General features: G+C 50.3%; 6 protein-coding genes, 1 long non-coding RNA gene and 2 other non-coding genes across 22 annotated transcripts; 5 read left to right on the forward strand and 4 right to left on the reverse strand.

Annotated features, from left to right (window-relative positions):
• The first annotated feature begins 8,433 nt into the window (after positions 1-8,433).
• On the forward strand, positions 8,434-99,425 carry NLRC5 (NLR family CARD domain containing 5). 3 transcript variants are annotated; one of them, XM_066242566.1, is made up of 49 exons: positions 8,434-8,476; positions 39,200-39,298; positions 41,426-41,735; positions 42,494-42,553; positions 46,055-46,123; positions 47,302-48,979; positions 50,035-50,118; positions 50,267-50,350; positions 51,592-51,675; positions 51,793-51,882; positions 52,505-52,564; positions 54,019-54,084; positions 54,724-54,807; positions 56,585-56,668; positions 57,738-57,827; positions 58,815-58,883; positions 59,684-59,752; positions 60,550-60,633; positions 61,013-61,096; positions 62,484-62,573; positions 63,671-63,715; positions 64,621-64,710; positions 65,542-65,625; positions 68,810-68,893; positions 70,462-70,551; positions 70,738-70,800; positions 73,272-73,358; positions 75,955-76,038; positions 76,944-77,033; positions 77,408-77,473; positions 78,947-79,030; positions 79,116-79,199; positions 82,661-82,747; positions 83,255-83,332; positions 84,731-84,814; positions 85,373-85,456; positions 88,122-88,205; positions 88,833-88,916; positions 91,479-91,562; positions 92,811-92,894; positions 93,907-93,990; positions 94,296-94,379; positions 94,517-94,594; positions 95,296-95,379; positions 95,473-95,544; positions 95,800-95,883; positions 97,054-97,137; positions 97,464-97,547; positions 98,322-99,425. In XM_066242566.1, the coding sequence occupies exons 3-49, from the start codon at positions 41,438-41,440 to the stop codon at positions 98,431-98,433; spliced, it is 5,613 nt and encodes a 1,870-aa protein (XP_066098663.1). In that variant the 5' UTR covers positions 8,434-8,476; positions 39,200-39,298; positions 41,426-41,437; the 3' UTR covers positions 98,434-99,425. The 3 variants fall into 3 exon arrangements, 2 of the variants coding, with proteins under 2 accessions (XP_066098663.1, XP_066098664.1); XM_066242567.1 differs by lacking the exons at positions 78,947-79,030; positions 79,116-79,199; positions 82,661-82,747; ... (14 more) ...; positions 97,464-97,547; positions 98,322-99,425 and adding an exon at positions 77,686-77,732; XR_010727042.1 differs by lacking the exons at positions 70,738-70,800; positions 73,272-73,358; positions 75,955-76,038; ... (19 more) ...; positions 97,464-97,547; positions 98,322-99,425 and adding an exon at positions 69,134-69,261 and having other exon boundaries at positions 70,462-70,499.
• A 2,580-nt stretch (positions 99,426-102,005) lies between these two features.
• LOC136313341 (uncharacterized) lies at positions 102,006-104,928 on the reverse strand. Its single transcript, XR_010727130.1, has 2 exons — positions 104,553-104,928; positions 102,006-102,502 (listed from the first exon to the last, which is right to left on the reverse strand). It is a non-coding gene; the product is annotated as an uncharacterized lncRNA (long non-coding RNA).
• Positions 104,929-106,287: 1,359 nt separating this feature from the next.
• On the forward strand, positions 106,288-148,116 carry CPNE2 (copine 2). Its single transcript, XM_066243620.1, has 16 exons — positions 106,288-106,527; positions 119,281-119,498; positions 121,624-121,803; positions 123,132-123,206; positions 125,611-125,682; positions 126,790-126,873; positions 127,160-127,249; positions 127,803-127,901; positions 128,456-128,542; positions 130,221-130,280; positions 132,023-132,156; positions 132,999-133,053; positions 137,448-137,499; positions 138,872-139,005; positions 146,232-146,468; positions 147,694-148,116. The coding sequence occupies exons 2-16, from the start codon at positions 119,319-119,321 to the stop codon at positions 147,799-147,801; spliced, it is 1,647 nt and encodes a 548-aa protein (XP_066099717.1). The 5' UTR covers positions 106,288-106,527; positions 119,281-119,318; the 3' UTR covers positions 147,802-148,116.
• Positions 148,117-152,024: 3,908 nt separating this feature from the next.
• On the reverse strand, positions 152,025-177,710 carry PSME3IP1 (proteasome activator subunit 3 interacting protein 1). 5 transcript variants are annotated; one of them, XR_010727132.1, is made up of 9 exons: positions 177,500-177,710; positions 176,752-176,868; positions 166,872-167,013; positions 166,064-166,162; positions 165,535-165,657; positions 160,812-160,944; positions 156,856-156,920; positions 155,825-156,014; positions 152,645-152,783 (listed from the first exon to the last, which is right to left on the reverse strand). XR_010727132.1 is itself a non-coding variant. In XM_066243622.1 (8 exons), the coding sequence occupies exons 2-8, from the start codon at positions 176,767-176,769 to the stop codon at positions 152,566-152,568; spliced, it is 798 nt and encodes a 265-aa protein (XP_066099719.1). In that variant the 5' UTR covers positions 176,770-176,868; positions 177,504-177,707; the 3' UTR covers positions 152,025-152,565. The 5 variants fall into 5 exon arrangements, 4 of the variants coding, with proteins under 4 accessions (XP_066099719.1, XP_066099718.1, XP_066099721.1 ...); XM_066243622.1 differs by lacking the exon at positions 155,825-156,014 and having other exon boundaries at positions 152,025-152,783; positions 177,504-177,707; XM_066243621.1 differs by lacking the exon at positions 155,825-156,014 and having other exon boundaries at positions 152,025-152,783; positions 177,500-177,707.
• Positions 177,711-177,949: 239 nt separating this feature from the next.
• RSPRY1 (ring finger and SPRY domain containing 1) lies at positions 177,950-218,041 on the forward strand. 8 transcript variants are annotated; one of them, XM_066243003.1, is made up of 17 exons: positions 177,950-178,430; positions 179,824-179,892; positions 187,041-187,170; positions 189,816-190,320; positions 195,279-195,331; positions 195,995-196,107; positions 197,138-197,264; positions 198,406-198,464; positions 200,845-200,911; positions 201,317-201,448; positions 204,518-204,633; positions 205,553-205,696; positions 209,080-209,191; positions 211,181-211,283; positions 211,614-211,766; positions 214,563-214,667; positions 216,588-218,041. In XM_066243003.1, exons 4-17 carry the CDS (start codon positions 189,971-189,973, stop codon positions 216,682-216,684), a joined length of 1,731 nt encoding a protein of 576 aa, XP_066099100.1. In that variant the 5' UTR covers positions 177,950-178,430; positions 179,824-179,892; positions 187,041-187,170; positions 189,816-189,970; the 3' UTR covers positions 216,685-218,041. The 8 variants fall into 8 exon arrangements, with proteins under 8 accessions (XP_066099100.1, XP_066099101.1, XP_066099102.1 ...); XM_066243004.1 differs by having other exon boundaries at positions 177,950-178,094; XM_066243005.1 differs by lacking the exon at positions 187,041-187,170.
• Positions 218,042-221,442: 3,401 nt separating this feature from the next.
• Positions 221,443-228,034, forward strand: ARL2BP (ADP ribosylation factor like GTPase 2 binding protein). The gene is made up of 6 exons (XM_066243271.1): positions 221,443-221,735; positions 222,495-222,556; positions 224,366-224,472; positions 225,359-225,444; positions 225,661-225,757; positions 226,687-228,034. Exons 1-6 carry the CDS (start codon positions 221,698-221,700, stop codon positions 226,786-226,788), a joined length of 492 nt encoding a protein of 163 aa, XP_066099368.1. The 5' UTR covers positions 221,443-221,697; the 3' UTR covers positions 226,789-228,034.
• Positions 228,035-229,859: 1,825 nt separating this feature from the next.
• Positions 229,860-255,501, reverse strand: PLLP (plasmolipin). Its single transcript, XM_066243616.1, has 4 exons — positions 255,220-255,501; positions 234,288-234,461; positions 231,931-232,053; positions 229,860-230,695 (listed from the first exon to the last, which is right to left on the reverse strand). Exons 1-4 carry the CDS (start codon positions 255,352-255,354, stop codon positions 230,579-230,581), a joined length of 549 nt encoding a protein of 182 aa, XP_066099713.1. The 5' UTR covers positions 255,355-255,501; the 3' UTR covers positions 229,860-230,578.
• Positions 255,502-263,076: 7,575 nt separating this feature from the next.
• Positions 263,077-263,159, forward strand: TRNAL-CAG (transfer RNA leucine (anticodon CAG)). Its single transcript has one exon. It is a non-coding gene; the product is annotated as a tRNA-Leu (tRNA).
• Positions 263,160-263,366: 207 nt separating this feature from the next.
• On the reverse strand, positions 263,367-263,449 carry TRNAL-CAG (transfer RNA leucine (anticodon CAG)). Its single transcript has one exon. It is a non-coding gene; the product is annotated as a tRNA-Leu (tRNA).
• Positions 263,450-282,338: the final 18,889 nt, after the last annotated feature.

The raw sequence follows: 282,338 nt of genomic DNA on the forward strand, positions 1-282,338 counted from the left end.
AAAAATATAAAACATTCTCGTGTATTACAATCCATTCATTTCCTACCGCTCATGTTCATGGTTGCAGGTGGCTGGAGCCAATCACAGCTGTCCTCTGGGACAACACCAAATTTTTATTGGATAATGCTTAACATACACGGGTCATTGTATGGCTCTCATGGAATTACATTTTAAAATATGTGGCGTTCATGGCTCTCTCACCCAAAAACGTTTCCCGACCCCTGTTCTAGGTTGTTCTATCATGTCGGATCCTTGGGGTACTGGTCCTCTTATGGGTTGTGTTTGCCAGACCTCGCACACGGCAGACGGCTTCCTTGTGTGGTTTGTGATCTGTGGTTACTCGGAAGCTCAGTGTTAGTGGAATTTTGGTTTTTCTGTGGATAGACTCTGCTTTCTGAATTCCCTCCACTTCCTTAAAGAATGGTGTCTGCACCTATGCTGGGACCCCAGTGGTGACAGCGTGCACTAGTCTGAGCACGCTTTGGGGTGGCTTTCTCAGTCAGGAAGCCCTGCACCACACTGACAGTGTGAGCGCCTACGTCACAGCTGCCTGTGCACAGGCTCGGGTTTTCGACTTCTACCGTCCCAGCCCCTACACAAGTCCCTGTGGCTTCCTTTGGTGGGTAGAGTTTAGCCTCCTTTGAACTGAGGGGAGATATTTTCATCCCGACTCCTCCTCCCACTTCTTTCCCTCTGAGAGGGTTGTAACCCCAGGCTGGTGTGGTTTGCAGCCACATCCTGCTCCCCTTCTCTCTGGACCACTGTTCTGATAGTTTGGGCTCTCAGTTCCCTCGTCGTTTCCATATGTGGGATTGTCCCTTTCTTTTGTTTGAGCTCAGCTGTGTATGAAATAAAGCCTCGTGTTGCAAAGCCGTTGGTTCAATTGTTTGATGGGGAGAGGTCTCCCGAGCCCATCCCAGTGGTCTACAAATGAGAGGTTCTGCTGTCCAGCCTGGGCCACCTCAGATCACACTCCCCACCCCTGGCTGCCTGTCCATTTCCTGTATTGGCCATGCTCTCTGCACAGGGCCTTTGCACATGCCCAGAATGCTTTCCCACTCCCTCCCCCTGTCTGATTCCTCCTCATCCTCAGGGCAGATCTCCCTCCTCCTCCCCCAACCACGTCAGATCTCCTCTGGAGGGCTCTCAAACCTCAGTCTGGTGCGTCTCTCCTTTAAAGTACTGTTCAGGGGCCATTCACATCTATCTCATCCTGGGATTATCTGAAACATTGAGCTTCCTAAAAATAGAGGCCGTGTCTGCTTGGCTCTCTGTGCACCCGAGCTGCTCACCCGGGGCTGAAGCTGGGTGGTGTCTGATGAATATCGGAACAGAAAGCCACAGCGGCAGCTTTCCGAGGTGTGCGTGCGGCGGGCCCTGACCCGAGCTCTTTGTCTTGTTTAATCTTCACAGCAACTACGAGATAGGGACCCCTCACCCGCCTTGGGCAGATGGTGAAGGTGAGCAGAGAAGGGCGTCCTGATCATACCCCGAGCCTGGGCAGGGCAGGGATTGCTTCACTGTCGCACAGCTGAGGAAACCAGGGGCCAGGGAGTCATGCCCAGGTCGCTGGCACGTGAGCGGTGGGGTGAGCCTAGGGCTCAAGCCTGCGCCCCAGACCTCCCGGGCTGCTTCCTCTTCCCCCAGCCCTGGGAACCCTGAGTCAGCCACGTCCCTCCAATCTCCAGGGGCAGTGGCCACAGCTGTCCCGGCCGTGGGAAGCCCCCTGTATGTCTCCCTCAGTTTTCCCGTGGCTTCCCCACCAACCAGGTCCACGCACCTGTCCACTGCTTCACGGTGCCTGGGCTCTGCTGTTGGAACAAGACGGTCATGGGCCGTGCTCCGTGACGATGTCATGTTTCTCCTGGTGCCCAGGCGGGTAACTTTATGTGGCTGACACTTTTGAAGAGGGGAGGTGGGTGCCGAGGAAGGCAGGGCGTCGGGGTCCTGCCCGAGGACGGGCCTCTGAAACCTCAAGTTCTCCCCGTCTCTGCTGTCACGGTTTCTAAAACAGGACTGCCTTCCTGACTGGCCAGATCATGTGACACAAGTCACCGCACGGTGGTGGGGTACCTGTGGGGGTGTCGACAGTTTCAGGACTACTTTTTTAAGCTGGGTGGTGGGACATGGGTGTTGGCTACACTGATTCTACAAACCCCCATCCCTATCTGTTAGGGCCACGTGACTTTCCAAACCCAGAGCCTCGTGGGTCGTAGACAAGGAGGGCTATGTGTGTGTGTGTGTGTGTGTGTGTGTACACTGGCATACCACGGGACACTCCATGGGTCTGGGTGGCACCCCACAACCAAGCACACGGATATTTCTCCACATACAAATATTCACATGAAGTGAGAGAACGCTACCCGCCGCCGACCGCCTGAACAGCCTGGGTGGCTGACATGCTTTGACAGTCTCTCGAGTTTTTCCGATTTGGCCAACATGGACATGGAATTAAGGGTCAGTATGATGCCTAATGTCCCTTTGCATGTCTTCAGTATTTGTCACAGTGAAAGCTAAAGACAGAAGTAACAGGTGCTTCGGGGAAAATAGGGAAAAGTATAAAGGAAAACCCCCCATTGTTCAGAACCACGGTTCATTTGTCATAACTGAGAGATTAACGCTGCTGTACCCTTAACCGAACTCCAAAGTTTATTTGAATTTCACCAGTTCATATATATATATATATATATATTTTTTTTTTTTTTTTTTTTTTTTTTTTTTTTTTCCTTTTTGTCCCAGGATCCAGGATAGCACATTGCATTTAGCCTTTTAAATTCTTCTTAAAGTTCTGGCCTCTTTCATTGGCTTCCTTTCTGTTATTTGGGAACCCACGAAGTTCAGAGGACTCGAACAAACGCCTGTAATCCCGCTTCCCAGACCGCGTCCCCTGCTTTGTCAGGAGCCCGCCCCCTTGTTTGTGTCTCTGGACGGATGACGTCCTCTCTGGCTTTGACTGTGGACATAAACATTTTTGGGTGTCTGTTGACCAAGACTTCCGTGTGTGGGAGTGCTTCTAGAAGGCAGTTTTAACTGGATGTCCGGGGCAGGGAGAGGCCTGCACGGTGTCCTGGGCCAGGGAAGAACAGCGTTGGGGAGTGAGCAGAGGAATCCCGGGCTGGTTGAGCAGAGGGCTGGTTTAGGGGTGAGGTCGTTGCCGACCAGGCCAGGAGGTAGGTAGAGAGGGGTCATAGAGCCTCACACAGGAGGCAGTGGCAGCTGCAGAAGGCTTTGTGGTGGCAGGGGGTGAGAGGAAATGATCTAGTCGGCGCTGGTGTGGGACCCCTGGATTGGGGGGGCATTAATGGAGCCCATACTGAACTGTCAGAGAGTGGGAGTGGCCCTCAGGGGTCAGCTGGGCCCACACCTTCACTGTACAGAGCGGGCTCCTGAGCCTGAGAACCAGAGGATACTTGTTCAAGGTCATATGTCCCATTCAAACCAGAGTCAATCCTTTCTACGCCTTCAGCACTCGTGTGTGTGTGTGTGTGTGTGTGTGTGTGTGTGTGTGTGTATTTTTTCAATAATTTCTATTGAGTTCTTACTCTGGGCCAGGCCTCTATGGTTCCTGACTTCATACAGCTTATAATCTAATAGACAAAGGTAGATAATAACTAGCCAAACAAAAGATTACATAACCATTAATTGTGCCTGTCGCTAAGAAAAAAAAGAAATGGGTGGTCAGGGAAGGTGCATGTACAACTCTTTTTTTTAAATTTAATTTATTTTTTTACAGGGACAGAGAGAGAGGGATAGACAGGGACAGATAGACAGGAACGGAGAGAGATGAGAAGCATCAATAATCAGTTTTTCTTGTTGCGAGACCTTAGTTGTTCATTGATTGCTTTTTCATATGTGCCTTGACCGCGGGTCTTCAGCAGACCGAGTAACCCCTTGCTCGAGCCAGCAACCTTGCGTCCAAGCTGGTGAGCTTTGCTCAAACCAGATGAGCCTGCACTCAAGCTGGCGACCTTGGAGTCTCGAACCTGGGTCCTCTGCATCCCAGTCTGATGCTCTATCCACTGCACCACCTCCTGGTCAGGCACATGTACAACTCTTAACTCAAAATCAAGAAGCCTAGTGCAAGTTACCTAGGGCTAGGGGCCTCAAACGTGGCACGTGTCAGTGTCCCAGGTAGGGATTGTTCTAACAGAATCCTCCAGGTAGGGATTGTTCTAACAGAATCCTCCAGGTAGGGATTGTTCTAACAGAATCCTCCAGGTAGGGATTGTTCTAACAGAATCCTCCAGGTAGGGATTGTTCTAACAGAATCCTCCAGGTAGGGGTTGTTCTAACAGAATCCTCCAGGTAGGGATTGTTCTAACAGAATCCTGGGCCCGCCCCAGACTTCCTAATTTGGGAGGCCCCATAAGTTGCTTCCCTGGTGGGGTCGCCACTGCTGGTCAAGGGCCCACAGTCCAGGTCGCGCCCATCTAGTGTATTTGGTCTCTTGGATGTAAAAGTGCAGACAAATCCACCTGCCCGATGACGTCCCGTCTTGCTTTGACGACGCTGCTTTCTCTGTGGAGGGGAGGAAGTGAGCTGTGGGGCAGTGCTGCTGCACACTACTTTCTGACCAACCAGGAAGAAGAAGCTGTTGGGAATGTGGGTAAATGGAATCCAGAAGTGGCCCCGTGATCCCAGAGCCGCAGGTGCTGGGGAACTTCCCTGGTTTTCAGAGGATCAAGTCTAGGCCTGACCCCAGGACTCCCCGAGGCCCACAGCTCCCCACGCTGCTCTGATCGCTCAGCATGAGAGGAGGGTCAAGGGTCGCCCTCTGCTTCAAGGAGGACCCCGGCTCATGGTGACTCTGATTTCCCTCCCCAGAATGGCATCATCCCTCCCCCCCCCAGCCCTCCTACTCCGAGGAGAGCCTCCTCCTAAGGCTCCCGGACTCCCAGCGTGTGCTGCAGAGAAAGGAGCAGGTGGTTGACTCAGCAAATCTCTCCCTGGTCTCTTTGTCAGATTGGTGAGGAGATCTGGTCCTTCCCTTCAGGACTTAGACCCGACTTTGGGGGACAGGGTTGTATTTTATTTATTTATTTATTATTTTGAGAGAGAGAGAGAGGGAACAAGATCGTAGTTGCTTCTCTTTAGCTGTTCATTGATTGCTTCTCATTATGTGCCCTGACTGGGCACACCCAGGGCTCCGAACCAGTGACCTCAGTGTTCCCAGGCCGATGATCTATCCACTGCGCCCCCACTGGCCAGGCCCTACCCAGTGTCTCAGTCAGGAGGAACACACGCCGTGAAGAATGGAGGGAGGGCCCAGCAGGAGGAAGAACTGCCTGAGCAAGGACCTGGCAGCTGGAATGGCTGACCACCAGAGAGGGCTCAAAGGGGCTCTCTGCCAGAGGGCCTTAAACATCACAGAGAGGCACTTAGAATCGGCCCTGGAATTCTTTTTCCTTGGGGATGAGGCAACAATAGCAGGCCAAGGTCTTATCTCTTTCTCTTTAAAAATTTTTCAACCACCATTGACATTCAGTATTATGTCATGTTAGTTTTAGGTAGACAGCACAGTGGCACACACTGGAGCCTCTGCACGGGGTGGCAGAGCATCTCAGCCAGGTCCACCTGGGAGGGTGCCTGTACAGCACTCAGCAGAGGGCGCGATGTAGGCCTGGAGCTCTCCAGAACAGGCCCAATCTCCTAGAGCCCTCTCCTACCTCCTAGCCCCTATGTCCAAGCCCAGAAGCTCTGACCTGGGCCGTCCTCAAAAGATGAAGAAATCTTCCCAGCCTGGGTGGGGTCCAGGCCCCACAATCCAGACCCTGGGAAAATCTGTTCCCAGGAGGAAAGCTGGATTGGCCGCTTCGGAGTAAATAAGGGGCTGCCCAAGGCCAAGCCCCTGTGGAAGTACATCCAGCCACATGCGCTGCTGACCTAGGAGAGAATAGGAACCAGTGTTAGACAGATGGGAAATGTAAGCCCCAAATCCCAGTACCACCCTCCCCCCAATTACTAGTTCTGCTATCCTGGGTCCCTCTGTGCCTCAGTTTCCTCAGCTATTAAGTGGGATGATAACACCTTCCACGTAGAGTTCTGGTAAGGACTGGGTTAGCCTAGAGGGGGTATGACATGGTGGCTCTGGAGCAGGGGCTCTGGAGTCGGCTGGCATGGGTCCCAACCTTGGCTCCTGCACTGCCAACTGTGTAACCTTGGGCATGTCGCTTACTCTCTGTGCCTGTTTCCTCACCTGGAAAAACAGAGATAATAGAGCTGCCATGGAGATTAGAGGATGAAACATACACCTAGAACGGTGTCTGCTATCTCAAGCGCTCCATAAATGCCAGCTCTTGGTTATACTTCATGGAGATGAGGTCCTTGGCACACAGAGGTGCCCAACAAATGTGGGCTTTATCATCTGGTTTCCCCTGACTCTCAAATCTCACATTTCCTACCCCAAAGTCCAAACACTCAAGATTCTCTCTGATCTCCAACCCAAAAAGCTTATTAGCTTGTTCATACTCAAGTGTAAATGACTGACAAAGGAGCTTGCACACCTTCAGCAAAAGGAAAGTGTGCTAATGTTGGACTCTTAGACTACAAGCCAGGCTGAGGACAGGGAGAGTTTGGGAATGTAGCTCTCCCAGAGCCCTTCAGGGATAATGTCTCAGCAGGCCTGTACCTCTAGGGTAGATAGGGAACTAGGTTCAAACCCAGCTCTGCTCCTGATTGCTGTGTGACTTTTGGCAACTCACTTGACCTATCTGGATCTCAGCTGCCTCATCTGCCCAATAGAACAATAACTTTTCTTCTGTCCTCCTCCAGAGGCTGTTCAAAATCCAAGGCCTCTGAAAATGGTATTTTCTCCCTGGATTGTGGTCCATCTGCTCTCCCAGCCTGAACAGGGAGCAGGCCAGGCTCTCCTGGGACCTGGTGGAGGGCCAATCACATAGTAGGTGTTTAGTGAACTTGAGCTGAACTGAAGTGCACATCTTGACCTTGGGGCATCATCACTCCCATGCACAGGGACAGCCCACATTCACATTCTCATCCGCTGCCCGCCATGTCCTGCAGGGGCCTGGGGAAACTGGGGACACCCCACTTAGCACCCCCGGGGAGGGGCAGTCAGGGCGTTGGTCTGAGGTCACGCAGCTAGCAATGGTGGTGGAGCTGGGAATGACGCACGGACAGTCAGCTGCAAAATCCACGCCCTTCCCGGTCCTTTCTGTCACCCATTTCTGGGTATCCACATTGGTTCTAGGAAGGGGGCAGTTCACACCCCATGAGGGGGTCCTCCAGACTGGGACCAAAATATAAGGTCAGCTCAGGGGCTTCAGGTACAGGCTGCCTCAGCCCCCAGCTTAGGTCTTCAGATTCTCACCGCCTCTCTGCAGGGAGGGTTTGTTTTCCTACAACAGCAAACCGGAGGCTCGGAGAATTGCGGACATTTGTCCAGGATGTTGGAGAGCAGTGCTTGAGGCCAGAGTGTCTGACGCTGAGGGCTGTGCTCATGGACACTACCTGGTACTCACACCCACACACCCCTGGCCTGGGAGGCAGGGGGACGGCAGTGATCTGGGTGTGGAAGCCGCTCCACTTCTGGGGTGTCACAGGGAGGTGCACGGAAGGCCTCCCTGACAGGCAGGCTTGTCCCCGGGATGCACATGTCCTCTGCAGGAGGAGGGGAGCCCCCTGTCCCAATACAGACGCAAACAGCCGGGGAGGTTGTTGTAAAGCTTTGAAAGGGTATTTGGACTAGTGGCCGCTCAGGATTTACTGACCTCCTCCTGGGGGGTGGCCTCACACCTACTTTCTTTCCCTTCCAGTCCCCTAGGTCCCAGCTCTTCCTCATCTCTGCCTGTGTCCCTTGTGTGACTTGGTCAAGTTCCTTCACCTTTCTCCTCCTCAGGGAGCCTGTTTGCTCATCTGCAAAATGGGGTAATACTTGTACCTGCATGTTTAGGGTTATTTTGAGGATGAGATGAGACCAATTGGTAGATACTATTTAGTCCCTGTCAGAGGGCAAGGGCTCAGTTAATGAGACCCATGATTGTCCCCTCCAGAGAGCACCTCAGGACAGGACACAGGACCCCTGGGTCTCCTCCTCCTGCACAGCCAGAATTTCCTCTTTCCCATCCTGTCCCATCGCTCTTAGTCTCCAAGGAGGCAGGGAGAGTTAACTCAGACCGGGGTCCTCCCTCGGCGCGCTGAGCCCTCCCTGGCGCGCCCGGGTGAGCCGACCCTTACCCCACTGCCTCAGTTTCGCATCCATGCAAGGGGCCTGCACACCGCCACCGCGTCCTTTCGGTCTGTGTCTGGGTCCTGCAAAAGTTGCCAGACACCAGGAGGCTACGAGGCTCTGGCACCGGCCCAGCCCGCGCCTGCCCGCGCCCGAGCTGGCACCTAGAATCCACGTGATTTCCCAGCAACGGCAGACAGCGCCCGGCGCTGAGCGCTGAGCACCGGCTGGGCAGTAGGGGCGCCTACTTTCAGTTTCGTGCAGAGCGCGGCGGTGTGAAGAGCGCAGTGGGTAAGTGCCCAGCGCGCCGGGGACTGCGGGGCTGCGGGGACCAGCGGCTCGGGAAGAGGCAGGGTGCGAATGCCCAAAACCAGACAGAGAGGGGAGAAGACCAGGGGGAGGAGGGGATGCCCGGGGTCTCCTCTCCAGGGGGAGGAGGGGATGCCCGGGGTCTCTGGAGCGGGAGGTCCCGGGGCCATCGGGTGGATGGCTGGTGGATGACCAGGGGGGATGACCGGTGGATGGCGGGGTGGACGGGACTAATGACCGGGTGGGCAGATGGGGCACCTGTGGCCGGGCAGTGCGCAGCCTGCTACCCTGCGGTGTTTGGGGGATGAGTTGCCGGCCGCAGAGGACAGCGGTTGAGGGCACCTGGGTTGAGGGACGGCAAGCCCCGGCTGCACTCCCCTCCCCACTCCCCTCCCTTCCATGCCGCCCTAGCCTCCAAAGCTCCTGTCACCTCCTGGAGCTTCAACTTTTAATTGCTTTTTAAAGAATTGCAGAAGTCTCACACTGCTCATTATGCACAATGCAGACTTTTTTTTTTTTTTTTTAACCCAAAAAGGCTTTTATTTATTATGGATAATTCCAAACATATGTAAAAGTGGAAGGAAACCACATGCCCGTTTTGATATAAGGAAACCCCACATAATCACCAGGACTCTTCAACAGTCACCAAACCGGAACCACCGTGTTTCCCTTCTAAACAGATGGCAGACAGACATCACAGCCTCTCAACCAAAATATTTCAGAAGGTGCTGAAGGATAAGGAGTCTTTTTAGAAACAAAACTACAACGCCATCAGCATAATTTAAAACATTTTAACAATAATTCCTTAAAGTCCAACCCTCCAGGCTATTTCTAAACACCCGAACCTCATAAGTTGTAGGTGAATGTGTGGGCATCATTTTGTAACTCGCTTTTTGCATTTTTGTGTCGCGTTTAGCCAGTTTTCTCTTTGAGGAAGGCAGGTCCTGGAATTTGCTGGGGTGGCCATTTAGGGAGGTGCGAGAGAGGTCCCCCACCTTGAGCAGCATCTGCACCCATTTTGTAAGTTGGGATTCTTGCCCTGGCCGGTTAGCTCAGTCGGTTGAGAGCATCGTCCCAAACAACAAGGTTTCAGGTTCGATCCATGGTCAGGGCACACATGAGAAGTCACCAATGAATGCAGAACTGAGTGGAACAACAAAGGAATGCTTCCCTTCCCCCTCCCCTCTCTTTCCCTTCCTCTCTCTGTCTAAAAATCATTCAATCAATTAAGCCCTGGCAGATAGCTCAGCCAGTTGCGGTATCGTTCCGGAACGCGGAGGCTGCCTGTTTGATTCCTGGGTCAGGGCACGAACAGGAGCAGCTCAGTGTTCCTGTCTCTCTCTCTCTCTTCTTGCCCCAAAAGAAATAAATAAAAAGTTGGGGTTCTTATGTTTCCCTTTGAATGGTTGGGGGCTCTATAGTCTTAAAAAGCTGTTCGAAAACCAGTAGTTTTCAGGCTCAAAAACCTGGGTATAGCAAGAGATGGTGTATACCCCACACCAGTACCTAGAACCTCATCCCTTCTCTCTGAGAAGCAGTCAGCCAGAAAAGCACTGGGCTTGGTCTCCCGCTGGGGAACAGAAGGCAGGTAAAGCTGATGACAGCAAGGTCCACCCAGGTTCCCCATCCAACCTGCCTTCCCCAAGCCTTCCTGGACTACAGTGCCCCTGGTCAGTGATTATGCCCACCTGCCCCATCACCAAACATGGCACAAGCTTGATTTGCACCTGGCATGGTAGGCAGATAAACCGGGGCTCTCGTCCCTTTGTATTTGCTAGGTGACCACGGACTAATCCCAGGCATGCCTCAGAGATATTGTGGTCTGGTTCCAGACCACGGCAATAAAGTAAACGTCTCAGTAAAGCAAGTCATGTGCATTTTTTTTTTTTTTTTTGGTTTCCCAGTGCATATAAAAGTTATATTTACTCTACCATAGTCTATTAAATGTGCAATACTATTGTCTTTTTAAAAAAGATTTTATTTATTGATTTTTAGAGAGGGGGGAGGGGGGAGAGAAGTATCAACTCAAAGTTGCTTCCCTTTAGTTGTTCATTGATTGTTTCTCGTAGATGCCTTGACCAGGCAAGCCCATGGTTTTGAATTGGAAACCTCCCTGTTCCAGGTTAGCGCTTTATCCTCTGCACCACTGTAGGTCAGGCGCAGTAGTATTATGTCTTAAGAAACAGTGTACATACCTTAATTAAAAAAATAGTTGATTGCTAAAATTGCTAACCATCATGTGAGCCCTCAGGAAGTCGTAATCTTTTTGCTGGTGGAGGGTGTCAATGTTGATGACAACGCGATAAAAAAAAAATGAAGCACATTAAGACAGGGTATGCCTGTAGTTCATCTCTCAGAGCCTCACTCTCTCATCTGTGAAATGGGGATGATAATATGTCCTTCAAAGCATGTTTCATGGGTTGGATGAGATCAGGATGAGGTACACCCAGTGCTTGGTCAACCTTAAGTAGCAGGAGAGCACAGTGGCTCTTTGTTGAAGGCAGGCAAGCAAAAGGGAAAGTTCTTCGTAAGTTTCACAATCTGCTGAGCCTGTTCTACCGCCAGGTGCAGAGATAGCTGGCTGTGTGCAGGACCAAATCAGTCTCCTCACACCCCGACACACATCCCCCCTCTCCCTCTGAGGAGAATTCAGCAAAACTTCTTAGTATGTTTTCCCCTTCTGTTGTGGATTAAAATTGTGTCCCCGAGAAGGTGTGTCGAAGCCCTAACGCCCTGGAACCTCAGACTGTGACTTTATTTGGAAATAGGGTTGGAGCCGATGTACTGAATTAAGACGAGATCATGGCTGGCGTAGATAGACGGGCCCTTAATTCAGTCTGGCCGGAGTCCTTAAAAGAGAAGAGATGACTATAAAGATAGAGACACACAGGGAGTATGTCATGTGACAGTAGGGGCAGGGATTGGAAAAAATGTGTCTGTAAACCAAGGAACTCCAAGCATTGCTGGCACCCCCAGAAGCCGGAGGACGCAAGGGAGGGTTCTCTGCTGGTCGTCAGAGGGAACAGGGACCCCGATTTCAGGTTTCTGGCCGCCAAGACCTGAGCGAAGAAATTTCTGTCATTTTCATCCACCCAGGTTCTGGTCCTTTGTTCCGGCTATCACAAAGCTAGGACACCCTCCCAGAATCTCTCCCCTGCCTTCTGCACAGGGTTGTCCTACTGACCAAACAAATTCACACAAGAGCAGACACCTTGTAAAACCTTCTTGTAGGTGTCCTGAGGATGGCCTTTACCTGATTTCTATTTGAGTGTTGGCTAGAAGTCCAAAGTTGATCTTGGCTGAAATCAGCGTGCAAGGTGTTGATGTAAGAAACGTCCAGACCTGTATGAATTTTTATGAGTTTATTTGAGCCAGACTGACAACAGTTGCCAGGAGCAAAAAATCTCAACAAACTGAGGAAATGCTCCGGAGAGTGGCGGTTTTGCAGCTTATTTTATATGCCGGAACCGGAGGAGGGGACGTCAGGAGGATTACGGGAAATCCATTGGTGGTGGAGGAAGGAGCCGGGAGAGAGAAGAGGGGGAGATCTCTGGGACTGGATAAAGAGTAAAACAGACACATAACTTCTTTCACAGAGTTAACAGTTGACAAGTACAGCACTTACGGAAGGTATTCCGGGGAGCAGGGTAACAGTAAGGGCTTCTGGGGTCCCCTGCTCCGGTCCATGTGCCCTGAGGCATCTGGAGAAGGCGTGACTCTGACATTTCAAAGGTATGTTGTCTTAGATGCAGAAGGACGATGGAAAAAAGGACAATAGACTTAAGGTAACAATTGAACTTTGTCAAGGAAGCAGACAGGCCTAGGATGTGACAACTGACTTTCAGTTTGGAATTTTTTTATTTTATTTATTCATTTTTTTAGAGAGGAGAGGGAGAGACAGAGACAGAGACAGAGAGAGAGGAGAGGAGAGACAGAGAGAGAGAAGAGGGGGAGGAGCTGGAAGCATAAACTCCCATATGTGCCTTGACCAGGCAAGCCCAGGGTTTTGAACCAGCGACCTCAGCATTTCCAGGTCGATGCTTTATCCACTGTGCCACCACTGGTCAGGCTCAGTTTGGAATTTTTATGTTCAGACCATTCTATGCGGTTACTTCTGGCCTTTGAGTTTGTAAAGCCCACCATGTGGGCCTCCCCTAAGCATGTCAGATTTAGTATGTGGGCCTTTTTTTTCTACAAAGGAAAACACCCACCCAGACACTTTGAGAAGAAAAAACAGCTGAAGAATGGGTCAGTTGGGCTGTGAGTGCCTCCCGGGTCCCTCAGACCACCCTGGAGAACGTGTCTCTGCCATCCACTGCTCTCAGAGGCAGGTGGGAGTGGTGAGGCAGGTGGGAGTGGTGAGGCAGGCCAGCACTGGGTTATGTGTGGGATTCGTTACCCAGAAAATAAGCGCAAGTGTGTAAGCCACATGGTCTCCTGGGTCCTGGAAAGCTAAGTAAAGTTGGCACAATCCCCTGTTCTCACAAACGGTAATAGACTGTAAACCAGGGGTCCTTGGGTTACGACACAGCTCTGTTCCTATGACAGTGATATAACCTGAAATTTGGTGTAAGTCGAAACATATCCTAGCCTAAGTCACTTACTTACTGGTCCTAACAGTTGTAAAATCATACTCTAACTAAGCCACAGAAAAAAGAAAAGGAAGGACCCGGGTTCGATTCCCGGCCAGGGCACACAGGAAAAGCGCCCATTTGCTTCTCCACCCCTCCGCCGTGCTTTCCTCTCTGTCTCTCTCTTCCCCTCCCGCAGCCAAGGCTCCATTGGAGCAAAGATGGCCCCGGCGCTGGGGTTGGCTCCTTGGCCTCGGCCCCAGGCGCTAGAGTGGCTCTGGTCGCAACATGGCGACGCCCAGGATGGGCAGAGCATCGCCCCCTGGTGGGCAGAGCGTCGCCCCATGGTGGGCGTGCCGGGTGGATCCCGGTCGGGCGCATGCGGGAGTCTGTCTGACTGTCTCTCCTTGTTTCCAGCTTCAGAAAAAAAAAAGAAAAAAGAAAAGGATATAAGTATATTGTACTGTACACTGTACTGTAGTAACAGAAAAAATGACAAAAGTGAGCGTAAAATAAGTATGATGCTAAAAATAAAAGTATGATGCTAACAGCGTAAGCTGAAACACTCACGTCTCAGTAAGTTTTCATGGGCGTGAGCACTGTAAACTTGAAATGTCCTATGTCAAGACTATTCTAACCCAAGCACCCCCTGTATACTGTTTTTTATCCTTTTTTAAAATTTGATGTAATTTGGAACTCTCTCCACATCAAAACAAAATAAAATCAGCCTTTTTTCTCTTTTAAAAATTTTTTTTAAAATTTTGAAATTAAATTTAATGGGATGACATTGATCAACCAGAGTACATAGGGTTTGGTGAACATTTCTATAGCCTTTAAGTATATCAAGCTGTAATTGAAAAATACTTCTCAATTACTATTGATATACACTAGTAGTTTCATGTGCACAACATAGTGATTAGAAAAATATTTTAAAGATCTTATTTATTGACTTTAGAGAGGAGAGAGAGAGAGCGAAGGAGGGGAGAAGCAGAAGGCCTCCACTTAAAGTAGTTACTTCTCTTTTATATGTGCCGTGACTGGGCAAGCCTGGGGATTCGAACTGGCAACCTCAGTATTCTAGGTCGACGCTTTATGAATTGTGCCACCACAGGTCAGCCTCTTTTTCTTTTTAATAGTAACATAGTATTTCACTGTATGATTGGTCCTTAATTTACTTATTGTTGTATATTTAGATTGTTTCCTGCCTCTCTCTATTCTAAACAGTGCTGTAAAGAATACCCTTGTCCAAGGATTATTTTTTTACATATGTGAGAATAAGTCTTTAAGGAAAATATAAAGGAGTAGATTTACAAGATCAAGGGGAATATGTACTTTGAACTTTGATAAATATAGCAAATGGGTTTCCTTACGCGTCGTAGTAATTTTTACTCCCGCACCCTTCTCAACAAACCTTTTGTGTTATCAAACTCTTCCATATTTTCAGACTGGGCGATGAATAATGATACCCTTTCTTCCCCCGTTTCTCTTATCATAAATGATGTTGGAGCACCTTTTAAAATACGAAAGGGTTATTTGTAGTTCCTTTTCCATAAACTGTTCATATCCTTTGCGCACTTTTCCATTGGGTTGTTGGTCTTTTTCCAATTGAGTTGTGAAAACACCGTACTATTAAGGAACTTAGCTCTTTGTGTTATAAGTATATTGCCATTGGAAGTGTTTGCGTTGTTGTCTGTAGAATTGGCTGAACCACCTCCATCTTTGCTAAATATTTAGATAGGGTCTTGTTTTTCCCTACTATACCTGCATGGACTATTTGCTATTTTATATAAAAAATAAGATATGACATTTTACTTCCCTGCCACGGAAATTCCTCTCAGGGAAGGAAGTATTTTTTGGAAAATACCTTGATAGGATCGGGGTGGGTGTGGCCTGGGTGCAAAGTGGTCAGCGGGGTCCAGGACGTGAGGGGAGGAAAGGGCAGACTCTGCACTGAGTGTGTGCCCCCCGGGGTGGCGGTGCCATATTTGCTCCTAAAAGGAAGGGAGGCGAAAGAGAAGTGGAGAAAGAGGCCACAGAAAGAGAAGACCCCCAGAAACTTCTTGGGGGGAGGATGGCCAAGGGGCATTTTTGGTCTGGTGATGCCCCCTTCTCTGTGTGAAGTGGGTACTGAGGACACAGACTCTAGCTCGGGCTCTGCCTGGCCACCATTATCCTGCTCGGCACAGGTCTGCTCAGTTTCTACAAAATGTCAGGCCCTGTGACAGGCACTGGCTGTAGCTGGGCACCCAGCAAAGTCCCCGCCCTGAGGAGCTGATAGGCTCATAGGCACAGCTGATTAACAAGTACAGAAGGCGGTGGTGCCTGTAGTGAGGAAAGGAGAGGTCAGGCGTGGTCTTCTCTGAAAGGGGCATTCGGGACAATGGAGGGGTGTGGGGCAGGGCAGCCCTGAACCGTGATGGTGTCTGGAGGAGAAGGAACCGGACAGAGGCAATGGAGGGAAAAAAGAGGAGAGGGGGGAAGAGTGGAAGGAAGGGAGGAGGAGAGGAGTGGGAGAGGGAGGGAGGCCGGAGGGGAGGAAGGTGAGGACCAGTTGCTTAGGGTCAGCTGTGCTCACAGCGCTTCCTGTGAGTGAGTCTTTTCCGTGCACTGAGAAGGGCTGGACCTGTCAGAGGAGAAGGCACCATTGCCACCTCCCACCCCCTGTCCTGAGGGGAGGGCTGTCCCCAGACCAATGTGGTGACCAACCTAGTAGCTAGCACTTTGCTTGCTTGCATTCTGGATTCTTCCCTTCGGCTAGTTTCTCCAAGTGGATTTCTAGAGGGATAGATGGATGATGGATGTTATTTTTATTCTTTTATTGTAAAATACACATATCATAAAGTGTACATCCTGACCATTTTTAAGTGTATAAATCAGTGGTATTAAGTATGTCCACATGCTGTGAAGCCATCACCACCACCCAGCCCCATAACTCTTTTCATCTTGTAAAACTGAAACTCTATGCCCATTAATTAATCATTCCCCATTTCCCGCTCTCTCAGACCCTGGTAACCACCACTCTACTTCCTGTTTCTATGAATTTGACTATGCTAATAAGTTCCTCATATAAGCACAACCATACATTATTTGTCTTCTTGTGACTGGCTTATTTTATTTAGCATAATGTCTTCAAGGTTCATCCATGTTGTAGCATATGTAGAATTTTCTTTTTTTTTTTTCATTTTTGAGAGAGAGAGAGAGGAAGGGAGAGAGAGATGAGAAGCATCAACTTGTACTTGCAGTACTTTAGTTGTTCATCGATTGCTTTTCATATGTGCCTTGGCCCGGGGGCTCCAGCTGAACCAGTGACCTCTTGCTCAAGCCAGCGACTTTGGGCTTCAAGTCAGTGACCTTTGGGCTCAAGCCAGTGACCATGGGGTCACATCTGTGATCTCATTCTCAAGCTGGCGACCCTGCACTCAAGCCAAATGAGCCCACGCTATAGCCAACAACCTCAGTGTTTCAAACCGGGGCCTCAGCATCCCAGCTCAATGCTCTATTCACAGTGCCACCGCTGATCATGTGGACTTTTCTTCTCTTTAAAGGCTGAGTAACAGTCCCTGGTATGTAATATCATACTTTGCTTTGTCCATTGTTATTGATGCACTCTGGCCTGGCTTCCATGCTTTACCTGTTGTGAACAATGCTGCTGTAAGCATGCATGATCTCTTCAAGACCCTGCTTTCAGTTCTTTTTTTTTTGTATTTTTCTGAAGCTGGAAACGGGGAGAGACAGTCAGACAGACTCCCACATGCGCCCGACCGGGATCCACTTGGCACGCCCACCAGGGGGCCATGCTCTGCCCACCAGGGGGCGATGCTCTGCCCCTCCGGGGCATCGCTCTGTCGCGACCAGAGCCACTCTAGTGCCTGGGGCAGAGGCCAAGGAGCCATCCCCAGCGCCCGGGCCATCTTTGCTCCAATGGAGCCTCGCTATGGGAGGGGAAGAGAGAGACAGAGAGGAAGGAGAGAGGGAGGGGTGGAGAAACAGATGGGTGCTTCTCCTGTGTGCCCTGGCCGGGAATCAAACCCGGGACCTCTGCACGCCAGGCTGACGCTCTACCACTGAGCCAACCGGCCAGGGCCTGCTTTCAGTTCTTTGGGGGCATTTGCCCAGCAGCAGAATTGCTGGGTCATATCATAATTCTATTTTTAATTATCTGAAGAAACTCCATACTGTTTTTCATAGCAGCTGTAGCATTTTACATTCCCATCAGCAGTGCACAAGGATTTCAATTTCTCTACACCCTCACCAATTGTTTTCTGGGATTAATAGAAGCCATGCTAATGCGTATAAGGTGAAACCTCATTGTAGTTTTTGATTCATATTTTTCTAATGATTAGTGATGTTGAGCATCTTTCTTTGTATTTATTGACCATTCATATACCTTCTTTGGAGAAATGTCTGTTGAGGTCCTTTGCCCATTTTTGAATTGGACTGATTGTATCTTTCTTGTTGACTATTAGGAGTTCTCTATATATTCTGCATGCTAATCCCTTCTCAGTTATGAAATATTTCCTCCCATTCTGTGGGTTGCCTTTTTCCTCTGTAAATAATGTCTTTGGATGTACAAATTTTTAAGCTTTTGTGAAGTCTGATTAGTCTATTTTTGTTGTTGTCTGTGCCTTTGGTATCATCTCTAAGAAATCATTGCCAGATCCAGTGTTATGAGCTTTCCTTCTATGTTTGCATCTAAGAGTTTTATTGTTTTGTGTATTACAGTTAGGTTCTTGATCCATTTTGAGCTATTTTTTGTGTATGGTACTAGGGTCCAACTCTATTCTTTTGCACATGGACATCCAGTTGTCCCAACACCATTTGTTAAAAAGACTGTCCTTTTCCCATGGAATGGTCTTGACACCCTTCCAAAAATCATTTGACTATATATGTGAGGGTTTTTGGGGGCTCTCTGTTCTATTCCATTGATCTATATATCTGTTTTTATGCTTTTATGCCAATGCCACACTCTTTTGAATGAGTATCCTGTTACTTTGGTGAATTCATTTATCAGTTCAGTTCACAATTTTTGTGTGTGTCATTTTTAGGGTTTCATATAATCTGCAAATAGATAATTTGACTTCTCTCTTTCCAATTTGGATGTCTCTTATTTCTTTTTCTTGCCTAAGGATTCTGGCTAGAACTTCCAGTCCTGTGTTGAGTAGCAGTGGTGAAAGTGGGCATCCCTGCCTGTGACCAATCTTTGGGGGAAACTTTCAGTCTTTCCCCACTGAGTTTGTTTGCTGTGGGTTTTCCATATAAGGCTTTTCTTATGTGGAAGTAGTTCACTTCTATTTCTAGTTTGTTGAATGTTTTTTATAACCAAAGTATTTAGATTATATGTTGACTTGTCAGATCTAGCAATTGTTTCTGCATCCGTTGAGATGATCATGTAGTATTTTCCCTTCGCTTTATTGATGTGATATATATTACATTGACCAGCTTTCATGTTGAACCATCTTTGCATTCCAGGAACAAATCCCACTTGGTGATGGTATATAATTTTTGTAATAGGCTGCTGATTTCATTTTACTACTATTTTGTTGAGGATTTTCTTCATCAACGATCATAAAGGATATTGGTCTGTAGTTTTCTTTTCTTGTAGTGTCTTTGGCTTTGGGATAGGGTAATGCTGGCGTCCTAGAGTGAGTTAAGAAGTGTTCCTCCTCTTCCATTTTGGAAAAAAATTTAGAGGGATTGGTATTAGTTCTGCGTTAAGTGCTTGGTAGAATTTACCAGTGAATCCATCAGGTGCTGGGCTTTTCTTTGTTGGGAGTTTTTTACATTGCTGATTCATCTCCTTACTAGTTAAGGGTCTGTTGAGATTTGCTTCTTCTTTGTGATCTACTGTTGGTAGGTTTTGTGTTGCTAGGGTTTGGTCCATTTCATCTCTAGGTTATTCGAGTTCTTGGCTTAACAGTTGTTCATTGTACTCTTGTAATCCTTTTTATTTCTGTTGAGTCAATAGTAATGTCCCCACTTTCTTTCTTTTTTTTTTTTATTTTTATTTTTTTAAAAATAAGTATTTTTCTGAAGCTGGAAACAGGGAGAGACAGTCAGACAGACTCCCGCATGCGCCTGACCAGGATCCAACCGGCACGCCCACCACGGGCGACGCTCTGCCCACCACGGGGCGACGCTCCACCCTCCGGGGCCTCGCTCTGCCGCGACCAGAGCCACTCCAGCGCCCGGGGCAGAGGCCAAGGAGCCATCCCCAGCGCCCGGGCCATCCCCGCTCCAATGGAGCCTCGGCTGCGGGAGGGGAAGAGAGAGACAGAGAGGAAGGAGGGGGGAGTGGAGAAGCGAATGGGCGCCTCTCCCACGCGCCCTGGCCGGGAATCAAACCCGGGACCCCCGCATGCCAGGCCGACGCTCTACCGCTGAGCCAACCAGCCAGGGCCCCCACTTTCATTTTTGATTTTAGTAATTTAAGTTTTCTCTCTTTTCTCTTAGTTCATCTAGCTAAAGATTTGTCGGTTTTGTTGATGTTTTGAAGAACCAACTTCTGGGTTCATTGATTTTTCTCTATTTTTTATATTCTCCATTTCATTTATCTCCAATCTTTATTTCCTTCCTTCTGTTAGCTTTGGGTTTAGTTTGTTCTTCTTTTCTAGTTCCTTAAGTTTTAATGTTAGAGTGTTATTTGTTTATTTTAATGTAAGCATTTATAGATATGGTATATATCTTTCCTTCAGCATTGCTTTCATTGTGTGCTGTAAGTTTGGGTACAATTTTTTTTTCTGTTTTCATTCATTTCGAAGTATTTTCTAACTTTCCTTGTGATTTTCTCTTTGATCTATTGGTTGTTTAAAAGTGTGTTCTTTAATTTCTACAATCCTGTGAATTTTCCAGTTTTCTTTATGACACTGATTTCTAACTTTATCCCATTGTGGCCAGAGAAGATACTCTGTATGATATCAGTCTTTTAAAAATCTACTGAGACTTAATTTGTGGCCTAACATTTGGTCTGTCTTAGAAAATGTCCCAGATGCACTTGAGAAGAATGTGTATGCTGCTGTTGTTGGGAGACACACTCTGAACATGTCTGTCTGAGCTCACGTAAATTTAATGACTTCTTATGTCTTTTCCGAGCCTTTCCCTGGGTACGTGCAGTCACGTACTAATTTTCCCCGTATGTGTAGTTGGTTTTGAGTGTCATAATCTTTCATATCTGGCTCCTGAAAGGGAAAAAGTAAAAAATGAAGAAGAGGGCAGGCCCTTTAAATTTTCTGAAAATTACCTTAGCTGGAGGGGGCGGGGCTTACCACAACACAGGGAGGAGCAAAAACAATGACATCCTGAGTCTTTGTCTTCACCTCCAAGATCAGAAGCAGCAAGCAGCAATCAGAGCACAAGTCTCCAACACTCAGAGGCCAGGATCCTTTGTGCAAGCCGCTCTGAGGACACTTGCACAGCTGCCTGCCACGTGGCTCAGGGGTGGGGGATGGGTAACTGCCTCTGTACTAAGAATTGAAATGGCTGAAATTAATCACTGTTTACAGTCCAAGCCTTCCCCTGGACGTTGCAAGCCTTCAGCAGACTGGAGTTTTAAAACAAGTTATGCCAGAGAGAGTCTGCCAATGACATTATTGTCTAAGGCGGGGAGGTAGACTGCTGGTACTTTCTACTCCTCCGTCTTCCCAGAATCCTCTCCTGGACATTTATTTTTAAACAGTTTGAGACTGTGTTGTTAAATAAACCTCTTAGAAGAGACTGTCCAGGTGGAGAGGCTGTGGGCAACTGGGAAGCACCCCGATTCCCCATCATCCGTCTCCTGGGGGAAGAGATGGAGCCTGTACCAGCACCACACCCCAAATCCCCATCAGCCCCTCGCCCTGGCCATTCCTTCTGCCCCTCATGGGGAAATGGAGGGAACATTCAAACCCTGGGGAACTGGCACTCTGAGGCATTGGGGTTCCATCACGGCATCTTGTTAGACGAGAGAAACAGCTTGCTGTTTCATGTGTTTCTCGGGAGTCTTGTGGACAGAACGCTCACTGAAATTGAACCATGGAGTCTGTGCACTGTCCCCTTTTCCGTTCTGTTTAATCGTTCCTGGTTAGTCAAGGAGAAACTGTTAACGTCTATAATGCCTCCCACACTCTTGGTCTCTGGCCAGGCCTCTGGTGGGAGTCCTGCACAGGCAACAATGCCCAGTTCCCGCTCAGCTTTTGTTTCCCTTGGGTTTCTCTTTGGAGTTACCCGCCTGTCATGGTGAGTGATTGGGTTTCTCTTTGGAGTTACCCGCCTGTCATGGTGAGTGATACCTTGGAAGATAACAATTAAAAGTGAAATGGCTTCTAGAAAATGATATTCTGATTCTCAGAGAAGGCAAAAATATGCTCAGATATGGGTATGAAATCTTGGAAATTATACACCTCTCTCTAAAGGGTGAGAGATTGTGGGAAAACTTCATGTCATGCATTTCTGCAATGTTCAGAACTTTCCAGGTGAGCCAAGGGGATATTTTATAAGCAGAAACATGATAAGGCAGGTCTATGGAGACCATCATTTACTTTGGAAGGAAGACCATTTGTTGACAGTCGTGTGGAGCTTCGATTAGAATAGAGCCTCTGGATTCAGCCTAGGTTGTAAATCTATGCTTTACTTCTTGACTTCTCAGAGTTCATTGATTCTTCTGTAAAATGGGGGAAGCATCTGCCTTGAAAGGTCATTGGGGGCCCTGGCGGGTTGGCTCAGTGGTAGAGCATCAGCCTGGCATGAGGATGTCCCGGTTTTGATTCCCAGTCGCTTCTCTCTCTCTCTCCCTCCCCCTCCCTCTCCTGCAACCATGTCTCCATTGGAGAGAGTTGGCCCCAGGTGCTGAGAATGGCTCCATTACCTCTGCCTCAGGCACTAAGAGTTCTGTTGCTGAGCAACGAAGCAACAACCCAGATGGGCAGAGCATCGCCCCCTAATGGGCTTGCTCGGTGGATCACTGTCGAGGAGCATGCGGGAATCTGTCTCTGCCTCCCCTCTTCTCACGAAAGAAAGAAAGAAAGGCAGGCAGTCAGGAAGGAAGGAAGGAAGGTTATTGGGGCTCCACCGAGGAAATGCAGGTGGAATGCTGCCGCGTGACGCCTGGCCCATGCTAATAATGCGACATGTGAGGGCTCACCAGCACCCACTGCAAGCCAGCCACGTCCCTGCATGGTGCTGTGCACTCTGAATGTATTAACGTCTCCAATTCCCACAGGGACCCTGTGAAATGGATGCAAAACCACCACTGCCATTTGCAAATGAGGAGACTGTGGTAAAGAGAAGTTAAGAAACTTACTCTAGGTTGCACAGCATTGAATGTTGAACCAGGATTTGTACCCAAGCCTCCTGACCCCCAGGGCTCATTTATCAGCTCCTCAGACCCCTGTGAGATAGGCTTGCTTGACATACAAGTGAACCATGACTCAGAGAGGCCAGGGACTTGCCTGGTGTCACCCAGCAAGTCAGTTTGGGGCAGTGGGGCTCAGAGCCGAGGCTCCGACCTACCAGACCCCTGGCCCCTCCTCCCTAAGCCTTTCTTCTGTCCGCATTTCATGTGTCTGGGCACTGCGGCTGGCATGGGAGGAGAGGTTCAGGTGACCCCCTCCAGAAACAAAATCAAAATCCCTCGTCTAAGCTTCAGAGGGCCCAGCCTTCTGGCCACTGATCTTCTGTCTTCTTTCACTTAAAAAAATATTCCTTTTGGCCCTGGCTGGTTGGCTCAGTGGTAGAGCGTTGGCCTGGTGTGCAAGAGTCCCAGGTTCGATTCCCAGCCAGGGCACATAGGAGAAGCACCCATCTGCTTCTCCACCCCTCCCCCTCTCCTTCCTCTCTGTCTCTCTCTTCCCCTCCCGCAGCCAAGGCTCCATTGGAGCAAAGTTGGCCCGGGAGCTGAAGATGGCTCTATGGCCTCTGCCCCAGGTGCTAGAGTGGCTCTGGTTACAACACAGCAACGGCCCAGATGGGTGGAGCATCGCCCCCTGGTGGGCATGCTGGGTGGATCCCGGTCAGGCGCATGCGGGAGTCTGTCTGACTGTCTCCCCGTTTCCAACTTCAGAAAAAAAAAATATATATATATATATTCCTTTTAAACCACAGAAGAAATCCATGACTAAATCCTCCTTGCAAAAAGCTAAGCACCTTATACATCAGGTCAAAATCCCCATCACTCATGGCTCCCTGCCCTGGGCCTGTCCTTCCCAGCCTGTGGCAACCAGTTCGGTGTGTCACCTTCCAGAACTTTAAGCCTTCACGTAATGAACATAATACTTATATTGGGCTTACTAACCGCTGGGCCCTATTTTGAGCATGTTACATGTAGTAAGTCACAGAAACCCCATGACAACCTTGTGAGGTCAGTGCTGTTACTATCCTCATTTTACATATGAGAATATTGAGGCCCAGAGAGGCTGTGTGACTCACCTGATGCCACACAGCCTGCCATCGGTGGAAAAGTTAGTCCCAAACCTAGACAGCCTCGCTCCAAAATTCACGCTCTTCACCTCTAAGCTATATGTTAGTACGGGCCTGTGAGAAGAAACATGGTGTTGGGTTTTTGCGTGCATGTATTTCTAAGACAAATGATATCATCTGGTGCATATCACTAGACAGCGTGTTTGCCTTTTCAATAACAACATCTTGAGGAGCCAGCCGTACCAACACAGTCAGTGACCTCGTGCCCATCGCCCAGTGGTGTAGTTACGCCAGACTTTATTGGCATATGGGTTGTTCAAACGCTGCGACAGGATCTCCTGATCCCGAGCCCCGTGTGGCTCTCCCTATGGCTTTCTATCTAGCGGTGTGTGGAGTCAACGAGTGGGTGTACTTGAAGTTTTAAAGATCACTGCCAAGCCCTATTCTGATCACTGTTTGTCCCTTCAGAGTGGGCAATCCAATCTCCAGGCTGTGAATCTGAACTTCAGGACCCAACTTCTCTCCTTTACATCTCGAGCCTTCTTCCCCTACCTGCCCCCTGAACTTCAAAACCGGCAGGAGAAGCCTCCGGGATCCCCGTCAGCTGCGTGGGAGACAGAGAAGGGATTTCCCACCTTTAGCTTCATTGTCTGTTGGCTGTGGGTGTGCTGGGCCTGGACCTTTGTTCGAGGAGTTGGCAGAGCCACAGAGATGGGGCTAGGGTGCCAAGGAACAGGCCAGAGGCGGAGGTGGACTTCAAACTCAGCGAGAGGGAAAGGATGAGTGTTAGTCCTCGGGAGACACCATCATGGTCTCATCTAAATACAGCCACGATGGGGACCTTCCTGTCCCCTCCTCAGCCTCTCTCTCCGAGAGCAGGAATCACTTGGCTCTGGTTTGCCTGAGAGGCAGGATACCAGGTGCGAGGGAGCAGAGAGCCAGCCTCTCCCTGCAGGGAGTGGACGGGTGGGTGTCATGGCCTTGCAAGATTGTCGTTGCCTCAGAGCCACCTGGGAAGCTCCCACAAGTACTGACGCGTGTGTTCCACGCTCAGAGGGTGTGCTGTAATGGGTCCGAGGCGTGGCCCACTGGAAGTTTTTGAAGACCGCCCTCCTCCCAAGAAGATTCTAATGTGCAGACGAGTTTGGGGACCACTGTCCAGGCAGTTTCCAGGGAGAGGCCTCCGGAGGCCCAGGACTGCGCTGGGCTGGGTGGGAGCCTTATCATGTCGCCCCACCAGTCACTTCCTGTGGGTGCCAGGCCCAACCGCCAGTGCTGAGTGGCAGAGGCAAGGCCACTACCTGGCTACCTGCCTTGTTGGCTCTGGAACAAGGACCCCCCAGACACAGGCCTGAGGGCCGGCGGGCTCTCTCCAGAGTGCCTTCCACCCTGGGACAGGGTCGAGGTGAGGAGACGTCTGTTCAGCCCCTGGCTCTGCGACCGACGCTAGCTGGTGACTTGGGCGGGTCCCCTGGCTGCGGGAGCCTCGGTTTCCGCATCAACCGTGCATTCAAGTCCTGCAGGACGCTGTCATCCTGAGGGACAATAAAGATGATGGTGTTCAAAGGAACCGTCCCCCTTACGCCATCACCCACCTTGGAAATGTGCGGTGGCCCCTCGCGCCTGCTCCGTCAGCTTCTGCGGGCGAGGGAGGCCGTGGCTGCTGCCGTCGCCCTGAAGGTGCGCCCCACGGGGCGCCGTGAAGGGAGGGTGATTTCTGGGGTGGGTGGGTCTGTATCGGCTGGGTCAGTCTGGCTCTGCCCTTTCCTCTTATTTGCTGAGAAGGCCAGCAAGGCCTTCCGCTCTCAGGGCCTCAGTGTCCCCATCTATAAAATGGGCCTGGCATGGACCCCACAGTCAGGATTCGTCCAGCTCTGTTCCCATTTGCATCTAGACTGAGGCGCCCCACAAAGCCTGACGCTGTAATTGGTGACCCCCGGGGAAAGCGGAGGCCCTGGCGTCTCTGTCGTCGGCACGGCGCTCGGTGCCGAGGCTTCCGGGAGGACCTGAGGGCCTCTGTGAGCGCAGGGCCACCCCAGGTCCCCACTCGGTCCTGAGAAACCAACCTAGCTAACACTTTTTCCTTTTTGGAACTATTTCTGTCCAAATGTCTGTTGTGGCTGTGATGACCTGGGGTGACTCTCTTATCATCCCCACCAACCAACCACATCCGTCCCGACCCTGAGGTTAGCGCGCACTGCCTCCTCACTGCTGTCCCTCTCTCTCCGGGCCCGTCCTCCGCCCCGACCCTGAGGTTAGCGCACTGCCTCCTCACTGCTGCCCCTCTCTCTCCGGGCCCGTCCTCCGCCCCGACCCTGAGGTTAGCGCACTGCCTCCTCACTGCTGTCCCTCTCTCTCTGGGCCCGTCCTCCGCCCCGACCCTGAGGTTAGCGCACTGCCTCCTCACTGCTGTCCCTCTCTCTCCGGGCCCGTCCTCCGCCCCGACCCTGAGGTTAGCGCACTGCCTCCTCACTGCTGTCCCTCTCTCTCCGGGCCCGTCCTCCGCCCCGACCCTGAGGTTAGCGCTCACTGCCTCCTCACTGCTGTCCCTCTCTCTCCAGGGCCCGTCCTCCGCCCCGACCCTGAGGTTAGCGCACTGCCTCCTCACTGCTGTCCCTCTCTCTCCGGGCCCGTCCTCCGCCCCGACCCTGAGGTTAGCGCTCACTGCCTCCTCACTGCTGTCCCTCTCTCTCCAGGGCCCGTCCTCCGCCCCGACCCTGAGGTTAGCGCACTGCCTCCTCACTGCTGCCCCTCTCTCTCCAGGGCCCGTCCTCCGCCCCGACCCTGAGGTTAGCGCACTGCCTCCTCACTGCTGTCCCTCTCTCTCCAGGGCCCGTCCGCCGTCACCCTCTTCTGTCCTCGCTTCTGTCACGCTCGCCTAGGAGCCAGGGGCAGGATTTGGGTTCTGCCTTGGGAACAGGGCTCCCGGCCTCCCACAGGCCCTCCTGCTCAGCCTGACCCTCCTAGACCCTTACTCAGGACGGGCAGGGCAGCGGGTGGGTCCCAGGTAGACATGAGGAGGCAGGTCCCAACAAACCCGGGGGTCGTTAGCACCCATCTCTCCTTACCGCACAGCCTCACGGGGCTCCCCTTCTCCCAACGTGGACAGTCAGGAAGAGGAAAGAGCCAAAGGAACAGTGGCCAGAAGCCTGTGACTCAGTCATATCCTCCCTTCCTCCCTCCCTCCCTTCCTTCCTTCCTTCCTTCCCTGTACCCCGTGCTAGGGGCTGGGGCTACTTTGGAAACAGTAATGCCCCTGGTTATAGTAGCTAACAGGTTCTGGGCTTTTCTCAAGTGCCCGTGCCATTGGGGATGTTTGCCTCCCAACAACCCCGCCAGCTGGAGATTATTATTACCTGCCCAGCAGACACTGGGAGCTCACGCCCTCTCTCCTCTGCCGCACCCCTCCTCCACCCCCATCTGCTGTGGGTGTGGGTGATGAGGGCTGTATTTCCCCCCCAAAGGACTGCCCTTGCCTGACAGTAACTGCCTCTGGCCTGGGCTGTACCACCTCCCTCCCCGCCCCACTGGGCAACACTCAAAGCCAGTGACTGGCAGATATGGGGTGTAACCGCTCAGTTCCCTTGCTGCTTGGCAGGACAAACTATTGAGAGAGAGAGAGAGAATTGTCACTACCAGGCACCTGCTGTCCTAGCCAGGCCAGGACTGGCTTTAGGGAACCGGGACCCTGAGGAGGGGGCATCTGGAAACCCTTTGGTGGAAAGTTCTTCGGTTCACACTCCAGAGTTGGCCAGGGACCGGGTCAGGCTGGAGCTAGAGCAGGGGTCTCAAACTCAACTCAGCATGTGGGCCGCAGAGCAAGATCACAGCCGTTCGGCGGCTGCACTAGGTCTACAAAAGGCAACTGTTATGCAACACTTTTCTCACTGCAGTTGAAAACAAAAAAAAAATCAGTACAACAAGCACAATCGTACATGCAGTTTACTCAGTGTCACAAAACGACCAGAAACTGTAGTTCGCATCACAACTGCTGTTAACTAAGCTAATATCTAGCTAGGATGCTAGAGAAATGAAAAATACAAGTAGACCCCTAGGCTTACTTAATTTTATCCAAAATATTTTGAACTTCGTGGATTAGTCTGCGGGCCGCACAAAATTGTTCGGCGGGCCGCATGCAGGCCGTGAGTTTGAGACCCCTGAGCTCGACTGATCCTGAAACCTCATCCTTGCTTGGCTTCTCCTTCCTCCCCGCCCTGCCCCCCTTATCCCTCAGTAAGTAACTTTATAGGCACACCTGCCCTGGGCTCTGCCTCTAGAAGCCTGACCTAGAGCATCCCCATTCTACACATGAGGACACTGGGGTTCCGAGAGATGAAGTGACGTGATCAAAGTGCCACTGCAGGTAACCGGAAGAGATTCCAACCCAGGGCCCTGGCGCAGGGTGTTTGTTCTTATCCAGAATCAGACAGGCACCGCCTGCCCTCGCGGTGTGCCCAGCCCGCCCCCACCCCGGTGGGGGGCTCCCTGCAGAGAGGAAATGTCCATGCAGCCATGGTGAGCCCCGCAGTGGAAGGGAAAAGAGCGACCCCTGAGGCGTGCAGCCAGGGGCGCCCAGACCTGGTTGGGAAGGCAGCGGGAAGACTTCCCTGAGAAGGGCCGTGGAGCTGGCTGTGGAAGGAGACGGAGGAGTTTGCAAGGGGGGGGGGGGAAGGGAAGGGCGTTTGAGGCAGAGGAAGACGAATGTGCAAGGTGGTCCGTGTTGAAAGAGGACCAGAGGGAGGGCCGTGAGTGTTGTCACGGGTGTATGAGGCCTGAGGGGGGCCAGGGGTCAGTGGTAAGGACCATTTGTTTATGCCTCTTTTGAGTCTTTCTGGGACACCTGCTTTGTGGAAGTCACATGACCGTGTGGGACCTGGCCTTGGAGGTGGTGGGAAGAAGCTAAGAGGAGGTTTAGAGAGCAATGAGGCGAGACCAGAGGCCAGATGAGTGTGTGCACATGCACATGTGTGCGCTCGAATACGTGCATGTATGTGTGCATGCCTGTGCGTGGGCTGCATATGTGCAGGTGTGCACGGTTACACATGTGCAAGTGTGTGGACTGGAGGTGCGGGCCCACCAGACGAAGGGAACAGCTAGGGCAAAGGCGTTGGGGCTGCATGGAGGGAACTGGCCTGAGTTCTCGGCTCCTTCCTCTAACCTTGATGCCAGCCAGTACTTCTAGGGTGGCAGGAAGGGGTCCCCCAGAGCACAGTGATGAGGGCGATGGAAGGGGTCATCTGCTGTCAGATTGAGGCCAGGGGGGAGTGAAGCCCCCATGCGGAGCCCCTGGTAAGACCAGCACCCCAGCGAGGCCTCTGGTCCCGCCCCCGGCCCTCTTCCCCCTAGCAGTCTGGACTTGGAGTGGCTGGACCACCGGACTGCCAATCTGCACTCCTGGGTTCCCTCGGGGCGTTGGCTGTGTGGCTGTGTGGCCCAGGGCATGTCCCTGCCTCCCTCAGAGCCCGTTTTTCATCACCCAGGGGTGCACCAGTGATTCCTGTAGGTCACAACAGCACTTTGGACTGAAGGCCAGGAGACCCTGTGCTGAAATGCAAATATGATGGCTTGAGAGTGTATTAGGTTTTATTTTCTTCGTTCGGCTAGCAGCAGCTCTGCACTCTTGTTTTCTCTAAAAATGTATACATTTGAGTCCCAGGAACCTCCAAATTCATATGCAAATAAAAAAACCACTAGCCAAGGGTAGAGAAGGGGTAGAAGCCCCTAACAAGATGCCTCTCTCATTCCTTGATGGGTACCCCAAGCCACATAAACATGAACGCAGGAGACTTGAGTGACAGCCAGTCAAGTCAAGATCATAGATCTATGCAATTTTTACAAATTACTTTTGATCAGGTAATACATGCAGACAATAAGAAATTCTAAAGCTTCGCCTCCCTGGGGGCAATTACTTTAATGTGTTTTACTCAGAAATAGTCATGTATTGAGAAACGTACACATTTATTTTTGTCTTACACAAATGTAGCTTGCTCTATACCAGCGGTTCTCAACCTGTGGGTCGGGTCACCTAAAGCCATCGGAAAATACATAATGCATATCAGGTGTTTACATTCGGAATCATAACTGTAGCAAAATTACAGTTATGAAGTAGCCACCAAAATTATTTTTTGGTTTGGGGTCACCGCAACATGAGGAACTGTATTGCGGGGTCACGGCATTAGAAAGGTTGAGAACCACTGCTCTATACCCTGTTCTGCCCTTGCTCTTTAAAAAAACAAACAAATTAAAAAACGATAATGTATCCCGGACACTGTTCCGATGTCCTTCCGCTCCGTTCTGCCTCTTGCTTTTCAGCGGCTCCGCAGCAGTTCATTGTACAAACGTGCCATGATTGAAGCGGCTCCTCTTGGACAGCCTGTTAGGTTTTTCCCAGTCTTTGTCTTGGTTAACCGAGGCCATGTTGAATACAGGGGTGGGCAAAAGTACGTTGACCGTTGTTGGTATGGAAAAGGACAGGCAGGTCACGGTTATTGCAATAGCTTTGCTAACTCAGAAGAATGTCACTCCCAACTGTCAACCTGCTTTTGCCCATTACCGGACGCCTGTGCCTGAGTGCACGTGATTTTGCACATTATGAATAGACCTGTAGGCTAAACACCTGGGTATGGAATTGCTAGGTGTGGTTATGTGGCATCTGGAATGTTGGTAGGCAGAGGTTGTACCTGTTTATACTTCCACAGAATGCCTCAAGGAGTCTGTTAATTCACAGCCTTGCCAACACTGGGATATCCTAGCCAATCTAGAAAAAGGAAAGTGGTATAACATTTATTTATTTATTTTACAGAGACAGAGAGAGAGTCAGAGACAGGGACGGAGAGATGAGAAGCATCAATCATTAGTTTTTCGTTGCACGTTGCAACACCTTACTTGTTCATTGATTGCTTTCTCATATGTGCCATGACCACAGGCCTTCAGCAGACTGAGTAACCCCTTGTTCGAGCCAGCGACCTTGGGCTCAAGCTGGTGAGCTTTTTGCTCAAACCAGATGAGCCCTCGCTCAAGCTGGCGACCTCGGGGTCTCGAACCTGGATCTTTCCGCATCCCAGTCTGACGCTCTATCCACTGCGCCACCGCCCGGTCAGGCAAGTGGTATACCTTTTTGAGTTTTACCATATATTTCCTCTCGTGGGAGGTTGAACACTTTTCCCATACAGTATTTAAAAGTCCCTGTATTTCCTGTTTGGTGAACTGTCTGTGTTCTCTGCCCACTTCCCTGTCAGGTTGTTGTGATGTGTTTTTTTTTTCTTTATTGATTTGGAGTAAGTCCTCATATGTTAAAACCTTATGTCTTTGTGACATGACTAGCAGATTTTTTTTTCCAGTTTGTCATGGGTCTTTTCACTGTATTTGTGGTGGTCTTTGGCAGTACAAAAATTCTAATTTATATATGGGCGGTTTCCTACAATTTTTCTTTTATGATTTCTGAGTTTTTTTGTCATGCTTGGGTAAGCCCTCTCTACTCTGAAATTAGTTTTTAAACTTTTTCACATGTTTTATTCCAGCATGTAAAAAAAATTTTTTTAAAGATTTTTATTTATTGATTTTATAAGAGGAGGTTGTAGAAACAAGAAGCATCAACTCATAGTTGCTTCACTTGAGTTGTTCATTGCTTGCTTGTCCTAGGTGCCTTGCCCGGACAAACACAGGGTTTCAAACGGGTGACCTCGGCATTCCAGGTAAAATGCTCTATCTACTGTGCCACCACAGGTCAAGAAGCACTTAAAAATTTTTAACTTTTCAGTTGTGAAGCATAACACAGAAACAATGCAAACAATTAAACATACGGCTTTATGAATCATTGTAAAGTGACGATCTATACTATGATAGTACTTGCAAGGTTTCACTTGTCTAGACTTTTAAATTTGGCCCTGTCTAGACTTTATTGTAGTATAATTTGTGAGACAGAAATCCATCTGTATTGAAAAAGAATATGTTTTTAAATGTTCCATGGAATATTTTAAAACTTATTACTGTATATACCAAGCAAAAAAAGAAAAAGAAAAAGAAAAATCTTATCATATTCCAAAGCAGAAATTGTGTAGAATTTATTCTTTGTATAGCACAACAAAACAAAAAAATGACAAAGGTTTAAAAATCCACTTACCCCCTTTTAAATGACTCAGTTCAACTATAACTATCATCTACTGATAAGTTCTGGTCTACTGGAAAGTTCTGTCCGTTTCTATCACAACAAGTTTCGACATGTAAGCACATGTTTATTTGGCGCATGTGTGCCTATTTTTATCACTTAATGTACACATACTGACGTAGCAAATTAACTAAAACAGAGTTGATTTACATTAGTCTTATGTGTGAAGCCATAGTGTACCCATAGCTACTGATAAAGTTCATTTACGCCACTGTATTTGATACGAATTTCAACAAGGAAGAAATGCTACAGAAGCATGTAGAAATTTATTGAAAGTGTTTGGTGAAGGTACAGTTTCTGATAGGACATGCAGAAGATGGTTCAAAAAATTCGAAACAGGTGATTGCAACCTTTCTGATAAGCCACGTTCTGGGCGACCATCTTTGATGGATGACGATGTTGTTAAGACCATGTTGGAGCAAGATCCTTTTCTGACAACATTGGAGATGGCAGAAAGGCTTAATTCAGCTCAGCAAACCATTTCAGACCATATTTGGAAGATAGGATTGGTGTGGAAATATTCAAGATGGGTGCCACATGAATTAAGTCAGAAGAATTTGGATGATTGAGTCGTCATATGCACATCTCTGCTTGCTCGGAACAAAATCAAGCCCTTCTTGAACCAGATGATAACTGGGATGAAAAGTGGATTACCTACGAAAACATCGTAAGGAAAAGGGCATATTGTGAACCCGGAAAACCTAGCCCTTCCACCTCTAAACCAAATTTGACTCTGAATAAGAGAATGTTGTGAATATGGTGGGATATTCGAGGACTAATACATTATGAGCTTTTAAAACCGAACAAAAAGCTCAATTCGGAGAAGTATTGTCAGCAACTGGATAATTTAAAGACAGCAGTCCAAGAAAAGAGGTCGGCGATGTTCAATAGGAAGAACATCATACTGCATCATGATAATGCCAGGCCACATGCTGCTTTGGGGACTCGTCAAAAAATTGAAGAATTAGGCGGGGAAATTCTGTCGCATCCACCATATTCCCCGGACTTAGCACCCTCCAACTATCACTTGTTTTGGTCCTTACAAAATTTTTTGAAGGGCAAAAAATTCAAAAATGAAGAAGATATCAAACAAGCACTGGTTCAATTTTTCGCATCAAAAGATAAAACAGCCTGACCAGGCGGTGGCGCAGTGGATAGAGCGTTGGACTGGGATGCGGAAGGACCCAGGTTCGAGACCCCGAGGTCGCCAGCTTGAGCGCGGGCTCATCTGGTGTGAGCAAAAAGCTCACCAGCTTGGATCCAAGGTCGCTGACTCCAGCAAGGGGTTACTCAGTCTGCTGAAGGCCCGTGGTCATGGCACATATGAGAAAGCAATTAATGAACAACTAAGGTGTCGCAATGAAAAACTGATGATTGATGCTTCTTATCTCTCTTCGTTCCTGTCTGTCTGTCTGTCCCTATCTATTCCTCTCTCTGATTCTCCCGCTTTCTCTGAAATAAATAAATAAATAAATATTAAAAAAAAAAAAAAAAAGATAAAACATTTTTCAAAAATGGGATATACAAATTGCCCTCACGCTGGCAGGAAATCATTAATAATAATGGCAATTATATTATTATTTTTGTGTGTGTGTATATTTTTCTGAAGTTGGAAACGGGGAGGCAGTCAGACATACTCCCACGTGTGCCTGACCGGGATCCACCCACCACGCCCACCAGGGGGCGATGCTCTGCCCACCAAGGGGCGATGCTCTGCCCACCAAGGGGTGATGCTCTGCCCTTCTGGGGCGTTGCTCTGTTGCAACCAGAGCCATTCCAGCACTTGAGGCAGAGGCCACAGAGCCATCCTTAGCTCCCGGGCCAACTTTGCTCCAATGGAGCCCTGGCTGTGGGAGGAGAAGAGAGAGACAGAGAGGAAAGAGAGGGGGAGGGGTGGAGAAGCAGATGGGTGCTTCTCCTGTGTGCCCTGGCAGGGAATCGAACCCGGGACTCCCGCACACCAGGCCGACGCTCTACCACTGAGCCAACCGGCCAGGGCCTCAATTATATTATTTAATAAAGTTTATTGACGGTAAGAAAAATTTGTATTTTGTTTTATTCCAAAAATGGACAGAACTTTCCGGTAGACCGTATATAATATAAAATTGATATAAACCTGATATACATTTATGGAAAAATGACCAATAGTTTTTATCTTATCAAGTTTTAAAAGGAAAAGACTAGGGAGGACCTAAACAATAAAGGGCATAAGTTTAAAGAAGAACAGTCTCAGTAAATTGGGGGAAAGAAATAAGAGAAAAACCAAAATGATTAAACTAGGAAAAGGAGAAGTCTACAGAATGGGTCAGTAAAAACAGAAGTTTGTTTCTAAACATGAGATACCAACCGCTGGCAAGTCTGATAAGGAGAAAAAGATGAAGTAAAATAAACTACGTTAAGTGTGAAGACATGAGGCGACTTGGAAGTACAAGACGATCTTATATACAACTGTGTTCTATAAAATTTAGAATATTCTTGAGAAATGAGCAACTTTCTCAGTAACTCGTCCATCAATTGTCAAAAGTTAACTAAAATATTGGTGGAAAAGAACTATCACAATAGGAGAAATCTGTCAGTAAGTCTCATTTGATTAAAAAAACAAACACTGTTCAAAGGACTTGCTAGAGTGGAGAAAATCTTGGGCTCTCATGCAAGGTGAGAAGAGAAGTTTCCGAGCGGCAAAGGCATGGGACATGGGCCACGTTTTAACTTGATGATCTGAGCCTCCGCAGAGGGTGCCGGGCGTGGGCAGAAGAAGGGACTCTCCTGGTGCAAGAATCCAGGTGAGACATGATGGCGTCAAGTCTAGGCAGTAGCCGTAAAGGAAGTGAGATTCTGTGATACGCTTGGACAGAGGCAGCCATCTTTGGTCTACACTCAAGGAGCCACGAGGCCGCCCTTCACGGAAATGGGAAGGGTGGTGGCAGCAGCTCCCCTAGTTTGGGAGGGGACACCAGGTGCTCAGGGTAGGGCTTAGAAATCTTCACCTCCACATGAGGCATCCGGGAGGAGTCATTCTGATAACTCAAGTAGATAAGATCTGCAGGGACATGCCTGGTATTTAGCAAATATTCATTACGTTATCGGTTTGACTTGTTAAACCTCAGTTCCAGGGAAAATGTAGTTTTGTCCCTGTGGCCCACATAAAAGCATTAAAAAGTAGAATACATTGTGTCCTTCCAGATGGATGAGTTACTTTTTAATCGGGACTTTCAGCCTCTGTCAGTCATACTTACCCACATCTGTTCCCTTCCTCAGGCCGTTTGGTTCATTGTTCATGTGATGCGGGGAACTTCCACTTCTGTGAGCAGCTCCGGTAGTTTCTTGTCCTTACTCATCACCTGTGTTTCTCTTCCTTACACATTGGGGAAATGTCTATTCTAGTTTTTTTTTTTTTTTTTTTTTTTTTTCTGAAGCTGGAAACAGGAAGAGACAGTCAGACAGACTCCCGCATGCGCCCGACCGGGATTCACCCGGCACGCCCACCAGGGGCGATGCTCTGCCCACCAGGGGGCGATGCTCTGCCCATCCTGGGCGTCGCCATGTTGCGACCAGAGCCACTCCAGCGCCTGGGGCAGAGGCCACAGAGCCATCCCCAGCGCCCGGGCCATCTTTGCTCCAATGGAGCCTTGGCTGCGGGAGGGGAAGAGAGAGACAGAGAGGAAGGCGCGGCGGAGGGGTGGAGAAGCAAATGTGCGCTTCTCCTGTGTGCCTTGGCCGGGAATCGAACCCGGGTCCTCCGCACGCTAGGCCGACGCTCAACCGCTGAGCCAACCGGCCAGGGCCTATTCTAGTTTTTAGTGTAAATGTTCTTATGGGTTTTTTTATTTTTAATTAAAACATGCCTGCTAAAAAGTTCAAATGCTACAAAATGGTCCAAGAGTGCGGTGTAAAGGGCTTTCCTTTGCCTGTGTTCCCCAGGCCCCCTCCCCAGACAATTCTGTCACCATTTTCTCGTGTAGCCCCATGGTTAGTCTCTATGTAAAGGGCGGACACACATGCACACACACACACACACACACATGCACACACGTTTCAAACAAATACGTGCCACAGCTTTTAAATTTGAGTTTACTTACTAGAATACATTGGAGCCTTTTTTTTTTCCCACTGAGCATAAGGTTTTTGTGATTCACCTCTCTTGCTGAGAAATATCCCGTTGTGTAGATCTACTGAAACTGAGGGTCCTCATGATTTTGATTAGAGTTAGTTTTAAATTCTAGCTGTAAAAACAACTCGCTCTCTCTCTCTCCCTCAAAGACCTAGCCTTTCCCTCCCCCCACCTCGGACAATCAGCAACCCCGAGACAGCAGATGAGTAATGGTCAGGCTAAAGATTACATCTTGACCTAAGTTGTGATTCAGCTTCTACACCCTGAGGTGGAATGGCCCCCTAAGGGACACTGGAGAAGTCCTCAGGTGTGGACCACGCAGAGCGGAATTCGCCTCAGCAGGGTCTGGCAGCTGCTGAGATCTTCCCTGGCTGTGCTGCTTGTCAGGATAACTGGACCCTTCTCTGATGTTGTCTGCAGCTGGCCAATGGGTGTGTCGGTTCTGGGCCTCTTGGAGAGGGCTCGGGTTCAAGCCGATGTCTGACGCCGCCGGTGATTGGCCCTGGGCAGCCTGTTTGGAGCTACAAAGCGCTCCACATTTTGTGTCTGTGTCTGCCCCTGCCGGGCCTTGGTGTGTGGGGGAAGGACCAAGCCGTGCACCAAGACTGGCATTTACCAGCACCGGATCGAGGGTAGGTCAGCAAAAGTCCGAGGTGCCCAGAGACCCGCCTCCACCTGTGTCCGCCTGCCAGCTGCCTGTGGGCTCAGTCACTGAATGAGGCGCTCACGTTGCAGGAGATAAGTTCTCAGTGAGTCACCAGGTAGGGAGGGGTGGTGGTCACCAGATTGATACAGGTTCAAACTCGGTGCCAGTGCTGGGGCTCAGACCACTCAGCAAATAACCCAGAGTACACCACGTCTAGCTGCCACCTGCTGGGGGCTCGCCCACCTTTGAGATGGAGTGGGGTCTCAGGGAGTCGTTAGAATGAGACCAGCAGAGTTCATCAGGCTAAATTAGATTAAGATTTGGAACCTGTATATATTTTTTTAAAGCAAGAGAAATAGAGGGATGGACAGACAGGAAGGGCAAGAGAAGAGAAGCATCAATTCTTTGTTGTGGCATCTTAGTAGTTCATTGATTGCTTTGTCATATGTGCCTTGACCAGAGGTGGGGCCTCTAGCAGCTCAAGTGACCTGTTGCTCAAGCCAGTGATCTTTGTGCTCAAGTTGGTGAGCCTTTGCTCAAGCAAGTGACCTCAGGGTTTCGAAGCTGGGTCCTCAGCATCCTAGGCTGATGCTCTATCCACTGCGCCACTGCCTGGTCGGGCTAGAACCTGTATAATTATGTTAACTAGTGTCACCCCAATAATTCTATTAAATAAATAAATAAAATAGATTGCCTGACCTGTGGTGGCGCAGTGGATAAAACGTTGACCTGGAAATGCTGAGATCGCTGGTTCGAAACCCTGTGCTTGCCTGGTCAAGGCACATATGGGAGTTGAAACTTCCTGCTCCTCCCCTCTTCGCTCTCCTCTCTCTCTCTCTCTCCCCCCCCCTTTTTAAAATGAATAAATTAAAAACAAAATTAAAAATAAATAAATAAATAAATAAAACAGATTAAGGTTTGGCCATATGGAGGGATGGCTCTGCACTGGTCTTCTCCCATGCTAGAGCCACACTACTCAGTCTGTCCCAGAGTCTGCCGGGAACCTGACCTCGGCAGGGCAGGGCCACTGGGAATTGGGAGAAGTGGGGATACTGGTCAGGTTAGGGTAAGGTGGGGGGGGCCCTCCTCCAGAGCCACACAACTCAGTCTGTCCCAGATTCTACCCAGACCTCGGAAGGGCAGACCCACCAGGAGCGGAGAGCGTAGGGTCCCCGGAGGCTGGGTGGAGGGTTGGGTCTCTGGGGTGGGCCTTGTGGATCTCCTGTGCTGGAGAGGCGAGCAAGGCTGTATCTCAGTTTGCTCATGCCTCTCTTCATTTCTTCTGTTAGAATCTGACAATTTTGTTTAAAGAAATGTCATTAGTACCCCTAGTAGCTCTTTAATAGTGCCATTGTTTTTTTCTCATTTCTAACTGCCGTGTTGATCTCTGTTATAGTAGAATGTGTCCTATTTATGTGGATTTATCTAAAGTTCTGAAACTTTGTAGTGACCTCCCTCATACTTCACAGATACACAATCAGTGCACATCCTGGTCTTCGGTCTTTCTTTTCCTTCCATGTACATTTTAGTCATCTTTCTTTCTTGTCCATCCCGAGTGGTTGGGCAACATCCGGAAGTGGAGTCCAGATGCAGTTGCGCCAGATCGTTGATTTACTTACTGTACTCCGGGTGAGGCGCTGGTCCGTGCCTCTGGGTTTTACTACTCAGCCATAAGAAATGATGACATCGGATCATTTACAGCAAAATGGTGTAATCTTGATAACATTATACAAAGTGAAATAAGTAAATCAGAAAAAACCAGGAAATGCATTATTCCATATGTAGTTGGGACATAAAAGTGAAGCTAAGAGACATTGATAAGAGTGTGGTGGTTACGGGGGGAGGGGGGAGAGGGAGAGGGAAAGGGGGAGGGGGAGGGGCACAAAGAAAACTAGATAGAAGGTGACAGAGGACAATCTGACTTTGGGTGATGGGTATGCAACATAATTGAACGATAAAATAACCTGGACTTGTTATCTTTGAATATATGTATCCTGATTTATTGATGTCACCCTATTAAAAAAATAAAATTATTAAAAAAAAAAAAGAAAAAGAGTATTGACTCTCAATTGTTTAAAAGCTACTTCCTAATGTAATAAAAAAGAGCTTGCAGATCCTCATCCTTCTGGAGTTTTATTAGGAACTGCCGGAAGGGTTGTTCCATTTTCCTCCCGATAAATGCGCTGTAATAAATCAGCCATATTTGAAGGGCATATTGTGATGGCCCAAGTCACTGAGCTGGTTAAGGTAGAGGGACCTCCTCTGGGCCAGGTGTGGCAGGATGTGACCCCAGGGAGGGTGAGCAGTGCCCAGTGCAGGGACAAGAAGAGCTGGGGTAGGGAAGAACAGGATTGGTGCATAAAGGAGAGGGGACTGCCTCTGGGTCCAACGTCCTCAGAGGTGTCTCTGGAGGCGGGGGGAGGGCTGGTGCCTCTACAGCAGGGGTCGGGAACCTATGGCTCACGAGCCAGATGTGGCTCTTTTGATGGCTGCATCTGGCTCCCAGACAAATCTTTAATAAAAAATAATAATAATGTTAAAAATATAAAACATTCTCGTGTATTACAATCCATTCATTTCCTATCGCTCATGTTCATGGTTGCAGGTGGCTGGAGCCAATCACAGCTGTCCTCCGGGACAATACCGAATTTTTATTGGATAATGAGTGAAGTACATGGGTCGTTGTATGGCTTTCGTGGAATTACATTTTAAAATATGTGGCGTTCATGGCTTTCTCAGCCAAAAAGGTTCCCAACCCCTGCTCTACAGCATTCCTCGTGGATTGGGGAATACTGAGGAGAGTACCCTGTCTCTCTCCTAGGGGCCTGCCCTATGGAACCAACCAGCAAGTCCAGCTCAGGCACCCCTGAGACCCTCTCTGCAGATACCTTAGGACATCTATGATGAGCCAGGAAGCCAAGTAGGTGATCTTCTCCCTCTGTCTCCTCTCTGTTCCTGCCGTTCATTCCTTCACTCCCCTGCCCACTACCAAGACTGCTCCCTTCTCAGACTGACCCCACTGGGCTGTCCCCAACACAACAAACCTTAGCCACCATTCAGCATGAGGGTGAAAATCAGACACAGAAAATCCAGCAAGGGCCTGAGATAGCACCTACTCTACCCATTTCAGAGATGCTATAACTGAGACCCAGATAGGGAAGAGACTTGCTGATGGTCATATTGTGAGTGTATCACAATAGGCTTGTTTGTGCTGAGTAACAAAGAGCCTCAAAGTCCCAGTGTCTTAAGGAGAACAAAAGTTTATTTTCTGCTTCTCCTTCTTGTCTACTGTTAACCTACTGGGACCTCTTCCATACTGCCCTCTTACCTGGACCTCACCTAAGGCAACAGCCCAGACCTGGATTACTGCTGGTCCCTGCAGCAGAGGGAGAGAGAGCGTGAGTCACACATTGGCTCTTAAAACTTCTGCACAGACGTGACTCAGGTCCTTCTTCAGCATATTTCATTAGCTGAAGCTAGTTTCGTGGCCATTTCTGACTTACTGGGAGCAAGGAAATGCAATCCTACGAAGGGCCTAGAAAGAGGAGAACGAGATTATTTGAGGATTAATTATAGTGCTAGGGCAAGAAGGCTAGTCTCCCAACTCTGGGGCCAAAGATCTTTCTACTATAATCCCACCTCCAAGGCGATTTCCCACAGAAGTCTCAATGACCAATCAGGAGGCAACGAGCTTTTTCTCCCTGGATGGTTCTCTTTAAAGAGCTTGATGTCTTACCCCAAGGAAATAGAGCACCAATGGTGAAAGCAAAGGCATTGTGTTAGACTGGCTGGAGGGGAAATTTGAGGAGAAAGAGCCCCCCAAATTATAGCATCTAAGGTACTCCTCTTGCCTCCTGGCCTCCTGCTGCCCTGGATGGCTTCTTTCTTTCTGGGCAGCATTGGACTTTGGACACACCACAGCCTTAGGCCATGATCATGTCCTGTTACCAACATCACACAAAGTTCAGGGACGTGGCTCTTGTCTGGTGCCGTCTAGGGCTCCAAGGCCTTGGCGACTGACTGGCTGTGATGGAGAAATCTCGGTTCCAAGCCTGGCTTTGCCATGGATTTGTAGCATGACCTTGGGCACATCCATTACCTTTCATTTGCCTTTGTGTACTGCTCACAAAAGTTAGGGGATATTTCAAAATGACTAGTAAGCGATAAAATATCCCCTAATTTTTGTGAGAAGTCTATTTCTATCGGTTCTGTAGGGATGATGATTGTCTGCCTACCCACCACCCCCATGGATGTGAGCAGGTTTCATGAATTCTAAAGTCCTGTGGCTGCGTGAGGGGTTATTGTTATTAGTCTGGGTGGGGATGGATGACTGGCGGGTGGTGGGGTGGGGGTCAGTGCAAATGTGCCCAGTAGGATTCTGCTGGAGTCCAGGCACATTGCCCTCGCCCCAGCCTCTGGGAGTCGATCAGGTTGGCTCCTGGTGGGCCTCTCAACCTTTTCAGAGTTAGAAGTGTGGGTCTTTGGAGTTCTGAGGATCAGATGAAACCCGTAAAGTACTGACCGTGCCTAACACATAGGAAGTGCTTTCTGAATGTTTGCCACTGTTATTAAGGAAATAGTACCAAAAAGTACATTTGGAAATATTGTAGCATATTCCACTGTATGACAAACAGCCAATGAGTTACCTAATCCCCGCTTGTTGGGCATTGAGGTTGCTTCCAATTTTTAACTATTGCAAGTATTCCTGAGTGCACAGCTTTGTAATGAAAGTTTTTGTGTACGTCCATGATTGTTTCCTCAGGCTAGAGTGCAGGAAATGGAGGTGTTGAGTCAAAGGGGCTGCAAACCTTTTAGGCTTCTGCCACGTCAGTGCCCTCGCCTTATATTGGCACTCCTGCCAGCAGGGTGCTGGAGAGCTCCCGTTTAGAAGGGGAGCATTTGCTTAGAGAGGAGAGCTTGCATTATCTGGGATTACATTCCACCTCTCCCCCAGCTCGCCTGTCCCTCCCAGCCCACTTGCCCCTCAGCTTATCTGTCCCCCCAGCTCATCTGTCCCCCAGCTTACCTGCCTACCCTGTCCCCGCAGGGCCAGCTCCTCATGGACTCCATTAGCGTCCAGCTGGGCACCAGGAACCAGTGGGTTTGGCTTGTGAGGCAGCTCAGCAATGACCCAGAATGGCTGAGTGCCAAGGTGAAGTTCTTCCTCCCCAACGCGGACCTGGGCTCCGGGAACGAGGCCGCAGACCCCACACAGAGGGTCCTCCTACAGCTCCGGAAGCTGCACACCCAAGGGCCGGCCACCTGGCGGGCATTCATCCACTGTGTGTGCATGGAGCTGGAGGTGCCCCTGGAGCTGGAGGTGCTGCTGCTGAGCACGTGGGGCCAGCATGGCGACGGTGAGCGCGTGCGCACGGGGTGCGGGCGGCTGGGTGCACCCAGGCCGCTCAGAGACGGCGTGGCCCAGCCAAAAAGTCCATGTGTCTAGACATGTCCCAGAGCACGTTTCCTAATGCTACCACGTCAGCTGGGGACCTGGAAGACTCCTTCTACCTTGTACCACCCCCGTTGCCCCAGGAGGCAGGATACAAGGAAAGGGTGGGGTGACTCCTTCCAGCCAGGAAATTCCAAGTAGCCCATAGTCCCCAAGTGGCTCCTTCTTGCCACGTGGCCAGAAGCAGTCACAGGGAGAGCCCTCTGACCTCTACTGATGGGAGGGAGATTGAGTCTGTTCGGGTCAGTGGGCATTCCTGGGCACCTTCTGTTTACATAGCACCATGGAGAAACAGTGAGAACTCATTCCACAACTCTACCACAGGCAGCGTGCAGGAAATGCAGAGGGTTCACCATGGGCACACATGTGTGTATATGCATGGGCACACATGTACAAACACATGCACATGTGTGCATGCCTGTATAAACACGTGCATGCACACACATAGTCCATGCACACACCTACATATACACACACATTTCTGCCCCCCACTGCCTCATGGCTGACCATCGGTTGTGCCCTCCACAGATCACTGAGTGTAACCTGCTTCTCCCTTGCCGGGGACCCACCCTTCAGATGAGCCCTCAGCCAGAGGGCAGGGACCAGGCTGGCCCCAGGGCACCCGCCACATCCCCATGGTGTATTCTGTTCTCTCTTCCTCAGGGTTTCCCAGCCCTTTGGACATTGGTGAGGAAAGCCCACTCGAACCTCAGCTCCAACACGGTGAGGCCTGGGGACTGGGAGCAGGAGGGGTGGGAGCATGCTCAGTCCCCACATCAAACCTAGGGGAGGCTGACCCCCTCCCCCCATCCATTTGCGCATGTTCCTTGCCCCTCACCTGGCTCTCAGCCCCACCTTCTCTCCTCTGTGCCCCTCCAGGCTTTGGCCTGTTGCAGGGGTCTAACCTGGAGCCTCCTGGGAGAGATCTTTGGTTTCACTGGGGGAAGCCTGTTCTCACTTCTCTGTCCCCAAGCCGCAGGTCCTGACGCTACAACGTGCTGGCTCAGGCCCCTCACCATTCAGGCGCCTTGGGCCTGACAGAACCGTGTCCTGTTGTCTACACACGGGAGCCTCTGACTGATTCTCTGCTCGGAACACAGAGGAGTCAACGATTAGTGGTGACTCCCTCAGTGATCCATGGGCCACACCCCATTCTCAGAATTCTTCTTTTTATGCATTCTTCATTCTTCTTTTTATTCATTCTTCATTCTTCTTTTTATTCATTCTTCATTCTTCTTTCTATTGTGGTCATAAAATTTACCATCTTAACCATTGTTCCGTGCACAGCTCAGTTGTATTAAATACACTCATTATTGTGCAACCCTCACCACCACCCATCTCCATAACTCTCTTCATCCAGTCAAACTGAAACTCTACCCGTCAAACCGTAACTCCCAGTCCATCCCTCCCCGGCCCCTGGGAATCACGACTTACTTTCTGTCTTTATGATTTTGACTACTCTAAGGACCTCGTAGAGGTGGAATCATTTTGTGACTGGCTTATTTCACTCAGCATGATGTACTCAAGATTCTAGAATGTGTCGGAGTTTTCTTCCTTCTTAAAGCTAATATCCCATTGTGTGGATATACCACATTTCACTTACTCATTTATCCACCGATGGACACAGTCTGCGTCCATGTTTTAACTATTGCGAATAGTGCTGCTATAAACATGGGTGAACAAATACTTCTTCAAGACCTTGCTTTCAGTGATGTTGTGTATATATCTAGAATTCAGGGTCTTATGCTAGTTCCATTTTTAATTTTTTTTTAATTTTTTTGTTTATTTATTTATTTTTTACAGAGACAGAGGGTGAGTCAGAGAGAGGAATAGACAGGGACAGACAGACAGGAACGGAGAGATATGAGAAGCATCAATCATTAGTTTTTCATTGCGCATTGCAACACCTTAGTTGTTCATTGACTGCTTTCTCATATGTGCCTTGACCGTGGGCCTTCAGCAGACCGAGTAACCCCTTGCTGGAGCCAGCGACCTTGGGTTCAAGCTGGTGGGCTTTTCCTCAAACCAGATGAGCCCGCACTCAAGCTGGCGACCTCGGGGTCTCGAACCCGGGTCTTCTGCATCCCAGCCCAATGCTCTATCCACTGCGCCACTGCCTGGTCAGACCATTTTTAATTTTTAGAGACAACTCCACACCGCTTTCCATAGTGGCTGCACATTTTATTTTACATTTCTATAGCAGTGCACAAAGTCTCCAATTTCTCCACATTTTTGTCAATATTTATTATTTTCCGGTTTTTATTTTTTATAGTAACCATCCTAATGGGTGTGAGGTGGCATCTCATTATAGTTTTGATTTGCATCTCCCTACTGATTGGTTATGATGAACCTCTTTTCATGTGCTTATTGGCCATTTGTGTACCTTCTTTGGGGAAGTGTCTGTTCACATCCTTGGCCCATTTTTTTAGTCAGCTTGTTTCGGTTGTTTGTTGTTGTTGAGTTTTAGGAGTTCTCTATATATTCTACATATCAACCCCTTATCAGACATATATGTTTATCAAATACTTTCTCCCATTCTGCGGGTTGCCTTTTTACTCTAATAGTGTCTTTGATGCACAAAATTTAAAAATTTTTATAAAATCCCATTTGTCTATATTTTCATTAGTTTTCTGTGCCTTTAGAGTCTTACATAAGAAATTGTTGCCAAATCCAATGTAGTGAAGTTTTTGTCCTGTTTTTGTCTAAGAGTTTTAGGTATTACATTTAGGTCTTTGGTTCATTTTGAGTTACTTTTAATGTGCGGTATTACGTAAAGATTCAAATTTATTCTTTTGTAAGTGGATATCCAGTTATCCCAGCACCATTTATTGAAAAGACTGTCCTTTTCCCATGGAATGGTCTTGGCACCTTGTCAAAAGACATTTACATGCAGGCCTGACCTGTGGTGGCACAGTGGATAAAGCGTCGACCTGGAAATGCTGAGGTCGCCGGTTCAAAACCCTGGGCTTGCCTGGTCAAGGCACATATGGGAGTTGATGCTTCCAGCTCCTCCCCCCTGTCTCTCTCTCTCTCTCTCTGTCTCTCTCTCCTCTCTAAAATGAATAAATAAAATAAAAATTAAAAAAAAAATTAAAAAAAAAAAAAAAGACATTTACATGCAAAAGTTTCTTCCTGGGCTCTCTATTCCATTGGTCTATAACTGCCTTTTTTATGCTAATACATATTGTTTTGATTACTGTAGCTTTGTAGTAAGTTTTTAGATCAGGAAGTGTGAATCCTCCAGCTTTGTTCTTTTTTCAAGAGTGTTTTGGCTCTCTGGGTCCCTTGGGATTTTATATGAATTTTAGGATGACTTTTTCTATTTTTGCAAAAAATAAAGAAGTCATTGGGATTGTGATAAGGATTGTATCTGCAGGGAATCTGTGGATCACATTGGGTGGCATTGACATTTTAACAATATTGAGTCTTCCAATCCATGAACATGGGATGTGTTTCCATTTATTTGTGTCTTTTTAAATTTCTTTAAGTAATGTTTTGCCGTTTCTATTTTACAAATCTTTCACCTCCTTGTTAATTACTAAGTATTTTATTCTTTTCAGTGCTATTATTGTAAATGTAATTGTTTTTATCATTTCCTTTTCAGATTGTTTATTGTTTGTGTATAGAAATGCAACTGTTTTTTTGCATGTTGTCTTCTGCCACTTTGCTGAATTCATTTATTAGTTCTAAAAACTTTCCTTGTGAGGAGTCTTTAGGGTTTTCTACATGTAAGATCCTTTCATCTGCTAACAGGCAGTTTTATTTCCATTCCAATGTGGATGCCTTTTATTTCTTTCTCTTGCCTAATTGCTCTGGCTAGTATTTCCAGTATTGTATTGAGTAGAAGTGGCGTAAGTGGATAGCCTTGTCTTGTTTCTGATCTTAGAGGAAAAGCTTTCGATCTTTCCCCATTGAGTATGATGTTCACAGTGGGTTTAGAACCTTTATTTCTATAGATGTATGGACTTTTTAATTGCAGGTGTGCATGGCAGTAACATCAGGCTTTGACAGAAAGCATCTGCCCCATCATTCCAACCCTCCAACACATCAAAACTGTCCTGGTCCCAGGTCCCTTCTGGCCCTTATCCCTGAACTGCCTTCACTCAGTCCCTGGGCATGGATACGCTTGCCTGCCTGCTGCCTGTTTGTGAAATGGAGCTCCCCAAAGGTACTGGGTACCTCCTCAGTCCCCAAACCTCACTCCTTACTCTTTCTTTTTTCCAGGCCTCAAGCGGCCTCTTCCAAGCTGTGGGTCCTCACCCCGCCCAAAGCAGTCCAGGAAGCAGCAGCTAGGTGGGTGCCAACATGGGGAAGGACCTGAACATGGGGACTGGATTGCCTTGGGGTCCGGGCACAGATCTGGACTCTGTCCCCTGCCGACAAGTCTCCAGGGGCCTAGTGACTTTTATATTTCAAGCTTCCATGAAAGGATTGAAGGTCTTGGGTGGGCAGAAGAGAGAGCTGAGTCTGGCAAGGAGTGGTCTCCCCCACAGACCACAAGGGTGCTTCTCCAGAGATGGCTAAGCTGCAGGAGCTGGAAGTACGCCAACAGGCCACAGCTTTATCATTTAGTCTCTTCCAGGGACACCCCATGTCCTCAGGGTTGAGAGGGCCCCAGGGAAGTGACCTTCATAACTGTAGGCCTGAGCCCTCTGGCCACTTTCGGGGTAAACAGGATAGCAGGGAGAAGCCCCACCCAAAGCAGAAGCCCTCAGGGGCCCGTGGGGAGACTTCTGAGGACTGGCCAGGCCACAGAAAACAGAAGAGACATCATTTCTCTCACTTTGCACTGGTTGTCCAAAGGAGTCCTGGTTCACGACTAGTTGCCCCACCAGCTGGGAAACCCAACCGCCACAGGAATAGCTGGACGATTCACGTCCATACAAAATAGTCTGCTACCACATGTCCCTCAGGGGGGCTCCCAGTGTCCCCCAACAGTGTCCCCAAACATTTCCCTGGGCCACTACCCAAGATTTCCCAGCATCTCAGCAATTCAAACTTCAGTTCGTGGCACAGTAGGGGCCCAGTTCCTGCAGTTCTGATTGGTCAGGACCTACAGGTCATTAGCGCTCACCCCCAGCCATTGCAGAACTGAAATATTGTGGAGGGGCACGGATCACTCAGATGTCACCGGAAGAGGTTGTTCCGATTAGAGTCCCTTTGCCCTTCCCCCATCTTATTGAAAACTTTACACCACCTGTGCTGTTGCAAAACAGAGCCATGATTCACACTTCCCCATTAGATGTCCCTGTTTAAACCACTGCCAGTCTCTGCTTCTGTAGAACCAATTCCTTCGAGGGATTTGGGTGGCACAGAAGCCCCGGTATGCTATTGCCGCTCCCCACTACCCCATATCTATATATATACACATACAGCTGAGGCTACAGGCCCCCAACAGCCAATGCTGGGTTGAGGAGGTTGGGGGCTGGGAGGAGGCTCCTGCCCTCATGCCATCTCCCTGCCCCCAGCAGAGTTGGCCAAGCGGTACCTGCAGCTGCTGAGGACTTATGCCCAGCAGCGCTACAATGGCAAGTTCCCCGGGCCGGGACAGCCCCGCACCTTCCAGGAGGCTTACATCCCCACGATCCTGCAGTGGAGCCGGGCCACGGCAGCCTTCGACACCGCGGGGGGCGCCGTCCCAGGGAGCCCCCGGGCAGAAGATGGCGCTGACGTGAGCATCCAGGACCTCTTCAGTTCCAAGACCAACAAGGGCCCGAGGGTGATGGTGCTCCTGGGGAAAGCCGGCATGGGCAAGACCACGCTGACCCACTGGCTCTGCCGGAAGTGGGCCGAGGGCCAGATGGACCGTTTCCAGGCCCTGTTCCTTTTCGAATTCCGCCAGCTCAACCTGATGACAAGCGTGCTGACCCTGCCCCAGCTCCTCTTTGATCTGTACCTGAGCCCCGAGGCAGGGAATGACGCTGTCCTCCAGTACCTGGAGGAGAACGCCAATGGAGTCCTGCTCATCTTTGATGGGCTGGAGGAAGCTCTCCACCCCAGCTCCAGCAAGGAGACTCTAGGTCCTGAGGCCCTGGGTCCAGCCCTCGCCCTCTTCTCTGGCCTGTGCCGTGGGACCCTCCTGCCTGGCTGCAGGGTCATGGCCACCTCCCGTCCAGGGAAGCTGCCAGACTGCCTGCCCACAGAGGCAGCCACCATCCACATGTGGGGCTTCGATGGGCCGCGGGTGCAGGAGTTCGTGTGCCGCTTCTTCAGCAACCAGCCGTCGCAGGAGGCGGCCCTCGCAGAGCTGCGGGCAAACGGCCATCTCCGAAGCCTGTGTGCGGTGCCTGCCCTGTGCCAAGTGGCCTGCCTCTGCCTCCACCATCTGCTCCCAGGCATCACTCCAGGCCAGTCTGCAGCCCTCCTGCCCACGGTGACTCAGAACTACGTGCAGATGGTGCTGGCCCTCAGCCCCCGCGGGCACCACCGGGCTGCCGAGTCCCTGCTGGACCTCGGTGAGGTGGCCCTGAGGGGCCTGGAGACTGGGAAGGTTATCTTCTCTGCAGGAGACATTCCTCCATCCACAATGGCCTTCGGGGCTGCCCTCGGCCTGCTGACCTCCTTCTGCGTCCGCACAGGCCCCGGGCAGCAGGAGACGGGCTATGCCTTCACCCACCTGAGCCTGCAGGAGTTTTTCGCTGCCCTGCATCTGATGACTAGCCCCAAGGTGGACAAAGGCACGCTCGCCAGCCATGTCACCCTCCATTCTCGCTGGGTGCTGCGGACCAAAGCCAGACCGGGTCTGTTAGACCACCTCCCCACCTTCCTGGCAGGACTGGCCTCCCGCGCCTGCCGACCCCTCCTCAGCCGCCTGGCACAGCACTGTGAGGCGGGGCTGGGCGCCAAGCAGGCCGCCGTCATACAGGCATTGAAGAAGTTGGCCACCCGCAGACTCACGGGACCAAAGGTTATAGAGCTGTGTCACTGTGTGGCGGAGACCCAGGCGTCTGAGCTGGCCAGCCTCATGGCCCAAAGTCTCCCCTATCAACTGCCCTTCCATAATTTCCCACTGACCTACGCCGACCTGGCTGCCCTGACCAACGTCCTGGGGCACAGGGATGTTCCCATCCACCTGGATTTTGATGGCTGCCCCCTGGAGCCCCACTGCCCTGAGGCCCTGGCAGGCTGTGGGCAGGTGGAGAACCTCAGGTGAGAGGAAGGGCGGGGCAGGAGCAGGGAGGGAACTGAACTTCAGGGTGAGTGGAGGCCATCCAGTCTGGCAGACCCCTGCTGATGGAGACAGGGTCAGAGTCCTGAGTATCAGAATAGGTAGGCCCTTCCTGTCCCTGAGCCTGTGACACAGAGAGGAGGCATTGTGCCTCACGAGGACCTCTGGAGTCCAGTGGGATCTCCTCTGGTCGTGGTTTCTGGACAGTCCATCTCCCTCTCTCAGCCGCGAGCCAGAACCTGTGCTCCAGGCTGTGCGACGTCGGGCAGGTTCTTCAACCTCGCAGCCTGAGTTTCTTCATCCCTCAAATGAATCCATAATAATACCTACTTCATAGGGTTGTTGCGAGAATGAGCTGAGATACTGCTTGAAAAACTCTTCTTAGCACAGCTCCTGACACACAGTGAAGGCTCAGTATGTGTAGCAGCTAGAGAAAGCTAAGCTGCAGGAATGAAGAACCCCCACCCCACCCCCTCCCAAAATACAGTGGGTTAAATAATGTAGCGTTTACTTTCACTCCCATGCAAGACTCAGAGTGCAAGTCAGGGGGGCTAGCTCAGCTCTAAGGGGTCACGCAAGGACTGGTTCCTTCCACTGTTGCTCCATCATCTCGGACACATTGAGCTACAAGGTCAAAGCTGAGTCACGGGCATATCTGTGCTCTGGCTTGGGGGAAGGAAAAGAGAGTGTGGCTTATATACTTCCAATGAGTTAAGGTCAGCCCTAGAAATAAGATACATCCCCCACTCACATTCCAGTGATGAGAGCCTGGCCACGCTGAGCTGCAAGGGAGGCTAGGAAATACCATCTCTGGCGGGGAAACCATGTTCTCAGTTATAGCTTCCTATGCGGAGAAGGGACTATGGTGGACAATTAGCAGTCTCCGCCGTAATAGGTGTTTGTTACGACAACCACTGCAACCACGATTGCTACTGTCAGCATGACTGTATTCACGCCCATCTGTTGGAGAGGGGTGGGGCATGCCCTCTAAGCCCCGCCCAGCACTGATCACCCGCCTTGCCTCCTCCTGCGGCAGCTTCAGGAGCAGGAGGTGTGGGGACTCCTTTGCCGAATCCCTCTCCAAGAGCTTGCCGACCATGGGGAGCCTGAAAAAGCTGAGGTGAGCCAGGACTTGGGACCAAGAGGGAGCCTCATCCGGAGGTTGATTCTGGAGCCCTCCTTCCTTTCCTCAACCCCCCACAGGGCAGATTCCGGGCCTACCCCCTTGCCATCCCCATTTCTCCCCTCCGTCTTTGCTTACCATGCAGGTTAGCAGGAAGTAGGATCACAGCCCGAGGCATCCGCCACCTGGTGCAGGCTTTGCCCCTCTGTCCACAGCTGGAGGAGGCCAGGTGAGTGGGCTCCAGGGGGACCCACTGGCTGAGGGAAGAGGTTGCTGCCCAGGCCTTGCACATTCCGTGGGGTCTGGCCAGTAGTTTTTCAGTGCAGCTCATAGAGGGGAGGCACCAGTCCAAGAACTTGGAGGGGCTGGATCCAAGTTCAAGGCTCCCAAAGACCCCATAGAAGTACTTCTCTCATCCGACATTTTGGGCTATTTTGAAGGAGCTTGAGTTTTGAGCCCCCTTGCCTCTTTCCGTGACCCTGAGAGGAGGAGTGACAGTGTGTAGGCAGGTGTCGGGCACTGTGGGTAGACAGAAATGCACGAAACAGACACATAGCTTCACATTCATGCACATGAGTACACACTTGCACTTGTCTGCTCACCTAAGCGTATGCCCTGCAGACATGCACATTCATGGGTGTGTACATGTGTAGCATACATGTGCATGCACACGTAGATCCACCTGTACATCTGAGTGCACATGCGCGCAGGTATACTCCTGCCCTCTTTCTGTGATGACTGGCCCAAGAAGGGTGGGGCCAGGGCACCTCCTCAGAGACTCCCTGGCAGAGCCACTGCTGGCTGGCACCTTTGTGAGACCTCAGCTCTGCTCTGGCCCCTCTCTTGGGTGTCTTTGTGAATGCTTACTCCATACGATGGAAGGAAAGATTAAGGTTATGCCCAAACATGGTCTTTTCCTGACCAGAGTGGTTCCACACGAAGGCACCCCTAAAGTCTTCAGTTCTTCTGTCCCTCCAGCTAGGAACACGGGCAGGCTGGACTGTGGACCCATTTGGTAGGTGAGGAATGTGAGGCTGGAAAGGAATGTGCTTGGCCTAGGGCTCTGAGTGAGTCTGGGCCAGAGCTGAGGCTTGAAGAGGCAGCTCCTGCCTCCCAGTCCAGGTGGGGGCCAAGAGGCCCTGATGACCTTGGGCCTCAGGCATATCCCAGGCATTTCCCTGAGAGCAGAGTGCTGGGTCTCATCCCACCTCATGAGGCCTTCATTGTCCACCATCTGGGTCGTTTAGACCACCAGGCAGGAACTCCCCATAGGGACTGAATAAGGACAGAAGCGAGGCTGGCAGAGGGCCTTTCCTCCTAGCTAGACCTGTTAGCTACCATGGAACAGGTCACCAACACATTCTGCGCCCCTGTTTAGTGTCTCCCCCATGAGGTGATCATGTCTGTCACCACCAACTGGAGATTCCAAGTGCCCCCACCCCAGGGTTGAGGGACTCGGTCTTCCTACAGCTTTCAGGATAACCAGCTCAAGGACCAGGAGGTGCTGAGCATCGTGGAGGTCCTCCCTCGCCTGCGGTGGCTCCGGAAGCTTGAGTAAGCTGTCTTTCCACATGAGCCCCCGCCTGAGTCCCCCTCCCACTTTGGAGAGCAAAAGTCTGGAGCCCGTGGGATACGGGATTCCCTCCTGACACCTTTGTCACAATCGTGCAGCCTGAGCCACAACAGTGTCTCCCTGTCAACCTTACTCCACTTGACAAAGGTGGCAGTCACGTGCCCGACCATCAGGATGCTGCAAGTCAGGTGAGCAGGAGTGGGAATCAGCCTTCAGGGTCTTGAGAGAAAGAGGAAGGGACAGAAGAAAGAGGAAGCCCCCTAGTCTGTGAGATGTCCATGCCCGAGTCTGTTTTCTCACCAGTGTGTCCAGAGTCAAGCTCAGGCCTGGCACCTGGTACTCAATAAGTAGTGAATAAATGCAAAGACGGATGGACGGGCCGACAGACTGATGGATGAAGGAAGGAATCTGCAAATCTAGCAAGTATACACAGAGCTCAAGGAATCATTAGCCACGTGTCGCTCTCCGTGGTGCTGAACCAGGGTTGACTGGGTCACGGGGTAGGCTGAGGGCTATGCCTCTTAATCCTAAAACACAGTAACGCCAATAAAATCTTCCAGCATTCCTAATTATTATTATCTTTCTTGTAAAAGTTGTTTTCCTGGATTTTGGAAAGACTCGGGATTCGTCGTGCAATGACAGAGTCACAATTTTACGTGTCTGATTTGGAGCCTTTCCCCTGTTCTGTTGTCCCTCTGTTAATCGCAAACAGCTCCCTCTGGCTGTTTGGGGCAGCAGAGGGGGTGCGGGGAGGGGGTGAATGCTGGTTTCCAGTCCACGGGTCTCATGGCTTGGTGTCTGACCCCGCAGGAAGGCAGACCTCGTCATCCTTCTCTTCCCACCCACAGAGACAGCTGCAGAGCTACATGGGTAAGCAGTTAGGGAGGGGACGGGTCTGGGCTCATCCTGAGATGCGATCTGGGCTCAGGCAGTTGTGGGAAAAGGTAGCCAAGGGAACTTAGGAAGAGCTGGAATGCCTGGATTCTTCTTGCTGCTGCTGCTGCTGCTGCCCTAAGAAACGACTGGCTTGTCAGAGTTAGCAAAGGACTCGAGCTCCCTCAAGCATCTCTGGACCACATCTGGCCCCTGTGGTGAGGGTACGTCCCCAGAAGTCTCAGAGTGAGCCAGATCTTTGGGGTGGGGGTGGGTGGATGGAGGCCTGAAGATACTGTTAGATTGGCATTACTAGGTGGGGGAAAGTCTTCCAAGTGAAAAAGAAAAAAGGAAGGCAAATACGATGCCTACATCTTAGAGTTGTTCTGAGAATTAAATGAATGAATACATTTCAAGTGCTCAGAACACCAATGGCATCCAGTTGGCACCCAAATGCTGCCTATTCCAGCTGTTCATGGGATTCCAACTTGGCCAGTCCTGATGGACAAAGAGAGGGAAGCTGCTTTTCCAGAAAAGAACATTCCAACTGTGCTTCCGTACACCATTCCCTTCCCCAGCCAAGACTCAGAGACAGATGAAGCTGTAAGTCCTCGAGCAAGTCTTCCCCTGCCCTGAGCCTCAAGGTTCTCACTCATACAATGATGCAGCAGGCCTCTCTCTTTCCCACTCCGACTGTCTCCAGAGATGGGATAGCCAATACAGTAGCCACTAGCCACTGTGGCTGTTTACATTTATATTAATTACAATCAAATAAGATGAGAATTTCAGTTCGTCACATTAGCCATATTTCAGGTGCTCAAAGGCCACAAGAGGCTAGTGGCTCCCATCACGGATGGCACAAGTACAGAACATTTCCATCCCTGCAGTAAGTTCTGTGGGATGGCACTAATCTCAAAGTCTGTGAAAACCTGGCTCACAATGTCCCAGCTCCTCCATAGTCCCCAACCCTCCCCTGGGCCAGTGGGAGAGTAGTGCCTGACCCACACACAGCCCATGCTGTCAGCCTTCTGAACCACAGGTGGTACATCACAAAGGAGGACCGTCACATCTTAAACAATAGCACCTGCTTTTTCACCAAGCCTCAGTTCTGTACCTGTGGTGGCCACTTGATCATACATCACCTCGTTCAATCCCTCAGTCATTCTTTGTGGTAGATATTGTCACTTCATTTCAGAAAAGAGGAAATGGAAGCTCAGAGGTGTGAAGGGACTTGCCTGTGACCACACAGCTATGTATGGCAGAGTCAGAATTTGAATGAAGGTTCCCTTTGGCCTCAAGCCTGTCGCTGCTGCTGCTTTGCTGCGCCTTCAAGCAACCGTCTCTGTTACCCATTCACTGGGGGATCATGCTAAAGAGTCTTCGGCCCCTAGAAGCCGAGAGCAGAGCCTGGACTCCTGAGCCCAGGCCAATGTTGGCTTTGTTCTTGCCAGAGCCCGAGACCTGCAGGGAAACACCAGCCCCAGGAAAGAGGCTCAGAGCAGAAGCCTGACGCTCAGGTACCTCGGTGGGACCCATTGCCTGAAGGGGTGGAGTATGATATGGCTGGAGGGTTCCTACCCAGGGCAGCTCTAGCAGGGGCAGGGAGGACAGAGGGACAAGCGGACGTGGAGCAGAAAAAGGACATGAATAACCCATCTGGCCCGAACAAGGAGCTTCTGGAAAAACAGCAATAATAGTTGTACCTTAATGGGTCCTTGCTATGTGCTGGGCTCTGCGATATTTATATCCCTTACCTCAGTGCTCTTCTTTTGAAAATTCTACAGGTACATATCTTTTCCTTTTTAAAAAATGCTATTTATTGATTTTAGAAGAGAGAGAGAGAGAGACAAGAACATCTATCTGTTTCCTTATGTGCCCGAACCAGGGATCAAACCAGCAATCGTTGTGTTTCGGGACGATGCTCCAACCAACCAAGCTATCCAGCCAGGGCCACAGAGCACACATTATTATTCCCACTTAACAAAGGAGGAAATTGAGTCTCGGATAGGTTACCCAGTCACTGAGAAGCAGGACCAGGACTAGACCAGGCCCCTGAGCCTCCTGGCTCCCCGAGCACTCACACCTGGCAACGGGCTGGGAGCTAGAGGAGGCATTGTGAAGCTTCTTGCTCTGATCCCTTCTGCCCCCCACCCCAGGCTGCAGAAGTGTCAGCTCTCTGTCTATGTTGTGGAGGCGCTCATAGCCCAGCTCCGGGAAGGCCCCAACCTGGACGAACTGGAGTGAGTACCATGGGACGCTCTGAGGCAGGAGGCAGGAGGGGAGGGCAGGACAGTGTCAGAAAGGCATTGGCTTTGGGGGGGGGGTGGTATGGGGAAGGTGCCTCATTAAGGATCTGGGGGAATCAGATGGTCATAACAGCTGCCGCGATTTAGCACTTGCCCTGTGCCGGGTGCATTTATTAATACATACATCCTCTCATTGAATCCTCACGTCTCTGTGACGTAAGCACTGTTACTGCACACGTTTTAGGAAGGAGGAAATGAAGTCACAGGAAAGTAACTCTGCTCAGGGTCACACAGCTAGGAAGAATCCAGGCCAGGGCTCAAGTTCAGATGGTCTTACTACAGCCTCATCCTTAGACCACTGTCACTGAGACCCACAACGCAGAAACCTTACTGCACCTGGGTCTGTCTTCCCAACCATAGCCCTCAGGGTCCCCTCACCCTGTCTTCCTCCCAGACTAGAGCAAGGTGGCCTCTCTTCTGGCTGGAAAGAGTCTTGGGATGTCCAGCTCCTGGGTGGAGCCTTTGAGAGTAGAGCTTAGGGATTGGTGGAGTCCTGTCCTGTCCCCAGGAGGGAGCCCTGCCAGGACCGCCCCAGGGAACCCCACGGGTGTGAACGTGGAGTGAGGGCATGCCAGAATGTGTTCTCGGATGAGTGGCCCCACCCCAGGTGAGCCGGACGGGGTGAGGGCTGCTTCGGTGACAAAAGCTTAGCTAAGCCTTGGCCTGCCCCCATTGGGAGAACCAAGACAAGATTAGAAAAAGTGGTTCTTACCAAGCTCACGTACTTTCACCCACCTTGCCACCAGTGGCCTGCCCCCCCCCATGTTCTCACCCATAGTAAGGGCCCGTCGCCCACCTGGTTACAGAGACCAGACCCTCTCTGCCCCCCTTCCCCCCGCACCGCATAGCCAGTCCCTCCTGAGTCGCCTGTGCCCTACAGAGACCTCCAACCACCCTCTTGTCATCTACCTCCTAGCCCAGCCCTCATCCATCACCTGGGTGACCCCATCAGCCTCCTCACTGGGTCCCCTGCTCCTACCCCGGCCACCTCCGCCCAGCACAGAGGGCATCACATTTCCCTCCTGCCTGTCCCCTCCTCAACTCCCCACTGCTCAGGACAAAGCCCAAACACTAAAACCCTGTGTGACCCAGAACCCTGCTCCCAACCCCCAACCCTGTCGGACCCCGCCCTCCCACTCGGTCTTCGATAGGGGCTCCCTCTCGGGTCCTCACATGTGCCTTTGAATGCGCTGCTCCTGTGACCCCACCCCTCTGCCACCCCTTCCCTGTCCAAGTCCTCTAATTTTTTCTAGCAAGCAGCTCAAACATTGAGGAAGCCTTCCCTGGTCCCAGGCTAGATCACACGCCCCTGTCACCACGGAGGTTCTCACAAGAAGCAATTAAAAGGTTGCAGCCTAACTAAACGGTTGAGGGTGAGGCCTTGAAGCCAGGCTGCCTGGGTTCCAATCCCAGGCCCACCACTGAGCAAGCGCCCTCACCAGTCTGCGCCTCAGTGCACGCATCAGTCAGACGAGGGTTCTAGTCGGGCCTGCTTCATAGGGTTCGTTGTCAGAGGATGAAAAACGCAGGAATTGTAAAGGCGCCTAGCCCAGCGGCCGGCAGGCAGTACGCAGTTTTTCACCGTTCGTTATTAGTAAGGTTCACTTGTTGGGCTGACGCTTTGACAAAGTCAGTGAGGCCCCGTGTGCATGTTGGGGGTGGAGAGGGACCCGGCCCCAGCAACCCAGGGCATCGGGCCCCTCTGTCTCAGCCTCTCAGGGAACCAACTGGAGAACGAGGGCTGTCGCCGGATGGCCGAGGCTGCCTCCAGGCTGCACCTCGCCAGGAAGCTGGAGTGAGTGGCCCGTCCCACTGCTGGGGAACAGGGAGTGCCCCGGGGGAGTCCCAGCTGATCCCTGCCCACCCCCCCATCCCCACGCCCCATCGTCACTGAGGGAAGCTGGAGTGAGTGGCCCGTTCCACTGCTGGGGAACAGGGAGTGCCCGGGGGAGTCCCAGCTGGTCCCTGCCCTCCCCCGCCCATCCCCACGCCCGTAGTCACTGAGGGAGCTGCCCCCCACTGTCCCACCCATTCCCCGATTCCAGCCATGCCGGAGGGGCTCGGCCCTGCCTGGCTTTTGCCTCTGACAGGAGCCACTTAGGTCCAGTTCTTAAAGCCCCTGGCAAGTGTAGAATGTGTCCCTAGTACATCAGTGGCTAGTGTTCTCTAGTTTGTCCTTACAACAGCCCTGGGGTGGAGTGAGATGGGGGGGGGTGGCGTGTGGCATTGGGGTGTTGTTGGATGGGCAGTGCTGGGGTGTTGGATTGGGATGTTGGGGTGCGAAGCGGTGTGTTAGGGTGGGGGTACAGTGTTGGGGTGGTGGGATGGAAAGAAAGGGTGTTCAGCTGTTGGGTGTGCTACCATGTTGCACAGTGTGGAGTAGGGGGTGGTGTTGGGTCAATGTGTTGGGGTCTTAACGGCAAGTGTGGGTTGGGGTGGGGAGTGTTGAGGGTGGGTAACTGGTTTGGAGACTTAGCTTTGTGTTGAAATCCTGGTTCTGTCATTTAGTAGCTTTGTGACAATGGGAAAGTAATTTAACGTCACCGAGCCTCAGTTTCCCCACTTGTTAAATGCACTTAGAATGATGGCTACTTTTCCTACCAGGAAACTAAGGCTCAAAGAGACAAAAACAGTAAGCTGGTTCTTGTCAGCTTACCTGTCTTGAACAGTAAACTTTGTTCTCTGAGTGGAGCAAGGGGGTCTTGCATTTCTTGGCTCAGCTACATGGGCCAAAATCCTTTGAGACCCCCTGGCTAAGGACCCAGGACATGCCAAGAGTGGCAGCCAGCCAGCTGCTGAGCCCAGAGGAGCAGGCTGGAGCTGCCTGGGGCTGGGGACTTCCGCATCCCTTCTCCTCTCCACAGCCTCAGTGACAACGGGCTCTCGTTGGCCGGGGTGCCCTGCATTCTGAGGGCAGTGAGCACGTGTCGGACCCTGGCAGACCTGCACATCAGGTGAGCTCACCAGGACACCTGTCCCCTACTCCTTCCTCCAGCCCAGGGCTCCTGGGTCTGTGCATCATTCAAAGTCCTGGTTGCCTCCCGGGAAAAGAACTCAATAACACTGTGAGGTGATCTAGTTTTAGTACGGAGTGGATAGGAAGTAACCGCAACATTTTAAACTCATCATTTGTATAATAAAACTTTTAAAACATACTCAAAGGTGGGGAGAATGGTATAATAAACACCCAGTTCCCCACCTATACTTATCAACATTTTATTGCTCTTACTATATTTGTCCCTTGAAAACCTAACTTTTAGAAGAGAATTTGTCATTTTCATCCCATTTTTAAGGGGAGGCGGAGAACATTCATTGCATTAAAAAAAACAAAGGACTTAAAGGACCCACTCCAAAATGTCATCAGTGGTCATTGATTTGTGGAAGGGATCGTGGGTGACTTTTCTTCATTTTCTTTTTACTTTACTATATTTTCTAAGCTCTGCACAGGGGTGAAGTATGACTTTTGCAATGGGAAAAAGACACACATAACATGCAGTTTGCAAGGCGAGGTTAGGGACGCTAGGCTGTAAGTTACAGCCTCATGTGGGTTCTCAGTGTCTGCCCTGACCTGGCAGTGACCTCACGCTGCTGAGTGAGGTGCCCAGCTCTCACCAGCGGGCAGAGGGAGAGTTTCAGCCCGAGGCCCAAACCAGAGAGACCACAGACCTGAAGTTTTCTTCCAAGGACTTGCCAGGAAACGAGGGCTGATCAGTCTGTAGAATCTCTGTGGAAGAAAGACTTCAGATGGGGAAACTAAGGCCCATAAAGTTCCCTCTGTGACGAATCAGAGGTAGTTGGGGGAGGCTCAGAGAAAGTGGTTTCAGGTAGAGGCTGGGGGTCCCTCCTCTTAGAAGTCCCTCCAGGTCGGGCTAAAGAACGATACGGAGCAACAGGGAGGGACCCCATAAACCTCTTGCCCCCTCCCTCTCTTCTCTCTGCAGCCTCATGCACAAAACTGTGGTCCTCACGTTTGCCCCTGAGCTGGAGGAGCAGGAAGAGAACCAGGAGAGGTGGGGCCCCACCCTCACCCCGGGCCAGGGCCACCCCCTCCCTGACCCCTGACTCCTGTAGCTGGACAGTGCCACTCAACTGTTAGGGGACCTTGACAAATTCACGAAGGCTCAGCAAGCCAGCGGGCGTAGAGGGGAATGCAGCTCGAAAGGGGAGGGTCAAAGGCCAGACTGCGGTCCCATTTCCCTAGTGGTGTCTGCAGAGAGCCCTGTGATTCAGGCATGCTGGGGCAGGCGTGGGGTAGCCAGAGAGACCAGAGCCCTTCGGCCTAAACCCAGAGGATCACCTGGCTATAGCTCTGAATTCGGTCAGAACTTCTGGCTCCCTTTGGCGTGAGAACCCTGAGAGTGTTTGCCTCCTCCAAGGTGCCTTCCTGGATTACCCCAGCCCAGCAAATATGCAGAGACTCAGCTCTTTGCTCCTTAGTGTCCACCTACAATGTCTTCTATAGGGTCTGAGCTTTTGAAAGCTTGCTTGAAGCTGAGGCTGACATCTCTGAAGGCACTGATAATGATGACGATGATGATGATTAATGATAGTAACAGCCAAGGTTAATTGAGCACTTACCAGTTGAGCGCAAGCGCCAAACTAAAGCAATTCATATACATTCCCTCCATACGAGACTAAGTGATTTGTCCCGGGTTACACAGCAGGGAGGCAGGGAAGCCCAGTGGGGAGCAAGGTCTGACTGTCTCCAGGCTCAGAGAGAGACTGGATGGTGGGAAGTGAGGCTGAGCAGGTGCCTTGGAGGCAGCGGATGAGGCGTTTGCTCAGCCTGGCCGTGCTGTGTGCCTCCCAGGGCTGCGTTTCTTGACAGCCTGATGCTCCAGACGCCCTCGGAGCTGCCCCGGTGCCCCCCACAGATCAGGTACAGTGACGGCCTGCAGGTCCTGGGTGTGGTGCCAACCTCCTCCCTCCAGCCGCACAAAGCCTGTCCCCAGCCCCCACCCCCCGGTGTTCTCTAGATGACACGACCTGCCATCTGGGAGCTGAGGCCTGGCTTCCCTGCCTCCCCTGCCCAGCCCAGAGCAGGTGGGGCTCACGAGGCAGCCCCGCAGTCACCCAGCCCTCTCGGGTCCCCCTCCCCTAGTGCTCCCAGCATCCAGCTGCTGGGAGGCTGTGGAAACTCTGGGCAGGGAGGATGAGAAGCTTGCAGCCCCTTCTTTTTGGATCCTGGGCCCTGGGCCTGGGGGGCTCAGCTCTCCCACCCCCCCAGGAGTCTATCAATACCCTTCTGGCCCTCTCTCTTACTCTCTGTCCATCTGAACCTCTCTCCCTCTCTGTCTCTCTCAATTCTTGTCTGTCTCATTTTCTGTGGCCCTTTTCTGTCTGTCTGCCTCTAGCACTGTGTGTGCACGTGCACGTGCATCTGTCCTCTCTCTCTCTCTCTCTCTCTCTCTCTCTCTCTCTCATCTATCTGTTCACCTTGGTCTCCCTCTCTCTGTGTGTCTCTGACTTTGGTTGTTCTTGCCTGTGTGTGACCATCTGTGTGTGGTGTTTTGGTCCGTCTTTGTCTGTGTGAGTGCCAGATGCGTCCCTGTCCCTCTCCCTCTCCTGCAAGCCTCGTTCTCTGCCTGTGTGCCTGGGAGGGGGCTCCTGCCTCCGCTGGGCTGGGCAGAGCGGGGCTGCAGGGATGTGGCTCTTCCCCCACCCTCCCACCTGCAGGCTGACACACTGTGGTCTGCAAGCTGAGCACCTAGAGCAGCTCTGCACAGCGTGGGGAGGAAGCCGCCGCCTCAGCCACCTCGAGTGAGTGGCTGCTGCTGGGAGAGGGCGGGGTGGGGCTCAGCAGCCCTGGATGTCGGGTTTGTTTTGCTTTTAAAGATAGAGATCAGCAGTTCTTTTCCCGGAACCTCTCAGAGGATCTGGTGAAAGTTGTGCCTCTTCCCCCTAGAATACAGATCCCCCACATCTGACTCCCTCTGCAGCCCATCCCCGACCACCTCGGGGTCACAGACCTCTCAGGATAAGAACCCTGGGGGAGACCCCAGCTGACCCAGTGTGACCTGCTAAGCTCTGGCCTGGCAGCCTGGGCTGGGTCCCAGTTTCAGGAGAAAAGTGATGGAGAGACCGAGTCCCCGCCCATCCCCGCCCCTCCTTCCACTAACCTGTGCTCCCCCCACCCCAGCTTATCAGGCAATGCTCTGGGGGATGACGGTGTGGCCCAGCTGGCTCGGTGGCTCCCAAGGCTGGGCGCTCTACTGTCCTTGAAGTGAGTAGCTGCCTGGGCAAAGCCTCTGAGGCTGGTCCTCAGCGGAAGGAGGGAATCTGGGAGGTGTGGGGGTGGGGTTCTTCCTCTGTCTCATCCCACTCCCTCCTGGGGTTATCAGAAAGAGTAAATGAGCAAATGCATGTCAGCTGCCTGGCCCAGTGACATGGTAAGTGCTCAGAAAATGGTATGATTCTCATTAAAATAGAGACTGGCCTCTGTGACTCAGCGATCCAGCTTCTGGTTTAAGGTTTCGCTTCCCCAGTCCGTTTCTGGGAGGCCCAGGTTACCTGAGGAATGGGAAGCATGGTGGGAGGTATTACCTGGTTAGCAAAATGGCTGGCAGCCATTCTGGCCCTGGGGTGCAGGGAGGGGCTGTTTGATGGGGTGTAGGCTGGTAGGCAGGGAGGGTTTATACCCCACAGGACACCCAAGCAGGGTGCCCCGGGGCATCTGGAGGTCTCTGAGCGCCTGGCAGAGACGGGAGATTTTCAGTGTGGGAGGAGGCTCTGGTAGGAGGCCAGGACCCCCCAGACTGTGCCTGCAGCAGGCCCCAGTTCCTGGGCCCTGCAAGGCTCCTGTGTTCTTAGCTTCCACATCCTATCCTCCCCCAAGCTCTTCTGGGACAAAGTGAGGCGATCCCTGGCGAGAGGGACCCTAGGTGCCCGGTGTGACCTTGGGCAGGTTACATCACCTCTCTGAGCACCTGGTTCCCAGTCAGTTAACACATACACTACAGAGAGGGTGTTATGTCTACAACCTTAGAATGAGTGCTGTGACCTGAGGGCCCTTCCTGCCCGACAGTCACTCTGGGATCCTGGGAAGGAGGAGAGGTCACCTCAGCAGCTGTGCAGGGCCCGCCCCTGGGTGGGGAGGAAGGCCTCACTACTGCAGGCAAATGATATGCTGATTGGAGCTCTGGGGGCAAATCCCCATGTGACCTTCTCGATACTGTGAACACCTGGTGTGACCCAGGGCCTGTACCAGTCTGCAGTCACCTACCAGGATCCCCTTCCCAAGAAGTGTGTCATTAAGTGGCAAATAAGACCCACTGTGACCAGTTGACAGACTGTGAAGCAGAGTAAAATCTCTGTGTCGCTTTCTGAGCAGAAGGCTCCTTCCATTTCTATTTGTCACCGGGTGCCACCCCTCCCTTATCAGGTGCCCAAAGCACTCCACACATTCATCACAGACAGGGGGAACTTTATGGGCCTCAGTTTCCCCATCTGCAAAGTGGGGAGTTGGATGAGGTGCTCTGACCATCCAGGGGTCAGTGAGTGTCATCGTCCGGACTCAGGGACAGCCCTCCCCTGCCCCGGTGCTCTGACCACAAAGAGGGTGTGTCAAGTCCTGGGTGACCCCTGTCAACACCACTCCTGTGATTCTCCAGCCTCAGTGAGAACAGTGTGTCCCTGGACGCTGTGTTCAGTTTGGCCCGGTGCTTCTCTACGGTGCCGTGGGTTCTCCACCTGGATGTCAGGTAAGTGAGCCTCTGGGTCCCCGCGGCCCCACCGTCTGCCGCATCCATGATGTAGCATCCTCAGGGCCTGGTCTGTGTGCACGTGAATGGGTGTCTGCTGAATGAATGAATGAATGAATGAATGAATGAATGAATGAATGAATATAGCCCCAGGGACACTAGATTTCTTTTCTTTTTTAATACAGGAACAGAGAGAGAGTCAGAGAGAGGGATAGAGACAGACAGACAGGAACGGAGAGAGATGAGAAGCATCAATCATTAGTTTTTCGTTGTGACACTTTAGTTATTCATTGACATTCATATGTGCCTTGACCACGGGCCTTCAGCAGACCGAGTAACCCCTTGCTTGAGCCAGCGACCTTGGGTCCAAGCTGGTGAGCTTTTGCTCAAACCAGATGAGCCCGCACTCAAGCTGGCGACCTCGGGGTCTCGAACCTGGGTCCTCGGCATCCCAGTTTGATGCTCTATCCACTGCGCCACCGCCTGGTCAGGCAACACTAGATTTCTTTATGGGACACAATCCTTCCCTTACTCACTCTCTGGATTGTCCTGGGAAACTTTTAAGAAAACTGGGAACTTTCTTGTGATTGTTGAAGACTCAGGGACCCATTTTTATTGTGGGTCTCTGGAGCTGATGTGACCATAGAAGGGAAACATCCCCCGGCCATGCAGCTCAGTCATGCAGTGCAGATCATACTTTTGTGGGGGGCCTGCCCACTCCTCCCCTCCTCCCTAGAGCGGGCAGCGTGCTAGCGGACAGGCCAGGTTCAAACCCAGACTCAGCACTTCCCTGCTCTGCAGCACTGAGCAGGCCGCTGGGCCTCCCCACACCTCAGTGTCCTCACCCGTATAGTGGGGGTAAGAATACCTCCTTACCCCCAGTCTCAGTGTGAGAATCAGAGGCAGCCATGTTGCTGTTTTGCTTTGTACGTGCCTTAATCAATGTAGCGCTGGTCAGTCTAGTTCCTGGAGTGTTTGCTGAGAACACGGGCCGCCCTCCAGGCCTTGCCTGGACCCGGTCAGGCTGCTCTCTTGGCCCTGCCTGGGAAGTGGGCCCTTCGCCTGTTCTCTGATTGCTCCCTCCTCTCTGCCTGCAGCTTCGAGGGCCAACGTGTCATCCTGAGAGGTGACAGGAGAGCCAGGTGAGGACAGGGAGCTCTGAGGGTGAGGCCCCCATGTCCTGCAGGAGCTCCCCTCCCCCCCAGACCCATGCTGACCACAGTCAGCTCTAGAGTAGTCCCCCCTGCATATAAATTTGCAGTAATCAGCTGCCTTAAATCCCTCTCGGAAGAAGCCCGTGCAGATGCAGGGAGGGGCCGGCCACACCGCAGCAGAGCGGGTGCGAGCCAGCTGCGCGCTGCTTGTGGGCAAGCAGGGGAGGGAGGGACTTTTGCAGACCTCTGCAGACTCAGCTCCTTATGAGTCATTGCCCTTTTACACCCTGAGGGTCACATTTGAGAAGCCGAGAACCGTTGGTGCTCTGAAAAAGTTTCCACATCTTTGCCGTAAACAAGGAGCGACAGTTAGTTCTCCGCAGATGTTCCCTGCTGCCCCCTGGTGGGGCGCCCCCATCTCGCTTGGGAGGTTGGCAAGCACTAGAGCCACCTCATGGCGGGCGGGCGGGCTGGGCCCACAGGGCAGGAAAAGCATTGCCATACCAGGTGGCCGTCTGAAACCAGGGGAGGCCCCAGGCAGGGAGTGATCTTGCTTCCTGGGCTAGGGTCTCTATTTCTGGGGACCCTCTGGGTTCTTGAGGCCGAAAAAGCAGAGGCACAGGGAGACAGAGTCATGTGAGGACCACCTTGGTGATCAGAGCGAGGGGGGCTCTGTCCTGGCTCCCCCTAACCTGGTGTGGTGCACCCCCCACCAAACAGGTGTGAGCTGCTGTCTCTCTCACTGTGGCTTCCCTTCCCAGAGCCTCAGTCTCCCCATCTTACAGTGAGGGTTTCGATTGTCACAAGGGTCCCTTCCAACCCTGACTGCTGAGTCTCGTCTTCCAATGTGGATGATTTAAACTTTTCACTCAAAATGCTTCCCCCCGCCCCAGGAATCTGTCGGCCGGTGGCTCTTTGCCAGAGTTGCCCGCCGGAGCCCGGTTCTTGGGGTTTGGTCAGCGCCGCATCCCCAGGAGCCTCTGGTACGCCTTACCCACTTGTTTGGGGGTAACCACAATGGGGGGGAGGGCCCGGGGAGTGGGGGGAGCCTAGGAGTTTAGGGCTGGAGATTGGGAGAGAAGGAAAGAGAATTGGGGAGAAGGGAAAAGAAAGAAGATGAGTCTGAGGACTGGTGACGGGGCCCAGCATTCCAACTCTATAGTCCCACAGGGGGCTGCGGGACACTAGCCGGGCCCCTTCCTTCTCCTGTCCTCAATTTCCTCACCTGCACAGAGACACCCACGCTGGGGCTGAGCAGGGTTATCCCCAGGAGGAGGGAGAGGTGTCCAGGAGGTCGGCCAGCTTGTGCAAAGGCCCTGGGGCATGAAAGCATGGCTGTGAGAAGGCTCTCAGTGGGGCTGGAGCATACACAGGGAGCCTGGAGGCAAGCAAGGCCCTGGGGAAGGTGTTTCACTTTTAGCCGAAGGGTAATGGGAGCCACAGAGGGCTTTCAGCACAGGAGGGGCCTGGTCGGGTTTGCACTGTTCGAAGATAAGATGCTGGCAGAAGGATGGAAGGGGAGAAAGAGGGGAGGGCCGGAGGGTGTTAAAGTGGTCCAGGTGGGTGGTGTTGGTGGCCTGGACTCAGCAGGACTCAGTGGGGAGCACTTCAGGGCTGAAGGAGGGCAGCTGAGCACTCGCGGGGTCAGAGTGGGGGTAACAGTGGCTCCGGGAGACTTGGGTGGGGGGGAGTGTGCCCAGTGGGGGAGGAGCCTGCAGTCTGCGGCCTGGGGAGGAGGGTTCCCAGGAGAAACAGAGAGCCCCAGGGCCCTGAGCCCTCTCTGACCCCCTGCCCTGCCCACTGCCCCTTTTCAGCCTCAGGGAGTGTCGGCTGGAGCCCCCAAGCCTCACCCACCTCTGCGAGACTCTGGAGAAGTGCCCAGGGCCCCTGGAGGTCAAGTACGTAAGGAGCACACAGCCCCACAGGCCACAATGTGGGCATCGACCCAATGACCTGGGGTGGAGGGGTGCTTTTGTTAGAGCCCAGTGAGTCCTGTCTGGTTCCTTCCCGCCAGACGCTGTAGCCTGACCCCACGGAAGTTCCCAGGCCCATTGATAGAGGCCTTGTTGCCCCCCAAGCCCAGCCCCACCCTCTCCCCCTCCCACAGAGAGGGGCTGTGCTGGACCTGGGGCTCCACCTTTCCCATTTGCTAGACTCGGGCACCCGAGAGCTGCAGCCAGCCCCGCCCACCACCGGAGCCCCCCTGACTGGCACCCGCCTGGGCCTGTCACTTCTGAAGGCTTCTCTTCTGGGCATCCCCCCCTTTGGGTGACCAGTGGCCCTATCCAGAACACCTGAGGCTGTGACCAGAGCCTGGGCTTGGGATTAGGAGTCCTGACTGAGTCACCCACAAGCAGGGTGACTCTGGGCTTTAACTCACTGGGTCTCAGCTTTGTCCTCTGCAAAGTGGACGGTCAGCCTCTCCTTTTGTTGTCATTTTATTATAGTTACCTTGAAATAAAGCAAGCCAGGACACCCGCCTCCCCTACACAACCCCTTCCGCTCATCAAATCAATGTTGTCATTGTCCTTGTGGCCTCCTACGCCCTGTCCTTCTGCATGCTCAGCGTTTACCTGGTTGCCGTCTTGGGCTAGCTGAATGCTACAGTTTTACTTTACATCACACCAAATGCATTTTTCCATTTTGTTCCTTTTTTGTCTTTGTTTTCTTCCCGGCTCCCATCTCAAACGCCCTCTGGCCCTTGTAACAAGCTTATCCATGTTGATCACCAGATATGTGTCCTTCCATGCCTCCCTACAAGTTCCAGCACATGGCACCCAGAGGGAGGGGCTTTCGATGTTACTGAGAGACGCAGGGTCTTATGGTATCCAATCCCTGCACCGAGCTTTTGTGTCTGGGCCATACATCGTGGCTTTCCTGGAAGATCCAGACATGACTGCACCCTTCATGTTAGAATAACGTGAGGCTTGATTCCCTCACCCCGTAGCCCCTGGTTGTTAATATCACTCATTAGCTGGGTGCATTCATCACACGCAGATACCAGCCTTGGTACAGAGCTTTTTTTTTTCTTTTTGTTTTTACAGAGACAGAGAGTGAATCAGAGAGAGGGATAGACAGGGGCAGACAGACAGGAACGGAGAGAGATGAGAAGCATAAATCATTAGTTTTTCATTGCACGTTGCAACACCTTAGTTGTTCATTGATTGCTTTCTCATATGTGCCTTGACCATGGGCCTTCAGCAGACCGAGTAACCCCTTGCTGGAGCCAGTGACCTTGGGTTCAAGCTGGTGGGCTTTTGCTCAAACCAGATGAGCCCGCGCTCAAGCTGGCGACCTCGGGGTCTCAAACCTGGGTCCTCTGCATCCCAGCCTGATGCTCTATCCACTGCGCCACCGCCTGGTCAGGCGGTACAGAGCTATTAACTGCACTCCAGACTTCATTCCCATTTCATCAGTGTCACCACAAAAGCCCTGTCTCTGATCCAGAATCCCACGTGCACTCAGTCACCGAGTTCCTTTGCCTCCTCTGGCCGGTGACAGTTTTTCAGTTCTGCTTTGTCCTTCGTGACCTTGACAGTTTTAAGGAGTACTTGTCAGATGTTTTCCATGCCCCTTAATTTGGGTTCATCTAGTGATTTTTCTCATGGGGTGTGTGCCATGGACTTGACTTACCACCATTGATGTTGACCTTGATGATCAGATTTTATTGCTATAAAGTAACTTTTTAATTAAAAAATACTTTTATTATAGACACTATCAAGCATATAGAAAACCAGAGAGAATGGTGTCATGGAGTCTCAGTTTCCCACTCCCTACCTCTGTACTTTGTCACGCCATGGCCCCAACACACACACGCATGCGCACACGTACACACACATGCACACACACACACGTGCCCACACACGTCATTTCAAAGCACCTTATAATTTCACCTGTAGATATTTTAGTATACATAGCTAAAAGATAAGTACTCTGTTTTTTAATATAACCACAGAACCAATATTGTCCCAGAACAGAAATAGTGGGTCCATCTGGCAGAGCTGAACACTAGACACCAGGGACTGAGGGGAGAAGGATTGGCTGTTTTATTATGAATGGCTCCATCCAGGAGAACCGGAAGCTAACACTCAAAAGTGGAAATCGCAGATGGCCTGTAGGTCACAGACTCTATAGGACAGAAATCACGAGACACGGAGGGTTAGGGGCTTGGGGACGCGCTGGGAGCTGATAGGTCGGCGGAGGTGAGGTAAAGGTCATGAATCATTTCTTTGGGACTTGAGGACAGACAGCTCTGAGGTCTTTTCCAGTGTCCCTTTGTCCAATGTCATAAAAAGTAGCCAGGGGGTCAACTCCACCTTCGGGCTCAGGCGCTGAGACATAACTTCGATCAGGATGTTCTCTTGAGCCTGCCCATGACTCAAGTCCAGCTGCTGCCTTCTGCTGCCTCCGGGGTTGCTGATCTTCCAAGGAAAGGTTAGGCTTCTTAGAGGGAGAGGGAAGAGAGCAAGAGAGAGGGAGAGAGAGAGGGAGGATTTCTAGAACTAGGATTTAAAACTCAATCAAAATCATTAAGACTCCAAAATAGTAACATTGTTTTGTAACATACTAAAATCATCAAATACCCATCAATGTTTCCTTGTCCCTTACCGTCTGTGGGTGTCTGTCTCTCACAATGTTTGTACATATATGATATAGTCGTGCCTTCTAACCCTCACCCTCCACCGTTGGCAGGTGCCGCGAGGTACGCAGCCTCCCTAGACCTCCAGGCTGCTTCCAGTATTTTCTTTTTGTTTTTGTGTCTGGTTTGGTTCTGGTTTAGATTTTGGTGGTGGTGGGGGGGGGGTTCTTTTGAGCACTGCTGCCAACGCTTCCAAAAGCACTTTTCTGTGAAGTCAAAGATCACCCATTTGGCATCACCCAGCACTTCCCGAACACGCGTGACCTTCCTTCCCGAACACGCGCGGCCTTCCTTTTCCTCCCGCCCCCATGATAAGTCGAGTACCTGGCGTTCAGAGGGAAGTGCGGGGCACAGCCCTGCCTTTGGAGCCACCCCCAGAAGCCTCCGGCTGTGTGGCCGTGCTGTCCCCAAGACCTTCCTCATTCAGATGCCCTGTTTCACAGATTGTCGCAGGTGGAGCTGAGTGACCGGAGCCTGGACGCCCTGCTGGAGCACTTTCCCAGGCTCCCCCAGCTGAGCCTCTTGCAGTAAGACCCGTCTCCCCATTTCTGGGTCCAACCTGAGTCTCTTGCGTGGTGAAGCCATCCTCGCCCTCCTTCTCCTGGGCTGTGACATTGTTGTATCTGTCACAACTGGGGGCTCAAGTTTGCTTCCAGCTCTTTCCTCATACTTGATCAGCCTTCAGGGGAGGGGGGCTATTTGACTCCTCTGGGCCTCAGTTTTCTCGTCTGATAAATGGGATTAATATTCCCCAACCCTTCCCCCAGGGATGGGACTCAAACAAGACAGTTGCTTTAAAAGCACCTTGACCTCTGAAAGGCCTGTGACAGGTGGGCTACCGGACTCCTCCCCGCCCACGGGAGAGTCACCTGCTCCTGGAAAGGGACTTTTCAGGGTAGGTTGTGTGTGTGCCGCACGCCATTTTCTAAAGGTCACCCTCCAGCTTCGTAAAAGGGGAACTTAACAGCATCCCCTAAAGTATTTAAAATTCTGTTTTCTAATTCCAGCTCAGACTGGTTAGAATTTAAAAAGGGTTTACTTTAAGTCTTCTAGCGGGAGGTAGGGGGACTAGCTGCAGCCGAGATGGAAAAATACAGCAGGAAATTAAATCATATCATTCATATGATAACAGCAACATAAATTCCAATGCTAGGGGTCTCTGGGACACCTGAGATGGCTCACATCACATCCAGTGGCCCTGAGTTCTGGGGAGAGGGTGGCAGTGACATTCCAGAGATGGGCAAGTGTGGCAGAGCTCACGCCAACCCCCCAACGGCAGCCAATGTGGTCCTATCCTGCCAGGAGGGAATGGGTCTGGAAGGGCTTCTTTGGACACAGAGGTGACAGGTTAAAATAAACAGGTATGAAATCTCAGACCAGAGAGGGACTTCTCTTTGCCCAAGTCACACAGCATCCACCCACAACGCCTCATCTGTCTTTGGGACGAGGTGGCCAGCCTGACCGTGGCTGGGACGTACACTTTGTGTCACTCAGTCCACCGTAGTTGTGCCACTTCTGTGGATACAGTGGGGGGTGCAGCTGGGGGGTGGGCTACTCCTGGCTTCTAGTGAGGAGAGGTCTGGGATGCTGCTGAATGTCCTACAGGACAGCCCCCAGCAACGCTGAATTATCCAGCCCCAAATCTCTGTAGTGCTGAGGATGAGAAACTGAGGGCAGGAGCATCCTACTCCCTGCCAGCAAGACTCGCCCAGGTCTGTGTTCGGGAGAAACAATGCAGTAAGAGCAAGCGTGGGTAGTGGCCGGGCAATGTGCACAGCTGATGTCATCAAATCTCACGACACCTGCAAAGAGGGTATATCGTGAGTAGAGTCCTGTTGTCCAGGCAGGGAAACTGAGGCACGGAGGGCTTGAATGACTCGTGCCAAGATACGCAGCCAGTAAGCAGAACCAGGGTTCACCTAAGTCTGCTTGGCTCCGAGCCCCTGCTTGTCGCTCTGGAGTCCCTGCCTCCCTCCTCACTGTGTGCTGACCGGCCAGCGCTCCCCGCCCCTCCAGCCTGTCCCGGTTCCTGGCCCACTGATCTCGCCTGGCTCCCATCTTCTGACTTGGGGCCCTGCCCCTCTCTCCTTCTCAGGCTGAGCCAGACGCCACTGTACCCAAGGAGCCCCTTCCTGCTGGCTCACCTCTTCAGCCTGTGCCCACGGGTTCAGAAGGTGGACCTCAGGTGGGCAGCACCCCAGGACAGCGGGGGCTCGTCTGGGAGGGTTGTGCCAGGAGTCTGCCGGCTGTGAGGGGCAGGATGGGGAAGCAGGGCCCAAGTCAGAGGCTCGGCTTCTGGAGGAGAGGGGCCTGCTGGGGGCCTCCTGAGGCTGCGGCCAAGGGTGGCTGACCCAGGTACTGTGTGCTCCAGGTCCCTGCATGATGTCACCCTGCACTTCAGGCCCAGCGATGAGCAGAAAGGCGGGTGCTGTGGGTAAGTCGCCCGGGGCCATGCCCTGGTGGCCAGCGGGTATTGGGGAGCAGTAGACATGCCGAGCATTCCCCCAGAAGGATCTACCAGGGGACTTGTTTCTTCCAACACGAAGAAGCAGGGGTCCAGAGAGAGCCGGGTTTTGTCAAGGGCAAAGGGATGTGCAACAGACTGGACCAGAACTGAGAACTCAAGAAAAGGGACTCCACAACCTGCCCACCGGGCTTTAACCCAGGTCCACAAGGGGCTGGCACTTCTGGCATATTCCTTAACCTCCCCAATCCTCAGCGTCTGCAGCTGGAGAAGGGAGGCCCCTAGGCTGCCGGGCGTTTGCAGGGATTAAATGAGACATCCTGTAGGGCACGGGTGTCCCAGGTGCAAGCGCCCTGCCCTGCTGACTCCTGGACCAGTGCTCTGGTTGCCCAGGGGACAAGGGCTCAGCGATTGTACTGGAAGCAGGATAATGGGACTGGAGGGTGACCTTGGAATGCAGATATAACATTTGTGATAACAAGGTGATGGCACTGGCGCCCCGAGAGGCCTCGGACCCTCTGGCTACACCTCAGCATCCTCAGCCCTGAAGTAATAAACAGAAGAGCTGATATTTGTTGAGCATCTTCAAGGCACCACTCTGAGAGCCTTAGGCATATCCCCTCCTGTAAACCACAGCTGCAGTCGCTGCATGTCACAGGTGGTAAGGGGTGCAGCTGGGGACTTGAACCCAGGCCGTCCTACAGCACTCCTAGTCCGGGGGCAGACAAGCTTTTTTTCTGTAAGGGGTTAGATGACAAAAATTTGGGGGTTTGCAGGCCATATGGTCTCTGTTGCAGCTACGTGACTGTTGCAGCTTAAAAGCACAGACAATTCATAAGCAATGGGGGTGGCTACGTACCAATCAAACTGATATATGAACACTGGAACTTGAGTATCATATAATGTTCATGTCATGAACTATATACTATTCTTACCATTTGAAAATGGAAACATTGTTCTTAACTTGCAAGCCATACACAAACAGGGAGCCTTGGCCATATTTTTTTAACTCCTGTCCAAACCCAACATGACCCTGACCTCTAGAACGCCTTGATATTTCTAACTCAGAGGTTTCTAAAATGTAGGACAGAGCATCGGCCCAGAGTGTGGAAGTCCCAGGTTTGATTCCTGGTCAGGGCACACAGGAGAAGCAACCATCTGCTTCTCCACCCCTCCCCCTCATTTTCTCTCTCTCTCTCTCTCTCTCTCTCTCTCTCTCTCTCTGTCTCCCTCTCCCTCAACCATGGCTCGGTTGGAGCAAGTTGGCCATGGTCACTGAGGATGGCTCCATAGCCTTGCCTCAGGTGCTAAAATAGCTTGATTGCTGAGCAACAGAGCAGCAGCTTCAGATGGGCAGAGCATCACCCAGTATGGGGCTTGCCAGGTGGATCTGGGTCAGGGCACACACGATGTCCTGTACCCATTCTATCCCTCCCACCCCCACCCCCCACACTCCCTCCATCTGTCTCTGCCTCCCTACTTCTCATTTAATTAAAAATAAATGTAGGACAGAGACCAGGGTGGGATGATTTTTAGGAGGTTGGGCAGAGTAGTTCAACTCCCTTGAGTCTGTAGTAAGGTCATTATTCCCTCTGTTTATGACCGCAAGAAGGTCTCAGTCGCATGTGAGCATGGCTCTAACACCCCTCCAACACGAAGCTCCCTTTTTTAAGAAGGAGAGAAGCAGGTGGCAGTGTCTGGCTGGGGTTTCCTGATGGTGTTCTGCTCCCATGTGTTCATATGCTTATGGTCTGTTGGTGCTGTGCAAGGGGAAAGTCCCTTTGAGGGAGCAACACAGTTTCCTTTTACAATAAGTGACTTAAAAAGAATGAGCTGATTTAAAAATAGGAATTAAAAAGGGGACCTTGGGAAAAACCATGAAGGAAAGTGACAGTGATAAAATTTTGAAATATTGATTTTAGGAACTTTCTGATTTTAAGATTCATTTCTTTGTTTCAGTTGAGGGCTGGTCACAAACTCTTCCTTTCCCTATTTGTATAGTTTGACCGTAGGCCTTTCAAAGGCAGATCTACTATTACTTTTCATTCTAGCGTCAGTACCCCCCCGCGAAAGCAGACCTCACCCCACCTCCCTGCCCCCAGCCCGCCCACCTCTGTTTATTCCGATGACACCAAGAGCTGTCGCTCTCTCACCAGAGCTTGAATCAGGGTCACCTGGAGAGCTTTGCCCCTGGTGTTTCTGACTCAGTGGGTCTGGGCCGAGTTCCCAGACTCGGCCTCTCAGCAAGCTCCCTCTTTGAGAACCACCTCCCTGGAGGGGACATGGGGTGCCAGATGGGATCAGCTGTGGGGGGAGTGGGAGGGGTGGGTGCTGGAAAGTCCCAGAGAGTCTAAGCTTGGGGGAGGCCACAGCCGGGGTGAACGGGGCGGAGCGGGTCTAAGTGGCTCAGCGCCCCAACCCCGCTCGCTCCCCTCCTCCAGCAGGTTCACGGGCTGCGGCCTCGGCCAGAAGCACGTGGAGCCGCTGTGCCAGTTGCTGAGGATGTGTGAGGACCTCAGCCAGCTGGAGTAAGTAGGGACAAGAGGAGCAGGAAGAGAAGTCTGGGAGGGCGCCCTTGGGTGGCATTGGCAGGGGGTGGTGTGGTGTGTGTGTGTGTGTGTGTGTGTGCGCGCGCGCGCGCACTCAACTCTCAGGACCAGCGTGTGCACGCGTGCGCACTCAACAACTCTCAGGACCAGCTATCGGGATGCCCCAGACTCTGGGTCACATCGTAAGGTGTCCTGTACCCATTCTATCCCTCCCACCCCCACCCCCCACACTCCCTCCATGGTGGAGCTAGTTCAGAGTGTGCCCCTGATCTGATTTGGGAAGTCCTTCAAAAAAGGGCCACAGGAACCCTTTGGCCTGATGTCGCTCAAGGCATCGGAGCTGTGCTGGCTGATGGGCGCTACCCTGAAGGATCCGTGGGTTTGCCTGGCGAGGGTGGAAAGTACCACATGCTTCAGCCTGAGGACAGTCTGGAGCTGGCTGGGTGGGGACCCAGGAGCCTTCCTGCTGTTGAGAAATGGGATCTGTGTGGCCTGTCTCAGGTGTCCAAATAGTGCAGTCCCCGCACAGGTAGAAAAATAATAAATAATAATAGCTAATAGCTGCTGAGCACTTTCTCCGTGGTTCTAAGGTCTTTAGCTTGAGATACTCTCTTTACCCTTCCAATGAACCTCAATACTATTATCCCCACTTTATACACGGGAGAGCTGAGGGTCAGAAAGCTTAGGACTTGTCCAAGGTCACACAGATAGTTCAATGCAGGTCTTTTCACAGCTGTCCGGAGTTCCGCTTAGGACCTGTAGGCGCTAAAGCGAGCTGTGTACACAAAACTTAAATTCCTGTTGTGATGTAGCCAAGAAGAGAAATGTGGCTGATGAAAATCAAGTATTTTAAAGAAAGAGGAATAAGCAATATGCCATTGAGCTCTTCTGTTGTTGTTTTTTCTTTGTAGAAGGCTTTTTATTTTATTTTAAAGATTGTTAAGGGGCTTCAGGAGACAAACTAATTTTTACAGCTTCTCAGGAAAAGACGAACTAAACAAGCCTCAAAAGGGTCATAATCAGGGACAAAATGAGTTCAAAGATGCAGGACAGACATTGTTTCTAGTTATATTGTTTCTAAACTGTAGCTAACACCACAGAGGGCTGCAACTCAGGAAAGTAAGAAAGTATCCGAGTGCAATTTCCGATATTGCATTGTCAAATTAAAAGAGGAACTCGGTTGGGTAGATGCATCCTCCAAACCATCCTTTTCCTGAATTTACACTTGTTCCAAAATGGTGCTCCCAACTGATGGTGGAAGCTAATTGGTTTTCCTCTAAATCCTGAAAGCCTGCTGGCGCCCTGGGAGTGGTCAGCTGACGTCGAAGAGGACGATGGGGACTGGTTAATTAATTGTGGTGCTGGAGAGGGAGGTGGTGATGGGGACCCGGGAGCTGCTGTGCGACAGTGATGATGATGGTGGGGGGGGGGTGGTGATTCTAACAGTAATGGAGATAGTAGTGGTGGTGGGGGGGGTGATTCTAGCGGTGATGGAGATAGTGGTGGTGGGGGGGGGTGATTCTAGCGGTGATGGAGATAGTGGTGGGGGTGGTGATTCTAGCGGTGATGGAGATAGTGGTGGTGGTGGGGGGTGATTCTAGCGGTGATGGAGATAGCAGTGGTGGTGGGGGTGGTGATTCTAGTGGTGATGGAGATAGCAGTGGTGGTGGGGGTGGTGATTCTAGCGGTGATGGAGATAGTGGTGGGGGGGTGGGGGGGTGATTCTAGCGGTGATGGAGATAGTAGTGGGGGTGGGGGTGGTGATTCTAGCGGTGATGGAGATAGTGGTGGGGGGGTGGGGGGGTGATTCTAGCGGTGATGGAGATAGTGGTGGGGGGGTGGGGGGGTGATTCTAGCGGTGATGGAGATAGTGGTGGGGGTGGGGGTGGTGATTCTAGCGGTGATGGAGATAGTGGTGGGGGTGGTGATTCTAGCGGTGATGGAGATAGTGGTGGTGGTGGGGGGTGATTCTAGCGGTGATGGAGATAGTGGTGGTGGGGTGGGGGGTGATTCTAGCGGTGATGGAGATAGTGGTGGGGGTGGGGGTGGTGATTCTAGCGGTGATGGAGATAGTGGGGGTGGGGGTGGTGATTCTAGCGGTGATGGAGATAGTGGTGGTGGTGGGGGTGATTCTAGCGGTGATGGAGATAGTGGTGGTGGTGAGGGTGGTGATTCTAGCGGTGATGGAGATAGTGGTGGTGGTGAGGGTGGTGATTCTAGCGGTGATGGATATAGTGGTGGTGGTGGGGGTGGTGATTCTAGCGGTGATGGGGATAGTGGTGGTGGTGGGGGTGGTGATTCTAGCGGTGATGGAGATAGTGGTGGGGGTGGGGGTGGTGATTCTAGTAGTGATGGAGATAGTGGTGGTGCTGAGGGCCATGGTGACTCAAGTTGTGATGACGGGAGGCAGGTGGGGGTGAGGATGGTGATGTTGGGACCGAGGCAGCGCTGACGAGTGGAGGTGACGTGGAGGTGAGGAGGAGAGTGCCATGGCGGTAGCATGACGTAGATGGAGAGAAGGCACCCGTGGAGGACGCACATCTGACCCTCAACCACTTCCTCTTCCCTCGTCCAGCCTCTCCGCCAACCAGCTGGGCGATGCCGGGCTCAGGTGCCTCCTGGAGCGTCTGCCCGTCCTGCCCATCTCTGGTTCGCTTCAGTAAGTGACAGGCAGTCTCAAGGACAGCAGAGACGAAGACTCCCCTGGGCCAAGAGCGTGGAGCTTGAGGGCTCTTTCGAGAGATCCCTAGAGAACTCCAGAGAACAAGGCCTTGGGAGGGAGGGGGTGATTCTTACCCTGACTTCCTTCCTCCTTGGGTCCTTTCCTCCCTCTCTCCTCACCCACTATGGGAAGAGCCCCCATGAGACACCCAGGAGAGGCTGTCACAGCTGATGCCTGGCAGGGAGTGACAGTTCACCCCGGAACAGCTGGTGGGGGATCTTAACTGTCCCAGCTTCCCGACCACACCATCTCTGAAGCTCCTCTGACCAAATTCATGGGACACACCTTCGGAGACGTCCCCACAACAGGGAAAGTCCCCAGGCAGTCCTCCTTACTCTCGCCTGATCTCCCCGGTGACCTGGGGACAGGCAGCCCAGGCAGTCCTCCTTACTCTCGCCTAATCTCCCCAGTGACCTGGGACAGGCAGCCCAGGCAGTCCTCCTTACTCTCGCCTGATCTCCCCCGTGACCTGGGGACAAGCAGCCCAGGCAGTCCTCCTTACTCTCGCCTGATCTCCCCGATGACCTGGGGACAGGCAGCCGGTATACAAGCCACCACTAGGTGGCTGAGCTCCGTGCACCTCAAGGCCCTGTCCCAGGCCAAGAGGACAGCCGGCACGGAGGGTACAGGTCTCGAGGACTCGGGGTTTGCTGTCCGGTGTGCCCATACAGAGATGGGGTCCCTCCGGCCCCTCTCTAGACCTCAGTGTCTCCACCTGGAGAATGGACACGTGGACGTGGCGGACTGTCCTGGCGATGGCAGCTGGTGGGGAGACCAGGGGCTGGGAAGGGCTTCGCTGGGGCGCTGCCCCCTCCCCCTCCTGAGCCTCGTGTCTCTTTCAGTCTGAGTGACAGCAGCGTCTCTCAGGAAAGTGCCCTGTGCCTGCTGGAGTCTCTCTCTTCCTGCCCACGTGCCCGGGAGGCCTGCATGAGGTTAGGAGATGCTGGTGCCACTTGCTGATGGTGGGGGAAGCAAGACGCCCACATCTAGTGGCCTTCGTCTGGGTGACTTGGGCCAACCTCTCAGTTTCACAGTTCACTGAACGTGGGGTCACAGGTTCCAAACTCTTCCGTACTCTGAAACCTGCACGCTGTGGGGGCTGGGGAGGCCGTGGTGGAAAAGGCCCGGTTTTAGGGTGCTCACGGGGCATTGGGGGGCTGCTCCGGTCGGCAAGGGCCTCTCCGTCTGTGGCTCTCCCCTCCCCTGCCCTGCCCTGTACCCCGGCCCCTTTCTCCCTGGGGCCCCTGGTCCTGGGTCCTGAGGGTACTGGCCAGCCTCAGGCTTGCTCACACGCCTCTCCCTGCAGCCTGGGCTCTGAGCGGGGCCTCTGGATCCACTTCTCCCGGCAGGAGCAGACTGGGAAGACACTGAGGTAACAGCTGGTCTGAGGCGACGGGGAAGGGGAGGAAGTGGGGGACAGGAGGCTGACCCTGTGGGGGCTCCAGGCCCCCTCTGCTGGGGCCTCCCCACACCCTGCTTTATGCTCACTGCCCCTCATCTACCCTGTCCCCTACCCCACACTCCCACCCCTGGAACTGAGCCTTCCCATTGTATTCGTGCCTCTTGCCATGTCCTGACTGTAAGCTGCTGAGCATCCTGTTCAGGAGCTGGGACTCTGGAGCCACCTGGGGGTAAATCTCAGCTCTACCACTTACCAGCTGTGTGACTTTGGACAAGTGACTTAACCTCTCTGTTTCAGTTCCTCATCTATAAAATGGGGAGAATAATAGGACCACCACCACCCTTAAAGTTCCCGTGAGGATTAAATGTGTTAATATGTATAAAGTTCTTGGAAAGGGCCTAGTTCATTTGGTTGCTAAATCCACGATTGCTATTACTGTTGTAATTCTTACTCCTCCATAGCCTTGAGCTCTGTCTCTCTCCACCACTGCCTTGGGTCAGTTCCTCTACATGTCTTACTTTAGCTGTGATCACGGCCTCCAAACTGGTCCCCTGCCCCTGGCCAGGCCTCCCCCAATCCATTCACCCTGAGGGCTCTTCCCAGCACCTGTGTCTGACTGCCAGTCCACTGCTCTGAGCCCTTCTGTGGCTCCCCTTCCTCCTTTCCACCGAACGCGCCACCTGCTGGAGCTTCCCGTCCTGGGGCTCAGCCTGGCATCCTCTTCCTTGCCTCCTCTGAGGTGAAATGCTCCCGGTCCTTTAAGACCTAGTTCAAACGTCAGCCCTCCTGGAGAACTGCAGTGGCTCCCGTCTGTCTGAATGAATGAACTGACCCAGGGTTGGGCTGGGCCCCCTGCTCAGTCCTTCCGTGAGGCAGTGGTCTTGGCCCGTCTGCTGACCAGCCAGGACCGGGCCCCTGGAGGGCAAGACCAGGCCCCTCGAGGGCAGGGCCACGGAGAATCCCAGGCCCTCTTCCCTCCGAGGGAGCCTGGAGTAACGTGAGCGTGGGGAGTGGTTATGGACTTGGGATCTGGAGTCAGGCTGAGCTGGCCTGAAACTGAATTCTGCCCTCACTTCCGACCAGCTCTGCGTCCCCAGCTCGGTCAGTTTCTCCGCTGGTAAATGACGCTGTCGGAATTCAGTGAGACACCACAGGGAAGGCCGGGTGCCTGCCCCGGCCCCCACCCCCCGCCCCTGGAGGCTGGCACAGGGCCTGGCCCGTAGTCGGGGCCCAACGAGTGACTTGCTTCTAGCACTTTCTTGGGGAGGGGGTGTCTCTCCTGAGAGACAGGAGCTCCTAGGGCATGAGCTGCCCCTTTGGCCTTTTCTCCGGCCCTTGTCCAGGCCCTTGCACCTAGTGGGGCCCCCACAGGTCCTGGGGGGACTGGGAAGAAGAGGACAGCAGCCTCACAGACCTCACGCAGGCTCTGCCCTCTGCCCTCAGGCTGAGAGAGTGCAGCTTTGGACAAGAGCACGTGACCAGGCTGGCCACGGGCCTGAGCCAGGCCTGTCAACTGACGGAGCTCATGTGCGTTAAGGGGGCCGCCCGTGGGGGCAGCTGAGGGGTGGGGGCTCCCTACAGAGCCGCGGTGGTGACCCACCTCTGTCTCCAGGCTGAGCGGCTGCTGCCTGGGCCTGGAAGACCTGATCGTTCTCCTGAGCCTGGTGAGACGGCCGGTGGGACTGTTCAGTCTCAGGTACCGTGTCCTCCGTGCCCCTGGGCGGGGCTGCGGCGTGAGTGAGGGCGGTGGGACTGTTCAGTCTCAGGTACCGTGTCCTCCGTGCCCCTGGGCGGGGCTGCGGCGTGAGTGACGGCCGGTGGGACTGTTCAGTCTCAGGTACCGTGTCCTCCGTGCCCCTGGGCGGGGCTGCGGCGTGAGTGAGGGGCGGTGGGATAGCGTGTCCTCCGTGCCCCTGGGCCGGGGCTGCGGCGTGAGTGAGGGGCAGGGGCGGGCACTGGAGCACGGGTCCCTCCACCATCGTGGCTGCGGCCATTTCCTGCACCCAGAACCCTGCCCATTTGTCCCAGAGACCTCTTTCAGGCTTACAGAAGCTGCCCTCTCCAGGGTGGGGCCTGTCCTTGGCGACTTTAAAAAAAACTCCAAAGTACACCCCGCTGAGGTGAAAAATAACATACAACAAATACCATGTTCTTATGTTCACTATGGTCATTTTAAAACTTCCAGATAAAGAGAGAAGCCCTGGCTGGGTAGCTCAGTGTTTAGAGCATCGTCCCAATAAGCCAAGGTTGCAGGTTCAATGTCCAATCAGAGCACATACAAGAATCATCAATAAATGCATAAATAAGTGGAACAACAAATCAGTGCCCCTTTCTCTCTAAAAATTAATTAATTCATTAAAAAAATTTAAAAACAGAGAAAAAGAGAGAAGATACCAAAAAGTAGAATCATTTTGAAAACTCATAGTCCTATCACCTAGATTTGATGATGGTTCATATTTTTCCAAATTTGCCTAATTTTTTTTTTTTTTTTTTGCCAAAGTGTTTTAAAGTAAGGTATAGATCTCATAAAATGTCACTCAGATAGTTCACCATAAACCATTTAAAAATAAGGATATTTTCTATGTAATCACAGTGGAACTAGGACACTTAACAAAAATCAGTAACAATTCCTCAGAGTCTTGTATCTCCAAGTCCAATCTAAAATGTCCCATTGTTCCATTTGGGACAGGATCCAGTCAAGGACCACATTTGCATAAGAGGCGATGGCTCTTAGGACTCTTAATTCATGCTCCCCCACCGCCACTTCCCTCTTCCCCGTCAGGGGCCTGTTGACAGAGCCATCCTGCTGTGCTGCAGACTGACTCATTTTCTGGCTTGGTCTGGTTGCTTCCTTGTGATGCCACCGAGTTTGTTCCTCTAACCCCTGACTTTCCTGGAGCTGGAAGTTAGATCAAAGGCCTGGCTATGGGGCAGTTCCATATTTGTGTCAAAACACAAGCTCCGTGTCCAGGGCTGGTCACTTCTCTCTCTCTTTCTCTCTTTTTTTTTTTGTATTTTTCTGAAGTTGGAAACGGGGAGGCAGTCAGACAGACTCCCACATGCGCCCGACTGGGATCCACCTGGCATGCCCACCAGAGGGCAATGCTCTGCCCATCTGGGGCATTGCTCTGCTGCAACCAGAGCCATTCTAGCGCCTGAGGCAGAGGCCACAGAGCCATCCTCAGCACCCAGGCCAATTTCGCTCCAATGGAGCCTTGGCTGTGGGAGGGGAAGAGAGAGACGGAGAGGAAGGAGAGGGGGAGGGGTGGAGAAGCAGATGGGCGCCTCTCCTGTGTGCCCTGGCCGGGAATTGAACCTGGGACTCCTGCATGCCAGGCCAACGCTCTACTACTGAGCCAACCGGCCAGGACTTTTTTTTTTTTAAGTGAGAGGTGGGGTTGGCAGGGAGGCAGAGAGACAGACTCCCACATGCCACTTGACAGGGATCCACCTGGCAAGCCCTCTACTGGAGTGATGCTCTGCCCATCTGGGGCTGCTACTCTGTTGCTCAGCAACCAAGCAATTTCAGTGCCTGAGACGAGGCTGTGGAGCCATCCTCAGTGCCCAGGGCCAACTTGCTCAAACCATTTGAACCATTCGAGCCATGACTGCGGAAGGGGAAGAGAAAGAGAGAGAGAGAGAGAGAAAAAAGGGGAAGGGGAGGGGTGAAGAAGCAGATGGTCACTTCTCCTGTGTACCTTGATCAGGAATCGAACCCAGGACTTCCACAAGTCGAGCCAATGCTCTACCACCAAGCCAACCAGCCAGGGCCGCTGGTCGCTTCTCATCGCAGCCTGTAATGAGGCTCATAAAGTCTGAGTATTCCCCAAGTAACATTTTTTTTAACTGTGGTATAATACACATAAGATAAAATTGACCACCTTAACCATTTCTAAATGTACAGTTCAGTGGTGTGAAGTACACTCACATTGTTGTGCAACCAATCTCCAGAATTTTTCTTCTTGCAAAACTGAAACCCTGTCCCCATCCTTTATTTTTAAAGATTTTATTTATTGATTTTACAGGAGGATGGGGGGAGAAGTATTGACTCATAGCTGCTTCACTTTAGCTGTTCGCTGCTTGCTTGCCGTATGTGCCTTGGCTGAACGAGACCAGGGTTTCAAACTAGCGGCCTCAGCATCCCAGGTCAAACTCTGTCCCCACTAAACAATTTCCCATGTCCCTCCCCTGGCCCCTGGCAACCACACTTCTATTTTCTGTTGCTAGGGATTTGATGATCTATGGAATCGTGTATTATTTGTCTTGTCTCTTTGTGACTGGCTTTTATCCATCGTGTAGCCTGTGTCAGAATTTTCTTCCTGTTTAAGGCTGAAAGAGAGTCCACTGTATGTATAGAGCACATTTTGTTTACCCATTTATCATTGATGGACACTGGAGTTGCTTCCACATTTTGGCAATTGTGAATAGCACTGCTATGGACATGGATGTACAAATATCTCTTCGTATCTCTGCGATTAATTCTTTTGGGTATATAGCCAGAATGGCCGGATCACCCAAAATCACATTTTAAAATAAAACTTTTCTTACTCTAAAAATAATATATATTAATTGTAGAAATTTGTAGAAAAGTCCATAAAACCATAAGAAGAAAACAATACTTAAAAAAAAATACAATATAACTTTAAAAGCAGGAATATTTTAAACGACTCTCTTGTTCCTGTGGCTGAGTTGAGGCACACGCACTTAGAAAGTCCAGAAAATATTGAAAACTAAAGAAGAAATAAAATAAAAACCATCCTGAGAATCCCACCATCTAAACAACTACCATGAATATTTAATCTTTTTTTCCTCATCTCTCTCTCTCTCTCTTTCCATGTATATTTTTCCTTTTTTTCAAATAGGAAATTGGAATCATGTTTTATACACAGTTTTGTTTCCTTCTTTTTGTAATGTAGCATTATGTGGTCCTTTTGTTTAAGCTAAATATATTATTTAAAAAGTAACATTTTCTGTTTGGATTGTTGCAGTAACGGTTGGAATGAGAATGTTAATTTCCTGTGTTATGCTAATGCCTAGTTATATAATTTTATGGTTTTAAAATAAGCAAAAACCCCAACAAGCCTCTAGGACTCCCTTGGCACTCTCTCCCTCCCCTGCTGACCCAGGGGGACTTTATCTCTGCCCGCTCTGTGGCAGGGTGGAGGAGCCGTGGATCAGCGGAGCTGGCTTGCTCAGCCTGCTGCAAGTCTGCACCCACACTGCAGGCAACGTCACCGGAATTAGGTGAGTCCAGGAAGGCGACCCCCTCTGAATTCTTCATCATTGTGACCCTCCTCAGCTAGACATCAGTCTCTTGTCCTGTGGGGGAATAGCCATGTCACTAGTGAGTTCTCTGGGTCCCCAAGGTGGAAGGAGTTCCTGGGGCATATGTGAGGGGCTACACATGCTTGTTGGGACCTGTGCAGTAGTCAAGCCGCAGGGCCAGAAAGAGGAAGGCAGCCCCAGATCAAGACAAAGGGCTGTTGGATCTGAAGTGGACATGGCTGGGAGTCCACACTGGTTGCCTAGGAGTGGCCTCTAGGTTATAGTAATGTACATTATGGCTCTGTGGCCAGAGGTGACAGAATGATGTGGATACCTAAAAGCAGGGCTTTGGTGTCCCTTGGACCCATGTCCAGGTCTGCACTGGGTCTGGGAGCTCAGTGCTAGGAGGCCAGGCAGCCTGACCCCAGCTCAGCAGTGTGAATGTAAGCGACCATGGCCTCACGCTGGCTCCCCTTCCCTCCTCAGCATCTCTGAGACCCAGCAGCAGCTCTGCATCCAGCTGAAATTTCCCCGCCAAGAGAACCCAGAGGCCATGGCCCTCAGGTGGGACCCAGGGAGTGACCGGTAACGGGGTTGGGGACTGTTGCCTCTGACCAAGATTTCTCGTGTCCCTGCTCAGAGCCTTTGATATCCAGAGTCTCTATGTGGCCCATGAAGTCTGGTTTAATCAGCCTCCCTAAACATCCCTCCCTACCCCAAAATCCAGACTCAGCTCCAGTCTACCCTACCAGCTTTCAGTTCCATGAGATCACCTTGTTCCCTTTGACCTCAGGGCCTTTGCACAGGCTATTCCCTGCCTAGAATTCTTCTCTCCTCTCTTCCCCTCTTCCTCCTTCTTCACTTGGCTAACTCCTCCTCATTCTTCAGGTCTCAGGTTAAATGGCATCATCTCAGGAAGGTCCCTCTGAACCCCCAGACTTAGTCAAAACCTCCCATTATCCACTCTTATTGATGCCTGGACTCACAGTACCTTTAAGCTGTACAACATATCTCTGGAAAGTGATTGTCTGTATGCCCAGTCATCGCGGCCACCATTGCTGCCAGGCACTGCAGGTTCCCATTAGATTCCGGCAGACAGTAAAGAAACAGCGGAGTAGAAAACCGATGGGCCATTTCTTTATTCTAGCCTCGCAACTGGCCGTTGAGTGAAAACACACAGAACACCAAAACCCACTCACATGTTCTCTGGTTCCACAACCAGGAGAATCTTTTCCGGTTTTTCCTAGAATCAAAGGCCCCCCACCAGTCTTATTCACCTCTGGTTCCCCATCTGCTCACCTTCTCCCTCCTCATCTCTGCACAAACTGTCTTCTCCCCTAGCAACCTGCCATCTTGGCTACTTCTTCTCCTCAGCACACTTCCTCCCTGCTCTCACTCTGCAAAATCATGGCCTCTCCTTCAGCACCCTGCCTTCTTGGCTGCCTTCCCCGCAAAAATATAGCTTCCTTCTTTTTCTCCTTGCTTCTTAAAACTTTTTAACACCAAACCCCTCCTCCAGCAACATTAGCATAACAATGCCCCTTCCCAAGCAGGAAGGTAATTAGCAGTTTCACAGATCACATATCTGGGCAGCGGCCATTTTTTAACAATTAAAGCGAGCAACTCAGAAAATAAAATTTTACAAACTCATTTGCCCAATGCTGTCACCCCTTTTGGATGAATGCAGACCTACAGTATACAATACATCCTAGGGAACAGACCGTAGCTGGGTCTCAGCTCCCACTGGCCTCCTTGGCTAGGTCCCCGTGTACAGTAAACAAGCCGCACAGCCATCCCAGCTGCCCCAGCTGGACCTCTCCTTCGTAACTGAATAGTACATTATGAAACTGTATCTGATTAGCATTTATGTACCCCCTCAAGGCAAGGTCTCCTCAGGCAGGGACTCAGTTCCTTATACTGATCCAGGTGTCTGGAAACTGCGGCCTCCCTGTCTACCTCCAGGTTGGCTCACTGTGACCTTGGGACCCACCACAGCCTTCTTGTCAGGCAGCTGATGGAGACATGCGCCTTGCTGCAGCAGCTCAGGTCAGCACCCAAAACCACCTGGGGTCCTGATTCTCTGGTGCCCCCCCCCGCCCAGTGTCCATTCCTGGCCACCTGGGAGGAGCTGGCCAGACCAGGATGCCGATGAGCAGAGCCTGGGGCAGTGCCAGACCCTGGCATTCTTGCCTCCCAGTGCAGGAGAGAATCACTCTCAGCCAGTGGGGGACAGCCCTAGGGGGCATAGGGGTGCCCAGCCTCCCTGCGAGCTCGTGGGCGGTGCCAGACCCTGGCATTCTTGCCTCCCAGCGCAGGAGAGAATCACTCTCAGCCAGTGGGGGACAGCCCTAGGGGGTATAGGGGTGCCCAGCCTCCCTGGGAGCTCGTGGGCGGTGCCAGACCCTGGCATTCTTGCCTCCCAGTGCAGGAGAGAATCACTCTCAGCCAGTGGGGGACAGCCCTAGGGGGTATAGGGGTGCCCAGCCTCCCTGAGAGCTCGTGGGCGGTCCTTTCTCCTTCCTTGGCCTCTCCACCTCCATGTGGCTGATGATCCCTGAGGTTGTCCAGCCTGAAATTCTCTAGAATGTGCTTGGCCCCTTTCAGCTTGTCCCAGGTGAACCTGTGCAACGCCAGCTCCCTGCTGCTACGAGACTTCCTGCTGTCCCTCTCCACGCTGAAGACATTCCGGTATGCAAACCGGTCGCTCCGGAACCCCTGCAGCCCTGCCCTGCCCTGCCCCCACACTTCCTGGGTTTTCCCGGCCTGAACTCAGAGGAACTCTGGGTCCCTACCCTGTGGGCTGGGACCGCAACCCAGCGGGGATGTCAGGGTGTGTGGTCATAGACATGGCCACAAGGCAAGAAAGTAACTCCCTTTCCTATACTCTTTTTTTTCTTTATTATTTGGAAATAATTGCAACATAATAGAAAGAAAAGCTGCAAGAAGACTGAGAATTTTCATACACCATTTCCCCAGGTCTACCCTTGGTCAATATTTTTTTCACATTTGCCCTTTTCTTTCCTCCCTCCCTCCTTCCTCACCCCTCCCCTCATTTCTTCCCCCCTCCCCCTTTCTCTCTTCTTTTCCACCATTTGAAAGCCAGTTGCATAATCATAGCCCTCTGTCCCTTACCATTTCAGTGAATTTCCAAAGAACAAGGACATGCTCTCCTGTAACCCAGTAAAAACATAGCGTTTGGATTTAACACTGCAGCCCTTTCGTTACCTCAACCATAGCTAACGTTCCAGCTTTGCCAATTGTCTCTATAACATTGTTTATCTCTCTCTCTCTCTCTCTCTCACACACACACACACACCCAGTCCTGGAATCCACCCAGGATCACACACTGCATTTGCGTTTGGTCATCATCTCTCTTTAGTCTCCTTCCATCTCGAACAGCCTCAGCCCTCTGTGTCCTTCCTGATACTGTCATGACATTGACGTGTCAGTTGTTATGGATCTAGATGGTCCTTAAGCTTGGGTTTGCCTGACGTTTCCTCACGCTTAGATTTAGGTTCTGCGTTGTGGGCAGGAACGTCACAGAGGTGCTGTCGTGTTCAGCTCGGTGTCACGTCTGGAGGTGCAGAATGTCTGTTTGTCTCACACACACACACACACTCACATCTGGAGGTGCAGCATGTCTGTTTGTGTCACACACACACACACACACACACACACCCCGGTGCTGTTAACGCTTAGATTTAGGTTCTGCGTTGTGGGCAGGAACGTCGCAGAGGTGCTGTTGTGTTCAGCTCAGGGTGTCACGTCTGGAGGTGCAGAATGTCTGTTTGACACACACACACTCACACACACACACTGGAGGTGCAGAATGTCTGTTTGTCACACACACACACACACACACACACTGGAGGTGCAGCATGTCTGTTTGACACACACACACTCACACACACACACCCTCTGGAGGTGCAGAATGTCTGTTTGTCACACACACACTCACACACACACACCCTCTGGAGGTGCAGAATGTCTGTTTGACACACACACACTCACACACACACACCCTCTGGAGGTGCAGAATGTCTGTTTGTCACACACACACACACACACACTGGAGGTGCAGAATGTCTGTTTGTCACACACACACACACACCCTCTGGAGGTGCAGCATGTCTGTTTGACACACACACACTCACACACACACACCCTCTGGAGGTGCAGCATGTCTGTTTGTCACACACACACACACACCCTCTGGAGGTGCAGCATGTCTGTTTGTGTCACACACACACACACACACTCACATCTGGAGGTGCAGCATGTCTGTTTGTCACACACACACACACACACACTGGAGGTGCAGAATGTCTGTTTGTCACACACACACACACACACACTGGAGGTGCAGCATGTCTGTTTGTCACACACACACACACACACTGGAGGTGCAGCATGTCTGTTTGTCACACACACACACACCCTCTGGAGGTGCAGCATGTCTGTTTGACACACACACACACACACACACCCTCTGGAGGTGCAGAATGTCTGTTTGTCACACACACACACACACACACACTGGAGGTGCAGCATGTCTGTTTGTCACATACACACACACACACACTGAAGGTGCAGAATGTCTGTTTGTCACACACACACACACACACACACACCACACACACACACACCTGGGTGCTGTTAACTGTGATCACCTAATGAAGGCTGCATCTGCCAGCTTTGTGCACTTGCAAAGCTACTATGTTTTTCCCCTTTCTAATCGACAAGTATCTTTTACTGAGACATTCTAAGACTATGTAAAACATTCCGTCCTTCCTCAGACTTTTACCCCCGAAATTTTGGCATTCGTTGGCAATTCTCCCCTAGATCAAATCCCAGTACGATGGTTGCAAAAGGGAGCTTTCCTAACTTCTGGTTCTGTGCTAATCTGACGGATTGCATCAAGGTGAAGTTCTCCTTTTACCCAGCATGTCTTCAACACCTCTCCAATATGTGCTACTTGTGTGTGTGTGTGTGTGTGTGTGTGTGTGTGTGTGTGTGTGTGTTGTTGCTTAAATAAAGGTGCAGAGCTTATGGAAAGTGACAGTGACTAGCTAGACTTCACAGTGACACCCGATTATGGCATACAGTGCGATGTTGCCATCTGAATGATCACGGTCTAGGAAAAGACACAACTAGTCCATGCTGCTGTCTCCAAGCTGTACCTTGACTTAATGATCCCATGATGGGAGAGACTTACAAAGGAAAAGACGGCCCCTTCCCGCTGCCCCCCCCCACAGGACCCACTCCCCACCTACATCTTGCCCTCTGCCACCAGCATTCAGAGCTCCTAAGACCAGAGCTCCTGCCTGACCTGCTGCCCTTTGACCCCCACCAGGCTGGCCTCCAGCTGTGTGAGTTCCGAGGGCCTGGGCCACCTGGCATCTGGTCTGAGCCACTGTCACCACCTGGAAGAGCTGGAGTGAGTTGCAGGGCGGAGGGGTCTGGGAAGGGCTGGCCCAACTGAAGGCTAGGGCTGCACTGGACCGGAGGCGGGGAGGGGGGCCCTTTGGGAAGGGGTGGTAGACTTCAGCGGATCACTTTTCTACCTGATGAAGCCCAGCAGTTCTGGGCGTGGCCTGAGGAAGGCTGGGCACTGTGTCCTTGGTCCCAGCTTGAACAATCACTCAGAGTTACCCTGGACGCAGAACTGTGGCTCTTTAGGCGCAGACTGCCTCGTCTGTAAAATGAATCACAATCCTCTCTGCCCAGGGTGGCTGTGGGTGTTGGGGTGCAGAGAGAGCTAAGGAACAGGAAAAATCACTGTGAGTGCGCGCACGCGCCCCTGTCCCTGGCTTCCTCACTTGCAGCCCTCATCCAGAGCATTATTCTTAGCTGGGTCAGTTGTGACTGCCATGCCCCTCCTCAAGGACCCCGGAGCCCGACTGTTGGAGCCAGGAATGGCCCCATGGAGCACGGACAGGAGGGGCGGTCTAGGATCAGTTCCTGGGTGGGGACCGAGGGGGTAGGAGGAGCTGATGAGACAGCTCAGCGCTCCAGGGACCCGGCAGGCTTGTCTAACCCTCACCGCATGCTTGGTCCCCAACAGGCTGTCAAACAATCAACTTGGCGAGGAGGGCTCCAAGGTGCTGTTGGGGGCCCTGGAAGGGAAGTGCTGGTTGAAGAGGCTTGAGTAAGTGGTGTGGTTAACGGGAAGGGGGCGGGCTGCTGGGAGCGTGCTTAGGAACCTTTGCATCCTTTGTGAACACAAACTGCCCTGTCCCGGAATGCGCCCTGGTGAGCAGAATGCCCCCTGGTGAGCAGAATGCCCCCTTTTCACTTCCTTACCTGGCTCGGAGTGCTATCAAAATGCCTGAGCACAGGAAACAGATACTCGCTCCAACCCACCCAAGCCAGAAACGTATTGGCTCGTGTCACAGAAAATGACAAGGCAACTGACTTGAGGTTTGGCTGGACCCAGGTTCTACATCTGTCGTCCCCCCATCCCCACCCCTGTCTCTCTGTCTCTCCCACTCCAGCTTGACTTTATTTGCAGTCAGGCTGTCCCTGCAGCCATGGGCTGACTTTGCCCCAGCTTCGTGGAGAGGGGAGCACCTTTCTCCTAGTACCTACAGCAAAGGCCCTAGGTTGAATCTCACTGGACTAGCTTGGGTCACACGTCCATTCCTACACCCATCACTGTGGCTCTGAGCACACAGTCTTCTGATTGGCCAGATCTGGGGCACATGCCCATGCAATTATCTGGACTTAGTGGGGAGAGTGGTATTTCAGGGTGCCAATCAACAGAACAAAGGGAAACAAAATCTGAGCCAAAAAAAAAAAAAAGCCACAGATGTCCACTGTCATTTACCTACCCTCTTTTTTTAGGTAGTGACAATTTTTCCTCTTCCCTGTTATTTGAAGCCACCAAAAGCTCAGAAACAGCCTGAGTCAGGACAGATCTCTATCTTGAATGGATTTAGCATCTACGGAACATTTAACAGGGCATCTTCTGCTTTTAATCTCTAAGTTTTTCTGATAACCAACAGTACACCCGAGTTATAAAAAGTTCCAGCATGATAGAAATATGTAACAACAGACATGAACGCCCCTCACAGTGACACCCCAGGGAAAACTGTGAGAGAGCAGTTGGTGAACTCTTCTCCAGACATTTTTTCGACATGTGTTTTTGAAAACAGTTGAAAAAGTAGCCTTCTGACTTTTTGCCCCTTAACACCGAAATTCTCCCCGTTGGGCCCCCTTTGCCCTAGGGGCGGGGAGAGGGAATGGCAGTAGGGAGACCTCTGACTGGAAAGCTCGCCTGTCTTCCTGCTCTGTGCCCGCCCCTCTGCCTAGCCTCCCTGCCTTCTAGAAGCTTTTATTTGGAGGCCCAGTGAGGTCATTTCTTGGCTCGCTCATACGTTCGGCTGCGGACACCTGGGCCAGGTCCCAGAACTAGAAGGACTGTGGAGAACAGGACAGACCTGTTGCCCTTTGTGGTGACTCCCAGGCACCCAGGGCTGCTCCTCACCTCTCACGCTCTGAGTCACCCTCCCTGTGACATGGGCATTATGATGGCATCTCTGCTGAAGGAAGGGGCGAATCCTCCCTGCTCACGGGCCTCTTCCTGTTTCAGATCTGTCACTTTGGAGTGTCTCGTCCCCAACGAGTGGCTCCTCTCCTACCCAGCCAGCGTCTTCCGCCTGCCCCTCTGTAGCAGAATGATTAGGGGCGTGGACCCTGGTTTGGGGCCACACCCCCTGGGGTCAGTGCTTGGTAGGCTGACCAATTGTCCCAGGCTGCCCAGCGCTGAAAGCCCCACGTTCTAGAAGACGCTTCCGTTCTAGGCAGACCAGGACGGTTCCACCTCTTCATGGGGGAGCTTAGGCAAGTCGCTTAACCTCTCTGTGCTTTTCCCCTTATGTGAACTCCGGGTAATACAGCTGTCCCTGCCTCCCAGGGGGGTCGTGAATACTCATGAGAGAAACACGTGGCCTGGCCTGGGGTGGCGCAGTGGATAAAGTGTCGACCGGAAACGCTGAGGTCGCCGGGTTGAAACCCTGGGCTTGCCCGGTCAAGGCCCATATCTGCTCCTTCCCACCACCTTTCTCTCTGTCTTTCTCTTTTCTCTCTAAAATCAATAAATAAAATCTTTTTTTTTTAAATGAGATAAATACATGCAAGTCCTTAAAACAGTTCACACTTGACAAGTATTGACCATTGCTGTGACTCCCTCTCCCACCCCGGCTGGGGGCCAGAAGCAGAAGGATCCCACGAGTAACATGTGGTTGGGGCCCAGGAATGGGAGGCCGACAGCCCTGGTCCTGTTCCTGATGCTGCCACTTTTTGTGTGTGACTTTGAACACATTCTGTAACACTCTGAGCCTCGGTGTTCTTTACCTGTACAATGGGGATGATAACAGACCCAGCTCTCAACATGGCCCTGAGCCCAAGTCTTGTCAGACATGCGGTCGCTCTGATTAGGGATCAGTTGTCTGGGTCCAGTGTGACTCAGGAATAGAACTGCTGCTTGGACGGCCTTAATAATTCATGCGGAGAGACAGCATTTGGATTGCCCAGGGCAGTTCTGTTGTGTACAAGATTCGTACACTGTGTGGATGTAAGTGGCGGTCTCGGCAGTCCCTGGGCATAGCTAAGCGCCAAGGCCTCAAGCAGCTGGGCTGGATGGGGCTCCGTCCGCACCTGGGACCCAGCCCCAGCAAAGCCAAGTCCTCCTCCGGCCTCTCTCCTCCAGCCTCAGCCACTTCCCGCTGGGCGACTCCACTCTGGCTGCGCTCACTCAAGGACTGCAGCACATGACGGTCCTGCGGAGCCTCTGGTGAGTGACCCGCCGAGCCCATGGGGATGAGTGGGAGGACTCGAGCCCGGGCTCCATGGGGACCACCCACCCGGGCAGGCGCCGGGGCACCTTCCTGAGGACCCTCCGTGCTCCTGTTCGCGGGACATTCCTGTACCCTGCCAGGTGGCTGCCACAGCTCTTGTCTTTCAATGCCACCAGCTTTCTCCTGGGGTACACAGTGACAGGAGGGGGTGGGGCCAAATCCTAGAACAGCCCTTCGTGTGCACAAATCCATCCCGAGTTCCGGTTCACATTTCTGATTCCACGGGTCTGCGTTGCCTAGACTCCGCGTGTCTAACAAGCTCCCACCGGCTACCTGTTCTGGGACCACAGACCACGCCTTGCGTAGTGAAGGTCTAAACTCAGACCTAGTGACCGTGAGCGTCTCCCCTGGGCCCCTGGCTACTTTTCATGTGCTGATTTCTCAAAATATAACATATGGTAACTGAAACAAGCCCAAGCTGGACACAAAGCATGGCTTTGTTTGTAGCTGCATCCCACTGCCCCCCCCACCCCCCTGCCCCGCAGCGGGGTAACGAGCGAGCGCAGGAAATGAGGTCAGAGAGTTCGGAGGAGGATGTCATGTGGGACCAGGTCATTTCACCCATAATTTAATTTTCCCGAAGGCTTAGCTGAAATTTAATTTGCCCAACAAAAGAAAACAACCCTGGGACAACTATTCAGTGTGGGGCTCACTGCGCATCAGCGGTTTTGGTTTGATTTCCCCCACGCCCAGGGCCAGGGCTCAGGCAGGGCTCAGCAAAGACAACAGACCGGACTTCAGGAAGAGCCCTCCGTTTGCACAGAGGGGGGAAAGAAGATGCTTGGGCAAACGATTGGCCTGAACTTCGGAACCCACGTGGAACTGGCCCTCAGCCGGGTGGGCCTGGAGACCCCCGAGGCAGGGGCGGAGGCAAAGCCAGGCCAAACCAAACCATGTGGCCTCCGGTCCCAGGCCAGCAGCCCTGGGCATGCGTTTCCAGCTTGCCTGGGAGCCCCCGGGTGTCTTTAAACCTGTCACGGCTCCGCCCCGGGCCTCTGTTTTCTCACCTAGACATTGGGCACAGCCATGCCCACTTGGCCATCCTCCTTCTCCCTGAAGTTTTATGACTGGTGTACAAGTTCCTAGACGTGTAAAGGCTTTGCACACTGTAGAATGCCTGGCACGCAACTGCAAAGTTCTTGACTTCTGACTCAGGCCTCTGGGCCTGTTCCCTGCTTCCCCAGCCTGAGCAGGAACAACATTGGTGACAACGGCTGCTGCCACTTTTCCAAGGCTCTCGGAGCTGCCACCAGTTTGGAGGAGTTGGGGTGAGTTGCCTGTCTCTCCCCCACACTCAAGACAGCTTCGGCAGGAGAAGATGACAAAAGCAAGGGGCTCCTGATTACTGACGCTCACTGCCTCCACCCACTCCTACACAGCGTAACCCCAGACATAGAACCTTGGGAGACCCAAAGATAGGATGTGACAGTGTTGATGGCAGCAAGAGGGACTTAGGGCAGATATCAGGCAGAATATCTTTCACACAATATAAGAGTTTGGAGTCCTTGCCCAGCACAGCATGAGGGGACTTGATCAGGGTGAGCTGAGGCCTTCCGCTAGACTCATTCAGTCTCTTCCTGGTCCGGGAGGGGATGTGGACCACCTGAATGGGTGGCAGGCTGATGGTTCCAGCCAGAGGCAAATTAAGGTCAGTTAAGGCCCTGGGCTCAGAAGAAAATATTGGCCCCTTAAAAAAAAAAGAGAGAGAGAGACAGGGAAAATAAGAATTCATGTTAACAATTCATGATTCCTGGTCAGGGTACACAGCAGAAATGCCCATCTGCTTCTCCACTCTTCCCCCTCTCCTTTCTCTCTATCTCTCTCTTCCTCTCCTGCAGCCAAGGCTCCATTGGAGCAAAGCTGGCCCAAGCACTGAGGATGGCTCCATGGCCTCGGCCTCAGGTGCTAGAATGGCTCCAGTTGCAATGGAGCAACATCCCAGATGGGCAGAGCATCACCCCCTAGTGGGCATGCTGGGTAGATACCAGTTGGACGCATGTGGGAGTTTGTCTGACTGCCTCCCTGCTTCTCACTTCAGAAAAATACAAAAACCAAGACAAAACAAAACAAAACACGTTAACCATATTTTTAAATAAATAAAAAGTATTACGTACTATTCATGTTAAAATTGCACATATGAAACCAAACTTGGTGTTATTAGAAAAAAGTGTAAAGTTGGGGTTTTGCAGGGCCCTTCAGAAGTCGGGGCCCAGGGCGCACACCCAGTGCACCTGCCGTTAAATCCGCCTCTGGTTCCAGCTCTGCTGTTCTCTCTCCAAGCTTGAGCTACAACCAGATCGGAGACACAGGCGCCCAGCATCTAGCAGCCATCCTGCCCAGGCTGCCTGAGCTCCGGAAGATCGAGTGAGTGGCTGACAGCAACCCTCAGTGGTCACTTCATGGTCTGGAGGGACACTGGCTTCTGCCTCGGGCAAACAGTCTGCCCTCAGCTTCAGTGCCCAGGCAGTGGGGCTAAGTGTCCTCCTGGCCTTGCTCACTTTGGGACCTAGAGCCAGCCATGCCATGCCAAGCCATGCCCCTCTCTGGGCCTCTCTGCCCCATTAGGCTGGGAGGGTGTGTGACAGGGGTGCTGTCACTTAGGGCCCCAGCAGATGGGAGGGGGAAGGGAAGGCAGTGGTCCGAGGGTCTGATGTTTGTCCTTCCCTCAGCCTCTCGGCGAATGGCATCGGCCCGGCTGGGGGAGTGCGGCTGGCCGAGTCTTTTGCCCTTTGCGAGCACCTGGAGGAGCTGATGTGAGTGGTGCCCAGGTGGACTGCCCTCTGCTGTTTGTGTCCCCACAGCCCCCTGGCCCTCATCTCCCGCAGTGGGTACAGGACCGGGGTCCGGAGTGGGCCTGCCGGTGCTCATCCTCGCCCCTGTCTTCCTCCAGGCTTGGCTGCAATGCCCTGGACGACCCCACCGCCCTGGGGCTGGCCCGGAAGCTGCCCCAGCACCTGAGAGTCCTGCAGTGAGTGTCCCCTGCCGGGGGTGTGTGGGGGGCTAGATGGCCGGAAGTGCTTGGGGGTCAAAGTCCCCATCGGTTGAGCCGCCTGCCTTAGGGCAAACTGGTATGCCCTGGGGCCGGCTTCCCCTCTCCTGCTTGCCCCTCCCCCACCTCTGGAGCCTGGTCCTGGCTCTGCCACCAGCCCCTGTGTGCCCAGGGCGGAGGCCCTGCCCCTCTGAGTCTCGGTTTCCTTACCTGCAAAAGAATGACAACGATCCCTGTTCGGTGTGCCCGAGCCCGTCTCTGAGGGGGCCGAGGAGAAAGGGCTACTATCCCGGAGAAGAACGCCAAGCGGCATGGCCCCGGCACTTTACAGTTCATGGCCATGGTCCCGTGCGAGCCTCACAGCAGCCCTGAGGGGCCGGGGTTTCTATTTGCTACATTAGAAATGTAGCAACTAGAGGCAGGAGAGATGTGGCGAGCTTACCTTACTAATACACGAAGGAGCCAAGCCTTGAGCCTGGGATCGCAGACTCCAAAGCCAGGGCCCTTGAGAGCCACCCGGATCCCGTGTGGGTGGGGGCAGGCTTGGGATGGCCGTTACCCGGAGACCATCTCATGTCTGGCGGTATAGCCTGAGACACGGCTATAAGTGGGGGGATCCAGCCCCCCAATCCCCACATCTGGTTTCCCAAGACTCCCCTCACCCCTTCCCCTTTCCACAGCCTGCGGTCCAGCAGTCTGGGCCCAGAGGGGGCGCTGTCCCTGGGCCAGGCCCTGGATGGATGCCCACACTTGGAAGAGATCAGGTGAGTAGGAGCCGTGGAGCCCGGGCAGGGGGACAGGCCGGGTGGCATCTGCATCTGGGGGTTCCTCTCATGGCTGTCTCCCTGCCCCCCCAGCTTGGCAGAGAACAACCTGGCCAGACAGTTCCCCCATTTCTGCCAGGGGCTCCCACTACTTAGGCAGATAGAGTAAGTAGCCTCCCCTAACTATGGGGGGGCGGGAGGGCAGCCCTCTCTGACACCTGGGAAGGCCTCGGAAGTGGCAGAGGCCTCCGGTCCAGGGGGGTATGGGGCCGAAAGAAGCACTTTTCTAAGACCCCCACATGCCCCAAACCCTGGTCCCTCTGCTTCCTCCTGCTCCGATCACAGCGTGGGAAGAGGGGCCTGGGGAGGTGGCCCTGGCTCAGACCCCTCATCCGATCCCTCCCCCTTCCCGTTCCCCAGCCTGGTTTCCTGCGGCATTGACAACCATGCTGCCAAGGCCCTCGCTGCCAGCTTTGCGCTCTGTCCGGCCCTGGAGGAAATCCTGTGAGTGCGGGCAAGCCGGCACCCGGGGCTGGGCCCTCGCCTGCCGGTGGTCTGGGACTGGTCCCTTCCTCCCAGAGACCCCTGTTTGCTTAGATCTGCCCTCACCCTTGAGCAGAGAGCGATGCAGGGTGGGGCCAGGCCACCCAGCCCCTCCCACCTGTGTCCCCACCTGCAGCAAGGCGGGAGGGGAAGTGGACCAGACCGTCTCTAGAGGCCCTTTGCCCCTGACCTTCCCTTTGGGAGGTGGCTAGCTAGACCACCTCGCCTGGTTTATGGACCCTTGGTTTGTGAGCCAGCTGTTGGTAGTGAAGAGTGGCTGAAACCAGCAGGCCCCTGACCTGCCCACTGGCCTTGCCCACCCACCCCTTGGCAATCAGAGGCGTTCAAACCTTGGGGACTTGTCGCAGAGCCTCCAGGGTAAACCAGACTGCCAGGACTAGCCTTCCACCCTGACCACGAATGGGAAAAAGGCTATTTCCTCAAGTAGCCACTTCACACCAAAGAGAAAGTCTCAGAGCAGTGCTAACTCACCTTCCACACCTAACATTCGTGACTCTCCCTTTCTAGCCAGCAGGGGGCAGGCCCCCGGCTCAGCACCTCAGGAAGGACAGCAGCTTAGGTTCCCTCCTAAGCTAGAAGTCGATACTGCAGTTTGCTGTGTTTATCCTTGTAACTAACTGCTTTCTGTTTAAGGTCCTCAACATAGGCTTTTCACTGACGGCAGTGATAAATGTTTCCTCAGATTAATTTCTAAAAGTTCAAAAAAAAAAAGGGGGGGGAGGAGGAACCTATTTAAGGAAAAACATGAAACAAATCCTAGAAGAGGTGCGTGGCTGTGATAAAGGTCGTGATGGAGGCACGCGCGTGGTGGGAGTTTGGGTCATGACTTTGTTTGCACAAGCCAAGACCTCTGAACTCCCGGGACAGCCGGCCTAAGCCGTCTGGGTGCTGGAGGGACGACCAGCTTGGGAATGAATGCTCCGGGGGTGGGGGGGAGAAGGAGCCACCTGTGCCTTGAAGAGTCTTCAGGAGAGGGCACACTGACACCCGCAGGTGCCTGTCTTGTACCTGCACGGCAGCACCAGCGCCCGTCGGCCCCAGCCCTCCCCACCTGGTCTCCCCCTCCACCCCCTGCCCTCCTGCTGCTGACCTGGGGCCCCTGTCCTGCAGGCTGTCCTGGAATCAGCTCGGGGACGAGGCGGCTGTAGAACTGGCCCGGGTCCTGCCACGGATGGACCAGCTGAAGAGACTGGAGTAGGAGGGGCACATCCTGGGACACCAGAAGAGGGCGGGGAAGGCCAAAGGGGAGACCCATGTCCCGGGAAACCCCCGAGGCCACAGGACAGGTCCCTGCCTCCTTGACTTGCACCCTGCTGTCCTCGCCCAGCCGCTGCCAAGCTGAGCTCCCCCTGGGTGCCAGCCTCCAGTCTTCCTGTTGCTCTGCGTCTGCCGGGTTCTCTGAGCAGATGTGTCGGGAGCCCGTGTCCTCCCCCATCTTGGCCCAGGGACGGGACATAGGGAAGCGGTCCCTGGCTCACACCAGTCTTGTCTTTCCCCTTCCTCTGCTGTGCACTGGGAAGCCTGGAGAAGAACCGCATCACAGCCTACGGCGCCTGGCTCCTGGCTGAGGGGCTGGCACAGGGGTCTGGCATCCAAGTCATCCGGTAACAGGGGCTGTGGGGGCAGGGATGGTGGGTGGGAGACCTCACCAAGCCCAACAATGTGAGGGGCTACCCTGTAGAAGGAGGCAGGAGCTGGGTTGGGGATTATCAGGGAGACACGGACCACTCCACCAAGGATGTGGCAGCCAGCAGACCTGGGTCAGCTTCCATCTCTGCCATCTGCCAATTGTGTAATTTTGCATGAGTAACTCGCCTCCTTGAACCTCAACTTCCTCATCTGTAAAATGGAGATAGTGATAGTATTGACCTCCGAGAGTTGCTGTGAGGACCAGATGGTTGTATAAAGCAGGGAGCACAGTTCCTGGCACATAGTGAGCTCTAATCAGAAGCCCCGGCCAGTTGTATGGGTTGTGCATTGCACACGGGGATTGCATCGAAGGGGCGCCATCCACATAGTAGGCATGTTAGAGTTCTAGTAGATAATAGTGAAGTGTTTCGTTCTATAAAAATCTGTGTTATGACAGTTTCAGATAATGGAAGTAATGTGTCTTCAAGAAAGGGAGCTCCTCATAGGGCAGTGTGTCATGTGAGGGGGGACCCAGCTGGGCTCCCAGCTCTCAGGGAGGAAGACTGAGTAGAGGAAGCCAGGGGTAGGGGTGGGGGTGGGGAGCCAGCTCCATGCTGGTCTGATACCTGCCTCGGCCAGGTAACTGTGGGCACAGCCCCTCCGCCTGGGTCCTCGGTCTCCCCGCCTGTAGAGGTCTGAGGGCAGAGACAGGAGGGTGGGTGTTGAGTGTCTGTCTCTGTGTCCCGCAGCCTCTGGAATAACCACATCCCCCCCGACATGGCCCAGCGTCTACAGAGCCAGGAGCCCAGGCTGGACTTTGCTTTCTTCCCCAATGAACCACGGAGCCCTCGGGATACCTGATGGTCGCCTCAAGGCCCTGTGAATCCAGCCAAGTGATCCAGCTTCCGCCTGCCAGGATAGAGGGCGCAGGAAGAGCCTCGGCGGGTGCCCTTGCATGTGCCCAGGAGGGAGGGCACGCTTGTCCTGCTACAGTCTTCAGGGAGGACTTTTTTGAGAACCAGGAGCCTGGTATGACCAATAGACTACCCTGCATCACATGTTAAATGCATGACCAGTAGGGACATGTGGCACAATGAAGGTGTCATGTGTGATCCAATGCATGACACAGGTCACATGTGGCAGAGTTCCACGTGACGTTACATGAACTTGCAGTGTGGCCTGTGGGCCAGTGTCATGGGTTCTAGTACCACACATGGCAGGACATACAATTGGTGGTTCATATAATACCCATGACAAATGTCTATGTCATGTGGCATGTGGCTGGCCAGATGCCCTCAAGCTGGTCTGAGATCTAATTTATTACTTTTTAAAAACCAAGTATGTATTTATAGATTGCATTTCCACAGTGACCAAGCCAGAGCATGTCTTCCACCCAGAACGGGGATGGGAAGAGTGTCTATACACTGACCGGCCCGGTGGCTGAAGGGCCAGGCCTCTGGGCCAAGCTGGGGACAACAGCCATGAGGCTTCTGGATGAATCTCCGCCTGCCTCAGCTTGCCATCTGTAAACTGGTGATCCCAACCCATTAATGCTGGCCTACAAGGACTATGGGCCCCAGCCCAGGGAGAGCCAGCTTGACCTGGAAAATGGATAGGGCCAGTCCATCCGTGTCAGGGAGAAAGCCAGGCCTTAGGGTGCAAGGGGTAGGCACTGCCCGGGTGATCAGGCAAGGCTCCGGGGTCCAGCCACTACCTCAGCGGGGTCCAGGGGAGCTCCCAGGGGATGCATATGTTATACAGTGTTCTTGTTACTCGCAAGGGGTCTCGAAGATGGCCCTGCCACACTCTAAGCCAAGTGTGATCAATAAATATGGATGGTTTCCTAGCCTCTAGTCTGAGCCTGATGGTCCTACCACCTCACCAAAGTCAGCAATGGTTCTGCGCCTGCCCTGGGGCCCGGAGAGCAGAGCAGACCACAGAGCGGTGTGACGAGAGGAGCACTAGTCTGGGAGGCAGGAGACATGGGGTCAAGTCCAGCTCTGTCTCTGTATGGTCATATGAGCATGGGTAATTCACCTTCTCTGTCTAGACCTCACTGCCCCGTGAGGGTGTTAGAGAAGCTCGACATGTTAGAAACCTTCTTTGTTTGACTTGCATTATATTTAAACTCTTTTCCGACTTGTCAATATTTAAAATTGGGAACTTTTACATAAAAATCCAGATTTTCAACTCCCTTAGGGGCTAGTCCAGCACTCCCACTCAAGAGTAACCTGCTGGAGCCGTCTGACTGTGCCGTTTAGATATGACACACATCCCTCAGTTTTCCGCAGTCCCCACCACTCCCCATTGCCCCCCTCCCATTTGCTGCTTGCCTGGTTCTTGCAAGAGCCTGAAAACTTCTGGCTTAGAGGGTTTCCACAAGCAGGTGGTAGATTAGAAACATAGCTTTGAAAGTCAGAAGAGCATAGAATGAACTAGGATGTAACTCCTTGATGCCTATTTTTGAAGCCAGGGGCTATTTATGTACCTGAGTTAATAATAGCCCCCAGCCCCCAGCACTTTTGAAGGGGTCAGAGAAACAAGGTATGCAAAGTCCCTAGTATGAAGAGGTAGCTAACATGCTAGTTTCCTCCCCCCTTTAGGGTTCAAAATCATACGAGATAGAGAGATGCTTAAAGTGACAGGAGAATAGCAACCCTTCCTGGTCACCTGCCTGTGGATCTGTAGGGGGCGGGCGAGGGGGGTGTTAGACACCCTTCTTCCAAAGTTGCAACCACTGATAAAAGTGGGTTGGGAAGGTGCAGTTACTCCCGAGTACCACTGGAGGGCAGGCTGGCCCACTGGCAATTCCTGAGATAACTTTTTGGATCCAGAAGGAAGTTGGGAGGTGATGCTCAGGACTTTTCCCACCTGGCCTAGGAGCCTGGGGTGTCCCCGCCTGCCAGTGGCTCACGTGGAGGGCTCAGCCCTGACCTTTTTCAACCTCATATTGTCCCCGATCCCCTGCCAAGAGTAAGGACAAAGTTCTCTGGCCAAGTGCCAAGCACACAAAGGCCCACGCAGGGACGCCCTTACAGAGTCAGGGTCAGGGCACACCTGGCACCCAGTCAGGCCGTCAGTCTAGTCATAGGACAGGGGATGGGCGGGTAGAAGGCCCAGGAAACCTGCCTGGAAAACTTGAGCCCAAAATTCTGTCTCCCCTTTCCCGGAAATGATGCCAAGGTGACACTGAGGCCTCAGCATGCACTCCCACGCCAAGAGGGTTGTGCTGCCTCCTGTCCTTGCCCGAGCCTGGAGTGTGAGTCCCTCAGAGCCTGACAATGTCTGGACCGGGACGGTCCAGCTGAGAAGGGGCAGAGCACTCACCAGAAGCTCCAGGCCAGGTGAAATGCACTACGGGCAGCGACCCGAGCTCAGGGACATTCTTTGAATTTACTTATTCATTTTACTTCTCCCATCTCCTTTCCCCTTCATCTCTGCCCAGGTGCTAAACTCCCAGAAAGGGGGAGGGTACAGAGGGGGAGAGAGAGAGAAACATGGATTTGTTGTCCCACTTATTTATACATTATGTGGTTGATTCTTGGATGTGCCCTGACTGGGGATCGAACAGCAACCTTGACGTATTGGGAAGACGCTCTAACCAACTGAGCTGCCCGGCCAGGGCCATCTGGGGACCTTGTTAACATGCAGATTCTGGCTCAGCAGGTCTGCATTTCTAAGAAGCCCCCGAGTGATGTCTATGCCACTGGACCACACTTAACTTAGAGAAACTGGAGACTGGTGAGTGGGTCTCACCCTGACTGCACAGCACATTAGAATCACCCGAGGAGCCTTTTTTTTTTTTTTTTACAAAGACAGTCTGAGATAGGGACAGACAGACAGGAACGGAGAGAGATGAAAAGCACCAATCATCAGTTTTTCTTGTTGCGACACCTTAGTTGTTCATTGATTGCTTTCTCATATGTGCCTTGACCACTGGCCTTCAGCAGACCGAGTAACCCCTTGCTCAAGCTAGCGACCTTGGGTCCAAGCTGGTGAGCTTTGCTCAAACCAGATGAGCCCGCGCTCAAGCTGGTGACCTCGGGGTCTCGAACCTTGGTCCTCTGCATCCCAGTTTGACACTCTATCCACTGTGCCACCGCCTGGTCAGGCCTGGGGAACCTTTTAAACTACCTTTTCCAAAACAATGTTTAGAAGCCCACCTGGGCAATGCTAAGGTGAGGCCACAGATGGAGCCCCACGGCCTCCTCGAGGAGGGGAGCAAGCCTCTGAGCCCACACTCCTTACTCTGTCCTGTGGCTCCTGGTGACCCTCCCTTCCCAGATCAGGATACTGACCCAGACACTGCTCCTGACTTGCCCGAAGGGACACAGCTACTAAGTGGTAGCACCAGGTATCAACCTGGGTCTTTGTGATGCCCCCCCAACCCCAAGTTTTACTGAGATATAATTGACATACAGCACTGTCTAAGGTTAAGGGTACAACATGATTTTACTTAGATATATTGTGAAATGATTATCACAATAAGATTAGTTAACACCCATCATCTCAGACTCACAAAAAAAGGAAAAAATGTTTTTTTCCTTGAGATGAGAAGTCTTGAGATCTCCTATCTTAACCTTCAGGTCTCGAGACTCTTGATCCCAGCAGTGGAGTCCCAGTTTCCTCGTCCGTGCAGTGAGGGGATGAGTAAAACGAGCCAAGGCATGAGGACCTACTTTCTCAGGCTCGGAGATGACCTTCCAGTTCATCTCTGTGTTCCCTTGGGGAGGCTTCTGAATCCTCTGTCGCCTGCCTTGTCTGCTTGTAGTTCTGTAGGGCTTCACCATCTGTGACTTCCTCCGGACCCATAGCCACAACTTCAGCAGCAATCTCTCCTGTTTCACAAATGAGTCAATAAAAGGCCCAGAGACAAGCAAGATTTGCCCAAGGCCACACAGCCGGTATTTATGGAGCTCAGATTCCAACCCTGGAGTAAGAAGGAAAGGAGGAGGCTGGGGTGGTCCGGGCCGGGCATTCAGCTGGTCTGTGGGTCTGTGTGTTCCTCAGAGGCAGGCCGCTGGGGAAGGTATGCACCCCTCCTGGCCCTGCTTCCGCCCCCAGCCCCACCCCTGAAGGACCAAGGCCAGGCACACCCTTGGGACACATCCTGAGCTTCCTGGAAAAGACTTGCAGTGGCTGATTAGGGAAGGACCGCCCAGGGCTGGGCGAGGAAGTTCCTGGGACAGCTGGTCTTCTCTGCATTCTACCCAGACCTATGGGTCTCCCAGCCCTCAGTGCTGGAGCCTGTCCTCATCCTCGACCCCTGGAAGCCATACCTTGTTGCTTGTCCCGCACAAGCCCCAGCCACACCTGGCTGCCCAGAAATCCACCTCTGTCCCGAGGAGAAGGCCACAGAAGAGGAGCCTTTACGAGAGAACAAAGGCCAAGTGGGATCCCCAGGTTGAGTTGCTGGGCCAGGAGCATCAGTCTCCGGGGCTGGGCCCACGGTCCCCACCCCGACTCATAAATCTCCAGTGCAAGGTTGGGTTGACTGCAGGGGCCGGGGAGGCCTGGCACCCTGGGCTGACAGTGCATCCTTCATTAGAGCAACGGCAACCCTGGAACCCAAAAATAACACACTAGCCCTGGTGTCCAGCCGTGCTGGCCACGGTAGGGTCTCGTTGAGTCCCCACAATCATCTGGGAAGCAGGTACTAAATCTTTTTATCTTACAGAGGAGGAAACTGAGGCCCAGTCGACTGAGCAATCTCACCCAGGCAGTGATGGTAGCGGCTGGGATTCAAACCCTAAGCCATAGCTCTGTCTGAGGTTATGTGACACTGAAGTCAGCCCCGCCTGGCTCTAACAGTGAGGTCCTAGAGGGGATGTTTCCATCACTGATGTGTCTCCACATCAACCCCTGCGGCTGATGGCATTTTCCAAAATGGCTACTGCATTAGCTCCCATCCCACAGGCTCTTCCTGCAGTGTGACAGTGCCAGGCCTCTCACCAAGAGGCGGTGGCGACAGCAGATGTGACTTTATGTGACTTGCAAGGCTGGGTTCTATAAAAGATATAATAAGGCTTCCACGTGGGTCTCTTGCATTACTGACTCTGCCATGCCGCGAGGAAGCCCAGGCCACATGGACCGGTCACGGGTAGGTGTTCTGGCGCGCTGTCCCAGCTGAGGTTCCAGCTGATGGCTGAACCAATCATCAGACATGTGTGAGAGAACCTTCTAGACAACTCCAGCCCCTGGCATCGCTGGTCGCAACTGTTTGAGAAAACCTGAGCAAGAACTGCCCTCGCACAGCCCAGCTGGTCCCCCACGCCCGGGGACCGGTACACAGGTGGCGCTCCTTCGGGTGTCATTAATTCACAAGCACACTGAAGGGTATAGGCAGCCCTGGTTATTCTGGTGTCTGTGCAGACAGCCTGCACTATGGAAATAAATACTCAAGTGTCAGGTGCTTCACACACACACACACACACACACACAGACACACACACACACACACACACACACACACACACACGGATACAGGCCTATTTAGGGAAATGTAGGCCTCCCGCCTGTGCACCTCTACCAGGGTGAGGACCGACTTCCTTCAACATTTTGCAGTAGCAGCCTTGTGTCATGTGTGAATGAGGACAGAGTGTAGAATCAACTCACGATGGGCACTTGGACGTAAGCAACTGACCTCTGGGTTCTCCTGACCCCTGACTTATTTTTGGTTTTTTTAGACAGCTTTATTGAGATGTCATTCACCTGTTTTAGCATTTGCCCCTTTAAAGTATACAAGTCTGTGGTTTTGAGAACACTCTACAGTTTTGTGCAACCATCAGTATAATTTTAGAACATTTTTAAATCATCCCCAAAGAAACGCCGTACCAACAGTGATCACTCCCCCCTCGCCCCTCCAGCCCCAGGCAACCACTAATCTGCTTTCCGTCTCTATGGATTTGTCCAGAGTGGACATTTCACAGAAATGGAATCATACAATATAGGGTCTTTCGTTACTGGCTTCCTTCACTTACCATGACGTCTTCAAAGTTCATCCATATTGCATGTACATCAGACCTTTCCATGGCTGAATAATATTCCATTGTATGGATAGACCACAGCTTTGTTATCCATTCGCCAGCTGATGGACGTTTGAGCTGTTTCCACTTTTTGGCTATTGAGAATCATGCTGCAGTGAATATTCCTGTACAAGTGTTTGTGTGGACATATGTTTTCATTTCCCTTGGGTAGCTACCTAGGAGGGGAACTGCTGTAACCCCCGGCCTCGTTCCTCTGTCCCCTTGACCAGGCATCTACTTGCCCCGGGGAAGGCCCAACTACCCCATTCCCAGGTCATCTAGACCGTCTAGATTCTAGAGGAAGCCTCCCTGACCCCATGGCTGAACTGGGTTTTCCGTGCCCCCATCTCCAACCTTTGCACTCTTCATCCAGTGATATGATTGCCTGGGTAATGGTTTTGCCAGGGGGTTGGGGGTGGGGGGTGGGGAGGAGGTGAGCAACTTGAGGGGAAGGACTCTGCTTGGGTTCACCATTGTCTATCTCAGTGCCTGGCCCTCCTGCTTTGGAGCAAGGAGAGGAGAGGGGTTCTGGAGGCTAGGCCAATCAGGAAGGCTTCCTGGAGGAAGTGGAGCTGGATCTAAGAACACCTATAGATTGGTTTGCCGCATCACTGAGCTGAGGGCTTTGAAGACTTTGGGTGGAAGAGAGATGAGGAGAGCTTGGAAAAAGGTAAGGATAGATGGGGGACAGGCAGGCAGAGAACAAAGCTCAGAGCCCTGGGGCTTTTTAGGAGCCACCCCTCTAAGGCAGCAGAGTGCCTGTGACTCAGAGGTGAAGGGAGGCTGCAGGCTGCAGCCCACTCTCCAGGTTAACCCTCACCTGCCTGAAATGCAAAACCCACTACCCAAGCGCTGTGAGTTAACTCTCAGAGCCCCACGGCCTCGAGGACTCAGGACAGCCTCTTCGCCCACAATCTAGTTAATGAGGCTCGGCTGCTTGAGACACTGAATGGGAGGGGGCAGAGCAGGGCACACAAATACCGCGGATGGCCTGCATCTTGACCACCTGACTACAGTCGCAATCTTAAATTGATGCCCCTGTTAGGGAGCCAGGGCCTCAAGAACCAGCCTAATTGCCCTCTCGCTGACCAGCTCCAGGCACCGTTCAAACTGTCTTTATCTGATCTTCTTTGTCAGAGAAATATGTCATCTTCCCAGTCTCTGGTGGCAACAAAACGCCGAGCTCTTTTTTCGAAAAAAAAAAAAGGAAAGAAAAAGAGAGCACTGCGGTGCTAGTGCCGCCCAGTACCGCCCAGAGCCAAGCCCTGTGGTGTAACCCCGAGGGCGCGGCGCTGAGCCCATCAGCCTTTGGGGTCGAAGCCGCAGGAGACGCGCCTTGGGGACCCCGCAGGCTCGGCCGAGCCCACCTCGGTTCCCGCGTCCGCGGACCTGAGCGCTCGGTGCTCGGAACGCGGCGGTGCCCGCGGCCCAGGCGAGGCCGGCCTGGGGAGGGTGCGAACCAGCGGCGTTCCGATCGCGGGGTCCCAGCCTGGCACTATCGGACTCTCAGATTCCGGCCTCGACCATTCCGGTCCCCGCGGCGCCGAGAGCCTGGAGGGGCAGGGCGCGCCCGCCGCGGACACGGAACCGCGGGCAGCGGGCGGGACAGCGCCCCCGCCACGCCCGTTGGGAGCGCTCGCCCCTCCAGGAAGCGCCCGCCGCGCCTCCCCTCTTCCTTCCCACACCCGCCCCTCCTCGGCCGGGGGGAGGAGCCCGAGCCGCCGCCGTCGCCCGCCCGGCACGGGAGGAGGACCGGACCGCGAGCGGCTGGAGCGCACAGGAGCTGGCAGCGGCCGCGCGGGCAGCGCCCTGAGCCCGTCCCGCGCCCGCGGGCCCGGCCGAGCAGGGGGGCGCCCGGGGATGCCCCAGCGGCCCGGAGCGCGGGCGGCGGCAGCCGAGCGCTGAGGGCGGCGGCGCCCCCGGCCCCGCGGTGAGTGGGGCCCCGGAGGGCCATGGGCGGAGGGCGGGCGGGCGCCCTGGGCGAGTGCTCAAGTTCTGCCTTGGAGCTCGGCTTCTGGGGAGTTGGAAGGAAGCCGGGTTCCGCCCCGAGGAGCTGCGGCGCCCCAAGCCGCGGCCACCCGCGCTCCCCCGGACTCCGACGCTTGGGTGACTCAGCTCCGACCCGGCCACTCGGGGGCGCTCCGGCTTCGCCCGGACCGTCGAGGTGGGGGAGGAGTGGGCAGGGGGCGGGAGGTGGGTTGCGCCTTCTCGCGAACTGAGTCCAGGTGTTTTAGGGACTCCTCTAATGTCCCCGAGGAGCCCGGGACAGTCCGGGAGGTGGAGTGCCAGCCTCCATCGCAGCTGCTGAAGACGTGAGGTCGGGCTGGCTCCTGACAGGCGCGGGCGGCAGCCAGGTCCCCATTCCCCGCCCTCGCACCCCCACCCACCCCTCACCCCAGGAACTGCCCGAGGGCCAGCTCCCAGCTCCGAAGGGGGAGCCAAGAGAGGGAGGGAAGCTGGCAGCTTCCCAGAAGTCGAAGTGTGTTTGCAAACTAGTTTTTTCGCCAAAGCCGCCTGGCACCTGTGTGTTTGAGGGGTGGGGGAGGCATGGAGAGAGAGCAACGCTCTTTCTTCCTTCCTGGTGCCCCCTTCCTTCGCAGCGCTGCTTCTCGGAAAATAGAGCGTCTTACCTCTTCCCTCTCTTCCCATCGCATGTTCCAGCCTCGCCCTTCCCACCCATTCCACAGCCCTCACTGGGGGAGGGTCTCCTTCAAGCGTGGTTATGATTTTCCCGGGCAGGGTCGCTGGTAGCGCCGGAATCCAGGGCTCTGGGAGCCTGCTGGGGTTCCTCCTGCTGCCTGAGACTCCCAGCCCTGTTATGTATTGGGGTAGTGACAAGGGCCAGGGTTCTGGTTGAATCATCCGAGTTGCCCTTTGTTTTGTCCGCACTTAGGTTAGTTCTTGCTTGCCTTGAGGAGTGGGGGGCTTTTTTCCTGTTTCTTGGGGCACCCACAGCTTCAGTAATTGGAGGGAGGAGCGTGTTGTAACCTTCTAGGCTGCAGCCTGGCTGTGGCCAGCCCTGATGAGGGATTTGGGAGGCCTCGGTGGGAGCATCCACCTAGCAGTGCTTGCCCCCCGCCCAGACCCTCCTCTGCTCTGACCTCCGGGTCCTCTTCTCTAAAACGGACTCACGGTCCAGGGTCTGTGCCGGGAGGCAGGGAGCAAACAGAAAGGAGAGGCTTTATTGCAATCCCTCTGGCTCAGGGCCCAGTGACCCACTGAGCGTTGGCACTGCCCCAGGTAGGCAGGCGACATAGCTGGCAGGAGTGGGAGGGGTCACCCAGGCAGGGTTCTTCATGGAAAGAGCCTGGGGCTAAGAACGTGGACATGTGGGTCCTTCTCACCTTCTGCCACTTCCTGCCTTTGTGACCGTCACCCCTTGGACTCGGGGGTTTTTCCACTTGTAAAATGAAGCAAAGTATGACACAGTTCAGTGTACAGGGCTGCTGGGAGGAGGCTGGAACCAGGGACACGGGGGAGCAGTGCTCTGCAAAGTGGGTGCGCTTCATGAACGGCAAGTATGGTGAGTCTGGGGAGGTTTCAAGGCCATGAGAATGACAAATTCGGACCTAAGAAGAGGGAGAGGGAGAGCCTCAGCTTCTGTTTCCCTGAAGTAGTGAGAACAATCTACTTCTGCTGTGTATTTCTTTGAAGGTGGTTGTTGGGTTAAAATTGATGATATAGGATAGGGCTCATGTGCCAGCACTGTGACTGGTCCATGACTGGTCCTTAACCGCCAGTGTCATTATTCAGAGGGTTGTTAGTATGCCTGATGTGGGTAACTGCCTTTAGGATCGCTCTGGGGTTTTCTCGGGCCAGCCTGCTCCTTCCTCTCCCTGCTCCTGCCTGGAGGGGAACCTCAGGACCCAAAGGTTCGAATCGGGGCTGTTGCAGGGGAAGGGTCCGGAGTGGAAGGTGCTACCAAACCAGCCCGGGAGATCACCACGGGGCTGGCCGTTCCAGGGGGTGTTCCCCTTCCCCCATCCGTGGGCTGGCCTCACAGGGCCTGCAGGCATGACAGAAAACGGAAAAGCGTTCTCTGAGAATTCCCTCACTCCTGTCGGAGCAGGGAGAGTTGTCACCGGGTGAGGTCCCTGACTGAGGAGCCCCCAGATGCCATCTGCCCAAAAGAGGTCCCCTCCTCTCACCCTTAGAGGGCCGCTGAATCGGGGCGGTCATTTGAGGAGTCCAACCCCTGCCTCTTTGGAGAATGTGGCCTCAGAAAAAGGATGGGATTCCTGCCCCTTCTGCCCGGGCCTCTGCAGCACACAGTGGGCTCCTTGGATCTGGGAAGCTCGGCCACTCTGGGATCTTGGCAGGAGGCAGCGGGAGGAGGCACCAATCTCATCCCACCCTCACTGTCCAGAACGAGCATACAAGGGTCCCGAGGGGGGTCGTGGCTCCCGCCTGGGGCTCCACTGCCTGAGGACTGAGTTGGGGTCCGAGGTGCCTCCTGTGTCTCACCCCAGTGTCCTGTCCCCTCATTGGGCCACCCGGCCTCCACTCCGTGGTGGGGTCAAGTGTGCTGTTTTGTATCCTGGGACCGTTTTCCCACTGGCCCGGGCCACGCCTTCTTCCAGGGTCTGAGATGAGACTAGCCACCTGTCCCTCACTCTCGGTCACATCAACTGGCTTAATTTTTCTCGGCACATTAGCCACACACTGGGTCATCTTCTTTGTTTGTTTGGGTATCAGCTTATTTTCTGCCCTCCTTCCTTTGGAGTGTCAGCTCCGTGAGCGGGCGAGGAGGGTGTCCGCCCAGAGGCAGGTGCCCAGTACCCGTGTGCCGAGTGGCTGGCTCTGCCCCTCACCGTAGCCTCCGCTCTAGTGGGCTTGTGCGATTGGTGCTAGAGTGTGGCAGAATCGTGAACTTGCCCTCTCGCATCTCTAGAAGGATCCCCGTCTCCCCATGCTGAGTGCCAGGGGACTGGCAGAGGGCAGTGGACCCGCCCATGGGGAAGGGACAGCGCTGGCCTGGGGGACAGGGAGAGGAGTGTGTCTGGCACTGAGCGAGTGGGGGCTGGGGAAGGCAGAGGTGATGGCTGCTGCCCCCCTGGGTGGAGTGTCACCTGTTGTCATTGCCTGTCTACCCAGGGGACAGAGGTATCCTGGGGAGAACCACCCATTCCCAGTGTGGCCAAGACTCTTAATTCCTCGGACCTCAGTTTCTTCAACAAGAAATGAGGCTGTGTGGACCGGGAGCCGTCCCTGCCAAGCTTTCTTCCCGGGGTTCTGAAGGCAGCTATGAAAGGGCTTGTAGTCTACGGCCATACCACCCTGAGCGCGCCCGATCTCGTCTGATCTCGGAAGCTAAGCAGGGTCGGGCCTGGTTAGTACTTGGATGAGAAAGGGCTTGTAAACTGAAGAGGGCTGTGCGCAGATGTGCGGATTCTCCTTTCACCTGTGGCTTCAGGCCCCCGCCTTCCAGGAAGGCTTCTGTCATCGTGCAGTCATTGGTTGTCATTCACCGAAGAACTGAGCAACTCCTCTGGGCCAGGGACTGTGCCGAGGGTACAACTGCGGAGCTTTGAGTGGAGTAGGGGGACAGGGACAGACAAGCAAATGATAAAGAGGCAGGAAAACTTCAGACAGGGTGTCAGGGAGCCTCTTGAGGAAGAGAGTGACATTCAAGCTAAGATGTTCATCTATGGCATTGGTCTCTCCTTTATGATTGTGTCCACCTTAGTCCACCTGGTACCCAGCAGCGGATATGAATGAATGAATGAATGAATGAATGAGGGAAGGAGGATTGCCTCAGGCAGAGGAAACAGCACATGCAAAGGCCCTGAGGTGGAAACATGCTCAGTGTATTCCAGGACCCCATTCTTCCCACAACCCAGCTCTGTCTCCTTTGAGAGCCCTTATGTCTTGTCAGGAACTGGGGGCATGTGGCCTGCCCTCTGTGTTCGGGCTCTCCAGATCCCCTGACTCAGGAAAAAGTGTCTTCAGTTCCCAGCAGATGATGCTGTTCCACCGCTCCCTCCTGCTGGGCCCCAGAATCTTCCTGAGTCACATTGCTGTGGTCCCGTGGGAGGCAGCAGGGTGCCGAGTGAGAGCACTGTGGCTTGGGGACTCCGAGCTGCCTGGTGACAAACTGCTTTGCCAGGGGCTGGTTGAGTGACGCTGGGTGGCGTATCAGCTTCCCAGGGCTGCTGCAACCCAGGACTGCCGACTGGATGGTTTAACGTGACAGAAACGTGTTCTCTCACACTTCTGGGGGCCAGCGGTTCGAAGTCAAAGGTGTTGGCTGGGCCATGCTCCCCCTGAAGGCTGCAGGGGTCCCCAAACTTTTTACACAGAGGGCCAGTTCACTGTCCCTCAGACCGTTGGAGGGCCGCCACATACAGTGCTCCTCTCACTGACCACCAATGAAAGAGGTGGCCCTTCGGGAAGTGCGGTGGGGGGCCAGATAAATGGCCTCAGGGGGCTGCATGCGGCCTGCGGGCAGTAGTTTGGGGACGCCTGCTAGGGAAAGGCATTTCCTTGCCTCTCTGGTAGCTGCAGGCGTCCGCACCTGGCCTGGCGGCAGCGTGGCCCCACCCTGCCTCCTCCTCCCGGCTGTCTGCCCTGTCTTCACCCTGTCCTTTCATAGGGTACCAGTTATGTTGGCTGCAGGGGCCACCCTGCTCTGGAATGACCTCATCTTCACCGATTACGTCATCTACAACTCCCTTGTTTCACATTCTGAGGTACTGGGGGTTAGGGTTTCAACATATCTTTTTTGGGGGACATAATTTGACCCTTAACAGGCAGGCGACATAACCCTCTGTGCCTCAGTAATCTGATCTGTAAAACAGGGCGATACTAATAGGGCCCTTCTGCTGCACGGAGCCCTAACTGGAATGATGTCAACCTCAGGACAGGGCCGGGCACACAAGAAGCACTCCTGGGAGTTGGCACCAGGAACGGAAAAGCAGATGGCAACATCCTTGGTCAGAAGGACTTGCCAAGGAGGGGCTGAATTCCTGGGTGTGGGCCTTGCCCGGGGTGCCGAGGCTCAGAGAGACCCCATCCCGGGGGGCGAGTGGGTGCCTCTGCGGTGCAGCAGGGTGGGGGGTGGGCACGCTGGGGCCATCAGCAAGAGGCGGGAGGTGCTCATCTGCAGGGCGATGTGAGCGGGGGCTGCTGCCGGGCAGGAACCCCGCAGGGATCCGGGCACTGGGCGAGTCTAGGGCACTTCCAGGCCTACAAGTCCAGAGATACTGGGCAGGAGCTTGGGACTGGGAGCCAGAGCAGCCAAGGAAAGACTGGGGGGCATTTGTAGAGTCCCAAAAGGCTGGAAGGAGCCCAAGCCCTTGACAGTGAAGATAATGGGCATAAAAAAGGCAAGGGACTTATGGGAGTCCACATACAGTCCTCCCCATGAGAGTCCCTGGGTGGGTGTGGGTCACAGAGCTGTGCCCCTGGCAGCCCCCTTTGAATGAAGCCCCTTTGAAAGGAACAACTTTGGCCCGTGGTCACTGTCACCAGGCCCCCTATCCTCCATTAGCATGGCCCACCCTCTGAGCCTGGTCAGCCCCACCCCACGGTCCCTGAAGTACTCTTGAAATCCCAGAGCACACCCCCCCCACCCCCACCCCCCTGTGCTTCCTGGGAAGCAGAAGGGCAGGGCACTGCCAGTCCCGCTTTCCTGGGCAGAAGCAGGACAGGGCCCAGCGCCCCACAGAGCCCCCTCCCCCAGAAGCAGTGCTTAGTGATTAGAGGGGCACCAGAGAGGAGCCTCCCTGTGGGCGTGGTCCGCTGGAAGCTGGGGGCCTCGGGGCTGTCCCCTGCTGTAGCCTCCTCCTAGTGCTGTCTGTGTCTATATTTATCCCCGTAATGGCCTGGCTGCCAGTCCGGAGAGCAGTGTCTTCTGAACGCAGCAGTGGTGTCTTCACTAAGGTGGAGAAGTGACTGGTATTGAGATATCACCCCCCCCCCCCCCGCCTTGATGAGAGCCCCAGCCCGTCTCTGGGGGCTGGGCACCGCCTGGCAGGAGCCTCCCGCTGTAGATGTGCAGGGAGGGCCTGGCAGTGTGAGCAGCTTGGGACTCACCCGCCCTCCCCAGAGAGCCAGGGCTGTGGGCTGTTGGGGTGACGGGGCTGCGGCTAGAAGGGGGGGCCAGATAAACGTTACAACCTCTCGGCTCAAGAGATTCCAAGAACCCATGATCCCCAAATCCCCAATTCTGGCCTTCTGTGCACCTGAACTCCCAGGCTTCTAAAATTCCAAGAAGCCTTGGATCCTTTCCCCTTCTCTGCTTTCCAACTGTGTTATTTTCTAAATTGCGTTTATTGGGGTGACCCTGGTGAACATAATCATACAGGTTTCAGGTGCCCAGTTCTACAACACATCTCTGGACTCTGGACTGTGTGCTCCCCCCCCCCCCCCCCGAGTCAAGTTCCCTTCACTCACTCTTCCTCACTTTCTTTTTTTTTTTTTTTAAGGGAGATTTTAAGACTACTTTTTTATTTAATTTTTTAAATTATTTTATTTATTCATTTTTAGAGAGGAGAGGGAGAGGGAGAGAGAGAGACAGAGAGGGAGAGAGAGGAGAGAGAGATAGAGAGAGAGAAGGGGGGAGGAGCTGGAAGCATCAACTCCCATATGTGCCTTGACCAGGCAAGCCCAGGGTTTTGAACCGGCGACCTCAGCAATTCCAGGTCGACGCTTTATCCACCGCACCACCACAGGTCAGGCTACTCTTCCTCACTTTCAACAAACGTTTGTCGAGCTCCCGTTCTCTGCCGCTCTGTGCTGGGAGCAGAGAGAGAAAAATGAGACTCAGTCCTATCTTTAAGCTCAAGTGAGGGTGACTTTTCCTAAGCCAGTGGTTGCAATATGGTGACAATGGAAATGATTGGGGCTGAGGAAGGGGCTTTGTAGAGGAGTCCCTGAGGTTTTTTTTTTTTTTTTTTTTAACATTTTATCAAAGTATAACATAGAAAGTTGAGCAGAGTTCCCACGTGTACAACTCCGTGACTGTTCACAAACCCAAAACGTCTGCGTTAGCAGCACCCAGACTGGGAAACAGAGCACACCTTCTGGCAGGTCTTCTAGGAGCTGAAGGTTGCTGTGATGGTTAATTTTGTGTGTCATCCTCGCTAGGTGATGGTGACCAGTTGTTTGGTGAATGCCAGCCTGATGTTGCTGTGCAGGTATTCCTTTTTTTTTTTTTTTCTTTTAGATAAGATTAGCATTTAAATCAGTTGAATTTTATGAAAGCAGATTACCCTTCGTTATGTGGGTGGGCCTCATCCAATCAGTTGAAGGCATTAAAAGCAAAGACTAAGGTTTTTTCCAAGAAAGAGCAAGTCAGTATCAAGACCACAACACAGAGACTTTGCCTGGTTTCCAGGCTGCCCAGCCTGCCCTGCCAATTTCAGAGTCAGCTGTAATATCCACTGTCGCCTGTATTTCCAGCCTTCCTTCTTGCCCTAAGATTTCCAACTTACCAGACCCCGCAGTCACGTGAGCCAATTCCTTAAAAAAGTCTGTGTGTGTTTATGTGGATCTTCTATTGGTTCTGTTTCTTCTGGAAAACCCTGACTCGTATAGTCCATTTGTTTTCCTGCATCTTCTCATCTGGAAGATGGGGCGAAGGAGGTAACTTAGCTCTCGCCTCACTCAGGATATGTTCCAACCCTGCAGGTGCCATAAGCACAGCCACCAGGGCCCGTGGGACCAGTGTCTGGCGAGCCAGGGGGTCTGGTTCACAGAGGGTTACCATTGAGGCCAGAGGTCTGCGGACTCACAGGGGGGCTTGCTCAAACACAGGTTGATCAGTGCCAGCCTAGGGGCTCTGACTGAGCAGGCCTGGTCACGGGCCCAGGATGCTGCATTTCTAACCAGCTCCCAGGAGGGGCTGACACCACCCCAGAGAGGACCCAGAGGCCCCGAGGGTCCTGGAGCCACGGCCCAGGAGTGTAGCACCTTGGACGGTTTGTGGACGTGGCTCTGAGCCTGTTAGTCCCTGCCTGGTCCCCCGTCCACCACCTGGGTCTCCCTGGGCACCCCTGTGCCGGGTCTGCCAGCCGAGAGGAGAAACCTAGAGTTCCGTTTCTGAACCAGTCTAAACTCCTTGCCCTCTTTACAGAAACCATAAGCCTCACACACCTCCCGAGGTATTGACACCCCCCCCCCCATGGCTCCCATACCTCAAGAACCACCAATAATAACACCAGCTCCATAGTGTGGTTCTGGGTCCTGTACCTCACTTAATCCTCACAGCGCCCCCAGAAAGAACTCACTGTTCCCATTTTATGGAGGGTGGATGGGTAGACGTGCATAAGGTCACATAGCGAGTAAGCAGAGCCCGGGATTCAAACCTGGGAGTCCAGAGTCTGCGTTCTTAACCTCTGCGCCGTCCTGATTGGCGTGTTTGCAGAGCGGAAGGAGGCCGGTGTCTCTGCAGCAGAGGGAGCGAGGGGCGCGGTGCTGTGAGGTGGGGTCAGGTCAGGCAGGGCCCGGTCGGCCTGGGGGTGGTTATGGGTTATATGTGACCTGGAAGGGGAAGCCCCTGGACGACTTTCAGGCACAGCTATAGCATCTGATGCGCGTATTTATAAAGACTCCCTCTGGCTCTGGTGTGGAGAGGATAGCCCGGGATGGGGTTGCATCAGTGAGGCGTGTCATGGGCCAGTGCACGGCTGGGCATGAGGTGATAGGGCCGGGCCGGGCCGGGCCAAGGAGATGAGGACCATGCTAGGTGCCGCGTGGAGTGCAGCGGGCAGCAGCGGTGAGATATAGGAGGTGAAGGAAAGAGAAAGGTCAAGGGTGATGGGCTCTTAGGTTTCTGGCTAAAACCAGAATATGCTAGACCTGCAGTTCAGGACCACAGTCTTCAAATCCTCTTTCTGCCTAAATGACAAGATGTCTTATGAGCTGGGGCCAGCAGAGCCTGTGGGGGCTGCAGCCGCGGTGTCTTGCTTAGTGCTGCCCGTTGCAGGGCACTCGGGAACGTTTGTTGAATGAATGAATGGGAATCCCCAGGTCCTGCGTTCTCTTTGCCTCGGTTAACCCATCTATAAAAGAGACTACTAATTTTGTTTCCCTGCCTTCCAGCTCCTCCCTGGGGGGTCTGGTCAGGTCACCACAGGAGGCCTGTGCCCATCTGGGCCAGGAGTCAGCACCGTCCATAGCAGGCCCTGGCTCCCTGCGCCCCGTCTCCAGCCTGAAACCTCAAATTACCTGTGGGGCGGGTGCCGGACCCAGAGCATTTTCATCTTGCCCAGATGCGCATGGCAGGCCCAGCCCCCCCTTAATGACACCTTGCCCGCCTGCCCTCTTTGCTGGAGTAGGAGGGGAGGGGGCCCAGCCCAGCCAGGGCTGTGGTTTCTTTTTCCATTGCGTCAGGCCTCGGGGTCCGGCCCGCCTGCCTGCCCGCTGCTGGGTTGGCACAGAGGGGCCCGCTCTGACCAGGCCTGCCCCAACTCTGGACATCATGTGCTCCCCGTTTCGGGGAGCTAGAGGCTTCCAGCCAGAGGGTGAGTTGGGGGTGGGGGACCAGCCCCAGGCTGGGGGAAGTGTGCCCCTGCTCTGCCCACCCATTGCTCACTCTAGCTGGGGCCTGTGAGCTGGTCCAGGTGGGAGCCAGCCCCGTCCGGCCCTGCCCTGGGACCAGGTCCTCCTGCCCACGCCCTCAGCCAGGCCTGGGACCGTGCAGCAACCCAGGCGAGTGATGATGGTGACACAGACCCAGGGAGAGGGGGGCAGGGAGACGGGGCCCTGGAGTGTCCCTATGAGAGCATGTCTTTGCATCTGTTAGTCCAGAGACGTGTGTACGTGTATCTGTGGCTATACACGTGTGTGTACACGCACAAGGAAGTGCGTGAACCTGAGTGTGTGTCCCTCACTCCCCCCAGGATGAAACAGAGCTGACTTGGCAGTGGGGGGAACAGGGGGCATCTAGCATGTCGTGAAGGGGGTCTGTGAGGTGGAGAAGAGGTGGGGGAGCTGGAATGCACCCCATCAGTGATGCCGGGGGAGGCAGGGGTGCAGACAGCGTGGCCCTAGAGAAACCGGGGCAGTCTGTGGCCCTCAGCCTCGGGCTCCCTTTGGCCTGGCTGACTCCCCAGCTGTCCCCCCTTAGGTCCCAGCCCCCCCCCCATGCTCAGCATGCCCTACCCTGGCAGAAAGCCATGCATCGGCCCGGGTATCTGGAGACCCTGCTCACACCCTGCCTCTGCTCTTTCCTGGCCCTGGCACCTCAGGCATGTGACTTCTGCTCTCTTGGCCTCAGTTTCCTCATCTGTAAAATGGGGGTGACTGTTGTGTCCCACCCACCTCTGGGTGGCTGGAAGCATTCGCTTAGCCACGGGGCCAGATGTCCATCCGGGTCCTCGCTCTCCCCCATCCAGAGGGTCACGCTCCCCCTCCCCCACTCGGCACGGCCACCCAGCTGCGCTCAGTGAGATGGAACGCAGCTCTCCAGCCCCTTCGTAGAAACTAATTTTTACACGACAAGAATAAATCCTGCAGGCAAATTGCAGTGCCACCCGCCGCTCCAGGCTCATGTGATTATAATGAGGTTCTAGGGACAGACGGTTAGAGGGAGGGGGCTGAGCACTGGCTTTCTCACTGTCCAGGGCTTCTCCCTACCAGCCAGGCCCAGCACCGCCGCTGTGGCTTGGCCCTCCCTGCCTGGATGCCAGTCACCTCCTCACCAGCCTCCTGGCTGCCTCTGTTTGGCCTGACAACCCTTTCTCCCCACAGGGGTCCAAGTGAGCATTTAACAGCAGAAATCAGATCGCGTCACCTGTCTGCTTAAAACCCTCCGAGACTTCCATCACTCTCAGAATAAAGCCCCAACTCCATACAGAGCATCTAGCCCAGGAGGCCTAGATGCTGTTCCCACTCTCAGCCAGATGTGCACCTGAGGGCTGAGCCTGGATAGTCTTCCTACTGCAGGACCCCAGCCCTGGCACAGTTCTGGGGACCTAGTAGGTGCTCAGTAAACATTCTAGAGGGAATGAATGGGCCTCAGTGTCCTCCTCTGGAAAGTGGGGCAATGTGAGCAGCTGCCCCACAGGATTAGAGCTGGTGATGTGCTTAGTTCACAGGCAGGGCTCAGGAGCACAGAAGATTGGACTCCTCGTCCCAGAGGGAGCGCCCTCCTCTCACTTCCCTCTTCCGGGACAGTGCAGGGCCAGTTACCATTCAGCCGTGAGGGGACAAGGTACCAGTCACGGAGTTGGAACCTGGCCTTTGTAGATAAGTGTTCGGGGCTAGACTCGTCCACATGGTGATGGGGCCTGTGTTACACGTGTGCCTGTGGAAATAAGATCCGATCCCAGGAGTGTCGTGACGTCTCATGGGCAGAGAGAATCCATAGGGCCTGTGACCTGTGGGACCCAGAGCGCCCCTCCACTCCTTGAGATGGATTTCTTTACACTTGCTCTAAACAAATGCCTTGCACTTGGAGGAAGACAGAACTTTCACATAAGCAATGCCAGTAATCCGCCTTGACAGTGGAAGGGATACAGAAGGCCCAGTGCACAGAATTTTGTGAAGTTGGGTACAGATGAAAGGGTAAACTCGATGTTGAAGGTAAGGACCAACTCAGGAAGGATCTCAGCAAGATAGAAGGTTTATCTGTTCATTGATTTATACACTCATGCTTTTAATAAAAAATATCTTATCGGTTTTACAGAGGAAGGAGAGAGGGGCTTGGGAGAGCAAGAAGTATCAACTCATAGTTGCTTCACTTCAGTTGTTCACTGATTGCTTGTCACAGGTGCCTTGACCAGGCAAGCCCAGGGTTTCGACCCAGCAACCTCACTGTTCCAGGTCAATGCTTTACCCACTGTGCCAGCACAGGTCAGGCACACTCATGCTTTTCTTGTTCAGATATATGCTGAGTATATCCTATGCACCAGTCACATGCTTTGGCCAGGGATACAAGATGAACAAGCTAGACAGTGAACGAGGTCAAGTTTTGGGTAGGCTGCCAGAAGTGAGCTTCCTAGTGGCAAAGCAACGAGTGAAACCTGAGTAATTACAAGCTCCACTGTAGCCACAAGAGGTCATCATGTTAACTGCTCAGGGGACGCCCAGGTCTTCCTGGCGCAATGCATGTCTGGGGTGCCCGTGTCCACTGTGATTTGCTGCTGGTCTGACTGGGGCAACTTGGACCTGTGTGTATCTCACAGGTAAAGATGGACCAACCCCGAGAGTAACTTCAAAGACAAAGTAAACACATTAACCAGTCTCCTCTCCCCCACATTTCCTGCATTCTCCTTTCTCTAGTATTTAGTCCAGGGGTCCCCAAACTTTTTACACAGGGGGCCAGTTCACTGTCCCTCAGACCGTTGGAGGGCCAGACTATAAAAAAAACTATGAACAAATCCCTATGCACACTGCACATATCTTATTTTAAAGTAAAAAAACAAAATGAGAATAAATACAATATTTAAAATAAAGAACAAGTAAATTTAAATCAACAAACTGACCAGTATTTCAATGGGAACTATGCTCCTCTCACTGACCACCAATGAAAGAGGTGCCCCTTCCGGAAGTGCGGTGGGGGCCGGATAAATGGCCTCAGGGGGCCGCAGTTTGGGGACCCCTGATTTAGTCCATGTTATTCCTCCCTTCCCCCCACCCTCCCATGCAGAACTTCCCTCCCTCTCTCTACACACATCTTGGAGGTCCGGTGGTGTGGTAGATGTCCGTTCCGTCTCTGACCCTCCCTCTATCCCCACAGACTGTCAGGAGCTGCTGCCGCTACAGCCGCCAACGCCCATGGCCTACACACCGGGTGGGGGTGCCCCAGCAGCAGGGGCCGCCCCCACGGGCTCCCAGTACTGCGTGTGCAAGGTGGAGCTGTCCGTGAGTGGCCAGAACCTGCTGGACAGGGATGTCACCTCCAAGTCTGACCCCTTCTGTGTCCTCTTTACGGAGAACAATGGCAGGTGGATTGAGGTGAGGCCCTCTGTGGGTGTGGGTGGGGCGTGGGGGGTGACTGGTGGCTGGGGAGAATCTCCCACTGGATCCAGGGCCTCCAGTCAGGCCCTTGTAGGTGATCGGGGTGTGTGCTGGGGATTACTTCAAAATTGTTTCTCTTAAAATTAAATTATATTAGCCCTGGCCGGGTAGCTCAGTTGGTTAGAGTGTCATCCCAGTACACCAAGGTTGCGGGTTCAATCCCTGGACAGGGCACATATAAGAAGCAACCAATGAATGCATAAATAAGTGGAACAACAAATCAATTTTCTCTCTCTTTCCTTCCTCTCTTTCTCTCTAAAATATAATTTTATATTTATTTTTTATATCATAATATTTTAAATTATTATATAGTTAAAACCTTAGCGTTTTTACAAAATGCTTGCTTCCACTGTTAAATAACTTTTCCCACTTATTCCTAAATGAACACAGTCAGTGCGGGGCAGACGGGGAAATGGGGAGCCCAGGCTCTGGTCTTGGTGCTGGATCAAGGCCTGGTTCTGTCACTGCCGTGTGGCCTCGGGCAAGTGGCTATCCCTCTCTGAGATGGTTTCATCTGCGAAATGAGAATTTCCCCCCCCTGCCTACCTTGAAGAGCCCAGAGCTGGGGGTGTCGATGGAATGAACCACAGCCGTAGACTCCTGAACTGGGGAGCAATGCGGTTTCAGGAAGGATATTGAGAAATCCAAACTGTTAAGACTTTTCAGTTTTAAAAATTCTTTGTTCCTATGCCCAACAAGGGTCTATATTTTATGTAGTAATTTAGATAGACCTAAAGAAGAAACTCAGAATGGTGGGGAACCTGCCTGTCAGGGAGGACCTCTGGTAAAAGTTTGGTATCCAGCCTCCCAGATAGTTTTATATGCATGTAGATTTCCCAAAATATATGTCTATTTGTCACTGTAATTAACCGACCTGCCACACTGGGCGTCCTGCTAAATGACCATGCTGTGGTTTGCAAAGCAACAGTGTTGGCTCCTTATGCTGCCAGGGGCAGCGGGGGCCCCGAGCAGGTAGGGACTTCTCCGTGTCACCAGTGCTTTGGGGATGCAGCCAGAGGTGGGAGGTGGGGCCTGGGGTCAGCCGAGGACTCCTGGGGGGAGCTCTGGGCCTCAGGCTGGCGTGTCTGCTGCATCCTGTCCCCTCTGCCAGGTCTCTGGAACCTCAGCCTGCCTGTCAGGGAATGGTATCCCCCCCCAACTGCTTCTGACCCCCACTCAGGACACTCCCTCCACCCGGCCCCTACCCCCCACCCAGTCAGGCCACCCTGGCTAAAATTAGGCCAGGAGCAAGACCTCTCCCTGCTGCTCCAGCCCTTGGAAACGGACTGGATTGGAGGAAAAATCAACACAGCCCAGGCCCCAGAATAGACGGTCACTCGGGGTCCGTGGTTTGGGGCCGTAGTGTGGAGAGGCCAGGAGGCGGGGTCCCTGGCCCGGCCGCGCGCTGACCCACAGTACCGCTCCTGTCCTCACCGGGCCTCGGTCTAAGCAGCGGGTGGGACTTTTGGGGGCTATTCAATTCCAGTTTTGACAGTCCCGCAATCTAAACAAGGCACAAACATCTGCCCTCGGGAGGGGTGGGAAGCCGCCCGCCCCTCCTCCCCCCAGCATCCCTTCTCCTTTATTTCCTCCCTCAGCTTCCATGTAAAATGTGGTTTGGAAGAAGGATTCTCCCAAAATAAGAACAAAAAACACAGAGTCAAATTGCTTTTTTTTTTTTTTTTTACAAAAATGGAACCCGAGGCCAGCTGGGAAAAGGAGACTTGCCCTGTCACTCGGCCAGGCAGGGAAAGGGTCCGAGCTTGTATCCTGGTACCTGAGCATGTAGCCAGGGCCAGAGAGCTAAGAGCATGGGCCCTAGAGTCAGACCTGGGTTCAAATCTTGGCCCCGCCCTGCTAGCTGTTCCACCTTGGGTAAGTTGCTTAACCTCTCTGTGCTTCGGTGTCCTCTGTGAGCTGAGAACAGCCCACAGCCATCTGGGTAACTGGCCACGTGCCTGCTACAGAGTCCATATTCGGCGAGGGGGCAGTGAGGTCCGTCAGCCCAAGGAGGGCTGACCAGGGCCTGACTCTGACCCCCATCTCCCCGCCTCTCTGCCAGTACGACAGGACAGAAACTGCCATCAACAACCTCAACCCCGCGTTCTCCAAGAAGTTCGTCCTCGACTACCACTTTGAGGAGGTGCAGAAGCTCAAGTTCGCCCTGTTCGACCAGGACAAGTCCAGCGCGCAGCTCGACGAGCACGATTTCCTGGGCCAGTTCTCCTGCAGCCTGGGCGTGGTGAGCCAGCCCTCCGGGGCGGGCAGGGGGCAAGGCAGCCATCAGGCCCCCAGATGGCACCCATCTGGAGGGGCCAGCAGGCAGAAAAGGGGGGAAGTAGCCTGGTGGGTCTGGGGCCCGTTGCAGAGCCCGACACATTCCAGTCATCCTTGATGGCGTGGGCCCTCGGACGAGCCCCAGCCCCTCAGTTTCCCCATATTTCACTTGGGAATAATGACTGCCCAGCCTAGAGGGGTGGTGAGGGAATAAAATGGAAAATGCTGAGAGGTCCTAGTGGAGATGGGCGTGCCCCAGGCCTTGCGAGAGATCTTGTTCAATGACGAAAGCAAGGGTCCAGTGGGTGTGTGAGAAGTGGGTGCATCTGTCAGCGTCCAGCCAGCCCATGGGCCCGCATGCTCAACAAAGGTCACTGAGGAGGGAGCTTCAGGCCAGAGGGCAGGGGCAGGGACCTGACACCAGGTAAACCTGGCCACCCTAGCCTGGGGGGAGGGGCGGGGCGGGGCAGGAAGTCGTGTTGTCACGGCCTGGAGAGGGCTGTGGCCCGGATGAGGAGGCCTGGGGACTGCAGCTGAGGCCAGTGACAAGGAACAAAGCTTCTGCCAAACCACAGCCCAGCCTTCTCCCCACCTGCTCTCCTGGCTCCGGCTGGTGCTCCCACTGGTGAACCCCCACAACCCAGAGGAGAGGGGACGGGGTTCTGCGGTCCCCAGTGGCATAGAGAAGGGAGCAGGACAGGGAGGGGACCGGAGAGGAAGCCCAGCTTAGGGGTAACACAGAACCACAGTGGCCCAGGAAGGGTGAGGCAGTGGGTGTGTGGAGTCGGCGGGAAGGCAACTTGACAGTGTGGGCCACTTTTCCTCGCTATGTTGTGTTGATCACCGAAGCTGGTGTGAATGTATATCTTATGCAAACCAATGAAAACACGTAGAGGGACTCGGGATCGAACCCTGTCCAGCGGAGGACGGTGTGGTCTGTGGATAGCTTTGGGGGAGGGAGTGAGGGTTAGAGGGTCAGAACCCCTCCAGCTGTCTCCAGAATGTGAGCCTTGCAGGAGCCTTTTCCTGGGGGCAGCCAGGTCGGGGGGAGTCAGACCGCTGGGATCCCAGCCCAGCTGGCGGACCTCAGGCAAGTGTCTTCACCTCCCTGGGCCTCAGTCTCCTCAGCCCTCAGTGGGGTTACAAGAGCTGCTGTCTGTCCCTCAGGACGATCACGCGGGGCAGGCTTAGCCGGCGCCTGGCACGGAGCAGCGTGCTGTGAGTGGTGTCTGTTGAGCATGTTTCTCTCTCTCCAAGCCTCGCCGAGCTCCTCGCTCTCCTCTCTCCCTGCAGATCGTCTCCAGCAAGAAGATCACTCGGCCTCTGCTGCTGATGAATGACAAGCCTGCAGGGAAGGGCTTGATTACGGTACCAGCCCCCCCCACCCGCCACGTACCCCCCACCCCCCGCCACGTACCCCCCACGCGCCACGTACCCCCACCCCCGCCACGTACCCCCTCCACTTCTGCCCCCAGCCCTCCCCCATCAATGGGCAGCTTCCCTGACAGATAATCACCAGCTTTGTTTGGAGTGAAAAAGCCCAACTTACAACTTAGCAACAGGTCTCTTAGCAACGGGCTCCCGGCTCCACATATGATGCATTGGGGACCGCCAAGCTGGGGATAGGGGGTTGTCAGAGGCCCGCATGGGCTCCTATTCTGGAGCAGGTGCGCTCCTACTCCTCTCTGGAGGCCTCCAGAGCCCTCCCTGCACCCCCTCCACACGCGGGGGGGGGTGTCCTCCACAGGGGGGGGGTGTCTTTCCGAAGCGCCCCGCTGGGCAGAGCCGGGCTTGTGGCTGCAGTGCGCAGAGATGCTGCGATGCTCAATGATTTCTGTGATGCGCAATGATTTCCACGGTGCGCAGTGGTTCTCGGGGTACTTAAATAATTCTTGCGAGGCTCGGCTGGCTCCCTTGCGGGGATGAGCTCGTAGGCCCTCACAGATTCCAGGAAGGCAGAGAACCCTGTTTTACAGATGAGGGGACTGAAGCCCAGAGAGGAAGTGGTCTGGGGCGGTTCAATTAGTGAGATCCTCTCCTAGACTGACCCCCTTCAGAACCTGGGCCATATGGAGAACTGGCCACATTGGAGAGAAGAGGGCTGGACCTTGTGTGTTCACACGGTGTCGCTGTCCTGTGATGGAACCTCCCTGGCTCTTAACGGGAGCCTGGTGGTGGAGCCTTGTAGTCAAGGCAGTGAGGGACCCGGCAGTGCCCTCCTGGCTCTGAGGGACCCGGCAGTGCCCTCCTGGCTCTGAGGGACCCGGCAGTGAGGGACCCGGCAGTGCCCTCCTGGCTCTGAGGGACCTGGCAGTGAGGGACCCGGCTGTGAGGGACCCGGCAGTGCCCTCCTGGCTCTGAGGGACCCGGCTATGAGGGACCCAGCAGTGCCCTCCTGGCTCTGAGGGACCTGGCAGTGAGGGACCCGGCTGTGAGGGACCCCGGCAGTGCCCTCCTGGCTCTCCTGCCTCAGCTGGCTAACGGGCTTCGTGTACATGCCCTGGATTCAAGGCAAACTGAATTCTCAGCACACCTTGACACAGACCCTAGGCCTTTATCTACTGTTCTGCCACCTGAAATGACCTCTTCCAACCTCCCCCCACCTCTTAGGGCTCAAAGCCTCCCCATCACCTGGCCTTCACAAAGCCAGCTCCCCTCCCCCTGGAAGCCAACCCGGCCTGAGACGCCGTTCCCCGAGCATCTCCACCGCCCCCCTCGAGGCCTCGGTTCCTTCCTCTGTGAAATGGGGGCAACGACAGGAGCCACCCTGCAGGGTTGTGGAACGTGTCCCAGCTGGAGAGGAAGGCAGACAGGCGTCCACCGTGGCCTCTTTCTGCGGTTCTGGAGGGTCCATTAGTATGTTCAGTGAGGCCGTCCTGGAGGTGTTGGGGGGGGAGGGGAAGCTAGCCAAGAGAGACGCAGCCCACTGTTGCTGTGGACCAGAGAACCACAGGGCATTTCCTGCCACTGTGGGAACCTGGAGGGGCCGCTGGACTGGGGTGACCCAGCTGGGCCATCTCGGGCTGGCTGGGGCCAGGCAGCCGTGGCTGATGGGAAAGGCACGGAAGATAGACGACAGTGTGAGCTGGCGAGACAGCAGAGGGGCTCAGGTGGCTTCTGCACCTGCCCTGGGCCTCCGTTTCCCTAGCTCAGTGGTCGGCAAACCGTGGCTCACGAGCGACATGCGGCTCTTTGGCCCCTTGAGTGCAACTCTTTGGCCAATTTAGGAATACCCTAATTAAGTTAATAACAATGTATCTACCTATATAGTTTAAGTTTAAAAAATTTGGCTCTCAAAAAAGATTCCAGTCGTTGTACTGTTGACATTTGGCTCTGTTGACTCACGAGTTTACCGACCACTGCCCTAGCTGCACAGGGAAGTTGCTGGAATCCCTGACAACTTGGTGTTCGGAGGTGGCTGTGATTTCTGGGGCTTTAGTGGGGGGTGAGAGGGGACCTGTCAGGCTGCTCCCCGGCCCAGAACCTCTCCCCAGGGCGCAAGGCCACCTCTCCTGTCTGCCCCTGCTGTCTCTCCCCTCACCACCCCACAGCCCCCTCTTGAGCCACAGGGGTCGCTTTTCGATTCCTCATACCCAGATGGGACATCCCATCTTTCAGAAGATGGAAACTGAGGTTTTAGGAAGACGAGAGAGTTGTCCCAGGTCACTATCCCTGTCCTTCTTGCCCCCTCGTCGCCCTGGAGAACGGACTCCTGGGGGCTGGGGACTCTCAGGAGCAGGTCCTGAGCGCCCTTGTTCCTCCGGCCTCCCAGATCGCTGCCCAGGAGCTGTCAGACAACCGGGTCATCACGCTGAGTCTGGCGGGCAGGAAACTGGACAAGAAGGTGAGGTGGCCAGAGGGAGTTCTCCTTCGGGGAGCAGTATCCCTCTCCCAGCCCCAGTGGCCTAGCCCTGGAACTTCTGATCACCACTGTCATCACTGCCACCCCCCCACACCCCCACCAAAGGATGGGCCCATAGCACAGGACTCTACTGGCCACCTCAAATTAGAAACTCTTCACCATTGAGGTAGTGAGTTTTCATTACTTAGGAGTATTCAAGACATGGCTCCTTGTCAAGACCCACTTCTTGGAACTCCCTATCTCACTGTATGTAAATGCTAGGATCCTTACAGTAACCTATGGGACCCCACTGGTGTGTCCACAGCCGCAGACCCCCTGACCTCACCCCTTTCACTCTCCCTACCTTTATTCCTCTTCAGCCAAATCAGCCTCCTCCTTGCCCCAGGTTTACACCCGGCACCCTCCTGCCTCAGGACCTTTGCACGTTCTGTTCCCTCTGCCTGCAGTGTTCTTTTGCTTGAATATTCTCATGATGGCCCCTCATCTCCATCAAGCCTTTGCTCCTATATCATCTCTTCAGCAAGGCCTTCCCCAAAATTGTGGTCCCTGATCTCCCGACCCTCCTTACCTGTCTCCTTAATACTAATGACTGCCTGATATACATTATTTACGTATTTATTTTCTGTCTCCCAACTTGATTTAGACTATTTAGAATGAGATTCTTTTTTAACTTAAATAAGTGGAGTTTTAAAGGACATATTCCTTCTGTAATGTGCTTAGGAGAATTGCCTTTTCAGATTCCCACTAAATTAGAGTTGCCCCTGCTGGGGGCCCCACCTTGCAGAACAATCCCCTTTTTGACGCCCTGCCTGGTCTGAGGAGTTGGCATCGTGCTCTCGCAGGCTCCAGAGCTCAGGCTCCCTGCGTACCAGCTGTGGTAGCCCCAGGGTGGAGTGGCTTCTCCAGGGGGAGGCTGTTGGTTCCGGGAGGCTGCAGCAGTTCTTCTGGGCCACTGGCTGAGCCCGGCACAGGCTGAGGGTCTGTCCACAGCCCCCGCCTCTGACACCGGGCTGGGAGGCCGCTGGACCACCCCCTCCCATCTGAATTGGAAGGGTGCCTCCCTCACCTGCGTCCTCCTGCTTCCTCCAGGACCTCTTCGGGAAGTCAGACCCGTTTCTCGAGTTCTATAAGCCAGGAGATGATGGCAAGTGGATGCTGGTCCACAGGACTGAGGTGGGTGTGTGGGGAGCCCTGGAGTCTCTAAGCCAGCGGGTCTGCATCCAGCCAGCCCCCGCGGCTCAGGATGGGGCCCCGCCGCCATAGCCACGCAGTGCTGGGGAAACACATGTCGGTGTCTAAAGGATTGGACTTGTTCTCCCTGCCACAGGGAAGCCCACTTCTGACCTCAGGAGCGTGGCTGTGGGTCTCTCCATTTTGTCACTCCCTGTCCCCATTGGGCTGATCGGACCCCAGTGACTGCTCACAGGTCTGAGTGCACCATTGCACCTCACTCCTACAGGTGATCAAGTACACGCTGGACCCTGTGTGGAAACCGTTCACTGTGCCATTGGTGTCCCTGTGTGATGGGGACGTGGAGAAGCCCATCCAGGTGAGGGGGCCCCTTGAAGCCCTGCCCTACCCTGCCAGCTCCAGCCTGTCCGTCGCCTGCCCGAGACTTCCAGGGGGAGCCCTGGCAAACTCTTATTCATATGGAAAGAGAACCCATCTGGGAGGAGGAGGAGGAGACGTGGGTCCTTGTCCCTGGTCTGTCTGGGTGACCTGGGCAGGGCTGCCAGCTTCGTGAGCCCCTTCCTTCTCTAAAACAGGGCGACTGTCCTGTTCCCCCCAAGGCTTGAGGTGCTGCCTGCTAGGATAATGAACATGAGAACCATTGGGAAGGACCAAGTGTTGTCGCTGTGATGAGGGTGAAGATTACCAGTCCACAGTTGTCCTCAGTCCGCAGGGGCGGTGTCTGACAGCAGATGGGGTGGGGCGAGGCAGCTAGGCCAGGCAGGGTGCCCAGACAGGGTCCGAGGAACCCTGGGTTCTAGTTCTGTGTCCCCAACTGCCGGGAGGCACCACCAGAAGACGTGGGGTTTGCTCAGGAAGCGGAAAGGGGCTGGGGGGGCAGCTCTGGGGTGACCTCACTGGACCCACCCCAGGTCATGTGCTACGACTATGACAACGATGGGGGCCATGACTTCATCGGCGAGTTCCAGACCTCGGTGTCACAGATGTGTGAGGCTCGTGATGGTGTCCCGGTAAGATGGGCACATGTGTGTGACCCAAGACCGCCGCAGGGGACAGGGCAGGGGCACAGGTTTTTGAATCAGGCAGACTGGGGCTCAGATTTCACCTCTCTGGCTGTATGACCTTGAGCAGGACATCCAATCTCTCTGAGCCTCAATTTCCCCATCTGTCAAATGGGGTAGAGCAGTAGAGTGGGAATTAAATGAGATAATACAGGGTAAAATGCTTAGTGCATAGTGAGCACTCAGGAGGTGTCCATGTAACTCACCCCGAGAAGCCAGACCCTGGGGACAGTTCTGGGCTCATGAGTAGATAGGACATGGATGTGTTGTCTTGGGGCCGGGGGCAGGTGCAGCTCCTTCTATCTTGGAGAGCCTTAGCTTGGTGTGAACTCAAGTGGCAGGACCCATTTCTCGGTGTAGACATCCAGGAAGGATGTAGACATTCCTGGAGGAGGCATGCTGCCCCTGTTCAATGCTGTGGAGGGGATTTGGGGGTCCAGGGGAGGGTCAGTCCCCATGCAGACCCTGAAGTGAACTTCTCTTCCTCCTCCCGTGTTGCCCAGCTGGAGTTTGAGTGCATTAATCCCAAGAAGCAAAGGAAAAAGAAGAACTATAAAAACTCGGGCATTATCATCCTACGATGCTGCAAGGTGAGCCAGCGGGGAGTGAGGGAGGCACAGGGCAGGGCCAGCGGGGCCTGGGTTCCGATCCTAGTTCTGACAGCCCTGGTCCTGGCTCTGAATTTCAGAGCTTGACCTGTTGGGGCCTCACTTTCCTCATCTGTAGAATGGGGATGTAATCAGGTAAAGCCTGTAAAGGGTTAGTTTCCTGTCACATCTCCGTGCAGAGGACATGAGGTGACTTTCCAGAGCCCCTCCTAGTTGGAGAATAGCTGTACGTGAGTTGCTGCTTCCCATGTGGGCAGCTTGGCCAGTGCATGTTTGGCATCCGAGGGGCAAAGAATGTTGGGACGGCACATTGTCCCCTGGCAGGGACATCAGTGAGGGCTCAGGTAGCTGTGACTCCCATGGTATAGTTGGGGTCACTGAGGCCCAGAAAGGCAGTGAAGTTCACACCAGCAGTGGCTGGGCTGAGGTCAGGGGCCAGGCCTCCGGGTCTTCTGTAGCCAGGTGTCGGGTGGAATTGGGCAGAATGTTACCAAGGCTCTCTGGGCCAGGGCAGCCAGAGACCTGGACGCCAGGCTGGAAGGACCCGAGCGGGTCCCAGCACTCCATCTACCAGCTAGTAGGCCTCGCCCTGGTCTGGAGACCACGCTGTTGGGCTGGGTCCATTCACTGGTGAGGCCGCGACATCAAAAGGCTGTGTGAGAGTTAAGCTGTCCGGTGGCAGCACCCTGATTTCAGGTCCTTGTTTCTGAAACTTCTATCGTTCACAACCCCTTTCATACTTTTGTTTTTCCTTCTTTTTTCTACTTAAATGCATCTATATTGAAAAGAGCCCTTATAAACTACCCAACTCGGAAGGCCAGCATCCTTTGCCAAAATTGGACAAAGAGCATCAAACCAGCTGTGTTAATTTGTAGGGCAAGGCCTCGAGCCAGAGGCCAGGCCTTGCTGTTAGAGGCGGAGGTTGGTAAGAGCTGGAGAGGCATATGGGCCCAATAAAAACTTGAGACTTTCGCCCTGGCCGGTTGGCTCAGTGGTAGAGCGTCGGCCTGGCATGCAGAAGTCCCGGGTTCGATTCCTGGCCAGGGCACACAGGAGAAGCGCCCATCTGCTTCTCCATCCCTCCCCCTCTCCTTCCTCTCTATCTCTCTCTTCCCCTCCTGCAGCCGAGGCTCCATTGGAGCAAAGATGGCCCGGGCGCTGGGGATGGCTCCTTGGCCTCTGCTCAGGCGCTAGAGTGGCTCTGGTCACGGCAGAGCGACGCCCCAGAGGGGCAGAGCATCGCTCCCTGGTGGGCAGAGCGTCACCCCTGGTGGGCGTGCCGGGTGGATCCTGGTCGGGCGCATGCAGGAGTCTGTCTGACTGTCTCTCCCCGTTTCCAGCTTCGGAAAAATACAAAACAAAACAAAACAAAAAAACTTGAGACTTTCTCTGTTGTGTAATTGTGGGCAGAGTGGATGCAGGGTCACACGTCTGTCTGAATGTGTGTGTGTGTGTGTCCTGCCCCCTGGGAACCACTGCTCCGACTGCTTTGTAATCAGATCAGATTCTGTCATCTGCCTTTTTTGGTCTCCTTGACTCCACCAAGCTTTCGGGGAGCAGAGCAACAGCTCCCCAGTGGTCACCGGGGAGAGTGTGACAGAGTGGAGAGCCCGCCCTCAGGGGCAGGGGGAGAGCCCACTGACCACCTGATTCCTTCCAGATAAACCGGGACTACTCCTTCCTGGACTACATCCTGGGAGGCTGCCAGCTCATGTTTACCGTAAGGCTCCCCCCTCCCCAGTGAGGCTCCTCCCTAAGGGCTTGGGCCTCGACTCTAGCAAGAGGACTTCTCAGGTCCAGGGGTAGGTCTGGCACAGGCGGCGGGGCCTGAGTCAGGGCTTAGCTGCAGGTCAGCGCATGGCTGCCCAGCCACCGAGCTCACAGGCTGCACCACTGCAGAAGGAAGCAGCCAGCTTCCTCCTCGCTGGGCGCAGGCCTTCCTGCTGCCCCTCCCCCGCTGTCCCCCCTCGGCCCCTCCCACACTGATCCGCACTGTTCTCCCCACATACTGAACTCTGTTCTGCCTTAGCCCTTTGCATTTGCTGTTCCTTCTGCCTGGAACACTCTTCCCTGCCATCCTGCAGGCTGGGGCACAGAGGTCATCTTGTCAGGGAGCTTTTTCCCAGTGCCACCTGGTCCTCTTTGTCATCTTTCCTATGGCACTTGCCACTCTGAGTTATCTTGAGTCTTTTTCAATCATCCCTGTGTGTCCCACCCACCAGACTGTGAGAGCCCTAAGTGAGCAGTTTTATTGTTTCTGCTCCAACCTCAGCGTCTCACACGGTGCCCGGCACGGAGCGGGTGCTCAGGAAACACTGCCCACAGAATGACTGGTTGCTCTGTCTGTGGCCTGGAGGGTACGCCCCGCAGGCTTCTGTCCAAGTCACCTCCTCTTTTGCTCCTCACCCCAAGGGAAGCCTCAGGCCCCGGCGGAGAACCTGCTGGGATCCCACACTCTGACCACTCCCACCTGTCCCCTGGCCCCTGATCACCGCCTCCAGATCCCTGAGCCCGGAAGGTCAGCTGCAGGACCCTACAGTCAGGAGACTGGCCTGTTGACCTCTAACTCGCTGGTCATCACTGCCCCGCTCACCTACAGAGAGGCTGGGCTGTCCCGGTCCTCCTGCATCCATGTGTTCATCTAGCAAATGGGCTCTGGTCACCTTCTGTGTGCCAGACTCTAGGCTGTGCCCCGCAGGGGTCCCTCGAAGACTAAGACACGCCCGCCTGCCCTCAGGGAGCCGACCCACCCCACAGCCACTGAGTTCTGAGGTGGCCACTCGGCCCCTGGGTCCCTCTCCTAACCCTCCCTGGCTGGACAGTCCTGCCCACCCCCCTGCTGCCCCTCCAGGGTCTGGGCTGGGGTTTCCTCAAAGCTGAGAGCAGGTAGAGCCCAGATCCCTGGCCACCGCCAGTCTCTGCAGAGCGCCTGCCCGGTGCCCTGTGCCCAGCTCTGGACCTGGCTCCTCGGTGGCATGCATCTTGCCTACCGTGAGCTGCAGGTCCCTGGGCCCCTTGGCGGTCTGTGGGATGGGGACTTGGCTTGGATGGGGTAATGGGTCTGGCAATGCAGCATCTGAAACGGCCTAAAAGACAGAAGAGTTACCCAGGAAGAAAAGACGGCTTGCCTGGCTCTTTAGATAGAAGGATTCTTGAAGAAAGGTCTAAGATGGGAGCAGGTGAATGTGCAGATAGGGACAGCGAGGGGCCGTAAGTTGGCTTTGTGTCACATCCGGATAATAGACTTTATGCTTCGGTGACACTGAACCACAGAGGATGTCAGAGCCAGAGGAGTGATATGATCAGACAGCTTTCAGGTTTCGGACCGTCTTATGGAAGGGCGGGTTGGGGCTGGGAGATGAGTGGACTTCCCATGTCCCGTCAGCCTCTCTGTTCCCCGGGGGTGAGAGAGGGAGCCAGGGGCTCTGGTCACACTGGGTGGTCTTTCCCCCCACTCTGCAGGTTGGGATAGACTTCACAGCCTCCAACGGGAATCCCCTCGACCCCTCCTCTTTGCACTATATCAACCCCATGGGCACCAACGAGTACCTGTCGGCCATCTGGGCTGTCGGGCAGATCATTCAGGACTACGACAGGTGAGCGGAGGGAGGAACTCGGAAGGTCAGCTCGGGCTCCCCGCAGCTCCGATGAGATTGGTTCCTGCCTTCAGGGGGCTTCTCCTTGAGGGGGAAGGTAGTAAGAAATCGTTGGAGTGTCTAGAGAGCAGTTTGCATGCGAGGCAGGTACTACGGGAACACCAGAGAGAGAGGCACCCTGGGATCACAGGGAAACCCACAGAGAGAAGGGGCCATTTGAACTGGGCCTCAGAGGATGCAGAGGAGTTTGCCACAGGGAACAGACTGAGGAGAGAGATTTCAGGAGGGGCGCACAGGATTGAAGTTGGAGTGTGGAGGTGCCCTGCGTGTTTGGGGCCAGCGCGTGGCCAGTGGCCGCAGCTGGGGGGATAGGCAGTGAGGGAGGGCAGGTGGAAGGAGAGGAGACCAGTCCCTAGGGCTTGATGACAAAGGGCCTTGAATGCCAACCAGGGTTCTCATTTTAGGAGAATTTTCCCAACCATTAGAGGAAGGTTGAGCCAGCCATTACATCTCACTTACACCATGACTGGTGTAGTGGCTGCGTGAGGCCCCAGTTTGAGAAGGATCTAGAAGCTGCAACCCAGACCCATGGATAGAAGTCCTGTGTCTGCCACAGGTGTAGATGGGGTCGAGCCACACCAGATACCCAGAGGTGGGTTTGGGCTCAGTAGGTCATTTGGACAGAGCTTTGTGAGAGGCAGTGAGCTTTTCCTTCTGTCCCCGGAGGTGTGTAAGGCAGAGGGGCCAGCCCTGGGTCGGGGGCTTGGGCAGGGTGAGCAGGGGGTGGCTGGAGGCCCCTGTCTGGTTGTCTCACAGTGTTTTTTCCTCCTCTCTCTTATTAGTGACAAGATGTTTCCGGCTCTTGGGTTCGGGGCCCAGTTACCCCCAGACTGGAAGGTGAGTGTAGATAGACCCTTTTCTCCTGGCCGAGAGGGGATTTGTGTGGGTGTCTCTCCAAGACCTGTTTGGAAAGGTGTGGTGCTTGGGCCCCGGTCCCTGCCTTCTCTGCGTCTCCCTCCACAGCCACACTCGTTTCTCAGCCTGAACCTCACACAGGCACTGGAACTGGAGCCTGGAGCAGGACAGGGACGACCTCTGCTCCCTAGCACCCAAGTCAGGTGGGGAAGACAAGGAGAATACCAGGTTTAGCAAATAAAACTACTCATCCGAATTTCAGATTAACAAGTTTTTTTAAGTGTAAGTAAGTCCTAAATATTGCCTGGGAATATACTTATACTAAAATAGCCACTGTTTTATCTGAAATTCAGATTTAAATGGGTACCTATATTCTGTCTGGCAACCCGAAAGTCAGACAGGGTCCTCAGTGCTGAGATGGGACAGCACGGGCCAGAGGATGGCCCCGACCCAGCCTGGGAATATCAGGGAAGGCTTCCTGGAGGAGGCATGGAAGGGACAGTAGGAATTTGTCGAGTGACTGTGGGTGGTAGTGGGGCAGGGAGCATCACAGAGAGTACAGCCTGTGCGAAGTCGGGAGCAGAGGAAGGAGGGCCAGTTGGAGAAACAGAAGGAAGGGGGTGTGACGGGCTCTGAGGAAGAGGGGCAGGGTGGAGAGATCTGCAGCTGTCGGCAGGGGGCAGGCCCTGCAGGGCCTCAGTGCATATGGAGCAGTGGGGAGTCGCTGCAGGGGCTCCTCACTGTCTTATCATCCTTTGGGCATTTTTGAGGGTCCCTCTGGCTGGTGAGTGGGGACTGGCTGGAGCAGGCAGGCGGGATGGAGGGATGGAGAGAAGGAAAGAAGGGATGGTGCCCATTTTACAGGTGAGAGAACAGAGGTTCAGGTGACCTGCCCAACACCATGTTTACAACAGGGGCCTTGATTCCCAGTGGGCAAATGGACTCAGAAGTTTATTCTCAGAGTCTGCTGCCTCTCTGCTGAGAAGCATGGGGGCTCCTGAACCTGTGTCTGCCCCAGCCAGTGCCCCCTCTTGTCTGTGTTGCTGTACTGCATGCTGTTTCCAGACAGCATTCCCCTCCCCCTCCTCCCCAGGGAGGAGGACTTCCACCTAGAATTTCAGAGTGGCTATGGGACCTGCTGGCCATCACGTGGTAGGGGCAGGGTCCTGCAGGACCAAAATGGTGCCACAAGGAGAGGGGGCAGGGAGGGCTGGTGTTGGCAGGCCCAGCAGGAGCCTGTTGCTAGGACACCAGCCAGCTTTCAAAGAATTCTGGTTCAATGAGATGTTCTCTTGCGCAAAAGCCTCCTTGAAAATGTCACAGGGCAACTCTGGGGAGAGTGGGGCTCGGCCAGGTGGAGTGCCCGGCAGTGCCTGGAGGGATAAGCCTGTCCCACCTCCCCGGCCAGGCCCTGGCCCTCCAGGCTCCTCCCCCTCCCTGTCCCACCTCCCCGGCCAGGCCCTGGCCCTCCAGGCTCCTCCCCCTCCCTGTCCCACCTCCCTTGCCAGGCCCTGGCCCTCCAGGCTCCTCCCCCTCCCTGTCCCACCTCCCCTGCCAGGCCCTAGCCCTCCAGGCTCCGCCCCCTCCCTGTCCCACCTCCCCTGCCAGGCCCTAGCCCTCCAGGCTCCGCCCCCTCCCTGTCCCACCTCCCCTGCCAGGCCTTGGCCCTCCAGGCTCCGCCCCCTCCCTGTCCCACCTGCCAGGCCCTGGCCCTCCAGGCTCCTCCCCCTCCCTGTCATTCTAACTCACCTTTCTCCTGCCACATGGATTTTCCTTCCTTCCCTCCCACCTCAGGGCCTTTGCACATGGCCTTCCCCCAGCCTGTTGCTCCCTTTCATTTCCTTCCCACCTGCTTCTCAGGGATACATCATCCCCTAGCCCACCCCCAGGCCTTCCTGAGCCCCCTCACATGGGGCCCCTCCTCCCTGCCGGGCACTGGCCTCTCAGAACTGGGGGCATCTCTGCATGTGTGGGTTTGCTTGTTTATCAGCTCCCTCTGGGGCTCAGAGTTTGGGGAGGTAACTTAGCTTCCTCCTTGATGTGTCCCCGTTCCTGCATGCACTTGGTGTATATGTTGGTTGACAGCGAATTTGGGGTCCCAGCAGCCTGAGCAGACAGAGGTGTTGTTTCTGTGAGGGTGGGAAGCCGGAAGGAGCTAGAAGGACCCCACAGCCAGCTGCCTGCCCCTGGGCCTCAGTCCCGTCCTGCCCTGGGCAGTGGCTGAAGGAATGCAGAAAGCCTTGTTTTTCTGAGGAGATAGCATGAGGACTTAGACCTTCCAAATGAGCCAAAGTTAGTCCGAGGAAGAGAGATGGAAAGGTCTCGGGTGGGGAAGAACAGTTGATGACTCTCTCCACCGTACAGATGGGGAAACTGAAGCTTACGCAGGCCAGCCCCTCCAAAGTCGGTTCTGAGCCTCCCTCTACTGTCCCACCCCTGCCAGGGCCACAGGGAGCAGTGTCTTAGGTAACTCACTGACCAGGAGCCAGGCAGAGCCAGGCGGGGTGAACAGGGACCACTGATTGTCCTAGGCCGCAGGGAGTCCCAGGACAAAGACCTGCGGCCAGCTGGTCCCCAGGGGCCTGTAATCGGCTTGGTGCGGCCTCCAGGAAGCTTGTTCTGTTTCTTGGCCTTTTTCAGGCAAACCAGGGCAACAAGCTGGTTGCCCTCCAAGGGAGGGAGCTGTCCTTAGGCAACATGGACGCTTGTCCCCCAGGCCTGTTCCTGGCTCTGCTGGGGCTCACTCATGTGCCCTAGCATTTCTGGCTCTCTGATCCTCAGTGTTGTGCCTGTGAAATGGGACTGCTGGAGTAGGTGACCTGAGAGGCCTCAGGTGGTGGACCTCCCTTAGCACCACCCACGTGACCCCAGGCCAGGCCTTCCCCCAAAGAGGGGCAGAGAGTGGGAAATGAAGAGGTTGGGGGGCCGAGAAAGGGAAATATTAATTCACTCTCAGGAGGGGACTTTTTCCCCTTGGTTTCTAAAAATCTCCTAAAATCTGATTTTGCGGACAATCGTTGGCCCAAGAGAGGCCTGTTTCCCTGGCAACCATTTTCATCTCAGCCCCTCCATACAGGGCCCCCTTTACAGCTCTATAGAGGCTCATGAAGTTGCCATGGCAACGAGGACCTCCGGCCCCTACACCTGGAGCCCAGATTGGGGACAGGTGAAGGGGACCCCTGGGCAGGGTTAGGGCCCAAGGTGGACGTCAAAGGACTGGCTCTATGCCAGGCACTTAGGGCTGAAGCGCCCAACCCTGCAATGGGAGGGAGGTCTGCAAGCCGCCCGCCACCTACAGGGTAGCACTGGGGTGAACTCCCCACGCCATGTCCCCTCCCCTCTGGGCCCAGGAGGGCTCCTCAGGGTCCGGGTCTCTGTCCCATTCCGCTGCATGGCCTTGGCACCTGGCTTCCCTCTCTGGGCCCCTTTGTTTGTGAAATGGGCACATCCGACCTCCAGCACCACCCGTGTAGTGTCCGAGAGCTAACGCGTCTCCGTCTGGGACTGTTTGTGCCAGACTGATGCTCGCCCTTGGCCAGGCCCTCTTCACCCTCCCAATTTAGAACCCTCAGGGCAGGAACTCCTTGGAGGTTAGTGGGTTCACGGCACGCGAGCTCAGGATCGGTTCTAGTCCCCACTCTGCCCTTCGGTACATGGGAGACCATGGGGACATTCTGGTACATCCTGTGCCTGTTTCATCTGAAAAGTGGGGTGGCAGAGGCCTTTCCCCACTGGGTGGTTGTGAGGAAGGAGGGGGTGCTGGCAGAAGCACGGACATGGGGTGTGGCGTGCAGCAGGGAAGGCGCTGAGTGGGGAGTCTGGCCCAGTCAGCCGGGAGGAAGGGCGGGGAGGCTCCGGAGGCCTCAGGCTCTACAGTCCCCCAGTCCTACCTGCAGCCCTGAAAGGGGTTTAGTTATTGGTCCCTGTCCGTCCTGGACTGCCGTGGGGCCAGTGGCGTCCAGGAGTATGAAGGTCAGCCTTGGATGAAGGGGAACTCCAGTTTCGGCCCCCACCACAGCGAGAGCCGGTGGGTTCCTTGACCCAGCGCCCTCAGAGGCATGCCTGTCACACCAGGGACCCAGAGTGGGGCGGGGAGCCACAGGCAGCCCTGACCCTGCAGAAGAGAAGGGGGTGATGCGGACGGGTCTCGGTCGGGCCCCTCTGTGTGGGTCCCACCCGGCAGTGGAGACAGAAGCAGACATGGACGTATCAATAGCCCCGGCCTCAGGGAGGGAAACGGGAAGGGCCGGGTGCCCTCAGAGGGCGCCTGGGCCTGGTGGGGAGGACGCGGGACGTCTGGGCCTGGCAGGTGTGCGTGTCCGGGACCAGGTTTGGAGCCAGAACGCTGTCAGCTTAGCCTGTTCTCTGCATTTCAGGTCTCCCATGAGTTCGCCATCAACTTCAACCCCACCAACCCCTTCTGCTCAGGTGAGTGACACGCCTTCCTGCACCTGCTCTGCGTCTGTACCAGGCCATCTCCCTGGGCGGGGTGAGGGCTGAGTACCGGCTCCTGCACCTTTCTCCTCCCGCTCATGCTTTCTCAGCATGACAGATGGCGGAAGAGCTAGAGGTTGGAGTCAGGCCCTGGATTCAAGGCTAGCTGCTGCCTTTTCCTGGCTGTCTGACCTTGGAGCAATCACTGCACCTCTCTGAGCCTTTGCCTTCTCACCTGCCCTAGGGAGATGCGATACCTGCCTAGCTCACATCACTGTGGTCAGGTGACAATTAAGGGAACTGCTGACAGGAAGCCCTGTGTAGACCAGGAGTTAAGCGTGGAAAATTACACACCTGCCTCTCACTTCCTGCCAGCTCTAGCTGGGAGAGCCAGGCCCTGCCCAGCCCCACCCTGCTCTTGGGTGCCAGAGAGCCTTGGCACCCAAGGGGGAGGGGAGGAGGACGGGGCAGCCAGCGAGCGCGCTGTCTGTGCCCACCTCCTTCCCCAAGGCCTTAGAGGATTTCTGAGCCCCCCAGAGTCATTTTAGAAAGTATTGGCAGAGGAAACGGAGCTCCAGGTAGGTAAGAAAGAGGGCGGTCTCAACCATCGTGGGACCTTTCAGCCTAGGATTTAGCTTGGGTAAGGCATCCACCTTCCTTGGGGATCCCCAAAGCTAGGCCTGGTTTGTACTTGGAAGGGAAATGCATCGTCACCAACTTGGGGCAGATGCCGTTGCTGGCAAGAAATGTGACCCTGTTCTCCTGCTGGGGTCAGGCTGGTTTGGAGCAGGTCTCCAGAGATGTTTTGTCCATGTCCAAGTTCATGTTTCTGTTAGCCAACCTTATTTCTGGCCAGAGCCCTTCTAGAGCGGACCACAGAGCAGGTAGGTACTCTTAGACTCAGAATGGTGCCTGTTTACAGAGCACCTACTGTGTGCAGGCGCTTTGCAAATATCTCAGAGACCCCAACAAGCCTGAGCAAAAGCCACAGCATGTGCAGAATGGACCTCCAGATGGCTTCCTGTGGCCCTGAAGTGTCAGTGTAGGCTTTTCCAAGCCTGCTAGACCCCCTCCTGCCAACTGCCCCAAAGTAGGTTGTCAGTCTCATGAATAGACAAGGAAAACGGGCTGAGGAAGATGAAACTTACCACGGGTCCCACAGCTAAGAAGTTGCAAAGGCAAGATTCGAACTCAGGCTGTCTGACTCCATACTCAGGGCTCTTTATGCCACCCTGGCTCTGCCGTCTGGGAGCTCCTGACGGGCATTGGGGGTGAGCGTGAAATGCCACTTGGCTGACCACTGGGATGAGAGCGGGTGTGGGTTCCGGGAGGACTGGGCTGACCTAGACTCCTGCTTCCGAGGCAGGCGTGGACGGCATCGCTCAGGCGTACTCGGCTTGTCTGCCCCACATCCGCTTCTACGGCCCCACCAATTTCTCTCCCATCGTCAACCACGTGGCCCGGTTTGCAGCCCAGGCCACGCAACAACAGACGGCCACGGTGAGTAGGCGGCCACCAGGGTGGACGTGCAGGATAGGGCTGGCACTGGCTGGGTCCTCCCTGCCTGTCACAGGGGAGGGCCAGACGGAGCTTTATTCTTCCTACCCCACGGGGTTGGCTAGCTGGATGTTCTGCTTTCCCTTGTTGTAAACTCTTAGCTGTCTCTCTGTGGCTCAGCTCACCTGCAGGTCTGTTAGTGTTAGAGGGGTTGGACCAAACTCGCCTTGGTGAGCCCTGGCCCCCTGGAGGAGACCAGCGGAAGGGCCAGCGCTTCCCTCCGTGCACAGTAGGAAGTAGGCTCTGACCAATGGGAGATGCCTCCTCAGGGCAGAGGGCACACGGGGGGCCAGGAGGCATGGTCCCTGCAGCTCTAAAGCTGGCCCTCTGCGCCACCTAGTTCTAATAGAGCAGCCCCTGCCTCACAGTCACATCCTCAACGTCGGCTCCCCTGGTCCTCTCCTGCCCCCAGCCCCAGGCCTGATGCTAGTGTCGGAGGTCGCCAAGGGTCACCATGCCTGCCCTCCCCAGACACCCACCCACCAGCACCTGCCCTGACTCTGCAGTGAGTTAGGGGTCTTTACCACCTGCTCTGGGCCAGTGCAACGAGCAGCACTTCCCAGGCAGGAGCGCTGGGGTGGTGCGACCCGGACTGGGACCGAGGGGACTGAGGTTCAATTCCCACCTGACCCCCAAACTCCTCAAGCCCCTCTCCTCCCTGGGCTTCCTTGTCCTCTGAAAGGGTCACTGCATGAGTGCAGTGGGACACTGCTGATGTCCCTTCTAGACTGCCCATTCTCCCTGCCTCCAAAGTGCTGTCCAGAATTCGCCTGCTTCCTCATTGCCACCATTGTCCTTCGCTAGACCCCACAGCCAGCCCTCGCCTCTTGTCCCTGTCTCCATCCATTGCTAGAGGATCCTTGTAATAGCAGATCTCAGAACCTGCCACTCCCTGGCCTCTCCCTTCAGACTCTGCCTTTCTGTCCCTCAGACTCACCAAGCTGGCTGCCGCTGCAGAGCCTTTGCCCGGCTGTCTCCTCTGCGGGGCGGTTCTTTTTTTAAGGTTTTATTGATTTTACAGAGTGGCAGGGGCAGGGGGAGTGAGAAGTAGTTGCTTCACTTTTGTTCACTGCATGCTTGTTGCTGTCGCATGTGCCTTGGCCGGGCAAGCCCAGGAAATTGAAACGGCGACCTCAACGTTCCAGACAACGCTCTGGCCACTGTGCCACCACAGGCCAGACTCTGCCAGGCTGGCTCTGTCCTGACCCTCAGTGTCTCCTCATGTGCCACCTTCTCCCCCCACCTGCCAGCAGCCTTCCTTGACCACCCGTCTGTCTCCTGCCTTCTGTTTATTCCCGTCTGGACTCCCGACAACGGCGGCAACATCTCCTTCACACACTCCGCGTCTGCTGTCTGTGGGTCCCCACTGGGCTCCGGGCTGCACGGGACGGGCTGTTGTCTGTGTGGTCACTGTCATCCCGCGCTGGCCCGTGGCAGGCACTCCTTGCGCGCTAGAATGGATGGGTGTGGCCCCGCTGTGGGCTGTGTAGGGACATGGGAGGAGATGACATAGCCTGTGCCTCGCCCAGAGGGAAAGGGGACCTGATCTCATTGGGACTGCTCAGAGGCAGGCACCTACATGGTCACTAGGTGGATGTTGGCAGTTGACAGGTGGCAGCAAAGATAGGAGGGGAGCCTGATCTGTGCTGGCGCAGTGGACTAGGGGTCGTGGACCTTGAATGCTGAGGCCGCTGGTTCAGATGCCCTGGGTCTGCCTGGTAGAGGCACACACAGCAACTACGGGTTGAAGCTTCCTGCTCCTCCCCGCACCCCCGCCTTTCTCTCTCCCTAAAATCAATAAATTAAATCTTTAAGAAAAAGGGTCTGTGGGGAAGGGGACCCTGGGGTCAGGCTGCCAGAGTTTGAACCCTGCCCCTACCCCTTCCTCACTTTGTGACGTGGACAAGTCACGTCACCTCTCCGAGCTTCAGCTTCGTCATTTATACAACCAGATTACTCACAGGACCGACCTTGAGGGCGTGTGTTAGGATTAAATGAGCTAATGCAACGCCTGGCGCAGAGACACCTGAAGGGTGAGAAAGGACAGGTGGCAGCAAGTTCCCGGGTGAGGCCCACCCAGCAGAGGGCAGAGCAGAGAGGGCAGTGCACGAGGGTGGGCAGTAAAGGCGCTCCTGGTCTTCTCTGCTGCAGGGGACATCATCTGCCCTAGTCGCTGCCCTGCCGTGGCAGCTGAGAGCCTGAGACAAGGCCCTTCCCAGCTCTGAGCCCGTTTCCTTTGTGAAATAGGAGAAGGGAAAGCCCAGGGCTGCTGTGAGCATCTGGGCAACCTGAATGGGACAGAACCTGGGAAAGGCCTGGGCGGGGCTTTCTAGCAAATTCCTGGGGCTTTGGGCTGGAATTGTTGGGATGCCTGCAGCCAGCCCGCCAGGCCACTGTCCCGCCCAGTCCATTCTCCGCCTGGGCCAGCTTTCAAAGGCTTGGGGGAAAGACCAGCATTCTTGTTCAAGGGGAAAGAAACATGAGGCCTGAGCAGGAATGAAGCCAGCATCCCTCGGGGGCCCGCTCACCTGCCAAGACCTGGCAGGACCGGGGTCCTGGGAGCCATGGGGGCCTGCTGGATCCTAGGTCTGTGGGGCCTGGGGAAGGCCGCAGAGCTGTCCTTGTGTTCTGGGGAACTGCCGAGGGCCCCCAGGGGAAAGAAGTGGGCCCTTTGTCCAAATCCTTACCAGTCCTAATCCTCTCAACGCCCCAACCTGGTCCTCCCCACCTGAGGCAGCAGCTTCCTCCAGTCACCCGCCCCAGCTTGGGCCATCTTTGAGCTTCTCTGGGTTGGAGTGGGACCAGGGCATCTTTATTAGCCGCTCTTACGTGATGTCCAAGAACAGACACCACAGGTGCAACCTCCTGCCTGTAGTCTGGTCCCTGTCTCACCTTGCAGCCAGTGTGGGGGAGGTGAACTGTCTGATGGTTCACCCCCTAGCTCTGAGGCCCATGCGCTGGTTCAAACCCCAGCTCCCCCACTTCATGGCTCTGTGACCCACGGCAGGTTGCTTAAGCTCTCTGAACCTGTTCCCTCACCTGAACACCATCAACGATGGAACAGGAGTTGCCTGATAGAAGCATGGTGAGAAGTCGGTCAGATCAGCACATAAACTGCTCAGCAGTGCCTGACGCAGAGTAAGCCCTGGATGACTGGGGGCAGCTGGCTCTTCTGGGGACTCCTCAGGGGCCAGCATTTGGTGATGCCGAGCACCTTTAGGCCCGAAGCAGAAGAAAATAATTGGTGGATTAACTGATGCTTTCATACAGCCGCTTCTGGGGGAATACTTGGTGTGGCTTTTCCCTCTCCCTGTCCCCACGCGCACATGCATGCACACCCACGTACAGGAAATAGAGAGCAGGTGGTAGGGAGCATCGCTCTAGGCGGGCCTGCACTCTCCACTCATTCATACAGCACATCTTTACCGAGACTATCTCTGTGGGTACTGAGGGGACCGTGATGCATAAGGTGTGGCCTCTGTCCTCCCAGGCCAGGCACCTATGGTGACAGATGTACAGAACCCTAAGGGTGGCCCCGACCCCAGAGAGGGCTCAGGGAAGGTTTCTTGGAAGTGATGTCCCAGATGCGACTTGGAGGATGCGTGAGAGAGCCCGGAGAGGGCGGAGCGAGGGCGGCTGGGGGCAGGGGAGGCTGAGGGGTCGGCCAGCCCCCAGAGCTGTGGAAGCCAGTGAGGAAGCTGGATTTTCTCTTGAGGGCAGGGGGAACCACATTGAGGCTCTGGTGGGGACTCCTATTGGGTCCCTAAGACTCGCTGTCTTGTCTATTGTCCATTCTTGGGTGTCACAGTGGAGGGGGAGCTGGGAAGCAGCTGGAACTGTAGCAATGTCCCCCTCCCACCCCCACCCTACCCCCAGGGTCTCGGCAGCAGCTGCTCAGAAGTAAGCCCGGAGCGAGCGCAGCCTCCCCAGACTCTGCCTGGAGCTGCTGTGGTCACGTCAGGGTCTTATCCATCAAATTACCACCACAGCATTACGTGGGTTAGCATCTGTTTCCAGTCCTGGAAACCCGAGGAACCTCTGGGAAAGGCAGGAGACGCCAGGCGATCCTTGAGAGGTGCTAGGAGTTTGGGTTTGGGGTTCGACCTGAGAGTGACGGGCCGTGTCTGGAATGCAGACAGGGTGCCGGGCTCCTCGGACGGAGAAGCGGGCGTGGGGGCTCCTCTGAGTGCCGAGTGTCGGGGGACAGAGGAGTTTGGGTTTGGGGTTCGACCTGACAGTGACAGGCCGTGTCTGGAATGCAGACAGGGTGCCGGGCTCCTCGGACGGAGAAGCGGGCACGGGGGCTCCTCTGAGTGCCGAGTGTCGGGGGACAGAGGAGTTTGGGTTTGGGGTTCGACCTGACAGTGACAGGCCGTGTCTGGAATGCAGACAGGGTGCCGGGCTCGTCAGACGGAGAAGCGGGCATGGGGGCTACTCTGAGGAGGGCCGGGTGTCGGGGGACAGAGGAGTGTCCCGAGGAGGTGCCCTCCCCATGGGCAGTGCTGGCGGTGGAAACAGAGCTCAGGACTAGGGAGGGCCTTCACATCGGCTTGGGACAGGCGAGACCCTCAGCTGGGTCTTGGAGCTGTGCTGGGGAGGGTATGCCAGGCAGGAAATCAACCAGGAAAGGCTCACACGGAGGTGGGCAATTCTGGGGTAAAGTAACCAGGACTGTCTGGGGGACAGCAGAGCCCTTTCCCACCTGCCTGATTCCAGCCTTCATTCTCCCCTTCCGCTCCCCTCCCGGGTCCCTCCTGAACTGCCAAGAGGGTAGGGCCGTGGACCTCTGGGGTTGTAATGGAAACTAGAGGCTCCTGGAAAGCCCTGGGTCTGCCGACAATGGGCAAGAAGCCCAGGACTTGTCAGCTGCTCTTCCCTTTCCAAGGCTGACGACCCCAAACTGAGAGCAAACACTAAGTGTGGGTGTTGTGGCTAGCTGGTTAGCGCACAGGAGTGAGGGTTCAAGTCCACATGGCTCTGGGCCTCGCCCTGGGCTGCTATCCTGGACATTACGGCCTCCTGACACTAGGTGCTGGGTGACAGGGTATCGCCCCATGAATGGAGAGACAACTCTAGGCAAAGGAGACACTGCAGAAAGAGCCCCAGCTTTGAAGTCAGCTAGGCTTAGTTTAGAATCGAGACTGTGCCATCCCAGATGGGAGGCCTTAAGCAAATCACCTAACCTTGCTCAGCCTATCTCGACTCTAAAAGGAGAATCACATGTCCCAGCTATAGGGACGGCGGTGCAGTCACTGTTATCAGGGTCTCCTTTTACCGTTAGTTGGTGCTCCTGGTCCTACAGCACCCCAGGCCCTGTCTGCACCACTTCCCCTGGGAAGGTGGTCTAAGGCTCCGGCCTACATGCTCCTCCCCCAGTACAGGTGTGTGGCTGAGTGGAGGGAGAGTCAGCAGGGCCACAAGGGGAGGGGGTAGGGGGTGACCATCTGGGTTGGGAGGGGCTCGGAGACCAGTGCCTCCCAGTCTTTTCCTTCCTCAGTGCCTGCCTTCCTGCCAGCTTAGACGCCCTGGAATATTTCTGGTGGGGTAAAAGCTCCTCAGGAAAGCGGTACCTGGATGATGGTGGGCTATTGGAGGACAGGGGTCTGGATGGTCTTATGAGCACCACCACCCCTAACTCCAGGAATAGGGGGCTGGCAGCAGCAGCCCTCCACTGCAGGGATTCAGGCTGCCATCTCCATAGCAACAGGTATCCCCAGCCAAGGGACTGATCTCTTAAAGGCACAGTGCAAGGAACCAGCCTACTGCTGCTAGGAGTGGGGTTGGGATTGTGGGGTCCATGCCTCCATTTGACTCACCCCCCTTCTTCCTTCCACAATTTGTTTGGGGGGCAGACAGGAGAGCAAGGCATCCTACGGGACTGAACTTGTATCCACTGTATGTTCCTCAGGGAGCAAATGGGACTACGTGGCTGATTTGGGCCTGCCCTTCACGATCTTAACTGGTCGGAGCCCGTTTCCTCCTGAGAGCCACAAGGGTCAGAGTAGAAGGCAGTGCTCTAAATAGAGTATTAGGGCCACAAGAGCTGTTTACAGATAAGGAAAACTGAGTTCTCCCAAAAGGGGGGCAGAGGGTGCTAAGGACAAAGCTGGGTTGAAATCGAGATCTCAGCCAGCTTGGAACCCCAGGGCCTCTACCTACACGTCATCCAGGGAGCTTTCCTAACTCTACTCACCCCTACCTTCGAAGTTCATACCATCACCATCTATTACCCACACGAACTACTCAGTTTTGTTTTTTTACTTTAATAATTTTATAAAGAAACTTTATAACCTGCTATAAGTGAGTCATTACCAGTAAAAATATATAAGAAACTGTGCAATGGTATTCAAGTCTAGCTAGACTGTATTGTCCCCTGAAGCTCTGAGCTTCCTGCCTTCTCTTTGTTAATAAGGAAGGTAGAGGCAGTCAAGACACGCTAGCACCAAACGAAGACTGCCTCCTAGGCACTAGCCTGTGGAACTGAGAGACCGCTGCCTCACACCCTTCCCACTGTGACTCGAGGCTGTGTCAGTTGCGTGACCCCACAAATGCTTCCCCGAGTCCCACAGTCCCAGGAACACGGGCCTAGAACAGCTGCTTACCTCCTGCAAGGTGTCCGAGTCCGCTGCGCTCACAGGGAACGGGCAGGGGCCCAGGGGACACAGAGGCTGCTCCTGCGCACCTGGCAGCCAGCGCGGTCTCCCTCACCAGCCACAGGCCTGCCTGCCTGCCAGGCGTGTAGCTATGGATCAGTGAAGGCGCTGCTGCCACATGGCGGGCATGGTTCTCTTTGAGGTGCTTGGGGGACAGGCTACTCCCACTTTGTAGATGAAGAAACGGAGGCACAGAGAGGTAGATCAGAGACCCACGGTGTGGCGCCTGGCAGAGCCAGGCCTTGGACCTCGGCTCTAGGCTGGGCAGGCTACAACAGCACAGGGCAGGAGGACCAGGGCAGTGTACGCTCTGGCTGTACCGTCAGGGTGTAGACAGTCAAGGCCTGCAGCGACAGGGTGCTGCGGGAGGTGGCTGGGAGGTGGCTACAGCTGGGGCAGTAGGAAGTAGAGTCACCTTCCTCCCAGGGGTCAGTGTTTTGAGGGGCTAGGAGAGGAGGGACAGGGAAGGGGCGCCCAGGCCTCAGCCTTGCTGAGTGCCCACTGACCTCCCTGCAGCAATACTTCATCCTCCTCATCATCACGGACGGCGTCATCAGTGACATGGAGGAGACACGGCACGCCGTGGTGCAGGCTTCCAAGCTGCCCATGTCCATCATCATTGTGGGCGTGGGCAACGCCGACTTCGCAGCCATGGAGTTCCTGGACGGGGACAGCCGCACGCTGCGCTCCCACACTGGGGAGGAGGCAGCCCGAGATATCGTGCAGTTCGTGCCCTTTCGAGAGTTCCGCAACGTGAGTGTGGGCCTGGGCTGGGGAATGGGCGTTACGGGGCCCTGAGAGCCACAGTAATAACCAGGGATGAAGGTCCTGGGATTGTCTGCCCAGCCCTAGGCCCCTCTTCCCTCTGCTCCATTGAGTGTGCACTTCCTGAGGGCCCGGCGCCAGGCCCCGCCCCTGCCCCCAGAAGAGACCATGTGGCTGTGAGCACTTGCTTCAGCAGGCTGACGGACCACTGGAGGGTGCCCAGTCCAGGTCGAGGCTCCAGGCAGGGTTTCCTGGGGGACCTGCTCTAACCGACTGGAAGTCAGTTCTCTGTGCAAGGCAAAGGTTTCCGGAGAGAGGGACTAGAGCAAAGGCCTAGAAGTGAGAGGCTTGCCTCATGATCACCCCTCAGCCAGCTTCCCCTCCTCGCTTCCCAGATGGAAAACCAGGATGATTGCAGGGTGGCCTCCGGTCCCATATGCAGGCGACCACAGGCCTGCCCACAGGAGGCTGTGGCTGGCTTCCTGGTTGCTGCCCTGGTAGCTGGGCCCATGAGGAGCCCAAAGGGAGACCAGCCTCAGATGCCAGCCTGGGCCGCACAGAGTGGCCCTGGACAAACCCTTCACCACAGTACACCTCAGTGCTGTCGGCCAGGGCCCCTCCCTCCAGGTGCTGTGGCTCAGCACGTCCCAGCAGGAGCTGACCACTCTTGTTTTGTACCCAGTGGCCTCACATATCAAACCAGTACCCTGTGGGTTTGCCTGAGATGGTTCAGTCCCTTCCTCTGAAGCAGGAGCTTTCTGAGGACAAATGCTGGGCACCGGCCACCATTCAGGCACGCCGACACTGAGCACTCCCTGTGCCTGGCCTGTGGCTAGGCGTTCAGCGGCGAGCCAGACTGGCACAGCCTGTTTACACCAGCCCAGAAGATGCTCAGGAAACGCTTTGCCAGATGAGTAGGCTGTGCAGCTGCTTCCCAACGGCTCTTGCCCTGGAAAGCCTCTCAAAGACACCTTCTTCCCAAAAGGTTACTCCCAGGCATCCCTACTGCTCAGCGGCACAGACTTAACCTGAAGGGAGGCGCTGCTCACGGTGGCGTCTCAGGCCTGGGTGGGGATGCAAGACGTCGTTTTAGACAGCCCTGGCCTCAGCCTGCTAGACACCTTGTGGAGCAGCTCTCGGGATGGTGCCCCTCACAACTTCTGCTCAGTAACCCTTATTTTCTCCTCTCTAAACCCCACTCCCCACCCTGCAGGCAGCAAAAGAGACCTTGGCCAAAGCTGTGCTGGCGGAGTTGCCCCAACAAGTCGTGCAGTATTTCAAGCACAAAAACCTGCCCCCCACCCACTCCGAGCCCGCCTGAGCGCCAGCTCGCCCCACTGCAGCATGCCGGCTGGGCCCCCACCCCCAACACGCACGCGCGCCCTGCTTCCTTATGGGTGGCCTTTCTTTTTTTTTAAACCAATCAACATGTTTATTTTTTACAATCGGACCTCTACCCCCAACCTCCCCCAGCCCAGCTGGGCTTCATTTGTTGGAGTCGACTGAGGATGCTTCCTGGCCAAACCGGCTTCCTGCCCCCTCTCCCCACCCCTCTTAAGTATTGAATGTACTTTGTATAATTTTCGTGGAATTATTACTGTTATTAAAGAGAATAAAATTTTTACAATCAGAACTAGCTGCCGCCTGGGAGAGGAATGTGTCCGCGGTGCACACCCTGTCGCAGCCCGACCCTCGTTCACGCCGTTACCGCTGTGACCGTGCTGTCTGTCATACTCAGGGCAGTACGGAGTCTCAGACATGCCGTGTCGGCTCCTTCCTCAGCCGGACCCGTGGACTCGCTGGTCTGGGAGATGAACAGGAAAGCCCCTGTCCCCAAGCAAGCCTGTGAGGTCAGTGTCATCACGTCTGTCTGGGGACCTGCCTTCCACACGAAGGGCAATCCTTCCGTCACACTGGCACACACCTGGCACAGTGTGCACGTCTATACTTGTGGATGAGCAGGATGCCCGGCCGGCCTCCACTTTTCTGGCCCCTGCAGAGCTCACACCAGTGTTTCTGGAGTCCCCACGTGTGGGCCCTGCCAACATCACATGTCACCACCCCTTCTTCCTCTTGGTCCACAGTCCTGTGTCCCCCCACTCCCCTGACACACACACAGGACAGCAGTCCCTGCTACCCATGCACGGCCCCTCCCGGTCCCCCGGACACCGGGGTCTGCCCTGTGGTCTGCAGTGTGTGACATGCTCTCTGGCTTCGGGTGCCGACAGGGCTGCTCCTGCCCCTGCTGACAGCACCACAGGTTGTCACTGTGTGCCCCGCTCTGGGCTCAGGCCCAGCTTCACGAAACCATCCAAGAGGCCATTCTCTGAAACACCAGCCTCCCCAGTGCCCTTCCCTCCCCAGCACATTTCTCTCGTCCACCTGTCTTTGGGAGCACCAGCCACCCCTCGCCACCGGCTTGCGTATAAACAACCACAACTGACATTTCTATTGAGCACTGTTTCCTGCTTCACGTTTAAGTGCTTTACAGGCACACCCATGATAAACCCTTCCAACTGCCTGTCTACGACCATTACTGCAGAGAACAGAAACAGGCAGGGAAGCCAATGGAATCTTTCAGAGGCAGGGCCAGGCCTTCGATCTGGTCTGGCAGACGCTGGGGCCCACACTTGTCTGCTGCACTGAACAGCCTCCCTCAGCCCTACAAGGATCTTCTGCTCAAACTGGTCATGAGTCTGTCCTCCCTCTCTAACACTGGAAGCCACTCACCCTGACCTCCTCTCCAGGAGGTCACCACCTGCTATACCGTGGGCGGTGCACCAGGCAGGTTCCTACCTCTAGGTGCCTGGTAACCTCGGGAGCCAGTGTTGACCTGGTGGGAGCGAGTGAGGGACATCTTCACTCCTTTTTCCCCATTCCAAGCTTTCAATGTGTCTGCTGATTCTGTGCCCATCAAACGTCAGCTGACGTTCACTTCTGAGAGGGCTGCAGGACTGCTGGAGCTCTGGTTCCCCAAGGACCTCTGGGAAATCACACAAAGGTCTCTTTTTTGTTTTTCTGGAGGGGCTTAAGATGACAGCTGAGCCATATACCCACGGCTAGGACACCCGAGCCAAGGAACCGCGTGTGCCTGAGCAATTAACATTTAGCTAAGACAGCAGCACACACAAGCTGGTGGATGGAGCTCTGGCGACCAGATCTGACCCTTCCTCCTGCCCGTGTTCTAGCTACAACTGAGGAACGTCAGCAGGACGGATGCACATGCCATCAGTCACCACTACCGGAAGCTCTACATACCCCTTCTAGAAGCGGGGGCAGTAACAGTGCTGACAAGGACGGCTGCTGCTATTTACCGAGCACGGGGCTGGACACCGCGCCAAGCAGCTACCCTGGGTTACCTTTCTCCCTCGCCAGGACGCTGGTGTCGTTGCTCTTGTTTACTGAGGAGGAAACTGAGGCCCAGGATGGTTAGGACCTTGCCCAAGTGACCCAGCACGGAAGTGTCTGGCTCCCAAGCTTGCAGCCACTACAGTATAATCACAATGGCTTGAGCCATGCCCCGTGCCCAGAGAAGCAAGGGAAGCATCGTGGGGAAAGGACGCTTCTCTCCTGGCTGGAAAGGAGGCAGCCATAAAGGAGGCACCTTGGAGGTGGACAGAGAGAGAAACTGGAGGGACAAGCCTGAGCCACCCCGAGTGAGAAGCCTGACTTTCAGGCGAGATGCTCCTGAAAGGAGCTCCAGCACCCTCCACCCTGGACTGAAGAGCCAGCTGGGTCGCCTCCCAGGTCCTGGGGCAGCACACAAAACCAGGCCACCAGCCACCTCATCAGGTCCGGCCACCCCAGCGTCCTGCTCTTCCCAAGTGGGAACGGAGGCTTCGACTTTTCCGCTCCCATCCTCCCGCACCCTCAGGTGGGCGACGGGGCTGGAGGCGGGCGGCGATCAGGAAGTGGTCAAGAACGCACTCTACGGCACAGACTCGATCATCCAAACAGAGACGGCAGCAGGGCTCCTCAGAGACAAGCTTTCTCCCTCGCACCGTTCAAGAGTTGTGAGGGTATGACCGCTTGGGACAAGGATCCCAGCTCAAAGCTTGTTTTCACCCTCACTACCTCGTTATAAAACCCGTTATCTAGCAAGGCGGGCGCGCTGCACTTTATGGTTGGAAGTGTTTCCTATTCTTTGGGTCTGAACCACATGGTCTACACTGGATGCTTTCCAAGGCTGCTTCCTCTACAGGACAGACCAGGTCCTGCTTTGCTGTTCATGGTTTCTACAAACCTGTGTTTCAGTTACAACGCTCTACACTGACAGGTACAACGGAATACAATGAGACAACCACCCGTGATTCTCAATCTCACCTGAGACACCCTGAGCAGAAACCTCAGCCTGAAGAGCCTCAGCCTTCGACACAATCTAGCCGTTACAGCAGCTGGGGAGGGAGTAGGGAGCACAGATTCCACACAGGAAAGGCAAGATCTTATTATTATCAGCCTTCAAATTAAATGTTCTAAATTCCTGCAAGTCTTTGTCAACTTCTTCCAACATCAACAGAGGCCTTGAATATAGTAATGGCCTCTTAAAAAGTCAAACCACACAAAGAGGGTGACTCTGATTCCTTGGTCTGCCTCCTACAATGATCTGAGGCTGCTCTGGGGACGTTCTGTATCAAGGACAGCACAATCGCAGAAGCAATGAAGCAGAGGCAGGACGTGCCTACGCGGTTTCACCTAAACGTCGTTTGTTAGAATGGAGCGACGCGCCTGTACTGACAGCCAGGAGCAATTAGCACAGAGTCGTTCTGAAAAGGAGGAAGACTCACGAGGCAGCAGTTACGGGTTAAGGGAAGTCACCATCTGCCGATGGGCACCAGAATGTCACTGCACTGGAAGAGGAGGAGGAGTGGGTTGGATGAGATCCAGGGCCTCTGCCCACATTAGAACTGAGCAGCCTCTCTGCTGCCAGCATCAGTGTCAACACGTTCTGTGTGTCTCTCTCCGTCTCAGACCGGAGGAGGCAGAAACTGACACAGGAACCCAGGGGAAGAAAGAACCACACAGGCCCCTTCTGAAGCAGGGGGACCAACAGCTTTTTTAAGCCCATGACCACTTCTGTCCTTGAGGCCTCCTGGCTCTGTCTTCTATCCCTGCCTACCTGCCTGAGACCCAGGGGCGGACAGGACCTCCAGGCTGTGTCCAGGCTGTTCAGCCTCGGAGTTGCTGTGTGGGAAGGGAGAGTAGGCGGCAGCAGATAAGAGGAGCAAAGGCCTAGGGCAGCCCCCTTCAGCTAGAAACTGCTTCCTAGCTGGAAGCCACAACTACAAAGGTGTCAACCAGAGAGGGGCCTTGACAAAGTAGAGTATAACCAGAATCCGCAGGTATGTCCCACTGATTTGCAATACTAGGAACCCAAGGAGCTACCAAAAGGAAGTCATCTCGTCCACGTACCGACTAGCACTTCTCATTTCCGGCTATGGGGACACACGGTCCATGCTCACTTCTCTAGGCTTTAGTCTTAAGTGGATTTGATAAAGGGGAAGAACTCAGTTTTCCGAGAGTAAAGAAAAACTTCCCAATGAATGATGAGTGTTAAGTGACACCCCTGCAGATGTAGTTTTTAATCTCAGTCGTAACAACATCAAGGACTTGTCAGTTCCGGGGGAGTGTGCCAGCTCATTACCTAGGCCCGTTCTCTGCCCCCACACCGCCTCAACGCAGTGTACCCACACAGCGCCTTCATCTAGGACAGAATGTTTACAGTAATACCTGTCCAAGACTGGTCCTTGCTTCCTTGTGCTGTTCGGAAGGAAACAAACAAAAACAAGAAAGCCACGTAACTGAACCCTGCGCAGCCAGTTGTCCAGTGTTCCCAGGTGTGTCAGTGCAGCTGCCGCAGACCCGGCCCGACACCTCCACACCGAGAGCAAGGAGGCCGCGGACAGGTCAGGGCATCCAGGGCATCTGCACTGGAGAGGAAAGAGAAACCAAACACATGGCGGGCCACAGGTAGATTCTGGCACATTTTTGGATGAGATTAAAAACGTCACGATGTGCACAGGAAATAGGCAGAGGAAGCATCTGGTCTACTCTTGGGGAGGAGCTCCCTGTGGTAAGGACCCAGAAGCTAGGGGGCTTCAAGGAAGGTGTTGGTTCGGAAGATAGAGGAGACGATCTTGCCGGTGGCGTTGATAGTGCCTTCGCTGTCCGAGCTGGACTCCGAGTCGCTGCTCCCAGAGTAGGCGCCCAGGCCCGGGAGGATGCCGATACAGACCGCAGCGGAGGGGCAGTGGATGGAGGGACCACTCAGGGATGTGCTTCCGAGGGACACGCAGGACGGGGCTTCTGCAAGGAAGAAGGGAGGACTTTTACTCCATCGCCCTCTCCAGAGGTGATGGTCTACTCCGTGTGTGCCTGGCGCTGTGCTGGGCACTCTGCCATGGTGGCTCGAACAGCCTGGGCAGGCAACTCTACTGCCACCCTCAGTTCCTCTCTGACCATGGAGGAAATGGAAGCCACTCAGAGAACATTTTAAGACCATGCAAACTGTCACCAAGTAGGCTGAAACTCTTTTGCCCCAGGACACCCATAGTTACACTATCACCTTAGTGACAGAAAGCCTCAATCTGGAAAATGCAGGACCTGCTTGACCAGGCGGTGGCGCAGTGGCGCAGTGGATAGAGCGTCGGACTGGGAGGCAGAGGACCCGGGTTCGTGACCCCGAGGTCGCCAGTTTGAGCGTGGGCTCGTCTGGTTTAAGCAAAGCTCACCAGCTTGACCCAGGGTCTCTGGCTCGAGCAGGGGGTTACTCGGTCTGCTGAAGGCCCGCAGTCAAGGCACATATGAGAAAGCAGTCAATGAACAACTAAGGTGTCGCAACAAGAAAAACTGATGATTGATGCTTCTCAGCTCTCTCCGTTCCTGTCTATCCCTCTCTCTGACTCTCTCTCTGTCCCTGTAAAAACAAAACAAAACAAAAAAAAAATGCAGGACCTTGAAGGTTAAGGGAAGAGTTAAGAATTCCACCCGTTCTTCCAATTGTTTCCAGCCTCATTTAACCACTACAGCAACCTGACACGCAAGGATTATCACTTTACTGATGAGGGAGATCAAAGGACCTGCTAAGGATAAAGGCCACTTAAGAGCAAAAATGACCAAATCTGAATAAAAAAATCATGTACTACAATGATTCCTTAGCTCTCACTGCAGAGTAAGTTGGGGTTCAAACGTCATTGCCTCAGACTGATGAGCATATTATCTTCAAGGGTTTTGCCTTAACAACCCCCTAACTAACAGCTCATGGAAACGTGACAAGGATACACGGTTCCAAGTTTATAAAATCAGGATGAAGCAAGAAATACACTGAGAAGCTAAAAGAGATCTCAAATGGCCAGGATGAGAGTTCAGCAGCTCAGTATGTTTGCTTGTCTTACTGGAAGTCCTAATAGGGGAGAAAACATTTAAGACAGGTAATGGCCTGACCAGGCGGTGGCGCAGTGGATAGAGTGTCGGACTGGGATGCAGAGGACCCAGGTTCGAGACCCTGAGGTCGCTGGCTTGAGCACAGGCTCATCTGGTTTGAGCAAAAGCTCACCAGCTTGAACCCGGGGTCGCTGGCTTGAGCAAGGGGTTACTCCGTCTGCTGTGGCCCCACGGTCAGGGCACATATGAGAAAGCAATCAATGAACAACTAGGGTGTCACAACGAAAAACTAATGATTGATGCTTCTCATCTCTCCGTTCCTGTCAGTCTGTCCCTATCTATCCCTCTCTCTGTTAAAAAAAAAAAAAAAAAAAAAAAAGACAGGTAATGTTAAAACATGGAGATATAGAAAAGAGAAACGCGAGCTAACGAGGACTACAGAGATGGCGGTAACAGGCTGGCTGCAAGACAGCAGAGGCAAATATCTGTGACAAGTATCACATAAGCTCATTTCTTTAAGATATAGAGTTCTTCCAAAACTAACCAAGTAACAACTGAATGGGGAAATGGAGAGAAGACATGAACAGTCACAGAAAGAGAAACAGGTGAATTTCAAACACAAGAGAATAAACATATAAGGAGAAAAGGTATGGGGAACAGGCATCTTTATATCATGTTGCTGGGAGAGGGGGATAGGGCAATTCAATGTCTTTCAGAACTAAGTGGTGTTCATAGGAGAACATTCACTGCGGCACTCTTGAAAGCAGCAAGACTGCAGACAATGGAAGTGTCTATCAGCAGAGGACCAGTGGGTTAACGGATGACTACTCAGCCACTAAGAGTAAAGCATCTCTGTGTTTAATGGTATCGAATGGTCTATAAAATGCTTGCTAATCGAAGAGGCGAGTGTGTGTATGAGTTATAATTTGGGGGTGTGTGCCCATGTTATGCATGACAATGTCTGAAAAGAATACAGGAAAAACTGGTGACTGTGGCTGCTGGGGGAGAGAAACAGTGCTTAGGGAACAGGGGAGACAACTTCATACTCCACACCGCTTTGTCCCTTTAGAATGTTCTATTATGTGCATATACTACCTATTCAGACAAGTTTTTAAAAAGGCAAATGAAAAAAAATCCAAAGAGCATCGGGGCCATTTAAATTAGGGGGAGATAGTCTACATGTCTCTATAACTGCAAGGGCACCCCTGTAGTACAGCCAGGAAGGATAAGGAAGACCAGACAGTCCAAAAGACGACAGGGAGTGCTTAGCGACACTGTCCTGTAACCGAAAGTCTCCAGAGGGCAAGGGCTCATTCTTTATTGTACCACCCCCTGGGCATACAGCACAGGGCCTGGCAACTATCACAAGACCTGAGAGTTCAGGAAAGTATGTTAAAGATATTTTACAGAGTTTCTTCTCAAATTTATTTTTGGCGGGTATGTGTGTGTGAAAATTTGGGACACAACGTCACATTGTATCCACTCAATATTTGACCATTCACTGTATTCTGAAGTCATGTACACAATGATATTTTCAGTATTCTATCAGAAAATGCTGTTTCAGAAGAGTGGTATCTTACAAGGTTATGAGTCAGTTACTTAGTAAACTAATGTATGTGAAGCTGTTCAGTGAGACGTGACTGTCTCGGAGAAGGGCCACGCTCAGAGCACCTGTGGAAGACGAGAGCCGGCCTAAGGGAGGACGGAAGTCAGCCACAGAAGTGCAGCCAAAAACTGAGACTTCTGTGCCGTCAGCAGAGTTGAAGCCAAAAGACCAAATCGCCCTGTACCTAGGAGGTTTCAAGAAAGAAAAGACTGTGACTGACAAATTTCATTCCAAAAGCAGTTAACTGTCCAAAGAGAACAAAACGGTGCCCTCTGATCTCACCCATCTGAAGTTTCCGGCCAACTTCTGCATTTGCAGGCCCACACTGACATACCAATTAACACTGAAAATTACTAACGGAGATTGTTCCCGGGATTCAGATGGAGGCGTGACTTGAGAGTAGATGGGGTCAACTTATGCATTCACTGGCTCTGCTCAGAGCTTAAGTCCGGAGCCTCCAGGGGAAGAAGCCTGACTCTCCACTGAGGTTCCAGAGCTACTTCTGGGGAAGCAAGAGGGCAACTCCTTCTCCTGCTGAGGACAAGACCCTGAAACAACATGCAACAGATACTCATTTTGTGTGGCCTTAGCTCCTAGCAAAAGGGGGCATTTCTTGCCCAGCTTCTGCTGGAAGAATGTAAGAAGGGGAGGAATAGGAGATTTAGAACACCAAATAAGAAGGCTCTGAAACACATGTTTGCCTCAGTGTCAAGACCCCACACAAGTTTTCCGTTCCACTAATTCATGCAAATAGTTCTACCATGGAAGAAGCACCAGACACAGAGCTACTAATTAACTAGCTGAAACATGTTTAAGATTTCTATCAAGTTTCAGATTCCTGTGTGTATACAAACACACAGTATTCACCTTTCCTATTTCAGCAGCCACAGTGTAGCAATTTCTCCTTCTTGATCTGGCCCCCAGGATACACTCACCTTCACTTAAAACTGTGCCACTTAACAGTGTCAGATTTGATCACATAAAAGCAACCACCAAAGAAAGTGTACTCCTGGAAGCTACCAAAACTAGGCTCAGTCCAATCCAAGCATCAGCAGGATGCAAGCCAGGTGAAGTCAAGAAACTTGACATTTGGGGAACACCGAGAAAAATTCTTTGTGGGAAGAGATGATATGACCAGGGCTCTGGCTTTGTAAGCACTCCTAGGGAGCACAATTGTCATTGATCAGTCACGGGTTTCTAACAGTACTTTGCAGGGCAGCTGACATACTCTTGGGTATAAATCCTACCTGGTATAAAACAGTTTGGTAAATTAAGTTTAGGTAGGTTTGGTTAGAGAGAAATACTTTCGTTCATAGGTGCAACATGTTCCAGCCCTTTGCTTGGCCCTGTGTATGATGAATAAAGAATGAAATGAACGCTGCTACCCACCTTGATTCTTGTCATCTGGGTCAGGGTCCGATTTCAGTCTTTTGACACTGTTGCCACTCTCTGAGCTGTAACAAAAAACAGTGATGTGAGCAAGGTCCAATCTTGAAGCTCAAAGCTTTGGGAATCAGGAGCTCCAACAAGCTTTTACATGGATGGATCTTAGGCAGCTTCAAGGAACTGGAATAGCCTGAAATGAGAAGTCTTCATTTCAGTCTCTTCTGGTTATATTGTTGTGAAGACAACTTACAACCCTGACCAAGGCGAATGGTATACAGCACTGTCTCTCCAACCCGAACTTCAGATTCTCTGCTGTCCTTATTACTGATCTTGGTTAGAACCCTAGATGGGTTTCAAGAATATCTGAACATGTTCATAAATGACAAAAATTTAGCTGTTAAACATAAAAGAAAACAGCTTTAGTGACAAGCTAGAGATTCTGAAAGACGTCCACAAGATGTTCACTACAGCACGTCTGCACAACGTCCTTCAACGAGGAAGGGAATGATCCCAGAAGGCAGGCCCCAATCGCCGAAGGAAGGGCTGGTGAAGGAGAAAGCCCCAAACACTGGCGACTACAAATAGAAACCTAAACAAATGTTGTCTGTATAAAAAATTTAACATCTAATTTGTGGTGTAAAACATGACCATAATAAAGTCCTAAGCAGCAGTAGCGTGTAAGAAAGAAAGAAGGTGACTGTAGTTAAAATGCCTAAGGCCAGTGTATAATTTTGTAGAGAAGTAAGATAGCTATTTACTTTATGTTTTGCTAAGTGTGCATGGTCATTTGCAAAGTTAGCCATCAAAAGAACAGAAATAGAATACATACATCCAAACTCACAGAAACAAAATGAATAAGGCACTTTTAATCTTAATTTTTTTAAAAGCATTCATACAAAAATATTGTTTAAAGATAAATATTGAGTAAAAACTGTATCAAAAGTCCTAACAAGTCCAAACCTACCAGTATACAGAGATCAACAAACTAAATTCTAAACCAGTTACTTATGACACACACCTAAAAACTTCACGATTTTACACAGTTCTACCAAACTTTCACAAACCAGAGCCATCTTATACAAACTCCTCCGGAGAACAGAAAAAAAAGGAACGCTCCCTAAATCACTCTATGACGCTAGTTTTAACCTTCATGTCAAAATCAGATAAAACCAGGAGAAAAAAATACAGGCCAGTCTTACTCAAGAACATAGATTCAACAACTGATACAAAATATTATAAACTGGCAAATATTAACTCCACTGGCAAATAAAATAAAGCCAGTGGAGTTAAGAAAAATAACGATGCATCACTGCCACCCTGGGTTTCTCCCAGGAATGCAACATAAGAAAAACAAATTTAATTTCCCACTATAACAAAGGAAAAAAATTACTTTATCAATTCAAAAGCAGAAATAAAATTTAACAGTTCATGGCTACAAAATAAAAACCCTCTTATCAAACTAAGAATAGAATTTCCTTCACTTGCTAAAGGATATCTAAAAAAACTAAAATGATAAGTACTATTCTTAGTGGTGAAAAAATAAAAAAAACATTACATTTAAAATTAGAGCTAAAAAAAGACTGCACAGAGCTATTTTCTACCTAGCATTTTCCTGGTAGTTCTAGCCAGTGAGGTAGAATCAGAGAAAGGACTTAAAAGATAAAAGGTCGGGGATGAAACTCTCATGATTCACACTCAGTTACTCTCCACATAGAAATTTCAAAAGAATCCACTGAAATTATCAAAGTTAGTAAGAGTTACTACAGAGTTATTAACCTTAATAAATGGCCAATGTAAATACTCCATCAACTTCATGTTTATACACCAACAAACAAGAAAAATGAAATACTTAAAATAAGTTGAACAAAATGTAAAAAAAAAAAAAAAAAAAGCACAACTCTTTTGAAAAATAACTATACGATTTTTAAAATGGCATTAAAGGAAACCAATGAATGTAGATACATGCCATGGATAGGAAAAATCAAATCCATAAAGATCTGTTCTTTTCATTAATCTATCAAGCAATTTAATAACATTCCAATAAAAGTCCCTATAGACATTTTTAAAGAACTTGGACTAAATCTAAAATTTATGTGGAAGAACAAAGTGGCCAAGAACAGACATGACAGCGCCGAGAAGAATGTAAGCGGACTGGCCATACCATGTATCAGGATTACACAGAATGGTACTGGTCCAACAGATCCAAGGACGGAACAGAACCCGCAAACAAACCCATGTATCAATATGTATGGGAACTTGTTATGAGACAGATGACATCAATCGCTGGGGGAAAGGGCAGAAATATTTAGTAGATGCTGCTAGAAAACCTGCTTTTCGTTTGAAGAAAATAATTGAAATGGGATTTCTACCTCATGCCCTTCACAAAAATCAGTTACAGATAGATTAAAGACTGATGGGAAAGAGAAACTCGGAAACTTTTAGAAGAAAAAACTATCTTATGACCTCAGGGTAGGAAGACTTTCTTGAATAAAATATAAAATGTTCTAACCATAAAAAATATACGTTGGTCTATCTGACCACCTATCTTCACACAGTACAAACTTGTCGTTATGGAATAAGTCAGTCTGGGGACGGGATGTACAGCACGGTGACTACGGGCTGATACGTTAGAATTCCTGCCCCAGGAGACCAGTGCACCTCCTCGCTACACAAAACAACAGAGCACATAGTATCAAAACCTAAAGGGCTTATATGCATGTCACCCAGTAAGTCAATACAAGGCCCCTCTTGGAAAGGGCTAAGAACTGTAAGGGAGACAGTCATAACACACACTCCGCTAGCAGCAAGTCACTGTTGAGGTAGCTACTTGCCCACCTAGAGAGCCCTTTCTTGGCGCAGTCCAGAAAAACCGACCCAGGTCCAAATCCCAAGACACGGAGTCAAACATGAGAGCGTGGGTGAAAACCTGAAGGGAGTACCTCATGGCTCCGGTAACTGGAGCCTTTGCAGGCTGCTGATCCTCCCCCCTCTGCTGCGACACCATGACGACATTCGTACATGTCAACAGTGTTCCTAGGAGCATCTGCAGCCGATGCATGGCATGCCAAACCACGAGACTGCATCAACACACTCCCTCCGAAACACGCGGATTCACAATACACCGTGATCTTCCTGACGGACTGCACTTCCAGGCTTCACCACACTTTGCCCGTGGTATGGGGGTCAGACTGAACTGACCAGATTTAATCACTTCGGCGCCCTTTAGGATTTGCAAAGAGGAGCAAACATAAAGAACTTACCAGAATCTCGAGCCAGTGCTGCCACCCCAACATCGATCAAGCAGAGTCCAGCCAGGATCGTGACTGTCACAGCTGCCATGTTCTTACAGGTCACAATGTCTTTGCAGCAGCTGCCCCCTCTCCTGTCTGCCCTTCAAAGCCCTGGCCATCCTCACTAAACGTTGCCTTCCCTAACTTCTCCAACAGGGGCCACACTCCCCCTCCAGGCAGTTAAGTGTTTCCTCCTCCCTGCTCTTGTTACACCCTATCCACATCCTTTCACAGAATTTGTGACCTCCTTTTGCCTAGAAACATAAATGCTCAAACACTGGACCCCACCTCTCCTATTATTGTGTGACTTGGGTCAAGTTTCTCAACCTCTCAAATTCTCGTCTCCCCATGTGCTAACAGTAATTTGTACTTCACAGACTTGTTGAGAGGCATAAATAAGAGCATGCTTGAAAGGCATTTAACCACTCCATGCCTGCACACAGCAGGGGCCCAATGAGGGGCAGCTCTCACTACACTGAATGAACAGTCGGAGAGACCAGGGTCACAGACCACAGACAGACCAAATCGGGAAAGGGAGAGCAGGGTAAGGCGACCAGGGCACTTCCCGAGACTTGCGCTTAGGTCACCTTTGGCTCTGGCTGTCACTACAAGCAGCGCTTCGGAGTACAGGGACAGAGGGAGATTTAGGCTCTGCAGCTGCGTGCTGACCTCTTATGCTTCACAGCTCCTGCCAACAGCTTTGCCTGGGAGAACTTGTTCTTGGTTTCTATGGGTTTCACAGCCACTTTCTTTTCCACTTCCTTCTTGCTTTCTGAAGAAACTCCAACCTTGCTGCGATTACTGTGAGTTACAGGTTAAGGGTCAAAGCAAAAAGAAGAGCTTTGGCAGGACGACAGACCGAGGGGAGGGACACAAATAAATAAAAGCTTGTCTGCTCTGCCAGGTAATGTTTACCCTACTGATAAAACAGGGCCCGGCCCTCTTCAGTCCGCCAGTCAAATCCAGCTGATTAAAGAGAAACGAAGGTGAACACAGAGGTGGCAAGTCAAGCACAACATGACCTAGACAAGCAATTTTCCCCCCCTGATTCTCTACGAACATCTGAGTACAGCCAGAAAACCTGCTATTACCAAAGACACAGTCGTTCTCCTGCTTGCTGGGAAAACAGAGATCTTAAGGAATATAAATGCAACCCCAAACTAAGGCTTCCCAGAAAATGTTGCCCCCACCCCCTGAAGGATAAAATCAAATGTTGCAGGCTGTCCTATGACTGACTATTAATGGCATTCACCTGAGATATGACGAAGACTAACTCCCACTCTGCTGGTGCAAGGCAACATCAAAATCACTTAAGGTTCATTAAAAAGCAGTCTTGTCCATCACTGTCACCACACCCACTCCAATCACAAGCCTACCGAACCAGGACTTCCAAAAAGCCCAGGAACCAGTTTTAAACATCTCTAAGTGATTTTAATGAGAAATCCCTGTGTATCTACAACACAACACAACACCCCAAAAAGTTGTTTTTAAAGCAAAATCAATTCACTTGTAACATCACTTTTTTCATGCTCGATACCAATCTTTGGCTTTCAAGGTCTGTCAGTTTCTTTTGTTCTCGCCACCAGCCTCCTCCTCTCCACCTTCCCTTTCTCTCTCACCACCTATTACTATTATGCAAGAGATGGTGAGCATTCCAACAGGGTGCAATTCCCTATTTAAGATGCAGTAGTGCCCTACTGGAACAATAGTGACATCTAGTGCCCAAGGAATCTGAGAAGCATGTCTTAGCCACCCAAGAGGTGGGACTGGGAGTGGGGCTATGATCTAAGCTACTTAGTTACGTGTCTTTCAACAATGGAGCCCTGGCCCAGCTGCTCCGATGGCTGGAGCATCGGCTCAAAGCACAGAGGCTGTTGTGGGTCCTCAGTCAGCGCACATACAGGAATGGATCAATGTTCCTCTCTCTCTCTTGCTCTCTCCCTTCCTCTCTGGCTAAAATCAATAAATAAAAATAATCTTTTTTTAAAGTGGAGAAAACTGGGTACCAGAAAAAAGGAAAGTAATTCTGATCACTCTTCAGGCACGATCTCTGTTCTCATGAATACCAGTCACCCTAAACATTTGCAATATTCAGTAAGATTACGCATAATGCTGAGCACTACTTTGAGTTTCATCAATTTAATGTTTTAAGGTCATCATGAAAGCAGATAGTATGTTAATACTAAATGTCCACTGTTTTTAAGAATTAAAATGAAAGAAACAAGATTTTTCTCTTTCTAGTACAGAATCCCAAAACCATGAGCATGCTGGGATTTTTACCTGCAACTTCATTAAGGGATAGAAACTCAAAGAAAATTCCTAATATTAAATATTGAAAAATTAAAACAAATTGGAATGATTAATACAACAAAAGTACACACGTATTTATAATACCTGGACACAGACAAAAACCAACACTTAATGTCTTATTCTTTTAAAATGACGAAAAGTATCCTACCTTTTCTTTTGGGAGAGGAAGAGAAGATGGAAGACAAGGTGGTAATATTATTTTCCATCCACATCCAAAGCATAAGTGATTTTTTTCCCTTAAGTCCCTCTCCCTGAAATGCTTTATATACACAAACACACCTCAAAACTCTTAAGGAATGAATGAAAAGGCATTTTTTAAAATGACAGTTTCTAACACATATAACATGGCTGAATACTGGTTAACCTGAAGGAAACAAGGCTGCTGTTGTTTACAGGGCACAAGCCACCCTTCTTGTATTCATAAGTATCACATTATAAAACATATCACATTATAACAACTAAAGCCAGGAATCAGCTCCTGGTTTAGAGCTTCCATAAACAAATGTCTAATAATTCCTATCTCAACATGTCCCTGGCTACAGGCACCCTTGGGATTAGTGTATTATACACAAGTGAGTTGGAAGGCTTGCTTTTTTTCAGTTTTTCTAAACAGTCAGAACTTCCCAAGTGTCCAATAAAAGCCAATACCCCTGGGGCTCTTCACTGTGCTGTAATGTTACCAGAACAGGAAACCTTAGGCTTCACTGCTGCCCTGGTTCATTCTGTGTGTGTGTGTGTGTGTGTGTGTGTGTTAGAGACAGAGAGAAAGAGAGAGAGGGACAGATAGGGACGGACAGACAGACAGGAAGGGAGAGGGATGAGACACATCAATTCTTCGTTGCGGCACCTTAGCTGTTCATTGGTTTCTTTCTCATATGTGCCTCGAGGGGGGGGGCTACAGCAGACCGAGTGACCCCTTGCTCAAGCCAGCAACCTTGGGTTCAAGCTGGTGAGCCTTCCTCAAACCAGATGAGCTGGCACTTAAGCCGGCAACCTCGGGGTTTCGAATATGGGTCCTCGGCATCCTGGTCTGACACTCTATCCATTGCACCACTGCCTGGTCAGGCCATTCTTCCCTTCGAATTGGAAACTGAAGGGCCTCTCACACTCAGTTCATACCAACACTGCTCTCCAGAGTGCTGCTTTGGGAGGCACTCTCTCTTATTTGCTAGCCTACCAAAGTAAGCACATAAAACAAGACAACTCAAGTGTAATTAATGTAGTTCCTTAAAGGAAAAAGCCTGGCGCCTGAAACAATGCAATACATACATCTGCCCATCTCTGCAAACAGCAATGCATGTTACTCTGAGGTCAGCAGGGGGAGCTTCAGAAGACTCCGTCTCAATCCTACAGCTGGGACTGAGGTGCACCTTTCCACCAAGTCCTGTCTTACTATTACACCGGAACGCCACTAGAACTGGGAGCGGAAGCCAGGTCTTCTGCTACCAGTTAAGGTCAGGTTTTGTGACACCAAGCTACCACCTTATTTCAATGCCCATCATCTTGATTTAAACCAAACCCCTAGAATCTTTGTACTTTCTCCATATAACTCTTTAATGGAACCTACTGCATACTCCCTGCAACAAAAAAACCCCACCTTACACATATATACAGTTTCATATCAATCTTGGAAGTGGATCCTGATCAATCACACTAGTAAAGATATTCAAAATATAAGCTTGAAATATTCAAATAAGACCGAAGACTCACAGGAAGAAAAAATCTATTAACCCCTCCTATGAGTTGTTCATCACTTTATCCCTATATGTGCTGAGAAACTACTACGTGCCAGGCACTGGAAATCAGGGGTGACCACGTCCTTGTTCTTGTAGGGCTTACTCTACATTCCAACAGTGAACAGACAGACACAAAGACTTCCAAGACAGTGACAGAACTATAAAAAATGACCTTACAGACAGAAAAGGGAGGGAGTACAATTTCAAGTGGGGTGCTCAGGGAGTCTCTCCAAGGAAGGGAGATGTGAACTGAGACCTGAGAGCCATGCAGTGCAGCCCTGTGAAACCGAAGGGCAGAGCACTCCTGGCCAAGGAAACAGCAACACAAAGGCCCTGGGAGGGAACCACAAAGCTCGGTGAGAGGGGAACATAAAGAAGGCCGGCAGGCTGCAGTACAGCAAACACCAGGAAGAGGGAGCCCAAGATGCAATGGGGAGGTGGGCTGGCCTAAATAATGCAGAGCCCTGTAGAGCCCCGCAAAGAATGAGGACTTAAGTCTAAATGCAACAGGAAGCCACTAATGTTTCAAACAGGAAAGTGACATGATCCATGTATGTTTTCAAAAGTTCTCTTTGACTGTATCTGGAGAAGGGATTTTTGGGGACGAGAATAGAAGCAGAGACTAATCAGCCGGCCACAGCAGTTCAGACAAGAGTCTATAATGATGTAATGACAGCAGACAGCAAGAACTACACGGATTTGGAGTACATTTGGGAGATAATTTTCGACATAGGCACCTGGAGGTATAGGGGTACCATTACTGAGATTGGGAAGACCAGAGAAAGAAGGGATTTGGTGGGGAGGGTACTGTGATGAGTGTGGGGATCGTGAGGTATGGAATTGATAATTTTGTGCCTATTAGGACAATCAAATGGATGTTAAAAAGGCAATACTGAACCAAAGCAAAGCCATCTTTGTTGCTTTCTCTACCCCTCTATGGGGACAGACCAGGCTTTACCTATAGGGAATGTTACTAAGGACACAGGAGGGTTGCTGAACTGTTCCTTTTAAAACTCAGAAGCCTATTTCTCTCCTTAATGAGGTTTATTGCATACCCATCTGTTCCAGGGTCTAATCCCGCAAAGCAAAAGTACCCTGGTACTACTAGGATTTAGGCCTTCAGTTAATCCTAAGGCTCTGGACTTTTGATTGCAACAGATTCTTACATGCAACATAACTGAATAAATCATGGCATGGTAGTTATTCAGTCATAAAAATATCACCATGAAAGGGAACTTCGAGATCACCAGGGTGAAGACCTTCATTCTATTTATAAAGAAACAAAACCCGTAGCTGTTGACGGGAAAACTGACACCGTACAGCCTTCTCTCAAAGTACAAAGGATATTCTGTATTCCTTCAGTTCTTTCAGTTCTTCGTCTCTTCGTTGCTTTTCTATTAATTCCTGCTGCCGAGAAACCTCATCAAGGAAGTTGGTCTCATCTTCATCTAAGCCTCTTACCATGTTTTCTGAGGAAATAATTAAAGAAGGAACACTTAGCAGACTAAAGGGAAAATACAGTCAAATAAGATTTTTCTTTTGCCTTTTTTTTTAAATAAACGGCAGATCCTTCAGGGGATTAGAAGAAAGAATTTGTAAACACCATGGCTTTTTAAATAGATAACATGGCATAAAATCAAGGCATTTCTCCCATTACAAGATATTAGCACAGAATTAAAATGAGTATCTTGAGTCCTAAACAAAAATGTTCAATGTGATCTAGAAGGTAAAAGTTTATTTCTTTCCCAGCAAACAAGCATTTAGAGACTAGATCATCAAGCAGTGCCCTGGCTAGAAAGAAAAAGTGTTCCACAGGCAAACGTGCACCAGAGAGACCGTGCAGAGACCCCTGTGCCCGTGCTTCCCAGAGCTTACTGAATCTGAACTGCTCCTCGTACTCCTGCTGCTTCCTGTCTTTCTGCTCCTGCAGCCTTTCATACAGAGAGCGCGGGTCGTACGCCTCCTCCGGACACTCTGAAAGGAAGAGGAAGGCGGAGAGGAAGAGGGGGGAGGGAGAGAAGACACACACTTTACAACACTTTCGTATTATTTTGGAATCACAGAGGATTTTTTTTTAATATATATATATTTTTAATTTTAGTGGGGTGACATTGATAAATCAGGGTACATATGTTCAGAGAAAACATCTCCAGGTTATTTTGACATTTGCTTATGCTGCATTCCCCTCACCCAAAGTCCAATTGTCTTCCATCACCTTCTAACTGGTTTTCTTTGTGCCCCTCCCAAAGGATTTTAAAGTTTAAGCCAAGTCCCTGCATGATTTGGGGGCAAGGGTAACACACAATTAGTACAGTCCATAGCTTCCCTTTGGACCTCAGAGCCAACTGTCAATGTCAACAGGGCCTATGGCCGGAGACAGTTAACTGGAGGAGGGGCCCGCCCAGACCGGGCACAGCAGCAGCAGCCTCGGGTGTTCAGGTCCTGGGTAGGCTGTCTAGATGGCACAGGCTATCAGAATCTCCCGGAAGACAGTGCAGTGGAGCGAAAGGGGCAAGGGCACGAGGACCCTGGCCCTGCCCCTCGCTCTGGAGGCCTAGCACAGGCTCCTGCCCTCTCTGAGCCTCCGCTTCTCTACTCTAGTGAGGACACTAAAATCTACTGTGCAGGGTTGTTGTGAGGATTAAGATCAATGTGTCGGATGCCAAACTGTAAGCCCATATACCTTCTGGGTCTTCGGGTTTTCGGACTTTCTCCCATTCTTCTTGTCTCCTTTTGCGCCGCTCGTCTAGTTCTGCCTCGGTCACAAACCTCTTTTTGATAACAAGGCTCCCGTCATCCCCTCCATCCATGATGGAACAACCAGTCTATGAAAAACAGAGTATTTCAAGTGAGAACTGCGATTAAAATTCTAAAGAGAAACAACGGACTACCTCAAAAGCAGTTTAATTTAGAGGTCATTAATAAAGGCACACAAATACATTTTCCCTAAAGTATGAAGTAGTTTTATTAACACTATGTTCTCTACAAAGTCAGCGAGAGGACCTGGAACAATTCTTATTACATGCTATTTCATAATAAATCTTTTTTTTTCTTTTTGTGGCAGAGTCAGAGAGTCAGAGAGAGGGTCAGATAGGAACGGACAGACAGGAAGGGAGAGAAAAGAAACATCAAATCTTCATTGCGCTCCTTAGTTGTTCATTGATTGATTCCTCATATGTGCCTTGATTGGGTGGCTACAGCAAACCTAGTGACCCCTTGCTCGAGCCAGCGACCTTGGGTCCAAGCTGGTGAGCCTTGCTCAAACCAGATGAGCCTGTGCTCAAGCTGGCAACCTCGGGGTCTCGAACGTGGGTCCTCCACATCCCAGTCCGACGCTCTATCCACTGCACCACCACCTGGTCAGGCCATAATAAATCTTACATTGCAAGTATTTCTCTGTGCCTCTAACCTAGACAGAATGGCCTCCTGGGTGCCCTTTCCCCCAGCTCGCATCCTCCTTTACTTCTGTAACATCTGACGTTGTTCCTTCCTGAAGTTTCTGTTTCAGGGACACTACACTACCTTGATTCACCTGTTCTTGTTTCCAAACAGAACTGGAATGGAGAAACTCAGGTATTTAGGGAGCCTTAGAGATCAAGTCTGGTCTACACAGCAGGAAAGTGACATGCCTAGAGGCCACAAACCATTAAGTGGAGGAAGGGAGACCGGAAGAACCCACATCTCCCAACTTCAGATTCCCTGTATCTGCATTACACTCACTGACTCCTTCGTCGCTTTCCCAACCTTCCTCTCTGGAAATTCCGGGCCTGTGCCATTCCAGATTCTACCTTCATTCCTGTTTGCTCACACCCATGACGACCTCCACCAAGTTATACACATATTGACGCAGAAGACTCCCAAGTCCCAATCTCCGTACTTCTACTCAGAAAGGCGGGAGGAAGGAAACAAAGACAGGAGTGTGCATTACTCCTTTTAAAAAATTTTTTTCTACTTTTCTTCGCTAATGTCTTTCCTTTTGAAGAATGTTATGTGCGATTCACAGAATTACATGCTAACAAGGAGGCACATATTCTGCTCTTAATGGCAAATCAATTCAATGTCCATTTAAAGATGACACCTGATAATCAAAAAAGTCTCTACTGGTAACACAAAAATAAAGTAGTAGCCGTTTACTGAGCACTACATGTACTGAATACTGTTTATGTAATTCCCTCATTTACACTCACACCGCCCTATGAGAAATAGCTCCCTTTACAGAGGAAGAAATTGAGGCCCAGAGAAGTCAGGTCACTGTCTAAGGCAGGGGTTGGGAAGCTTTTTGGCTGAGAGAGCCATGAACGCCACATATTTTAAAATGCAATTCCATGAGAGCCATACAACAACTCGTGTACATTACGCATTATCCAATAAAAATTTGGTGTTGTCCCGGAGGGCAGCTGTGATTGGCTCTAGCCACCCGCAACCATGAACATGAGCGGTAGGAAATGAATGGATTGTAATACATGAGAATGTTTTATATTTTTAACGTTTTTTTTTATTATTAAAGATTTGTCTGCGAGCCAGATGCAGCCATCAAAAGAGCCACATCTGGCTCTCAAGCCATAGGTTCCCGACCCCTGGTCTAAGGTGATAAAGGTGGTGAATGGTAGTGCTGAGCGAGAATCAAATCCAGGCCTGCCATCAAAAACATTCATACCCATTTCACCACACCCCTCCCCAGAAACTAGGGATCCTGACTGAAAAGGACATGTTAATTTCAGCTCTTTTTACATCAAATTCCAGTGCTGAGAATGTTCTTACAACATTTTTGGTTAATAAAGATGAAAAAAGGAAGCCAAGAAAATAAACCCAAACATTCTAAACAAAAGAATAGTCTCAACCGAAATCCCACTGATGCTAAAGTTTACTTCAGTGTAACAATCAAGAATTCTGAAATGTACAAGAATGAAAAGCAAATCAACTGACAGAAGCTGTTGCTCCCACAACCTGGACCCTTCTGATTTTGCATTACTCAGTGTCTCCGCCCAGAAGCCCATTACACAAACAAAACTGTTCAGTCTCTGTGAGCACGCCCAACATTCCTCAAATTTCTGCAGAATGACCTCTTGTGAATCAGAAGCCAGCATTTTCTTAAATGTCCCTGGCAGAGTCAATGTCAACTCTGATGGATGGGAGACACACTGGACCCTCAATTTCCCCCCTCTTATTCTGTTAGCTGTAGCTCTCCTTTCTCACCCTATATGAGTGGCAGGCTGGCTTCTTCCCCTCACCCTTATTTCCTGGTAAATAACTCAGAACGGGATGGGTCCTTACTGCCCACCTAATCTGATTCTCTATCTGGTATCTTGAGACTTTCGTCCAACCCATTTTTAAAAACTTCAGATGGACCACCACACTCCCTCTTGAGCAGATCTGACTGACAGTATCATTCTTCCTTAAGCTGAACTGAAATCTGTCTCCCCATGAGTTCTACACAACGGTTAGATCCACTAGGACTAAACAGAAGGAGCCACATCCCTTTTTCAACATGACAATACTTTAGTTGTTTGAAGACAACTCTCATGTTCTTGCTATTTGGTCACTTTTCTAGGCCAAACATCCCTAGTTCCTCTAATCTTATTAGTGGAGAAAAGCAATAGTGTCTCAAAGCAGACTGCATGTAATTTAAACCTTGGGAATGAATACTAGAATCTGGTAATGCCGCTGGCATCTCTTCACTGTCCCTATTCACTTTAAATCAGTGGTCCCCAACCCCCGGGCTGCGGACCGGTACCGGTCTGCAGAGAAAGAATAAATATTATTTCTGTTTTATTTATATTTAAGTCTGAACGGTGTTTTATTTTTAAAAATGACCAGATTCCCTCTGTTACATCTGTCTAAGACTCACTCTTGACGCTTGAATCGGTCACGTGATACATTTATCCGTCCCACCCTAAAGGCTGGTCCATGAAAATACTTTCTGACATTAAACCGGTCCGTGGCACAAAAAAGGCTGGGGACCACTGCTTCAAATAATGAAAATAATATATATTAATACTGAAAAAAAATCTCCCAATAGGCCAAAATAAAACCTAATACCTTACATGGTTTCTTCTAAACAAGAATTCAGAGAATCTTTAAATTTATTTTTATAACTCAAAATGAAGAAAGAAAAATCATTTATTTTCATGGCCTGTTGAGTTTTTGGGAAGAGAAGAACTGACCTTCATTTAATTTTAACAGAGATTCCTGAAACTCAGGGACAGAGCCTTTAGAATACTTATAAACAAGAGTTTGAAATTCCAAAACGCTAGAGCAGTAATTTTCAACCAGTGTGCCACAAGACTTTTTAAAACATGCAATACCTGACCCAAAGAGTCAAGGGCATTGACCTATTTTCCTTTTATTTTTTTGGTATTTTTCTGAAGTTGGAAATGGGGAGGCAGTCAGACAGACTCCTGCATGCACCCAACCGGGATCCACCCGGCACACCCACCAGGTATCATTTGGTGGTTCTAGTGTACGGTTTATTAGTAGTGCAATTAAACAAACTCAGCATTGTGCTAAATAAATAAATAAACTCTCTGACCAGCAATGTGGCAAATCTATGTTGTGCATAAAGGAAATAAACCTGAAGAGTTAGTACTCTGTGAAACGGCTGACACCATGAACTACCAATGTGGACAACACTGGTAACGGGCAGTAACAAACAGCAGGAATACGCATCGCTCCAGTTTACCTGCTGAAACCCTGAAAATACACCTACACTCCTTTTTCCTCTCTTATATGCTACCAGTCATCAAGTTCTGGTGTTTCTACCTCCCAGTGACCTATTTTTACTCCACTCTCTCCTTTCTTGTCCTTCCCTCCTTTTCTTTTTTCAAAAGAAGAGTCCTTTCCTTTCTAACATCTTCTCAGGGCCTCCTCGCGCCTGGACTACACTAGCCTGACCAGCACATCGAGTGTCGGACTGGGACACAGAGGACCCAGGTTCGAAATCCTGAAGTCGTCGGCTTGAGCGCAGGGTCACTGGCTTGACTATAGGACCATAAACAAGACCCCATGGTAGCTGGCTTGAGCAAGGGGTCACTTGGTCTGCTGTAACCCCCGGTCAAGGCACATATGAGGAAGCAATCAATGAACAACTAAAGAGCCGCAATGAAGAATTGATGCTTCTCACCTCTTCCCCTTCCTGTCTGCCTCTATCTACCCTTTCTGTCCCTCTCACAAAAAACAACAAAACCATTCTATATATTAGTCTGTTTCCACTCTAGCCCCTAACAGCCATCTACAATAGCACTTTATCCATTTGTTTTATCATTTATGACTGTTCCAACAGCTCTTTGTATCCACAGTGGTAATTAACACAGCACCTGGCATATGTTAAGTATGGAAGAATTTAAGCAGGGAAGTATGATCTCATATGACTATTTCTAGGTATTGTCTGATGTAAGTTAAAGAGAATGGTAGATATTAAATAAGTATTGCTGAGGCTTCTATGTCCCATGGGAAATTCAATTCAAACACCGTATCATTTGTAAAGCAGGAAACACAGGACCAAAAATTAAATCCCTTTATTACATAATGGATGTCTTCATCAAGAATAACTTACTACTCTCCTTTAATTTCAACAGACTAAAAAAGGCTCTCTTACACTGATTAGTATTTCCCACAAAAGGCATTTTCTTTGAAGAGTCCAATATTCATTTAATGTTTATTCTGCAATGGGGAGGTGGAAATGACAGGAAAAAAAATTATAGTGTTTATTTCCAATTCCTACTACCTCACTAAATTTTCATAAGTTTGTATTTTTCTCCTTTGTTTGCTAGAATAATTAAAAACAAAACAAACAAAATTCCAGGGGGCCTGGGAATCTAACTATAAAGATTTACATGGGAGTATTTATTTTGTCCTTACTGTATTTAATTTGAAAAAGAGTGTTGTCAGCTTTCCTTTACTCACATAACTTTTTCCTTCAAGGTGAGCTGAATTAAATTATCAAACTAAACATTACAATGTTTTTTCAAGAATTATTTAAGTTAAAAAAAATTATTTAAGTTCTTCAAACAGTGAAGTCATGGAAAACCAAAACCACACCAAAATCACTTGGTTCAGACTTAAAAGTTTCAAAATGATACAAATAAAGACCATGGTTTTCTCAGGGTGATAGGCACACAACACAATCCACAGTTCAATTGCTATCAAAATGTTTACCTGAAACCTATATACTCTTATTGATCAATGTCACCCTAGTCAACTTAATTTCTTAAAAAAAAAAAAAGAACATAGGTTTCACATTTGCTTGACAGCCAAAAAAACAAAGTTCTTATATTTCAAGCCAAATAGCTGTAATACACTACTCCACTGTGTTTGGACTGGAGACTGCGGTATTTAATTTCCAGGTTGATGGGACAAAATGAGCTCAGTCTTACACAGCATGCCATGCCATGCAAGTTTTAAGATACAGAATTTAGATTGCTGTCCCAAAATAATTGCTATCACTGAACTGAAAAATTATTTCACTTAGCTAGTGCTATGATACAGTCAATGAGATGGGTTTCCTATGGAATTAAACTTTGCGATGGCAGACTGCTTGCTGGTCACAGCACTGACCACCATAGGCTAATTTGAACATTAGACTGCCAGTGTCAAAATACACCTGGGGGACTCTGTCAGGGTGTTTGTTCTAAGGCTTTTCTCTTTGGGTAGCAAAAGCCATAGGCCAATATGTTTTCCTTTTGTCAGTTAATATATAGTAGTTAAGCACTGCTCTTCCTACATTTTTACCCTGATGTTCAAGTCACATGGAATTTCAAAATGCAGGGCAGCAACTAAGGAATTTTCCATCTGGCAAACTCAACTATATTCTAAAAAAAGATGGCTTTCTGGCCAGAAGGCTCTTCTACCAGCTCAGGAGTTTTGATCACACCAATGTCCCCTATATTAGAAAACTTCTGAGAATGACAACTACTAACAGAGAACGCTCTGCTAGCACTTATTACTAGACAAAGTAATCCCTGACCTTCCAACAACAAGGCTTATTTAACGTACCTCAGAACCAAAGAAAACTAAAAGAATCTAAAAATAAGGGTACAAGATAGCAATTTAATTCATATTTAAAATGTTTATTATGAAGAATTGATAGTTACCGTTTGTCTAGTCATATAAAAAACAAATGCAGACTGACCAGGTGGTGGTGCAGTGGATAGAGCATCGGACTGGGATGAGGAGGACCCAGGTTCGAGACTCTGAGGTCACCAGCTTGAGAGCGGACTCATCTAGTTTGAGCACAGGGTCACCAGCCTGGACCCAAGGTTGCTGGCTTGAGCAAGGGGTCACTCGATCTGCTGTAGCCCCATGGTCAAGGCACATATGAGAAAGCAATCAATGAGCAACTAAAGTGCCACAACAAAAAACTGATAATTGATGCTTCTCATCTCTCCGTTCCTGTCTGTCTGTCCCTATCTATCCCTCTCTCTGTAAAAAAAAACACAAAAAAAACTCCAAATGCAATAGTTATTTTTTAAGATAAAAATGTCATACAAAGTTATTTTTTTAAAAAACCTACATATGCACTTTATCTTCCCATAACACAAGAACTGAGTCTCATGATATGTGCATTTACCTTGAATTCATCTATATGCATAAGAAAAAAGAGAGCTTAAAATATTGGTTCCCTTAACTGATTTTCAGTTCCTCGTTCATGTGTGCCCTTTGAGTATAAACACTTCCCTCACTATGTATGATTCTAATATTAGTCGTCTCTGCTACCCAGTGTGGCTCCTAAATGCAAACCAACAGCTTCATCTGGGGCTCACAGGAACAAAAACAGCGTCTGTTCCAGGCTGGAGGAAAACCTGGCCACGTTAGAACTCTGCTGCGCTGGTCTACCTACATCTGACAGAGCGCTGCCTTAGAAGATTTCAGGGTAGCTCATTATTTTGCCGTCTGGGCTGGCTTTGGAACTGAACCCACACTTAATCATACCTCTGCCCAGGCTTTATATAACTAGTAAGATAAAACTTTTTAAAAATAAATAAATGACTTTGCATCATACAACCATAGATAAGGTTAACTAACACTGTTGTATTTCTTTTCTTTCATTTTTAGAGGGGAGGGGAAAGAGGAGGGGGGGTAGGAGAAGAAGCATCAACTCCCATATGTGCCTTGCCCAGGCAAGCCCAGGGTTTCGAACCAGCAACCTCAGCGTTCCAGGTCGACGCTTTGTCCACTGCACCACCACAGGCCAGGCTAACTCAGTTGTATTTTTCAAGTAAATCTTCACCAGGGACCTGCTATGTTCAAGACAAAGTGCTAGGCACTAACCTGGAGCTCTACTATTTAACAAGTGGAAGCTTCATCAGTAAGAGATAAAGATGGCACACGAGCAATTTAGAAAAACAGAGTAAGATTAAGTGCTGCAACGCGGAGTAGAAGCTAAGGAGCTCAGAAAAGGACGACTGGCAACACGCACCAGGGAAGCTTCATTTTGATAGTAGTTGTGACACTGCACTGAAAGGTGGCAGAAGTTTTAGGCATACAAGGAAAAATCTTGACCTCAAGAGTGCCTGAAATCACAAATTTCACATTTCAAAATCAAAATGAGAGGAAGAGGCCCTGGCCGGTGGGAGAAGTCACAGGTTCGACCCCTGCAGGGCACGGACAGGAAGCCGTCAATGAGTACACAACTGAATGGAACCACCAAATGAGAGGGGTTGGTGCATTTCTTCCCTTCCTCTCTGTCTTGCCCCGCTTCCTCTCTCTCTCTCAAATCAATGGAAAAATTTTTTAAAAAAGGAGAAAGAAAGGAAGGTGCTTTCATTTCCAGAAATAGTGGGTGAGGGTACTGAGACCAATACTGTACTTCTACAATCAAAAAATAAATAATAGTAATAATAATAAAGTAACTGAGAGAAAATTTAAAATAATTCTTAAACAAAAAACCCAACAAGATAGTAAGGAATATGGCTGAAACCCAAGGAATCATAAAAACCAGAAACAAACCCCAATATTCAAAGTTGTTTCCATCCTGAGGGTTTCCTGGACCTTAAAGCTGTTTTTTTTTTTGTATTTTTCAGAAGCTGGAAACTGGGAGAGACAGTCAGACAGACTCCCGCATGCGCTCGACCGGGATCCACCGGCACGCCCCTGGGCGATGCTCTGCCCACCAGGGGGCGATGCTCTGCCCCTCCGGGGCGTCGCTTTGCACGACCAGAGCCACTCTAGCGCCTGGGGCAGAGGCCAAGGAGCCATCCCCAGCGCCATCTTTGCTCCAATGGAGTCTTGGCTGCGGGAGGGGAAGAGAGAGACAGAGAGGAAGGAGGGGGAGGGGGTGGAGAAGCAGATGGGCGCTTCTCCCATGTGCTCTGGCCGGGAATCGAACCCGGGTCCCCCGCACACCAGGCCAACACTCTACCGCTGAGCCAACCGGCCAAGGCCCTTAAAGCTGTTTTTTGGAACCTGTGTGAAACAACAGCAACAAAAGGCCACACAGGGATGATAACCATCTCTCTCCATCTGAATCTGGTACTCCAGAGAAATATACCCTCCAGGTACAGACGAACGGGGAAGAAAAACAGCAGGAATAATGAAGGACAGTGGCTTTAAAACAGACAGGTTATAAAACAACTGTGCTTATCCTGTTTAAAGAAACAAAAACCAACCCTCAAAATTAACAGCAGAAAATACGTTAAGAAGCTGGAAAACGTGAAGTACATTTGAAAAGAACCAAATTGAACTTCATGAACTAAAAATGCAGTAACTGAATTGAAAATTTCAATGGATGAGTTCAATAACACATTAAAAATAGGTTAGGATTGATGAAGAAATTATCCAGTATATATATAAAGAGAGGTAGAGGTCAGAGTAAAAAGATCTGTTAAATCAATAAAAAAGGAGGAAGAAATCAACAGCAGAGGCAATCAATGGATAGAAGATGGCCAAGAATTTTTACAAAACTAATGAAAGACACTAACCCACAAATTCAAGAAGTCTAACAGACACCAAACAAATCTAACAAAAACCCATCATTGGCTATGTCCTAGTGAAAATGCAGAAAACCAAAGCTAAAGACCAAACAATCTTTAAAACATCCTACAGTAAAGAGCGAAACAGATCATATTTAGGGATGAAGTAGGTTCAAAAGGTGACCCATAGTGAGCACACTGAACCCTGCACTTAAATTACTTGTCTACTAGATACAGTGGTTTTCCATTTCTGAAGCCAGCAGCTTGACTCGAACCAAACATCAAGATTCTTAGAAGGTGAAAGGAAAGACTGTTAACCAGATAGACGGCCTTGAGATAATTCTTCCTTTCTTAGAACCACAAAGAAGTTGCCACCTGGGGTAAAAGGCGCCAAGACTTCAGCTAAGAAAGATAATTGGGCAGCCTCTGCTTTCAGACCCATACAAATTATTAACAGTTCATCTCAAACTCTATTTGAAAGACTATAAAAGCTGGGGTTTGTTTTTTTTTTTTCATCTCAGCTCAAGTCTGGTATCAAAAAGGAGCCTACACACAGATTCCTTTCAAAGATGTCAGAAGCAATCCCTCCAAACCATTTTATAGGGTCCCTCTTAACACTTCAACAAACCGAACAGCTGAAGAATCAACAGATCTTACCTCATAGCTGCTACCCATGAGGTCATTGGGAATCCTGACCACCAGGCCGACACCTGGCTTCCTGGGTCCCACTCCAGACCTACTCAGTCAGACTATCCGGGGATGGGGTCCGAGAATCTGCATTTTAAAAGGGCCGCAGAAGATCTTGTTTTCTACTAGTTTAAGAAGCACTGCTAAGTCCGAACAGGTATCCTCCTTTACCCCGGTGCGGACTGACATTCACACGGGCCACCAACTCTCAAACAAGGTGCTTCAGCTCTCGGTCTTGGTTTCCTAAGTGTTCTATAAAACGCTCATGCTACAGCAACTGGTACATGGTACAGAGTATAATGCGCTTCCCTTCTTACATTTATTTACGTGCTGTGATGCAACCATTTCCAACCAGCACCCGACATCTGAGCAGCCTGGAGCCGTTCCAAGCCCGCTCCTCTCCTGTACTCTGGGGGGGGGGGGGGGGGGCACCTAGCAGAAATGGAGCAGGGAAGCCGGCAAGAAGCCTCAAATCCCCATTCCGCTTGAAAGGGTCAAGTAACCTCCCCCACTCGGCCTGGAGGCCATCCCGCGGGCCCACCGGCCCCCCTCAGGCTGGGCCCTGCAAGCCTCTGGTTGTGCCGACTCAGCCCCCTGGGCGAGTGCACAGACTGAGAGGTCTGGCCCTAAACCTCAAGTCAGACGCAACCCCCCATCTTCTCAGCGAAGAGCTGGAGCCCAGGTCTCGCCGCCTGGCCAGGGCCCAGGCCGCACTCACCTACCGACGCGCGGGAGGCGGGACACCCTCTCCTCGGTCGGGCCCGCCCCGAACCGCCACGGCAAACGCCGCTTGCTCTCTAGGGAAAAAGAAAGATAGAAACAAATGAAAAAGAAAACAGTCTTTGCTTTTGTACTCCTTTTGACCCTTCGGGGCTTCCTGTTCCTCGCCGCCACAACAAAGGTCCGCCCCGTTTCCGGCGGCGTAACCCAATCCGCACTTCTCTTCCTTCCCAGGAGTCCGATGGAAATCCGGTGCCCAAAGAGCTGGCAGGAGATACTTGATTGGGCCATTTACACCTCAGCTAGGGGATTGGCCAACTCACTCCTGGAGGGCGGGCCGGGCCGTGATATCACGTGACACTATTCAGAAAGAATGATTGGTTGTCTGGGAGAGAGGGCTTGCCACCGAGGAAGGGGCGTTTCCTAGGGGGACTGAAGGAGGGCCGGGGCGGTGCGAAGCGGGGGTGGGCCCCAGCGCGTAATGGCAGCGCCGTGGCCTCGCGTCCATCTTTACCGCACTCTCGGACCTGTCACAAAGGAATCGCGCCGCCACTGCCTCTCCCTTACTCGAGTGGACCCAGGAGCTGGAGAAAGTCAGTGCCGCAGCCCAGCCGCCGTGCTCCGCGCAGCCCCTGGGGACGCGGAGTGGGGGGAAGTCCGAGGGCAGGGAACGTCGGTGAGGGAGGGGACAGCCCCCCGAGTCTGCTGCGGGGAGACCGGACTTGGACCCGGGGAGGCACCGGGAAGGGACCCGAGAGGGGTGGCGTTGGGCAGAGCCCGGGAAGCAGCCCGGAGGTTCTCCACAAAGGCCGGCGCAGAAGGCGCCTGAAGAGGTTCCTGAAAGAGGGTGTTCCCCGCTAAGGGGGTGCTTGCCCGGAGGAGGTTCTCGGGGTCGCCCTTCTGCGAAGGCCGCGGCTAAAGGGGCCCAGGTGAGAGGCAGGTGGCTCCTGGGGTGCTCCCGATATTTAGGAGTGCTCTCGGGGAGATTCGGGGCGGGAGGGGCGATGGGAGGACGCTTTGGGAGGGCTTCCTTTTGTGGAGTTTGAGGTTTAGGTTAGCACGGGTGGGAAGCAGACATTCCCCCGGGAGACATAGAAATGCCTCGGGACGCAGAGATGCCTCAGAGAGGGGCTCGGAGTGGGGAGCCAGAGCTAGCGGATTCCCGTACTCCGGAGGCCCGACGTGAAACCTGGGTGCAGGCCTGGCGGAGTCGGGGTTTCTTGGAGGTTCTGGGAAGAAGAGACCCCTGTCCATAGGAAAACCCCGGTGAGGAATAGCGAGAGGGTTGCAAGAATGGCAAGCCCGGGCTCTCTGGAGACTGACCCGGGGTCTTGAACACAGAATTCGGCTGCTTCTGGGCTTAGTGCAGGTGGGGTGGGGGAAGCCCATTCCGCCAACACTCCCTGCGTGACTCTGAGATCAGACTGTTGCGCCTCAGGGCTGCCTCAGTTTCCCTGTCTTTGCGAAGGAAGATCACAGCGAAAATGGTCCACTGAGACCGCTGTTCTGTCATTTCTGAAGGAGGTTGGTCTCCTTGGAGTGTTGTACTTTGAACTTGGGCTGAAAGTGTCTATTAATTCACTTGAGTCAAGTCCAGTAATTGTCCCAGCACTTCGCCTACCATCTGCTGGTCCTTAAGACAAGTGATTTAACCAGCTTGGGTCTCTCCTGTAAAATAATGCAGTGTGGAAAGTACTCTAGGAACTACAGGTTGTGTGAAAGTACTGTGATTCTACCTCCAAATGGGTTGCTGTTGAGGAATAAAAGTGAAGATACTTTCTAAACTGTGAAACAGTGTGTAAATGTGAGGGGTTAGTGTTAACACAGTAGTTGTTGATCATCTTTGGAGTGCTGGGAGCCATACTAGACTGAAAGCTTCCATTTTCACAGCTGTTTAGGTCATATTATAACCTAAACCTGTGGTTTCAACCCCTGCGTAGAAGGGAGGGGGTGAGATCTCCAGTTTTTACTCTCAGAGTTTTAATTTACAGTCCTTTGACATTCTGATGTTGCTGGCAGGAGGTAGCACTATATAAAAACTTCCTTCAAGTTTTTCCCTGACAGCTGAAATTTTCCTCCAAGTAATTTTATCTCAATAATATAAACTACCTCCCCTTTTATACATATATATATTTATGGCCCCTTTGGATGTCTACAGGTAGTGAATATCTTTCTTCCTCAGTTGTGACTTTGTAAATGAGACCTGCTTTTTTTTCTCCATGAATATTATACCTTCTTGTAATAGTCCCAAACTATAGATTAGCAATTGCTTTTAAATTCTTCTTCCACAGTGGTTTTCTTTATTTTTCACCATTTCTGCAGTTTGCATTTCCTGGGATGACATCTTGCTTTGTCGCATCCTCTATGAGGTTATAAGATACTTGGGTCCAGGTATGACAATTTCCTGATGTTTTACTGGCATTTGTTAGAGCTGGTTTTCCAAATACTAAGTAATTTATGATTTTGAAATTTGTTATTTTTTTCTTTTTAACAAAAAGCTGATTTGTGTTTCCTTTTTTTTCTAATCTTTTATTTTATGGTTCTTTTAAAAATAATCACTGTGATTTTGTGACTTTTCTGATTTTCCAGGATACATGTTGTCCTGACCTATTGCTTAATGTCTTTCTATGACCTGCCTTTTTGTTGTGTTCACAAACCCTTCATTATTTCTGTACTCCGTGATTATTTTTAAATTATTGATTATAGGAAGTATTCCAGCATATTCTATGTCGACTTTCTCTGCTTTGTCAGCGAAATAACTTTTCACTTAGTAAATTGGCTAAGGATCAAGGGGAAATAAAAACTTAACATTTTGTATAATAGTTTGCTATTCTGGGGAAACAACAACTCTGAAGTATGTTTTGGCAAGAGAATAACAAATTATTGTGTGTTCTTGAAGTGCATTTACAACAGTTTATTTCGACTCATAAGCTTTGCCTGTGAGTTTATTTCAACTCAAGAATTGCCTGTGCTTTCCCTAATAATGAACTAATTTGTTATAATGAAATGAGATGTCACTTTGCATCCTTTAAAATACAACTCTCTTTGATACTCTAATAGCTATATAGTTCGAGAAATTATTAGGAATTCTTGAGGATGGCAATCACTATTACAGGACTTCAGATTGGAGGTTTTCTGTTTTGTGATGGGCTCTCTGTGTAGTAGTATGTGACAGCCGTGTGATGGCCACAGGGCTGCACCGCAGATGGGAACCGCAGTGGAACCAGTGATCTATTTCAAAAGAGTTATTTGAGGGTAGTAAACTATTAATTTAGCTTCTCTCAAATACTTGACATTTTCAAGGCATTTACATTGAGGTTGCATAGTTCCTCCCCCCATATCCAAATTAGAAAATTGAAAAACAGGAAAATCAGAAAGTAGTGAATGCCAAAACTTGTGCCATAGCCTTTCGAAGGAGACTTTCAACTTTAGGAGTATAAAAGAAAAACTATTTAATTTCCCTTTGGTTTATCTATTCACTGATTCAGTCTTAGAAACAGTTTACTTGCTAATCTTTCTAATAATAAAAAAAATACATATTTGTTATGTTTTACTCTTAGTGTCCATTCCAAAAGGGAATGCTTACTGGTTAAATATGTAAAAGCATATTTAACTGTAGATAACTGTGATCTATACAAGGCTAAATAAGGTAAAGTTAATCTTATAAATTGTAGTGAGCTCTTAGAGAATATTCCCCTTTTTGAGCTTTTGAAAACTAAGAATGCATTTGAAATAGCAAAGAATTGATGCACTCCTTAAGTGTGTTAAGAGCCCTGCTCGTAGCTTTCTTATTGCTTGAAATTATAATTTCCAGGCATAATTTCATGGGTTAAATACACTTCAAATAGAAGGTTTGAAATCCCTTACTTGGCCTTTTTATTTTGTATTACCTCATAGTTTAATGTTTCAATGTTAGCTCTTCTTACCCCCCTCCCTTCTGAAGAATTAGATTTCCTCTTGTGTGCTCCCTTGATACACTGAGTCCCGAAGTCTGACTCCTACCTACCCTGCCCCACCGTGTGTGAAGTGCAGCGCTTTTTTTCCATTCACAGGTATCCATACCTACCTTTGTCTAAGGGCTACTTACTCATAACCCACCAAGTGAATTGTTAAGGATTACTAAAACGTGGTATTCATAAACCAAAACTAGCACATTAGTATTTACTGTTGTCTAACACCTTTTTCTCTCAGGAAATCTGCCCTGGGAAACTTGGCACCAGTGCCAAAGCGTCTTATGAGTCATGTGCAGAATGGGGATTCCTGCAGTCATCAGGAAAGGGTGCTTATTTTCCATTGTGCTTCCTCTTGTGGTTTTTGTTTGTTTTGTTTTTCATTAGAATTACTATAGCTTCCTTATCAATTTAATTTATGACCTTTTGGTTAACCTTTCACTGTGGTCGCATATTTGTACCAACAATATTTTGGCTTATAATAAGACATGTATGTGTTGCAGTGCAAATATAAACCCTTCATACCCCCTTTGCTAATGCTGATATGTAATCACCTAAAAACTTGCTTGTACAGAAATACCTGATGTTACTAAGTTTCTTTTCCACTAGAAAAAGGATGGAATGCGAGGCCTTCTCCTAGTGGATCTGACCACACTGTACCGATAAGTTTCTCTGTGCCAGGGGCATAAGAAACCTTTTTCTTTTTAATTTTATTTTTATTGAGTGTATTCGGGTGACATTGGTTAATAAAATTGCATAGATTTCAGAGGTACAATTCTATAATGTATCCTCTGTGTATTGTATTTTGTGTTTACCACCTGAAATTGAGTCTCCTTTCATCACCATTTAGAGGGATCATTTTTTCATCTGCGCTCAGTGCCTGGCGTCATAGGTTGACACTCCATATGCTGTGTCATCACCAATCAGGCAAAGGTGTACTTTCTTAAACTAAGTTAAGTGCGTAAGAGAAGTGTCAGAATCATCTAGTGCTTTCTCCAGACAACTAAAAGGCTATAATTTAGGGAATAATTGTACCCTGTATGACTTAAACCTCAAGTGGCCGGTGTTACTGCAGATAGACAGTTTTGCACACCTAGGTGACATGTAAAAATATCAGAATCCCTTTGTGGTTACCAAAAAAAAAGAAAAAATCAGAGTTGCTGCTGCTTTTGGGAGAAAAGTTCCCAGCAGAAATTCCACAGTCCCCCTATGCCCCCAATATCAGATGCTTTAGCATCTTGAGACAAAAATACTCTTGTTTAAATGTCTAGGTGGTTTCTGTTTCAACTAGAAAGTGAACTCTTGATATATAATAAACTTTTCTTATCTATTTATCATACTACCCAAAAATCATGTTGACTCACAAGTTTTTCTCATTTAAACACAATCTTCAGTAAGAAAATTACGGTCTTTGGGGGTGTCTTGCACTATATATTTCAAAAGCAAATATATTTCTGGATAAGGTTCTCTGTCTTCAGGGTTTGAGTTATACAGGTAAAGCCATTTGACAATATTTTGCACATATAGGTATAACACTTGCACATTTCATTAAATGTAAATCTAACCTCTAAAAAATATATTGAAGTCCAGTTAGTGACGTGTATGCTGAATTCTTTAGAGAGAAGTATACTGATGCCTGCAATTTGCTTTGAAATGCATTTAAAAAGTTTGATGGATTGATGTTGGGTAGAGATGGGTAGATATGTGATAAACAGCTATAGTAAAATGTTAATGGTAGAATCCAGGTGGTAGGTATGTAGGTGTTCACTGTAAAATTCAGCTTTGCTGTGTGCGTGAAATCTTTCATAATAAAATGAGGGGATAGTAAACATAATGTGAGGAGCTATCACTTACAATACTGTCTTAGGAAAAAATCCAAAACATTTTCTAATGAGAGAAAAATCATTAAAATTTTCAGTGTGTTATATATTGTTATTTTTTATGTGCATGATTTAGCCTTGAGGAGTGAGAAGTAGATTGGAAAAAATGATGTATCCTGTAACAAAGTTTGGGAAGGATAGGGAGAAGAGGACAGCAATAGTAATTTCATGCCCAAAGTGTGGTTTTTCTTCTTATGGTCATCCATTTAACCAGCCTCTCCTTTCTTGGCAGCATAATTCTGAAGTCTTATTTTCAGAAAAAAGAAAATGTTCTTAATGTCACTGAGCTGTATTATGATTGAATGCAAGCAAATATTTGAAGAGCTGAATCATTGATTCCTGGACCATTTGTTAGAGAGGATTAGAGCAGTTGGCCGATGTCTCTTGTGGTGAACTGTTTATGGTGGGAGAGGTCCATGTGTTGAGTACCAGCCCTCACTGATTTAACACAGAACTTACTGAGAGCCCAAGCTTGAGTTTTCTCCTTTCAGAGCAGCTTTAAAAAATACATATAACATAAAAAAATCTAATAAATGGCATAGAAAAAAATCATAAATGGTATAGAAATGGAAGGAATAGTCTTGACTTTCTTTTTAAAGAAGGAATTAAAATTAATAATACCAATCTTCAGAGAAATAGATTCAAAAAGGAAGTGTTGATTATAATTATGCTCTTGCAGAAAAAATGGCTATGAACAGTATACTAATTTAAAAAGCATTACCATTTAGATGGTGAGAAGTCTTTCTACTAAACAATGGCATCCAATGATATCATTATCATTAATACCATCAATAATGACCTCATCAGTTGATGATTACATAGCCACAGATTTAATAGTTGTATATTTTTAAATTTTACGACTAGCTCATCTTTGGTCTCAAAATTGACTTGACTCTTTAGTGCTATTAGTCTTCAAAGTTAAAGCAAAGTGTGTAAGTATTACAGATTTACATAATCTCTAATCTTACTCATTTTCTCTTCCAGTTAATCTGTCAGCCCTTGGATGGCATTACCCAAGAGCATCTAGGTTCATTATAATGCTTCATACAGTAGATCTGGTGGGAAATGAGGGAGCTGTTTTATTTGTTGTGTTGATATGCACTGTACATAATTACTAATGGATGGATGTAACTATTCTAACGGGTATTAGGACTTCCCACTCCAAACCTGGTCGCAATTTATTTTCCTGGAAAGGAGGATTAACTTTTTTGACCCTAGAGGACTCACGCATTAGTGTTTCAGTTTGTCCCTTCATTGTCGGTAGTAGGTTGTCTGCTGTGCCAGCTTCTTTGTTAGGTTCTGTGTAGCACACTGATGTCTAGACCTGGCCACCGTCGGAATCACCTGGGGAGCTTTTAAGAAAACACTTGCTTGGACCACATCCTAGAAACTCTGATTCTGGCTCTTTGGAGTGGAACCAGGAATTTGCACTTGAAGAAGTACCTAGGGGATTCTAATGCTCATCATGTTTGGGATGATGAAGCTGCAAACTCTTCCAAGGTTCTTGGTCTAAACATATAGATAAGTGAAGATTATTCAGCACAGGGTAGATGAGTTCTAGGAAAGATAAGTTGTTTAGTTGTCTTAGTGCTCTTCATTCCAATCTTACTCGAGTCCTCATCTCCCAGATTATCTTGTTACCTCTGAATATCTAAGTGCCCATTTTATAACATTTTACACTTGAGGATCCAGTTTAAGTATTAGGCACTGTGCCATGTGTTTTACAAGCATATTTGATTTACTCCTCACAGTAGTATTGTGAGGTGTAGGAACTATTACTATCTATCTCCCTGTTTTAAAGTGTGTCTAGAGTCAGGGTAATTAGAATGCATAGCTGTAAATATTGCAAGGCTGGGACCTGTGCCCAGTCTTGCTGATGGCAACGCCCCTATGTAGTGTTGTAGGTGGCCTCTGGCATCCTGTACAAGATCTGCAGGCTGAGTGTTACTGTCTTAAAACAATGGTCCTTGAAACACTTTAAGGGCCACATGATGACTTTGGAATAAGATAAAACAAAAGTATCGAAAGTATAATTGTTTAACTCCATTACCCAGTCTTTTGCTTTAAAGAATTCACAATTTGTTCTCTAAGAAAAGTGTCAGTTTCTAAATTGGAAAAAAAAAAAAAAAAAGCCTTGGCCTGGTAGCTCAGTTGGTTAGAGCTTTGTCCTGAAGCACAGAGGTTGCCAGTTTGGTCCCCAGTTAGGGCACAAACAGGAGCAGGTGGATAATCTTCTCTCATTCTCTCTCCCCGTCTCCCTCCCCCGCTCCCCCTCCCTCTTTCTCTCTTTCCCTCTCCCTTCCTCTCTTGCTAAAATCAATAAATAAATTTTAAAAAAGAAAAGAAAGAAAGGTATCAGGAGTGACGATTTTCAGATGAAGAGCTATACATTTTTTTGTGCTGAATAAATCTGAAAGATCATACACTTTTATTTATGCACCCTGCTTTCGGCTCTGACCCTCACAATTACTCTGTACGCTCATTTTGGAAATTCAGCAGCTCTTGTTCTTTCCGTGTTTTATAGGCTTACTTTTGAAGTGCCTCACGGCTTCCCCCACCTAATTAATCTCTTCTTTATACCAGGTCCTTACAGCTGGTTCTTAAAAAAGAAAGTCTGTGGTTTTAAAATATTTGAAAACTTTTTTTTTTTACCCATTTTCCTTCTCTGACAAATTTTGTAGTTGACATCATTTTCTGGGTTATTCAAGGAAAATGACTTGGAAGAAATTGGCTCAGGCTACACTTGAGTTTAGTTTGGAAGTAGGGAAAAAATAACCCACTTAATTTTTGTCGTCTCACTGCCAGATTTAGTCAGATTTTTAAAAATGCCTGTATGTATATATTGGATATCTCCCGTTTATTTTGAAACTGCACTAAATGGAAATGTACATAGGTTAATTATTCCACATTCAGTTCACATAAGCCTTAGCAAAACATTTTTGGATAGAATAAAGTTTAAAAATTTGAGATCCAAACCTTTCTTTTTAAATTTTTATTGATTTTAATTTATTGTGTTAACATAGATTCAAGTGTCCCCGCTGAATATGTCTCCCCCCCACCCAGTGTTCCCCTTGACCTCCCCCTTGCCGCCTCCCCCAAAGCCTCCAAACAAACCTTTTAACTCACTGCTCTCCTCTCAAGCACTCCCAATAGTGTTTCTTCTTAATTATTCTAAATAGCTTTGCAAGTGTTGACATTAAACTGTAACTTTATAGGATCCCCTTCTCCCCTTCAAGGCTTTGTCTTCGGGTCTTAATTTCACCTTGACATGCTCAAATTATTGCCATTTATTTTTAGTACCTGAGTGGTCTCTCTTCCTCAGTTATGTCTTCCCCAGTTTAATGCATCTGGTTGGACAGTCTGCTGTTTGCTCATCATGCCTATCCCAACCTCCATATTGATTGTGGAAAGATTCGGGAACCTGACAGAAGCCTGTGGAATTCCCTCCTGCCTGGTAACTTTGATACCACAGAGCAGTGTGGGTGACAGCACTTCCCCAGGAGATGAAGCATTCCCAGATCGAGTTCCCTTATATAGAATTATGGGCCACTCCCTTCTACCATCCCCAAAGAATTACTTGGCTTAGCCGCAGATTTTTTATAGCATATTGATTAGGAAACACTGATAATTCAGAATATGGATTTCTTTTTTTTCCTTTTTTTAAACAAAGATCTTTTTTTTTTTTTTTTTTTTTATTTATTCATTTTAGAGAGGAGAGAGAGAGAAGGGAGGAGCAGAAAGCATCAACTCTCATATGTGCCTTGACCAGGCAAGCCCAGGGTTTTGAACCAGCGACCTCAGTGTTCCAGGTCGAAGCTTTATCCACTGCGCCACCACAGGTCAGGCCAGAATATGGATTTCTTTACAGCCTTATATTAGTATAAACGTGTATTGTTAAGGGAAAAGAGTAGATCAAAGAACAATATGGCATCATCCTAGTTCCGTTTTAACAAATAGTAAGTACATAATAATAGGTATGGAAGTAAACACATGAAGCTTTTAAAGGGAGTTACTGGGAAAGGAATGGGCTATGAAGAACATCTTTCAGAAGAGAGCAGAAAACAGGCTTTCATTTTTTGTGGATGTATGCAGCATGTAGGTCTCAAAATGAATGTGCATTCATTTTTTACTTTAAAAACAATACAATTTTTTAAATGGACTACTTTAGAATTTTAAGCAAGTGCTCTAGCTACATATCGGCTGGGCTACTTACTGCCTAGTGGCAAACCTGCCAGAAAACCTTGGATTCTTGACCTCCTCTCCTCTGAATTGTTCCAGTAGTGCCTTCTCAACTTTTATAAGGGCCAGAGCATTGTTTCTTGAATGTTGCTTTTTGGTCTCTCAGAAACCAGCATAATTGATAAGATCAATAGAAATTTGTACCAGAGACCCTTTAAAAGAGTTATTTCTGATTTCTCTCTCCTGTCCTTTTTAAGCAATGAAATCTCTTGGTTATCTACCTTCTGAAGGGAATCAGATACCCTGGTTTCTGCAGTAATGACAATTATATTACGTCAACTCTTTGCTGGTTTAGAATGTGTTCTCTTTTAAAAAGCTATTTCCAGGCCCTGGCCGGTTGGCTCAGTGGTAGAGCGTCGGCCTGGCGTGCAGAAGTCCTGGGTTCGATTCCCGGCCAGAGCACACAGGAGAAGCGCCCATCTGCTTCTCCACCCCTCCCCTCTCCTTCCTCTCTGTCTCTCTCTTCCCCTCCCGCAGCCGAGGCTCCATTGGAGCAAAGATGGCCCGGGCGCTGGGGATGGCTCCTTGGCCTCTGCCCCAGGTGCTAGAGTGGCTCTGGTCTCAACAGAGCATCGCCCCCTGGTGGGCAGAGCATCGCCCCTGGTGGGCGTGCCGGGTGGATCCCGGTCGGGCGCATGCGGGAGTCTGTCTGACTGTCTCTCCCTGTTTCCAGCTTCAGAAAAATACAAAAAATAAAAAAATAAAAAAAGTAAAAAATTAAAAAAAGCTATTTCCAGCTGAGCCACTAACATCATGCTCTTACCAATATTTCAGTCACATCCTTTTAAGTACAACCTCCAAATTTTGAAGGCAGCCTGACTGGGGGGGGAACCCAAAACATTTGTATTTCTTGGCTCAGCCATTGCTCTTGGTTTCTGGAGGGAGATGATGTCTGTCTGCTGTCTCTCCTGTCTCCTTGCATCCTATCTTAACGTATCCTATCCACTCTCCTCCTGTCCTTCCCCCCCTACATATATTAGATTAAATTTTATATCTATACGCAAAGATTTTTTTATCTCCATCTATCTCCTTTTCTTCAGTACCCCCCAGGAGGACTGATTACATTTGGAAAATGTTTAAAAGAATTTGCTGCAAATCTGTCCAAAATAATAGAAGTAGTTTTTCTCTTGGCTCTAATCCCACCGAATTATACATTTAATTTATATCTATTTCTGAGCCATTGCCCAGTATCTGAGGATTTAGTTGTAAATAGCCAGACATTGAATAGAGACTATGCACCAGTCTCTATGCCTATGTGTCCGTCCATTAGCGTCCGTGTGGGTCCTAGTGTCTAGGTCTCGGCATGATGTTTTACTTTTGCCACCAGCTCCATGTCAGTCTCCTGCTTCTAGATCTGTACTTCTTTCTAGACCTAACTAAATTTCTCAGCTTAATAAAGAGCTAGTTCTACCATTAGGTGTTGTGATAATAAATCTACTGTGTGGGATGAGAGTGGCCATCCACAGATTTTTGGAGGCCAGGGATTGTGCCTTATTCTCCCAGGCACGGTGCCAGCATGGTGCTGGACACAAGGTGCTTGGTCAGTTTTTTCAAAGATAATTGGTACATCCTTATACTTAACTTTGTAGCAGATGTGTTGCTCAACAAATTGATCATTGTGAAAATGTAACCTTGTGATAAATATTTGTGTTCCTCAAACTGAATCTTGCTTAAGTAACAGAAAAACTTTGTAACTATTTGTATGATTTCTGTAAATTCTCAAGAGCCTCAATGGGAGACCTCTGCTGTTTAGGTAATTTAAGTACAAACTCTATCATTTTGTTTTTCTTCATATCAAATGGGTCTGCTACAATTGTATCATAACTTTTTTAACAGCAAACCTCTGTAGATATTTTATTTGAAACACTGTTTCCTCATATATGTAAATTAAGAAAGGAGACAGTTCTTTTCTTACCCATAAAAGGAGCCCTTGAAACACTGTACACATTCTTCTAATGTAATTCTGTATAAATAGAAGCACACATAGGGTTTTATTTTAATCAATGGCAACTCCTGTGGTTTACAAGAATATGGTTTAGCAATCAACTTCATAATATAATAAGGAATTATTGATTGTTGATTCTCTTATGCAGAGATACTTCTTTGTATTGGAAACATAAAAATAACCAAAAATGACTCTTCATTGTAATCCTACTGTCTACAAAACCAAACTAGGAAAGTTTGAGTAATTGAATAACTGAGAACCTCTGACTCATTTTCCTTTTGCCTTCTCTTTTTCTTTCAGAACTGCTACTGGATGACCAGGATTCCCTGTAATTGATAATGTTGGAGATCAACTGTGCAACTTTCTTCAGCATCCAGTTGCTAAAAACAAATAGAATGCAAGTGTCTCAGCTCCAGATTATGAAACCAGTACTTGGAAAACTGAAAACTATCTAAATGATTGTCTTTGGTTGGGCCGTGTTCTTAGCGAGCAGAAGCCTTGGCCAGGGTCTGCTGTTGACTCTTGAGGAACACATAGCCCACTTCCTGGGGACTAGAGGCGCCACTGCTGCCATGGGCAATTCCTGTATCTGCCGAGATGACAGTGGAGCAGAAGATAGTGTCGACACCCAGCAGCAGCAGGCTGAGAACAGCGCAGTACCCACTGCTGACACAAGGAACCAACCCCGGGACCCTGTTCGGCCACCAAGGAGGGGCCGAGGACCACATGAGCCCAGGAGAAAGAAACAAAATGTAGACGGGCTGGTGCTGGACACACTGGCAGTCATACGGACGCTTGTAGATAAGTAAGTATCTGACTCGCAGCCACCTCTTTTGTAATGAAAAGTGTTCTGCCAGGAACCATAGCTTTTGGACTCCTCCAGTTCGTAGGATCTATTCGCCAAGCCTTGTGCTCACGGGGGAAGGGAGAATATTTTATTTCTCCTACAATGGCAGCGTAGATTTCATGACTTGATGTTTTTACTTGCTAACGTCTACTCCTGTCTGAAAGTATCTAAACATTTCTGTAGCACAAAACACTAATTAAATTTACGGTCTTTATTAGGAAATACAGTAAATATGCAGTGAACTTGTATTCCGGGCTATATTAGGAAATGGTTTCACAAAGACTCACTCTTACCTTGCTTGTCTGTCTGCTGCACTAACCAGAGATTCAAGAAGGGTTGTTTTACCTTGAGCGTGACTGCACACAACTTCTGTGGACAACGTAAATAGACCAAGAAAAGTTTTCTTCCTCGTCTCTTCTTCACACTCCTATTTGGCCCTCTTAGATCCATTTGGGAAACTTATAAATTGAAACTGCAGGATACACCTACCTGTACCAGTTCTGTGTTTTCCTCTGCTTTGTCTCAACTGTTAAATACAAAATCCCAGATCGAATAACAGTAGGATTAAAGGGAATTGTTCAAACTGAAAAATATTTTAACTTAACCATGTAGTTCAGTAGTTAGGAGCATTGAGGGACCAAGCTTCAAATTCTAGTTCAGCACCTTAACTAGCTACATTGACACTGGGCAAGTTCTCTCTCAAAGACTCAGAGTCATCATCTTTAAAATGGGAATAGTAAAAAATAAATAAGCCTGACCAGGCAGTGGTGCAGTGGGTAGAGCAGGGGTCGGAACCTTTTTGGCTGAGAGAACCATGAATGCCACATATTTTAAAATGTAATTCTGGGAGAGCCATACAACAACCCGTGTACATTACGTATTATCCAATAAAAATTTGGTGGTGTCCCAGAGGGCAGCTGTGATTGGCTCCAGCCACCCGCAACCATGAACATGAGTGGTAGGAAATGAATGGATTGTAATACATGAGAATGTTTTATATTTTTAACATTTTTTTTTATTAAAGATTTGTCTGCGAGTCAGATGCAGCCCATCAAAAGAGCTGCTTCTGGCTCGCAAGCCATAGGTTCCAGACCCCTGGGATAGAGCATCGACCTGGGATGCTGAGGTCCCAGGTTTGAAACCCAGAGGTCGCTGGCTTGGGCACAGGCTCACCAGCTTGAGTACGGGGTCGCCAGCTTAAGTGTGTGATCATTGACATGATCCCATGGTTGATGGCTTGAGCCCATAAGTCGCTGGCTCAGCTGGAGCCACCTCCCCGCCCCTGTCCCCCCCTCCCCGTACCCAGTCAAGAAATGTATGAGAAGTAATCAGTGAACAACTGAAGTGCCTCAACTACAAGTTGACGCTTCTCCTCTCTCTCCCTTCCTGTCTCTCTCTCTCTCTCTCTCTCTCTCTCTCTCTCGCATAAATAAATAAATAAATAAATAAATAAATAAATAAAATGATTCAGAGAGAGTGGGGGCAAGGTTTATTTATTTCCAAGCTTCAGGAAACTTACAAGTAACAAGTGAACGTATTGATAAAGCACATAATTCACTTATATGAGGCAAGTGGTGTCCATTTGAGTAATAGGGAAACTTACTTTAAACCTGTTATACTGAATTACAGTCATAACTACTGAGAATGCAAAAGTAAGGCAGATGTAAAACAAATGTAAAGTCCCCCATGTTGGAGAATATGATGACAGAATAGTGTTCAGTCTGTAAGCATAATTACATCGCTTGTTTTTTAGAAACTACTAAAGGAGAAGAATTTTATAACATAAAGTTTTAAGGCTTGATAAAACTAGACATGAAAGATAGACAGATAAGACTATACCTGAAAGAACATTTGTAGTTATTAAATAATCTATACGTATTGTTCTCCTTTTCACTTCGGAAAGGATGACATTGGCCTGGCAGGAGACCGTAGTCCCTAATATCATAGTGAGAGAGTTGTTGCTATAGGAAATACACTTTCTATACACTTATTCTAAAATCATTTTGAAGTTCTGTTATTTGCAGTTTTGGGGTAGTGGTTCTATCCTCAGATTGTTAATGGTATTAATGTTAGTTATTCTCATGTGATTTAGAACTTTTAATTTGCAGACTCTCTTTTTTTAATGTTTATTTTATTGATTTCAGAGAAGAGGAAGGAAGAGAGAAACAGAGAGACAGGAATATCAATCTGCTCCTGTATGTGCCCTGACCAGGGATCAAACCAGCAGCCTCTGTGCTTTGGGACGATGCTCTAACCAACTGAGAGCTGTCTGGCCAGGGCTGCAGACTCCTCTTGATAGAAATTTCCCCCCTCACTTGTGTGCATATGTTCTGTCTTTGTCATTCATATTTTCTCTCTTCCTATCTGATCTGTCACTTTTGTTGACTCCACTTGGGTCCCAGGGACTTTCAGTCTATGACTGTACCTAAAACTGATGGTTCTGGTTTTTGTTTTGTTTGATTTTTTATTTTAGAGAGAGTGGAAGGGGGAGAGAGATTGATATTGACTTGTTCACTTATTTAAGCATCCATTGGTTGATTCTTGTATGTACCCTGACCAGGGATTGAACCTGCAACCTTGGCTAACGGGACGATGCGCTAACCCGCCAGGGCTTAAAATGGATGGTTCTAAGTTCCCATCCACTGTATAAACTCAGGTCCTGCTGCATGGCTTTCTCTGCCTTTTTCTTCCCCCATTAGAACCTTTCAGCTTTATGCCAGTTGTAACTCTGATTATTATTCATAATTTTTCCAACTCCTCTCACCAAGAGTGGAATCCTGTCCTCAGCCTCACTTAGTGAGTCTGCTCCGTCCCTTGCACCGGTGGTGTTTTGGTCCCTGTTTTCTGCCTTGCAGGCATAGGACTCCTGGTCACCTCTGTCTAGTTCCTGACCCAGAGTCCGGTAGTCCTATGACTTTAGCACCTCCCTTTTTCACCAGAACTTTCTCCTCCATTTCTGTATGAAGTTTATCTTGTTTTTCAGTGTAGGGATGGATGTGTGTGTCCTTTAATTGCACCTGTATAGAACGACAGGATCCACCCAGCATGCCCACCAGGGGCAATGCTCTGCCCATCTGGGGTGTCACTCTGTTGCAACCAGAGCCATTCTAGTGCCTGAGGCAGAGGCCACAGAGCCATCCTCAGCGCCCGGGCCAACTTTGCTCCAGTGGAGCCTTGGCTGCGGGAGGGGAAGAGAGAGACAGAGAGGAAGGAGAGGGGGAGGGGTGGAGAAGCAGATGGGCGCTTCTCCTGTGTGCCCTGGCTGGGAATCGAACCCCGGACTCCCGCACACCAGGCCGACACTGAGCCAACTGGCCAGGGCCAAGTTATGTTCTTTCAGCCTGCCTGACATATGTTTTGTTTATGTATAGGAAGTTTATATACAGTGCTTTTTGTGCTGTTTTAAAAATATGCATAACTGATAGTTATATAAGTTTTTTTTGTTTTTAACTTCTTTCAACATTGTGTTTGAGACCTGTATTGCTGTATATAAAGCTACAGCTGCTTCTGACTGCTTTAATGTATTCCTTTGTATGCTTGAAGGTATTTTCTTTTGTTGTACTGTAATCTGGTGATGATCACTTAGGTTACTTCCAGATCTTGGTTCCTACAAATAGCACTGCAGCAAGCAATCTCGTATGCACCCATTACCTGTGTCATAGTTTCTCTAGAAGTGTTGGGTATGGGCATACTGAACCCTTTGAGTAGTGAGTTTTTTTCATGCTCGCTGACCCCCGGGAGTGAGTTTTATTTTTTCAACATTTATTTTTCAAAAAATAAAACTAGTTCCAATTACAGTTTTATTAACTTTAAATCATGTTTGTTTGATAACCAATTTATGGTAATAAGAAGAACATACATTTGCCCTTTTTTAATGTTGCCGTAAACATGTTTTTAAAATTTTTTTGTACGATCGTACTCTGATTGGTCAGGAGGCATGAGGATATACATGAATGTTCATACTACTCAAAGGGTTAATTTCATTATTGCCAGATTGCTCTCTAGAAATGTTTGTATCTGTCAGTTATATCACTTAAAACAATTCTTTTAAATAAGAAATTTCCCTTATTGTGAAAGGACACAGTACATGAATAAGCAGTAGCTAAGGAATACCTGAACTGAATTTAGTAATTCCCATATCACAAGGTTATTCTGAGGATTAAATATTTGAAGACAATACTTTTTATGGTTTTTATCATAGTAAAACAGAGAGCCATAATATGTAAACAAGGAGTGAATGTATTTCTTAAATAGTTTAATTTATCATTGTGTGATGGAAAAAATCTCATTCATTATTGAAGTTTCCCTAAAGCACTTAGGGTTCCCAGGATCACAGTTTGAAAACCCATTTAATTAAGGTACATCATGCCTTTTTAGAATATTAAATAGCTCCTCGATTGATTTTGGTTTTTCTTTTAACAACTTTTTTTGAAGTTTAAGCATATAGTGACATTTTCCCAGAAGAACACTTAAAAATGAAGATGTTTATGTAGGCCTTTGCTTCCATAAGTCCTCAGGTGAGATGATCTCCTTTCCTGACATTTCTGTGAGGTAAGTGTGAGAAAGATACTATTGACCTCCCTGGCTTGTCTCAGCAGACATTGGTCCCCTAGAGATAAAGCAGAAGGTAGGCCCTGGTCTCCAGTGTTAGTCCTGTCCTTCTACTTCAGGACACATGGTGGGCCTTTCGTGTGCCCTCTGCCCACTGTATTTGCGCCCGTCATAGATGGTGACCTTGGAAATGAGCGCATGCAATATGCATTTGTCCTTACAGATTTCAGCTCTGGTTGTCTCTACCGTCTCTGTGTGTTCCTTTCTTATTCCTCTCTACCCCATGCTTAAACAGTATAAACTTATATTTGGAATTGTCATTTCTTATTTCTTCAAGTTTTATGTCTTGAATGTTTGTTTTTCAGTGATCAGGAACCTCCCTATTCAATGATTACATTGCATGAAATGGCAGAAACAGGTATTTTTAAAGTTTTTTAAAACTACTTTCTAATGAATTAATGATTATGAAGAAATGTGACCACTTTTCTTAAATAAAAGATTCCAACTTAACACACATGACAAAAATCACTTAGCGTATGGAGGTTTTCTTATACAGGGACAAAAAGTGTATATTGCGGCCTGAACATGTAGTTGCACATCTCAGTACTAATTTCATCTCACTGAAATTATTACCAGGAAAAATGTTTGACATTTACAGCTATTTTACCATAACTCTTCTAGAATGGGAAGGATCATTTTTTGTCTCTCAATTTCCTAAGTGTTATTCGGAAAGTAGAGCCAACTACTTCAGGAGCTAAATCTTCTCAGTGAACTCCTATGTCGAAAATAAAATGCCAAAAACTATTTTAAGCTTATTTTGAGAACCCAGGACCATAGCTTGAATTTTACCCAAATAAAGATGCCCAGAAATCACTAGGCTCCTATAAATTCAGGTTCTTTGACTACCGTGATTACTAGCAGTTGATAACTATGTCCATGCCAAATGTTAGCTGCTTGAAAGTTACAGAATGAAGGCCAACAGTGTTTCTATTTTAATGTGAAGCCATCTTGTGTTATAAGTTATATATTTTGACATTTTTAAAATAGTTGCTTCATCATAATCTTCTTGATTTGCTCACAGATGAAGGATGGTTGGACGTTGTCCAGTCTTTAATTAGAGTTATTCCATTGGAAGATCCACTGGGACCAGCTGTTATAACATTGTTACTAGATGAATGTCCATTGCCCACTAAAGTAAGTTACTACTTATCTTTTCTGAAACTGTCTTCTGTGCTTAAATACAGGATGAATGACCACAAAGAACATCTGATAGAAGCAGTTCCCCTTTATATATTTGGGATCTGTTTTAGTTGATATTAATTTTATTATGTAAACTTGGTTTATTAGTACTAATGAAGTGCTGCCTCCTCCTATCAACAGCTTACTGTAAAGCTTTAGTTTAAATGTTTTTAAATGTTAAAAATGGAAGCATTTATATCTAAAATACAATCTTTGTTTGGAAACCAGAAGAGAATAGTCAGTTGCAGATTTTCTTATCTTTAAACAGTTTCCTTGTAACAAAAATTTTTGTACAGTTTCTATTAAGAAAAAAAAAAGCTTTTATACTGAAAGCACTTTTGAATCTTACACATTAAAGATTGAATAACCTTGATTGTCCCTTACACAGAAAAAAGAATGAAACTTCCATTGCTTTAGTCCACATGTTATATGGAATTCTTTCTTTAAAATTCTGGGTTCTGGCATCTTTCATTTATTCAAGCCTCAGATATTACTACCCCACATGATAAAACAATATGGAGAAAAGAGAAAGGTCTTTGGGCTAGTTACTAATGAATCAACTGTTGCCTAGGCTTGTTGAGAAGTTTGATTTTGTTAGAGTTTGCCTCAAAAACTGGTGAGAATTGTTCTTGCTTGGTAATTAAAAATTTTAAGTAATTTTTTACTTCAGCATCACTAGGCCCTATTATAAATTATAGTAGCTAATTCTACCCAAACGATTTAAATGATTTAGTGATTCAAGAGTATATAGATTCGGTATAACTGGTACATTTAGAATGAAATGGAATTTAGCAATTTATGTGAGACAGCTTTCAGGTTAATCAAATAATACTTCCCTTCAATAATGTCATTATTGGGTACATTATATTATTTTTGAATGCTTATTCTGAGTTATCCCTGATTATAGCTTTTGTCTATGAGAATTACCATGGGGGAAAAATGCTAAGTGTATTTATCAAACCCACTTGTTCATTTTTGTTTTTAGGATGCACTCCAGAAGTTGACTGAAATTCTCAATTTAAATGGAGAAGTAGCTTGCCAAGACTCAGGTCATCCTGCCAAACACAGGAACACATCTGCTGTCCTAGGCTGCTTGGCTGAGAAGCTGGCAGGTAACTCTGGGGAGCGCCACCAGGGAAGATCTTATGTGTCTCCCTGATCCCCAGAATATTGAGGGATGGATAACTGGGGAAAAAATTACTCAAAGGCCGCAGAGGTAAATGCAATGTAATTAAGCTTTGAGGATTTTCTGAGGGAAATTTAAAAGAAAAAGTGTTACTTAGCCCTGGCCGGTTGGCTCAGCGGTAGAGCGTCGGCCTAGCGTGCGGAGGACCCGGGTTCGATTCCCGGCCAGGGCACATAGGAGAAGCGCCCATTTGCTTCTCCACCCCTCCGCTGCTCCTTCCTCTCTGTCTCTCTCTTCCCCTCCCGCAGCCGGGGCTCCATTGGAGCAAGAATGGCCCGGGCGCTGGGGATGGCTCTGTGGCCTCTGCCTCAGGCGCTAGAGTGGCTCTGGTCGCAACATGGCGACGCCCAGGATGGGCAGAGCATCGCCCCCTGGTGGGCAGAGGGTCGCCCCATGGTGGGCATGCTGGGTGGATCCCGGTCGGGCGCATGCGGGAGTCTGTCTGACTGTCTCTCCCTGTTTCCAGCTTCAGAAAAAAAAAAATGCAAAAAAAAAAAAAAAAAAAGTGTTACTTATTTGCTTTAAAATTAAGAGTAGAAAAAAGGCTGAACTCAGTATAACAGGTAGAGATTATATATGGATATGTGTAGCGTACATATATGCACACACTTTATAAAGTTTAGCTGGGTAATGGAGACATAAAAGGGAGTGGGAAGAGGAAAAGGAACTTTAAATTGGAGCAGTTCCTGAGAAGAGAAGCAGATATTTAACTTGTTTATGAATAATACCCGTTTTGGCAATGTTACCATTAAAGTGCAGATGAGCTTAGCTGGCTATGTCATGTATGGTGGAAGGAACAATTGATTAGAAATTAGAACAAACAGGTGCTGGTTCACACTCTGCCATGTGCTCCCCAAGTGCTATGGAGTAAGTTCCTTCACTTGGACTCAGTTGTTCAACTGTGAAATGGGCATAGTACAGTTCCCTACCTTAGAAGGGGAGGCTTGAATAAGATGATGTGCAGGACAGAACTTTGTAAGAGTTCTACCAAAACAATTCTATTGTTATGGTACTGATTAAAAATAACGTGGCACATTTAATTCTGTCCGTTTGTTGTATTCGTCTAGGTCCTGCAAGCATAGGTTTACTTAGCCCAGGAATACTGGAATATTTGCTACAGTGTCTGGTAAGTGAGCCATCAAAGCTAGTTATTCTTAGTCATTTAGAATTGTGCATTTTTTAAAATTGCCAGCTTAGCCATTGGCACAGAGAATGGAATCAGTCATGAATTTTATTTGCAGGTGTTTCCTGAGTGTTTATTCCCTCCTATGTTAAAAAAAAAAAATGAGGGTGGGATAGGAATTTATTACAAGCAAAAACAGCTGGTTGGCCTGTTTTTTAAATTTAGTCATAAGATAGCGGCTATGATAGACTTTTTGTGTGTGTGTCCTTAGAGTCTGCCAAATGGTAGTGGGGACCTCCCCAGTGGAAACAAAATTACAAGGCGTTCCAGGCCAGGAAACCATCAGCTCAGATCTAAATCTAAATTCCTCCTTCCCTCCCCCATCACTGCCACTCTTCAAGGTGTTGTTGAGGGTTTGCCCTGTTGTTGGTGAAGTTGATGGTTTGCTTGGCTCTGCTGTCAGATCTCACAGTGCTGGACCGCAGTCTGACTGTTTTTTAAAGTTATTTTTGCAGGCATAGTGTACTTGGCCTTCTTCAAAATCTGAAAGGCCCTAGTTTTCAGTACCTGTGTGATATGTACTTAAAACACTTACCATTGTAAGAAAACCACTGGGGGATACAGACTAGTGGACAGTCCTTTGCTGTCAAGAAGTTTCCTGGCTAGTTGAAAGAACAAAACACTCAAACAAGACAATAAACGTCCATTTTATGACAGAATGTGATCAAAGGCAAAATTACTTCCTTCAGACTAAGTGCTGCATGAGTTCTGAGAAGGTGATTGGGAAGTGGGAGGTCTGGGCCGTGAGAGCTGGGAGAGTCATGGGAGACAAGATTTTCTGACGGAGGTGGGACCGCGGCTGGGTCACACTACATGGTTGGGATTGGATTGTACACTCAGGAGGGGGGAAAAAAAACGGCTTTCTGGGCTAAGGGCACATCACTGGCAGAAACCCAGAGAGAAACATGACCGTGTTCCTCCATAGTACAGAGAATTGTCCGATCAGAAGACAGTGGTCAGAGACATGAGGACATAGATTGAGTAGCCAGAAGGGGAGAATCTAGAGCAGGGGTCCCCAAACTTTTTACACAGGGGGCCAGTTCACTGTCCCTCAGACCGTTGGAGGGCCAGACTATAAAAAAAACCTGAACAAATCCCTATGCACACTGCACATATCTTATTTTAAAGTAAAAAAGCAAAACGGGAACAAATACAGTATTTACAATAAAGAAAAGTAAAGTTAAATCAACAAACTGACCAATATTTCAATGGGAACTATGGGCCTGCTTTTGGCTAATGAGATGGTCAATGTGCTCCTCTCACTGACCACCAATGAAAGAGGTGCTCCTTTCGGAAGTGCGGCGGGGGCCAGATAAATGGCCTCAGGGGGCCACATGTGGCCTGCGGGCCATAGTTTGGGGACCCCTGATTTAAAATAAAGAACAAGTAAATTTAAATCAACAAACTGACCAGTATTTCAACGGTGGTCAGTGAGAGCACTGACCACCAATGAAAGAGGTGCCCCTTCCGGAAGTGCGGTGGGGGCCGGATAAATGGCCTCAGGGGGCTGTAGTTTGAGGACCCCTGGTCTAGAGCCTGGAAAGCCAGACAGTGAGATTGAGAGCAGATATGGCAAGAAGTAGGGTGCGCACCAGACTTTGCAGCAGAAGAGGATGGTGGTTGTGTGACCTTGCGCGACCTCGCTGGGCACCAGAGGAGTGGGGTCATCTGATGTCCTGGAGCTCTTCTGCAGGCTCCTAGGTAGCTGTGTGAAAGGGTGGCCGTCAGATGCAGTGTTAAAGCAGATAGACCTTGCTCTGCATGTCTGCACGTGTGACACGAACTTAAACCTCTCTCCCTCCTGCCCTCAGCACTGTGGAATTCCTTTCAGAGAACAGATTGAAAACTAAGCCATGAGTTGTTCCTTTCATTATTATTGTAGCACACAGCAATGATGGATTGTTCTTTTTAGGGTGCTGAATAACAAGTCATTTTTTTTTGCTACAATTCTAGGTTTCTGTTTGGTTGCTTAAATGAATGTAAGAATCGGCATTATTTCATTTAGTAAAGCCCTAATATAAATGTAACTAAGTAATATAACAGTGCATTTAACAAGATACTTTTGAAATTTCCATATCTCTAAATGAACCCAATCACCTCAAGAAAATAACATAAGACTTGAAGAAACTCTATCTTACAGTAGTTCCTTATTACTAACAATATTGGCAAATGGCTAGTCAAGGACTTGAAGAAGTAAAACTTCTCTGACTGCGCCAACAGAAATCTGGGACGTACTGGGAAAGGAGAGGAAGTTGCTGCCCTGGCACCTCTGCAGGGGAATGATGGTTTTGTTTTTGTTTCTCTATCTTTTGTTGTCTTTCAGAAGTTACAGTCCCACCCCACAGTCATGCTTTTTGCACTTATCGCACTGGAAAAGTTTGCACAGACAAGTAGGTATAGTGACTTCTTGCACTAATGATTTTATGTATCGGTTGTTAAAAATCTTGTTTTTCTTAGTTACTGGATATGTTTACATATGGAACCTCATCAAACATGCACACCTTCTGTTTTTGTCTGTGTAGACACTGCAAGGCCAGTGAGCTATGACAGAGACAAACGCAAGTTTTCTCACCTAAGAATCAAAGTGTGGTGACCACGATTACCCACTTTTTTGTAGCTAAAAATGTAGTGATAAGGTTGCCACTTTCTAGAAAACACCAAAGCTTTTGAGCTATGTCAGTATTCTAGTTTCCGAGTTCTTTAATTACCCCTCCTCACTCCTTCCTGCCACTAATTTGCCTTGCAGTTCATCTTACTCTTTCATGGTCAGTCAAGGTTTATGTCTTTTCAAACAGGTGAAAATAAATTGACTATTTCTGAATCCAGTATTAGTGACCGGCTTGTCACGTTGGAGTCCTGGGCTGATGATCCTGATTATCTGAAACGTCAAGTTGGTTTTTGTGCCCAGTGGAGCTTAGACAATCTCTGTAAGTAGTTGTCCTTTATTAAAATGCCTGTTTTCATCCCCAAACCCATTTCTTCCATTTCTTATGTAGGATCACTGGTCTTCAGTTTGCTTGGTGAGCATGAGTCCTTCCGTAGAGGGTCCTCTACTAGCAGGCTGGCTGTACTCTAGCAGGAAAGTATGCTAGCGGCCCTGCAGACAAAAACGATAAGACAGGGGTCCCAAACTTCTTACACAGGGGCCAGTTCACTGTCCCGCAGACCGTTGGAGGGCTGGACTATAAAAAAAACTATGAACAAATCCCTATGCACATTGCACATATCTTATTTTAAAGTAAAAAAACGAAACAGAAACAAATACAATATTTAAAATAAAGAACAAGTAAATTTAAATCAACAAACTGACCAGTATTTCAGTGGGAACTATGGGCCTGCTTTTGGCTAATGAGATGGTCAATGTGCCCCTCTCACTGACCACCAATGAAAGAGGTGACCCGTCCGGAAGTGCGGCGGGGGCTGTAGTTTGGGGACCTCTGTGATATGGAATGCTTCTAATTCCAGCACTCTTCCATTCAAAAACTTTTACTGCTACCCTGTTTCCTGCTGCATCAAGATCATTAACCAGATGGCACTGTCTAATCAACTCTTCCCACACACACTATCTCCTGCTGTTCTTTCTATTTTTTTTTTCCAAATTATTTTTATTTTTATTTATTGATTTTAACCAGAGAGGAAGGGAGAGAGAGAGAGACAGGAACACCAATCCATTCCCTTTTTTTTTTTTCCCCAGAGACAGAGAGAGAGTCAGAGGGATAGATTGGGACAGACAGACAAGAACGGAGAGAGATGAGAAGCATCAATCATCAGTTTTTCGTTGCAACACCTTAGTTGTTCATTGATTGCTTTCTCATATGTGCCTTGACCGCAGGCCTTCAGCAAACTGAGTAACCCCTTGCTCAAGTCAACGACCTTGGGTCCAAGCTGGTGAGCTTTTTGCTCACATCAGATAAGCCCATGCTCAAGCTGGTGACCTCGGGTTCTTGAACCTGGGTCCTCCACAACCCAGTCCGTCGCTTTATCCACTGCGCCACCACCTGGTCAGGCTCTCCTGCTGTTCTATAAACGGGTTCCCATCATTCCTGCCCCCTGGGCCTGTTCCCTCACCTGGAATTTCCTCTCTACTCTGCTCTGTCCCAACTTTGCTCTTCAAAACTCAAGTCATGTCTTACCCACAGAACGAGAATTGCTCCTGACTTTTCTTTTTCTCCTCCCAGGGCCACTAGAGTAAAACTGTTTTACCAGTATAGCCTCACTCCCCATCTGCCATGAGCACTGCAGAAGCACAATTGGACACATAACCCCTTCTGCTACCGCAGCACTGTGGGGACTCGCTTAGCATGCAGCTGTGGCCTGCCGCTTAAAGAATTCTGAAAAAGTACAAATCAGAGGTTGTTGTATGCAAAACACAGGCATACCTCTATTTATTCCGCTCCCCCCCCACCTGGCATGCCCACCAGGGGGTGTTGCTCTGCCCATCTGGGGCATCGCTCCGTTGCAACCAGAGCCATTTTAGTGCCTGAGGCGGAGGCCATGGAGTTGTCCTCAATGCCCAGGGCCAACTTTGTTCCAGTGGAGCCTTGGCTGTGGGAGGGGAAGAGAGAGACAGAGAGAAAGGAGAGGGGGAGGGGTAGAGAAGCAGATGGGCGCTTCTCCTGTGTGCCCTGGCTGGGAATTGGACCCAGGACTTCCACATGCCTGGCCAATGCTCTACCGCTGAGCCAACTGGCCAGGGCAGGCAGACCTCTTTTTATTGCTCTTTGCTTTATTGCATTTTGCAGGTAATTGCATTTTTTACAAATTGAAGGGAAGACCTTCTCCCAGCAAAAAGATTACAAATATGGCCCTGGCCGGTTGGCTCAGCGGTAGAGCCTCGGCCTGGCGTGCTGGGGACCCGGGTTCGATTCCCAGCCAGGGCACATGGGAGAAGCGCCCATTTGCTTCTCCACCCCCCCCCCCCCTTCTCTGTCTCTCTCTTCCCCTCCTGCAGCCAAGGCCATTGGAGCAAAGATGGCCCGGGCGCTGGGGATGGCTCCTTGGCCTCTGCCCCAGGCGCTAGAGTGGCTCTGGTCACAGCAGAGCTTCGCCCCCTGGTGGGCAGAGCGTTGCCCCTGGTGGGCGTGCCGGGTGGATCCCGGTGGGGCGCATGCGGGAGTCTGTCTGACTGTCTCTCCCCGTTTCCAGCTTCAGAAAAATACAAAAATACAAAAAAAAAAAAAAAAAAAAAAAAGATTACAAATATGATAGTTAGCATTTTTTTAGCAACTAAGTAGTTTTAAATTAAAGTATGTACATTGTTTTAGACATAATACTATTATACACTTAATAGACTACAGTATAGTGTAAATATAGTTGGGTTTTTTTTTGTATTTTTCCAAAGCTAGAAACGGGGAAAGACAGTCAGACAGACTCCCGCATGCGCCCGACCGGGACCCACCCGGCACGCCCACCAGGGGGTGACGCTATGCCCACCAGGGGGCGATGCTCTGCCGCTCTGTCGCAAGCAGAGCTATCCCCAGCGCCTGGGCCATCTTTGCTCCAATGGAGCCTCGGCTGCGGGAGGGGAAGAGAGAGAGAGGAAGGAGAGGGGGAGGGGTGGAGAAGCAGATTGGCGCCTCTCCTGTGTGCCCTGGCCGGGAATCAAACCCGGGACCTCTGCACGCCAGGCCGACGCTCTACCACTGAGCTAACCGGCCAGGGCTAAATATAAATTTTATATGCACTGGGAAACCAGAAAATTCATGTGACTTGCTTTGTTGCGATACTCACTTTGTTGCAGAACCCACAGTATCTCTGAAGTGTGCCCATAATGAACATAGGAAGTGAAAGCAGAAACCCAGCGATGCCACTGCTCCTAGCATTTGCTTGATTCTGCATGTGGTGGCGTGGCCACGAAGCCAAGGTCCCAAGTCTCCCCACCAATCCTGCCATCTATAAGCACCTCCACTCCTGAACGCCAATGGCATCTAGCCATAACACAAGCTGTTTTTCCACAATCACCTGCCTTGGAAACATGACCGCTTTCTCTTTTGCAGTTTTGAAAGAAGGTAGGCAGCTGACCTATGAGAAAGTGGACTTGAACAGCATCAGCGCCATGCTGAACAGCAATGATGTCAGCGAATACCTGAAGATCTCACCTCATGGCTTGGAGGTAAAGCTGCTGCAGATGGACCATTCTGAGGTGGGGGAGGAGTGAAATTGTGTTCTTATTTTCCTGCCCTGGTTCTGAACAAAGGCAGTTTCCTGCAGGGCAGATGAGAAGTTATTTCATACTTAAAGAATGGTTAGAGGTACAAATGGCAGTAGAGAGGGTGTTGGGCTATTATTTACCCTTTTATATCTCACATAGTGCTGCACATATGGGAAGCACTATAGTATGTATTGACTGTTTGGTTTAAATATATTCGTTTTTAGTCTTTGCTATTTTATTCAGCTAAAGATTCAGAGACTAGTGTTTCTTAAAAAAAAAAAGGCCCTTCCTTTTTTGAATCCCTGCGCAGCCCATTGTATTTGGGCCAACGCCCCCCTCCCCCAATGTTGGAAACGCTGCTGATTGGTGGTGAGGGTTGAGAGAGAGCTGCTTAGGTGCAGGAAGGTACCATGAGGCATTAGACGTGTCAAGATGAAAGAGCTGTGTGAAGAATGGCTGCAGATAGCTCTTTGATCTTCCATACTGCCAAATGTTTTATGAAGTTTTCTGCTTTCAATAATTTTGGGGTACCACACCTTATACGCTTCAATCTCCTTCTCTCCCTCTATCATATCAGGTACGGGGTAAGGCAGTGTTAGTTCATTTGTAAAGATTCTGCACTGAGACCAGTAGCCTTTGCTAATTGTTGCTGCAACCACGTTTGAGATCTTCCAGTCCTATTAGAATCCTTGAAAATAAAACTGTAACCTAATGTGTGCTCCATTTAGTTGTGCACTTTTTGTCACTGAGGGTACCCAGAGAAGGAAACAGCAGTCCACCGGAAGCTTTACTGAGGAAAGGGACAGCCAGCTTTCTGAGCGCCCGTGTCCTCTGGCAGTCTCCAGGCACTGACGGGGCCGTCCCACTGTGGTTTTCCCAGGCTCGCTGTGATGCCTCCTCTTTCGAAAGTGTGCGGTGCACCTTTTGTGTGGACGGTGGGGTGTGGTACTACGAAGTCACAGTGGTCACTTCTGGCGTCATGCAGATCGGCTGGGCCACACGTGACAGCAAATTTCTCAATCATGTGAGTACCCTGGAGAATGTGCCAGTGGGTGTGGCAGCAGTGTTTCTCTGAGTGGGTGGAGGACACTTATTTTTCCGATAGGTTTGCACAATAACTGTTTCTTGGGCTGAATTACATGATGCCAAATCCCTTACAATGGCTTGCTAAACTGATTCAGAAGTAGAAAAAAACACAAGGGAAATTGCCCCATAGCTTTATTTTCCTCTTTGAGTTTTAAGTTGATGGTAATGTTCCACCTAGAGGTTGGATGTGCCCTCTTGTCTGCTCTGCTCTGACCCCAGCCATACCTTTGGCTCAGGCTAACTTTGTAGGACTTCTCTTCCTTTAGGTACAAAACGTAGACTTCTCTTATTTGACTTTTACCTTGTAATTAGTAGACACATTTGTTTTCGAAATTTAGTATTTAGTTTTTGTTATAGAAAGCAGTAATATAGATGGAAGATAAATCCAGTAGAAGAGGCAGGGTTGGTCTAGCACTACTTGAGTATGAAAGGTTGGGGTTCCTCCCTTTCCTATGGATATTGTACCCTTCTAATGCCTAGTCCACTCATCTATTATTCAAATTATAAACTTTATGAAATTAATCCAGTTTTGATCAGGAATATTTTGTGGGTATATGATTTTTACCCTTTGTGCTGGGGAAAGCCCCTTGGATTATTTTATTAACCTAAATAAGTCTCCCATCCCATATGTGAGCTCCTGGGATGGGTTTTATAGGAACAGAGAGAGAGAGAGTCAGAGAGAGGAATAGATAGACAGGAACGGAGAGAGATGAGAAGCATCAGTCATCAGTTTTTTGTTGCAACACCTTAGTTGTTCAATGATTGCTTTCTCATATGTGCCTTGACCGCAGGCCTTCAGCATACCGAGTAACCCCTTGCTCGAGCCAGGAACCTTGGGTCCAAGCTGGTGAGCTTTTTGCTCAAGCCAGATGAGCCCATGCTCAAGCTGGCAACCTTGGGGTCTCGAACCTGGGTCCTCGGCATCCCAGTCTGACGCTCTATCCACTGTGTCACCGCCTGGTCAGGCTCTGGGATGGGTTTTAGAAGTGATGCAACAAAATCAAACTAAACCGGCCTGCCCTAAGCATCTTTTCTAAAGGGCCTTTTCAGAAAGGCTGAATAGCATCTCAGAATTGTTCATGGCATTTTACTAAACTCCTTGCTGAAGAGAGACAGTTTGGAGGAAGGGCTCAGGTCCAGATTCTTGTCCATGGGGGGAGAACTAGACCCCAGTATGCTGTTACTTTTGTTGGGAACGTTCCCTGATGCAGGGCCTCCTAGTTAACCTAGTCAAGTGGGCCTCTATTAAAACCTGGAAATGTGGGGCTTTTGTGTAGCATCATGTAGTCAGAAGTAAGTGGGTCTGAAGGATACAAAATAAATACCCAGAAATCTGGTGGGTTTTTTGTTGTTTTTTTGACAGACAGAGCTTAGAGGACAGATAGGGACAGACAGAGAGGAAGGGAGAGAGATGAGAAGCATCAATTCTTCACTGAGGCACCTTAGTTGTTCATTGATTGCTTTCTCATATGTGCCTTGACAGTGGGGGTGGGGGTTGTCCAGCACAGCAAGTGACCCCTTGCTCAGGGCAGCAACCTTGGGCTCAAGCCAGCGACCTTGTGCTTCAAGCCAGCGACCTTTGGGCTTATGCCAGCGACCTTGTGCTTCAAGCTAGCAACTTTGTGCTTCAAGCCAGCAACCTCTGGGCTCAAGCCAGTGACCATGGGGTCATATCTGTGATCCCGTGCTCAAGCTGGATGAGCCCACACTGAAGTCAGCAACCTTAGGGTTTTGAACGTGGGTTCTCTGTGTCCCAGTTCAACGCTTTATGCACTGTACCACTGCCTGGTCAGGCTCAGTTCCATTTTTATACACCAATAATGAACTATCAGAAAGGGAAACCAAGGAAATAATCCTATTTACAATTGCATTAAAAAAAAATAAAATCTAGGAATTAACCAAGGACGTAAAAGACCTGTATTTAGAAAATTATAAAACACTGAAGAAAGAAACTGAAGAAGATGCAAATAAGTGGAAGCATACCATGTTCATGGATAGGAAGAATTAACATCATAAAATGTCTACAATACCCAAAGCACTCTATAGATTCAATGCGATTCCTATAAGATACCAAAGGTGTATTTCACAGAACTAGAACAAATATTCCAAAAATGTATATGGAACCACAAAAGACCTTGAGTAGCCACAGCAATCTTGAAAAAGAAGAACAAAGTTGGAGGAATCATGCTACCTGATGTCAAAGTATGTTACAAAGCCTTAGTAACCAACACAGCATGGTATTGGCATAAAAACAGACATATACATATAGATCAATGGAATATAATAGCTCAAATAAACCCACACTCTTATGGTCAATTAATATTTGACAAAGGAGGCAAAAACATACAATGGGGTAAAGATAGTCTGTTTAATAATCGGTGTAAGGAAAATTGGACAGATACGTGCAAAATAATGAAGCTAGACCACCTTACACCACACACAAAAATAAACTCAAAATTGATTAAAGACTTAAGTGTTTGACTAGAAACCATAAAAATCCTAGGAGAAAACATAGGCAGTAAAATCTTGGACATATTACATAGCATTTTTTTTTCTGATAAAACTCCTCATGCAAGGGCAACAAGAGAAAAGGTAAACAAATGGGATTATATCAAGCTAAAAGGCTTTTGCACAGCAAAGGAAGCTATCTACAAAATGAAAAGACAACCCACTGACTAGGAGAACATAGTCACCAATGATACATCTGATAAGGGGTTAATATCCAAAGTTTATAAAGAACTTCTATAACACAACACCAAAAAAAAAAAAAACTAGGTGAAGGGCCTGAAAACACATTTCTCCGATGAAGACATCCAAGTGGCCAATAGACACGTGGAAAGATGTCTGTTGTTGCTCAAATTGAGCTGATCTCAGAGTAGCTATTAGCTGATTGTCCACTGTAACCTTGGTCCTGTCTCCCGCTTTGAAATCTGTGAGCATGTGGGAATTTTAAAGTCCTCTACAAAAGGGTGTTTACTCCACCACAGTCCAAACTTGACTCTTTTAGTAACGTGTCCTTGGGCAAGTTGGTTGACCTCTCTGAGCCTCTATTTCCTCTTAAAATGGAGGCCACTGGCTTCAAGGTGGTTAGTAAGAATTAAATGAACTAACAAATGTGAGATATGGCAAATATTTGTTGGTGTAGTCATTCTCCACTCACTTTGTACCAGATTTCTGGGTCAGAATTTTGGTATCTTCCAAGAACATAGGCTCCCCCTTCATCCGAAAGCTTAGAATTCCAGCCACCAGGTTAAAAAAGACACACTCTTTCCCCACAACACAGCAGGCCTTGCTAATCTTCTGTGCCCTGTCCCCCTCCAGGAAGGCTATGGCATTGGGGACGATGAGTACTCCTGTGCATACGATGGCTGCCGGCAGCTGATATGGTACAATGCCAGAAGCAAGCCTCACCTACACCCATGCTGGAAAGAAGGTACAGGATTTCATTTTGCCCCATAATGTGTTTATCAGCTAGGTCAAGACATTGGTTATTATGAAGTGTCTCTATTATGTTAGGCCTTAAAATGCTTTAATGGAAGAATATTAAAAGTGAAAAGCGTTAATTGACCTTCACATCCCCTACCATAGATTTGAACAGTGTTTAGCTGGTAAGTTCACCTCTAGTGGGGCCCTTCCTTCAGCAAAAACATCTCAGGATGTAAAATTCTTAATTTAGTGGGAAGTGATCATTTTAAGATTAATGTGAATTCTAGTTTCCTCTCTGGGTATATGTTTTGAATCAAAGCAGCCATGGAGATACTGAAGATACTGAAATTGTAATGCCAGTTACATCAGGGTATTCTCAGTGACCAGATGGCTGTGGAATCGGCACAGTGGACACACTCTGGTTCAATGGACACACTCTGGGCTCCTCTAGAGCGGCCTGTAAGGAAGGCTTGAGCATTTTCAGCCACAGACGTGTCTGCCCAGCCGCCATTCTCCAGACGTCAGCTCAGGCTGCTGCACGGGCACAGGCTACCAGAACGCTCAGCTGTGGCTCCAGCGTTTTTTGCAGGAATGTATCTCAGCAACAGCATGATTTTTTTTCACCCCATTTAATTTTTATTCCATCCAGTTTGCAGTATCCAAGGTCCTAGACCCCTGGAAATGTTTAATGAAAGATTCGATCAGCAAAGTTAGAGCCACACAGTTGGTTTGTTAAACACTTACATCAAAGGATTTAAGGTTATTGAGCCTTTTTACCTCTGGCTAAATACAGTGAATACAGGCTTTCCCTGCTACAGCACCACTGCACTGGAGGGTAGTGTTCTGGGGGCCTCCTGGTCCTGCCCCCCCCCCACTCGTTCTGAAGACACACACAGAGCCTGATGGAGGGGATGGGGCCCCTGAGAAGATTTTATCCCCAGCATTGGACTAGATAGGGGATGGGGCCCAGCACCTTTCCCAACCAAGCCTTCTCTCAGTTTCCTGCCCCAGTGAATACTCTAAATGTAAACTGAATTCTCAGGAATGCTAAGAAAGCAGGAAATTGACAACTGCTATGCAGGGACAGATACACTGAATTAACTACACTGATCATTTAGGAAAGGAAATAAACCTTAAAAGCCTATGTAAGCCTTCACATTAGTGACTTAGAGGTTCTTAAAGGAAATAAAAGTTTATTTAACAGAGCATAAGAAAGAGACGCTATCTGCAAAGACTGTCTAGTTTGTTTTTAAATAATCTTTTAAAGGATTGGAAAAAAGCAAAATGAAACTAAAATTCCTGTAATTCCTCCAGAGACTTTTTAAACACTTGAAATTAAATATATTGCTATATAATTGTACTATATTAAAGCTTCAAGGTTAACCTTTTTAAATTACAATTATAAAAAAAAGATCATAATCCATTCTGGATTGTCTCAGGATAAATGCTTAAAGTGAAACTTCTCTGGCAAGGGGAATAAAGAATTTCGTTTTTTAAATTCTTTTGCTATATATTACCAGATTTTCCCCCGCCAGCACCGAGTGTCCATTTTTCTTGTCATCACTGTGTAATTTTGTGTGTTCATCTTTAACAATTTAAAAAGCAAAAACTTTATGAATGAAGATGAATGCTATTTTTAAAAATCTTTTTTGGACACTTGTTATAGGAAGTTTTAAATCTCACCCAAGAGGCAAAGAAGCACATGGTTTTGATTTTACCGTGTTTCACTGATCCTAAAATGCACTTTTTTTTGCACATTTTTAATGTCTTTGAAATTGGGCTTGTCATAGAGTAATTGGCAGCACTTTATTCGTAATGGCCCGTTAAGCACTGGTGTGTGGGGTCAGAGCAGTTGCAGAAGCAGTAGCGAGGATAGACGTGCTGAGTCTGGGGTGCGGATGCAGACGCGGTGCAGTGGCTTCAGAGCCCTGAGACACTTAGCAGGATCCCGGTGGGGACACCCTTATCCTGACAGTGTTTCTGCTTTCTCCTGTAGGAGATACGGTAGGGTTTCTGTTAGACTTGAATGAAAAGCAAATGATCTTCTTTTTGAACGGCAACCAGCTGCCTCCTGAGAAGCAAGTCTTTTCATCTACAGTGTAAGTAGCGTTTCCCAGTCAAAAATTTGAAGAGATGCACGGAATGTACTTATCTCCAGGAAAAATAAAAACTTTGTCCATTTATATAGTCAGTTGTGATGAGGAACCATTTTATTTCAAGAAATTGGGGACCCATTTGATCATACCTAAACCTGCCTCAAAGTTTGACGTAGGAAGACAGGGCAGGCTCCCCAGTCTGGCTAGGTCAAGAAACAGAACCGGCCTGCCTTTCACTGGGCTGTGACTCATTCCGACTTCTGAAAACTACTTTGTGAACTTTGCTTTGTTTTTATGAATTTTCTTGACCTCTGTACTCATTTTTATCTGTAGATCTGGATTTTTTGCTGCAGCTAGTTTCATGTCATATCAACAATGTGAGTTCAACTTTGGAGCAAAACCATTCAAATATCCACCATCTATGAAGTTTAGCACTTTTAATGATTACGCCTTCCTGACAGCTGAAGAGAAAATCATTTTGCCAAGGTAAGGGCTCCGGGTAGTCCATCTCCAGACTTTCACATGTGTCTCGGGAGAAATTGCAACAGTTCCTAAGAGGCTTTCTTCAACTTTATACAGATTGTTTTGAAACACTGCTGAGTAAAATGGTGACTTCCTAGGAAATATAAATTACTGAAACACCTCCCAGAAGAGACGCAAGCAAAACAATTATTCAGAGCTCTGTTCCCAAAAAGCACCAGACCCAGGTGGTTTCACAGGAGATCTCTAGGTCTTTTGGGTAACATAGCTTCACTGCGATTTCAAATGTTGCAGAACTTCAGATGCACACGAGCGGGATAGTGCAGTGTAGCACCACGTGTCCCTGCACGCGTGAGCTGCAGCAGCCATCTGCTGTGGCCACTGCTTCTGCGGCAGTCCTCCTTCAGACCTGTGGTGACTCCATCATCACTGGCTTCCCTGGCTGGACTCCTACAGTCCCCGAAGTCCCCTGGCTGATCCCTCTGCAGTTCCTGCCCTGTGTCTTCAGATTATCTTCCCAAATGCAGCTGTACTTACTCTCACTACCCTATCACTGTTGAAGCCTCCATCATTTCCCACCCGGACTTCGTTTGCCCTGCCTTCTAGCTAGTCTCCCTGTTCCTGCCTTGACCCCCTTCAGTCTGTTCAGCGCAGTCTCCAGAATGTGTGTGTTACAGGTTAAATCAGATCATGTGCTTCTCTGCTCAAAATACTTAGTGGCTTTTCATTTCACTTAAGGTAAAAGCATAAGTCCTTATAATGACCTACCATGCCCTACACAATTTGTCCCCGCCTCCCTATTACTTCTTTTTCTTTTCATGGCTTGATTGGAGAGAGAGAGAGAAACATTCACTTGTTCTTCCACTTATTTGTGCTTAGTTGTCCACTAAGTGACCATTTCAGGGCGGCGCTCTAATTGACTGAGCTCACCAGCCAGGGCCTCTCCATTACTTCTTTGACTGTATCTCCTACCATCTCCCATTTGGTTTTGCTCTTTCTTCAGCCACCTGGCCTCCTTGCTGCTCCTAGAACATACTGTGGTTTTAAACTTTTAAACATTTAAAACATACTGAGATCTATTGTAGCCTCAGGGCCTTTGCACTTCTACTCCTGTTATTAGAATGGTCCTATGTGTGTTTTGCAACACTCACTATTGACCTGTGACGGTGTCAGATCCCACAGGTATACAAGACTGCACTTCTCCCCCATGTTAGATGCCATCAAAAGTCCAAGTTGTTACCTGTGTTTCTGACCAACCAGCTGTAACTGGGACATTCCTAGGACTCCCTCCTTCTGATCAATTAATCCATTAATTGGTATTTTTCCCTAGTGAAGGTCAGTCTTCACCTTGATTGAGCCTGTCTGTTGTCTTTCTGCATCTAAGATAACATACCTGATAACATACCTTTGGAATGTCACAGTAATTTACCCTCCAAGCACAACCACCACCACCACCAGAGCCAAGACTCTAAATCCCCACGTTATTATTACCATGTTGTTAACTGTTGCCTGTCCTCTATTCCACCTTTGTTCATACGTGTCTAGTCCATTTACTCCTTATCCAAGCCCAGAGGTTTCCCCACTTAGCTTTCTCCAGTCTCTCTAATCTATCACCAGTGGATTTCATGTAACTCTGACATCTTCCCCTTTGATTCTGATATATAAATGATAAAACTGCCATTTTCTGGAGCATTTTCTCAGTTCCTTGAGATTTTGCATCCTTGCAATTGTCGTCAGTTTGGCTCAAGTAAACTCTCAAAATTCTTATAGGTTGGGTGTTTTTATGTTGACACTTGAAATCGTATGAAAACTTACGTTGGTGCATTTCTCTTGGGAAAGACCCTATGCTTTTCATCAAACTCCCAGAGATGGTGACTTATAAGGTTGAAAATTTGCTAGTAAAATAAAAAGAGCACTAGACTTTAGTACTAGAAGATTTGAACTTGATTCCTGAATCTGTTTACTGCGTGTGACCTTATTGAAATCATTTCCTTGAACTATTTGTCTATACAATGGAAATTACCATGGCTCTTATTCCAAATGAGATCAGATGATTTCAAATCTTTGTAAGAGTGAAATGAGATGTTGGTGTGTGAAAACTACTGGACAAAGCTTAGTATACTTCACATTGTTGATGCCAGAACATCCAAACCTGTAGGGGAATTTTAGAAGAGTTTTTAGCGTTTATTTGAGCCAAACTGAGAACTTGCCCAGAAACCAGATCTCAAGGGATTGAGCAAATGCTCTGGAGAGTGGCGCTTCTGCAGCTTCTTTATGCAGTTAGAATCAAAGGAGGAGAGTGAAGGAGGTACATGAAGTCCACTGAGGTAGATTAAGGAGGCAGGAATTAGCAGAGGGGGTGGCGGGGTTCTAGGATCGGTGGGTACAGGGTAGTTAACATTTAACATCTGCAGTAACTAGAGATATATGTGGGCAACAATGGAACAGTGAGGAGTTTCTATTGCTACATCCAGTGCCTATGCATCCCAGGCGTTTGGAAAAGATTACTCTTAACATTGCAAAGGTTTGGTATCCCAGATACCTGAGAACAATGGACAGGTCTGAGTAAGGTAGAAATGAACCTTTTACTAAGGAATCGATAGGCCTGGGGTGGGACTCCCCACCATGACCTCCCAGTTAGGAATCTGACCAGAACGTCCTGCCATGCAGACCAGTCTGCTGAGCACATCAGATCTCCTGTGTAGCTCCTTCTTTGTTCGCAACACACACACATAGAGCATTTCCTCTGCTTTGCTGCCTACGGGCCCATTTCCTAGTTGACATGCTGTGTTTCCTGCTCAGGCACAGGCGCCTTGCTCTGCTGAAGCAAGTCAGTATCCGGGAAAACTGCTGCTCCCTGTGCTGTGATGAGGTAGCAGACACACAGCTGAAGCCATGTGGACACAGGTAAGAGGGTTTGTTTGACCGTTCCTATTTTGTATGTTCTATTAGGCAGTTTCATCCTGTTCTTGAATTGCTTTTAGAGTGTTACAATTTCATAGCTGTTCACCAAAGTTTATTATTATATCTGAAGTGGGCTGAATGAGGAGTTAGATTTGCCAGGTGGTACGTGGCTGCCTTCCAGAAAGTACTTGAAATAGAAGAAGCTGCTTGATAAGGAAGGGCTTTGTTTTCTCAGTGCTATCTATTTAATAGTTTTCACATCAGAACTGTAAAAGGTTAACGCTATACATGAGCTTCTTGGGCAGTCCCTTTCAGTCTGAAAGCCTCTGCATGGATTGATTAGTTACACTCCAAACCATTGCGAGGGCAGCACCCCCTGCCTTCTAACCTGCCTTCTAACCACATTTCAGTTGTCTGAGATGAACTCAGAGGTCAGCCAGACCCTGTAGAGCAGAGTGGCTATACATCAACAAGACCGGCAAGTAAACCGGTCCCCAAAAAGGCCACTCCTGCAAGGGTTAGAAAGGCGTGGCAGTGCGCAGGCCCTGGCCTGGCCCAGGCATGTGTGCTGGCTGTATCAGAGCAGTACCCACAGCAGCTCCCCGGAGTCATCACAGCCCGAACCCTGCTTTGCTCTTATTTTTGATGGAGCTTTAGCCACCAGTTCTCCAGGTCCAAAGCCTGGAGTGATGGACCTGTTTGTAACCCCCAAGTGTGACTCAGCCTGGGCCCTGACTTTGCCTCCGTTTGTCTGCTGTCTTTTGAAATGGGTTGTTATCTACCAGCCACTAAGGGAAGTGCATGCACTGTAGCTCATCCACCCTTAGCTCTACCAGTCTCTTCTGAAAGAGGCACAGTGGCACCTGGTCTGTGGTGGTGCAGTGGCTAAAGTGTCGACCTGGAATGCTGAGGTTGCCGGTTCGAAACCCCGGGTCAAGGCACATACAAGAAGCAACCACTGCGAGTTGATGTTTCCCATTCCTCCTCCTACACCTTTCTCTCTCTTCCCTCCTTCTCTCTAAAGTCAATAAATAAACTCTTTTAAAACAAGAGGAAAGGAAGGCGCAATGGCCCCGGCTCTGGTTGCCCCTTGGTACCAGCTCTGCAGCCCGGAAGTGCTCCTGCGGAGCCCTTGGGGTCGGAGTCGTCAGGGCCTCACAGCAGTGCAGTGTAAAGGCAGGTGTCTTGATACCCTTTTTCATCTTTGCTCTGTAAGTACAGTAAGGTCCCAGACAGCAGGGTCGGCTCTTACTCACCTTTGTGCTCTCTGTCCTTCTCAGTGCTTTCCGCTTCCACTAAGGGCTTGTGGATGAAGGCTAGAACCGGAAACCTTAGAACCAGGCAGCTTAAGTGTGAGCATGGCACCTTTTTTTTTTTTTTTTTTTGGTTTTATTAATTTTTAGAGAGAGAGAGAAGGGGGAGGAACAAGAAGCATCAACTCCCACGTGGGCCTTGACTGGGCAAGCACGGGGTTTCAAATCAGTGACCTCAGCGTTCCAGGTCGACGCTTTATCCACTGTTCAGGCCTAGCACAGTCTCCTTAATATAGACCAATCCAAAACAGATTTAAGGAGAACATTTTAGAAATTATAAGTTAAATTTATCTATTTAACTTTTAGCGGCAACAAGAGTTTATTTTTCATTGATTTTAGAGAGAGAGACAGGAAGGGAGAGAGCACAGGGGAGATGAGAAGCATCAACTCATTGTTCCACTTAGTAGTTCCATTTAGTTGTGTATCCATTGATTGTTTCTCGTGTGTCCCTGACCAGGGATGGAACCTGCCGCCTCCGAGTGCCAGGGACAGTGCTCTCTCCACGGAGCCGCCCAGTCAGGGCAAGCTTGTGAACATTTCAGGTTGAGTTGGCAGCAGTTGGCAGTTTGATCTTTTGAAGCATTAACCTGTCATTTGTCTTTCTCCTCAGTGACCTGTGCATGAATTGTGCCTTGCAACTGGAGACCTGCCCATTGTGTCGCAAAGAAATAGTGTCTAGAGTCAGACAGATCTCTCATATTTCATGACACACGTGAAGAGGCATCATGGACTTATTTCTACACAATTCCAGCCAATGTTGAAAACAAAAACAAAGAAAACAAAAACCCATCTCTAATCAATCGTACGCACATTGAAACTTATAGCCATGGCCAGATTTTATGCTAAAAATGGTAGTTTGTCAAAGACAAAATTCTCTTAGAATCTAACCCAACTTGCCAGCCCTGAGAAATTCCTTTTAAGGCCAAGGGAAGCTGAGTGCTAACAAGCGAGGCCGGTGGCACTTCCATGAAACAGAGGGGCATTACCCTCTGAGTGCTGAGACCACCCGGAGTCTCCTTGTTGGCGTCATTTGATTGTTTAACACAGGATGTTTGTCTCATATTCAGAGTTTTATTTTGGACAGAAGGTCATTATGGAGAAGTAAATGACAGCGTCCCTGGGTTAAGTGACCCTCCCGCTGGTCAGAGAGCGCAGTGTGTGGAGTGTATGTCGCCCTGGAAGACTTGAATCTGTAACCCTAGAATCACACAGGTCAATACTACAAGCAGCGTGGAGGGCCTCAGTGAAGGTGTGGTGCGCAGACCGTAGAAAACCCCAAATTTGATAGTTCAGTGATTCCAAAGAACATGCTAGGGTTATTTTAAACTGCAGAAAATTGGTGATATTTTCACATTCATGGTATTTTTATCCAATTTCAGTACCCACATTTTGTGAGGAAAAAAATGTTTTAACAATGCAGGAGAAATTCTTAAATTAATTGCAGTGTTTGACTGGAGAAAATTGGTATTTAGTGTATTTTTAAGGTACCATCAAATCAAGTTTTTTGTTAAAAAAGTTTTTTTTAATCAGTATTGTTTTTGGAAGTAATATTCTTTGAAACTCTTGAACCAATAGTTTGAAAAACTCTTAGAGCACAGTCTGAGAGTACGTATTCCTATTGTTTTAAATAAACAACATGTTTTTTGAATAGTGAATTCAATCATGGATGGTTGACTATGTCTTCATCAAAAGTGTTATTCCCTCTCAGGGTCTCTGGTGAAGACCTTCAAGAGTTTGGTTTTTTTCTCCCAGAAAATTGGAAGGTAGAATTGTAAATTCATAGAACTTATTTTATAATGGTGTACCTCAGCAGCTGCCTTTCAATTTATGCCAAGCCCTTACCGAGTTTATACTTGAATAGTAAATATGTCTTCTGAGTTCTACATGGTCTTAATCTCATTGCACATTTTTTTCTTCCTTTCCCACCCTTTCTTGTTTGTAGTTCATTAAAATGTCCCATTACAGAGCTGATTTCCTTCCTGGCCGTACTTGTTGGGGTGCTGGATTTTTTCCATGTCTTTAGTCTTCCATAAATTCAAAAATATATATAAATATATATATATATAAATATATGTTCTCTTCTTTAGCTTGTGGTGAATACAGTAATTTGCATTGAAGAAATAAAACATTTGTTGCCATTTTTTACTAAGATTTTCTAACTCTCATTGGTACCTGCTGCTAAAGTTCCAAGACAGCATCTCAGGTTTAAGGGCTACTTTCCAGAGTAGAAGAGATTCAAGTGTTAGGATTAAGAAGCAAGGTTAACACTATGCATCCAGCAAATCTCTACTGAGCACCAAGTATGTTCTGGGCACTGCCGGTATGGTATACAAAACACGTGTACTTGTGGAGCTTGCTTGCTTCTGGTAGTGGGAAGAGGACAGTATGGCTGTGTTCATTGTAGTAAATTGTTAGTGCCTTGAAAGAAAAGAATGGGGTGCTATGAGAGAATGAGGGGGACTTAGTGAAGATGGGGGGAGAGGCAGAAGAAACTTCACTGAGAAAGGAATATTAGTAACAACTCAAACAAAGAAGTAGGGCCTGGCCAGGCAGAGACTCGGAACAAGCTTCTAGGACTGAGTAGCTACAGGAATACAACACTGTAGGCAGAGGCCCTGACCCGGAGGGAAGGAGCTTGGTGGGCTTCGGGATCTGGTGGGAGGCCCCTGGAACTAGCGGGTTGAATTGTATGCTCCGGTGCTGGAGAGTTCAGGAGACTCTTCAGGAAGCCATGTGAAGGATTTTGTATTTTATCCTAAGTGCAATAGAAAGCAATGGATTTTAAGCATGCAAGTGCTTTGATGAATTTTAAAAGATGGTTCTGGCTTCTATGTGGAGAATGGGGTGGAGGTGAGGGGGACAGGACAGAGGATGAGCAAAAAACTGGGAGACCAGTAGAGAAACTCAGTAATTAATTCAGCGGAGAGGCGAAGGTAGTCTGTAAATTCAGTGGAGGCAGAGACAAGTAGATGGAATTAATAGTCTGTCAATAGTCAAAAGCATGAAGGAGCCCATTAGCTTCCTAGAAATTTACTCTTGAACTTTGTTCATAAGATAGTTTACTTTTCCAATTCTTAACTTCTAAACCACAAAACGAGGATTTCAAAGTTAAATTATTCAGGATGGAAGCAAAGTTGGGATCTTGGAGCTGCTTCAGAGGGGAAGACATTCACCTCACATAGAAGAGGAAAACCAGCAAGCTATGTGAAAGGTAGTTAACAATAGACTGGTATTGTACCAGAGAGAGCAATATGTAACAGCTTTTTTATTTCCCAGAAATACCCCTAGGATTCCAGCCCCCGCCCCAAATGTTTTTAATGAATTGCCACCTTCTTTGAATGATACTGAAAAAGCAAGATAAAGTCATGGTGCCATTTGCAGAATGCCAGGAAACAGTGATTCAATCATAGAAACAATTTCAGTAGCAGAAAAATGACCTTTACATGCTTTCAGCCATCTTGAATATCCATGAAAACAAACTATCCAAATAAGATCAGCTCTTTTGGAGACTGTACATTTTATGCTGTTCACTTAAAACAATTATTAATGCTAACCCACAATCTAAGGATTTCAGTAATTAATGGAAAACTTTTAATATATTCAAGTAAATTTATTTTTCTACAAAAAGTCACCATTCTGGTTTTTTTTCTTTTTTTTTCCAGGAAAGTATGTCATTCTAATTTCCAGTATTGTTTGTTAACTCAGGGATTGGGGCCCTGTATAGCGTGATAAGTAAAAACAGGAGTGAGCCTAGACTCAGATTCCAGCCCCACATGCTACTTAATCACAAGTATACAAGCACTTCTAAGCCTTGGTTTTCTAATCTGTAAAATGAAGGCAAATACCTCATAGAGATTTTCTTTTTTCTCATAAAATTTCAGGTATTTCAAAAGGAGACAATATATTAATAAATGTTTAGCGTGAGTACTTGGCACATGCCTGAATAAGAGGGTACCTATGATTATTACCTTTGACCCCATTTGTTCTAGCCAGAGATGGTGAAGTAGATTAAAGATGGTCACAAATTCTTTGATATTCTTCCCATCTATAAATGAGGTTTATGTCCCCTCCCCTTAAATCCAGGTGTGCTCTGTGTCTGCTTGATGGATATACTTCAGTGGAAATGATACTGTGCTGAGTTTCTAGTCCCAAGCCTTGAAGTGACTGGCAGATTCCACTTCCTGTCTCTTGAAGTATTTGCTTTTGGACCCAGCCACCGTGGTATGAGAACAACCAAGCATCCCTGGGAAGACTTACATGGAGAATTGAGACTCCACCCAACATCCACACTGACTCCCAGCCAACAGCCAACACTAGTTTTCCAGCCATGTGAGTGAGCTTCTTGGAAGAGGCTCCTCTAACCCCATTCCACCTGCGCCACCTGACATGGGTGGAGTGGAACAGACACTAGCTGTCCCTAACCAAGTCCTATGCAAATTGCAAATGAGTGAGCAAAATAATTGTTTTAAGCCACTAAGTGTTGTGGGTGGCTTGTAATAGCGAAAATCAGAATGGATGAAATCGTTTCCTCCTCCTGTCTGATCCCATACATGATTTAGCAGTAGAAAAGGTGGGTAAGTTCATTTAGTCCAAAAGAAATAGGTAGTTTATAGAGAAAGTAGGTCACAAGGAAATTTGCTGACTTTGCTTTGAGCTGTATGACCAGTGCTTGACTTAAACAGAACTCAGTCCAGTTCTTTAGGAAGCCTTTTTAGATGCCAGTCTTCCGCTTGGGGTTAAGCAGAGTTAGTACTCTGAGAATTGATCTGGAAACAATTGTGTCTTGATGACAATTGCCATACCTTAAATCCCTGTACCATTCACCGCACATTTGGCCAAAAGGTATATAATGTAACAGTGGTCCAATCAAGATACATCATCAGCTCTAGGAAAAATCCGGCAGTTTTGTAGAGGGCCTTTTTCTGATTGCGTTGTTCAAAGGGGTTCAGTTAACTTTAATCTCGCCTAATTAGCCAAGAAACCAGTTACTGCGGAATGATCTTTATGATGTAAATATTTACGATGTACAAACAAGATATCCACTTCCTGCGGTGAGGCTTTCCTGCCACTAGAGGGAGCATCTGCATTGCAAATCTGACGTCGGGAGTTATCTGATTCAAAAACCAAGGATTGACTCTCAAGAGATTTGCAATTTACAGTGCATTTAAACCTGCTTTAAACTACTTAATCTTCTTTAGTCGTGCAATTTGCAAATGAGAAAATTGAAGCACTTGATGTGGATTCCTTCCATAAAACAGGCGACGTGAGATTTAATCACCGCGCAGCGTGAGGACATGTTCGAGAATCCCCCGTGGTTCACTGAGGCCCAGCTGTCTTACCTTCGGGACTCTTCATCCATTTCCCTCATTTCCTTTTCCTATCTTGCCCCGCCCCTGGCGTCGGGCAACACGCGTCTATGATTGGCTGTCGGAAACCGCGAGACGACGGAAGAGGTTGCGGTGACCATGGTAACGGGAGGCGGGCACGGAGCCCCGGGATCGGTTACAAGCAGGCCCCCTCGGCGGCTGCAACGGCTCAGGCCGAGGCCCGGCCGGCTCGTGGCTAGGCCGTGACCCGGCCGCGGCCTCGGCAGCATAGCCTCCCCCATGCCAGTTGGGGCTCTGCGGAGCCGAACGGAGATTGGGCCCGGGCCGCGGACCCGGTAGGAAGCCAACGGGCCGGCTCGCCCACGCGGGGTGGATGCGGCGGCGACAGCGGCGATGGACGCCGTAGAAGAAGAGAGCTTCGCGCTGTCTTCGTAAGTGACACCGGCCGGGCCAGGGGCATGCAGGCCTCGGCCTCTTCCCTTTGAAACGAGGGCCTGGCGGGCTGGAGGACTGAGGCTCCGCCCCAGTTCCCGGTGTCGATTCTGTGGTTGTTGCGACCGCCGGGTTCAGGCCCGGGAGGACAGGAGCGCGGGGCGGTGTCACTCATGGATGAACACCTCCATTCCAGTCCTCCCTCCTGCCGAGGCTGGACCGCGGGTCAGAGGGACCCTCCGCTCCCAGGGACCGGCCAGCATCTCGCCTGCGACGGGTTCACGCTCACAGGCAGGTGTGGGCTGATAGCGAAAACGAGGCGAGCAGAACCCACAGAAAATAAATGCGGAGGAACCTTAGGGTGATGCCCTATGCAAACCCCCTTCCATTTGCCCCTCTTGTAAATCCTTGTGTCACAGCAGGTTTTCTGAAAGTGGAGCCTTACGTTCATCTTTGATGTCGCAGATGCCTTCAGTGTATTTTATTCTGTTTGGAATTGCTAGATTAGACAATAATTATTTTGTTGAAGCTGAGTGATAGGAAGTTCCTTTCGCTATTCCTTTTTTGTGTGTGCATGTTTGAAAATATCCATGGATTTTTTTTTTTAATGAAAAGCATAACTTTATTTAAATACCTTTTTAACCTTGCAACTCAGCGATTAGTTAACAATACCTGGTATGGTCCAGCGTTGATGGAGGTCATAGTAAATTCTTTAAAATACGATTTGAAACAGCACCTAATCCAGGCATATTTTTCAGCTCTTCTGCCTCTGATGCCGAATTTGATGCCGTGGTTGGATATTTAGAAGACATTATCATGGGTAAGGTTTCTTGCCAGTTTGCCCTGTGCCTTTTAATTCTTAGACCCTTGCTTTTAAGGACGCTGAAATCAATTTGGTGAGTTAATTTTTAAAAAAGAAAACATCAAGCTGCATATAATTTTTAATGTAGCACAGTGTAATAGCTTTGTGCTTTGTCTTAGGGGCAAACAGTCCACTACTCTGGAAAACAACTTACAACCCCAGATTCAAGAGTCAGGAAGGCACTTGTTCAGGAAATCCGGCACCTAGAATTTATGGGGCTCTTGTCAAAACTTCAGGAAATATTGACCTACTTTATTGCGGAGATTAAGAGCAATTTAGTTTTTATGACGTAAACCACAGCATAAAGCTATAATCATAGCACGCATGTCCGTAAAGCAAACAAGGCCTCATCCTTGAGCTGGTTCGGTATTTCCTGTTTGTGGATTCATATTGGCACCCGTAAGTCCTACGAAGTAATAAGCAGTAACTGGCACCAAAGGTTTAAGACAAATAGGTAGGAGAGAAAAACTTAAAATTTGAGAAATTTTATCTATTGACTTCAAGATTTGTGAGAATTAGGAAAAGGACACTTGTTTGGTGTTACTAGCTGTATTTCTTAAGTCTAGTTTAGTCTGAAAACCACTGACCAAGTTTTTGTATGTTTGGGGACGGTAAAGGTTCATACCCTTAACCCTGTAAATACAGATGTTTCACCAGTAAGTTCTCATTCCCTGTGGATCTGAGGATTTGGGGGATACTGGGGCATACTTTGAGTTTTTTGCCCTTAATGGGTACCCTAGAGGCTGTAAGAAAATGAACTCTTGGTCTGACCTGTGGTGGCGCAGTGGATAAAGCGTCGACCTGGAAATGCTGAGGTTGCCGGTTCGAAACCCTGGGCTTGCCTGGTCAAGGCACATATGGGAGTTGATGCTTCCAGCTCCTCCCCCCTTCTCTCTCTGTCTCTCCTCTCTCTGTCTCTCCCTCTCCTCTATAAAATGAATAAATAAATAAATAAAAATTAAATCTGGTCTAAAATTAAAAGTATATTTAAAAATAAATAAAACAATATTTAAAAAAAAAGAAAAAGAAAATGAACTCTCTGTAAACCCAGGGTCTTTATCCCAAAGTCTAGGTTGCTAGTGAAGCTTTTGTTTTATTTTGGGATATAATATTTTATTCTGTTGTTAAAATTTCTATTTTCAAACATTTGTTTGCAGTAAACTAATCTCTACATAAATTCTCGTGTCAGTTCAACCTAGCAACCCTATATGACAGGAACTGTGATCATCCTCATTTTCCAGCTGAAGAAGCTGGGGCTTTGAGAAATTAAGTGACGTGCCCAAGGTCACACAGTTCTGAGTGGCTGAGGTGGGACTGGAACCCAGGCATCTAGCCTGTCAGAGCCCGTGCCCGTATTCACTGCGCTCTGCCCACCACTGCTGTTGAAATCAAGAGAACCATTTCATTCCTCGGAGGAAAGGGAATGGGAGGGAGTCCCCAACACTCCCTGTGTGGGTATATGCAGAATGAACCCCACGATCGTGGTGATGGCTGCACAACACTGTGAAGGTACTTAATGCCACCAAACTGTACACTTAAAAGTAATGAAAATTATATGTGGTGGATGTTTTATTACAATTTTAAAAATAGTAATAAAAAGACTGGATTGGTCTGTTTCAACATTGGTGTTCCATTTAACACTTCCTTGAAACACTGTTAGCTCGCTCTGACCATTGGAAAACCAGTCTGACATGTAATTCCTGCCTATTTATAAATCAGAATAGTTTTTAGTCTGCATTAAGAAGAATTATTTTCATTGTCGTTCAGATGACGAGTTCCAGTTGTTACAGAGAAATTTCATGGACAAGTACTACCAGGAGTTTGAAGACACGGAAGAGAATAAACTCACCTACACACCTATTTTTAATGAATATGTAAGTGAATTTCTTTTTCTCTTACCAGAGATTAGGGTTTCATTAAAATGTGAATTTCAAATCAGAAGATGCTGAAATTTGCTTGACTTTCAAAGCTGTCACTAGTCCCCTGCCAGGAAGTCTAATGAGAGTCTGGTTTGGTTCTCATCATCTGTTGCTTCCCTCCAGACAGCTTTTGGGGCTGTTTTCCAAATGTTTGAAGATTTCATCACCTTCTATTTTGAAAGATATTCGGCATAATGTTGCCTTTAGTTACAGTTAATGGGAACACCACACCTTGCATTTATACACTTCTGACCTTATAGCTTCCACACAGTTTGTTTTCTTTCTACAGGCAAAAAAAGTCAAGCCTGTAGGATTGTTAGGCAAAAGTAAAAACCAAGACCTAGATCACTAACTAGTTGGTGGCAACACCAAGACTAGAATCCAGAAACTTCCAGGAACCTCAGTTCTTGACCCTTGGGTCCTTCTACTCTGCCGAGGTGTGTGAGGTTGCCTCCTAGAATAGTCTCATCTGCCCGAGAATGGGTTTGAGCCTCCAGGACTTGCCTCCCTTGGCATAGGAACTTGGCATAGCCAAGGCAGCTCTCCTCAAGCCTGGCCTCAGCTCACAGGGACCCTGCGATCGCCTCTCCCCCGTAAGCTTCCGTCTGTCGGGAAGAAAAGGCCCATTACTGCATTCCTCACTTTCTGCCCTGGGGTGGGGGCCCTGCTGCCGTCTACCCACCTGAGAGCATTCACCTTGTCACAGTGTCCTTCTTGAGGACAGCAGCTGTGTCTTGGTTCTCTTTAAGTGTCCGCAGCACTAACGCGGAGCCTGGCACATTGACTGGGCTTTCTGAACAGAAGCCCTGTGCTCTGACAGAGGTCCTTTCTGCTGTCACAGATCTCTTTGGTAGAAAAGTACATTGAAGAACAGCTGCTGGAGCGGATCCCCGGGTTTAGCATGGCGGCCTTCACGACAACTTTACAGTGAGTTCAGCTTGACTGCGTTATACCTTTTTTCACCTTCCTCCTTCTTTGGTCTGAAAAGAAGACTCTCCTTTTTCTTTCGGTACTTGAACACCAGGGCTTAGAGCACTTGGTGACTAGGTCCCGGTAGGAGGGCCTCAGAGTCTTTGAACAAAATCCGAAGAGACTGTCCGTTTCATCATTCGTTTGTGAAGCAACCGAGCTTTTCCTTTGCAGGCACCATAAAGACGAGGTGGCTGGTGACATATTCGACATGCTGCTCACATTCACCGACTTTCTGGCTTTTAAGGAAATGTTTCTGGATTACAGAGCAGTAAGTCTGTCTTGGCTGTGCAGCCACAGTGAACCACTTAGAAAGCTCTAAGTAGAACTGCGAACACAAGCCACCCCCAGGCTTCTCCCTGTGAGCCTGGCCGGTAGCAGCTGGAGGGCGTTAGGAACGTGTGCTGTCTCCTCCCCGAGGGCCCGGGACCCATACTGGGGAATTCCGTCCTCACATGCTGGTGAAACAGGCTCCAGGGACCTCCAAGGATCCCTAAATAAGATTTGTGGGGTTTTTTTATTTTATTCATTTTAGAGAGGAGAGAGAGACAGAGACAGAGAGGGAGAGAGAGAGAAAGAGAGAAGGTGGGGAGGAGCTGGAAGCATCAACTCCCATATGTGTCTTGACCAGGCAAGCCCAGGGTTTCAAACCGGCGACCTCAGCATTTCCAGTAGACGCTTTATCTACTGTTTATCTACTGCGCCACCACAGGTCAGGCTAAATAATCAAAAGGCAGGTCTAATTCACCTTTTCTTTTGTAAATTTTTTCATTGATTTGAGAGAGGAAGGGAAAGAGGGGAAGGGAGAGAGAAGCATCAACTCATTGTTTCACTAAGTTGTTCCATTTAGCTGTGTACTCATTGATTGCTTCGAGTAGGAACCCTGACCAGGGATTGAACCTGTGACCTCTGGCACGCCAGGTTGATGCTTTATCCATGGAGCCACCTGGCCAGAGCTCAGCCTTGCCTTTCTTAAAATGCAGGCTCTTAAATAGGAAAAAATAAATGTTTTACATTGAAGGGAGTTGCATTTTTTTGAGACCAGGACCAGTGCAGGGTAAAAATGCAAATAACCCCTTCCGCTTCCTGTATGCTCCCTGGTGGTCCATACTCCCACCCTGAGTGCCTCCTCCCCCGGGGCAGGGTTCTAAGCTAGAAAGGACTTTCTGTTTGTCCCCTGACGTTTATTTTCCTGTATAGGAAAAAGAAGGCCGGGGACCGGACTTAAGCAGTGGTTTAGTGGTGACTTCATTGTACAGGTCACCCTCTCTGCCAGCTTCCCAGAACAGCCTGCGGCACTAGGCCCAGCCCGGCAGTGCGAGGCCAGACTGCAGCAGCCCCGTGTGCCGGGAGAGGCTTCAGCTGCCGACCAGAGAAGAGACCTTGGAGAGCAGTTCTGTTCTGCAACTCTTCAACATCAAGTATTGATGGGTCAAAAAACAACCATGTGACCCTCCTGGGACCTGTTTCTTTGGAAACACCTTGTGTTCAGTTAGCCTAGTACCCCTCCCTCAGTGGACATCTCTCTTGGGCTCAAGTCCGGCCCCTGGGGAGCAAGCCCACACCCAGCACCTCACAGGGGCCCTCTCCAGCACAAGTTTCATCCTCCACAGCTTGTCCTGTTTGGGAGTGTGGGTCTAGGGCTTGACTCAAGCCAGCTCCCTATCTTGAAATTTCCAGAGCTCCTGTTGTCATGGCCTGTCTTGGCTGCAGGATTCAACTGAGAGAGATGTCCTTGGACTTAAAAGCTACATGTTAAAGTCAGTTTTCCTAGTCTTACATCTGTAGTCCCTGTGTCACTGTGTCTTCTGGTCCTGATGTAATCCCATTGTTTCTAGAACTCTCTTTTAAGTGTAAGTTTTTTGAAAAACTATTTTTATAGATGAATACTCAGGCTAACCTAGTGGATGTAATCTGGAACTTCCACGATTACCCACTTCAAGATCAAAGTATTATATGCTGTGTGCTTTTTAGCTGTTCGTGCCATGAGAGCTGAAATGCTTCCTGTGTCAGCGTCCCTTTTACTGGGCACAGGTGAGTGTGTGCTTATGCCGGAAGTAGACTAGGTGTATCTTTTTCTCCTTTCCTTACAGCATGTTAGATGTTTGTGCAGGTTTGCTTGAATTTTTTCTGTGTGAACCAGTTCATTAGGTTTTCTGTCGGGGTAGACGGTCCGCAGACTTCCTGCCAAGGCCGTGTTCCTCCACTGGTCCAGCTCAGCATGGGTAGGAGCAGCGGACGATGTGCCTGTGTATCTGTGTGCTTTGACGTAGTGCGTTGGCTTAGCACAGGTTCAGTAGAACATGACTGGCCGGAAAGCATGGGTGTCCCGTCTCTAGAGAGAGAAAATAGCTCGGGTCCCCGTGTGTATCTTAGTGGGGTTTTTTTTAAGTAAAAATAAGACTGTACTGACTTTTCACTTGGCTGTTGTGCTTTTAACAGATTAGCTGTAGGCTATGTGTTTTCTGTACTGATGTGGCGCTTATTAAATACTTGTGTACTGTGAGTAAAATTTAAGGTGTTTTGCAACAACCGTGATTCTAAACAAGCCCTTCGTTCCCTTTCTTTACTGCCGCTGCCCCGCTGTGTTGGTATTGCTTCGGTGCCTCTTCTCATGCCGCCTGGCCCAGGCATGCCCCGCCCCTTGTTCTTCTCCTGGGCGTGTAGGAGGCACTTGAGCCAGACCTGTTGGTCAGTTCCCCTGGTTGAGAAAAGGCAGGTGGACAGGAGATGGAATTATGGAAAAAAGAATGAGAGTAAGGGCAAATGGTTCTTATCATTTTCCACTCAGAAAGAAGCAAGCAAGCTTGCTGTAGTTTAATATTAAGAAGCTAGGCTTTCTGACTTCTTTTAAAGCAAACTAGAAGCCTCTGTCCACACAGAAACTAATGTCGTGCGCCACCTGGGGCTCCAGCCTGGTCTGGCAGGAGAGAGCCTGACACTGTGCGCCAGCTCGCAGACAGTAGTGTTCCTGTTTCCGACCTCTCCTCACCTGTGGGCATGGCAGTCACCCGGCTGCCGGTCTGAGGATCGGGCAGCCCTGGCCTGGACCAGGCAGGCTGCCGCCTGACTGAGCGTGTGGGCCTCTCCCCGAAGCAGGCCCTGGGTTACGTGTCAGAAACCTGGAAGACTTGTCTAGGGGTTTTTTCCCTCTTAAGCCTCAAAAGAAAGTGGGTTGACCCTTTAAAACTAACTCTCTGATGGCTTAGTCCTTAAATAGCTATAATTTATTATTCTGACACACTTGAGAGTAAAAAGGAACGCTGTTAATATTTACACCAGGACGAAGGCAAGAACCAGGACCCGTGGTAGCCTGCTCAGTCCTCCAGCCCTCTGTAATGGAGGGGCGCATTCACACTGTTTGAATTGTTACTTTTTCAGTGTTCCCAGTTTTTCAAAAAGGACCAAGGGCTGCCCAGAAATGCCTTTGGCTCATTATTCAGAGCATGATGCTCTGTAGTAATAGAAAATAAGCTTAGGAGGACCCTGTTCCCTGCTGTCTGTGCCAGCTCTGCTCATCAGTCAAGCTCACCACCCACTTACGTCACCTCTGAACTTCGCCAGTGTGCAAGGAGGTGAATTACAGCAATCTGAAGTTGAACATGACCTAACTTGCCTAAAGTTAGGATTCCTAAGTGATTTATAACTGAGACCTTTTTTTTTTTTGGATTTTTCTGAAGTTGGAAACGGGGAGGCAGTCAGACAGACTCCCACATGCACCCGACCGGGATCCACCCGGCACGCCCACCAGGGGGCAATGCTCTGTTGCAACCAGAGCCATTCCAGCGCCTGAGGCAGAGGCCACAGAGCCATCCCCAGCACCCGGCCAACTTTGCTCCAATGGAGCCCTGGCTGCGGGAGGGGAAGAGAGAGACAGAGAGGAAGGAGAGGCGGAGGGGTGGAGAAGCAGATGGGCGCTTCTCCTATGTGCCCTGGCCGGGAATCGAACCCGGGACTCCTGCACGCCAGGCTGACGCTCTACCACTGAGCCAACCAGCCAGGGCCAAGACCATTCGTAGAATAAAAAGAGGTGCTACTAAACTTAGGCCAGGACAAAAACAGCATAAACCAGACCAGTCAAGCAGGAAGCTGGTCACCCGACCTCAGGTCCCAGAAGTGGCTGGTCCCGAGCGACTCAGGAACTGGTGCTGCCCCATCATGGACATTTAGGGCCTCTGTACCATCTTACCCGGTGGCTTCCTGGAGGGTAAGAGCATCCACAACCCACCCCATTAAAATTAATAAAAATTTATTTATAAATAAATTTAAAAAAAAATAGTATGTCACCCCATTAAAATTAATAAAAATTTATTTATAAATAAAATATAAAAAAAAGAGCATCCACAACCATGATTCCCCAACACCTTTGCATATAAGTTCTTCCATCTTTATTTTTGTAAAAAAACTAAAAACAACAAAATCACCACCATGCACGTGACAACTCACCAGTCAAGGTCTTGCTGCCCGCCCTCCCTCCCTCATATCCCACATGTCTAATCAACAGTGTCAGGGAAGCAGTTGTTACTGACAATAGCTCTTCCCAAAGGGACTTAGAAACAAGGGCTTGGGGAAGGGAGGGAAGCCTTCGAGATGGGTTTCATCATTGAGAAGGAGCTCAGAACCAATCTGTTTTAAATAACTGCTATGTTGGAAATACAGAGGGAAGGAAGACCACGCTGTCAGAAGTGTCTCCCTTCCAGGGTTTGGGGGCGGGGCACGTTGCTTGTTAGGCTTACTCTATGGTGGGTCGGGCTGCAGGTCTGGAGTCCTGGTTAGTAGTGTGTTTAGTGCTGGTAAGAAGGCTGGGCCGCGCCTTGGACACTGAATCCTCTAAAGACAAAGCAGAGACAATGATCCCCAAATCCCCCGTCACCTTCTGCTGAATAAGGGGGATGAGGTGGCGGAGGTCTCAGCCGGTGGCCTCTTTCCAACCCACGCGCATGTGGACTTGGGCGGAGCCAGAGGAAGGATGCTGGTTCCTCAGGAGTGCTGGGTGAGCCCAAGTCTGATGGTCAGAGAGAAGCAAGTATCCTTTCTGCACTGTGACCAGACTGCCACCGTCAGCCCCACAGCGGGCCTCGGCGCGGGCTGCTTAGGCATAGCCGCCGGCCATCTGACTGGTGGCCGCATTGCTGCCCACTCCTCGCCAGGCCTGGAAGCTGAAGAACGCGCTCACTCCGTAGGCAATCATCACTAAACACGCAAAGAACTGGAAGAGAAGATACCAAGGCTGAGTTGTCAGCAGCACGACCTGGGGCAGCGGTGTGGTGACATGGGTCCAAGCTTGAGAGGGAGAGCCTCGGACAGGCACAGGGAAACCGAGGGCTCCTCAGTGAACAGGGACCGGCTGCTCTGACAGCCACAGCGACTTCCCCTTAGCCATACACTTACTCAGCAACTAACGTGAGCCTCGGACAGGCACAGGGAAACCGAGGGCTCCTCAGTGAACACGGACCGGCTGCTCTGACAGCCACAGCGACTTCCCCTTAGCCATACACTTACTCAGCAACTAACGTGAGCCTCGGACAGGCACAGGGAAACCGAGGGCTCCTCAGTGAACCAGGACCGGCTGCTCTGACGGCCACAGCGACTTCCCCTTAGCCATACACTTACTCAGCAACTAACGTGAGGGCTGACAGGGAGCATGACGGCATCTGGACAATGTGCTAGCAAGTGACTGAGAGCAATTTTGGACACATCAGGGATGTGGTGTTAAAAAGACAACATTCCAAAGCTACCCTAGGAATTTTCTGGATTCCACAGATGGCCACACTCAGAAGCTGCCTGTCTCTGCCCCAGAGCCTGAGTTCACTGATTTCAAAACTGCCCTCACCGGCAAGACTGAGGAGCCCACGTCCTGGTCTAGACCCTGCCCTACCCTGGACTTAGTTGGAGTGTTACTCTGAGCCTCAGTTTCCTTGTCTGTCAGAAGGGACTGGTAGTCCTTTGTCCCCCTCATTCAGGAGTCAAAGCATCCGTGAGGCAATGTGTGTGCCGGGACTCGAGGGGACTCATGAAGGCCACTGCTGTTCACGGGCTACTTGACACAGAGCCTGAACTTGGGCTTCATGGGAGAGCCTGGGAACCCCCAATAGTCTAAACCAAAGGTTGTTTGTTGCGTGTCCCCTTTTCTAGGTAGGGGTGATAGTTTTTATCAGACTCCCCCAGGGGGCATATGACCCTAAATCAGTGTGATACACAGCCAAGCCCAAGAGTTAACCCAAAACTTCTGTTTACCACGAGGATTCTGGTTCTTCAAGGTCTTTTAACTGAAGACGGAGTCAGCCTTGCTCCCGAGTCCTGCTGAGCGTCGGGATGGGAACTCGGGAGGTGGCAGGAGCCTGGCCTCGAACCAGAGAGCAATGGGGACCCAGGGGCGCCAACCTCGCTTTGGCCAGCCCCCTATTTCTGCCGAGGACAACCAGGGAACCGTACTGTACTCACGGAAGCAGCTGCACGCTGGTTATACTGCCGGGTGCCCTTCAGGGACGTCACCTCGACTGCAGCGGAGCAGGTGATGAAGGCGGTGATGTAGAGAACAGTGGCGCCCACGTTAAATATCATTAACTGGGGGGTGGGAGAAGGGAGGACAGGCTTAAGACACGAGACTTCCAGTAACTGGGACCTCCTGGTTCCCACCGGCACGCCCCTTAGTAGCCAGGATGGGCTGGTGCTTGGGGATGGGGACGGAGAGACACGGCCTCAGCAGCGGTCCCCACGTGCTCTGCCCGGAGTCCATCTGAACTGGGAGCATGAACACCCAAGGCTGAGGGGCAGGGAAATGGCCGGAGGGCCTGCAGGGTGTGGCCAGGGGCAGCGACTCTCCCAGCAGGCGAACCTCATTCCCTACTGCAGGAGGCTGAGCCCAGGCTGAGTACACCGGCTAAAGGACTCCAGGCTGCTCCTCCGTGTCCCCTCAGGGCCGAGCCAGGCCCCTAGGCCTTGGTGGTGGGCGGTGGTCTCCCACCCCTTGTACCCAGTGGGAGGAATCTTATGCCTTTTGGCCACATCCTAGCCTCAAGGACTCACGTCAAACGCCAGGGTCAGGACCCAGCGGGATCCTGAGCCTGACTGGCAGGAAGGGCCCTTAGCTGCCAACCAGGCCCAGGTGCCGTTTCTCCAACACCTGGTCCCTGGAGCCGGTTCACAGCCCCCACAGAGCCTGCAGACCGGTGGCCCTCAGACTTGTTTGGTTCATCTCATAGATTATTTTGTTTAATTACCAACATCGTAAATTAGATTTCATACTAAAACCTGAAGCTTTCATAAAAAATCCTTCAATCAAATTACTAGTAGATTTGGCCCCAAGGGGCCTGCTCTCCCACTAACAGTTGGAGCTGAGTAGAAGCGGCTCCCTGTGGCCCAGTGGTACTGAGCTCTCCAGAACCCCTCCTGACCCACTTCACATATCTAGCCTGCCGGGGGGGGGGGGGGGGGGGTGAGGGGGCTTGCAGCCCCTAACCCAGGACAGTCCCAGTGCAGCCTTTGGTAGATGCAGGCAAGCCCCCTCCGCCCCTCTGCTAGGAGGTCCAGGAGTGTGGGAGACACAGCCCTGCTGTCACGGCCCGGGAAGGGAGCCCCGCCATCAGCAGCTGGGGCCAGACACCTAGGCCCCTCGTCTCCAGTGGGGCCGGCTGGACCCTAGCCCGCAGTCACGGCCCGGGAAGGGAGCCCCACCATCAGCAGCTGGGGCCAGACACCTAGGCCCCTCCATCTCCAGTGGGGCCGGGCTGGACCCTAGCCCGCAGTCACGGCTCGGGAAGGGAGCCCCACCATCAGCAGCTGGGGCCAGACACCTAGGCCCCTCGTCTCCAGTGGGGCCGGGCTGGACCCTAGCCCGCAGTCACGGCCCGGGAAGGGAGCCCCGCCATCAGCAGCTGGGGCCAGACACCTAGGCCCCTCCGTCTCCAGTGGGGCCGGGCTGGACCCTAGCCCGCAGTCAGAATGCCCCTCCTCGCCCCAGGATCTCCCCTCTCCCCTCCACGCTCGGCACCCGCTGCAGACGCCACCTGGCCCCTGCCAGTGATGTCAAGATCTAACAAACCGGGTCTGTCTTGAGGATGACTCACGTTTCCTCAGTTTAAAAAGTCATTGAATTGCAAACAATGCTGCCTAGTCCCAGCCTTGCTTGTCTTACAGTCATGTGCCTCTCTCTCCTCTCGGCTCACTGAAAGCCTCAGAGCCCAGCTGCAGGGGTTTTCCGGGTCAGAGAAAACCCAGCACTTGCTCTGTGTCTGGCCTGGGTACTTCCGAAGGACGCTGTGTCCTGAGGAGACAGACCTGGGTCAACCTGGGATGCTACCCCCCCTCCGGGCTGCACGGGCTTCACCCTGGAGGCGGCAGGCGGGTGGCCCCGCACTGCCCGAGGGCGTCCTGCACACCCAGCCGTCCTGGGTGTTCCTGCCAGACCAGACCAGCCCCCAGGCCCAGGGCTGCCTGTCTGGGCCCAGCCAGAGTCCAGAGATCCTCTGCAACACAGGTTCAAACTCCGACTGCCCCCTATTTTCAACACTCCAATGGCCTCCGGTCCCTCCATCCCACAGCCCCTCGCTTCTACTCCCTTCCCCAGAGAAAGTCAAACCGTGTCCTCCCTGGCTCCTGCTCCCAGTGCTCAGAAAAACTGGACACCGAACCATTAGCCCCCTCCCCAGCCAGCTGTGCAGGCCAGCGGCAGGCCCCTGAGGACCGCGGCCAGCCCCCTCCCCGCCACTTCTCAGGTAGGGGGAGGTCTCACTGTCATGGCTGCTCCCCAAGGCAGAGTGCTCAACCTGGAACCCCCTCGGGCCCCCACCCAGACTCACCACCACCGGCCAGGGCACCATGTACAACTTCACGTGCAGCTGGAACAGGTAGAGAACGAAGAAGACGATTGTCGCCAGCCAGAGGAAGACAGCAACGAACATCACCCAGCCGTAGGCCGGGTACAGGTGGTACGGGGTATCAGCAATCAGGGCCCACACCAGCAGCCCCAGCACCTGGGGGAGGAGGACAGGGCCGGAGTCTCCCACAGCCCCCAGCACAGGGGCCCGAGGCCACCGACCAGACACACTGCCCTGGGCCCTGGCTGCTCCTGCAGACCACCGGTACCAACCAAGCCTTTCCCGGTAACTTACTCCCCTTTCAGGCCTCAGCTGAAGTGTCACCTGCTCCAGGGTCCCCGCTCCTCCAGTCTGGGTTCCAGAACACTCGGGGGCTCGCATGGCTCCTCAGGCCCCCACGCCCCAGGGCCAGAATCCTAGTTCCCTCCCCAGACTGGAGTTCCCAGAGGGCAGGGCAGAACTGGTCTCACTCAGCTGGGCCCGGGCACCCAGCACAGGACCTGGGCTGTGCCAGGGGCTTTGTCAAGCTGCTGAAAGACAGAGGAAGGCACCAGCACATTCCCGAGGGTCGGTCTGACTCCCTGGGGTGGGAAAACAAACCCCGTGTGTGTCCCCTGGGTCACCTCCACCTGGCGCCCCACCGAACCCTGCCTGCACCACCTTCTCTGACTCTAATTGCTCCTCTAAACCGGCATTACTATCCCTGCCTCCCAGGTGAAGCTGGGCCTCACAGAAGCCAAGCTGTCTGTCCCCCCACTCCCACACGGCGGGGGCCCTAGCATCCTAGCAGACAGTGCGTGGAGCTGCTGATGGCATGGAGGCCAGAGATACTGCCTGGTTTAAAAGCTCCCTCCCCTGAACAGCTGAGCGACCTCGGGCAAATCCGCAAGCTCTCTGTGCTTTGGTCATCTCATCTGTCCAGTGAATACAGTGACCATACCTGTGTCTTAGGACCGCATTAAGGACCCAGGAGTTCATGTACTCAAGTGAATATGACGGAAGCATTTGCCTTTGTGTTCACAGTGGGTACACTGTGCCCCACCCAGCCCTCCAGCCACAGGGGATTCCACACAGCTGGGGGGGGGGCAACCTGGGGGCACGACAGCAGGACGGACCCACAGGGAGTCTGCTCAGAGGCCGGGAGCCCAGGGGAGGCCCGCGCTGGCTGCTCACATGTGGCCATCCCAGCCTCCCCAGCCCTCCGTCTCCATGCAGAGGGCGTGCTCTGGAGTCCCTTCCCTGGCCCACTAGGCCCGACTGGGCAGGCCACCGAGGGGAGGGAGGGTCTACCACAGAGCTTGGGGACAAGGCTCCATGGCCGATGAAGACTCACAGAAGAGCAATGTCCAGGCATGCGGCCCCAACAAAAGTGCCCTTGCCACCAGCCCGAGATGAGCCAACTATCAGATCACAGAAAAGTGACTCAGGAGTGAGACTTGCCTCTGGCTGCTGGTTTGGGGACAAAAAGTACCCCGGGCCACTCATACCAGTTGATGACCTGTGGCAGACTCCTGGAGCAGACACAGGAGAGAGCTGGCACACACCCAAGGGCTCATGACCCAGAGTGCAGCCAGAGCTGAGTGCCAGCTGCACACCCCGCCCAAAGCTCCCGCCAAGACCCAAAAGGACGTTTCTGTATAGATCCCCCTACATGTCGGGTCAGGACAAGAATGACCTTAGCCGAGTGGCCCGGAATCCAGCAGCCCCTCTGACAACCTTCCTTCCTCCTCTCACTGCCCTTCTCCCACAAGAGGCTGGGGAGGGGGCGAGGTGGACGGAGCCCTGGGCCTGGGAGTCAAGTCAACAGCCGGGTTTCAATCCTGCCAGGTCAGTGCTGTGTGATCCCGGACATGCGCCTTCCTCTCTCTCTGCATCCCACCTGGGCAGCTCTGGGAGGCCCTCCCACTCCTGAGGCACCATGACAAATCCTGTTTTGTACATTGCTGTATCTCCAGTTCCCAACAGCGCCCAGCACATAATACGTGCTCAATAAATATGTGCCCTGGAGCAAACAGGCCTGTTTCCCTAATCTGCCAAACAGGTGGAAACCCACCCTGTTCAGGTGCTGCGTACTACAAGTGGAAGCAGGTGTGAATTGGTGAGTCTGCTCCTCTGACCAGTATACAAACAGGCTGGCAGTGGCCTGGGGGGTCCCACTTTGCAGGTGAGGAAGGTGGCCCGGGTAACAGAACTCTGCCAGCAGTCACACAAGGTGGGGACAGAGCCCTTATCAATAAAGACCGAGGGTCAGGGTGTCTCAGCACACCATTAACCCTCATCCTTAGGACACCCTGCCTGAAATAGACACATCAGGGGGCCAAGACCCCGCAGAGCCAGGCCAGGTCACTGTTCTGAAGAACAGACACTCCTGAAGCAGCGTGTCCCAGGGACCCTCCCAAGGTGAGACCTGGACAGGGCAGAGACAAACCATTCTCTTTTCCCTTAAAGCAGGGTCCTTCTGTCATGCTGCTTGGCTTTAACTGTCTGAAAGGAAGTTAGGAAACTCAGTGAACTGAAAATTAAGAAAAGACCAATTCAAGTTTACACTAACGACCTATTTTATAGGCATGAACACTCGCGGACTTGCTCACAGCGACCACGCACGGCCCTCCGGCCCTCCGGCTGCCCCAGCCTCGGGGAGCACCTCCCCTTTGACTTCACCCCTCCCCCCACAGCCCTCTCATCAGTCAGTGCTATTTATTATCCCTGTTGCCCAAACTGAAGCCCAGAAGGAAATGTGCCTGCGGTCACTCGCAGTCACCCGTGGGTAAAAAGGGAGGGCAAAATTTGAACCCAGATCTGCCCTCCCCCGGAACCTGGGCCACTGAGAGTTCCTTAGGGATGTGTACAAAATGAGGCCACTTGGGCAGGCTGCGAGGGCTCCCAGGTCCCTGCCTGGCCCTCCCGCCCAGCCCTGTGTTCCAGGTGAACAAGTGCATCTGGGAGACGAAGTTGCCAGATCAGCAGCGGGAATGTCACTCTTCCTTCTGGCCTCGCTGCCCTGGCCCCAGCCCAGGTAGCCGCCTCGGTTTCTGCCCCAGAACAAGGAAGGTCCATTCCTCCATCTGAACTAGACTGACTGGTTTCCACCACCCCCCAAACCTCTTTCCCCCGCAGCCCCAAGAATCTGAAGGGAGCGCCCCCACCAAGACAGGGCTCCCCACTCACTGACCCCTCTGTTGGCCGGGGCCCCTCCCTCCTACAGCAGACCCATATTCTAGCAGGGAGAAGGGGCCAAAGGGCTTGTCTTATTATCCAACAGAGAACAGGAAACCCGCTGTTTGGAGGAAGGAGGGTGGACCCCGACTGCCACCTGCCTCCAGGGCTGTCCCCAGGTCCCTTTGGCTGGGACAGTTCTCTCACAACTTCAAACCCCCCTCCCCCACACATACACACAAAAGCCCTGCTCTCGCAGGGGGACAGCCAGCTAAGAACCCAAGACAGGGCCTTGGCTAGGTAGCTCAGTTGGTTACAGCGTCGTCCCAACATGCCGAGGTTGCGTTTGATCCCGTCAGAGCATTTGCAAGGGTCAACCGGTGACAGCATGAATGGGTGGAGCAAGGGGTCAATGTCTCTCTCTCTTTCTCCCTCCCGTCCTCTCTCTAAAACTCAATAAATAAAAATAAAACAACAAAAATATATCAAGACTGAGAAATGCAAGTGGATACAGGTAAGTGCTAAGGGAGGGAACCCGGCTGAGGGGGGTTAGCAGGCAGGGAGGTCACTTGCAATTTTAGATAAGAGGCCAAGAAAGATGATCTCGCCGGGAAGGGGACCCCCAGCAAAGGCGGAGGAGGGTGGGGAGGGGAAGGGCGGGAGCCATGTGGGAGGAGCTGAACCCTGTGCCTTCACATCCAGGACCCTGTCCCTGGCCTCCAGGACTCCGAGGTGTCTACAGATACATCTGCGAGTGTCTTACTCTCTCTCTCTCTCTTCTTTTTTTTTGTGAGTTGTGCTCTTAAACATAAACACACACAAGGAACCAAACCTCATTCTCTCACTTCTAAACTCTCTGAGGCCCCTGCAACAGCTCCTTGGCCAAACACGACCGATGAAGACAACTGTCTGAAAATCTCAAAGGTGCAGGTCCCCACCACGATCACCACCTCTACCACCACCACCACCACCACCATCACCATCAACACCACCACCACCATCACCACCACCACCACCACCATCACCACCTCCACCACCACCACCACCACCACCATCACCACCATCACCACCTCCACCACCACCACCACCACCACCACCATCACCACTACCACCACCATCACCACCACCATCACCATCACCACCACCACCACCACCACCACCACCATCACCACCACCACTACCACCACCACCTCCACCACCACCACCACCATCACCACCATCACCACCACCACCACCACCATCACCACCTCCACCACCACCACCACCACCACCACCACCACCACCATCACCACCACCACCACCACCATCACCACCTCCACCACCACCACCATCACCACCATCACCACCTCCACCACCACCACCACCACCACCACCATCACCACCACCACCACCACCATCACCACCACCATCACCACCATCACCACCTCCACCACCACCACCACCACCACCACCATCACCACTACCACCACCATCACCACCACCATCACCACCACCACCACCACCACCACCACCACCACCACCACCACCATCACCACCACCACCAGCCTGCATTTTTTCCTGAAAACCTAAAGATTTTAGGTTAGGGATTTTCTCTTTAAACAAGAACTGTCCTATATGCCCCAGGTCCTTTGCACCTCCAAAAGAATCTCTCAACAATTGGATACCAGAGATATTTTTATTAAAATCACCTGCAGGACCAAAGAAGAGAGATTCATCACAAATGCCAGACCAAGAGGCATGCCTCGATTCGGGTGGGCCCTAATCCAGTGACTGGTGTCCTTAGAAGAGGGAAACTGGACACACACACAGAGAATGCCATGTGACGATGGAAGCAGAGATTGGAGTGATGTGTGTCCAAGCCAAGGACTGCTGGCAACCACCAGAAGCCAGGAGAGAGGCCTGAATCAGATGCTCTTTAGCCTCAAGACGGAACCACCCCCGCCAACACCTTGATTTTGGACTTCTAGCCTCCAGAACTGTGAGAATACATTTCTGTTGTTTTCGGCCACCCACTTTGTGGGACTTTTCTTACAGCAGCCCTAGGAAACAAATACGTCTTTCTTAGCTACCGTTGGAATATGCAGGTGGACGTCCTGATCTGATTAGACGTTGACACCAGCATCCATTCCAATGGAAGCTTGGCCTATTAACTCTCTGGGTGCAAGTGCTGATCCTGCCTCCCTACTAGCTGCATGGCTTCGGGCAAGTGGCTGGACCCCTCTGTGCCTCAGTGTCCTCATCCTCCTACCTCATGGGGGTAGTTCTGAGATGTCAGTGAAGAAATAAACAGGAGGTGGGCAAAAGTAGGTTTACAGTTATTCATACGGAAAAAGATAGGCAGGTTATGATGATCATTACAATAGCTTTACTAACTCACCAGAATGTCACAATGCAACCGTAAACCTACTTTTGCCCACCCTGAATATAAGGTACTTAGACCAGCAGCCAACAGAGACTCAACACTCAGTTCATGCCCTACTGTCAGCACCACTCTGAGAAGCAAGAGTCGGGCTTCCTAGTCCATTCATTCCCTGTGCCTGGTGTCCTTGGGTTTTAATAGGGCACACAGTTCCTAGGGGTGTGAGGCCCGGGGGAAGTAACAAATGTATCTAAACTCAAGCACCAGGCACAGTGCCTGGCAGATAAGGGCCCTATGCCAATGTGGGCCCCACGCATCTGTCTGATAAAGGAGGTGGGCTTATCTGAAGCGGGAGGCCCCAGACGTCTACTCCACCCAGTCCTAGGACACTTTCTGGAGCTGCACTTCTGCTCCTCATAAGCTGAGGGTCCCCAAGCAGAACACTTTACCCCTTTAGACCTCAGTCTTCCCCTCTGTACAATGGGACCTCAGTCTTCCCCCATGCACAATGTTCTCCAAGGCTTCCCTCAGTCTGAGGCCTGACACTCCTCTACACAGGCCTCCTCCAGGGTGACGCACAGCCCTCTCTCTGCCACCAAACACATGAGCGCTAAGCAAACCCCAGAGGGAGGGACAGCACCTCAGAGCCTGGAGGCTAACACAGGGGTGTTACACTCAGCAGCCACCAGGCAGGCGGGTACAGAAACAACAGAGGGGGTCAGGTGGGGTCTGCGGGAACCCAGGCCCGAGGCAGCCAGGACTTTTAACTTTCCAAGAGACACTAGAAATCTGAATTTCTATGCGACAGCTTCAGCTTTTTAAACATTGAACACGAAACCAACTGTTTTAGAAAAGTGGAAGGGTGGGCTCCTTCTCCCCCCACCCCGGTCATACCCCACACTTCCTTCTCCCCACTGCACCCTCCGGGAAACTGAGGCCCAGGCCAGTGACGTGAACCCTTCCCCGGGGTTCCCCCTTGCAGAAACACATCTGGGCATCTGAGGACATTCAGAACTTGGCCTGGCCAGGCCCAGCCTCCACCCCCGCCCTGGCCCTTTTCCCTATAGTGAAAGGGACTTTATGGGGATAAAAAGCCACCTATTGTGTCACAGGAGACAAAGGCGCAGGGGACAGAGGCTCCAGGCGCCCGGGCTGGCCACAACAACTGCACAGGCCACCCCATCGCTGTGCAGAGGGTGAGGCTTGGGGGCAAGGCTGTTTGGAATTCCCGCGCTGTGTACTCTGAGCATCCTGCACTCTGAGCATCCCTGTACCCTGAGCATCCCTGTACCCTGAGCATCCTGCACTCTGAGCATCCTGCACTCTAGCATCCTGTACCCTGAGCATCCCTGTACCCTGAGCATCCTGCACTCTGAGCATCCTGCACTCTGAGCATCCCTGTACCCTGAGCATCCTGCACTCTAGCATCCTGCACTCTAGCATCCTGCACTCTGAGCATCCTGCACTGAGCATCCTGCACTCTAGCATCCTGCACTCTAGCATCCTGTACCCTGAGCATCCTGCACTCTAGCATCCTGTACCCTGAGCATCCTGCACTCTGAGCATCCCTGCACTCTGAGCATCCTGCACTCTAGCATCCTGTACCCTGAGCATCCTGCACTCTAGCATCCTGTACCCTGAGCATCCTGCACTCTGAGCATCCTGCACTCTGAGCATCCTGCACTCTAGCATCCTGCACTCTGAGCATCCCTGCACTCTGAGCATCCTGCACTCTAGCATCCTGTACCCTGAGCATCCTGCACTCTAGCATCCTGTACCCTGAGCATCCTGCACTCTGAGCATCCTGTACCCTGAGCATCCTGCACTCTAGCATCCTGTACCCTGAGCATCCTGCACTCTAGCATCCTGCACTCTAGCATCCTGTACCCTGAGCATCCTGCACTCTGAGCATCCTGCACTCTGAGCATCCCTGTACCCTGAGCATCCTGCACTCTGAGCATCCTGCACTCTAGCATCCTGCACTCTGAGCATCCTGCACTCTAGCATCCTGTACCCTGAGCATCCTGCACTCTGAGCATCCTGCACTCTGAGCATCCTGCACTCTAGCATCCTGCACTCTGAGCATCCTGCACTCTGAGCATCCTGCACTCTAGCATCCTGCACTCTAGCATCCTGCACTCTGAGTATCCTGCACTCTAGCATCCTGCACTCTAGCATCCTGTACCCTGAGCATCCTGCACTCTAGCATCCTGTACCCTGAGCATCCTGCACTCTGAGCATCCTGCACTCTGAGCATCCTGCACTCTAGCATCCTGCACTCTGAGCATCCTGCACTCTGAGCATCCTGCACTCTAGCATCCTGTACCCTGAGCATCCCTGTACCCTGAGCATCCTGCACTCTGAGCATCCTGCACTCTAGCATCCTGCACTCTAGCATCCTGCACTCTAGCATCCTGCACTCTGAGCATCCTGCACTCTAGCATCCTGTACCCTGAGCATCCTGCACTCTAGCATCCTGTACCCTGAGCATCCTGCACTCTGAGCATCCTGCACTCTGAGCATCCTGCACTCTGAGCATCCTGTACCCTGAGCATCCTGCACTCTGAGCATCCTGCACTCTAGCATCCTGCACTCTAGCATCCTGCACTCTGAGCATCCTGCACTCTAGCATCCTGTACCCTGAGCATCCTGCACTCTAGCATCCTGTACCCTGAGCATCCTGCACTCTGAGCATCCTGCACTCTGAGCATCCTGCACTCTAGCATCTTGCACTCTGAGCATCCTGCACTCTAGCATCCTGTACCCTGAGCATCCTGCACTCTGAGCATCCTGCACTCTGAGCATCCTGCACTCTGAGCATCCTGCACTCTGAGCATCCCTGTACCCTGAGCATCCTGCACTCTGAGCATCCTGCACTCTAGCATCCTGCACTCTAGCATCCTGCACTCTGAGTATCCTGCACTCTAGCATCCTGTACCCTGAGCATCCTGCACTCTAGCATCCTGCACCCTGAGCATCCTGCACTCTGAGCATCCTGCACTCTGAGCATCCTGCACTCTGAGCATCCTGCACTCTGAGCATCCCTGTACTCTGAGCATCGTACACTCTGAGCATCCTGCACTCTGAGCATCCTGCACTCTGAGCATCCTGCACTCTGAGCATCCTGCACTCTGAGCATCCCTGTACTCTGAGCATTGTACACTCTGAGCATCCTGCACTCTGAGCATCCTGCACTCTGAGCATCCTGCACTCTGAGCATCCCTGTACCCTGAGCATCCTGCACTCTGAGCATCCTGCACTCTAGCATCCTGCACTCTAGCATCCTGCACTCTGAGCATCCTGCACTCTAGCATCCTGTACCCTGAGCATCCTGCACTCTAGCATCCTGTACCCTGAGCATCCTGCACTCTGAGCATCCTGCACTCTGAGCATCCTGCACTCTGAGCATCCTGCACTCTGAGCATCCCTGTACTCTGAGCATCGTACACTCTGAGCATCCTGCACTCTGAGCATCCTGCACTCTGAGCATCCTGCACTCTGAGCATCCTGCACTCTGAGCATCCTGCACTCTGAGCATCCCTGTACTCTGAGCATTGTACACTCTGAGCATCCTGCACTCTGAGCATCCTGCACTCTGAGCATCCTGCACTCTGAGCATCCCTGTACCCTGAGCATCCTGCACTCTGAGCATCCTGCACTCTAGCATCCTGCACTCTAGCATCCTGCACTCTGAGCATCCTGCACTCTAGCATCCTGTACCCTGAGCATCCTGCACTCTAGCATCCTGTACCCTGAGCATCCTGCACTCTGAGCATCCTGCACTCTGAGCATCCTGCACTCTGAGCATCCTGCACTCTGAGCATCCCTGTACTCTGAGCATCGTACACTCTGAGCATCCTGCACTCTGAGCATCCTGCACTCTGAGCATCCTGCACTCTGAGCATCCTGCACTCTGAGCATCCCTGTACTCTGAGCATTGTACACTCTGAGCATCCTGCACTCTGAGCATCCTGCACTCTGAGCATCCTGCACTCTGAGCATCCCTGTACTCTGAGCATCGTACACTCTGAACACCCGTGTACTCTGAACATCGTACACTCTGAGCATCCTGCACTCTGTACACCCATGTACTCTAAACATCATGCACTCTGAGCATCCTGCAGTCTGAGCATCGCTGAATCGCAGCTCTACAGGAGGTGGAGAGCAGCAAGGGTGGATGCAGAACCCTGCAGAGCCCGCAGCCCGGGCTTGGGTGGCTTCCAACTCCTCTAAACCTCACTTTCCTTCACCAAAAAGTAGGCGGGAGTTACCAAATTGAGTCCTACAGTCACTGGACAAGCTCTCTGGAGGGCTGCTTGGTGCCAGGTGCAGCAGGGAGCCGGCAGCCTGCGCTGTCACAGGGGAGGGAATGACCCTGGGTCATCTCCAGGGCTTTCCTAAGGCTCCCTGTCAGCCCCTGCCAGCCCATGCATGCATGCACCCTGCAGGTCGAGGAGCCCAGCACCACTATTGTTCATCGGGGACTCTCAGGATTTCAGAAAAACCCTTCCCAACAGGAAGCTCACACTATCTCCTGCTCGCCCTCCCACCTGGGTTCCCATGAAGCACTCTGGGGCCAGAGACCAAGCAGATCCCCCCCACAGATGGCCCCAGGGATGTGAAGGCACACAGGGGCCCCTTGAGTCACATCCCCAAGGCCTTCTCTGGCTCCCACAGCAAGTGACAATGCTCCTTGGTGAGGTTCCAGCAATCAGGCCTCAGCGCCCTGCCCTCCACCCCTTCCTTCCCCAGTCCTATGAGGCCTCCCTGTGCCTCCAGTGCTAGGACCCCCCTACAAGTGACACGGAGCCTTCCAGAAGGCCATGGCCCCCTGCAAAGGCCCGGGTCGTGTCCAAACCAGTCCCCTCACTCACCCGCCAGGCCCCACCAGTGCTTCTCTCCTACAGCCAGCGCTGGGCCCAACGAGCTCTCAATACAGGACCTGGCCCATTTCACAGCTGAGGAAACCAAGGCACTTGGAAAATCTGGGCCTGGCTCCAAGCCCATGGGCAGTAAGGGCCAGGACCCAGGGGGTTCTGTGGCCACCCGGTAGAGACTCCGAGGCCAGGCCTCTGGGTCCTAGCCTGCAGAGACACCCCTGGAGACCAACGTGTTTGATGGCAGCGTCACTGCCCTGAAGGCCAGAACAGAGGGGCAGCGACTGACCTTGAACTCTGGGCAGAAGGTGTTCTCAGCACCCCAGGCAGGCCCCCATTGTGCCATCAGCCCCCCAGAGGGCTGCCTGCTGGAACCCTTGTTAGCACGCCAGGAGGCCTGGCCTCGGCCTTCTGGAAGACGGGGTGGGGCGGCCTACTGGGAAGGCCTTCTCTATCAGCCAGACTCCTGCCTAGACCCCGACACTACTGTTCTGGTGATCTCCAAGATGAACCCCCCTTGACCTCAAGGAGGAGCAGATGACCCCATGCTGCGAACTTCACACAGGGCAGCGGATAATCTGATGTCTGACATCTCTCTCCCTCCCCTCTTCAAGCTGGAATGTCCCAGAAGAGGCCCCGCCTGACCTTTGGCCCTTGCCTTTCTGCCCTCACCTCTCTGTGAGAACTTAGGGTGCCTCTCTGGCCTCTGCCCCTTGGGCAAAGAGGAGAGACCAACCCAGCCCAACTGTACAAAGAACCGGTTAGTCTCTGGGCGGGGTTGGGGAGGGGGGCTCACTGGGCTGCCAAATAAAACCGGGCTCTCCCCAGTCGGGTTCCAATTCACCATGGGGACCGGGGCAGGACCCCTGCAGCGCCCCCAGACCATCTGTGAGCAGGAGGACACTGGGACCTGGTCCTCACTGAATTCCACCCCAGACAACTCACCCGCTGACAAGGGGTGACCAACACCTGGCACTGCCACACGCACAGAAACAGCAACTGTCCACGCATGGGGACAGCTTCGCGGCCCTTACCCCTGAGGCCCCTGTGGGCCACGTGCTCCTTCCGCTTACAGACGGTTTAGGAAAGAGCCGAAGGTCACCCAGCCGGTAACACTGACTCTGGGGCTACTGCTTGCCACTGTTTGACCCCGGAAAAGTGTCTTCCACTCTCTGGGCCTGAGGGGCCTGCACGTGCCACCTTCCCAGCTATGCATGCATACAAACTACCTGAACTTTTTCTTTTAAAATTAATTTTACAGCGGTAGAGCGTCGGCCTAGCATGCGGAGGACCCGGGTTCGATTCCCGGCCAGGGCACATAGGAGAAGCACCCATTTGCTTCTCCACCCCTCCGCCGCGCCTTCCTCTCTGTCTCTCTCTTCCCCTCCCGCAGCCAAGGCTCCATTGGAGCAAAGATGGCCCAGGCGCTGGGGATGGCTCTGTGGCCTCTGCCCCAGGCGCTAGAGTGGCTCTGGTCGCAACATGGCGACACCCAGGAGGGTCGCAACATGGCGACGCCCAGGATGGGCAGAGCATCGCCCCCTGGTGGGCAGAGCGTCGCCCCCTGGTGGGCGTGCCGGGTGGATCCCGGTCGGGCGCATGCGGGAGTCTGTCTGTCTCTCCCTGTTTCTAGCTTCAGAAAAATGCAAAAAATAAATAAATAAATAAATAAATAATTTTAATGGGGTGACACTGATCAATAAGAGTACAGAGGTTTCGCCTGACCTGTGGTGGCGCGGTGGATAAAGCGTCAACCTGGAAATGCTGAGGTCGCCGGTTCGAAACCCTGGGCTTACCTGGTCAAGGCACATATGGGAGTTGATGCTTCCTGCTCCTCCCCCTTCTCTCTCTCTCTCTCTCCTCTCTCTCTCTCTCTCTCTCTCTCCCTCTCTCTCTCCTTTCTAAAATGAATAAATAAAAAATAAATAAATAAAATTAAAAAAAAACTTTTTCTTTTTAAATTAATTTTACTGGGTGACATTGATCAATAAGAGTACAGAGGTTTCACCTGACCTGTGGTAGCGCAGTGGATAAGGGCGTCGACCTGGAAATGCTGAGGTTGCCAGTTCGAAACCCTGGGCTTGCCTGGTCAAGGCACATATGGGAGTTGATGCTCTCTGCTCTTCCCCCCCTTCTTTCTTTCTCTGTCTCTCTCCTCTCTCTCTAAAAATGAATAAATAAAATCTTTTAAGGAAAAAAAAAAAGGAGTACATAGGTTTCAGGTGAACAGCTATAGCATTTGAACTGCTGCCCATCACCCAAAGGCAAATCATTTTTCATCACCATATATTTGTCCTTTTTTATACCTGAACTATTTTGTACTCAATTTTCATTTATTTGAAAGGCTTTTTGATGTTATTTTATTTATTTTTGAAACACGTAATATATATGACATGGTAGATAACAAAATGGTATTTTCTTAAGCACATCTTCCTTCTCCAGGGCCAACCAAGGGTGGTTTCTCACATGCCTTACAGAAACCGTGTACACACATACACACATGCTTCGGAGAGGTGCATCTGCGTGCAGACTGTGGCCATTTCTCCCACACGAGTGATAGTAATCTGCACACGCAGTGTAACACCTTCCTTTTCTCAGTTAACCACGGAGCATCAATACATATAGAGTTCCCTTATTGGGGGTTTTTAATTTTTTAAAATTGATTTTTAGAGAGACAGGGAGGGAGAGAGAGAGAGAGAGAGAGAGAGAGAGAGAGAGAGAGAAATCAACTTGTTCCACGTAGTTACACACTCATTGGTTGATTCTCATATGTGCCTTGACCCAGGATTGAACCCCTAACCTTGGCGCATCGGGATGACACTCCAACCAACTGAGCCACCCGGCTTGGGCCATCCTGTAAAAAGATGTTATCTTTTTTACTAAGTGATAGTACACCATTGCAGAAATGGATCATTATTTAACCAGTCCTCACTGATAAATGTCTATATATCACATAAATTAGTCAATTATTTTATTTATTTATTTATTTATTTATTTATTTTTATTTTTTTGTATTTTTCTGAAGCTGGAAATGGGGAGAGACAGTCAGACAGACTCCCGCATGCGCCCGACCGGGATCTACCCCGTACGCCCACCAGGGGCGAAGCTCTGCCCACCAGGGGGCGATGCTCTGCTGAGACCAGAGACACTCTAGCGCCTGGGCAGAGGCCAAGGAGCCATCCCCAGCGCCCGGGCCATCTTTGCTCCAATGGAGCCTTGGCTGTGGGAGGGGAAGAGAGAGACAGAGAGGAAGGAGGGGGTGGGGGTGGAGAAGCAAATGGGCGTGTCTCCTGTGTGCCCTGGTCGAGAATCGAACCTGGGTGCCCCACACGACAGGCCGACGCTCTACCGCTGAGCCAACCGGCCAGGGCCAATTATTTTATTTTTACCTGTAACTGTTAACATCATAGAGCTTTTCTTTTCTTTTAAATTGAATTTTATTGTGGTAGTACTGGTAGTCAATCACTTTAAAATCACAAAAAAAGTGGGATATTTACATTATCCACCACAACAGAAGCTGATTGTGAAATTAAGTACAATAACCATATAACAACATTACTATATCCTAGACAGATACAGCCGTCTGCCAGGGTCCAGAACTCCCTATTAAAAAAGAGTGGTGGGGAGCCCTGGCCAGGTAGCTCAGTTGATTAAAGCATCATCCCCATACGCCAAGGTTGTGGGTTCTATCCCCAGTCAGGGCATGTACAAGAATCAACCAATGAATGCATAAATAAGTGGAACAAATCAATGTGTGTGTGTCTCTCTCTCTCTAAAAAATAAATAAATAAGGGAAAGGGGGATGGGAAGGTGTTAAAGACACTTTAGCACCAAACTGAGGCCACCCTTCCTCGTAGCCTTTCAGGAGTGTGACAAACCGTAGATGATGTAACACTTTCCAAGTTCACAGTCTACTTGGAATTGTTTTATTAACTCAGAATGAGAAAGTTCTCACTCTGAACCAATTTCCAGAAGCCACAAAGATAAAAAGAAATCCAGTAACGTAAAAACAAAAGTCTGCAAGACAAACAAAACCACCATGAGCAACATCAAAAAACAAACTAGGAAGAAAATATGTGCAAACCCTCTAGAGCTCCAGCTGTTGGTAAGACAGACAACCCAGTCGGATGGGGAAGGGATACCAACCAACAGGAAATAAATACAAAGTGCTCTTAAACATATTTTAAAAGGCCAACCCCAGTCACAAGAAAACTACAGAATAATGCTACACAGACCCACCATTTTGCCTATCAGACTGGGGCACGTGTAGAGGTGTGCTAATTCACCCGCTAGTCAGGGCGTGGGGACAGGCACTCCACGGGAGGCGCTCTGCGGGGACCGCATGACCCCTACAGAGGGCATCTGGCAATCAAATCACGACGAACAAGCACGCCCAACCCAGCGGTGCCACTTCTGGAAATGCCCTCGGTGGCTTGTACAACCCCAAGTGTCTGTCAGGGAAGGCGTGGGCCACGCACACCACACCACGGCTGCACAATGGGACGTGCAGGAGCCGTCACAATCTGTACACTGAGACCACAGAACCACCGAGACGCATATTCAAGTGAAAAGCATGTAGAAGGACATGGACAGACTACACCTCCTGGGTAAAATGCAGAGGTGAGTGAAAATCTATACCAGGGGTCCCCAAACTCTTTACACAGGGGGCCAGTTCACTGTCCCTCAGACCGTTGGGGGACCGGACTATAAAAAAAAAACAACTATGAACAAATCCCTATGCACACTGCACATATCTTATTTTAAAGTAAAAAAACAAAACGGGAACAAATACAATATTTAAAATAAAGAACAAGTAAATTTAAATCAACAAACAGACCAGTATTTCAACGGGAACTATGCTCCTCTCACTGACCACCAATGAAAGAGGTGCCCCTTCCGGAAGTGCGGCGAGGGCCGGATAAATGGCCTCAGGGGGCCGCATGAGGCCCCCCGGGCCGTAGTTTGGGGACCCCTGATCTATACCCATATTCACCCAGGTCTCCTTAAAAACAACATGGTGCCTGGGAAACCAGGAAGAGTGGGTCAACACTTAGCCAGAAGGGACAGAGATTTTTCACAGTGCTCTTGCCCAACTCTATCTGATCCTAGAGCATTGTAAATAGGTTACATATTAAGGAAATTAAGTACACAGAGGATGACAGAAAGGACACACTCAGCATGTTGCGCACCCACACAGAACATCCCAGGTGTATTGCCAAGAAAAGAAAGCATGGCCATGCACGTGCCCACGCACACAGCGCTCCCCTCTGTGTGTTTTTAAGCGAGGACACTGTCGCTGGCTGGCCCTGGCACACTACACACAGGATGGTGGCTGCCTCACAGGCTGGTCAGGGACAAGAAAGACTGCACTTCCCTTGCTAACCCTATGCACTGTTTGAACGTTTTGCTGTATGTCAATAATTTTTTCAGACAATAAAACCATTTTGAGATGGTTTTATTTATTTTAGAGAAATGGCTAAATGAGAGGGGGTTGCCATGACACTATGGGACACCCTGAAAGAGAAAGGAGGGAGACAGCTCTGTATGAAGAGATTGCAGGTGCACTGGGTGTGAGAAAAGCAACTTTCTGAACAAAGGCTACAGAATAAAACCATCAATGTCTAAAAAAAAAATGCAAAGGGAAAAACTACAAACACCCCAAAATGGTGGTTTCCTTGGGGGAGAGGGTTTAGGTGATCCAAGAATAACTTTAGCCTTATCTGTAATGGGTTTTTATTTTTTAAGGAGAATGTGTTCATTTATTTATTACATAATTATAAATTAATTCCAAACAGTCAACACCCTACCTGGGGAGGTAGGCGGAGCTAACAATACAAAGCACTGGTTTTGCTCTGTGTTGGATGAAACCCGTGAGAATGCAGGGCCTGGGATACTGCACTAAGGAGACAGAACCCACAAATCTCAGAGCTGAGGAAAACCCTAGGAGACCCCAATGTAAGGTGTTTTTCCCTGCCAAGGAAGAAGAAAGGGCATAGGGCATAGCCACGAAGTGTGGAATAATAAAAGCCTTATTTAGTACAGTGTATCCCGCCCGAAGAGGTTCCCTGGTCCCTGGGACAGAGGCCAGGGAAGTTGCGTGGGGTGATCCGCGTGGGGCATATTTAAAGGACCTGTAGGGTGCACGTGACCTTCCCCCGCTGCCCACCACCTTACACCCAACACTGCAGCCCCAATGCAACCAACCTCTGCTCACACCTCTCAGACCTGAACAACCTCACCTAGGCAGACTTTTTTCCTACAGGTCAGAGTTAACCGTCAGGCTCTGCCATTCTGCACACCTGGAGAAGAGCTGGCTTGCCTGCTAGGGCTAAAAGCAGAGCCAGGATCACCAGAAGGAAGAACTTTCTAACACCCCCAAGTGCACCAGGATGGAGCAGGCCACCTTGAGAGGAACTGAGTTCCCCATCCCTGGGAGCAAGCAAGCTTATGTTCAGCATGCACCAAACAGCCTCTCATAGCAACATAAGAGCCCTAGGATTCTGACACTGTCAATCCTACGTTTCCTTCATTCCAATATACCCCACGCTAAACCATGTGTAAGCATGATCTTCCATAATCCTCACAATTCCAGTCACCATTTTACAAACAAGGAAACTGAGGTTCAGGGAAATTAGGGAAGATCTTACCCAAGATCACACAGCCAGGAAGAGGCAGAGGCAGAATTTGAACCCAAGACTCTTGCTCCCAGGCCTGTGCTCCCACCAAAACTCTCAGCATTACTCAAGCTGGATCATTGTGATGAAATGCAGGTGAGGCTTCTGATCTATTAATTCGCCTGCAAACTGGGAATTGTGGGGCTACCCCCAATCCCAGCAGGTAAGACAAGAGGAAGAATAGAAGGTGCCAAACACAGTGGCCCCATTGGCACAGGACATTCATACGGCTTCTACGTGCTGGCCCTCAAGGATGCCCTTGCATAAGCCAGGGTCTGTCCTGATCCTCCTTAGTCCTGCGTCCTTCCATTTAACTACACCCTTCTGCGCCCAATTCAGTCAGGAAGCCTCCTGATGAGTTCCTCCTTCCTGAAGTCCCTCCGCTTCCCCATCCCCCAACAACAAACAAAACAATAAAAACAGGAAGCATAGCTAAAGCCAGGCTGTGAGTTCCCAGCTCTGCCTCTACTCCATGCCCGTGGGCCAAGCTCTTCACCCTCTCTGAGCCTATTGCCACATCGTCTTTCCCCCTGGACTTGGGGAGGATTTAAAAAATAAGAAACATATGGTCATTTAACGGCATTCTCTTTATATTTACTCTATAAAGGCTTTGGGCTCAGCCATAAACACAAATTCACCACACCTTCCACAACATTCCTACACCCTCTACCCATACAATCTGCAGCATCAAACCTCCAGGTTCTTATCAACAGAAGAGTTGTTTGTAGGCCAAATTTGCCTGCTTCCTTTTTAAAGATGCTATCTGCATAAATCCATCATGTTTCCCCTTTTTGCCCAGGCTGCTAGGAAGCTCAACAAAGAATAACAGCCTTGCCTAACCAGGTGGTGGTGCAGTGGATAGAGAGTCAGACTGGGATGCGGAAGGACCCAGGTTCGAGACCCTGAGGTCGCCAGCTTGAGCGTGAGTTCATCTGGCTTATGCAAAAAAAAAAAAAAAAAAAGCTCACCAGCTTGGACCCAAGGTCGCTGGCTCGAGCTGGGGGTTACTCAGTCTGCTGAAGGCCCACGGTCAAGGCACACATGAGAAAGCAATCAATGAACAATTAAATGTCACAACGAAAAACTAATGATGCTTCTCATCTCTCTCCGTTCCTGTCTGTCTGTCCCTGTCTATCCCTCTCTCTGACTCTCTCTCTGTCCCTGTAAAAAAAAAAAAAGAATAACAGCCTTAAATTTGCTACAGATTGCTGGTAGGGTCTCTTGTCAGCCTCCCCACACATACTACCAACTTTAGAAAATATATTCTTCTGTCTTTCATTGCTTGATACTGTATCACATTCCATCTAATAATGTTCTTTCCGAACTAGATGAGGTGGGGGATGGAGTGAGAGGTGGGTTCTCTGGGACACATCTAACACCAGGCAAAGCATACATTTCCTGGCCCAGCCCTCCCCTCCCACCACATCTGGACCACTTCACCAAATCCTAGGAAACAGAGCACTGCTGGAGAGTTAGTTCTCATCTTCCCATTTACCGCCTCCTCTATGCAGCCTTTCCTTCAACAGCACCAGACCCTGTGCCTGGTGAGAGACCGGCTGAGGGTGGTCATAAGAGCACAGGAGGAAAAAGACCACTCAGGGCTTAGCTTCCCTGTGGAGGAGGGCTGTGAGATCCTGGGCAAAGAACTGACCTGTAAGCCCCAGTTTCCTCACCTGTAAAAGGGGGAAGAATGAAAAACTATAAAGCCTTTGACAAAGGGCCTGGAGCCTAGTGGGCTCCCACCTTACTGGTGGGAGCTATTATTACATCTTCCGGGGAGATGGTGGTAGCAGTTGAGTTAACTCCCCTTCCCCATCTCAGACCCAGTGGAACTGTCCGTTGCCAGAGAAACAGCTCAGGAAGCAGCTTCTCCCAGAAGCAGATTGGTTAAGGCACTAAAAGGTGCAGGTCTTCAGAACTCTGATGAGAGACCCTCATCCTCCCTGCCCCAAAAACACTACAAGGAGAGGGAGGGCAGAGGAAAGTCACCCTGGTCACACCCAGTCCCTGGAAGTCTGGAGACCTAAGTGCTGATCTCCACTACAGGACTACATTTTACTTAGACTTCAGTGTCCACATCTGTGTGAGGGGACCCAAATGCTCAGACTGGTCTGCTGAGCCCACAGGGACTCCCAAATCAGAGGCACAGGCTACCAAGGTCCTGGTATGCACAACAGGGTGCTCTTCCCATTCCAAAGTCCTCTAATTCCACTTACTCAATCCTCCTTGTTCAAATGCAAAAGAAGCAGAAGCTCAGGTCTTGTCCATCAGGAGCTAACCCTAGGGGTCCACCTGCCTACCTGACCACCTCATCATCTCAGCCCCCTCTGCTGGACTCAAACCTCCCATGGCTGAAACGTGTCCATATCTCTGGCCTCCCCAGAAACAAGTGCTTCAGGTCCAGTTTCACCAACCTGTTGGCCATTCCCCCTAACTTCCTTTCTATTTTGGGGTTCTCAAGCCTTGACTCACAGGGCACCCTGCCCATTCGACCAGGCCTCAGATTTCAGTGAGGTCCCTGCTTCGAAACCGCCTCTCCTCCATGAGACTTCCTGGACTCAGAAGGATCTCCTTTGCCCATTCACACCCCTGGGGCCCTCGCTCTCTTCCTCCTCTGCGCTGGAAAAGCCTCGCTCACAGCGCTGCTCCAGATTGAAGTTAGCCCCTGACCCGCACCCCTTATCTCTCTTCACCACCCCTACCCCATCTCCAAAACAACTCCGGGAGAAGAATTAAAAGTGTAGATTTCTGGGCTGGACTTCCTGAGGTTCAAATTCCAATTCCACTTTATTTCCGGGGGTGGTGACCAAGAATCTACATCTTAAACAAACCCCTCCCGGAGAACCTGAGGCTGGGGTGAAGAAGGGGGGCTTACAGGGAGAGAATTGAGAAATTTGGAAATAGAGAGAGCACTGACCCAGGAGGCAGAGGGCCCCTCCTTCCAGCCTGAGCCTGGCAATCTCGCTAGGACCCAGCAGTGGGCGGAAGGCGGGAGAGGCCCTATAGGAAAATGGATCCTGACCCACCTCGGAGTACCCCCTAATCCTCTGAAGATAGCCCAAGCCTTCGGATGGGGGAGAGCCTCCCACAAGGGCAGCCACCCAGCTTCCTGACTGTCAACGGAGGGCAGTTGAGAGAAGAAGAAAGCTGACACCTCCAAGCCTGTAACGAGTGTGTGTGGAGAAGGGGTGTACCCATGCGTCCGCCCTCACAGCTAGGTCTTCAGAGGGTCTGGAAGACATCGAAGTCTTACCCTGCCTTCCTACAAGTCACTCTCCCCAGCGCTGGGCGCGGTACCTCGGTCCGCTAAGCCGGCCAAACCGGCTGGAACCCGGCGGGTCACCCAGTGGAAGCCAGAAGGGCCCAGCTCCCGCGCGGGAGCCCACAGGGCAGTGCCTAAGTGCAAGTGGTGGCACGGATGTGCCCTCTCGATTACACCAGGAGTGTTCCGGGGTGCAGCCACGCGGAGAGTTAGCCGAGCCTGAACTTCGCTTCGGCTAGGTCTTTGGGGGGGCTCGGGCATTGTCCTTGCAAAGACAGAGACAGAGTCGTACGCAGTGATTGTGGCTTAAGTGGGCGCTTCTGTGGGTGGCACCTGGTGGCCACCTGCCGGGATGATGGAGCGTTGAAGTGGGCACTCTCAACATGGGTGCACAGTGCCGGAGCTCGCAGGGGCGGCAACGGGGTCTCTCGAGGTCTCGAGAGTGACTTCGGGAGCGTCGGTCGTATAGGCGCCCCCGGGGTAGGCATGGCGCGTCAGGGCGCGTGCGAGCCTGGGATGGGGTGTACGGGGTGCTACGGAGGGCCTCCCCGGAGCCCTCAATCCCCGGGGCCCCGCGCGCACTCACCAGTTGCAGCAGCATGAGCCCGCCGAGGATGGAGCGCACGAAGCCCAGGTCCGGGCGCAGCGCCGAGACCGCCGCGCCGGCGCCCTGCGCGGGGCTGCTGGTCCGCGTGCTCACTTTAGACGGGAACTCGGCCATCGCGGCTCCGCTCGCCTCCCCGAGGTCGCTCCGGCTGCAGTCGCCGCCCCTCCCGCGGCGGGTCCCGGCTCCTGCGCTGCTCCTCCCGGGGGACCCGGCTCTAGCCGCCGCTCCCGGGGCCACGAGCAGCGTTGAGGGAGGGATCCGCCGCCGCCAGGTGCGGCCAAAGCCCGGGCCCCGCCCCCGCCGAGGGCCCCGCCCCTTTAACCATTCGCTCTGCGCCGGCAGGTCCAGCCTGGAGACCACAGCATCGGGCCACTTTTACAGACGGGGAAACTGAGGCTGCGGCCAGTGAAATGGCTCTGTCAGAACCAGCCTAGATAGCTGCGCGTTTCTGTCCTGGGGAAGGCCGTCTGCAAGCGATATACACCTCTGATCCGCGCCCTCCTAGCCGGTAACAACTACCGGCTCTCTCCTGGGTGTCTCTAGGGTGCTGGGTCCCCTTTGGCCAGCCCCTAAGCCTCTCTTTGCTTTCTCCTTAAGGCGGGATCAGCATCCCGGGAGACTGAGCACCCAGCAGCCTGGGATGGGGTGTACGGGGTGCATGTGACTCAGTTGATGTGTTTTTCACTTATGAACAAACTGAGCAGTAACTTAGATCTCTGAGCTTCATTTTCCTCGACTGTAATATAGGGATATGGCAGGGCCTGCCTCACAGAGCTGTTGTGCAGAATAAATGAAGCCCCTGGCACGCAGTAGAGCAGGGGTGTCGCTCAGAAGGTGGAAGATGACCTTGGAGTTACATATTCATTGCCTGACCCACACCCTAAAACACACACACACACACACACACACACACACACACACACACGCCCTCAAACCTTAATGGCTTGCACAGATCACCAATGTTTGCTGAGCGCTGACTGTACGTCAGGCCCTGGAGATATAGCAGGGGACAAGCCAGACAAGTCTTTCTTGGATCCCATTTTCTTGTGAGGTGACAAGCTCTAATCTGGGGAGAAATAATAGTAACTTTAGATAGTGACAAATGCTATGACTAAAGTAAAACGGGGAGGGAGGCGATGAGAGAGATGACCAGGAGGCAATTTTTAGATAGAGTGCTCAAAGAAGACCCCTCAGAGAAGGTGACGTTTATGCAGAGACTGGATTCGTAAGGAGGGATCTGCCTTGCAAAAATATGGGGGAAGAATTTAGTATGTGCAAAGGCCGTGAGTTTAGAGGAAGCTGGGCTATTTAAAAGACGATCCCTGGTGGCTGGGGCAAAGTGTTAGGTGTAATGTGACACTTGGGCAGGGACCAGGTCCTAAAGGGCTATTTAGGTAATTGTATTTGTTTTCTGCGGCTGCTGGAACAAATTATCATGTACTTGGTGGCATTAAAGAACTGAAAGGTGTTCTCTTACAGTTCTGGGGGCCGGAAGTCTGAAATCGGTTTCACTGAGCCAGGGTCAAGGTGTCAGCAGGACTGTTCTTGCTGGAGGATGAGTCGGGGCATCTGTTTCTGTCTCTTAGAGCTTCTGGTGGTGGCTGCTGGCATTCCTTGGCTTGTGACCTCATCCCTTCAATCTCTGCCTCGATGGTCACATTGCCTCCTCTTCTTTTCTATATATATCAAATCTCTTTGCCTCTTTCTTATCAAGACACTTGTGATTGGGTTAAGTCCACCCAGATAATCCAGGATCATCTCCCCTCATCAAGAACTTTAATTTAATCTGCAGAGCCCCTTTTTTCTTTATGAAAGAAAAGTTGCAGTTTCCAGGATAGGGTGTTATATCTTTGGTGGCTCTGACTCATTCTACAGAATAGTGGAAGGGGTTAACATTTTCTCAAGGAGGGGAGTGGCAAGACTTGACTTGAAAATGTCACCGGTTGATGCTGATATATTTTTTTTTCTAAGATTTTACTTACTGATTTTAGAGAGAAGAGAGGGAGAGAGAAAGGGGAGAGGAGCAGGAAGCATCAACCAGAAGTTGCTTCTTCTCGTATGTGCCTTGACGGGGTGGGGTTTTGAACCAGGGACCTCAGCATTGGAGATCAACACTCCAGCCTTTGCACCACCAGGGATCAGGTGGGTAATGCTGATTTCACCTTTTAGCCACTCCTAACACACCTGAGCCTGCCCTGGGCCGGTACTCAGGCACCCAGGAGTGTTTCTTGGTAGCTGCAAAATCGTTACCCAGAGACCAGCCTCTGCTTACTGTTTGAGCCCAAGTGCAGAACAAAGCGCTTGGGCAAACCATTAATTTTATTATCGACACAGAAAACAATAAGATGATTGTTTCCGAGGCAGAGTCTGAAACAGTAGAGTAGTTTTGTTTGGTTTTGGTTTGGATTTTGTTTTTTGGTTAATCCCACTTTCATTCCTTTCAAATGGCAGCAAGGAAGACTCAATCCTTGCATTGTTTTTTACTGTGACATTTTCTCCACAACCAACTTTGTTTACCTTCCACCCTTAGTCAGAAAAAGTGGGAGGGGACCTGTCCCCAGACTGGGACCTGCCGCCCACCCAGGGTCTCAGCTGGCGCCATGGAAGCCCTGGGTTCTTGGAGTGAGGTGGCGGAACAGAGAGCCAGGGTGAGGGGGCGAAGGCCTGTTTATTCTCAGGGCTGGTGCCCCTGCCCAGGGTCTGAGCAGGCAGCGCCATGCGGCTGACCTAAAGCACATGTCTAGTCTCAGTTCTCAGTTCTGTAAAGGCTTCCTACTCTGGCCAAGCTGTTCTTGTATGCTGGGCATGCCCTGCCTTGGCATGGGTGGGGCATGCTGGAGAGTCACTGAGCCAATGTTTAATGTACCTTGGTGTACCAGGCACTAGGGACAGAGCTGTGAGCCCTCCAACCAGACTCCACCCTCGGGATATCTGATGGGAGAGACAGATGGTCTAGATATACAAACCCACATATTAATAGATACATGATTACCTTCTGTGATGATTTTGCTACAGGAAAAGGGCAGGATACCATGGAAAAAGAATAATAATTGAGGTTGGGGATGTCATTTAGATAGCTGGGTCAGGGCAAGTCTAATATTTGGGCAGAGATCTAAAGAATGAATAAGAATCAGGCAGGAAAAGAAAATTCCAGGCAGAGAAAACCATACAAAGGCCCTGAAGTAAGAAAAATTTGCGGGTTGCTTTGGCCAGGTAGCTCAGTTGGTTAGAGCTTCATCTTGATAAGCCAAGGTTGCCAAGTTTGATCTGGCCAGAGCACAAACAAGAATCAACCAATGAGTGCATGAGTAAGTGGGACAACAAATCAATGTTTCTTTCTCTCTCTCTAAAATCAATAAATTTAAAAAAATTTTTAAAGAAAAGAAAAGTTTGGGGGTCTTTGAAGAAAGACAGAAGGTCTGGAAGAGATGAGGTTCCAGAGACAGCCAGGGGCTAGATCACCTAGGGTTTAAACCCTTGGCAATGGAGTGGATTTTATTATTAAAAACAAAACAAAAAAAACAAACCAGTGGGGGGGAGTTACACCATTTAATTTACAATTTGTTGTTCATTAATTTTTTTGCAAGAGAGAGAGAGAGATTCAGGAAGGGAGAGAGATGAGAAACATTAACACGCAGCTGTGTCACTTTAATTGTTCACTGATTGCTTCTCATACATGCCTTGAGGGAGAAAGGGGGGGCTCCAGTGTAGCCAGTGACCTCTTGCTCAAGCCAGTGACCTTGGGCTTCAAGCCAGCGACCATGGGGTCATGCTGAGTCGCGCTGATGATGATGAGCCCACGCTCAAGCCAGTGACCTCAGGGTTTTGAACCTGGGACCTCAGAGTCCCAGGTCAATGCTCTATCCACTGCGCCATCACCAGTCAAGTCTTAATTTACAATTTTTATTTTATTTTTTTACAGGGACAGAGAGAGAGAATCAAAGAGAGGATTAGCTAGGGACAGACAGACAGGAACGGAGAGAGATGAGAAGCATCAATCATCAGTTTTTTGTGGCGACACCTTAGTTGTTCATTGATTGCTTTCTCATATGTGCCATGACCGCAGGCCTTCAGCAGACCGAATAACCCCTTGCTCGAGCCAGCAACCTTGGGTCCAAGCTGGTGAGCTTTGTGTTTAAGCCAGATGAGCAGGCGCTCAAGCTGGCAACCTCGGGGTCTCGAACCTGGGTCCTTCCGCATCCCAGCCCGATGCTCTATCCACTGCGCCACTGCCTGGTCAGGCTTAATTTACAATTTTTAAAAATTCACAGAAAGGGGCCATGGCTGGGTGGATCAGTGGATAAAGTGTCAGCCTAGTGCACTACAAGTCACAGGTCTGACCCTGGGTCAGGGCATGTAGAGGAAACGATCAATGAATACACAACTGAATGGAACAACTAAGTGAAACAATGAGTTGATGCTTCTCTTCTTTCCTCTTTCTCTCTCCCTCTCTCTCTCTCCCAAATCAATGGAGAAATTAGTTTTAATTCACAGAAATACTCCCCTGGATTCATCCAGCAGTTTCCAGAAGCCAATTTCAGGAGGTTGCTAATTATAATTAACAAATATTGATTTGTACTTTTCCAACTGGCCCTATGCTTGGTGCTATGGGACTGGTTAGTTTGGGTTCTTTATTTTTAATTGCACAATTAATTCATTAATATATGCCACTGTACATCACACACACATCTCCAAACTTGCACCCTGACATCTCATTAACCACTGAGAAGCATTTGGAGTATCTTAACACATCTTTTCTTCTCTCTTTTTTGACATGAAAATATAGATACTTGCTTGGTATGTAATTTAAAAAAATTTTTTTACTAAAAAAGGAGCTTATACTCTATATTGAAATGACTTTTTCACTTAATATTAATTATATCTTGGAAATCTCTCCATGACAGCATTCTTTTTATGTGTCAGGTAATATTTGATAGATTAGCTATGACATAATTCTTTACCCCCTCCCCCTATTGGTACACACGCAAGTAGTCTCCAATAGTTTCTCATTACAAGTAATTATTATTAGAAGCCTTATTATTTACCTATATTTGCACACACATATGAGACTCTACACATCTTTAAAGACCCACACATGAAGAACCACCAGAGGGAAGGGTATTTACATGTTTTTTTTAAAAAAAATAGATATTGCCAAATTTCTCCAAAAGATCGTATTAGTTGACAACCCCACTAAGAGTCAGTGAGCTTAATAACTATTTGCCCACGCCCTGGGGTATGTGTGATGAGCATTAAAAACAGTCTCATTGTTTCTATTTGCGTTTTCTAATACTTAGCTGGTAGGGCCAAGTTTCTCCTCAAGCTTATTGGCCATTCATACTTCCTTTTCTGTGAATTTAAGATTTGAATCATTTGCCCTGTGTAGTAAAAAATTTTAATTTGTCCCAGGAAAAGCCTGGCCTTTGCCCTCAGCTTCTGGGAGGTAGTGTCTCAACCCATGGAATGGTATGCCTCGTAGATATGTCTTTGTTTAGGGCAAAGACTGACCACACCTGATAGTCTAACTGTGTGATTTAGGGTGGAGTCTGGCCACACCGGATAGTCTAACAGTGTGGTTTAGGGTGGTGGCAAATGATATCAGCTCACTTAGCTCCACCTAGAGGAGCTGGAGACAGATCAGCTATCCAGGGGTCCCCAAACTACAGCCGTGGGCAGCATGCGGCCCCTGAGGCCATTTATCCGGCCCCCACCATATTTCCGGAAGGGGCACCTCTTTCATTGGTGGTCAGTGAGAGAAGTACTGTATGTGGCGCCCCGCAAAGCGCAGCGTTGCTCACGTACAGTACTACTTCCGTTTTGTTTTTTTACTTTAAAATAAGATATGTGCAGTGTGCATAGGGATTTGTTCATAGGTTTTTTTTATAGTCCAGCCCTCCAACAGTCTGAGGGACAGTGAACTGGCCCCCTGTGTAAAAAGTTTGGGGACCCCTGAATGCCATCTTCCCCAAGTGTCTATTGATGGAAGAGTAGATAAGCAAAACGTGGCACACACATACAACGGATTATTGTTCAGCCTCAGAAAGAAAAGAAACGTGCACACGTGCCACAGCATGGATGAGGACAGTCACAAAAAGGACAAAGACTTTGTGACATGCTTCAAGGAACTTTTTTATTTAAAAAAATATCAAATGTATAAAGACAGAAAATAGAATGGTGATTTCCAGGGGCTGGGGAAGGAGGAAATGAGGAGTTGATGGAGACAGTTTCAGTTTTGCAGGATGAAGACTTATGGAGATGGTTGCTGACGATGGCTTCACAACAGTATAAATGTACTGAATACCACTGAACTGTGCACTTAACAATGTCAGATGGTCCACTTTGTGTTATGTATATTTCAGTAACAACAAAAATGATTTAGCAAAATGTATGTTTAAAAAAACCTGGTTCAAAGGAGAATACACATATATAACTATATATACTGTATGTCTCATAATCAGCAATGCTGAAGGGAATTTGCTAACATGCAAAACTGGCCTCTACCACAAGGTGGAATCAATTGCATCTTACCAGACTCTATTTGCATTCTTACGAACTGAATCTTAAATATAATAGCTTAAAATAATATATTTTATTTAACCCAGATACATTAAAAATATTGTAATTTAAATGTATAATCAATATAAAGCACTTAAGGAACTATTGTGCTTTTTTTTTATACTATGGTTAGTAAAATCCCATGTGTATTTCACCCTGGCACTTGTCAGTTCTGACCATGCACATTTCAAGTGCTCAGTAGACACTTGCAGTTAGTGGCTGCTGTGTTGGTAGCACAGCTGTAGACAGCACCTGATACTCCATCGAAAGAACATCTAGAAATATTTTTGTCTTTTTCAAAGTCTTTTCCATTTTTATCTGACAGTTTTTTTAATTAAAAAATACCCAAGTAGTCCATGATCATTACACAAATATCACATTTAGATAACCAAAGAGGAAGAAAAAAATCACAATAAATGCCACCACTTGAAGATAATCACAGCTGCTGACTGATGTTCCTAACGCTCTGAGTCTTCTATATACACATTTGGTTATGTATATCAAATATGTCACTTTATTTATATGCAATATACGGTAAATATATAAACAGCATAGTTATATATTTTTAAATTTATATAAATTGTTAATGAAAATTATATAAAAATTTTACAACAGTTTTAGATTTACAGAATTATTGCAAAGAATTTAGAGTTCACTTATACCCAGTTTCATCTATTATTAACATCTTACGTTAGCATGGTATGTTTGCTACAATTAATGAGCCAATATTAATACATTATTAAAGTTCATACTTCAGAGCTTTTCAGTTTTTCCCCCGGTATTTTTCCGTCCCAGGATCCCATCCCATTGCCCACGGCTTCCCATCCTGAGGAGCGCATGTCAGTCCATCCCGGAGTAACCCCGCCTCCGAAAAGAACCGTCTTAACCCCCCTCCTCACTTCCCCCGGTGCCCAACAGTATCTCCACCCTTTCCACCGAAAGTATTAGTCGTCTAAAATAATATCAAAACTTCAGGTTCTGAATCTTGGCACGTAAGTGGCTAGAATTTGACGATATATTAATAGTTTCGTTTCCATTGTATTTATTTTTATGGTTATTTTCTATTTGTGGCAAGAGAGGCTGATTCTCCGTTACTGCTCAGGCTATGGAGTTTCCACTTAAAACTTTTAAGTAGTAAAAAACCGAACCAGTTTAAAGTCAAGTCAGGGGCTGGATAGCCAGCCTTTAAGAAGTACCAGGGGACCTCCAACTGGCTGATTCTCGAACTGCGTCCCACTGAACGAGGAAACTGTTCTTGACCCAAACAGGATAGTCAGGCGAGTCAGGATGGCCGAGCGGTCTAAGGCGCTGCGTTCAGGTCGCAGTCTCCCCTGGAGGCGTGGGTTCGAATCCCACTCCTGACAGTTACCTCCACTTTTTCTCTGCCATTTTCCCCTCCCAAATTCTTAAGGATAGTGTGCAAGTTTACCCTAAAAAAAGGTTCTGAGATACAGAGCGGGCTCTCTTTTCATAGTCCGAATATCGTTAGTGAGAAAGTGCCTGTTAAGAAGAAGAAAATTGTTATGCAAAGTGCAAAAGGTTTCGCAAATATTGATGAAAAAAGACGCAACTGTCAGGAGTGGGATTCGAACCCACGCCTCCAGGGGAGACTGCGACCTGAACGCAGCGCCTTAGACCGCTCGGCCATCCTGACCCGTTCCGTTCGTTTGCGGAAGAAAAGCTTTTCAGAATATCTCTAGTGTACGCATGCGCATAAAACAGCGTAAGCCGAGTCTGTTCTTCATTGGTCTCCCCTCCCTTGGGAGAGGTGGCGCGAGGAGCCTGGGCGACAGCAGAGGGCGCACACAGCATGCTGGAAAATCTGGAAGTCTGAGAGACCCAGGACTACTTCACCACTTGTACATGTGTGCCTCCGACGTGCATTCATTCTGCATGCATGCACTTACTATTCACATCAGCTTTGAATCTTGCATATCTGCAATCACCCTCGCATAACATTCTCTTTATGCGTTTTCTGCACGAAGCAGTCAATCCCGCACACCCACACTGGCTAATAGAACTGTTTGCTGGAGCCCCAAACGGGCAAAGCCGTTATACCGCAAGGTCTCTTGGCACCTGTACCTCCTTCCTTCCGAAACTGCATCTTCACGTTTATACGTGCGTTTAACTCACTTACTCAGGCTTCGGGTTAGATCGAGTCCTGCAGCCCTACAGCCAGACCCGCCCTATTCCTGACCATGTCCTCAGTGCCCACACTGTGGTTGGCACACGGTAGGCTCTCAGATGATGTCCGTGGATTAATGCCGTCCTCACCTCCTTCCTGCATTCGGTCATTTCGTGACTCATGTTTCCCCACCCCACCCCCAGGCCGACCTTCCGGCCCCCCACCCCTTCCCACGCGCGGCTCTGTCTGGGGACCAGGAGACCTCGGGGCCTGGAGGACGCCTTCCTCCACAGGATTTCCCGGGGCATAGGGCACCCCCACCTTCCTAGGATCTCATGCGCCTCCATCCCCCAGCTCCCGGAGGCCCTGGGGCTGCACCTCCTAAAGAAAAGGGGAGCAGAGTAGGGGGACAGGAGACCGAGGTTCTGGCGTGGCTGGGCCACTGAGTGACACAGGCAGGTGCTTCCCCTCTCTGTACAGAGCCTCTGAAAGTGAGGCGACCCTGGAGTCCAGGGGACAGTGAGCAGTGGGGTCACATTCACACCTCATGCCCTTTGACTCACCTGAGACAGTGTCACAGAGCAGCCTCAGCCAGAGAATGGGCCCCATCACCCCTACCTCAGGAACCTCCCTTCCAACCCTCAGGACCTGGGCTGTCAAGGGTGGGTGGTAAAGCCCCTGGGGTGGGCACAGGTCCTGATTATTTGACAGGTGATGAACCCTCCCCCCTTTCCTTGCCCCAAACGCCGCCTCCTCCTCTGCTGTCAGAACTCGCTTTAGGCTCAGCAATGACCTCTTTTGCATCCTCCCCTAAAATATAAATTGCCCTGAATATTGCAAAGGGTGTTGGGCATTTCCTGAGCACTTGCCATATAAATGCCAGACACTCTTTTAGATGCTGTGTGCAAAACAATTTCTGCCCTCAAAGCACAGTCCAGTGTGAGGTGAAGGGGGGCGATAAGAAATGGGTGAATAAATACGTCCCAGTGCTGCTAAGTGCAAGAAAGGGGACGTGTGAGGAGACTTGGAAGAGACTTTGAAAGAGGCCAGAAAGGATAACTGGTGTCTTGGCTGGGGCGCCAGTACCAGCGATCTGGGTCTAGAGGGGTCTGCACTTTTCCTTACTTCTGCGCACTGAGGACTCTTACCCATAGAAAGGTGAGTGGATTTTGTTGAGTTGAGGGAGAATGCACTTAAATATTGCCCTGTGGATAAGACCATTTTTACATCTATTTATAAATTCATTTCATCATTCCTGATTGCCAATATATGTGTGTCTTTTGAATTCCCCTTTGAACCAGTTGTATCATCTTACTGGTCCCCTCATAAAATAATGAGTTAAATGAAATCTTTGACTTGTGTTCATTTTTTATTTATATGAGAATCATGACTTTACCTTTAAAAAAGTATTCGTTAACAGTGACCAAGAGTGACTAGGGGCTCTCATAGGAAGGGTGGTCAGGGGAAGCCTCTCTAAGGATGTGACACTGAGTTCAAAAGGGAGAGACAAGCAAAATCAAAGGTGAGGGCTGTGGCATGCCATTTTGGAGGTATAAGCAGTGCAAAGGTCCTGAGGCAGAGAGGAGTGTGGTCTGTTGGAGGGGCAGCAAGGCCAGTGGGGCAGGGGTGAGGTGGGAGAGGTGGCTGAAGTCCATATCACACAGGAATGGAATGCCAGGGAAAGGAATCTGGATCGTCTTCCATGTGTGATGGAGTCACTGGAGTGTTTTAAGCAGGGCAGTGACACGATCCAGGTGATTTCAGAATGACCGCTCTGGCTGCTGTGTGGAGGATGGATGCAAGAGGCTAGGATACAGAAGAGCCCAGGGAGAAGGCCACGGCAGGGGAGGGAGAGAGAGATGGTGGCTGGTCCAGGGAAGTGCAGATCGCAAACCGTGGTCGAATTCAAGATTCAAGGCGTGTTTGGAGGTAAAAAGGACAAGTCCCGCTGGTAGGGCAATATGGAGAGAAGGGATGCAGGGATGTAGCAGAAAGTAAACAAGACCACAGAGGGGCCAGGTAACCAGATGTTCACGACTTCCCTTTGAGGCAAGTGCCCCATTTTGCAGACCAGGGAGTGAAGGCTCGGACAGGCTGAGTGGTTTGCCAAGGTCTTCTTTGGAGTGGAAGTCCTGTGCTCTCTGCCTTTTGAACCCTCCCCTCATGCCTATCCCACCAACCTTCCTCAGAGAGCATCATTTCAGAGTTGAGCAAACAGAGGCCAGATGGAGCTGAAGCCCAGGCCACCAGCTCTGCCTGCTGCCCCAGGGCCTGTCTACCGGAAAGTGCTGGGGCCCCACTCCGCCCTACGTCCTGGGTTTGGTGGATGGTCAGCTGTCCTCCCAGACACCTTTCAGGTGCCAGACTCTTGGCCTTGAGGACACTGTTCAGGACCCCATCCCAGCCTCAGGCCCCCAAGACCAAAACTGGAAAGGGAGAAGGCCACTACACCTGTTAACTGCATTTTCCCTTGATTGGCAGCCTAGACACCAATAATGGACCATTGAGGGGCCAGCCTCACCCATTCCCTCTCTGGGCATTTGTCCAGATTGGGAGAGGAAAGTCCCTTGAGGTCAGTATGGAAAGCCTAGCAACATCAGAGGAAGTTCCAGTCAGCTTTTCCTCTGCTCGGTCCCAACGCGTACAAATCAAGTCAGACTCTGGAAGAAGACCTGGCACTCAGCCAGCCAGGGGCCTGGGAAGGGAGGCTTAGCATCCCTGTGACCTCGGCTCGGATCTCCACCTCTTCTCGGGAAAACGGTAGCAGAAGGCCGAGTTTTTGTGAATGCCTCCTTTCCATTCATTATCTTGCTTAATATTCTTAATAGCACCATGACACAGATGAGGCTCAGAGAGGCCAAGTAACTCACCAGAGTCACACAGCTTACTCTGGGTCTAGAATTGTGATAGGTGCTTTCTTTATGTTGTCTCCTAAAACAAACAAACAAACAAACAAAGCTATGGTCTGACCTGTGGTGGCGCAGTGGATAAAGCATCACACTGGAACACTGAAGTCGCTGGTTCGAAACCTTGGGCTTGCTTGTTCAAGGCACATATGGGAGTTGATGCTTCCTGTTCTTCCCCCCTTATCTCTTTCTCTCTCTAAAAATGAATAAATAAAGTCTAAAAATAAATAAATACAAATAAAAACAAAGCCATGAGGGCTTGCCAGCTCAGGTGGCAGTCTTGATGTTGAGATGTCATGTTTGCCTTGTTTTTATTGAAGAGTTACAAAGAAAGGGTTGGCTTTTCCCAGAAAGCCAGTCCAAGAGGCCTAGCCAAGTTTCTGTGTTTCAGGCTCTGGTTTCTTGGCCATAGGTGCGGATGGAAGCCCGCAGGCGCCAGCATGAATTCCTGCCAAGGCTCTGATTTGGGAATTCTTGGTCCTCTGAGGAGGGATCCAGGGGAGAAGTGGACGAGGCTCGCATGGCTCTCTGATGGGATGGGATGGGAAGGGAACTGTCAGTCCCTCTAGAACCATAGCCAAAGGCTGCAAGGTCCACATTCTGCAGGAAGAGAGGTGGGCAGCCTAGTTTACTGATTTGAATGGATCATGTGGATGGTGCTAACCAGAGTGGACCTAAGACCTGGAGCTCACTTCCAAGTTCCCTGGACTGCTTTATCATGCCCCCGAAGCGTTTGGTCACCCTAGAAAGAGAACCCGAGGAGTGGGGGTGACTGTAGCTCACCTCTCTGATAAGCAAGGGGCACAAAGCCAATTTTAGCTTGAGGCAGCATGACTGAATATGTAAGCATGTGGATTCTGGGACCACCTGTGTTCCAATCCTGCTTCTACCATTTGCTAGCTCTGCAACCATAGGGGAGTTTCTTAGCCTCTCTGTTCCTCAATTTCCCTATCTGTAAAATGGATTTAGGAATAGTATCTGCTTCAGAGGGTTGTTGTAAAGAAGACAGAGTTCATACATGCTGAACATTTAGAGTGCCTGGAATAGAGTAAATGTTTTATAAAAGCTCAGGAAAATAAAACAATATACTGTTTTTTGCACATGGGGATTAATGTGGGACAAGTTGTCACTTGCCAAACTGACTGCGGAAGAATAACTATAGTGCCATTCCCACAACTAAGTGGGACAACAAAGAATGCCTCTCTCTCTCTCTCTCTCCCTCTCTCTCTCTCTCTCCTCTCCCTCTCCCCTCCCTTCCTCTTTCTGTCTCTCTAAAAGAAAAGAAAAATCAGGGAGCTGCTATCTGAAGACCAGGTGGGGAGGTGGGCAGGGAGGGGTGAGTTTGGGGAGTAAGTAGAGGCCAGGGTAGGGTTGGATTGAATCACAAGAGGGTCCCGAAGAGAGCCCTGCTGTTTAGCAGCTAGTACCACAATAGTTTCCTCTGTCCACTTGGATATGGCCAGGGAGTGGACCAGGAGGATATCCAGCAGCCTAGACCTCAGGCCCTGCATTCCCCCGGCCCCGGCACTCAGCCCACCCAGAGAGGGCCCTGAGCTGGCCAGGCCCTAAGCAGAACACAAAAACCTTTCAGCTAAAGAGGCAGAGCAGTTGGGGCCTGTGAGAAGCCTGGAGGTCCCTGTGCCCATGTGGAGGGCTGGGCATGTGGGTCACAGAAGGGGGCTCCTGCAGAAGGGTCATGGACGGCCTCACCTGGGAAGGCTTCCTGAACGTCCCCTGAGAGGAACAGAAAACTGGCTTGCAGAGCCCAAGGAATTTACTCATTCATCCATCCACCCATCCATCCACCCATCCATCCATCCATCCATCCATCCATCCATCCATCCATCCATCTGCTCATCCATGCATGCATACTTATCTATCAAGCTCCAGCTATGCGACAGGCGCTGGGCTACCTGCTGGGAATACTGAGCAAACAAGATGGCCAAGTTTCCTGCCTTCGCGGAGCACAGAGCCTAGCGAGAGAGAAACAGGACCAGCAAATAAGCCAGCAAATGAGCACAATGTCCGCATCTGTAAGGAGACCAGGTAGAAAGTGAGCGGGAGGTGGGGTAGGAGACCACTTAAGCCACAGTGTTAAAGAAGAGTCATTTGAGCCGAGGCAGGAATGATGAAAGGAGCCCTCCCTGCATCAGCTAGGGGAAGATAGCCCCACACAGAGAGAACAGCAAGTGCAAAGGCCCTGAAGAGGGAATGGTGCTTAGTGTCTTGGAGGAACAGAAGGATGGGGGCAGGAGGATGGAGGTGGAGATGTTGGAACGGTGAGCAAGGCTGGCTCAGATGGGGCAGTTAAGATCTACTGTGGTTGTACAAAAGGAACAAATGTCCCGTTTTCCCTTCAGCCACCACTCATTTTCTGTGTGCCTCATGAGGGTCCGGGGCTGGTGCAGCCATTTCTTAGCTGTCCAGTGTCAGATCTGGCCCCCAAAACGCCGGAAGCCAGCATCGCAGCCTCTGTCCAATGTCCAGGCTCGTCAAGATGGCACTTCCAAGGAGGGAGAGGCTGGCCTCAATTCTGGAAGGGAATGCAAGCCTTTCCCACCAGCACAGGGCCAGAGTTTCAACATTTCCTCTGGAAATTCTCTCACCCTTTGAAATGCAGTATCTGATTTCTCTACAGCTATTTCCTGCAGTCCCTTTGTATGGCTGCTGGGTCCAGAGCCTGACGAACAGAGCTAGGTTTTTAGTCCTGGGGAACCTAAACAAAGGATGTGCCAGCAGGGGTCTGGGCGGGTGACAAGTGGATTTTGAATCCCAGTAGGTCATCACGGAATAGCACAAAACCAGGGTGCCCTGTTCCCCAGCCAGAGATTCTCTGGGGAGCCAGGTCCCCCCAATTCACACTTCTGCAATGCAAAAAGAAAAAAGGTCAAGAAAATTCCTTTTCATTTAAAAAAAAAAGAGCATTTCTGACATCTCCTTTGTTCTCCAAAGGTTTCAGCAGACACACAGAGGAAGTGCCTTGGTTTATCAAGCTTCCCATAAAAAGAAGAGAGCCTGATGCAATATTTTTTTTAGGTTAGGCAGTCTGAAGATGATTCAGCATTGCAGAGGGAGCTCAGCGCTTCCCCCAGCCTTCAGCTCTGTTCTGGACGTCCCTGACCTGGGGAAGGTGACCTCCACCTGGGTCAACCCTGTCTGTCCCAGAATTCCTGGCATGGCGTGCAGTTGTGTGTGTGTGTGTGTGTGTGTGTGTGTGTGTGAGAGAGAGAGAGAGAGAGAGAGATTCTCAGGCCACATGTTAACCCCAGCAGACCCCGCACTCCATGTGGGCGGGCTTTACCGGAGTTCTTCATTCCCCACTCATCCCCAGTGCCTGGCATCTTGTAGGCACTCTGGAGACACTTATTTAATGAGAAAATAAATAAACAAACCCCAAATTCAATGTCTTTTCCCTGCAGATGTCTACAGCACCCCATCTAAGGACCTCAGTCCCTGGGCCCGGGTCCCTGAGACTCCATTTCAGGGAGCAATCCTCTCCTAGTTAACACCTGCCGCTGGAAGCGAGGGACACTCCTTTCTCCACCTCCCCAGCCCCCAGAGGGCCCACTCTGCACCAGCCCTGGGGACCCCAGGTGGGCCTGGGGGCAGAAGGATGTGTTTTCATTAAACCTAAGCCTTGAGCCTGACCTGTGGTAGCGCAGTGGATAGAGCGTTGACCTGGAACACCGAAATTGCAGGTTCAAAGCCTCGGGCTTGCCTGGTCAAGGCACATGTGGGAGTTGGTGCTTTCTGTTCCTCCCCCTTCATTCTTTCTCCCCTCTCTAAAATAAATAAATAAAATCTTTTAAAAACAAAACAAAAAAACCCCAAAGGACTTGAGCCTTGGCCTGACCTGTGGTGGCGCAGTGAGATAAAGCGTCAACCTGGAACACTGAGGTCGACGGTTCGAAAACTTGGGCTTGCCTGGTCAAGGCACATATGGGACTTGATGCTTCCAGCTCCTCCCCCCTTCTCTCTCTCTCTGTCTCTCTCTCTCACTCCTCTCTCTCTAAAAAATCAATAAATAAAATATTTAAAAAAAAAAGACTTGAGCCTTGAGTCATACTGAATGTGTAGATTTTCATCCTCTGAGAGCTATTGGGGGAAACTGAGGCAAGGGCTTTAGAAATATTCAGGAATGACGAGCAATTAGACAAGATGAAGGTCACAAGGGCTGGAGTAAAAGTCGGGTTGGATTTCTTTTTTTTTTTTTTTTTTTTTAAGTTTTTTTTATTTATTCATTTTAGAGAGGAGAGAGAGGACAGAGAGAGAGGGGGGAGGAGCTGGAGGCATCAACTCCCATATGTGCCTTGACCAGGCAAGCCCAGGGTTTCGAACCGGCGACCTCAGCATTTCCAGGTCGACGCTTTTATCCACTGCGCCACCACAGGTCAGGCTGGATTTCCATTTCAAAGTTGGGACCTTAATCTTCCGACCCAGGTCCCCTTCAAGGTACCTGTGCATGTAACCCTCCGAGGGCAGGGATGGTGACGGGAACAGTTCTTCACCGAAACTCCAGGCGGCACCAGGGATGTGGGGGAGAGAGCAGGAGCCTCTGAATCCTGCTGCGTTAGAATGGGGCCACGTGGGGTGGGGAAGGGCGTAGAGGTAAGGGGCCCAGGCATGGCCAGGGGACAGGTGGCATCCACAGCAACTGGAATTTGCTCATGCAGAGGGGGCTGTGGCTTCTTTGAAGGGTGCTCTCTGACAGAGCCTATAAGGGGAGTCTGGTGGGGACAGGACATGTCCCAGTGTTTGTGTCTATGGGTGTGTAGAAGCCTGTGTCTCCGGGAGTTAGAACATGTGTATGTGTGTAAAGTATGTCCATGTATATTGCACACGTGTGATTACGCATGTGCAAGTGTTTATGTTGGTTTAGAGGTGGCTGAGTGTGTATGGGGGTGAGACCACCCCACTTGGCCAGTGTGTGTATTGTATATTTCTGTGTGGCTGGGTTAATCGTTGCGTGTGTGTTGTGTGCAAGTGTGATGTTTTGCGTGTATGTGTTGGACATGGTGGAACAAAGAAGCCCTATACGCTTAGGATGGAACCGCTCAGAGATTACATCCTCGTAGACAAATGGAAATTGGTAGACTTAAAGACAGGAGAAGTTGGGGCCCTGGCCGGTTGGCTCAGTGGTAGAGCATCAGCCTGGTGTGTGGGAGTCCCGGATTCGATTCCTGGCCAGGGCACACAGGAGAGGCGCCCATCTGCTTCTCCACCCCTCCCCCTCTCCTTCCCCTCTGTCTCTCTCTTCCCCTCCCACAGTCAAGGCTCCATTGGAGCAAAGTTGGCCCGGGTGCTGAGGATGGTTCTGTGGCCTCTGCCTCAGGCGCTAGAATGGCTCTCTGATTGCGGCAGAGCGATGCCCCAAGATGGGCAGAGCATCGCCCCCTGGTGGGCGTGCCGGGTGGATCCCAGTCGGGCGCAGGCGGGAGTCTGTCTGACTGCCTCCCCGTTTCCAACTTCAGAGAAATTAAAAAAAAAAGACAGAAGTTCAAATCCCAACTTGGCCATTTTTCAGCTGTATGGCCTCAGCAGTCTCTACCCCTTCTGAGCCTCAGTTTTTACACCTATAAAATGGGCATCATTACCCTGACTGCCTCCCAGAGCTGACCTACCTATAGGCAACTGTAGGAAGGTGACAACAAGCCTGGGAAGTCGTGTCCCTCTGGGGAGAGGGAATGAGAAATGAGTTCCCACTCTCTGTGGTCCTGGAATTTCTTATCATGAGCACGTATTACATTAATCATTAAACAGGTATTAGAAAAAGGCATTTGTGCTCGGAAAACCCTCACCACTTTTCTCAGTCCGGCTCAGATGCTTACGGTCCTGCTGATAGACAATCATGGTGGATACAGTCAGGGCGTGAGGTTATGTGCCAGGGGACAGGACTGAGGCTGGGCAGGCTCTGCTGGCTTCCCCTTCCCCAGGAGCCAGCTAGGGGTGTCACTGCCTGACTTCAAGAGGACAGGATACTGCTTCCAGGAGGCCTCCTAGTTTGCATTCCTGGCTGAGGAGAATAGAGCCTGGACCAGTGCCCAGAGAAACAGCGCAAAAACCGGGTGCAGAACCAGCGCCAGGCAGATCGAGGGTTAAATTAAACGGAAACTTGCCTTTCACAATGGCTGTTTGTTTTTCTTTCCTTTTATTTTTGTTTTTTTATTTTTTCAGTCCCAGCTCTGTTCCAATGAATCACAAAAAGCTATTAACAAAAGTTATCTATGGCGGGGGAGGGAGAATGATTTCACTTTCCTTTTTGTACCTTTCCTAATAAAGTTTGGATTATTATTCTAACCTTTTATGTCATTTCTTCCTCCTTACCCTGCGTCTCCTCCTGTGGGCATCAGGGAGGCTCTGGCCAGGGATTCTGCCCACGGGGGGTCTACTCCTTTAAATTTCAGTGTGTTGAAAGGAAACCAGAACTGCAGTCACTGTTATATAATTTGAAACAGACCGAAATGCTGAATTTCAACACTTTAAACACTTTTTTACATCATATATCTAAAAAAAATGTTTCACAGGCATTCAATTTATGTAATTCAGCTTTAAAAGGTACAACAGAGCCTGATTTGTGGTGGCACAGTGGTTAGAGGGTTGACCTGGGACGCTGAGTTTGCGGGTTCGAAACCCTGAGCTTGCCTGATCGAGGCGCATACAACAGCAACCAGTAGAGTGAAGTAACTACTTCTCATATTCCTCTGCCTTTGTAAAATCAACAAATAAAACCTTAAAAAAATAAGATACAAAAGAATCAACAGGAAACAGGTACCTCCTGACTCCGGTGTACTTCCTCAGAGGCGACCTTGTTACCAGTGGCTCTTGCAGTCTTACTGGGTACAAACATGCAGACACGCCTATGTCCTTCCAACCCTGTAGTCTCGTAGGCACACCTGCCCCCCCCCCAATATACCTTAGTTGTTTGCTAGAGTACACGAATGCCTGCAGAATATGTTTATTTTACAGAAGGGGAAACTGAGGCCCAGAACGGCCAATCTGGCCTCACATTCCAGAGCTGCTCCAGTTGGAGGTTTTGAAGTCGGCCGAGATAAACTGTCCCTGCTCAGATTACTTACTGCTCAACAGTAGTTTGTTATTAAAAAGAAACAAACAAAAAAAAAGGCTTGGAATAAAATAAAACTCAGAGCAAGAATTATGTATTTGTTTGTTTGAAGAGCCCTTGCCTTCTCGGAAGGCGGAGGGGAATTCTGTCAGAGCAAACCCCCCCCCCCCCCCCCACACACACACACACAGGGCTCATCCCTGAGCCAGTGCCTTCCCTCACTGCAGATCGCTGCCTTCCAGCCCAGCCTGGGGCCAGCTCTGTGGTCCCCTCCCAGCTCTGCTGCAACAGCCATGTGACATCTTCTCTCCAAGGAGCGCTTCTTGATGCCCTGCCAGCTGAAAGCTGTTGTGCCCTCTGGGTTCCTAAAACACATGCTTTACAACCACCCACATCCCTGCCCGACCCTCTCCTCTCACCCGTAAAATAATCTTTAATCGAGCACGTACGATGTTCTGGGTCTGTGCCAAGCACTCCTCACCGGTTGAAGTCTCAAAACAGTACCTACGAGTAGGGAGAATCTGGACTCAGCTTTGCAGATGAGGAAACTGAGGTTTGGAGAGGTCAGAGAACATCCCTGTGTCACACAGCTGGTCAGTGTTGAAGGAATTGCACCCGGCCAGCACTGCTCACTGCAGAGCCCCTAATGTGACCCACTGCTCCCTTGGGCCTGGATATTCAAGTGGGAACTTAAGACAACTTCACATCGAACCCTAGACAAGGAGTTCTGGGTGCAGAGAGGGAAAGCGGGTTGCCTAGGGACACACAGCCACTGGGGCAGAGCTGAAGGTGCAACGTTTCCATAGATTTTTTGAATTTTTATCAGGTGCTGGGTGCTGAGGACATGGAGGTGAATAGAATACCTGCTGTTGGCTCCCAGTTGCTCACCAATTGTCCCATCTATACAATGGTCTGAGCTGATATTTGTCACAGTGCCCCATGAGGAAAGGGACTCTTGTCCCACTTTACAGATGGGGGTCCTGAGGCTCCGAGAGGTGAAGACATGGCCGCCTTAGAGTTGGAGCTCTGGCTCTCCCCAGCCTATTGTTTTAACCACCACTGCTCTGCTCCCTGGCCTGGGGGGGGGGTGTGGCCCTGTGAAGGAGGGGTGGTGGTGACATTAATACTTAATAACAATTATTTTTACCAGTGGGGTGTTTTTACTGGATGACCTTCCTCAGGCCAGGGCAGGAAGAGTAGAGGCTTAGACGGAGGGTTCAGGGCATTTCCTGATTCTTCATCACTGAAGGCAGAGCAGCCAAACTTCGGCCCCAGTCAGGAAGGTGACTCAGACATTTCTCCAGGGTGATCCAAATCCAGCTTGCGATCCAAGAACCTGGGGCTGGCCCAACTGGCGGCTCCCAATCTCTCTCCCACCCAGTGGGGCGTGGAGGGGAGTTTCTCAGGTGATTTCCCTGAAGGGACTGGGACTTCCAGCAGCTGAGGAATAATCAGAGAAAAATTTCACTCCTGAGACCCCTGGGGATGGGGAAAGAGAGGCCGGAGAGGGGCAGTAACTGATCTAAGTTCCATAGGAAGTCAGAGGCTCAGGCAGCCCTTGGGAAGGTTTGCTGTGTTCCCGAGGCAGAAGACACCATGATGGAGCATGCGCAGGGCCTGCCTGGAGGGTTCACGACTCGGTGTGGAGTGAGATCATGAGTGGGCAAAGACAGCATGGGGTGGCCACTCCGTGGTGGAAGGAAGTGGCAGTGTGGTGGCCCGGAAGAGGATGCCGAGGAATTCCGTTGGATGGGGCGAGGGGAGTGCATCAGGAAAAGCACTTGGGTGGGCCTGGAAGGATGCATTTTGCCCGGTAGAGAAGGAAGGGAGAACTTTCCAGTAGGAGGGAACAGCATGACCCAGAGCTCAGAGGCGGGATCTTGCCCAGGAACCGCGAGAGGCAGTTGAATGTACAGGTTGAGAGCCTAGATTTTGAAATCACACTACTTAGGTTTGAATCCTGGCTCTTTTGCGTGTAGCTGTGGACCTTGGCAAGCATCCTACACTCTTGATCCTCTTTCCTTCTCTGTAAAATGGGAAAACAATAGTATCCACCGGAAAGGATTTTTGTGAGCATTAAATAAATGAATCCACATAATTATCGCCTGCTACTATTGACATCATCAACGGTCAGGAGCATTCCAGAGTGGTCCACAGCTCTCCCTTCTGCGTTTGGCTCTACCTTGCTCTTTGGGGCTCCAAAGACATCCCCCCACCTCACCCCCTATTTGAGACCCCGGAAGGGTGGCCTGGAGAGGGAGTGATTCTGGGACTAGGCTTAGTGGAGCTTTTGGAAAATCCCAGCTATATGGTTGGAATCCAAGCTCAGGAGTTTGGACAAGAGAGAGGAGAGGAAGGCGGGAGTATTGGAACGGGGTGGGGCTTGCTGCTCTAGATGGAGTGGAGAGGCACCCACATCTTGCCTAAGGGCACCGGAAGACTCTTGCAGGGCATGTCAGCTGTGACATAAGTGTCACAAATTTATGGCCATTTGTAACACAAAAAATTTGCCCAGGTTTCCTGTGCAGGGACATGGCATGTCCAGAAATAACTGAGGGGCGGGGGAGGGGTGTAGGAGGAGAGGCTGGAGCAGCGCTGGGGCTTCTATGGGCAGCTCAGCCCCCAACCCTGGTTAGGGGCAGGCCGGAACCTCCAGAGGCAGCAGCCCACCGTGACCCACCTGAGGGTAGGCAGCCAGAAGAGGCAGCCACCTTCCCAAGAAGACTTAAGGGTCAGTGGAAGAACCCCATTTGAGCCCGTCTTTGAGGAGCTATTAGTGCTCAAAGCGTCTGGGGTGGGGATATGCCACAGGGACAGCAGGGGAAGGACCCGAGATAAGGCTGTCTCTACGGACCCACGGGGGTCTTCCGCTCTCAGGGGCAGCACAGCTTCCTGTGCCGGCTGCTCTGTCAATCCTTGTGTCTCTGCTTTTTTTGTCTGCGTATTTTTTTCTGCGGCTGCTGCAGCCTCCCTAGGTCAGCCACGCTTCCACCTCTTCGTGTCCCTCACTGCATATGGCTCCTGCTCCCGGCTTTCCCTCGGGGGTCTTAGCTTCCCTGTCACTGTCTTCTCCACGTCAGGAAGACAGCGGGCGTTTGGGAGAGGGGCTGACACTCCGACCCATTCTCCAAGATAGGTGCTTGCCCAACAATCATCTTTCCAACTGAGCAGTGACTTAATATCTAATTGTTTTATTTATCATAAGATAATTACATATACTACACTTTTTTGTGTGGTTTTTTTTTTTTTTTTTTTTTTTTTGTATTTTTCCGAAGTTGGAAACGGGGAGGCAGTCAGACAGACTCCCGCATGTGCCCGACCGGGATCCACCTGGCATGCCCACCAGGGGGCGATGCTCTGCTCATCTTGGGGTGTCGCTCTGCCGCAATCAGAGCTATTCTGGTGCCTGAGGCAGAGGCCACAGAGCCATCCTCAGCGCCCGGGCCAACTTTGCTCCAATGGAGCCTTGGCTGTGGGAGGGGAAGAGAGAGAGAGGAAGGAGAGGGGTAGGGGTGGAGAAGCAGATGGGCTCTTCTCCTGTGTGCCCTGGCCTGTGTGCCCTGGCTGGGAATTGAACCCCGGACTCCTGGATGCCAGGCCAACGCTCTACCACTGAGCCAACCGGCCAGGGCCTACACTTATTTTTGAAATCGGTAGCTCATGTTTTTCTCAGTTAGCTCAGGTTGCTATAACAAAATACTAGGTGGCGTATAAGCAACTGAAATGTATTTCTTACAGTCTTGGAGGCTGGAAGTTCAAGTTCATGGTGTCAGCACGGTCAAGTTCAGGTGAGGACACTGTTCCCAGGTTGCAGGCTACCAGACTTCCTGTTGTACCCTCACGTGGCAAAGGAGGGAGTGAGCTAGCTCTCTGGCTTCTTATAAGGACCCTACTCCCATTGATGAGGCTCCATCCACAGAGCCTAATGCCCACCCAGAGCCCTCCCCCACCTCCAACATCACAGGGGGATTAGATTTCATCAAGGAAACCACAAATGAAAAAAATTTGATAAATTAGACTACATTAAAGCCAAAATGTGTGTTCATCAAAAGACACAGTTATGAAAATGAAGTCTAGTCAAAGAGTGGAATTTAAAAAAAACTTTATTTTTACCCAGAATTTGTAAAGAACTAAAACAATAACAACAGATTACTTAAAGGAAAGAAAAGGTGGAAGATACTTGAATTAGCGGCTAATTATTAGCCTTTCACAGAGAGACTTTCCAAGTGGCCAAAAACCAAAGCAAACTTGAAAGGGTGTTCAATTGCGTGAGTCATCAAGGACATGCAAATTAGAATGATAACGAGGTGCCCATACATCCATCAGAACGGCTGAAAAGAAAATGAGCCGATGCCAACCTTCACCGAGGACATATAACAATGACAAGTTCCACGCACTGCCGAGGGAGATGTACGCCGACAGAAGACCTGGAAAATTCTTTAGCAGTGTTTATGAAAGCAGAATGTATGCATGATCCAGAAACCCTACTCTAAGATACATATCTCAGAGAAATGTGTCTACAAGAGGCAAATACGAGAACGTCCATATTAGCAGCAGCTCTGGATTGGAAACTACACAAATGTCTATCAACAGTAGAATAGATAAATACATGGTATATTTCTTTATTTTGTTTTAGCCAGGACTTTTTATTTAATGGTTCAGTGCACAGTTCAATGATTTTTAGTAAATGTCCAGAGTTGTGCAACCATCACCCACGGTTTCATGTTAGAACATTTCATTACCCCAGAAAGCACCTTCCTGCTCATTTGCCGTTTCTCTCTTTTTCCCCCGGACCCAGCCAACTGCTAATCTAATTACCATCTCTATAGATTCGTCTTTTCTGGTAATTTCATACACATGGAATCACCCAGTACGTAGCCTTTTATGTCTGGCTATTTTCACTTAGCCTTGTGTTTTTGAGGCTCATCCATCCGTGCTTGGCTGAATAGTACTCCATTGTATGGGTAGACGACATTTTGTTTATTCATTGACCCGTTGATAGACACGTAGGTTGTTCCCACTTTTCTGGCTATTATGAAAAATGCTGCTGTGAATACTCCCATGTTAGTCTTTGTGTGGGTATGTGTTTTCGCTTCTCTTGGGCAAATGTTCCTAGAAGTGCAACTGCTGGGTCATATAAAAATTTATGTTTTACTTCTTAAGATGCTATAAACTGTTTCCCTTTGTGTTTCCAGCATCAATTTATGAAGGGCCTGGCTTCGTCCTTGCTGACATTTGTGATTATGTCTTTTAAATTATGATCATTTTTGTGGTATGAAGTAATAGCTTATTGTTTTGCCTTTCTCTGATGATTAAAAATGTTGAGTATCTTATCCGGTGCTTATTGGATGTTCATATGCTTTCTCTAGTGAAATATTTATCCCAAGTTAATTTTGCCTATTTTTAAAATTGCATTATTTGTCTTGTTGAGTTGTGTTTTATATTTTGAGATGCATGTCTTTAAGCAGATCTAGAATTTGCAAATATTTTCTTCTAGTGGTTAGATTTTCTTTTATTTAGTTTATTGAGTTTACTGGTGTGACAATGGTTAACAAAACCATACAGCAGTGGTCCCCAACCTTTTTTGGGCCACGGACCGGTTTAATGTCAGAAAATATTTTCACGGACCAGCCTTTAGGGTGGGATGGATAAATGTATCACGTGACCAAGACAAATGTCAAGAGTGAGTCTTAGATGGATGTAACAGAGGGAATCTGGTCATTTTTTAAAAATAAAACATTGTTCAGACTTAAATATAAATAAAACGGAAATAATGTAAGTTATTTATTCTTTCTTGGCGTACTGGTACCAAATGGCCCACGGACCGGTACCGGTCCGCGGCCTGGGGGTTGGTGACCACTGCCATACAGGTTTCAAGTGTGCAACTCAACAAAATAGATATTTTTAATAATGATTCCTAGCATTTAAAATTTTGATGAAATTCAATTTATTAATTTAAAAAATTTTATAGATTGTGCTTTTGCTGTCATATCTAAGAAAACAAAGAATTTCTCTTGATTTTTATAGTTTTGACTTTATATTTAGGACTCTGATCCATTTTGAATTCAATTTTGTGACTGCTGTAATGGATGGAATCCAACTTTATTCTATTGCATGTGGGTATCCAGTTGTCCTAGGACTATTTATTGAAGAAAAAAAGCAACTATTCTTTTCCCATTGAATTATCTTGGCTCCTTTGTTGAAAAATCAATTGACCATAAATCTAGGGGTTTGTTTCTGAGTTCTCAATTCTGTTTCTTTGATCTATCTGTCTATCCTCATTCAATACCCTAATACTGTAGGGTTTTTTTTGTTTGTTTGTTTTTTGTTTTTACAGAGACAGAGAGTGAGTCAGAGAGAGGGATAGACAGGGATGGAGAGAGATGAGAAGCATCAATCATTAGTTTTTCATTGCACGTTGCAACACCTTAGATATTCATTGATTGCTTTCTCATATGTGCCTTGACCGCGGGCCTTCAGCAGACCGAGTAACCCCTTGCTGGAGCCAGCGACCTTGGATTCAAGCTGGTGGGCTTTCCCTCAAACCAGATGAGCCAGCACTCAAGCTGGCGACCTCAGGGTCTCGAACCTGGGTCCTCTGCATCCCAATCCAATGCTCTATCCACTGCACCAACACCTGGTCAGGCTAGTACTGTAGATTTATAGTAAGTTTGAATTGGGAAGTTGTGTCCTCTAACTTTGTTATTCAATTAAGATTGTTTTTGCTCTTCTAGGATCTTTGCTTTTTAATCTAAAATTCAAAAACAGTTAGTCAATTTCTGCTTGGATGTTGATAAGAATTGAGTTGGCTTTATAGATCAAATAGAAAAGAAATTCTTTATTGGACAATGTCTTCCAATCCATAAAGGTAGAATGTCTTTCTATTTTCTCAGATTTTTTTTTTTTTTTTGTATTTTTTTTCTGAAGCTGGAAACGGAGAGAGACAGTCAGTCAGACTCCCGCATGCGCCCGACCGGGATCCACCCGGCACGCCCACCAGGGGTGATGCTCTGCCCACCAGGGGGCGATGCTCTATCCCTCCGGGGCGTCGCTCTGCCTCGACCAGAGCCACTCTAGCGCCTGGGGCAGAGGCCAAGGAGCCATCCCCAGCGCCCGGGCCATCTTTGCTCCAATGGAGCCTTGGCTGCGGGAGGTGAAGAGAGAGACAGAGAGGAAGGAGGGGGTGGGGGTGGAGAAGCAAATGGGCGCTTCTCCTATCTGCCCTGGCCGGGAATCGAACCCGGATCCCCCACACTCCAGGCCGACGCTCTACCGCTGAGCCAACCGGCCAGGGCCTATTTTCTCAGATTTTTAAAATTCCTCTTAGCAAAGACATATAATTTTCACTGTACAAATCTTTCACTGTGTTGGTTAAATTTATTCCAAAGTATTTTATTCTTTTGGTCCTGTTGTGAATGAAATTATTTTCTTAATTTTATTTTTGGATTGTTTGTAATTAGTAGGTAAAAACACAGTTGATTTCGTATATTGATCTTTTATCCTGCAATCTTTTTGTACCACTATTATTTCTAGCAAGATTTATTTATTTATTTATTTATTTATTTATTTATTTATTTTGGTAGTTCCCTTAGGATTTTCTGAGTATATCACCTCATCTGTAAATAGGGATAGTTTCTTTTTTTTTCTTTCTTTCTTTCTTTCTTCCTTTCTTTCTCTCTTTTAATCTGCATGCCTTTTATTTCTTTTTGTTGCTTAATTTCTTGGCTAGAACCTCCAATAAAATGTTGAATAAAAATGGCCAGACAAGAAATCCTTTTCTTCTTCCTGATCTTAGGGGGAAACTACTCAGTCTTTCATCATGAATTATGATGTTAGTTGCGGGTTTTTCCTAGATGCCCTTTATCAGAGAGGGGAAGTTCCCCCCTATCTTTAGTTTGTTGTGTTTTTGATCACGAAAAGGATGTTGGATTTTGCCAAATTCTTTTTCCTGTCTATTAAGTTGACCGTGTGGTTTCTGTTCTTTATTTTATTCGTAAGATGCATTGTATTGGTTGTTTTTATCATGCATCTGGGAGATAAATTCTACTTAGTCATGATTAATCCTTTCTATATTTTGCTGGATTTGGTTTGCTAATGTATCCTTTTGAGAATTTTTGTATTTAGATTCATAAGGGGTATTGTTCTTAGTTTTTTTTTTATGTGATATCTTTTTGTGTGTGTGTGGTTTTGATATTAGAGTATTCCTGATCTGATAGAATGAGTTGTGAAGTATTCTCTTTTATTTTTGGAAGAATTTGAGAAGGACTGGCGTTAATTCTTCCTGAAGGTTTTTTTCAGAATTACCAGTGAAGCCGTCGTGGCCTGAGTTCTTCTTTGTGGGAAACATTTTGATTACACATTCAAGCTTTTTACTTATTATAGGGCTCCAACTTTCTCTTTATTCCTTGGTCAGTTTTGGTAGCTTGTGTCTTTCCAGGAATGTTTCCAT

The sequence above is a fragment of the Saccopteryx bilineata genome, chromosome 9 (assembly GCF_036850765.1).
Source record: "Saccopteryx bilineata isolate mSacBil1 chromosome 9, mSacBil1_pri_phased_curated, whole genome shotgun sequence".
Classification (NCBI taxonomy): domain Eukaryota; kingdom Metazoa; phylum Chordata; class Mammalia; order Chiroptera; family Emballonuridae; genus Saccopteryx; species Saccopteryx bilineata.

Bases quoted from the DNA above. Each gene is read 5' to 3' on its own strand.
- NLRC5 (XM_066242566.1), top strand. From the start codon at position 41,438: ATGGACTCCATTAGCGTCCAGCTGGGCACCAGGAACCAGTGGGTTTGG. The intron at 48,980-50,034 runs GTGAGAGGAAGG...CTCCTGCGGCAG, and splicing joins GGGCAGGTGGAGAACCTCAG to CTTCAGGAGCAGGAGGTGTG. The intron at 94,595-95,295 runs GTGAGTGTCCCC...CCCTTTCCACAG, and splicing joins CAGCACCTGAGAGTCCTGCA to CCTGCGGTCCAGCAGTCTGG.
- PSME3IP1 (XM_066243622.1), bottom strand. The intron at 165,658-166,063 runs GTAAGCTCTGGG...TTATTTCCTCAG, and splicing joins CGAGGAGCAGTTCAGATTCA to AAAACATGGTAAGAGGCTTA. The intron at 160,945-165,534 runs TATCCTTTGTAC...CTGTAACTCACA, and splicing joins AGAACTGAAGGAATACAGAA to GTAATCGCAGCAAGGTTGGA.
- ARL2BP (XM_066243271.1), top strand. From the start codon at position 221,698: ATGGACGCCGTAGAAGAAGAGAGCTTCGCGCTGTCTTC. The intron at 221,736-222,494 runs GTAAGTGACACC...CATATTTTTCAG, and splicing joins GAGAGCTTCGCGCTGTCTTC to CTCTTCTGCCTCTGATGCCG. The intron at 222,557-224,365 runs GTAAGGTTTCTT...ATTGTCGTTCAG, and splicing joins TTTAGAAGACATTATCATGG to ATGACGAGTTCCAGTTGTTA.
- CPNE2 (XM_066243620.1), top strand. From the start codon at position 119,319: ATGGCCTACACACCGGGTGGGGGTGCCCCAGCAGCAGGGGCCGCCCCC. The intron at 125,683-126,789 runs GTGAGGTGGCCA...TGCTTCCTCCAG, and splicing joins GCAGGAAACTGGACAAGAAG to GACCTCTTCGGGAAGTCAGA. The intron at 127,902-128,455 runs GTAAGATGGGCA...CGTGTTGCCCAG, and splicing joins AGGCTCGTGATGGTGTCCCG to CTGGAGTTTGAGTGCATTAA.
- RSPRY1 (XM_066243003.1), top strand. From the start codon at position 189,971: ATGATTGTCTTTGGTTGGGCCGTGTTCTTAGCGAGCAGAAGCCTTGGC. The intron at 196,108-197,137 runs GTAAGTTACTAC...TTTTGTTTTTAG, and splicing joins AATGTCCATTGCCCACTAAA to GATGCACTCCAGAAGTTGAC. The intron at 200,912-201,316 runs GTAGGTATAGTG...CTTTTCAAACAG, and splicing joins GGAAAAGTTTGCACAGACAA to GTGAAAATAAATTGACTATT.
- PLLP (XM_066243616.1), bottom strand. From the start codon at position 255,354: ATGGCCGAGTTCCCGTCTAAAGTGAGCACGCGGACCAGCAGCCCCGCG. The intron at 234,462-255,219 runs GTGAGTGCGCGC...CTCCTCCCCCAG, and splicing joins GGCTCATGCTGCTGCAACTG to GTGCTGGGGCTGCTGGTGTG. The intron at 230,696-231,930 runs GTGAGTACAGTA...CTTCTCTTCCAG, and splicing joins ACCAGCGTGCAGCTGCTTCC to TTCTTTGCGTGTTTAGTGAT.